Below are 288,358 nucleotides of genomic sequence, written 5' to 3'. Positions count from 1 at the left end.
TGTCAGTGGCTATGTGAACATTTTTAGCTTACATGCAGTCCAATAACAGAAAAAAGAGCCACATAGATTCAGGATCCTTTATCCCTACATCCTACCCTATATTTTTATGGGGCACAGGGAGTAGTGTCTCTGTTCCTATATATGTAACTCTTTTAACAGTTATATTTTTAACCTTAGTGGAAAGGGAGATTTTTTTTAAACAAAGTTTTCCAGGTCAAAAAAAAAAAAAAACCCACAAGAATTTGCCTCACCAAAGGAAGAGGCGCAGAGCAGTATAGACTACATTTTAGACTTGTATCTGCATCTGCTTTCTCAACCCTTGCTTTTCTTGTTTAATACAATTTATTTGTAGCATTCACCAGTTCATGTTTATATATAAACATTTTACCTATTTGCACTGAAATTATGTTCGTCATAAAGATAGAATACTTAAAGATGTAAAATAGCAAACTACTGGAAGGACAGGAGCGAGTGAACAGCTAAAATAAAGTATGGCTACAAGATTAGGGCTATGAGCCTCATAAATTGAAGGAAGAGCTTTGTTATTCATCTTCAACATCATAGATGACTTCTGAATATTTTATTACTTTGTGTAGACATGCACACACACACATACATATATATATACATAAACACAGTACACACATACATACACAGACACAGCATTCACACATATATGCACACAATATACATACATACATACACAAACACAGGGCACACACATACATAGACACATACACCCAGTACACACCTCTCCACACATACATACATACACACATATACACTATACACACAAATACATACTCAGGCAAACACATACACACATAGTATGGAAACACAGAGCACATAGACATATACATGTATGATTTGGGTATGAAATATGAGCAGAGGTAGGGTTGAGGGTAGAGTGAAGTTAGAGAAAAATAATTGAGAGTCAGTTAATCTCTTTCCACCCTGAATTCCAGAATTGAGCAGGCCAATAGGCATGTGGGTAGAAAGGAGAATTCCTGACATCAAACGAAAGTGGTGCAAAGATGAGAGAGTTGAGGATGCTGCTGATAGCGTACTAGGAATTTCCTTGGGGCTATTTGTAGCTGTCAAAAGAGTCACTCTTTGCTCTTGACCTATTAGACCTAAATTTCCCATTGTTTACCAATGAAAGAGCTAAGGATGCTGTCAAATGGTATGTGAAACCTATGTGCCTTGCTCTGTGACCTGGTTCTCTGATATACCCACCAGTGTGTTTTCAAATTGCCTTGATTTATGGCTTTTTGCTGCTGCTGTTGTTTCTCTGCTCCAGTAAAAACTCTGTGAAACCACTTCCACCTAAAGTCATGGAACCTGAGCCATCCTAGCTCTATGATTCCAGGGCTGTGCTCAGTCAAATTTTGCTCCAGGATAAGCTTTATTCCCTTTGACGGGAGAGGTGTGATTTCTTCCTGTCGTTACTTTGTTTCCTTTGCGTAGACAACTTTTCTTTTTCTTTCTTCTTTTCTTTTTTGGTTTTTGCAGACAGGGTTTCTCCAAGTTCCCTTTGCCTATCGCTTTGTAGACCAGGCTGGCCTGGAACTCACAATGATCCTCCTGCTTCTGCCTCCCAAGTGCTGGGATCAAAGGCATGTGCCACCTCTGCCTGTGCATAGACAACTTTTCACACACAGTAGGTAACCATTTTTACCTGCTGGGTCAAACCTGCATACCATTAAATATATTTAATCCAAAAGGATGCTAGGTTGGTATATGTATCAAAGAATAGTTCCCTGGTAGATATGGGGCGTTTCATTAGTTTTTGAAGGATTAGAACTTTCTTACTCTCCTGAAATAAAAAGTATATCTCAGGACTTAAACTTTGTAAGAATTCAACATTGAAAAGGCACAGTTGATATTAATTCCATTAAATAATTTATTGGATGCTGGGAATCTTCTACACAAGCAGAGACTTTAGGGTTGTGGCTACATGCCAGGTTTAAATAAATTTTAAAAATGACCAATATTCAATTACGACCCTAAGTAAGGAGAAAATATATAGCTTGGTCTCAATCAGCAGATACTCGTGCAAATCCTGTGGAAGACTTTCAGGCACAGAGCTTGCTATGATGCAGGGGAACCAGACAAGTTGTTCTGTGAAATCCAGTTATTGTGTTCCCAGAAATTGACACTGACTTTCACTTGATTCTAAACTGCATTGTGAGCTCACAGTTTAGTTTTGTCTTCATTAGTAAAACATTTGTTTTATTTTCCTTGTTAAGGTGGAAACATTTTAGGAAGCTATAACTATGAATTCAGTATTTCATATTTTTAGTAATTTGAATTTTCAGAATACTTGTGCCTGTATCAGTCAGGTGATACTAATAAAAAACAATTAGTTTGAATTTATGTAATGGGCAAGGGCTATGTCTTATTTATAAATGTATACTAGTGTGTTTACTTAAAACCGTAGAAGAGCTATGTGCTTTTTTATATATAATGAAAATAATTGAAAAATTAATTTTTAGAAAAAGTGTATATGAAATGTTTATCCCTGTTGCTAAAGATTGCCACATGTTAGTCAGCTGGATGGTAGCCCATATTTTTCTGAAGGGCTTTCTGCTCCGTTAGCAAGAGGAAAACTGAAGCAAGAGTTTTAAGTGTATTTCCTTTGGAACAATACAGAAAAACTTACATCTCACCCTCTGATTTTTATTCTTATTTGTAGTTTAGTATTTAAATCTAGTTTGAGCTTAAAGTTTATATAAAGTAATTCCCAGATGTCACATACAGATGGTTCCTGAAGGACATTTTAAGAAACATTGGGCAGTTTTACTCTTGTTCTGATTATGTAATCTAAAACCAGTGCACGCTTACCTGATTTCACTGAGAGGCAGCAGCAGTTAGCATTATAAGACACGTCAACTGTTACAGCACACAAAATTTCTTCCCAAATAATTTTAGACTTATATGATCCTTTACTGAATCATATTCAAATGAATGCAAATATTAATTGAAACAGGGTTTTTTGTTACATTCATGACTGCCTACATCAAAAGTCAAACATACAGATGAAACATAAGTGAGTTGTATAATGTGTAAAATTATTCTTTTAATACATTTGAAGCTATTTTGCTTGTAAGTAAGGAAATCAAGAACTGATTTCACCTAATACAAATAAGACATGTTATGAGATATTGTCCTCGGACTAGGATGGCATGAAACCCAGAAAATGCAGACGTCTAAGAAACCTTTCAACAAATTTTGATGATTCAGGAATATAATTCTCTTATATTTACTTTTAGCATTTAGTACAAAAATATGTATTCTATACACAGTACTTTCATACACACATGCACACACATATGCACATACACAGACACACACACACATACACACACACACACACACACACACACACACACACTCATCTGTGTATATGGTATTTTGCCTTGCTATCAAAAAACATTTTGGGAACTAATCTCTCAAGGCAGAATACTTGAACCATAGAGAAGTAGTTTTGGGTGTTGGTGTGGAAAAGGTGGTGGTTGATTTCAAGAAGAAAATTAGAATTAATGTAAGTTAATTCATATAAAAATAGTAAATTTCTGACTTATCCTTTTATTCTTCAAATACACATTTGAGGAGGCAATGATTTTTTTAAATAATGTCAATGTTCTTTTGAAAGAGTTAAAAAAAAAAGACAGTATAATCTGTGTCAATATTCATAGAAGCACACAGTGGAACATTTTATGATAACAAATGCTGCTTTACGGGACACATCTATGTCTCCTTTCATTTGTCATTAACACTGGTTTATAGATATATTCTGGTAAATAGTATAAGAAAACAGACTTTACAGGAAAGGTATGTTGTGATTGGCAATAAGTATTCTGTTTGGTCTAAGTACCGTGTAAACATTTACACTAATATTACAGTTAATTCTCATTCTAACTTGTCAGGATAATTAAAATTAGATTATTCCTTAGATGTGGTAATGCAGGATCAGACATTTTTAATATTTATTTGCACTATGACATCTTTGCAATTCTAATCTTTGGCTTTCTCTCAAACAAGGGATTTTTCACCTCCAACTAAGCTCTTCTGAATTTCATAATAAAAGCTCTCTCTCTCTCTCTTTCTCTCTCTCTCTCTCTCTCTCTCTCTCTCTCTCTCTCTCTCTCTCTCTCTCTGTGTGTGTGTGTGTGTGTGTGTGTGTGTGTGTGTGTGTATCAGTGAAGATTTTGCTCGCATGAACCAAATTAAACTCTGTGTGAAAATAGAGATAGTCATAATGGAGAGAGACAAAAAAATGCCACCCTCTGTGTGTCTTTCACAGGCACCTGTGAACAAGGAGACTGCTGCTGGTATTGACTGAGTCATCCCTTCCCTGGATTTCTTTAAAGACAGTCATGACCATAAAGTTGGCTCAATTACAACAAATGCTGCTAAGGCAGATTCCTTTCTTAGAACAACACGCCTCTCGTGGCGCCTGCAAAATCCTTTCGCTGCTTTCTTAGTTGTTTTCACTTTTAAGGAATTAAGCCTTTTGGCTTAGGTGAAGTTAGCCAGGGTAAACTCTCAGAAGCATTTGGAATATGGTTCTCACAATACAAAGTAGGACTGGGAAGCATTTCTATTCAATGCACTGTTTAAAGTGTCATGAGTTTGACTTGTTCCACGTGAAAATTATTTATAACACAAGTTCATTTATATTCTCGTTTAATAACTATGATTTAAAGCTGAATTTACAGATTTATAACTGTGGAGAATGTCCAGTCCATTGGGTAGATCAGCATGGGGCTCGATGTTTCTACTTGTGTTGTCCTTGGTTAGTGTAACCACCTGTCATGATGTTCTTCTTGTAGGTTTCTAGGACCCTCTGTATCCTTTTATTTCCCCGTCTCCTATATTTCTCTTACTTAGGTCCCAGTAGGATGTTCTAACATCTATCCCAATCTCCTGGTAAGTGAAGACTTTCATGGCACATGCCTTTTGGGCTAGTGCCCAATTATAAGTGAATATATACCATGTGAGTCTTTCTGCTTCTGGGTTAAGTCACTCAGTATGATCATTTCTAGTTCTATCCATTGGTCCACAAATTTTGGGAGTTCTTTGTTTTTTATAGCTAAGTAGTATGCCATAGTGTAAATGTACCATAACTTCTTTATCTACTCTTCAACTGAGGGACATTTAGGCTGTTTCCAGGTTCTCACTATTATGAATAAGGCTGCTATGAATATGTTTGAGCATATGTTCTTGTTGCGTGGTGGAGCATTTTCTGTGCATATTCCAAGGAGTGGAATAGCTGGCTCTTGAGGAATTCCAATTTCCAGTTTTCTAAGAAAGCGCCAGGAGGTAGATTACCAAAATGGTTATACATGTATGCATTTCCACCAGCAATGAAAGAGTGTTCCTCTTTTCCACATGTTTGCCAGCATGTAGTGCCACATGAATTTTTGCTTTTAGCCATTCTGATGGATTTAAGATGGAATATCAGAGTCATTTTGATTTGCATTTCTTTGATGACTAAGGACATTGAGTATTTCTTTAAGTGTTAGTCAGCCATTTGATATTCCTCTGTTGAGAATTCTATGTTTAGTTCTGAGCCCCATTTCTCAATTGGGTTATCTGTTTTGGTTCTGCTTAATTTCTTGAGTTCTTTATATATTTTGGATATTAGCCCTTTGTCAGATGTAGGGTTGGTGAAGATCTTTTCCCAGCTGTAGGCTGTCACTTTGTTCTATTGACAGTGTCTCCTGCTTTACAGAAGCTTCTCAGCCTCATGAGGTCCCATTTATTAATTGTTGACCTTAAGGCCTGGGCTATTGGTGTTCTGTTCAGGAAGTTATCTCTTGTGCCAACGTGTCCCACGCTCCTCCCCACTTTTTCTTCTAACCGATTTAGTATCTCTGGTTTTATGTTGAGGTCTTTAATCCACTTGGACTTAAGTGTCATGCATGGTGACAAATATGGGTCTAATTGCATTTTCAACATGTAGACATGCAGTTAGACCAGCACCATTTATTGAAGATGCTATCCTTTTTCCATTGAATAGATTTGGCTTCTTTGTAAAAAATCAAGTGACCATATGTGTTTGGATTCATTTCTGGGTCTTCAATTCGATTCCATTAGTCAATCAGCCTATTGCTGTGTCAGTACCATGCTATTTTAATTACTGTTGCCCTATGATTCATCTTAAGACCAGATATGAAGATTCCTCTGGAAGATCTTTTATTGTATAGGATTGTTTTAGCTCTTCTGTTTTTTTTTTTTTTTCCATATGAAGTTGAGAATTGATCTTTCAATGTCTTTTAAAAATTGTGTAGGTATTTTGATAGGGACTGAATTGAATCTGTAAATTGCTTTTGGTAAGATGGCCATTTTTACTATGTTAATTATCCCTATCCATGAACAAGGGAGATCCTTTCATCTTCTAATGTCATCTTCAATCTCTTTCTTCAGAGATTTGAAGTTTTTTGTTTTGTTTTGTTTTGTTTTTTGTTTTTTTAAACAAGCCCTTCACTTGCTTGGTTAGATTTACTTCTAGATATTTTATATTGCTTGTGCTCTACACCTTAAGCTCCTGACAGGGTCAGCAGTGGTAGACTTCTGCCTGATCCTGTTCATGCTACTGAGGGGATTCAGACCAGCTGTGTTGGTGGCCTCTGTTTAATGTTCTGTCCAGACCCCTTGGGGCAGTCCAGCCTCTCCTGAGTGTGTGGGTGATCCGCCGGGCCTTGGGGGCTGGCTATGCCAGGTTTTAACTGCCCAATTGTCCAGGCCCGGACTGCTGTGGCTCTCAGTCAGATTCCTGGCCAGACCAGTCTAGATAGGGGACAAGTCGAGGTTGCGCATCTTTGCTTGTTCAGTCCCACTGAGTTGTGGCCACAATTCAGACCCATTTCCAGACCTCTCAGGGCAGTCCAGCTTCTCCCATGAGTGTGGGAGTCCCTTCTCGGCTATGGGGACTGTGGCTTTATCTGCCCAATTTTCCAGGCCTTGACCACTGTGGCCTGCACTCAAGATCCTGCCCGGATCATTATAGATAGTGGACCAGTCTAAATTGTGCGCCTTTGGAGGTTTAGTGCCACTGAGCTGTGGCTGCAATTCAGACCCCCTTCCAGACCCTCAGGGTATCCCAGCTTCTCCCACAAGCATGGGAGTCCCTGCCTGGTTGTGGGGACTGTCCTGGCCAGGCCAATTTTGTAGGCCTGGTCAGCTGAGGCCAGTTGCCTCGTTCTGGCCAGATGGGCCCAGATCACGCATGCTGTTTCTTGGCATTGTGGGTTTCGCTGCAGCCTCCGGGGCTCCCTGTAGACTGGGGTGGAGCGGGTAGAGGTGTACGAGGATAGATTCAGCTGTTTCCCTCGACTTCCTCAGGCCAGGAGCTCCAGTGTTGCACAGTCGCACACACTGCTTCTGGGCTATAAAGCTGCAGTCCACGGGTGGGTTCTATTTCAAAGTCTGGAAAGTGGGTTCAGGACCTCCGTGGGCTTTTGGTTGACCAGGGGCCAGATCTGACTGTGGCCTGCACTGGGCAAGACCCCACTCACCTAATGCTATCCTGTTCCTGTAGTCTGTGGTTCCCAGTTCGGGCCCTGGTGTCCCTCCGGTAGATCAGATATAGCGTGTGGCTGGCGCTGCAATCTTGGAACTCCTCATTTTTCACGTGCATATTAAAAGCTTCTTTGATTGATCGAACTTCTGACACATCATGTTCAGTTAATGTTCTAGGCACTGTGTAATGTTAAAGTGACTAGACAAAATTATGAAGTTTCCCCAATAATTTTCTATGTGACATTTTTGTAATTTTCATCATATCACTGATAATTTGTCTTTGTTACTCAGAAGTCAAATGTAGAAGATACACATGCTTTCCATTTTCTGGTAGATTACCACTTGCCTTAGGTTTCTATTGCTGTGATGGAACACCATGACCAAAGCAACTTGTGGAGGAAATGGATTATTTGGTTTACCTTTCTTGAGTCATAGTCCCCAGAGAAAAACCAAGACAGGAACTCAAACAGGGGAGTGACATGGAGGCAGAAGTTGATGCAGAGGTCACAGAGGAGGGGTGCTGGCTTGCTCCTCATGACTTACCCTGCCTGCTTTCCTATAAAACCCAGACTCGCGGGCAGACAACTGCAATGGGCTGGGTCTTCTCAAATAAACAGTAATTATAAAAATGTCCTAAAGGACAGTCTACAGCTTGGTCTTCTGGATGCATTCTCTCAGATGACTATAGTTTGTGTCAAGTTGATATAAAACTAGGCAAAACACTAGTCTTTTTTAACCAAAGATTCTACTACTTACTAATCAAATACTTCCTTTAAAATATGAAATTGTAAAATGATTATCTTCTCAGAATATGAAATATAGCATGGAGAATGCTATGTTAATTGGTATTAATTTAACAAGCTTTTAAATTTTAATAAAAAAATCTCAGGAATTTCATAGCTTTTTTACTCCATTAGGCCTTATAATTTAAAACAACAACAACAGCAACAACAAAAGTAAACAGCACAGGTTCATAGCCAGAGGAACAAGTTCCTACTTCTTTTGGGGGAAAAATAAAGTAAATGAAATGAAAAAACTTGTGTGTGTGTGTGTGTGTGTGTGTGTGTGTGTGTGTGTGTGTTTGTATGTAACTGCATGTTGTATATTTATGAATATGTTTCATGAGTGTATGTCTATATCTTTGTGATGTTTCTGTTGTGTGTTAAGTGTTTCCATGCACATGTATGTACACTGGTGTATGTAAATATTAGTATGACACTTTTGTGGAAGTAAAATCTGACATAAGTATACAGGACACATTGTGGATTTTGTGATTGCTTGCTGATCATTTGCTTGGCTTAATGGCGATGAGACTAATTCACAGTAATAAATGCCATTTGTAATTGTGTAAATAATAATTATAAATGAAAGGAAATTTATTAAGTATGCTGTGAGGACTATGATTGTGTATATCTATTATGCAGCAAATCTTATACAGATTAAAGGTTTATGTGTGATATACAGTAAGCCATATTAAATACTTGTCATCTAAAACATTGAACAGATAGGATAAACATTTTAAACCTACTTTTTTATTATAAGTATATTTGCATGTCATGGGAGTTGTCTTATGACCTCTATTCATTTTTGTCAGAATTTTCTGCAGACACTGGTTTTTTGTCAATCACAAGAATGTAAACAGGTAGATAAATGTTTGTAAACTTTTTTTTAATAACAAAGAAATACTTGATTGTTTTATGTTGTTAAAACATATTTCTTATTCTTTTTCAATGAGAAATACACGAAGCTGGATGTGGTGGTGCATGCCTTTAATCCTGTCCCTCAGGGAGCAGAGGCAAGTGGCTCTCTTGAGTTCAAGCCACCCTAGTTTCCAAAGCAAGTTCCTTGACAGGCAGCTCTGTTATACAGAGAAACTTTGTCTCAAAAAACAAAATTCAGAAAGAGAAAAGTAAAAATTTAAAAAATTATAATTTTGATATTACTATTCACACATAATGAAAATAGGTTTATCTTCCCCCAAATATGCTGTTTTCTTTAGTTTGTATTGCTGAAATAAAACACTCACTCTAAGCAATTTTTGGAGGAGAGGTTTTATTCTGCTTATAGTTTGCAATGCATCATGAAGGTAGGACAAAACAGCAGGTCAAGGCTGGAATTTGGAGTCAGGAAATGAAACAGAGACCATGATAAACCCTGTTTACTAGCTTGTGGTTCTTGGCCTGCTCTGCCTGTTATCTTATACATTCTGAGACTACCTGCTGAGAGATTAGCAGTGTTCTGATAGAACACTGAGAGATTTTCAGTGTTCTGACTCCACCTACATAAATTATTACTGAATAGCGTGGAATCTAGAGTGTTAGCTCAATGGTTAAGAACATTGTTTGCTCTTACTGTGAACCTGGATTCCACTCCCAAAGCCCACATTGTGATTCATAACCATGTATCACTCCAGTTGTATGGCATGTCGTCTGACCTCTGAATGCACAACCAGGCATGTGGTGTATCTACATAAGTGCAAACAAAACACTTACACAGAAAATATTTTATTTTTTAAGCCTGCAAACAGTGCTTTTATTGTGTTGTCTGTGTGTACACTGGTGAATAGTCACTGCAACATGGGCAAGCTACCTAGAACTCAGCCCTGAAAAAAACTGCAAGAGAAGCATGGGAGAATGGGGAAATAGAAGGATCCAGAGGGTCCTAGAAACCTACTAGAAGAACACTATGACCGGTGGTTCTGGGCCCACGTGTCCTGCTCAAATTATGGCACCAGTAAGGACAGTACGGGCAGTAAACTTCGAACTGCTACCCAGATCTAGCCAATGGACAGGACATTCTCCACAGTTAAGTGGAAAGTGGGGTCTGACTTTCACATGAACTCTGCTGCCACGTATTTGACCATGTCCCCTGGGATGGGGAGGCCTGGTGGCACTCGGAGGAAGGAAAGCAGGCTACCAAGAAGAGACTTGATACCCTATGAGCATATACAGGGGGAGGAAATCCCCCTCAGTCACAGTCATGGGGGAGGGAGGGGAGTAAGGGGAAAATGAGATGGGGGGAGGAATGGAGGGTACAAGGGATGGTCTAACAATTGAGATGTAATATGAATAAATTAATAAAATATATTTTAAAAAACTGTCACCGTCAACATTTGACAGCTGCCTGAAACTTTTCAATTACTGGTGATCCCATGTGAGCCTTCCCCATCCATGGTGGAGTATTGACTACAGTGTTCTTGTATAACTCTGGTGTAGGCAACCCATCAAAGCTGAGCATTCATAGTTACTGAATCTCTGTCACATTCAGAAGAGACTTTGACGCAGCAACTCCTGATCCTGAGGCGGTCACCATCGCCGTGCCCTCTTCTTCATGAAGGTACTTTAGCCTTTAGTTTAGCAGATGTGTTATGCATATCCTTGGTGATGGGAACTCCACAGTTTTCCACATTGAATCAATAAATTAGTATAAAAAAATGAGATATCCCTTAAAGGAAACAAATTCCCTCACTATAATGTATCTTTTAAGATATTGGAAAACATTAAACATTAACATTAAAATTTGCATATGACAGTTATAAGTGTTAACACATAGATTTTAAATAAGAGTAAGGAATAGATATCATTTAAATTAAGGAGTTTTGGTTTTGTTTTGTTTGGGGCATTTTGTTTTGTTTTTGTTTTTCAAGATAGGATTTCTCTGTGGAGCCCTGGCTGTCCTGGAGTTCACTCTCCAGACCAGGCTGGCCATAAACTCAGAGATCTGTCTGCCTCTGCCTCCCATGTGCTGAGATTAAAGGCATGAGTCACCACTGCTAGACTTAAATTTGGTAATTTTTACTTTAAACATATGATAAATCACATTAAATATTTACAAATGTTAAGTCTTTTAATTAGTTAATTTTCACACATGTTTATAGTCATATAGTAATAGAAATTAAAATACTGGAATCTCCACTAACTTTCCCTAAATTAAATTTTATAATGCCTAAAAGGTATAGTGAAACAATCAATGGTTTTGTACAATTAAAATGTAGTTCATATAGTTGTTCCTTTGAGGTATAAAACTTGAATTAATTTTTAGAGATGTAAGATCCCTTAATAGCTAATATCGGTGGAAATCAGGCAGTTAAATTTGGAAGGCCTTACAAAGGTAATGTGTAGTTGTGATGGAATTTGCCTTTGAGATTAAGATTTACGGTATAGAATATTATTTACAGAAATTTAATTCAATTCCTTTCAGTAACAGTAGATGAATAATAAGAGATTATGTCCAATCAAAGATTCATAGCTCTAAGGTCCCTTCTGAATTAAGCAGAGAATTTAGCTTTGAGCAAAATCTAATTGTACCTGATTAACTTTCAAGAGCAAGTACTAAGTGAAAATAATAGCTAATGATTATAGGCCTTCTAACTGCGCTGGGAATAGTGGGCTCTTAAGCAGGATATTCTATTTCATTGTAAGATGAACTCTTACAAGATAGTAAAGTACAGCCATGATTTTAGTTAACTGAAATGAGGAAACACATTAGGGACAAAGTTAGAACTCTCATTATGCAGCTATTAAGAGAAAGGTCCATCACAACTTCCTAAAAGGTTCAGAGGGTGGGGCATGGAGTTCAGTAGGCTAGTGTTTGCCTACATGTGTTCATGAGGCAAAGGATGCCTTCCCACAGACTTTGGGAGGAGAGAAGAAAAGAACAGAAAAACAGCAAAGGAAAGTTGTCAGAACGATCACAATGTCATTATTAGTATTGCTAGGTACGTTGTGTATAACTGTGTCCAGTATCAGGTATATATGTTTGATAAAAGGAAAAACAGTTTTCTATTACTGAAAATAAATTGAGTGCATCTTAACTCCAGGGACCTTTAAACAGTGATTGTCAAGGATCCATATTTAGACAACATTTTCATGGCTGTTTGTTTCTTTTCTGTTTTCAGGTAATAATTCCATTATATTTGCAACAGGAAACTTCAAAGTAATCTTAAGGCTACCTTCTACACTGAACAGTGGTGAGTCTTAACGGCAGATGAGTCACATTTGACCAGCATGTGCCCAGTTGTTGTAGAGACAAAGTCCTTGTTCTTTTTAATCTACAGTAAAGTTCCAGGATAGATAAAGGGGCTTAGATAAGATCATGTCTGCATTTTCATATCTGTCAAATTATTTATAGAATGAGATATAGCACTTATATTGTAGGCATGCCATTTTAGTCATAACATAGCAACAAATAAAACATGAATACCCTTTCCCACTTTCAGCATACCAGAGTATATAGCACCATGGTTTAATCAGATAATGGTTAGTGATATTTTTAAATTAATGATTCTTTAATATCAAACAATATAGTATTTTTATTTTTGAATTACTATTTATTTGTTCATTCACTACTTTTCTCTTATTAAAATCTTGAACTTGCTATCAGTGCTCTGTATAAGCTAGATTGGCTGCTCTCAGGCCCTGTTTCTTGATGTCAAATATGATAATAAACTACTAATCCAGTTGATATGTAGCATGCTTGTGTTTAGTCCCAGGGGTCTGAGAGTGGTAGAAAGAAGTCTTTTAATTCCTATCTAGAAATCTGATTATATAACAAGCAGTGGCTAGCAGGCCCCTCTTCTTAATATTTTATTTGAATTTCAATTTAATATTTATTGTGTTGATAAGAAAACATATAAAATACCTTCTTTCTTAACAATTGTTAAATATTCAGTACATTGTTGAGTATATGGACAATGTGTGATAACTTTCTAGATTGTTTCCTATTCTAGGCTTACAACTCCATTACTATTAGAAATCAAATACCTCTTTTTTCCTCCCACATCCATTGACTACTATTGTATTATTTTGAGTAGTAGAAATTTAAATATTTGTCTTTCTTTGACTAGGTTGTTTACTTAGTGTCATGTTAATCATCAATTTATTCTGTAATGTAAAGAGTGATCCTTCCTTTATAAGCTAAATAATGTTCCACCGCCATTGATATTTTTTGATATTTCTTTCAAAGATAGGATCTTATACTGCAGTCTAGTATTGCCTGCATCTGTGTACCAAAGGCTCATAGTAGGACTCATGCCTCAGAAACCTTAATGCTGAGATTATATGAATGAGCCACCATGCCTGGACTAAAAATGTAGAAGAAATGGCTGAGCAGAAAGAGAGGCAGGGAGAGGAGAAAAAATTGTATGTATGTGTGTGTATGTGCGTGCGTTTTTTTTTTTTTTGTGTGTGTGTGTGTGTGTGTTTGAGGCTTGATCATAGTTCCTCCCCTAAGGTGGGTAAACATTGACCAGTGATTTCTATTCACAGCCGACATTTCTGTATTTTTTCCATCAAGAGATATTTAAGTTTTTGTTATACAACATTTTAGCTATTGTAAATAGTGCCACTGTAAATAATGAATATGAAACTGTGAGTATCTGTTTAAGATTCTGTTGCCGATGCCGCTCCTGTCCAGCAGGAAAGACACCAACACCGGGAATTCTTCTTGCAGCAGTTTTTATTCAGGATCCTGGAGTGACCCTGGGAAAAGCTCCCACAGAACCTTTTATAGTGTGCCTGTCTTATCAGAAACTGCCACGTTGCCACTCCTGGTTGGTGCATTCGGATCACACCACCTCACGCCATGCCTTGTCAGATCACACCACCTGACGCTATGGCTTGTTTGAATCACGCCACCTCACCCCATGCCTTCAGGCATGCGCATAAGGGGCTTACTCACTGTGCATGCGCATAGGGATTACTCACTGCGCATGCGCAAAGGTTTACTCACTGCGCATGCGCAAAGGCTTTCTCACAGCGCATGCACAAAAGGGGGCACATTGCGCCGGTGAACAGCAGGGGGCGCTGCTCTCTGTGGCTCTCCACATTCTGTATTCAATTATTTTATATAAACATCCAAGTGTAGTAATTTTAGATAGCATGGTAGTAACAAAGACAGTTTTGAGAAACTTCTGTATTGTGTTTCATAGTAGCTGTTATATTTATAACATCATCATCAATATACACAATTCTATGAACTTCATGTAATCATCAATAGTTCTTAATAAAATTTTTCCCTTTCTTTTCTTCTGTTCCTCCTTCCTCACTTCCTCTCCCTCATTTTTCTCCCCTCTGTCCTTCCTCTTCCTCTTCCTCCTCCTCCTCCTTCTTCTTCTCCTTCTTTCTTCTTCTCTTGGTATTGACCATTTCAAGAGATGTGAGATGTCATTACACTCAGGTGTAGATTTTAGATGTTCATTTCCTGGATGAATAGTAACCTTGAATTTTTTCCACAAAAAAATGTTGTACTTCAAATTTATCTTATCTTATTTGTGTCAATTTAACTTAGATTTTAGTTTTGGGGTTCCTATTTAATATATCATTGTCAATTTTATGAACATTTTCTCCTAGTACTGTTATTTCTGCTGTTATTTTAAAGTCTTAATTTATTTTGAGATGTTTTGTTTATGGTGTTAGATAGTATCAATGTCATATTTTAGAAGAATGTTGTCTATTTTTCCTCCAATATTTATTGATTATTCTGTATCCTTGGCCTTTTTTCAACAATTTGTCTATACTGAAGAAATTTAGTTCTAGGCTCTTTATTTGTAGCATTGTTCCAAATACACAGGATATTTTTGAAAATGAGAATCATTCTATTGTAATAAACTTAAATTTAAAGCATAATATGTCTAGACTAAGGTTACCACTCATGTAAACACTTTTCTGGTCCCAAATTTACATTTTGATGAATTTCTAGAGTTAGAAGAGCTGTATCTGAAGCTAATTAACTTACAGCAAATTTCTACAGTCAATGATGTTTTTATGCACTTATTCACCGTAACAGGCAGATAATATACTACTACTACTATGAATAATAATAATAATAATAATAGTAATAATAATACTAATGAAATTGAAAGACAAAAATAGTTAGCTGTATATCCTTCTAACTACTCATGTGTCTCTTCTCCTACGTTTTATCTTTCTCTTTTCTAATTTTTAATTACCTGCTTTTACTATTTTTCTTGTTTAAATTATTTTATAATATAATTATTTTATATTATATTTTTATATTAAATTATTGTGTGTTAACATTAATATTTTTATGTTTCAAAGTTTAAATTTTGTTTTTAATCTACTCATTTTACATCTCTATTGTAGCCCCCTTCCTCATCTCCAGGTGCCACTCTTCCTTCTTCTTGTCCCCCTCCCCAACTTCTTAGAAAAGGGATCCCCATTCCCTACCACCTGACCCAAGCCTACCAAGTCTCATCTGACTGACTGCCTCCTCTTCCTCTGTGGCCTGACAAGGCTTCCCCACCATATTATATTTACATCCAAATAACAGGATATGTTAGGATACCTACACATTTACATCATTACATGCAGTGGACTCTACTCATAATCTCTATCACACTTGCTTACTATCTTTTACCCTTTATGCCAGTCCTTCTCCCCTGAACACAAGTCTCCTTTTGTAAGTTCATAGCATAACATGTAAATATATATATATATATATATGTATATATATGAAATATGTAGATATAATTAAGATTCTGAATATGAAAGAAATATTGTGACATTTGTCTTCTGAATCCGGCTTATTTCACTTAGCAATGCCATCTATTTTCTCATTGTGTATATGTGTGTGTGTGTGTGTGTGTGTGTGTAGTTTATGAAGGCATATATGGAGGCCAGAGGTTAATATGGTATCTTTTTATTGATTTCCATAATATTCATTTTCACAGACTCTTTATTAAAGCAAGAACTCATTGATGGCTAGACCAGCTGCACAGAAAGCCCTGGATAACTGTGTTCATACTCTCAACACTAGATTTACAGACATAGATAATCAATCATCCATCATTGCCACCACCAGCACCATGACTACCAGCAAAAGAAGCAGGAGCATCAACAACACAACACAGGCACACACACAAATCAACAATGAGCACATTAAGCTTAATATAGATGCAGGAGGAAGCAAACTGAGATACTTATCCTCTTTATGCAGATGTGTTACTGATTGTGCTATCCAAAGTCCCTAATTCCCATTTAAAAGAGAGTCTTGTTAGGTAATCCTGACTGGCTCAATCCTTTTTAAAAAATATTTTATTAATTTCTTCATATTACATCTCAATTGTTAGCCCATCCCTTGTTTCCTCCCATTCCTCCCTCCCTCCTGCTTTCACCCTACACCCCTCCCTTATGTGACTGAAGGGGACCTCTTCCCCCTGTATATGCTCACAGGGTATCAAGTGTCTTATTGGTAGCCTGCTATCCTTCCTCTGAGTGCTGCCAAGGGGACGTGGTCAAATATGGGGCACCAGAGTACCAGAGTTCTTGCGAAGACTGGCTCAATCTTAAAGCCATCTTCTTGTTTCATTCTCCAGAGTCCTGCCATTACAGCTATAAGCCACCCATACTTTGCTTACTAATTTATTCATGTGGAATTTTAATCAAAATCATTACAATAATTATCATGCGCTATGTCAAAGTGGTATCTTTTGTGAACTTGTAGGTGTATGACCATTAATATGTCTGAATGTATGGTGGTTGATAACACATCTGAAAGAACTGTGAACTACATTTTGCCCCTTTTTCCATACTTAGAAGTAATATTCATTTAAAATTCAGTATTACAAAGGCATTGATATGTTAATCTATTATCACTATTTTACTTTTTTTATGTAATTGTTAATTAAAGGTAATGTTGCCTATATATAAACGAATACAATATATAAACATAAATAGTTAATAAAACTAGTGGTGTTTTCAAAATAAAAGAACACTTTAGAGAAAAGATAATATTTGACCAATGACAATTCAGATTTTAGTAAAATTTGGCATTTATTTGTTTTTCTGGATGTATGACTTTATTTCAGGTTATTTTAATCAAGTAAACATAATTACAATATTTTCTTTATGTATGTTTCTCACAGGCAAACATTACAAATAAATTATGAAGGAGAATGAACACATTGTATATATTTTCAATATATTTAAATAGGAGCATTATGCTCTAAGTATGCTCCTATTTAAAGGACCTCAAGTTTTGCTGTTTTTACGTACTTTGATATTACTTGAAATAATTCTTATTCATGTAGAAATTCATCTTCATACTAGTTTCGTGGATCCTAATTAATTTTTGGAGTTACAACATTCCTTCTGTTTCATGAAATGTTAAGCAACTCAGGGTTTAGTATAAATCAAAGCCTGGACACCTGATGTCAAATTTGACAATGAAAATAAATACATTAATGATAAGATATATTAGATATTCAAAATAGATTGTCTGAAGAAATTCTGAAATTATGTCTCAATGTACCTATTTATAATATATTATCATTATTCATAATTAATTTCTATAATAAAAAAGAATATCCAAGGAAATTTAAACATGCTGCAGCATAAAGAAATTTAGCCAAGAATATACATATGTTTAATGTCATCTTAAAACAAGTCATCTCAACTTTAGCTAGCTTGCAATTATTAGTCATCATATATAGAAATATGGACATAGGAATTTTATAATTCATTAGTTTTAAAGATCAAGTTTTTCATTAATATAATATTTATGGAGTAAACACGTGTTCAATATTATTATTAATACTTACAAGTAAGGTGCTTGAAATGTGGTCATGATGTAGTTAATGTATATTCAACCTGGATGTATTTATACATTCCTTTAATGCCAGTACAGAGAACGCAAAGGCAGGAAAATTTCTGTGTGATTGAAGCCAGTGCAATTTACATAGTGAGTTCTTGGACAGGAAACACTACATTGTGAGACCTTGTCTTGAAAAACAACAAAAACAAACTAACAAACCACCACAACAGAACAAAGGAAAAGATAAATATCTATATTAAAAACTGGCTTCAAATCAAATTTATTTTAACTCTAACATATTTTCTGTCTTTTCAATTTAAAACAAGAATTGTCTAAATGCCATTTTCCATTCTATTTAGAATTAGTAATAAAATATTATTAATAGCTACCTTATTTTGACCAAAAGGCTAACAATACACATTGAAGAAAATACAATGTCCTCAATAAATGGTGCTGGTCAATTTGAGTATCTGTACAGATATTAAACTTTTATTTAGTAGTTACATGAGAAGGGTTAAACAATTTAAAACAAAAATGATTCTTGGATGACTATAAGGAAAATCAAATAATTCTTAGTGATGATCAAACTAGATTTAGGATGTCAAGTAGTATGGTGAGGTCAGTGAACCACTTGGGGATGAATTGTGTGTGTGGTGATAGATAAGGATCTAGTTAGGTTCCTCTTTATTTAAATGAAAACAAAAAGTTTGTGGAAGGGATAAAAAGATTATATCATCTGCACGGTAGATATAACACCAAACTTGCCACACTACATGCCTTTCCCAGGGATCATAGAAAAAAGAAAACTCTAGAAAAAATTTTTTGATAGATAGGTGGTTGTTTTTATTTCATTTTGTTTTATTTTATTTTATTTTTATATCAATTTATTTATTTATTCACTTTACATCTTGGCCATAGCCGCATCTCTCCTCACTTCCCAGTCCCACTCTCCTTCCCTCTCCCGCACCCCCTTCCCTATTTCTCAGAAAAGGAGGGGGCTTCTTTCCAATCCTTCCCAGCTCATCAAGTTGCATCAGGACTGAGTTCATCCTCTTCCTCTGTGGCATGGCAAGGCACTTCCCACCAGAGGGAAGTGACAAACAAGCTGGTGTGGCACCTGCGCCACCACGGTACTGCGTCAAGAGCAAGGGACTGCGGATTTAACTCACACACACACACACACATACACACACAATAACACAGTAGGTCCTTCATGCTAAGAGAGCAGCAGCCACAGCAACAGCTTTTATTCAGTGTCCAAAGAGCCTTCTTATAGACAGCAAAACAGGAATGCCACTCGCAGGTGAAATCCCTCAAGAGGTGATTGCGCACAGGAGGAAAAGTCCCGAGGAGGGGAGGGGTGCGTTCTCGGAGCAGTAAACATGACTAGCTAACCAAGATAAACACAGACATGGAAGCTGCTAGAAACAGGACATGAAACAGCAAGACAGGTAGGCAGCCCAGTTGGACCAGGTTCCTACAAGCTGACAACTGGGACCATGTCAGAGACAGCCCCTACTCCCTTTACTAGAGGACTCACATGAAGCCTGAGATGCCCATAGGCTACAGATTTCTAGGGAGTCCAGTTCCAGTCCATGCATGGTCCTTGGTTAATGTCTCAATCTCAGCAAGCCCCTTTGGGCCCTGATTAGTTGGCTTTGCCTGTAATCTCATGGAGCTCCCTTCTCTTCCTTTTTTCATTATCCCCACTTTTTCACAAGACTCCTTTATGCCCAGTGTTTGGCCATGAGTCTCAGTAAGTGTTTTGAAGCTCTGTTGGATGCAGCATCTCAGAAGACAGTTCTGCCAGGCTCCTGTCTGCAAGCAGAGTCTAGTATCATTAATAGTATCAGCAGCTGCCTCTCTCCCGTGGAGTGGGTCTTGGGATGAGCCAGGTATTGGCTGGACATTTCCTCAGTCTCTGCTGTATCTGCTCTATCTTTATCCCCACATGTCTTGTAGGCAGGGTGGTTCTGGGGTTGAAGTTTTTGTGCTGTTAGAAGGAAAAAGGAGAAAGGGTATCCTATTAGTTGAACAATATTCTACAAAATGAAGCGTTCCACCCTGGGGGAAACTCATAAGACCCAGGAAGTAAATCAGTTCACAAACCTCAAGTATTAAAAGATACACCAAGAACCTACCAATGTTTGATAAAGCTGTAAACAGTTAGATATCTTCTGTGGAAGGATGCCCTCCAGCAGACCTTCCTGGAAGATATTCTATCCTGTTGGCATGCCTACAAGTCATGCAACGTGTTTCAAGTTTGCAGTACTCTTTAGTTATCACACATGTTGAGGTACACTGTTCAGTGATAGAGCTTTACTCCTTCTCCTGTAGTAATGTCTCACTCATACTCCTAAAAGTACTACAACGAACTCACTGGATCCCATGTTAGACTTTGGTATACAGTTACTTTGGTTTCTGATTAGTTCCCTGTCTTAGATGAGTAGACATCTGTGTCATGTCTTTCCAGGGAAAGTTTCACACATTGTCACCATGAAGATGCCACCCACCTCATATATATCTTTTTTTAAAAAATCTTGAAAGTCCACAATGCAAATTACAATCTGTTGCCAAATCCTTTTAAAACAGCCCACATGAACATCTTTTGTGGGTGTACCCTTTGTTTTTCTTATAAATACAATTAAACTTTCTGTCTCAAAGTCAGATATTTTAGTTACTGAAAAGAGTTAAGAAGAAACCCATATCTAGCCACATACTCACAGGAGATATTTTGTTTTCTAATATCTTTACTGGTTTTGTGTGTGTGTGCTTGTTTGTCATTTATATTCTATGTTCTGTTGCATTGAAATTCTAAAATTTATCGTACTTTGGTTGAGCTTCATTTCAGGTCGTAAATACCAACTTTGTTTTTTTTTCCAGAACTATATAGTAACCTTTCATCATTTGAAACAAAGAAAAACAAAACATGGCAACATTATGGTATAGAAAGTTTTTTACGCATTTTTATCCTCTTATTTATAACTGTCATAAAAGAAGAAATGCATATTTTTCTTAACTTTACTATATTCGTATCTTGAAATGTCAATTTTTTTCTCTATAGAGACACTTAATTAAAATATTTTATTAAATTTCATTGTGTTATCACATTCCTTCTCATTTATGAACTCAATATTTTTGCTGATACGTGGTAAAATATTTGTTTTCTCTCATTCCTTGGAAGGAGGGCAAATGAACAATCCATGATGATTTAAATAATGAAAATTTCATCCAAAGGACACTTTTAAATTGGTTGCTCAATGCAACAAACTTTTCCTTCTGCTGTTGAATGATTCTTTTATTTAAGGTCACAATAAAAAGTGATATTTCTTTGCAAAGGGGTAAATTCTAGTAGCTTTGTAATAATCACTCAACTTCAAATGTGGTTGAGTTAAATATTTTGAAATGGGGACATTTTCTTATGTTATCTGGGTCTAATGTAATTACAAAGGACTATGCAGATAAAAGGGAAATGAGAGACTCAAAGGAAGAAATGAACAATGGATTAAGAAGATTAGGGACAAAGAGGGATTTGAAGGTGCTAACCTGCTGACTTTAAAGATGACGGAAGTTACAGGTGCCTAGAAGGAGGGAGAGAGGTGACTTTTACATGTTCCAAAGGAAAAGAAACAAATTCTTTTATAGAATTCTGGATGAATGTATGCCTGTGAACACACTGAAGCTAGCTTCTATGAGACTTCAAACTCGAAGAAAAATTTGTGGGCATGTGCTACATCCTCAATGGGGAACATTACAGGAGGTGCAAAACTAATGCAAAGGGCAAAGCAAATTGAGAGCGAAAGTGAAAAGGAGACTGTAATGTAGAAAGGAGATCATTTTATAGAATTGCAAAGCAGGACATTTTCTAGAAAGCTCTAGACTTTACAACAGTGGGTCCTAGTGAGAGGCACCTGTATGTCAAAGATACATTATCTGTTCTTACTGAAGTATCAACAGATGTCATAGCTTAAGGTATGGTAATATTTTTCTTACCTCCTTAAATAAACATATTTAAAGTGAAGTTAATGAAGATATTGGGGTGCTAGGTTGTGCACAGTAATCATGTGGAGACAAGTTCTGAAGGAGAAGACTGGTACCTGTGTGTTTCTCCTTGGTCATTAGCTTCATATGAGGTACACTCCACCATCAAAGATCATATGTGATTTTCCCTATTGTACAATTTCAAGTTTATTTGTAAAGTTACTAATAGTATTTCATAGCTTGTTTTCTTATTAAATATTAATGATTTTAATATATTAATGATTTTTCATGTCTGCTGGTTGTCTACATAGCGCCATCTTTCAAATCCATTTTTCAGTAGCAGCTAATAATTATATTCATGCTTCATCTTTGTTACATATATACATTTTCTAAACCACACATGGAACTTTAGAAAGAATGCACTACCTTTCACTTAAAGTTATTGCTTTTTAGTTTACTCTAAGTGTGCTTTGTGTTTTATTGTTACATCTAATCTTGAAATCCAACGTAGACTTTGTCCTCTTTTGACCTTTTGTTTATCACCCAGTCGGTGATTTATTTATTTATTTTTGTCAGCCAAACACAGGATATTAGAGAAACCATATTAATGTACTGGTTAGAGCCAGGGTTAGATTGTCTCTTTAGTTAAGACCTTACCAGCATCATTAACTGTCTTTTATATTAAATTTCATTCAATAAACATGTTCTATTAATATTTTCCTCTTTTAATGCCATTACTACTAAAATAGCTAATTATCAAATCTAAAACTTAACGTTGGTGTCTTCCTTCCCTTGAATCTGAAATGAATATTCACAAAGTGTTGTACTTATAAATTAAAAATATTCAATGAGTCTCACCAATTTTCTGCATATGTGTGGCCATCATCTCATTTTGTTTACTTCTTTTCACCTTCCCTTATCATTAACTTATGGAACTATTCTCTATTAAATATTCCCCCATGGCCTAGTAGAAAATAAAGATAACATTTGTACCTGGCTAAAAACACCATAGTATGAGTATAGTGTACATAGAGTGAAACTCAGATTTCCCTGCCAGCAATACAAGATTTTCTTGACCTGCCCCTTGTTTCATCCCCAGGCTCATGTTAAGGTCTCCCTTATTTCCAGCTTTGTTCTCATCATTTTAGCTTTTACAACACAATGTGCTATGTTCTGTGGGAAATACTCCACTTATCTTCAGGGTACTTGTGTGGAATGGTTTTGTTTTAGTGTTCACTCAACCACTTTCATCTAACACTAAAGTCTTATTTCAAGTTTCAGGGAGGAATTCTCTGTATACCACCATAAGGCATGACCTTTCACAATTATCTTTCTCTGGTTCAGTTTCCTGTGTTGTTGTTGTTGTTTTTTTTCTAATAATATTCTCAATTTCTATCTATACTGCAAATCTCTTCTTATCTTTTAATTTGGTGACCATATTGGAGGAGAAGCTATGCAGGTTTTCTTTCTGATAGCACTGTCAGGAGTGTCTTACCACACGTAAACAGTCAGTAATGGCTTATGGGGAAGGAAATGAAGCCTTAACTCTCATCCATTGCATTCGTTTCTCACATCCACAAAATGATAAATATTGCCACCTGAGAATTCTTACCCAGTTCTTCATTTCAGCTTACATTCCTCTACTTAATCAAATACATACTCTAGCATAGAGAATTGTTTATGTCAGCTACCTGAACCCCTGACCATATACCATCAGAATTCTTCCATTTACTTTTCTATCCTAGTTTCTCTATTTCCCTTACAGACTGCTTGCTTTCACTTGGCTCTAAAGAATATTTTAATTCTTCAAAAATGCTTCAAAGTCCTTTAAAATGCATTTATTTTGTTCTCATCATATTCATTTTGTATAGAATTTTTTAAAAATATTTTCTTGGATAATAGCTTTTAATACGTCCTATCCGCTCCTAAGATCCACCAGCATGCAAATCAAAATAAATTGGGTTACCAGTTACTTACAAGTTCCTTTCCGTGTTTTTGTTGTTGTTGTTGTTGTTTTCTCCTTTATTAATTTGTTCTTGTTACATTTCAATGGTTATCCCCTCCCTTGTATTCTCCCATTCTTCCCTCCCTCCCATTTTCCCCTTATTCTCCTCCCCTATGACTGTTCCTGAGGGGGATTACCTCCCCCTGTATATGCTCATAGGGTATCAAGTCTCTTCTTGGTAACCTGCTGGCCTTCCTCTGATTGCCACCTGGTCTCCCCCTCCAGGGGACATGGTCAGAGGTGAGGCACCAGAGTATGTGAGAAAGTAAAATCCCACTCTCCACTCTACTGTGGAGAATATTCTGTTCATTGGCTAGATCTGGGTAGGGGTTTAAGGTTTACTGCCTGTATTGTCCTTGGCTGGTGCCTTAGTTTGAGCAGGACCCCTGGGCCCAAATCTGCCTATCATAATGTTCTACTTGTAGGCTTCTAGGACCCTCTGGATCCTTCTACTTTGCCATTCTCCCATGATTCTCTCATCTAGAGTTCCACTAGAATGTCCTCCCCTCTGTCTCAGTTTCCTGGTAAGTGAAAGCTTTTGTGGGACATGCCCCTTGGGCTAATATGCAGATATAAGTGAGTATATACCATTTGAGTCTTTCTGCTTCTGGGTTAACTCACTCATTATGATCATTTCTAGCTCAATCCATTTATCCACAAATTTCGGGAATTCCTTCTTTTTAATAGTTAGAAATACCCTGCCATTTGACTCAGTTAGTCAGGCTGCAGAACCAAGAAAGTGGTTATAGTAAATACTTTCCTAAGGCAAATCATTATAATATAATATCTAAGTCAGTTTAAAAAGCACACATGTATTACCCCATATATCTTACAGTTGAGAGACTGTGCTGTTTAGCCTTATGTCAATTTGGCACAACTGAGAGGACAGAACACCAATTGAGAAAATGCTTCCAGATAGGCTGTAAACAATCCTGTAGAGAATTTTCTTCTAAATAGAAATTAATAAGGGAGAGGCCAGTCCATTGTGAGACTAGTTCTGGGGCTGGTGGCATTGTGTTCTACAGCAAAGCAGGTTGAGCAAACCATAAACCAAAAGTCAGTAAGCAGCACCTTTCCTTGGTCTCTGCATTAGCTCCTGCTTCCAAATTCCTGCCCTGTTTGAGCTTCTACCCTGATTTCATTCAAGAATGGATGGCAATGTAGGAATATGAGTCAAATAAACCCTTTCCTTCTCAACTTGCTTCTGGTTATGATGTTCATCACAGATATGGAAACCCTGACTGAAACAGAGTACAAGAAGAATTCAGATTCATTCTCCACTTTGCACTCTCTCAAGGCTTCTATCAAAGTGTGGGCAAGGCAGCATTTCCATTTGAAGATTCCAGAAGAAAAGATTCACTCAGATTTCATGCAGGTTCTTGGTATAATGGCTTACCTCCATGTATATAACGGATGGCCAAACTTTTGAAACATTGTTAGTTTGAGGCTATCTCTTGGTCGAGAGGCAGTATTCTGGTTATTACCAAAGATATAGTTTAACATGAATGCATGGGGAAGTTCTAGTTTCCATTTGGAAACTTAAACTCTTACACTAGCTTTGGTAATATTAAGGGTATGGCATTCTATCTCTACTGTCATGAGCTGTTTCTTAGAAGGTACTTCAAGTCCCAGCATCCCTTTGTTTTTATTGCATTTTTATATTGGATAACGTGGTGCTAATCTCCATAGGATTTGAATCATCTCAGTCATGAGAATCTCTGTTTCAAAGTCTGTTTTTTAAAAGAAATCATCAGGTTCTGTGGATATGTTAATGTAAAACAAAAGAACAAATGCCGTTTCCTGACATACCTAAAAACAAAGCCATTTCTGAGGCTCAGAACTAAACAGAGAACTCTAAACAGAGGAATATCAAATGGCTGAGAAACACTTAAAGAAATGCTCAATGTCGTTAGTCGTCAGAGAAATGCAAATCAAAACGACACTGAGATTCCATCTTACACCAATCAGAATGGCTAAAATCAAAACCTCAAGTGACACCACAAGCTGGCAAGGATGTGGAGAAAGAGGAACACTCCTTCATTGCTGGTGGGAATGCAGATTGATACAACCTCTTTGGAAATCTATGACCCTTTCTCAGAAAATGGGGAATAGGGCTTCCTCAAGACCCAGCTATTCCACTCCTTGGAATATACTCAGAAGATGCTCCCCCACACAACAGGGGCATATTCTCAACTATGTTCATAGAGGCCTTATTCATAATAGCCAGGAAATGGAAACAGCCTAAGTGTCCCTCAGTAGAAGAATAGATAAAGAAACTATGGTTTATACTACGGAATACTACTCAGCTATTAAAAACAAGGAATTCCCGAAATTTGTGGACAAATGAATTGAACTAGAAATGATCATAATGAGTGAGTTAACGCAGAAGCAGAAAGAGTCAAATGGTATATACTCACTTATATCTGGACACTAACCCAAGGGGCATTTCCCATGAAAGTCTTCACTTATCAGGAAAGTGGAACAGAGGGGAGGACGTCCTCTTGGAATTTAGGTAAGAGAAGTAAGGGGGATGGGGAAATAGAAGGATCCAGAGGGTCTTAGAAACCTACAAGAAGAACACTATAGTTGTCGGTTCTGGGCCCAGGGGTCCTGCTCAAACTATGACACCAGACAAGGACAATACAGGCAGTAAACTTTGAAACTCTACCCAGATCTAGCCAATGGACAGGACATTCTACATCATTGAGTGGAGAGTGGGGACTGACTTTCACACAAACTCTGGTGCCCCATTTTTGATGGGGAGGCCTGGTGGCACTCGGAGGAAGGATAGCAGGCTACCAAGAAGAGACTTGATACCCTATGAGCATATACAGGGGGAGGAGGTCCCCCTCAGTCACAGACAGAGGGGAGGGGAGTAGGGGGAAAGTGGGAGGGAGGAATGGGAGGATACAAGGGATGGGATAACAATTGAGATGTAATATGAATGAATTAGGAAAATATTTTTTAAAAAGCCATTTCTGGGAGCAAATTTAAGGCGATCATGTTTAAATTAGGATTGATCAAGTTAATATGGAAATTAAAGAGAGTGAGGGAGAAAAAAAAACCTAACTTCTTCAAAAGCAAATAATTCTTTAATCAGAAGAACTGAAGGATATCAGTCTCTCCTCAAGAGTAGAGATTCTGTGCCCACAGACACGAGCCTTGGGGCTTTATTGGGCAGAAAGGGACATTGGAGGATCAAAGTTTTATCAGTACTTTCAAGGCCCAATGACATCACTGGATAGTTTCATTCCGATGTTTCCTTTCTTGTCAGGAAAGTGTTCTTATAAATATGCCGAGTCAGAGTTTTCCAGCTCCTCTGAGGTTCCTTAAGCCTTCAGTTATTTCTTAAAGTTTCACAAGACCCCCAGAGATACATCAATAGACACCATACACATTTCTTTTTTATGTTCTTTCAGATGACTAACAACTCAGGAGACAGAGTTTATGGTGTCAGCTACTATTTGTAGAAAGTATTCTGCTACCAAAATGAAAGATTCTTTCCATATAAATGAAAATATTTTCATTCAAATAGTTCTTCCGTTTCCAATTTGACTCCAGCAATGAAACTCCAGATTCGAGTTGATAGTACTTGCGATCCGATCACAAGTTCTTTTTTTTTTTTTTAACAAAAGAAAACAACAACAACAATAAACCTTAAAACTATGTATCATTAAAAATCAAATCCCTGTAAGCCTTCCATAGTCAGGTGAACCTCCAGGTTTCCCAAACAAATGACAAAACATTGATTCACCTGATGCATTTATTTCTCAAGTAAAAACCACCACTTTTGTCTGAGAATAAAGTAAAATAAACTACTTTCTTTTCATTTCCCTGTTCTCTTCCTTGTAATTGAGTGGCGGTGACCATTGATTTTGCTCCCAGTTTTCGGTTGTCCTAAATTGAAAGACACATACAGAAGAAGGTTTTTTATTTATCTTGTGTTGATGAGAGAAAATATCTAAGCCTGAGACTGCAGGTGGCTAAGAATGTTTAAGTGTTTTTTACAAAACTCAGGTTGGCAGAGGCCATCGATTATCAGCATCAATGTGAAAAAAGAGGTATCTGAAAAGTTTATTCTTAAAATAAAATTTATTTTGGTGTCTTGGCTAATATTTATAGAAGTATTTGTTATTTTGACTAGTAATATTTATAGATGGAGCATATACCTCTTGTGAGGGAGGCAAGGTTATTGAAGTTCATCACTGTTTTACAATGTGATAGATGACATCACACAACAAGAAAATGGGCACAAGGTACTATGTGAGAGCAAGAAAAGAGAAAAGTCTCTGATTACTTATTTTACAAAACAAAGTGTCAGTAGTTAACCTAGTCCTTTAACAATTATATTAATCTTTTCAGAGGGTTGTACTGTCATGACTTAATTTTATTTATTATTATTATTATTATATTTTATTTCAATGAAAATATATATTTTTTATATATTTTGATTATAATTCCATCACTCTACTCTTGGCAGTGGCCATGCAGAATTTGCAGGGAATGTCATTTGAGTGCTCCACTGATGTGACTCCATGGAGTAAGGCCCATGGAAATCCCTTCACATGTGGCAAGGAGCTGTTCTGAATTGTGGTGGCCTCTATGCTCAGATTGCTACAATCTCTCCTTGCTTTTGCTATGCTGTTTATACTAGTAGTGATATTTAGTTTCACCTTGTTAATCATGCACAAGGCAAGCATGAAGCAGACATGAAAGCCATGCCTATGTTTCCTCCCTCCACCTCTTTTGATCCTTCAGATGTAACCTAAAACCTGGGTACTTTGAGACTCATAGCTAGGTCCCTAGAGAAACAGCTACAGTCACACTAAGTAATCCTGTAGCACTGCAGAGAGCAGTGGGTCCTTCTTGCATAACTGTTCTGGGGAAGCTGTGTCTGATTAATTGAGACTTAAAAAATCGCAGAGCTGTGTCTGATCAATAGATACTTAAAAACATACTTCTTGGAAAAGATGGCATCAAGAACTTGTGGGTGTATATCAGGAAAGGTTGCTTGGTAAAATAAGCATGTCTCTGCAATTAAAAATTATTCTGATAAAAAGGGTGCTAGTTGATGACTGAACCTATAACCACAAATGTCTCTCACTTTGCACAACTGTGTAACTGCATTTGCTGCCAGCTGGGTGAGTGCTCATGTCCACCGGACATGAGCTAGACATTTCTTTTTGGCTTGCTGTAATTGTGCTTTGTATTGAAAAATATGGTTGAGGGTGATTGACACAGTGGGATTGGAAAAGAGGAAGGGAAACTATTCAAAAACAAGCAATGATCAGGCATTTGTAATGCTGATGTAATGATTTCTTCCAATTAAAAGAAAAAAACGTTAAAAAACACTGCTCAGGCTAGCAGGTTTGTAATTGTATGAATTAAGATAGCTCAAGCTCTTCAGGGGCCACTTGCTTGAATGTCAAGTGTCTTCATTTTCGCTGACATCACATATCCGCCCTCAGTTTCAGAACTCTGCTAGAGAGCTGGTCACTAGCATACTCCTTCTAACTCTTTCCCTCCATCTCATTTTGTCCCTCATTAGAAAAGAAAAAGGCCTTTAGTTTTTTGCAGGGTGATAAATAAGGATCTAGTTGCATTTTCCAATTTTGTGGAGTATAGGTTTTAAAGCAGGACATAATGATTAATGAGAATTTGTCTATTTTTTTTTTATGTTTTCAAAGAACCAGCTCTTTCTTTCATTGATTCTTTATATTAGTCTTTCTGTTGTTGTTTTTTAGCTCTCAGTTTGATTATTTCCTGCTTATTTTTGTTGTTGTTTTAGAGCTTTCAGGTATACTGGTAAATCGCTGGTATTAGATCTTTCTAATTTCTTCATGTAGACACTTAGAGCTATAAACTTTCCTCTTAGCACCACGTTCATTGTTTCTCATAAATTTAAGTCTGCTATGTATTTGTTTTCATTGAATTTTTTCTGTCTTAACCTTTTTTATTCAGTAAAGAGTCTTTAAGTTTTCCTGAGCTTGTAGGCTTTTTTTGTTTGTTTGTTTCTGTTGTTATTGAAATCCTGTTTCTATATGTGATGGTCTAATAGAATGCAGGGCTTATTTCAACATTTAAAAAAATATGTTGGGGCTTTCTTTGTGGCCAAGTATGGCCAATTTAGGAAAAAGTTCTGTTAGTTACTGAGAAGAAAGTATATTCTTTTGAGTTTGGGTGAAAAATTCTGAAAATATCTGTTAGGTCTATTTGGTTTATAACGTCTGTTGCCTCCAACATTTCTCTGTTTAAATTTTGGCTCGATGACCTATTTGCTTGTGAGAGCAGGGTATTGAAGTCCTCCACTATTAGTGTGTGAGGGCCAATGTATGATTAAAGTCTTAGTAATGTCTCTTTTACAAATGTGCATGCACTTTTATTTGGGGTATAGCTATTATGAATTGAAAGAAAATCTTGGACAATTCATTTGATTAGTAGGAAGTGTCCTTGTCTGCCTCTTTTAATTTGTTTTAAAGTCTATTTTGCAAGATATTAAAATTGCTACATAATCTTGTGTTGTAGGTCCATTTTCTTTATCCTAGAGATGGAGGGATGGTTCAATATATGAAAATCAATGTAATCTGCCATATAAACAAACTGAAAGAAAACCAAACACTATCATCACATTATATGCTGAAAAAGACTTTGACAAAACATAACACCAAATCATGGTAACATCTTGGAAAGAGTAGGAATGCAAGGAACATACCTCAACATTATAAAGGCAATTTTCATTAAGCCTATTGGGCAAATAGAATTAAATGGAAAGAAACTCGAAGCATTTCCAGTAAAATTATGAACAAAGCAAGTCTGTCCACTCTCCATATATTTCAATGTAGTACTTGAAATTCTAGCTAGAATCATGTTACACACCAAAGATCCCGAACGACTAAATAATATGGAAGAATTTAAGGGGAAAGTATAGCTCTCCCTGGGAATAGGATTTTGAAGATGGACATGGGAGGGAGATTAGTTGAGAAGGTAGGATGAAGAGAGAAAGTACAGAAAGAGATGACAGGTTTATCATTGAATCCCTACCCAGATCTAGCCAATGGACAGAACACTCTCCACAGTAGAGTGGAGAGTGGGATATTACTTCCTCACATACTCTGGTGCCTCACCTTTGACCATGTCTCCTGGAGGGGGAGACCTGGTGGCACTCAGAGGAAGGACAGTAGGTTACCAAGAAGAGACTTGATACCCTATGAACATATCCAGGGGGAGGTAATCCCCCTTAGGAACAGTCATAGGGGAGGGGAATAAGGGGAAAATGGGAGGGAGGGAAGAATGGGAGGATACAAGGGATGGGATAACCATTGAGATGTAACAAGAATAAATTAATAAAGGAGAAAAAAAAGAAAAAAAAAAGAAAGAGATGACAGGAATTTGAGGGCATTTTTTAGGTGATGCAGGAACATAGTGCATTAGAAACTTCCAGGCTTCTTCAAAGTTGACTGGAGTGAGGATTTCTAGGATTGGAGAATACAGAGCCCAAATTGGCTATCTTCTATAACCACGCAACTCCCAGTGGTGGGCCTGGGACATCAACCTAACCACAGATCCTTTGAACTAAAATCTATCCAGCCTGGAGGATGTTCAAGGGCAATGGAGGCACAGAACCTAAGGGAATGATCACCCAATGACTGGTCTGACTTGAGGCCAGTGCCTTGAAAGGGAGCCCATGCTGACATTCCCAGGATGGCCAGAAACTGGGAACTGGAAAACCCATAGAACTAGGATAAAAAAATTATTAAATGATTCCTAATGATATTTTTCTATACTCATAATTCGGTTTCTAACCCAGCTGTCATCAGAGAGACTTTCTCTAACTGCTTGTGGTAGCAGATACAGAGATCCACAGCTGAACATTAAGCAGAGTGAGACCTCAAATTGGAGATCTCCATCAAGACCATTCCCTCAAAGTAAGGGAAACTCCAAAGAAGAAGAAAGGAGAAACTTTAGGAACCAGAAGGGTCAAGAACCACAGGAGAACGAGGTGCACAAAATCAACTAAACAGGGATCATAGGGGCTCATAGAGACTGACATGGCAGTCACAGATCCTGTGCAGATCTGTGCTTGGTGGATTTGAGAAACTTCTAATATTGAGAATGGTGGTGTCTCTGCCTCTTTTTTTTTTTTTTTTTTTTTTTGCCTGTTTTTGGATGCATGGGTTTTCAGCAAGAAAAGGAAAAAAAAAAAGCTTTAAATATCTACTAATAAAATAAAACAAAAACATCAGAATGAGATAAAACAAACAGAAGTAAGAAAGCCAAAGAAAAACAAAAGAAACAGGTATAGACACAGAAAGCCACTAAGTCACACACTTGGGATCCCCAACCTCAACTCCTAAGCCACTCAATAACACAAAAAACAGAAACCATAAAGGATTTGTATGGGGAAAAAAGCCCTGACAAGGCACTAGAAGACAGACAAGGAACCTCAAAAGATGTAACAGAGTTTATTTCCTGTGGGCTATGTACTGCTCTGTACATGGACTACAATTAAGAGAATTTGATTACAATTAAGAGTAGATTGTTTCCCCAGTGTGTCTGCCTTGAAGCAAAATAATTTTTCATTTGCAAGTGGTGTTTTCTGCATAATGTCTTGCTGTGGTCTCTGTATTTGTTTTCATCTGCTGTAGAAATAAGCTTCTTTGATGATGCCTGAGCAAGTTACTAATCTACAAGTACAGCAGAATGTAAGGAGTCATTTTATTGCCTATGTTTTTTAGTAGATGAGTAGTATTTAGTTTTACACCAAATCTCTGGGATAACTAGTCTTAGGTTCTCAGTCATCCAAGGAGTGTCTGGTATGGGTTCTATATCTTGTGGTTGACTTTCAGTCAAATCATATATTGGTTAGTTACTCCCACAAGCTTTGTGTCACCACTGTACTATCATGTCTTACAGACAGAACACTAGGGTCAGTTACAGGGCTTGTAGCTCAGTTCGTGTCTAAGTTTCTCCTTTGTTAGAGTGAAAAGTACCTCCTGGTACTAAGACACTGTCTCATAGCAGCGAAGAATAGGAAGGTACCAGCTTGATTGACTTCTCCATGTGAATGAGTTGTGTAGATGTTGTCTTCAGGAATTGGGATTTGCCACCAATTTATGAAGAGAAACACATAACCTTGGATTGTTTGGGAGTTCCCATTGGAACAATTTAGCCAATAATTCAATTAGATGTAACCCATTCCTCATACAGGAATATCTATTTAATGACAAGATGGCAGTTGTGGGGTACTACCTCCTCCATTATGTGATTTTGATTTAAATCATCTTCATGAATTTATAGGTTTTAGAAAATGTCTGTTGTAGGAAGTTTCCATACTGCCTATGAGATGACCATGAGTTTTTGCTTTCATTTTCTATATTCCTTGCCTTATCTCGCACTTCCTTTCCTGCTTAAGCCTCCTGTTTCAGGACTCCAAAAGCCCTGGGCCCACTCAAAACTATTTGTTCTATTTCAATTTATTTTAGGTAGGTCACTTGGTCTCCTTCATTTTTTTTACTCTGTACCTAAAATCTTTGGTTTTACAGATTGTACATTTTTACCATTGACTTAACAGCTAATGTCTAGTTATAAGTGAGTGTGTTTGATATTTGTATTTCTGAGTCTGAGTTACCCATCTCACAATGTTTTTTTTTAGTTCAATCCATTTGCATTTTAAAAATCTTTTTATTAAACATTTTTTATTTTTTACATATACATATATACAATAAACTACCTATAACAAGAAGAAAGATGACACAATCAAGAATTATACAAATGTTACATTCTTAGTGTTATGGCTATTTGTATTTGTCAGCCTTGACTAAAATATCTTTCCTATCTTGGTGCATCTAAAATTCTGAATGGAAGTCAATTTCTATCACATCTTGCCGTTATCAACTTAAAATATCTACTACATCTAAAAACATCTTAACCCCTAAACAGCTAAGCTTCATCGTAAAACTAAACTCTCTGGTGTTCAACATCATCAGAGACTTGAGAAGGAATAAACTTGATTACCTGAGTTTGTGGGCAGTGCAGGTTAGTAGCTTTCCAAATGAGAGGATGATAGAGACAGTTTTTTTTACCTGAATAGTCACCTAAAACTCTCTATAATGTTGGAGTGTCATCTTCAGTCATCTGGCCCAATATACTTGACAGACATATTTGTGAGGCAAGAACTATTGAAGACTTATTTATCCTGTCAGGGCAGTGTTTGGTCACTGACTCTGCCTGCATCCAAAATTGCCCCTTTCTAGGCAGAATTCTGCCTGTGGTAGAAATAAGGACATTTTGCTCAGTGGCTTGTTTGCCACGTTTGAAGCTGTCTCTATAAGGAGGTTCTTTGATCTTGATCATCCTTTTTGAGTTTGGTTGGGTGTTGCCAGGAGTTAACCTGTCTCATTGTCAGTGAACCATTGGAACAATAAAAACGTTTTTAATGCCATGTTCTGTCTGTCTCTGAGGTTTTTAAATACCATGCCTAATTATTTTACCTTATCTTTCTACAGAATCATATCTACCTGTTGCACCTAGGATGTATATTCTTGTGATAAAACGAACAAGTAATTGAATTGACCATGGTTTGATCAACTAGCAGTTAACTTGTATATTTTATTTGTCCTAAACAGCTTGCAATAGCACTTTCAAAGTTTTGGAAGTTAAACTTGTATTATAATTGGGTTATATGGGTACAATATCACATATTAGAGTAGAAATATATCTAATGTGTGTAAAGAATAATCCTGCATTTGAATTCTATACCACTGTATCTAAAATTAAATTTCTTTTGCATCTATATACAAAACTCTGTACTGGTAAATTAAAAATAACCTCATGAGTAACAACTGAGATATTAAGTTGAGGAGTAGATTCACTAATCTACTTTTTGTTCTGTCTTCTCTATATATTTCTACATTCTTCTCTCTTTCTTTTCAATGCCTATCTCCAAACCAAAGAATGGGACATAAAGGAAAAGAGAGACATCCCTGAGTCCAACTTTTTATTCTCTAAATAAGACCAAAAATAACTTATAAGCAACTCCCACTGAAAATAACCCTCTATAGCCCAAGAAAGCAATTGTTAAACGTGTAGTTTCCTTAAGTTCTGTCTTCCTGTTTGTCATTTGCATAAAGGAGGGCTACTGATTTTTTTTTTTAGTTTAATTTGTATTTAGGCATTTGGTGAAGGTGTTTATCAGTTGTAGGAGTTCCTTGATAGAATTTTTGGGGTCATTTATATATACTACCATATCATCTGTGAAAAGTGATCATGTGACTTCTTCCTTTCTGATATGTATTCCTTTGAATGCCTTTAGTTGTCTTTCTGCTCTAGCTAAGAATTCAGGTACTATAGTGAAGAGATATGGAGAGAATGTCCTTTATTTCACTGAGATTTACTTAAGTTTCTCTCCATTTAGTTTGGTGTTGTCTATAGGCTTGCTGTTTATATTGCCTTTATTAGGTTTAAGTATGTACCTTGTATCCTTGCTCTTTCCAGAACTGTTAACATTGATAGGTGTTGGATTTTTCAAATCCCTTTTCAACATGTAAGGAGATGATCACGTGGTTTTTTTTTCTCTCAGTTTGTTGATATGATGAATTTCATTAATGGATTTCCATATATTGAACTACCCCTTCACACCTGGGATGAAGCCTACTTGGTCATGGTTTTGATATGTTCTTGAATTAGGCTTGCGAGTATTTTATTGAATATTTGTGCATCAATGTTCATAAGAGAAATTATTCTGAAAATCTATTTTTTGTTGTTGTTGAGTCTTTCTGTGGTTTATGTGTCAAGGTGACTGTGGCCTCAGAGAATGAGTTTGGTAATGTTCCCTCTGTCTCTATTTTACAGAACAGTTTGAAGAGAATTGGTATTAGCTCTTTTCTGAAGGTCTGGCGGAATTCAGCACTGAATCCATCTGGTCCTGTGCTTTTTTTTGGGTGGGAGATTTTTGATGACTGCCTCTATTTTCTTAGATGTGATAGGACTATTCAATTTGTTTACATGATCTTGATTTGATTTTGGTAGTTGGTAGCTATCAAGAAAATTGTCCATTTCATTTAGGTATTCAATTTTTATGGCATATAATCTTTTGAAATAAGACCTGATGATTCTTTGTATTTCCTCAGTGTCTGTGTTATGTCTCCCTTTTCATTTCTGATTTTGTTGATTTATATGCTCTCCTTCTACCTTTTAGTTAGTTTGGTGAAGGGTTTGTCAATCTTGTTGATTTTCTCAAGGAACCAGCTCTTGATTTTGTTGATTCTTTGAATTGTTTTCTTTGTTTTGATTTATTTATTTCATCCCTAAGTTTGATGATTTCCAGCCATCTATTCCTCTTGCATGTGTCTTCTTCTTTTTATTTTAGAGCTTTCAGGTGGGCTGTTAAGTTACTAGAATGAGATCTCTCCAGTTTGTTTATAAAGTCACTTAGTGCTATGAGCATTCCTCTTAGCAGTGCTTTCATTGTGTCCCGTAAGTTTGGGTATGTAGTGCATTAGGTTTCATTGTATTCTAAAAACTTTTTAATCTTCTTTTTATTTCACTCCTACCCAGATGTCACTGAGTATGGAGTTATCCAGTTTCCATGAGTTTGTAGGCTTTTGGTTGGTTCTTTTGTTTTTGTGTTCCAGCTTTAGTCCATGGTGGTATTATAAGATGCAAAAGATTAATTTGATTGTCTTGTACATGTTGAGGTTTGCTTTGTGACAAAGGATATGTTCAATTTTAGTTGCATGAGGTGATGAAAAGAAGGCATATTCTTTTGTGTTTGTGTGAAGTGTTCTGTCGATATCAGTTAAGCCCATCTATTTAATAATGTCTATGAGTTTCCTTGTTTCTCCATTTGGTTTTTGTCTTGGTGATCTGTTTATTGGGGAGAGAAGGATGTTGAAGTCTCCCACTATTAATGTGTGTGGTTCGATGTGAGGCTTAAGTTTTAGTAACATTTCTTTTACAGATGTGGGTGTTTCTGCATTTGGAGCATAGATGTTCAGACTTGAGACATTATCTTGGTGTATTTTTCCTTTGATGAGGATCTAGTGATTTTGATTACTAGATCTTTTCTGTTTAATTTTCTGATTAATTTTGGTTGAACATCTATTTTATCAGATACTAGAATGTCTATTCCATCTTGCTTCTTGTGTCTGTTTGCATGAACACAGTTTTCCAAACCTTTACTCTGAGGTAATGTCTATCTTTATTGCTGAGGTGTGTTTCTTGTATGCAGGAGAAAGATAGATCCTGGTTTTGCATCCGTTCTGTCAGCCTGTGTCTTTTTATTGGGAAGTTGAGGCCATTGATGTTAAGAGATATTAATGACCAGTGGTTGTTAGTTCCTTCTGTTTTGATGTTGGTAGTGGTAGAATGTGTGTGTGTATGTTTCTCTGTTTTGGACTTGTGGGTATGTATTTATATATTTCCTGTGTTTTAAATGGTGTAGTTAGTCTTCTTGAGTTGGAGTTTTCCTTCTAGTATCTGCTGTAGGGCTGTATTTGTGACTAGGTACTGATTAAACTTGTTTTGTCATATAATATCTTGTTTTCTCCATCTATAGCGATTGAAAGTTTTTCTGGGTATAGTAGTCTCTGTTGGCATCTGTGATCTCTTAATGTCTACATGACTTCTGTCCAGGCCCTTCTAGCTTTCATAGTCTCTGTTTAGAAATCGAGTGTAATTCTGATGAGTATGCCTTTATGTTTCACTTAACCTTTTTCTCTTGCAGATTTTAATATTCTTTCTTTGTTCTGTATGTTTAATGTTTTGAATATTATGTGGTAGGAGGCTTTTCTTTTCTGGTCAAATCTATTGGAGTTCTGTAGGCTTCTTGTATGTTTATGGGCATTTCTTTCTTTAAGTTGGGGAAATTTTCTTCTCTGATTTTGTTTAAAGTATTTTCTGGGCCTCGGAGCATGGAGTCGTCTTCTTCTATTACTATTATTCTTAGATTTGATCTTTTTTATAATGTCCCAGATTTCCTGGTTGTTTTGTGTCAAGAACATTTTAGTTTTAATTTTTCTTTAATTGATGTATCAATAATTTTGATTGTATCTTCCACACCTGAGGTTCTCTCTTCCTTCTCTTGTATTTGGTTTGTGAGGCTTGTGCCCATTGTTCCAATTCTCTTCCCTATATTTTCTAACTCTGAAATTGCCTCCGCTTGTGTTTTCTTTGTTGCTTCAGTTCCCTCTTTAGGTCTTGCGTAGTCTTATTCATTTCTTTCTCCCATTTGATTGCTCTTTCTTGTAATTTTTTTAACCTTTCAATTTTATTCATTGTTACTTGAATTTCGCTGGTACCTTTTTTATCTGTGGCATTTTTCTTCATATTTTTTATACAGCTAATCGTTTAAAAATAAGAAGGCCATACCATAAAAAGCTAGGATTACTTTTTCTTAATATTTAGTGGGCACTGTGAAAAAACAAAACACAGAAACCAGGTGGGGACAAGGCCCTGACTATAGGTGTCAAGAATCTACATGCACTGGAAATCTTGGTGGTAGTGGTGGTGTCTCTTACCCTTCTTTTCAGATAAACTGAGACACAGAATATTTGCAGAAAACAAAAGTCCTGCTACTCCTTTCTTGCACTTCATTCCCCAGCTTTCCACAGGATTTAGTCAACTCCTTCATCTGTTTGGATGTATTTTCCCATAAATCTTTGTAGAATTTACTCAGTTCCTTCATCTCTTTGGGTTTATTTTCCTGTATTTCTTTATAAGATTTGTTCAATTCCTTCATCGGTTTGAATGTATTTTCTTGTGATTCTTTGAGTGATTTTTTTTCCTGTTTCAAGGCTTCTATCATTTTCATCACTTCAGATTTAAAGTCTTCTCCTTGTGCTTCATGGGTTTTACAGATGGGCCCAGCTGGTAAATAGCTGTGTGTGTGTGTGTGTGTGTGTGTGTGTGTGTGTGTGTGTGAGGGGGTTATTAGAAATCAGAATTCCAAGCTGCTCTGATGTTCCACATGACCTCTTGAGATGACAGGGCTCTGCCTATCTGCTCTGTGACGTAGCTGGGCTAGGCTGTCAAGCAGCTGGAGGGGCTGAGATAGATTAGAACCCAAAGGTGTTTGGGGTCCCCTCACTCTTTCTCAGGAGTCAGCTAAATGGATTGTGTCAGGTGCAGGGACTCAGCTCTGCCTGTCTGCTCTCTGACCCAGATCCTGCAAGTAGTAGATGGGGCAGTACGGACTCGAATCTGCATAGACATCCCACAGTCCTTCTCAAGATGGCAGCTAATTAGGGCTGTTGCCCAGGATTTTCTGTTAGTTAGCTGGGTGGCCAGCGGTTGGACCCACCTGTAGTCCACACAGTATGTATCCCTCTCACCTGGGAATCAGCAGCACTGGTGTTCTGTAGATCTCAATTTGGTCTTTAGGTCGATGTGCAGTCCTGGTTGTCCTGTATGATTGATGTTGCCATTTTGGATCCTCCCTCCATTTGCATTTTTAAACATCTGGATAATGCTCCATTTTGTAAAAGTGCCATGGTTGCTGTATGGATTCTTTGGTTGAGGGACATTTAATTTTCATTCCAGTTTCTGGCAATTATGAATAAAGAAAGAAACTAAGAATGAAATTGAGTGATTGTCTTTGTGGTAGGAGGGCATGTCCTTAGGGTATATGCCTAAGAGAGATATAGTTGGAACTTCTATCAATGGAAGACAGCTCCCCTTAAGCCACAGCCTATCCATCATGAATGGTTGTATTATCTGCTTTATTGGCATTATGGTAGGTATAAGATAAAGTCATAAAGTAGTTGTGATATAAATTTCCCTGATGAGTAAGTATGTTGAACATTCTTTAAGTGTTTCCCTACCATTTGAGTTTCACTTTTTGGGAATTCTTTGTTTAGATCTGTAACCCAGTTTTTAATTATGTTGTTTTCTTGATATCCAATTTTTTAATTCTTCAATATAATTTTGATATAGGCCCTGTGTCTGGCATGTAGCTGATAAAAAAAATTAAAAATTAATTCCCATTCTGTAGGCTGATGTTTTGTCTGAATGGCTGCATTCTTTTGTAAGCCAAAAGATTTTCAGTTTCATGAGGTCCCATTTATTAACTGCTGATCTTAAGGCCTGCACTCTCGGTGTTCTGTTTAGGAAGTCTTTTCCTGTCCCAATGAGATCAAGCCTATTCCCCACTTTCTCTACTATCAAGTTCAGTATATCTGCATTTGTGTTCAGGTCTTTAATCCATTTAGAGTTGAATTTATGCTGGGTGATCTATTTGGACTTTTTATATGCAGGCTTCCAATTTTATCAACACCATTTGTTGAAGATGCTAGTTTATTTCTGGCTTCTTTGTCAAAATCCATGTGTGTGTAGATTTGTGTCTGGATGTTTGGTTCTATTTCATTGATCAAAGTATCTGTTTTTTCCTCTATTTTGACAATATAATGATGTTTTTATTACTATACTCTGGTAGTACAAGTTGATATTGGGAATAGTGTTACCTCCAGCAGTTATTTTATTATTCAAAATTGCTTCCACTATCGTACATTTTCAGATTCCATATGAAGTTGAAAATTGACCTCTCATGATATGTGAAAAATGGTGTTGGAATTCTGATGAGGATTGCATTGAATCTGTAAATTGCTTTTGGTAGGATGGTGACTTTTTCTATATCTACCTATCTACAAACACAGAAGTTCTGTCCATCTTCTGACAATGTTCTTCAAATTCATTCTTCAATGTCTTAATGTTTTATAATACAAGGCTTTCACTTGGTTAGCTAGGTTTACCCAAAGATATTTTATATTGTTTCAGACTATTGTGAAATATGCTGTTTCCCTCATTCTTTCTTAACTTGATTATAACTTTTATATAATATGCCACTCATTTTTGTGAGTGAATATTTTGATCCTGGTACTTTTTTTTTAAATGTTTGTTGGCTATAGAAGTGTCCTTTTGTAATTTTTACGGTCACAATTTTCATTTCTTTCTTTCCAATATGTATCTCTTTGATCTCTGTTTACTATCATATCCTCTTCAAATAAAAAAGTTTCATTTCTTCTTCCCAATATGTATCCCCTTGATCTCCTTCAGTTGTCTTATTGTTCCAGTAAAAACTTCAATATCTATATTAAGTAGGTACAAAGAGAGTGGGCATCTTTGCCTTGTTCCTGATTTTATTGGAATTGATTTGAGTTTCTCTCTATTTTAGTTGATGTTGACTATGCGGTTGATGTAAACTGCTTTTAATATGGTTAGGTATGGCATTTGTATATCTAATCACTTGAGGACTATTATCAGTAAAGGATGTTATATTTTGTCAAAGGTCTTTTCTGAATCTAATGAGAATATTGTGTGGCTTTTGTCTTTCAGTTTTTTTTATATGACAAATTACTTTTATATATTGATTTACATATGTTGCACCACCCCTGAATCTCTGGGATGCAGCTTACTTGATCATGGTGGATGTCCTTATTGATGTGTTATTAAATTTGGTTAGCAAGTATGATTGCATCCATATTTTAAGGGAAATAGGTCTGTAATTGTATTTGTTGGGTTTTCATGTGGTTTGGTATTAGGGTGAGAGTGGCCTCATAAAATAAATTGAACAATGGTTTTTCAGTTTCATTTTGTAGAATAATCTGAGGAATATTGGCAGTAACTCTTTTTTGAAAGTTTGATGTAATTCTGTACTAAAACCATTTGGCTCTGGGACTTTTCATTTTTGCTTGGTAAGTTTTAAATTACATCTTCCATTTCACTAGGCATTGCAGATTTTTAAAAATTCTTATCTGATCTTGATTCAAATTTGGCATGTATTGAGAAAATTATTTGTTTCCTTTAGATTTTACAATTGGGTTAATTTTTTAAAGTAGGTCCTTATTTTCTGCATTTCCTTAGTGTCTGTTGTCATGTCTCTTATTTTCTCTTTAATTTTGCTAATTTGTATATTATTTCTCCTCCTTTTAGTTAAATTTGATAAGAATTTGTCAATCTTAATGGTTTCCCCAAAATCCAGCTTATTTGGTTTGTTTGATTGATGGATTGACATTTTGAGTCACAGTTTCTTTACATAACTTTGACTGTCCTGGACTGACTTTGTAGACCAGGTTGGCTTTGAATTCACCTGCCTCTCCCTCCTGGAGTGCTGGAATTATGAACCATGGCTAAAATCTAATTTCTTGTTTCAGTGATTCACTGCATTGATATTTTGCTTGTTTCTGTTTTATTTATCAGCCCTGAGTTTGATTATTTCTTTCTGTCTACTTCTTTTTTGTGTGTCATTTCTTCTTTTGTTCTAAAGCTTTCATATGTGTTACTTATCTTTGGGTCTGTGCATTGTACTATGCTTATTTATATTATGTGGCTAAAATCTGCTGCTAAGTGGGTACATACCATGTTCGTCTTTGTGTGTCTGGCTTACTTCACTTAGCATGATCATTTCTAGTTCCATCCATTTGCCTGAATATTTCAAGATTTCCTTGTTTTTAATAGCTGAGTAATATTCCATTGTGTAAATGTACCACAGTTTATTTCCACATTCTTATGTCAATGAACACCTAGATTGTTTCTGGCTTCTAGCTCTTATGAATAAAACCCCTATGAACATAGTTGAGCAAGACTCCTTGTATTGTAGAGAGTCTTTTGGGTCTATACCCAAGTAGTGTAGCTGGGTCTTGAGGTAGAGCTGTTCCAAGTTTTCTGAGAAAGCACCAGATTGATTTTGAAAGTTATTGTACAATTTTGCACTCCCACCAGTAATGGAGAAGTGTTTCCCTTTCTCCACATCCTTGCCATCATGTGATGTCATTTGAGCTTTTGATCTTAGCCATTCTGACAGATATAAGTTGGAATCTCAGAGATGTTTTAATTTGAATTTCTCTAATGACTGAGAGTATTAGGATTTTTAAAAGTGCTTCTTGGTCATTCAAGATTCTTCTGTTGAGAAATCTCTATTTTGCTCCATACCTCATTTTTATTTGGGTTATTTTATTTGTTCTTTAATATTTTGGGCTCTTTATATATTTTGGATATTAGCTCTTTGTCAGATTTAGGATTGGTGAAGAGATTTTCTCAGTCTATAAACTGTCTTTTCGTTCTATTGAGAATGTCCTTTGCTTTACAGAAGCTTTTCAGTTTCACGAAGTCCCATTTATTAATTGTTGATCTGAGAGGCTGAGATCCTGGTGTCCTGTTCAACAAGGTGTCTCCTGTGTTAATGAGTTCAAGGTTCTTGCCCATTTTCTCTTCTAATAGGTTTAGTGTATCTGGTGTTATGTTCAGGTCTTTGATTCACTTGGACTTGAGTTTTGTGCAGAGTGATAAATATTAATTTGTTTTCATTTTTCTACATGTTGACATCCTGTTAGGCCAGCACCTGTGGTTGAATATGGTGTCTCTTTTCCATCGCATGGCTTTATCTCCTTTGTCAAAAATCAAGTGTCTATAGGTGAGTAGGCTTATTTCTGGGTCTTTGATTCAGTTCCTTTCATCCACCAGTCTATTTCTATGCCAGTTCCATGAAGTTTTTGTTACTATTGCTCTCCAGTATAGCTGGAAGTTAGGGATGGAGATACCTCCAGAAGTTGTTTGTTTGTTCGGTGTGTCTCTGTGTGTGTGTGTGAGTGTGTGTGTGTGTGTGTGTGTGTGTGTGTGAGTGAGTGTGTGTGTGTGTGTGTGTGTGTGTGTGTGCACGTGCGTGTGTGTGTGTGTCTGTGTACGAATGTTTTAGCTTTTCTCAGTTTTTTGTTTTTCCATATGAAGTTTAGAATTGTTCTTTCAAGGTCTGTAATAATTATGTTGGTAATTTGACGGAGATTGCTTTGAATCTGTGGATTGCTTTTGGTAAGATAGCCATTTTTGCTATGTTAATACTACTGATTCATGAGCATGGGTCATCTTTCTGCCTTCTGATATCTTCTTCAGTTTCCTCCTTCAGAGATTTGAAGTTCTTGTCATACAGATCTTTGACTTTTTTGGTCACAGTTACATGAACACACTTTCTATTATGTATGGTTATTGTGAAGGATGTAGTTTCCTTGATTTCTTTCTCAGCCCATTTGTCACCTGCATATTGAGGGATACTCACTTATTTTTAAGTTAATTTTGTATCCAGCCACTTTGCTGAATGTGTTTATCAGCTGTAGGAGTCTGCTGGTGGAATTTTGGGGATCACTTATGTACACTATCCTAACATCTGTGATTAGTGATACTGGATGCTTAAACCTCACTCAAAAGGGGAAATAGAATAGACAGAGTTAGTGGTTGAAGAAAGAGAACAAAGTAGGAGAGGAAACACAGAAATATATGAGGGGGGAGAGCAGACTGGGAAAAGAGAGGCTGGAAGAACAAAAGGCCTGTAGAGAAAAGAGAAACTGTGGGCAGGGGCATCTTTGTAACAAGCTGGAGACTTAAGTCATAGTAGGCTCACACTGGAATATGAGAGGGACTCTAGCAAAGTCTCCTAATAGCAGCAATCATAGATATTGAAGAGGACAGCCTCTATCTAGACAAGTCTCATAATAGAGGGAGGGGAACGCCAACATACCCACAAAAACTTCATCACAATATTCACCCCGCCTACAATGTATGCATGGATAAATATAGAGCAGGTATAGCTGAGATTGAGGGAATATCCATCCAATGTTGCATCTAACACATGACCCATCCCATGGGAGAGAGACAACCCTGACATTACTAATGATAATCTGCTATACTTGCAGACAGGAGTCAAGCAGAGCTGTCTCCTGAGAGGCTCCACCCAGCAGCACCTAAAAAACCGATGCCAAGACTCACAACCAAACATTGGGTGATGTGCACTGTACCTTGGGGAAAAGTGAGGGTAATGAGAAAAGGACCTGGAGGTGAGGAGTCTCACAAGAAGACTAACAAATCTAACTAGCCAGGGGCCAGAGGGTCCTGATAAGACTGAAGTGCCAACCAAGCAAGTTGCGTGGAGTGGACTCAGGCCCCTTACAACGTTGTAGCTGAGGGCCAGCTCAGGAATCATGTGGATCCCCCAGTTAAGGAAGTGGGGCTCTCTCTGACATGGACTATCTTGCTAGTTTTTCAATCACTTCCTCCAGCCACGACTGCCTTGCTAGGACATAGAGGAAGATGACACATTCAGTCCTAATTCGACTTGATGAGTAGGGGAGGGATGGGGAGGGTGGGGACCATTTTCTGAGGAATAGAGGAAGGGGATGTGGGAGAGAGAGAGAGGGTAGAGATGAGAGGTGAGAAGGGATATGGCTAAGACCAGGATGTAAAGTTAATAAATTTAAAAAATAAGAGTCCAAACTTTAGTAGGTCAATCATATTCTTCTGGTGCCAGAGAACACTCAGGCTAATTCGAACAGCACCTAGAATCAGGTTGTGAGGATTAGGAAAAAAAATAAAAGAAGAACAGAAACAAGAAATAGACAAGAGCAATAAATAGGCACAAACAAGACATAGATTCAGGAAAACTGGCAGTTAATACTGCAGCCCTGACTTTTATTGGTAAGAACATATTTATACACTTTCCAGGCATGGGAACAAGGTCAAAAATCATTCTCGACATGTAATGCTGACGCTTGCATAAGTTATTTCAAGGACTCATGTCCTCTTCGAATCACTAGACCTGACTATCCTCCCTCTCAGCAGTTCACATTAACCCTTACATCAAGGCAGAGAGCCTGAGGGTAACATCTGTAGACAGAGAGCCTTTGTAAAAGGCTCCCGGGACACTGGAACATCACATATCCAAGAATGTATAGACAACACAATTTTGGCTTGATGGGATTAATAAAAACACAAAAGTTGGGTGAACAAGTAAGGAGGGTGGGACTTAGGGAAAGTTTGAGAAAGAGGATGATTATGCTCAAATATATTGTATGAAATAACTAACAAAAATGAGGTAAAAACTAAAACAAAAAATGCGTTAGTAAAAAATTGTGACCAGAGATTGAGGTCATTCAAATGATGGCTATGTTACTGTGCCTTTGATTACACTCCTTAATTTTTGTGTGTTTGTGTTATTTACTTTAGGCTTATAAATTCATGCTATTCACATCATGGAAGTGTGCTCAACTTAAGGAGAAATAAAGCCAGCAGAGGATTTATCTGTAAACAGTCAGGCAAATTTACCAGCTACTCAATGTCAAGGAATGAAACTAAGAGTTATTAAGGATTTGCAGAAGAACAAAGAGTAAGCAACAGGGATAAGCCAATGGAGTTCATAGAAGTGCCAGCCAACTGACCCACGTCTCAGCATGTATGAACATGAAAGCACCTACAGGTCTTGCCATCTCTGTGGGAGGACAAATACAACAACATCCTTCATACCTCACTTTCTTTCCTGTGGAATGAAACAATATTAGAACATCTCTGTTTGGAAATACATGCCACACAATATTCTTCATGTTGGCTAATTCTGGAGAAAGTGTTTAAATGTTGAAAAGACTCTATACCTACAGGAATAAGCTATGTTTTTATACTTATTTTCAAATTTCATGTTAATAAAATCAGCCAAAGAATAATAATTAGATATACTAAATCAAGGAATAATTTATAGAGTTATTACTTTTAATTAGTGTCTTTTGTCCTAAAAGTGAGATAGAATTTAGGTGTATTTATCCCTTAAGAAGGTCATCTACAGAGGGGAGGACATCCTATTGGGACTCTAGATGAGAGAAGCGTGGGAGAATGGCAAAGTAGAAGGATCCAGAGGGTCATAGAAACCTACAAGTAGAACATTATGATAGGCAGATTTGGACCCAGGGGTCCTGCTCAAACTAAGGCACCAGCCAAGGACAATACAGGGCATAAACCTTAAACCCCTACCCAGATCTAGCCAATGGACAGAACATTCTCCACAGTAGAGTGGAGAGTGAGATATGACTTTCTCACACACTCTGGTGCCTCACCTTTGACCATGTCCCCTGGATGGGGAGATCTGGTGGCACTCAGAGGAAGGACAGCAGGTTACCAAGAAGAGACTTGATACCCTATGAGCATATACAGGGGGAGGTAATCCCCCCTCAGGAACAGTCATAGGGGAGGGGAATAAGGGGAAAATGGGAGGGAGAGAAGAATGGGAGGATACAAGGGATGGGATAACCATTGAGATGTAACAAGAATAAATTAATAAAGGAGAAAATAAAATAAAAAAGAAGGTCATCTAATTTAAATAGGCATTATTATTTAGTTTTATTTTGAATGTAAATAATAGCAATGAAAGTTGAGTTCCATTGGATATGAAACAATATCTAAGTCCTAGAATTCTAATGTAAACTTGAGGTTAATTGAGAAAAATAAACAACGAGAATATCAGAGTGCTCTGAGATAATATGCAGAAGTTCAGGAATTCAAATAGACTCAAGAAAAATTTACATAAACCATAAACAATACACCAAAGGATTTATGGAAATTTTGGGTTATACATTTACAATGTAAGATCTTATCAGGTAATAATTTAAAAGGACATGATAAATTCTTTCTAAACGTTTATTGTTCTTGTTACAACAACAAATATATTAGCTCAGTTGTATGATTTTATGTAAGCAGGAAGATCTGAAATGATCAGTGGATATTAGAAGCAAAGTTTAGAGAATTATGGATATAAATCAGAGTCAAGGTGAAAGCCTGGGCTTTGTGACTTTATTTATGTAAGTCATTAAATTAAACAAAGAACGTCATGAACTTTCGTTATTTGGAAGCACACTGAGAACCGAATGGTAAGAGTCACATATGACGCTGTGTGAATTCTACCATGGAGCTAAATCTCAGGCTTCCAGGATCTGTGGGTTCTTTTCTTGTGTTTTTAATTTCTTAAAACAACATTTTACTACTTCTACAGAGTTTCACATAATATATTTTGATCACATTTCCTCATTCTCCCTGGTTCTTCAAGATTAACCTCCACCTTCCTAGAGACATAGCTTTGTATTTCTCTCTCTGTCTCTCTGTCTCTGTCTCTGTCTGTCTGTCTGTCTGTCTGTCTGTCTGTCTGTCTCTCTCTCTCTCTCTCTCTCTCTCTCTCTCTCTCTCTCTCTCTCTCTCTCTCTCTCTCTCTCTCTCTCTCTCTCATTTACTTACTTTGAAACCCATCAAAGGAAGTTGATTCTTCCTATCCCAGCAACTATCAAATGCTAATAATTCCTCCGCTAGGGTAAAGACTATGTGCCCACTCCCCTTCCTCATTCCAGGATTATGTCAGATTTGAGCATGCACAGCTGCTGTCAGGACCTCTGTGAGTTCTTATAGGTGTCTGCCCTGCTTTGTTGGGAAAAAAAAACATTGTTTCATTAAATTCATCCACCACTTCTAGCTTTTACAGTCTTTCTGCCACCTCTTCATTAAAGATCCTTGAAACTTTAGGGGAGATTTAGAACGTAAAATAAAATATTTTAAGAAAATATCTCACTAAATTTCCCAGCCTGTCAATGAATATGCTATCCACCTGTATCATCAGACCAAGCTGTGTAAACTCTTTCCTGAGGAGACTCAAATATGGGCCTCCTCATCCCAGACAAAGTGCAAATGATAGACAAAAGTCATGATTATATCTGACTGCAGCTTGGTGAACCAATATTTTTATTAAGTGAGGGTTTTTTTTTTACAGTAATGTGAGCACAAATCAGCCTCACTCCCAAAAAATCCCAGAGTAAATGATAACTTATCTTGCTGCATAGATGGAGTCCCCTGCTTTAATTTACCCTACATCATTTATACAACAAGCAAGGAGGTCAAGATGAAGTAGCTGAGATTTCACAAGTCAACAGCCCCACTTTTTAAGGGTATTTTGCTTATAGTTTCAGATGCTCTGATAAAGACAATGGCTCTGACGGGAGGAGGGCAATGCTCTACCACAACGTTACAATAGATGAAGTTAATAGTAGTCCGCATACAGTCCATGCCCAGCTCAAGCACTCCTCTGATATAAAGTGAATAGCATTTCTTCTTTCTTTCTGAATTTTAGTTAAGACCAGATATGAATAGCTCAATTGGTCTTGTAAGAAATAGAGCACTCTAAAGTTAACCAGGAAAAAAAATCCAACTGGTCTATTAACATAACACACACACATACTATCTATCTATCTATCTATCTATCTATCTATCTATCTATCTATCTATCATCAATATCATGTCTAACCAACAACACTTAATATTAATATTTAAGTTTATTTTGCTTGATAGTGTTCTGATGATAATCTAATAAAACTCAAGTTTTGAATGAATTCTGTTTAAACAAAAAAGTAATACTTGTGAAATACTAAGTACTTCAATCTTTAAAATCCTTAAACTAGAAAATTATTAAATTTACTATCATATATCACATGTGAGGTTTAAAGATCATGGTGAATTACTATTGTCCAAACTAAGGTATAAACCTTCAGAATATGAGTTATTTTTGGAAAAGAGAAAAATCAATTCAATGAAATCAATAATATACATGTAAAGTCTCCAATTTCCTCACATTACCTAGAGACATTTTAAAATGACAGTTATTTTCAAATAATAACTAAAGAAGAATATTCTGTATACAGAAGGTCAAAATAAGACTAGTTCATGCATTCATAACGATGAAATGAGGTAGTTTTAAGTACTGCACATGGGATATTTCCAACTATCCCTGAAAAAGAGAGTTGATTTAATCCACAAAAATTATGATTACTTCTCTAAACATCTTTTCTATCATAATGTTTTAGATGCACGTATTTCTGGGTTTAGTATAGTTTTAAAACAAATATGTATTTAAATTATCTTTCAGGAGTATGAATGTCTGCTTGCATATATCTCTGAACACCTAGTGCATGCCTGGTACCCCTGGAGATCCTCACAGGACATTAGAGCCCCTAGAACCAGTTCTGGAGACAGTTATGATTTGTCATTTGGGTTCTGGGCTACTGAACTCAGGTTCTGTATAAGAGCAACAAGTCCTATTCATTGCAGAGCCAACTCTCCAGCAGCCTGAAGAAATACTTTCATTTTCACACAATGATTTTGTTTTGTTTTTTGTTTTTTTGTTTTTTGTTTTTTTGTTTGTTTGTTTGTTTGTTTTTTGGAGACAAGGTCTCTCTCTGTTAGCCTTGGCTGTCCTGGACTCACTTTGTAGACCAAGCTGACCTCAAACTCACAGCAATCCGCCTGCCTCTGCCTCCCGAGTGCTTGGATTAAAGGCGTGAACCACCACTCCTGGCCATACAATGATATTTGATCTCCAAATTTTCACAGTGTTCTCTTCTTCAGTAAGAAAGACTGGCTATTTGTCTTTTTGTCTTCTTTCATATTTGTCTATGCAGTAGCCTATGTCTCTACTGAGGAAAGAGTGAGCTACACCATCATCACTTTCTCTGTGTCCATTAATTCAAAAAGTGCAGATACTGACTCATACATATTTGGTCGGATTTGGGGGTATTGAATTATACGGAATTTTGGGTACCACAGGGAAAAAAGAAATCACTAAGAAGAGGAAGAAAATAAGCAAAAAAGAGTGGATAAGAAACAGAGTTGAGAGATAGTCTATGTGGCTATAGAGTGCTATTTAACACAGTTCTAAATGCAAGAGTTGTTTCTGTCCCTGCTTTAATTAGTGTGCCTCCTCCCTTGCTTAAGTCTGAAATGACTGATAATGATTTTCTGTATGGTTGGATAAAGTTCAAACATCGGCCACTGAAGACAGTGATGCTACTTAGGAGCTGACAATGACAGGTCACACATGCTGCTGATAGAAAGAAAGTTGGATGCTACTGTCCAATGTGCTCTTTTTACTCTTTTTAAACAGCTTGTTGTATGTAATTTCTTAACTTATGTGTTGTCTTTCTTGCTTGCTTGTACAAAAAGGTGTCAAGCTCAATCTACTCTCCAAAGCTGAGGGGAAAATAATGTTTTTGAGGATGGCTAAAGTCTTTCACTAAAACACCTGAATTCCATGGCTTGTTCACTCAGCTTATCTAGTAGGATAAGAGAGAGCTGTCTGTCTCCACCACCGTCCCCACCCCTTTTAAGTTTTTTGGAGACAGAGATTCCTTGTTTTAGCCCTGTCTGTCCTGGACTCTCTTTGTAGACCAGGCTGGCCAAGAATTCACAGCTATCTGCCTGTCTCTGCCTCCTAAGTACTGGGATTAAAGAGTGAGACACCACTACTTGGCCCTCTTACTTTTATCTAATAGATGAAATTAAGATGCCTCTTTTATTTGTAAGACTTTATCTTTTCCTCCTCTCATTAATTCTATTGTGGTCTAGGTGTTGAAGTCATTTTAGCAATAAAGGAGGAGAAATTGCTGAGAAAAATCAACCCATAGCAAAACTACAGATTTTTTTTCAGTTCTCCATGAATGAGAATGCAGTTTTAGAACATTTTTTTCTTTTGTAATGTAAGGATTTTATGAGCATAAACTCTAGAAGCTTCCAGGAGGATGATGTATTCCATCCTACCATTATTTGCGAGAGGGAAGACTTCTTTAAAAACATAAGAATTTATGTAGAATACATTTTTGATGAAGTTGTAACAGGAAAAAAGAGACAAGAAGGAATTCATCCATTCATGAAAACTTCTAATTTTCTCACAAGGGAAGACTACAGATAGATTCAGAGTATAAGGAACAAAGTCTAACCAAAAAGCTTTTTAGCACCTCACAATCACTCAAAACCTTCTTAAAACCCAGCTGCGTGTTTCTTTTAATTAGCTCAGGATTCACTGTGGCACACACTGCAAGCATTCCTTCCTGAATAGCGTCCTTGAATAATGCAGCTGGCAGTGGAGTCAGTTCAGCCCTGATGCAGCTGAACAGTTGAAAGGATGGAAATCAAATGTGAATTCTGATGAAGTAATTTCATTTTGAGCCTTTCAGATTTCTTCCCCTCTAAATCTAAAAGAAATGAAACCTCGAGTTCAGCTAGTTCACTGCGTACTCCATGCCAATTTGCCTTTTCAGATAATAGAAGTATTTTGACTAAATGAATATTGAAAACAAAATTCTATTTTCTCACCTAATGGTGAGATGTTCTTAGTGTATTGAGCCTATAGTAATTTTCTTTTGATAATATAATAACTGACCTCATTTGTGAAGTGAAGAAAACCTGCTATATTTGCTATTAAAGTTCACCATTGCTATAATTACTCACTACAAAAAATGTCACTTTGTCTCTATCCCATCATTTATAGTATGTCTTATCTCTGTGAAGAATTCTAGTGAAACATATTTGAAACATAGATATGTCCCTGGTGCCATGCTTTCAAATCAAATGTAGCATATATGCTATTAACCTGTGAAAAGTTTTCTGAAGAACAATGAAACAGGGCTAGGTGGAAAAGTCATCACTGAGTCGTGAAGCATGGTAGCTACTTTCCCAGTCCCTTGGATAAAGGCTTTGCAAATCTGAGTAGGTGGGTATTAGTTAAGTTCCCAGAACATAATGTGTTAAGTGGCTCTAAGCTATGGTATGTACACACTAAAACTTTTGCATGAAGTAGAAGCATTATTTACTTAACACCAGTGAGTTTAATTGTTTTAAAGGCAATTTCCTATTTCAAAGCTATATTTAAGTATTGAAAACTCTTTTTTAAAAAAATTCTCAGATACTTTTGGTAATACCAGTAACTTATAATTTATCTGTTAACTGTCTCTGACAAATAACCATTTACTAACATGGTTTTTGCTAATTTATAATAGACACATTTTGAATTATATGCTTTTCAAAAAGTGATTAAATGTGACTAATTTTAAAATAAAGTTATGCATTTCCCTAAAATTGTAATGCAGTATTCACATTTCTGGAGACATCTATAGATTTAAAAGAAAATGTGTCAATTTTAATACACAAGGTTACTTGTTTTGTTTCTTTTTTTTTTTTTTTTTGTCTTTATCGTAAGAGATTGGGTTTCCCTAAATGTGACTGGATAAGAGAAAGCAAAACACCTGTTATGTTTACTCATAAAACCCAAAAGTACTTTTAAAATTTATTAAATTTTCACTTATGTGAAATTTATTATTATGTTTTTCTGTTCTAAAGGCATATAAATGTCATGTTTTCCTAAAATAAGCAGTAACGTAATTCCTATTATTTACTTCTGATTTATGATTTTACTTAAAAATTCCTCTTTATAGGTTGAAATCCACTATTTGACCTTTTGATTTTCAAAATTAAAAGGTATAGTCAGTGATGTTTATCTTTTCTAACTCAACTTTATTAGTTACATTCTTTCATTTCTCTGACCAAATTCCTCAGAAGAAACAATTTAAGGTAGTGTTAATTTTGGTTTAAAATTTAAAGACAGACGCTGTCTGTTATGGCAGAAAAGACACGTAAGCAGGATGGGGAAACAGGCTGGTCACGCTGCATCTATAGTTATCTGTAGGTATGAAACAGAAGCAATGCTGCTGCTCAGCTAAGTTCTTTTTATTCATTGGGTGTGGGCCTATTTAAACTGTATCTTTGCATCTTGGAGATACTCTGCAAATGTGTTTGCTACAATATTCTAGATCCTGCAAGGTTAAAAAAATCAATATTTACCATCATTTTCACTGATTATATTTTGTAATTAAGAGGAATATGGTATCTCAGTATTGTAGAACTTACATAAATGTGTAAAGTCCTCCCTTATAATTATAGATTCATGTATACTGTATAAACCCACACAAAGTTCATTAATATTTTCATATTAATGATCTTTTATGTCTTCAACATGTGTCATGTTAGAATTTGTTTTTCAACTTAAATTGTAAAGGCACACCTGGTGCTTAATAATAATTTAAAAAATATTGCTAAAACAAAATGAGAATATCTAGAGGAAGAAATCAATGTCTTTAATGTTTCAGCAAACATTATTAAGTTTGTTTTTTGTTGATAGTTGGTTGATTATTTGATAATGAGTGATTTTTTTCTTCAAAGAAGTGAATATCCTTGTAGAAGGATGTTTTTCCTCCCTTCCCCATGAGGCTCAAAATATATCTACAACTACATAAGCCATATAGCTAGACTCTTCCCTGACAAGCTCCTAACTTAAAATAACCATTAATTTTAATCTACATTCTGCAATGTGGCTAGCCACCTGAGTTCAGATACCATGTATCTTGTTTTCTGCACGTCTTGCTGCCTGAATCTCACAGGGCTGGCTCTTCCCCAGAACCTTATCTGTTTACGAGAGGTTCCAACTCCTATTTTGTGTGTACCTATAGGTCATCAGATTCATTACTGACAGGTGCTATATCTATATAATACATAAAATATTCCTTCTGCATGTGCTTGTGTTAATGCAGCATTCACTACAATTTTGTAGGCTCTCAAGTAAGCCAACATCTTAAAATTTCATCACTTAAGTGAAATCAAATTAAACCAAATTCCTCCTTTTAACTTACTTTTCCATGAGTTAAAAAAGACAAAGAAATCAGGACAGTATTGAATATATTCATAATTTTAATACATAATATTCAGTTCTTTATATTGACTCTGTTCTTAGGCCAAAGAAAAGTGAAAAATGTTCAAGTGTATTTTTTATTTAAAGCAGTAATTATTGTATTTTCAGCATTTAAATAATTTTAGAAGTTTGTTTATATTTCATAAATAAGTACAGCTTGAAGGGGTTAAGTTCAATTTATATTAATAAGTTCACAATTTATTTTTAACAGCCTGTAGATGACAAAGTTGCATTTAAAGAATTTCAAAGAATACTAAGGAAAAACTGGAGACTTATATTTAAATAGTGACAGTGGAGCTGGACAGATGTCTCATTGGTCAAGAACACTGCCTGCTATGATATAGGACCTGGGTTTGATTCCCAGTGTCTGCATAGTGGCCAAACCAATGTGTAACAGGATTATACATTATAAGACACCCTTTTCTGATTTTAGAAAAAAATTCATCACTGTAGGAGTTATATATCCAAATGAGGATTTATCTATCATATATTATAGCAATCTCTATTCTATTGGGAATTTCTGAGGGTAAACAAAGAAGTGATAATAAACAGCTGCAAATTGTCGTTATCCTGTTTGTGTGATTACTCCATTATCCCCAGCACTGATTTTAATATCATGAAAGAGGGAGAAGATTTTAACTGAAAATGTATCCATATGGATCCTAGACTCAAGAGATTCCAGACAGTAATCTAACAGACAGTGGACAGATTGGAAAATTCTATCTTTCAGGTTTCCTTGATTGAGTGAGAAAATTGTAGACAAAAGAAGACCACAGGCTGGAGAAGGCTTAGCAGTTGAGAGAACTGGCTACTCTTGAAGAGGACCCCAGTTTGATACCAGTACCCACATAATAGCTCACAACATTCGACATATCTGGGTCTTGGGGACCTGATGTCTTCCTATTCCCTCCTTGGGCCTTGAGTGAACAGACACACATATAAGCAAAACACTCTCATATGTGTAATAAAAATAAATTAATTGAAAAAAGAAGAATGAAATAGTATTTCTTAATTTGTATATGGTTTTGAAGAACATTAAACATAAGCAATTAGATATAAGGTATATGCTTGCCTATTAGGATAAATTATGACTTTATTTACTTAAGGAAGGAATTCGAAATCACTCAAAGATATTGTAGATGGATAAAAGGTTATAGAACATTTGTGGAAAGGGAAATAATATGATCAATTATACTGTCTTAAAATTAAAAACTAATTAATATATAATAGACATTATTTTTCTAATGGAAATTTGCATAAGACTCAAATACCTTTCTCAATATATTTATTTTTTCATGTTGTCTAGCTAGAAATCCAAAGGGATCTTCTGGAGCCCTTTGGAGCTTATGGAGCATTATGTACTCACATTTTTAATAAGCAGCACTAGAAGATTACAGAAAACAGTAAAGACAGTCATGGATTCTCTCTAAAATACTGTGCTGAGAGATGTCAGTAGATCACAAAAATGCTCTTCAAATGCAGTATGAAATTAAAATATTCCCACACTCTACACTTTGCTATTGACATACTTTATGTGGAACAATCCTCTTAATTCTCCTTATATATCCTTGACATAAAAGTATCTACACAGCATCTGGCCTTATAATTATGGTTTATATCACAGCACTTTAATGAAGTATTGAAAGTCTAGGGAGGAGTAGAAATTATCAAGGCATCCTTGACATTCAACATTTTTTACCAGTGTAGACAAAAGAGTGGAGTATTTCACAATTTTATTAGTTTTTTTTCCTTTTCTCTATTCACCAGTCTCTACCCTCTTGAAGGTCTAATTGACCTATATACTATGGAATAAATATGACAATTTTTCTGCTTAAGGAATTTTAATCTCCCCAACAATATTATGATAATGTATGTTTAACCTCACAATACGTCTAGAGATAATCTTAGATACTCTTAATGAAATAGTGAGTTACTAGAATGCTTACCTATGTCTTAAAGAACATTAAAAAGAAAAGAAAATCTTTCGGAAAATACAGCACTTCAAACCTAAATTGTCTGAAATTAATACAATATTCTGTTAAGCTCCACCCATTTTTCCATTATTTTAATATATTATGTTGCTTACATTATAACAGAAAATTGCATTTGATACTCCTAACAACAATATGTACAATGAAACCAATTTTTATCCTTTTTCTTTTTTTTTCTTTTTTTTTTTTTTTTTTTTTTTTTGGTTTTTTCGAGACAGGGTTTCTCTGTGTAGCCTTGGCTGTTCTGGACTTGCATTGTAGACCAGGCTGGCCTTGAACTCACAGGGATCCACCTGCCTCTGCCTCCTGAGTGCTGGGGTTAAAGATGTGTGCTACCACTGCCCGGCTAATTATTATCCTTCTAAGAAAATATAGACAATAACATTTTGTTAAAACGATCTTTAGGAAAATATTCTAATATCCTCATTAATAATGTCAGTATATAGGACTGGAGATGTTATAGCCTTTCTTAGAATAGTATACATGAGCATCTCTATATGTCGTGTTAAAGTGGTATCTTATATAAAATATTTATGCTCTACATTTTACATTATCATTTCCACCATTTCTCATAACTAGAATTTTATGTTTTCGAATTTTTAAAATATCAGGCTCAACAGTTTTTAGCTTATATTTTATTATCTAAAATAATTTTAACTTTAATTTTGATCCTATTATTTCCCTCTCGCAAGTCCTTCCAGATTCTTTCTCTTTCTCCACCCACTCAAACTTAAGTTCTTTCTCAAAACATCAAACAAAAACCCAACACACCCCAAATTATGAAAATGAAATAAGAACTACCTGAAAAGATAAATCAAACCAAAACACCAAATTGAAGTTCACAAAAATTTTGGAGTCTACCTGTTGGAATGGCTAAGATCAAAACTCTAGTGACAGTACATTCTGGTGAGTATGTGGAGATGGGGAGAATTCCTCCATTGCTGATGTGAGTGAAAACTTGTACAACCATTTTGAAAATCAATCTGGTACTTTCTCAGAAATTTGGGAGTAGTGCTACCTCAAGACCCAGTTATATCACTCCTGGGCATATACCCTAAACATGCCCCACCATCCAACAAGTACATTTGGTCAGTTATGTTCATAGCAGCTTTATTTGTAATAGGCAGATCTGGAAACAACCCATATGTCCATCAACAGAAGAATGTATAAAGAAGCTGTGGTACATTTACACAATAGAATACTACTCAGTTAATAAAAACAAGGAAATCTTGAAATTTGCAGGCAAATGGTTGGAACTAGAAAAGATCATCCTGAGTGAGGTAACCCAGACCCAGAAAGATATGCATGGTTTATACTCATGTATGGAGATTAGCCTAACATAGATGTCCTCTCAGAGATTCCACCCATTGGTGGATCAGGATAGATGCTGGGACCAGCTACTGGTGGAGCAGTCAGTATGGTACAGAAGAACGCAAGGATAGAAGGACACAGAGTTTCAGGATCTCTACAAGAAGACCATCAAGGCTAGTGGGCTGGACCTGGGGGCCCTGCACAAACTGTTGCACCACTCAAGGGACAATGCATGCAATGACTCTAGATCCCCTGGTTCAGATATAGCCAATAGACAGCTCATTCGCCATGATTGTGGGGAGAACAAGGATTGCTTCTGACATGACTTCTGCTGCCACCAGGATTGATCAATAACCCTTGGTGGGGAGGCCTAGCAACACACAGTGGAAGGAGAAGCAGGCTATCCAAAAGAGACCAGACAAACTGTGGCCATATGGAGGAAGAGGCGGTTCCATTCTGTCAGAGATCTAGGGAAGGGGAATAGGGCAAAAGAGGGAGGATGGGTGGGAACTACTGATGGGATAGCATTCATGATGTAATTTGAATAAATTATCATAAATTAAAATTAAAACAATTACAGTCCATTATATGTTGGTCATATACTTCTGAACATGAAGCCTTCCTTGAAATTGTTGACAAACCCTTCCCAGTATCACTCAAAGGCAGAAAACTGAATTTTCCTATGCCAGCAGGTATAAGGGAGAGTTTAGTTGATATACTTTATCCTGGTGGCTATAATTTCACTCATTCATCCAATTTTATGTAACAAAATAAAACGTAAGGTAAAACAAAAATAATGACATCATAGTGGAAAAGAGCACAAGAGAAGACACAAGAATCAGAGACACAGTTGTTCACACACTCAGGGATCCCTTGAAAAGGCTAAACCAGAGGCCATAGTATAAGCAGAAAGGACGAGGTGCCAAAAGGTGTAGGCCCTGTGCGTGCTGTGAGTTTGCACAGAGGGCCTTTTTTTCTAGTTTTCCTTCATCTCTTCTGTATTTTAATCTTTCTTCCTCCTATTCCACAGGTGTCCAAGAGCTCTGAGGGAAGGGGTATATAGTTGTGATGGTTTGAATAGGATTGGCCCCCCATAGACTCATGTGTTTAATCTCTTGGCCCATAGTGAGTGTCACTATCAGGTGTTGTGTGGTCTTACTGAAGTAGGTGTGGCCTTCATTGAGGCAACGTGTCACTGTAGGGGCTTTGAGGTCTCAGGTGCTTAAAGCCCAGGCTTAGTGACACAGAGTCTCTTTCCCTCTGCCTGCAGAAAAAGATGTAGGACTCTCAGCTTCTGCTCTAGAACCATGTCTGCCTGTATACTGCCATGTTTCTTGCCATGAGAATATGGACTAAACCTCTGCAGCTGTGAACCAGCCCCAATTAAATGTTTTTTGTTTTCTTTTGTTTTTAATAAGAGTTGAAGGTGTCATCATGTCCCTTCGAAACCTTAGAAACCCTAACTAGGAAAACAGTAAAATTTTCTCTCAAGATAATCAATTAACCAACCAACAAAGTGTCACAGATAGCTACAAGAAACTGAACATTTGTTGGAATTAATGAGTTAAATTATTACAAGTGAGTTACATTCACAAAGAGAAACAGATAAATTATTAAATGTGGTACCCATTTAACTTCCAGACTTTCAATTAATATAAAGCTGTTGAGCTGCAATGATATTAAAAAAAAAGAGAAACATTTGATTTTGTAAACATATCTTTTTAATAAAGAAAATTTAGATAAACCCTGTACTTAACCTGAAGCCAAGAGAACTTTCCAGGAAACTAAGGTGAAGAGAACATACGTGGATGTCCGACTTTATAGTGTAAAAGTGTGCGTGTACGTGTGTGGTTCATCAATTAGACTTCATAGTGTAATATTGTATGTATGTTAATCAGTTAGACTTTTTAGTGTAAAAGAGTGTGTGTCTGTATGTTTCAGATTACATAGTGTAAAAGAGTGATTGTGTTTCTATGCATCAGTTAAATATCATGGTGTAAAAGTGTGTGTGTGTGTGTGTGTGTGTGTGAGTTAGTCATTATATTATAGAAGGATGTATAGCTTGATGAGTGTAACAAAGAAAATAAATCTTTTGTGAAATAAATTGAAGAGTAAGCATAAATTCCTTCCAGCCCTAGTTTTTTAAAATGCCCTCTCAATAGCGCGGCACAAGGGATTACAAACATTTATAATCCAATACAATGTTTACTTAAATTTTTTATAATATGCTAGAACTGTGTTTCATGAACTTAATAGCTTTTAAATTGAAAGCTATAAAAGTACAGCTAAGTATCTGAAATAGGTTGCTCAGAGTTGAGAGTTCATGTCCAGTAGAGATTTCTTAAAACGTTCCTTTGATGAACAGTAGAGTGTCTAAGAGTGGAAAGAAGCTTGTAGTCAAGCCTGACAACCTGAAAAACAGTACAGTAAATAATGCTACTTTATTCCTCTTGCTACCTATACTGTGTATGTAACTGAGATAAGAGGAAAACTAAATTACATGCTGATAAAATCCAACTTGCATTCACAGGATCAAGGTCAATACTGATTGAGTTGTGTAGCATGTTGTCCCTAAGGGGAGGGGTGGGAGTAGCAAAAGGGCATAAATAATAGATGATAATAAATTAATATCACCTAAAGTTACCATAAAGATGACTACATGAGATCCACACCTAGCGTAAGTCTTGCAGGTTAGTTCTGGACCTTCAGCAACAGTTCTTTCCAATTTCATTTGCAATAGCCAGGTTGAAATTATACACATATAGTGATGTTACTCTTTGCGCTTTTAATTCATATCTTCAAATGCAGTTTTCTAAAGCTAAGAATTTGGCTTTACTGCTTAGTATACTATACCATCATGCAATTATTTCTCCTATAGGGGACCTCACGTGAGATATGACCTATTCTTACTCTAAGCAGCATCACCTGGAACCAAGAAAGTTTTGATGATGTTCCATTTATTCAGTTTCTGTTCAGGAATCTGAATACGCAAAATGACTTTAGACTCCCCTGAAGAATGTCATTTTATTTTTTTTTTATTTTACAAAAACTGCCTTCTTTTCTTCTGGATGACAGGGCAGATACTTGAAGCAAATATATACCGCAGTTATTTGTCTCAATAGACTTGTAGTTACTTTAATTACTGAGCCTGCAATTCACTCCTCTTCTTTCCACCTGATAGGACTTAATCATAATTTAAATTTTGTTACACAGAATCTATCCAAACTGTACTGTTATTTCCTCATTTATAGATATAGCCACATCTTAGTTTCCACAAATTTGAGAAATTTTCATGCATCTTTTGGTGACTTTCTTGTCACAGCTTCATTGAAATTTTACATTTTATTATCTTATTAGATATAACTTAAGATGAAAGAATTTTGATTATTAATCCACATATTTCCATCTTAAGTTGGAAATCATCTTTACAAAATAACACTCAATCGCCTACCTGTAGCCTACCTATTTTGAATATTAATATACAAGTTACTGTGTAAATAATAATATTTAAGTTATTTGTTTTATTTTAAAGTATGAAATAAATCAATATCAGGTCTATTTTATACAAAGACAGGTTATGAAATCTCAAATTATGACAAAGATAAATAATTTTCCCTCTGTCCTCCATCACAAACTCAAACTAAGAAGATTGATTTGAAGACAAAAATCAACTAAAGTATATATGTGACATTTTACTGACTATCTAAAATAATTAGACAGTGTCATAAGGGTAGATAGAACAAGTGATGGATCTCACAGACAGTCTAACCTGAACACAGTATACTGAATATGATACTATCTTTTAAGATCAAAAGAGGCAAGTGGGATATCACAGTGTTTGCTTTATTTTAATAGCAAGAAAGAGTCATTGGAGAAAGCAGGAAGGAAATACTGCTGACGTCGGGCCTCCCAAGCCCTAAGCAATACAATACAGAAAGAGATGACTCCTTGGTGTTGACTCCTTCTTGGTATTATGAAACTTTGTCCTTCACACACGATATAGAAGCTGCAACCTTGATCTGAATAGCTATGACTATGCACAAGAGACTCCTACAAGATTGAACCTGGTTAGCATTTCCTTATGGCGGAGAGGAACAGCTCCTAAGACAGTACACAAGCAGATCAAGAGCAACTCAGGAGGCATCATAAGAGAATACTCAAGAAATATTTCTAGAGGCAAGACATGAGTTTCGACCTCCAACCCTCAACTCTCAAAGTATATATAAGCAGTTAACAGATCTTGAACACAGTGAAGCTTTTTCTATTCTAGTAAACTGAACAGTATTTTGCCAATGTTCTTATAGGTACCTTCTCACCCATGCCTTTCTGTAAGTAACCCAAATCAATCTTACTGCTTCATCTTGCTATACTTAACTGGAATCATTTTTTTTTTTTTTTGGTTTGGTCCTTGGTTCCCTAGCTGAAATCAATAGACAAGTGCTCCCAGTCCCCCTGGCAAAGGATTAACTAGGGAGAGGATAATGTTTGAAGAAAGTATAATCAGAGATCAAGGATTCATTCCTTGAGGAAAGGAAGATGTTGCAAAGATAACACATATGCTTGGAACTTGGTAACATATTGGGGTAACCTAACACAAGGCAGACTTTAAATGGTCCTGATACTCAGGTTTGCCTGCAACAGCATGGCTGCAGGTGTAATTCTATCCCAGATTACAGTTCTTCTCTCTTGTCAGGGTCACCTGTGCTGAGATTTAAACAATATTGGACCAAAAGTAAAACTCAGCAAAGAAACATGGAAACATACACCTGTTTCGAGCTACTACCTGGTGCTGTCAGTAGGCTATGAGATTAAGAATACAAAATAGTATACCACACATGGCCTAACTCTTGGTATACAAAGAGAAATTTGATTCTCAGAGTGTTTTTGTTCTGAGCTGCATAGAAGCTTACCTTACTGAACTGTGATAAATAGTCTATGGAAGAGGCATTTTGGTTTCACCTGGACCTGAGGAAGCTGAAGGTGATCCTTCATCATAGTAGGGTACTTCCTAAGGTAATGATGACCAATATCCCAACTTGAGATTTTGGAAAGCCTGCTCTGGTATAGTGTTCTAGCAGGGAAATACTGATAACATATAACTGTAGTGCTCATAGGAAAGCGTGATGAAGATACCATTCCTTGCTGAAATAGTGAAACTGAAAACTTATTCAGAGAAATAAGCAATGTCCTCTGAAATTTTGAAAAGACCAGAACAAACCAAGGTAGATTCTGCAGACTTCTGTCACTAAATAAACCTTCATTGTCCAGAGGAGCATAAAAACAAAGTTGGTTGGGTAGGAACGTGTAAAGGATAAGAGTTCAAAGAGGGAAAATAATCAAAATATATTATGTGATTCTAACATCTGACAAAGGACTAATATCCAAAATATACAAAGAACACAAGAAATTAAACACCACCAAACCACATAATCTAGTTAAATGGAGTACAGAACTAAAAAGAGAATTCACAACAGAGGAAATACTTAAAGAAATCCTCAGTATCCTAAGATATAAGGGAAATGCCACATCTCACAGCTCTGAGATTCCATCTTAAACCTATCTGAATGGCGAAGACTAACAACTCAAGTGACAACACATGCTGGTGAGGATGTGGAGAAAGGGGAACACTCCCCCATTTTTTAAATACTATTCAGCTATTAAAAACATAAAATCTTGAAATTTGCAGGCAAATGGATAGAACTGGAAAGGATCATCCGAAGTGAGGTAACTCAGACTCAGAAAGACACACATGGTATATACTCATTCATAAGCATATATTAGCCACATAATACAGCATACCTACACTACAACACAGAGACTGAAACATCAACCAAGGACCATGTAGGATGTGAAAGAAGACTGTCTGCTCAGATTCAGCAGTGGAGAGTAGAGACTACTTTGGACCTGCATTCTGACCACCAAACATGGATTACTTACCCCAGGCAGGATGCCTTGCCAGGCTACAGAAGAAGAGGTTACAGGTAGTACAGATGAGACTTGATAGGCTGAGGTCAGATGTTAGGAGAGGAGGACTCCAATTTCTGAGGACTAAAGGAGGGAGTGACAGATGATGAGGGATCGAAGGTGATTGGTATTGAATGAGGGAGGGGGGATACAACAGGGATGTAGATAATTTAAACTACAGAACAAGCAGGTAACTTATATTGCTAATCCAACTATATGGGAATAGCTCTGAGACTGGCTGAGACATGAATGTCTAGGCATAGACTACGTCTTCTTGGCTACAGAACCCCTATGAATTACTATTAGATTCCAATCATATGGCACAAATGATGACTTACAGATGCCTTTTTTTCATGCTCTTATAAAGAGTAGAAAACCAGCCTTAAGTGTTCTGTGCATCATACACACCTTATACACTTGTAATTTTAGGACTGTATAATGCTTCTGAGAAATTTTATGCTTTCAGAACAAAACAATCAGATGCTGACATTGGATCAGTCCTGACAGGATCCATTGCTTTCTGCATCCTGGAAACTGACATCCTGGATCCTTCATGTTCCAGCAACAAGTGTTTCAATTACTGTCCCTCCTCAGAACAAGACAGCTCCCAGGACACTTTCAAAGAAAGCTTCCAATCCCAATTGGTCCATCATTTCAAATTATCCCACACAGGATGCTAATTAAGTTTGGAACTTCTCAACATTTAGAAACTGGACCACAAATGCCATTCCTAGCTTGTTTAAACTTTTCCCCAATCTTATTTGGGCCCCTACAATGGTATTATTCATCCTAAATCAGCAGGAAGAAATCTTAAAAGAATGACACACCATATCCTTTAAGGAGGCTGGGTAGGTTTTTTGTTGCTTTCTTGGGCTACAGAAGATTATTATCAATGGGAGTTAGTTATATGTTATTATAGGACTTATTTAGAGAGAAAACAAGGTTAGACCAGTGATATCTCTTTTCCTCTATCTTACATTCTTACATTTGGAGAAGAGATTGAAAAGAAAAAGGAGGAATATAGAAATATATGGCAGATAAAACAAAAAGTAGATTAATGTATCTACTATTCAACTGAATGCCTCAATTTTCACTCACATGGTTTTTTTAATTCACTGTTATAAAATTTTGTATATAGATGCAAAATAAGTTTAATTCTGTATAGAATATAAATGTAAGATTATTATTCACATACACACAATATATATATATATATATATATATATATATATATATACTCTAATATGATATAGTGTACCCATATAACTCAATTATAATGCAAAGTTTACTTCCAATGCTTTGAAAGTGCTATTTCAGGCTGTTTAGGATAAATAAGTTATACAAGTTAATTGTTAGTTGGTCAAATCATGGTCATGTCAATTGCTCGTCTACTTTTATAACAAAGATATACATCTTAGGTGCAGCATATCAATATGATTCTATAGAAACCTAAGGTAGGATAGTTAGGTAAGATCTTAAAAAATCCAGGAGACATGCAGAATATGGAATGTAAATGTTTTTATTATTTTAAAGATTCGCTGACAATGACATAGGTTAACTCCTGGCAACACCCAGCCTACTTCAAAGAGGATGATGAGCATCAAAGGACCTTCTTATGGTGATGGCATTGAATGTGGCAAACAAGCCACTATACAAAATGTACTCATTACTACTACAGACAGAATTCTGCCCAAAAGAGGGCAAGTGTGGATTCAGGCATAGTCAATAGCCAAACTCTGCAAAGACAGGGTAAGCAAGTCCTCAATAATTCCTTCCTAACAAATATGTCTATCAGATATATTGGGCCAGAAGGTTGAAGAAGATGCTCCAACATTACAGAGAGTTTAGAGCGACTATTCAGGTAGCAAACTGTCTTTGTCATCTTTTCATTTGGAAAGCTAGTAAACTGCACTCCCAGCATAGTCAGGTAATCAAATGTATTCCTTCTCAAGTCTCTGAGGGAGTTGAAGACCAGGTAGCTTAGTTTTACAATGAAGCTTAATTGTTTAGGAGATAAGATGTTTTTAGGTCTAGATAGATGTTATAAGTTGATAATGACAATATATGACAGAGATTAATTTACATTCACAAATTTAGATGTACCAAGATAGGAAAGATGTCTTCTTCAAGGCTGTCAAATACAAATAGCCCAAACACTAAGAATGTAACATTTATGTAATTCCTGATTGTGTCATGGTCCTTCTTGTTATAGGTAATCTATTGTATACATGTGTAATAATATAAATATATTAAAAATAAAAACAAAACAGCACTGTAAAAAGGCTAAGTAATATATAAAAACAGACTCATCAGAATCACACATGACTTCTCAACAGAGAAAATGAAAGCCAGAAGGGCCTTTGCTGATGACATTCAGTAACTAAGAGACCAGAGGTGTCAACCCAGACTACTATTTCGAGCAAAACATGAAATTACCATAAATGGAGAAAACAATGTATTCCATGAGATAACCAAGTTCAAAAAATATCTATGTACCAACTCAGGACTACAGAAGATACTAGAAGGAAAATTCCAAGCCAATAAATTCAAATATACCCAAGAAAATACATGATATAGATAATTTCACAAGAACAAAGCCAAAAGAAAATAGGCATAGCCACACTTTATCACCACTAACTCCACAATAAAAGGAACTAACAGTCATTGGTCACTAATATCTCTCAGCATCAATGGCTTTGACTCCATAATAAAAAAGAAAGACTAACAGAATGGCTGTGGAAACAAGCTCCATCATTCTTTGTATTAAGAAACACCCTCTGCAGCAAAGATAGAAATTACATGAGAGTAATGACTAGAAAAAGGTTTTCCAAGCAAACTGATCCAAGAAGCAAGCATGGGTTATCGTTCTAATGTAGAATAAAATAGATTTTCAACTAAAATTTATCAAGAAGGATGGGGAAAGACACTTTGCTCTCCTCAAAGTAAAAATCCACCAAGAGGACATCACAAGCCTGAATATCTATGCCCCAGATACAAGGGCACCCACATAATTAAAAGAAACATTTTTAAGGCTTAAGTCACACATTGATCCCAACACATTAATATTGGGAGATTTCAACACCCAACTCTCAACAATGGACAGATCACTGAGGCAGAAACTATATAGAGAAATAATGAAGCTAACAGAGATCATGAATCAAATGGATCTAACAGACATCTACAGAACTTTTCATCAAAACACAAAAGATTATACCTTTCTGCAATTCATAGAAGCTTCTTGAAAATTCATCGGTTGCAAAGCAAGCCTCAACAAATAGAAGAAAATTGAAATAATCCCATGCATTTTATCAGACCACCATGGACTAAAGCTGAAGTTCAATAACAGTATGGAACAATATGGAAACTTACTGATATTCTCCTCAACGACAACTGTATCAGGGATGAAATAAAGAAAGAAGTTAAAGACCTTCTAGAATTCAATGACAATGAATGCACAACATATCCAAACCTTTGGGACACAATGAAAGCAGTGCTAAGAAGAAAGTTCACAGAACTAAGTGCCTTCATAAAGAAACTGGGGACATTTCATACAAGTAAATTAATGGAATATCTGAAAGTCAATGAAAAAAAGAAGCAGACACACTCAAGAGGAGTAGACAGCTGGGAATAATCAAACTGAGGTCTGAAATCAATAAATTAGAAAAAAAGAAAGACATCAGCATAAAATCAGACACACTAAATGTGTTAGAAGAAAAAAATAGGGAAGAACCTTGAACTCATAGACACAGGAGACAACTTCCTGAACAGAACACCAATAGCTCAGGCTCCAAGATCAACAAATAATAAATGATATCTCATGAAACTGAAAAGCTTCTGGAAGTCAAAGGACACTCTCAAGAGAACAAAGCAACAGCCTACAGATTGGGAAAAGGTGTTCACCAACTCTACACTATATCTGACAAAGGTCTAAATTCCAAAATATATAAAGAAATCACGAAATTAAACACCACCAAACCAAATAATCCGATTTTAAAAATGGGTTACAGAGCTAAACTTAGAATTCTCAATAGAGGAATATCCAACAAAGAAATGCTTCACATCTTAGTCATCAGGGAAATGTAAATAAAACTAACTCTGAGATTCCATCTTAGATCTATCAGAATGGCTGAGAGCAAAAACTCAAATGATCACACGTGCTCGTGAGGCTATAGAGAAAGGGGAACACTCCTTCATTTCCAGTGGGAAGGCAAACTTGTACAACTAGTTTGGAAATCAAACAGGTGCTTTCTCAGAAAATTGAGACTAGTGCTACCTCAGGACCCACTCTGGGCATATAACCAAAAGATGCTCCACCATAACACAAGGAAACTTACTCAACTATGTTCGTAGCAGATTTATTTTTAATAGCCAGCAACTGGAAATAACCCAATTGAACACAGGACAAAGAAACTATGGTACATGTGCACAATGGAATATTAACCAGCCATAAAAAACAAGGACATTATGATGTTTTCAGGCAAATGAATGGATCTGGAAAAGATCATCTTAATTGAAGTAACCCAGACCCCGAAGGACACACATGGTATATACCCACTTATAAGCAGATATTAGCCCTATAATACCAGATAACCACATTACAATCCACAGACCTAAAGAACCAAGTAACAAGGAAGACCCTAAGGAGCATGCTTAATTCTCATTCAGGAGGTCAAATAGAAAAGACACTGGAAGCAATTAAAGAGAGGGAACAGGACAGGACCATACCATAGAGATCCTCTGAAAGACTCCACCCAGCATGGGATCAAAGCAGAAGCTGAGTCTCACAGCCAAACTTTGGGCAGAGCATATGGAAGCCTATGAATGAGTGTGTTTTGGGAGGAGAGAAGGCTAGAAGGACCTGGAGGGAAGAGGAGCTCCACAAGAAGACCAACAGAACCAATAAATCTAGGCCCCAGTGGGGTGGTGCTGGTGGCAGAGATTGATACACCAAACAAGGACCATGTATGGAGAGGGCCTCAGACTCAGATGTATCTGATAAGCAGCTCAGTCTCCAAATGGTTTCCCTATTAAGGGGAGCAGGGGATACTCTTGCCATGGACTCCGTTGCCTGAACTTTTATCACTTCCCCCTGACAGGGACCCTTATTGTGCCACAGAGGAAGAAGAAGGAGGCAGTTCTGATGAGAATTGATAGGGTGAATCAGTTGGTAGGGGAGAAAGGCTCCATCTCTCTGAGGACAAAGGGAGGGTAATAGAGGGGAGGAGGGAGAGAGGGTGGTTCTAGGAGGAAATGAGGAATGGGTGCCATGATTGGGATGTGAAGTGAATAATTAAAAAAATAAATTTATATTAAAAATAAAAATTTGGGAACTTTCAAATAAGTGATATTAAAATGTTAAGTATTTAAAAATCGTCTAGTCTAGTCTTCTTCATAAACCTATATGTCATTTACTCATTTTCTTTTATTTTTATTATTAATTTTTTATTTCTTTTACATATACATTTATATTATTACATCCATATAAAATAAGCTACAAACATTAAGGAGAACCATAGAATATTCAGAAATTGCATTCATGTTACACTCACAATGTTTTGGCTGTTTTTATTTGGCAACCTTAAAGAAAACATTTTCCTATTTCGGTGAGTCTAAAATTCTGAATGTGACTCAATGTCTATCATATCTCATCTCTACCAACTTAAACATGTGTCTGGATCTAAAAATATCTTAACTTTTAAACAACTAGGCTTAGTTGTGAAACTCAACTATTTGGTCTTTACCCCCATCAGAGACTTGAGAAGGAGTAAAATTAATAACCTGAGTAAACAGGAAGCGCAGACAGTTTACTGCCTCAACAGTCACCCATAACTCTCTAAAACATTGGAGCATCGTCTCCAGCCTTCTGGCCCAGTATATCTGACAGATATATTTGTGAGGCGGGAACTATTGAGGACTTGCTTATCCAGTCTTTTCAGAGTTTGACAGTCTACTCTGCCTGCCTCCAAGCTTGTCTATTTTTAGGCAGCATTCTTTCAGTGGTCAAAATGAGGACATTTTGTCCAGTGGCTTGTTTGCCATATTTGAAGCCATCTCAATGAGGGAGTTCACTGATGCTCATCATCATCTTTGAGTAGGCTGGGTGTTGCCAGGAATTAACCTGTCCCCACTTGCTGAGGGCCAGGGGAAGGAGGCAGAGAGGATGAGGGAGGAAGAGAGAGAAGATGTGGGAGGGAACATGGGATTGGGAGATAATGGTGGAGGAGACTACAATCAGGATGTAAAATAATTAAAGCTGCAGAACAAACAGGTAATTTACATTCCTAATCCCACTTCATGGGAATTGCTCTGAGATAGGCTGAGACAGGAATGTCTATGCATAGTCAATGCGTCTTATTGGTTACAGAATACATGTTACTTAGGACTAGATGCCATTCTCCAAAGGAATGAAAGAAGATTCACAGATGTCTTTCTTCTTCTCATGCAAAGTGCAGAGAACTAGCTTTAATTGCTATGTACACCATGCACACCTCATACACTTATAATTTTAGAATGGTATAAAACTTATGAGAAAATATATGTTTTCAGAACAAAAGGATTGGACTTGGAAGTTGGAACAGACCTAACAGGATTTATTCCTCTCAGCATGCTAGATCCTGGCATCCTACATCCTTCATGTTCTAGCACCAACTGCTTCAGTTGCTGTTCTCCATCAGAACAGGACAGCTCCCAAGACAGCTTCGAAGAACGTGTTTGTACCAAATTGGTCCAGCATTTCAGACTGTCACACACAAAACTTTTATTAAGCCTAGAAGTTCTCAACATTTAGAATTTGGACCACAAATGATATTCCTACCTTGTTTAATAATTTTCTCCAATTTTATTTGGGCCACAACAAAGGTATTATTCCTCCCAAATCAGCTGGGGGAAACCCTAAGAGAACAACACCCCATTTCCTTTAATGGTTGGGTATGGTTTTGGTTGCTTTTTGGGGAGCTTTAGATGTTTATTTTCATTGGGAGTTGGCTACAAGTTACTATTTGTCTTACCAATAGATAAAACCAGATTTGACTCAGGGATGTCTCTCTTTTCCTTTATCATTTTTCTTTTTTTTAAATTTAAATGTATTTAATTTTTATTTTTTTCCAAAAAATATATTGCTTCACATAAATACAATAAACAGCAAGAAGAATGATAAAACATTTTCTAATCTTCTAAAAAAGATGATTAGTTATTCTAAGAAATGTATTTTCCTTTAAATCCTAGGGAAACATTTAGTTAAGGTGTTTATATGAATCAGAATTATGAATTTATACTCAGGTTCCTATTTCACTAACACAACAAGCATCTATATCCCCTTTTGAATATTTTAAAATGTATCATGATGGGAATTTCAGTTACACTACCTACTTCTGACATCATATTGCATGCATGGCTGTTGTATTTGCCTGCCCTTTCCCATTTCTTCCCATGAATTTCATGACGTTATCCATGGTAAACTTCATTAACCTTGATCATAGCTATTGCTATATTATTTATCATCAGCGTACCTGCTGGAGCATATTGTGAAGTTACTCTAGTATGCCTTTATTATCCCAGCACCCCTTGTTGCACAACTTGCTCATACTTCTTAATTGACTTTAATTTTCTTCTATGAATAACATAGGGAGATTTATATGAAATATAATAGATTATGTGATCTGTTCAAAATTTATAAGCTTAATAATGTTTGTTAATGATACTGTGTTAATCTTAATTTTCCTTTATTTATGTCTATGGACATCACAGATAGGCATGTCTCATTTTCAGAGTATGCACATAGTCCTTTATGATGCTTTCTCAGATCTTAAACATTTCTAGCTTTCTTGTTTCAGGAAAGGCTGCGCCTTTATATTCTGTTCGTTTAAATATTACGTTTCATTCTCGATGCTGTACAGATACAAGAAATACAGACATATTTTGATATTTTTATCAAACTGTGTGGCAATATGGCCTAAATCAACACTAGCAAATGAAACAGTAATTATGGAAAATATTTTCAAAAGTTCAACAAACCACTGTCTTTTTTTTTTGTTGACACATACACAGATGACACACCAGACACAGAAATAATGATGCTGCTAATAATGACAACTTCAACTCAGCTAATTGACAACTAGGGACATAAATATATCAGAGAATACACTTTGCTATTACTCAAGGGAACATATTCTGTTAAATGATCATGTGTTATCTGTGAGCTTCAAAGGGGCATTTTGAATTGATGGCATTGAATGTTCTTTACCTCATAAATAAAAACACTGCCTTCTAACACAATAACTATGCAACTGTGCGGCTAATGGGCAGTAATGATAATGTTAGGCATAGGAATAATTAAAATGTTCTCATTTAAACACTTTACAAATAGAATTATATTCAGTATAATCTACAAAATCTTATAATTATAGTAAAATTTTATGATGTCATTTTGTGCTTGATAGATTTTAATTCAATTGTAATAAACACTGATTTTAAAATTCCCAATGAAAACTCTGGAGTGTCCTGATCTCCTTACTGTTTTATTTTTCTTTAATAAAGATGACATGGACATAATTACATTTAATTAAACTGAATTTTCTAAAAGAATGCAGAAGAATAGTGTGACTATTGAGAAGACTTTGAACTGTATATAAAAAATCAAATACAAATATCTGTTCTTGTCTAAAGAATGAATATGGAACTTCTTTCACTTTGAAAGTGAAATAATTTTCTTTTGACAATTTCTAATTAACCATTAAAAAGGAGGAGTAATCATCTTTAAACACCTGTCCTATGATGTGTACTGAGCTGTGCACCTCCTGCTCCATTAAAGACAAAATGCTCAGAAATCCAAATGAAAATGAGGAAAACAACATGCTAATTAGACTTACAGACACTAAATGCATTTTAACTTTATACAGGTCTCTTTTCTTCTCAGTTTATGCCATTATTTGAGACTGTATTTTTATTACATTGTAATAATAATATTGCTATAATATTGCCTTTGTAAAATAATACCTTGTTTATGAGAATCACATAAAATAATATTTTTATACTTTTAAATAAAAAAGACCAAGACCTAAAACATGATATTTCATAAGTATATAATAACAGAGACTACCTCTGTAATGAAATAAAAGACTGAACAGTTATTAACCTAACAGATCTGGGACTATAATTGCTTATTTAAAGCGTGTTACTACAGACTTGTCTTATATATTCTACAACCCAATTTTGAAAGACAGAAATAAAATTGTGTATCATTTCACTGCAACTCTTTGAAAAATTTGCTTTAGCATTGTATTTATAACAAAATCCCAAGGATGTGTGGGACTTTGTGACTATGTGGAAAATATCAAGCAATTTTTTCTTGCTCAAGATGAGCAGTAGAAAACTGTGTTATCCCCGGTGTTGTAACTTTTACCCTCTTCAGTCTACACCATCTGGAGATGTCCAATCACCTGTTCTATACTCTACTATTTGAATGCAGCAAAGATCCCATTTAATTCTGCAAGGCAAATTTGTAGTTAAAGTCACATTTAAATTCTCAAACATTTGGAACATTCAATGGTGATAAGGATTTGTAACTTTTCCTGGAATCCTTGGCTTGAAAAGCTTCCTAAATGATGTTTGTTCTATCACACCTTTATCTAGTTAAAAATTAAGTACAAAAGAAAAATATGACATTAAGAACTGATTGAAGAAAAACATTACTCCAAATAATTCAGATAAAATATTTTACTCATTTATTCGACAAACCAACACTAACACTTAGTTTCTCCTCATATCATCATAAGGAAACAGAAGTAGGCAATAGAATTTAAGGTATTTTAGGTAGCCCATTATTTATTTTTCAGTTTATGACTGACTGATATGGTTCCTGTGATCCCACATGGCTGTACATACTGGTAAATAATAGGGTTATAATTATGGGGTCACACAAAGAGATATTGATGGTTTCAACACTGTGCATGTAGTGTGGGTCAGACATGAATTTTCAACATGGTAGTTTTAAAAGGCCATCCCTTAACCACTTGCCTTACAGTTTCTCCTTACTTTCACTTCTGCAAGCTGCTACCATCACAAGCAATCTTGGTACTAAACATTGTAATATAATGTCACTGATATCCAAGAGCAGTAAATATAATTTACTAATATTTAGGTGAGGTTTCTCAAGGTTTAAGTAAAAGGTCCTTTACATCCACTGTAAGCAGGCTTCATCTTTTCTGATTGCTGCATAACTTACCAGTAGATTGTGCTCCAAAGCGCTGCTGCACTGAAATGTCAAGATCAAAAATCAAGTTGTAGAGGAAAGATTTTATTCATTTTACACTCCCAGACTGCTGCTTATTCCTAAAAATTTTCAGGACAGGAACTCAAGCAGTTCTGGAACCCAGAGGTAGGGACTGATGCAGAGGCCATGGAGAAGTGCTGTTTACTGGCTTGTTTCACAAATCTAATAATGTCTGTCCTTATAGAACCCAGGACAACCATACCAGGGTTTGGCACCACCCACAATAAGCTGGGCCATCCTCCTTTGATTATTTTTTTTTGCCATTTTTTTGCCATTTTTTCTCCTTTATTAATTTATTCTTGTTACATTTCAATGGTTATCCCATCCCTTGTATCCTCCCATTCTTCCCTCCCTCCCATTTTCCCCTTATTCCCCTCCCCTATGACTGTTCCTGAGGGGGATTACCTCCCCCTGTATATGTTCATAGGGTATCAAGTCGCTTCTTGGTAACCTGCTGTCCTTCCTCTGAGTGCCACCAGGCCTCCCCCTCCAGGGGACATGGTCAAAGGTGAGGCACCAGAGTACGTGAGAAAGTAATATCCCACTCTCCACTCTACTGTGGAGAGTGTTTGAAACCTCCTTTGATTATTAACTAAGAAAAAACCTTGTTGTAATCGAAATGAGGACATTTTGCCCAGTGGCTGATTTGCCACATTTGAAGCCATCTCTTAAATAGGTTCTTTGATGCTTATCATCCTCTTTGAGGTAGGCTGGGTGCTGCCAGGAGTTAACCTGTCTCATTGTCAATGAATCTTTAAAATTCTAAAAACATCTTTAAATGCCATATTCCGTAAGTTTCTGGGGTTTTAAAGACATTATCTGACTATTTTACCTTATCCCTCTATAGAATCATATCTATCTGTTACACCCAGGATGTATATACCTTTGCTAAAAATAGTCTGGTAATTGATATGACCATGATTTGATCAACTAACAATTAACTTGTATAACTTACTTATCCTAAGCAGCCTGCAATAGCACTTTGAAAGTACTGGAGGTAAACCTTGCATTATAATTGAGTTGTATGTTTACAATAGGGCATATTACAGTGGAAATAAATTTAATGTGTCTGAAGAATAACCTTATATTTGAATTCTACAGCAATGTCTCTAAAATTAAACTTATTTTGCATCTATATACAAAATTCTACACCAATGAATTACAAATGCCTTTGTGAGTAACAATTAAGGCATTAAGTTGAGGAGTAGATTCACTAATCTACTTTTTGTCCTATCATCCCTATATATGTCTATATTTACCCTTCTTTCCTTTCAACTCCTATCTCCAAACCTAAGAATGAAAGCTAAATGAAAAGAAAGACATGTCTGAGTCCATCCTTGTTTTCTCCCTAAATAAGAGAATTCTGTCTAAAAATGGGCAAGCTAGGATGCAGGCAGAGACAATGGCCATGCTCTGCCAAGACAGGGTAAGCATGTCCTCAATTGTTCCTGCTTCACAAATCTGTCTGTCAGATATTTTGGGCCACAAGGCTGAAGATGATTTTCCAATGTTATAGAGAATTTTGGGTGACTGTTCAGGCAGCAAACCATCTCTGTCATCTTCTCATTTGGGAAGCTGCTAACCTGTACTCCTTGTATACTCAGGTAATTAATTTTATTCCTTCTCAAATCTCTGATGGAAGTGAATACCAGATAATTTAGTTTTATCGTTAAACTTAGTTGTTTAGGGGGCAAGATGTTTCTGGTTTTAAGTTGATAATGATGAGATATGATAGACTTGGATTTATATTCAGAATGTTAGACACACCAAGATAGGAAGGATGTTTTCTTCAAGGCTGCCAAATACAAATAGCCAAAATGCTAGGAATGTAACATTTATGCAATTCCTGAGTGTTTTATGTTTCATCTTGCTGTAGGTAGTTTATTGTCTATATATGTAACATATATGTAAAAAACAAAAAAAAATAGAACAAAATAAAATAAGAATCCAATATGGAACAAAAAAGAAGAAAGAAGGAAAGAAAACAAAAGAAAATACCTTCCAGCTGGATCTTATGGAAACACCTTCTCAACTGAGGGTTCTTCCTCTGTGGTGACTCTAGCTTTTGTCAAGCTGACATAAAACCACCTAGTAGAGGAATGAACCTCAAATGAGAATCTGGTTCCTTAAGTGAGTAAGGAAGCCTGTAGAGTATTTTCTTAATTAGTGATAGGAGAAGGCTCAGCTCATTGTGGGAGGGGACACCTCTGGTTGCTCATCTGGTGGTATAAGGAAGTAGGCAGAGCAAGCCCTGGGAAGCAAGCCAGTAAGCTGTAGCCACCCCTCCATGGCCTCTGACTCAACTGCTGCTTCCAGATTTCTGCCCAGGTTGGGTTCTTGTTTTGGCTTCCTTCAAAAGTGTGGGATTCTGGATATGTAATCCAAATAAGCCCTTTAATCCCCAAGTTCCTTTTGGTCCTGGTGTTTCATCATAGCCATAGTAAACAATTAATTCAACAAATTTAATACACATTTAAAATAGCTAGCACACATTGTCTATTGTCAATCACTTCAAAGTTATTTTAGAGTAGATAAGGCTACTTTGCCATAATTAAATGATCATCGACTTTTATTGAAAAAAATTTATCATAGAATATATTCTGATTACAGTTTCTCCTAGATCCTTTCTACCTGTTCTCTCTTTGGAAAACAAACAGGCAAATGAAAGAAACAAACCCAAAATAAACGAAAACTTCAAGTTTGCCAACTACAAACGGCCAAATCACTATAAATGTAACATTTATGTAATTCCTGATTGTTTCAAGGTTCTTCCTGCTGTGTGTAGTTTATTTTACCCATGTGTAATAATATCAATGTTATGTTAAATATAAATGTTAAAAAAGAAACATAATGAAAAATTCCAAAAAAAAAAGACAAAAAATAAGAACAGAACCAAACCAACAAACAACTAACCAAAAAATCCTTTCTATTAGAGAAAACAAATTTTTCCTTTCCAAATAATTGCACATTGGAAATAACTTCTTTTTTAGCGATTGGACATCATCTCTAAGTTTCACCACTAAGTGCAGGGATCTCATCTGCCTTGGACCTATGCAGATACAGTCCATGAAACACTGTAGGTTCATATGTGTGGTGTGTCTTCTATCCCTACTCACTCTTAAATCCATATGTTTCCTTTGCTAAAGGATTCCCTGAGCCCTGAGAGAAAACCCTAGATGGAAGTTAATGCCATGAGGACTTATACTTACAGTTCTTTAGCAAAAAAAAAAAAGTATTTAATTCTTCTCTAGGTCCTTGGAGAGGCATGGAGTGTCAAGCACAGGCTCATGGATGGACCTTAAATCCTACCAGATAGTGGCTGCCCACATCTTCTGTGCCACCACCTCACCATCGTATCGTGCAGACACTTTACTATTGCAGCTCACACAGTTTGTAGCTGGGTTGTTGTTTACACTTTTCCTCTGCTAGCATGCAGAGTATCTTACATACAATGAAGAGTAATGATTAGGAGGACAAGACTCTAAACATCAGCTCTACTTCTCCATATTTAATAAGAATTACAGGCATTATCTTCAGCAATAATGTCTTGCCATCGGTTTGACAGGAATAACTAATCACCATGGAGCAAGCCTGAGTTGTTTGGAGGTGTCCATGGGGTCCTCTTAGCCAATAACTGGAGGTTGCATTTAGTGGCAAGAGATGGCTCATTTTATCTTTGCCTTCTTATTAATCAGAGATTCCATTTATGTTTCTTTTTAAGATATGTATATATTGAGAAGCTTCTTGTGTATTGGGTTCTTATAAGACCGCTAAACAACCCTTAGTTTTACCTGTCCCCCCATGTACTTCTTCACATACCTGTTCTTCCCTCCCTATCTTGTTTAATCCTCCTATAGCTTTCTGTGTCACATGACTTGTCTCTCCGTAACTATGGTATTCTTTCCTTTCTTCTCTCCACAGTCCCTTACTGCATACCTGATCTCTATGGTTATATGGACTGTGGCATGCTTACCCAAGGCTTAAAAGTTAGCACCTTCATATAACTGAATAACTACAATATTTGTCTTTTGGAGTATGTGTACCTCACCTACCATGATTATTTTCCATCTCCATCCATTTACCTGTTACTTATTATTTCATTTTTAATAGCTGAGTAACATTCCATTGACGAAAGTAATATGTTTTCATTACACATTCATCTGTTGATGAACATTTAGTCTATTTCATTATCTTGTTATTATGAATAGAGCAACAATAAACATGGTTAAATAAGTGTCTCTGTAATAGGATGCAGATTCCTTAGGCATATGCCAAATATTATAATAGATAGATCTTTATGTAGATCAATTCCCAATTTTATAAGGAAATTTCACATTCTTTTCCAAATTGGTTATACACATTTCTAGTCTCACCAAAAACTATGTTTCCTGTATTCCACATTCCCACCAGCACCTGTTATTTGTTTTACTGAACTTGGCCACTTTGAATGAATGGTATAAGATGAAATCACAAAGTGGTTGTGATTTTTATTTTCCTAATGACTAAGATGTCAAACATTTCTGTAAGGGTTTCTCAGCAATTTGTGCTTTATTTTTGGAGAAATAACCATTAATATGTGCATCACTCTTTTTGTAATTGGTTTTCCCCCCTTGATTTCAAGGTTATTAGTTCTGTATATATTTTAGATATTAGTCCTTTATTGGATGCGTAAATTATAAAGATCTCCCTAGACTGTAACCTGCCATTTTGTTTAAATGATGGTGTGCTTTGCCATACATAAGCTTTTAAGTTTCATGAGGTCTCATGTATTAGCCAGTGTTCTCAGTGCCTGTGCATCTGGTGTTCTTTTTATAGTTTTTTCATATGTGAATGGGTTTAGTAATATTTCCCATTTTCTCTTTTATCACATTCACAGTGTCTATCAAATCTTATGTTGATGTCCTTGATACTTTTGGAGGTGAATTTTGTACAGTGTCCACCCAGTTTGACAAGCACCATTTGTTGAAGATTTTGTCTTTTTTTTAGTGTGTGCGTGTGTGTGTGTGTGCGTGCGTGCATGCGTGTGTGTGTGTGTGTGTGTGTGTTTTCATATAAGTCTTTCACTTGCTTGGTAATGGTTACCCAAAGATATCTTATATTTCAGAAGCTATTATAAAAAGTGTTGTTTTCCTGGTTTCTTTCTCATTCGGTTTGTTGTTTTTATGTAAGAAGGCTCCTAACTTTTATATATTATTACTTTAGATCTTGCTACTTTGCTGAAGGTATTTATCAGTAGTAGAAGTTTGCTGGTGGAATTATCAGGGTAATATATACATATATATTACATACATATATGCATAGGGTATACATATATATGGATACAATCATACCATCAGCATATAAAGATACCTTGACTTATCCCTTTCCCATTTGTATCCCCTTGATCTCCTTCAGTTTTCCGATTTGTCTAGCTACAACTAAGTAATGTATTGAGTTTTAAATACACTAATTTTAAAAGTAATGCACTTAATAGGTATGGATGTAGTACATATGCAAGTCTTGTTCCTAATTTTATTGGGAAGGCTTTGAGTTTTTTCCATTTGTTACTGATGTAGGCTGTAAATTGCTTTTATAATGTTGAGGTATATCCCTTGTATTCCTGTCTCTCATATAATTTTATCTTGAAAGGATGTTAGATTTTTTTCAAAGATCTTTTCTGTATGAATTCAATAATCATGTGTTTTTTATTTCAGTCTGTTTATATGGCGATTGCATGTGTTGATTTATGTATGCTGAACCACACATCTTTGTGTGTGTTCTTATATTTGATTTACAAATGTTTATTGAGGTTTGCTTTATCTATATTCATAAAGGAATTTGTTCAGTAACTTTCTTTCTATGTTTCATCTTTCTGTGGTTGAGGTATCAACATAATTGAAGCCTCAATAAATGAAGTAGGGAATGCTCCTGTTTCTATTTGTGGAAACAATTTTAGGAGTAGAGGTGTTAAATTCTTTTAATCTTTGGTGATGTTTTACACTGAGTTCATCTGGCCCTGGTTTTTGTTTTGGGTTTTTTTGTTTTGTTTTGTTTTGTTTTAATTGGAAGAATTTTAATTACTACTTCTATCTAACTAGAGATTATGAGTTTGTTTAAATTGCTTATTTGGTCTTGGTTTAAGTTTGTAGGTGGTATTATTCATATCATTAAGTTTTTTTCCAATTTGGTGGAATAACTATTGCTAAGGTATTTCTTGATGATATTCTGAAGTTCTTATTAAGGAAATTGCATGTTTTACGTCCCAATTTTGTCTCTAATCTCATTAATTTGTATCTTTTCTCTTTATTTTTTAGTTAATTTAGCTAAGGATTAATCAGTTCTACTTATTCTTTTTTCAAAGAACCAGTTCTTCGTTTCTTATATTATTAGTTTCCATTTGTTTATTTGATTCCATTTAAATTATTTCAGCCCTGAGTTAGATTATTTCATGCATTCTGCTCCTTTTGATTGTGCTTGTTTTTTTCCTTTTCTTTCAGGTGTACTTTTAAATTTTTAAGAAAACAGTCCAAAGAATCAACAAAACCAAGAGCTGGTTCTTTGAGAAAATCAACAAGATAGACAGACCATTAGCCAAACTAACTAAAAGGCAGAGAGACAGTATTGAAATCAATAAAATCAGAAATGAAAAGGGAGACATAACAACAGACACTGAAGAAATACAAAGAATCATAAGATCCTACTTTGAAGGTATATATGCCACAAAATTTGAAAATCTAAGGGAAATGGACGATTTTCTTGATCAATTTCATTTGCCAAAGTTGAGTGAAGAACAGATAAACAAGCTAAATAGTCCCATTTCCCCTACAGAAATTGAAGTAATCATTGATAGTCTCCCAACCAAAAAAAGCCCAGGGCCAGATGGTTTCAGTGCAGAATTCTACCAGACCTTCAAGGGTGAGCTAATACCGATACTCTTCAAGCTACTCCAAAAGATAGAAAGGGATGGAACATTACCAAACTCATTCTATGAGGCCATAGTCTCATTGATACCTAAACCTAACAAAGACTCAACAAAGAAAGAGAATTTCAGACCAATTTCTCTGATGAACATCGATGCAAAAATACTAAATAAAATACTTGCAAAACGAATACAAGAACACATCAAAGATATCATTCATCATGACCAAGTAGGCTTCATTCCAGGCATGCAGGGATGGTTTAATATACGGAAATCCATCAATGTAATCCACCACATAAACAAAATGAAAATAAAAAACCACATGATCATCTCTTTGGATGCAGAGAAAGCATTTGATAAAATCCAACACCCATTCATGTTTAAAGTTTTAGAGAGATCGGGAATACAAGGCACTTTCTTCAACATAATAAAGGCTATATATAGGAAGCCAATAGCCAAAATCAAAGTAAATGGTGAGATACTCAAGGAAATTCCTCTAAAATCAGGAACAAGGCAAGGCTGCCCACTCTCTCCATATCTCTTCAATATAGTACTTGAAGTTCTAGCCAGAGCAATAAGACAACAAAAGGAGATCAAGGGTATTCAAATGGGAAAGGAGGAAGTCAAATTATCCCTATTTGCAGATGATATGATAGTCTACATAAGTGACCCTCAAAATTCCACCAGAGAACTCCTACAGCTGATAAACACCTTCAGCAAATTGGCTGGATACAAAATTAACTCAAAAATGCAGTATTTGTTGTTTCATGTCACTTTGTTATTGTGGTGTAACTTTGCCCCACCCCTTTTGGTTTGCTTGTCTTGTAATTATTCATTTTTTATGTTTTCTTAGTTGTGTTTAATATCTTTAGTTGTTTTTTTTTATTCTAGAACCTTGTGTAAAGCGGGATATGCAGATAGTGCTTAAATTTGGTTTTATTGTATAATGACTGTTTTCTTCAGTCTATTGTGGTTGAAAGTTTTGCTGAATATAGTTGCCTGTGATGGCATCTGTGAAATTTCAGGGTTAGTAGACTATCCACCTAAGACATTGTAGTATTTAGAGACTTCGTGGAGAAGTCCAGTGATATTCTAGTGTGTGTCTTCATATTTTACGTGTCTTATTTTTTCCTTTGAGGCATTAATTTATTCAATTATTTGATTTTAAATTGTTATAATTTATTCAGATTACACCCTAATATTATCCCCTCCCTTGCACCTTAATGTAGCTACCTTCCCTCCCTCTTCTGCCCTATTCTCCTCCTCTAGACCTCTGACAGAAGGGGACATCTTCCTTCACCATATGACTACAGCTTATCACGTCCCATCCAGATACCCTTGATATCCTGATTTCCCCTTCCTCTCTGTGCTCACAGGACATCCTCACCAAGAGGAAGTGATCAAATCTGGGACACCAGACTTCATATCAAAGCCAGCCCACACTACCCCCACAACCTTGGAGAAAAAACTGTCCATTGGCTGTATCTGAACAGGGGATCTAGGTTTATTGTATGCATTTTCTTGGTTGGTACAACAGTTTGTGCAGGCACCACGGGTCCAGCTTCTCAACCCTTAATGATCTCCTGAACCCTCTGGATCCTTCTATACTCTCACCCTCTGCACAACTATACTACTGCTGGGCATATTCCTGAAAGATGCTCTACCATACAACAAACACATTTGCTCAATTATGTTCATAGCAGTTTTATTCATAATAGCCAGAACCTAGAAAGAACATGGATGTCCCTCAAAAGAAGTGTGGATAAGTAAACAGTGGTACATTTACCCAATGGAAGACTACTCAGCTATTAAAATCAAGGAAAACTTGAACTTTGCAGGCAAAAGAATGATCCTAGAAAAGATCAATGTAAATGAGGTAACACAGATGCTGGGTATAGCAAATGATTTGATTATTATGTTTTGGGTGGAGAATCTCTTCTGGTACAGTCTATCTTGGGTGTGCTTCTTCTTTCTTTATAGATGCCTACTCCTTCAGGATCGGGAAATTTTCCTCTATGATTTTGTTGGAAATATTTACCTTGGTTCCTTTCCTTTCCTCTATTCCTATCATTCATATATTTGGTCTTTTGATGGTGCCTAAGATTTCTTATATGTTTTATATCTTTTTGCTAGATTTAATTTTTCCTTGACTAAGGTATCCACTTCTTTTATCATTTCTTTAATAACTGGGGTTCCGTCTTCATGACATTTACTTTACTGAAAAGGCTTACATCTTAAGGCCCTTTAAAAAAAAAACTTAATTTCTAGTTTTACCATGGTTTATATTTTCTTTAGTGATTTCATTTCTGATTTCCTGTCTTATGTGATTCTCATTCGCTGTTAGTTTGTCTTTTAACCTACTTCACTAAAAATTAATTCATATCATTTTTTAGCTATTTGAACATACTTATAATACTGGTTTACTTGTTCCTGTCTTGTGTTTTAGCTATACTGAATTTCTACCTGTTTATTTTTGTGATTTGTGCTCGTGTCTAGGCATGTGGGAATATTATTATTGTGATTTTATGTATTTACATCAGGTCTTGCCTGTGTTGGGTAGGTGCTATATACTTTGTTTTTTGTTGTGCTTTCTGAATCTGTTGTGACTATGGACTGCCGAGTAGGAAATATTTCCGCAGACCAGTGGATGACAGAGAAATAGAGTTTGAGTAGGTGGAAATGCTAATATATGTTTCAGGAACAAAGTGGGCAAAGTTCACAGCTAGAGCTGGGCTTGACAGTTTGACATACGTGTGGTGGGACAAGGGGAGATTACAAGTAGGTTATATTAAGGCAAATCATTCTCTTAAAAGACAGAGATAAAGTGGCTAGTGAAACTCAGGACCTGAACCAATAGTTAGAGTGTAGTGTGACTGAAGTTGAAGTGGAAAGAGTGGCACCAGTGAGACAGTTGTTAGTAAGCTATGTGTGGGAATGGACAGATTATAATTGAGGATGGAAAGAATAGTGCGACTCACTTATCTGAGTCTCTGACAAGTCTGGCCGTCCACTGGGGGTCACAGGTACAACATGTTTTTAAGTGTTGGGGGATGTCACAAAGGAAAGGGGAAAAGTTAGAAGGTGATTGACTGATAGTGTCCATGGGAGGGGGAAAGTGTGCATGGGTCATTGTGTAGAGAAAATTGTATCCAGTTGTGCTAGCAAGGGATCACAACCAAAGACCTTGTAGGTCTCTATGATGTAGCTGGAATGGAAGACCTTTAATCTTCCTAGCTAGAATACAGACAAACTCTTAGTACACACCTCTAATCCAAAACAATGAAGGTACTATTTTCATTCTTTGTCTTCTTTTCTTTAGTATTCTTTCTTTCTTTCTTTCTTTCTTTCTTCTGTCTTTTTATTTTTGTGGGAGGAAGCAGCCATGTTTGAAAGTGATATCTAATTCAGAGGCACACAAAGTGATTAATCATAAAAAGATTTACAGAATAGGATATATCCAACACTCAGGAGAACAAAGAGGAAAAAGATGTGACTTAAGAGAGACCAGAACAGAGAGAGAAAGAGAGAGAGACAGACAGACAGACAGAGACAGAGACACAGAGACACACAGAGAGAGAGAAAGAGAGAGAGAGACAGACAGACAGACAGACAGACAGACAGACAGACAGAGACAGAGACACAGAGACACACAGAGAGAGAGAGAAAGAGAGAGAGAGAGAGAGAGAGAGAGAGAGAGAGAAGAGAGAGAGAGAGAGAGAGAGAGAGAGAGAGAAAGTGAGAGAGAATGCAGTTTTACCGGACAGGTTGAAAAGAGAACAAGCTAGACAAAGATGAAGACAGAATGAACAAAGAATGAGAAGGAATCCAAAGATTAGAAGAGATTGCTAAAGTTAATATGCTACCAAGCAGAAAAATTCAGTTAGAAGCTGAGATGCCAGTTTGAACTAATCAGTTTGGAGAAGAGTTTGAGCTAGAACAGCTGAGTTGAACCAGCCAGCCAGAGTTCAGAAAGAGCTACAAAAGGTGAGCTTATACAGCAGTAGGTCTCAGAGGCTGAAAATATTCTAGTCATAGATTAGATTGTACAGAGCTAGAAGCTTTCAAGACTAGTCCTAAGTTAGCAGATTGAAGCAGTAAGTTTCCTAGACACCAATTATATCTGGTGAATAAAAGTTAAGTTTACATCAGTGGCTTCCTCTGTGAATAGCGGTAGAGTTGGAAGAAAATCCCCTGCAAGTGGCCTGATATAAGAATTGATATTGGATCAGACAATTGGTATGGGATCAGGGAATTGCAAAGTAAGACAGAAAAGAGAGTGAAAACGGTCTATCTGCTTCTCAGGCAATCATGGCCACTGAGTTCCAGCACTGAGATATTCTCTCTCTCTCTCTCTCTCTCTCTCTCTCTCTCTCTCTCTCTCTCTCTCTCTCTCTCTCTCTCTGCGTGTGTGTGTATGTGGTGTGTGTGTGTAGGTCAGAAGCATGTCTGTGAGTCTTGACAGACATGTGTCATAGCATCAATTAGGGCCAGTAGACAAGTTTAGGTATTGGTCCTTGTCTTATACTGTGTTTGAGATCTACTTTTAGTGGTGGTGGGTTTTGTTGCTCCATACTCCTAGATAGATTGCCAGGGAGTTTCTGGAACTCTTTTGTTTACAAAGCCACTTTTTCATAGGTGTGCTGGCATTACAAACATACTTTATCCAGCATCTAGGTGTACACGGTCCTTAAGCATGCATTGAAAATATGTTAATCATTGGGCCATCCTCCTGTCTCCAACACTGGGATTCTTTCAGTTATTCATCCAGACTCTATCTTCCCTAAGACACTGACAACTACTGTTTACACAAATTTCCAAAGCATAATTAATGGCAGACCACTACTGTATGTTTTGATAAACTTGTTCATACTTAGCATTTAATTAAAATTTTGGAATTGGGAATTGGCTTTGGTGCATGTTGTTACAGTCTCTGTGAGTTCATATATACATCAGCCCTGTTGTGTCTTTAAAATGCTGTTTAAATGTCCTATAATTCTGGATATTAAAATGTTTACACACTCTCTTCTTAGTAGCTTCCCAATCCTTTTAGGCAGGAATGCAATGAAGATAACTTATTAAGGGCTGAGTGCTCCAATATCCCTCACTGTCTGGATATTGTCCACATGTGTGTCTCCGTATTTATTATTATCTCCTGCAAGAATATACTTCTCTAATGAGGATGAGTAATGCCATGAGCTACGTGAAAGCTATTTGTCTTTAAGGGTTATTTTATTGCTATGTTCATTTAACAGAAAAAAGAGTAGTAAGTTCCCTCTAAGCCATGACCTATTTAGTCTCAGGTTGTTGGCCTCATTAACAACATCCACATACATTCAAGTCAAATGAAATCCCAGCATAGAGAAAAAAATAAGCACAGAATTTCACCCCTAACCAAAAAAAAAAAAAAAAAAAAAAAAGCTATCTGCAATTTATACCTGCTAGGAACAGAAAAAAATCAGTTTTCTCAAATGGAGTGACACTGAGTAGTAGGTCTCATACGCAGTAGTTAATGAAAACAATACGCTGTGTGTATTATTATTATTTGTTGTTGCGTGTGTGTTTGTTTGTTTTATGCTTTTATTTCTTTGTTAATTTTTTGTTTTTAAGAGAATAATAGCATGAATTGAGCGGATAAGAATGGGGGTATCTGAGAGGAGTGTGAGGAGAGGAAAGAGTATGATCAAAATGAATTGCATAAAATATTAAAAAAATATTTAAAAAATTTTGGTATTAGGATTTCATTGAGAGCTTACTGTGTATTTTTTTTTTGCTTTACTTCATTTTGTATAGCAAAGTATATTTTATTGTATAATTTAAATGAAGAAATTTTATTTTTCTTCTCTTTTTTTCTTCTCATTAAATACTTATATTCTTGAAGAGAGAACTCTGATATTTATCCAATTCTGTCTTCCTTTTATCAAGCAAGACATGTTTTAATTGATATATCAAATGAATAACTAAATTAGTAATGTAGCTCTCAAAGACTTTTGTGTTTGTTTTTCTGTTATATCTGTGCAGCTTTAATGGGTATCAAATGTACAAACTATAGAATGAAATTCACAACCAAACGAGAGTAGAACCTATACCTTCTGATATGTACTGATATTTATATGAGAGGTCATCAATTTTTTTCAATATGTGGTGCTATTTGTTCACATTGCTCCAAACATTAGTTAGGAACTGAAAACAAATTAAAGTGTGTTTTTGGAATTTAGTAAGCAATTTAGAAGTGTAGGGTAATAGCTTTGAAAAATAATAGTTTATTTATAATTTATTTTTAAAACTAAATTCTTTTAAATATAGCTACTTTTTTTTATAGGAAAAGCATTGTTTTATGGCCTAAGTCTAAAAAATTCAGTATTACCACACAATTTTGATTATTTGATTAAATTAGATTTTTGTTAGTGATGTGAATTTTGTTAGTGATAATTAAGTTAATCACTATTTCTATTAAAAGTAAAAGATTACTATTAAAAGTAATCACTAAGCACTTATGATTCATAATATTAGATAATATAAAATCATGCTATTATATTTTTAAGAGATTAATATTATATAAGACACATCCAATTATACAAAAAGGACAAGGATAGATCAACAGGTTCTTTAGGTATATAAAAACAATCTAAAAGAGGAAATACAATTACTGAACATAATTATATTTTACTTAGGTTTCTTAAGGAAATGAATAAAATATACTTGTAGTTTGTTTATATTCTTATAATAAATGATAGTTGTTTCATAATACAGGAAAATATGAAGAACGATTTTACAATAAGCACCAAAAGAAAGAAAGGGAATTAAATTAAGGAAGGGAAGCTGAAGCTACACATAAGGTCATAGATTTAAGTTGCTTTTAGGCATGCTGGTATAGCTCTCTCTGCTGTCTCTGTCCGTTCTGTCTGTCTGTCTCTCTCTCTCTCTCTCTCTCTCTCTCTCTCTCTCTCTCTCTCTCTCTCTCTCTCTCTCTCGTACCACTCCACCCTTTCCTTCTCTCCCCACCCTCACTTAATAAACTCCTTTATAACATAAAAAAGAAATGCTGGCATAATCAACAAGATTCTAATTGGCATCAAGATCTGCTCCATAGACAAAAGTCTATATTTGACATATTGTAAAGTAGAGAACTTATAGGTGTATAGGTCATAAGTCTTACAAAAGCACATAGCAAGTTATTCTGCCAAACCGACATAATATTAAAACAGCTCTTAATGACATAACAATAACCCCACAGATTTGTGCATTGTAACCCTTATCAACAAGCTTCTGTTTTCAATAGATGATGATCAACACAAGAACCTAAAACTGGCCAAGTGCAGTGAATAAAAGATTGGAATTTTTCAGCTGTCAAGAATACATTTACTATGTCATCTCCTCTAAAATCCCAAGGACAATGTTGAATGACAGAGCAGAAAGAGTTTAAGAGCCAGTAATGGCATATGGATGTAAAAGCAGCAGTCTTCTAGACACAGCAGGACACCTTTTCATGAACTAATAGCAGTTTTTCCCAGTATGCACTAGGGCCTCTAAATATATATTATGGCTTCCAGTTTACTGTTTCTATGTGGAAAACAATTAGATCTGATACTTGTGCTTGCTCTTGGGCTCTGCCTTCTGTTGGTTTGTCTTGCCTAACTTCGCTTTGATAGTTTTTGTTTTTTCTTGTTATATTTTACTTTGTTACTTTTTTAAAAGAATGGGTGGCTGGCTGGCTGGCTGGAAATCCCCATTAGGATAAAGTTTAACCACTAAACTGTCCCCTATCTTGCTGGAGGAGATAGAGATCAATAGTCTCTGATAGAGTCACACAGAGTATATGAACCATTACAGCACATGCTTCATGTTCAAGAATAGTTGACTAATATATAATCAAACTACACAAGTTTTGTTTATTTTTTGCTTTTTGTTTTTTGTTTTGTGGCGTGTGTGTGCAGGAGCGCACATACTTTTATTTGCTGTTTGGTGTTTTGCTTTTTTTTGTTTTTGGATGGTGTTTTATTTTGTATTCTATGTTTTGGCAATTTCTTTTGTCCTTTTTCCTTTCTATTTTTTTTTTTTTTAGGAAGAACTTAAATTTGGATGGCTAAGAATAGGAAAAAGATCTGCAGAGACTAGGGAGATGAGAAAAATATGATAAAATATATTTGAATTTGAAAATTATTTTAAATAATGAAAATATAATAATAACTAAAAATAAAAAAATAATGGTTAAAAAAGACAAAAAACTAACTTTAAAAGAATGAATGCAAACAGAAAATGCCTGTGATGACATATCCAAATATTTTCCTGTACTGAGAAATGACCAGTATGAGTTATAGAAGAAGAATAAAGTGCTTTTGTGGATTGTTAAGAGGCCAAGAGATTTCATACACATTTCATATCTGCAGCTGTATAAATGGACTGCTATCAAACAGAATTTTAATTTTCTCATAAAAGTAGAATTCCTAGAGGATATAAAAAGTTATTAATTTGAGATTCTTACAAATATTCTGATTTATTCTATTGTGAAAACATGAGCAAATATTTTATTCAAAGAAAAATTATTGAAATATATTTAAGGATTTGTGTTGTCAAACCAAGCAAATATTTGCTTTTTTTTCCTTTATTGATTTATTCTTGTTACATCTCAATGGTTATCCCATCCCTTGTATCCTCCCATTCTTCCCTCCCTCCCATTTTCCCCTTATTCCCCTTCCCTATGACTGTTCCTGAGGGGGATTACCTCTCCCTGTATATGTTCATAGGGTATCAAGTTTCTTCTTGGTAACCTGCTGTCCTTCCTCTGAGTGCCACCAGGTCTCCCCCTCCAGGGGACATGGTCAAAGGTGAGGCACCAGAGTATGTGAGAAAGTCATATCCAACTCTCCACTCAACTTTGGAGAATGTTCTGACCATTGGCTAGATCTGGGTAGGGGTTTAAAGTTTTACCACCTGTATTGTCCTTGGCTGGTGCCTTAGTTTGAGCGCGACTCCTGGGCCCAAATCTGCCTATCATAATGTTCTACTTGTAGGCTTCTAGGACCCTCTGGATCCTTCTACTTTGCCATTCTCCCATGCTTTTCTCATCTAGAGTCCCACTGATGCTGTTATAGAATCATCATTGGCTTCTAAATTTGTCCACATCATTTTTGTCTCATAACAAATGAAGTTATGCATAATATTAAGATGTAAAGGCCAACAAATTTTTTTAATATGGCATTAATGTAAAAATATTCCATCTGGAGAAAGAGTTAAAAAATACAACTGTCAGGAGTGATGGAAGAGAGGAAAAAATACTTATTAAAGAAGATACTATAGCAAGAAAAGAATGAGGTTTTATTTTGTTTTGGTTTTTAAACACTGGATTCCTAAAGCCTTTCCCCAATTTAGATATGAGAAAAAAACACCATCAGGATCCGGATAACATACTTTGGGAGAAAATAACCAAAAAATAGAGCTAAAGGAGGTGCAAGTGATAGGTATTTCAATGACACCTACCACAAAAAGTGGTTTTATTGCAAAGGACAGAACAGACATTGAGGGAAGAACTGCTGGCTAACTGCCATTCTAAACAATATGCCAGTGAAGAAATTAATAGATATAGAGTGCTGGAGGTAACCATAGCAACAATGAATCTTAGATCCATTTTGACTTCTGACTAAATTAAAATAAAGCTGAAAACTGTTTGTTTTTATTCGTATTACCAAACACAGAATATCAGGAAATATAGAAGAAAGAAGAAAAACTGCAACATAAAATTTAAAGTAAATTAAACAAATCCATAAAATTCAAGAGAATAAACACGGGCATTACTGAAGGTTTACTTTTGACACAGGCAAGAGCAAAAATATCAAAACTATCATTATGATTGGAAAACACTATTCTGAGCCTCAAACATATTTTAAAATGAGAGTATTTGAGAAAACTCATGTCTTCTATCTAAATACAATTACTAAGATACAGTCTGCAAATGATAAGCCTTTATAGGTGTTTGTTAAAATGAGGAAATATTGTACTGAAGTAATTTGGGGGGAATAATTGGGCACACAACTCTGGGATGCACAGCTGGTCAAATTTTATTTAATCTTACAACATAACAAAAAGCTTCTCTTATACCTAACAGGATGATCTTCACTTCCTCCGCCATGTTTCCTTGAAGGCTCTCTGTGGAGCTGCTTTAGCCTAATGCAGTTTGGACTCACCATAGCTATTTCTTAGGGTACTGAATTAAATATGAGCTAGGAGAATACACCTAATATGACACAGAGGAACTATGAAATAAAGGAGATGTTTAATAATATGGTAAAGGTTCTGTGTAAGGCTGTTATAGCATAACTGCAATGTAGACACTTGTTCATAAGCTGTGACTAATATTCCCGAAAAACTACCTGTTTTCAAACCAAGTTGTCTATTGATCTGACTCCTTAAATCCAGAATATAAGGATGCCTCATAGCAAATGATGTAGACTTTAGGGGTTTCTTTCATGTGGCATTTGGAATGTGACAAGTAAACTCTTATAAGTGAAACTGTAGATAAAAGTTTATCTAAGAATTTACCCCTCACAGTCTCGTTATATTTCCCAAACAGCCTCTCTGGACCACATTGAACAAATTGGGAAATCACTTGAGTAAATTAAACTGATATTTCTAAAAACCTTGATGAAGAGAGCCTTCTATAACATGTGATTAACAAGGATGGATGCTTCCTTCTAATTAGCACTTCCCACAGCAATATAAATTACTGCTGTAAAAAATGGTGGGTGCTGAACTGTCCCTTAAGCAGGAAAAGTAAAACATAAGCATTTTAAATTGTAAGAAGGTCATAGGTATACATAGGCATAGAGAGCAAATGTCCAATAGATTATGACACTCTTACAAAAGTGAGAGATGGATAGTTAACTAGAATTTGGCTTGACTTTTATAAAACAGCGTTTAAAAAAAATAAACATTAAATGAGACTATCTATCCCAAGAGAAATCTTGGGATATTATACCTGCTTGGTATATGTAAAATAGTAAACTAACAAATATTCTACTTGCTTATAAGGAACGATTCTGCAATTTTGTAGTAATTATGTATTATAAACATGTTGGTAACATTTTAACGGTTTCATGTTTATTATTCAGGCTGTTCATGTATTAACTATGGGAAAAGACCCAGACAGTGTGAGGATATAGTAATCATGAATCTAAAATAACATGGATATACAGACACTGCACACAGCACTAGAAAAAGCGGTACCCAAGATTTTGCCTTGGTGGCTAGTTTTGTTATATTTTAAAAACACAGTTACAGATGTAAATTTGCTTAAAGGAAAGAAACATTATCTCAGAAAATATAGCCATTCTGAGTTTCATATGGTCACATCTACCAATCCAGGAGGTCATTTGTAAACCCAGCTTTTATTTGTTCAATATAAACTGACATTTAATAAACTTCTGCCCCTTGAGGATATGACAGCATTCTGTTGCATGCTCAATGGCCAGATAAGAATCTAATCTCATTTTCATACCAGGCACTAATGAAAAGTGATAGATTTTTTTGGAGTTTATTGTTTCATCCTAAGAAAATTAATTGGTATTTATGGAGTTGTCAGTCCTCTAAGAGGAAATAGAATCCACTTGAAAGGAAAGAAGAAAAAGAGAAAATAGAAGAAGTGTGAGAATTAACATCATTCCTCCTTTATCGCTGTTTCCTCTTATTTTTCTTTTAATGTGACAACCCTTCCTGGCTAACCTTTATTCTCTCACATTTCAGACTGTTTTGGGGACTGGGGCTTGAGCTCATTTGTACGAGTGGTTCTCTTTAGTATGGCTTTCTTTAGTGTTATAGTTTGACTAAAATATGACCAAGCTAAAGAATATGAATACTTAATCAACTGCTGGTGGCCTTGTTTTAAGAGGCTGAGGAAACATTCATAGATGACTCACTGAAGAAAATGGGTCACTGGTGAGTGAGTGGGTCTGAAGGATTATTGGCTAGTGGTAGTTCAGGCACAATCTTTTTGCTTGACTGCTGTTAGAGCTTTAGTATCTGCCTGAAGCTCCCTTTGGCATAGCTACTAGTCAGTCCCACCGCTTTGCTTTTTCTGCCATGATGAATGGCTGTGCTGGGCTGGATGCTCTTAAGCAGTGGACGAAAATGAGTCTTTTTTGGTCTCTGTGATGGGAAGAGTAATTAGTAAAGAAAATTGGTCCTGGGAGTGGGGGCTGTTTCTGTGATGAATGTCACTCTGAAGTTCATATGGCTTTAGAGCTTGTTTGTGGGAAATATGTTGAATAGAAGAGTTTGGACATTGAAGGCTGGTCTCACGAGGCTTCAGAAGTGAGCAAGAATTCTACTGAGAATGGGACTAGAGATTGCTCATGATATTATGGTGAATTATCATGTTGTGCTAGTGCTATTTTTGATGCTAGCCTATAAATATGCAGAAATATTCTTTTTTTGGTACCGCTAAATAGATTTTAGCACTGTAACAGATATCTCTGTCTCTATCATTGTAATATATAATATGTATTATATTTAATATAATATAAAATGTTAAATAATTAGAAATATATTATATATACATATACACATAAACTTATATATAAACATATATTATATATATAGTTCCATGTCATTGTGTCTTTAGTATTAATGTAAAACATATATCAAAGGTTTTGGGGCTCTGTTACATCTCTTCTTTAGAGAAACATAGATAATGTGTAAAACTACTAAATTGTTACAAACAATGAATTTCCACTATTTTATCACAATCAAAATGTTTTATTGAAAATTTATATGCTGATGTTATTGTTCCTTTAATTTGTTCCCTAGAATTTAAAGAGATATAGAAAAATTCAAATATCCTACAGGCCCATCAATGACATTGAATACAGTATATTTTTTTAAAAAAACCTACCCAATGTAGCTGATATTTTTGTTGATGAATCATATTTAATATTGTTGGTTGACAACTCACTAATGTAGGACAAATCCATTGTGTATGATTGGAAACCTGTTTCATCTAGAATTCAGTCTGAAAAGTCTCAGATTGGAATTGACACTGAATTCTAAACTTGATATTAAAGGATACTAATAAATATATTTTTGTGGTATATCACAAAATAAAGAATATTCTAAAATAAATATCTACACAAGTTAAGAATTGAACATTTTCCTAGGAAGCATAGTTGTCTTGTCTGAATCTATAAAGCTTCCTGCCCAGAACAGTTTCTCTGCAGAGCTTACAAACTGTGAGAGTTTCTAAGTGTGATGAATTAAGTGACAGAGCTTCAAAAGCTGCTATTAGCAGGGACACCCAACACAGAAGGCCCATTTTGAAAACATTAGACACTTTTTATCATCTTCAAAAATACACTTCACAAAATCAAATGGGCAAAGAGATCATAAAAAGGAATAAAAGACATTCAACAAGACAGTGAGAGTTACCTGAAGACATTTTCTATACCAATGTTCCCTTTAATTTGGTTAGTAGTGAATCATCATCAAAATAATTAAAATAAAAGAAAGATTTTGTTAGACTCCTTCAGTGCCAACCAAAGAGATATAATTTCAAATATGTAAGAGGTCCTATTGGTTGGTGATTCTTTATAGGACATAACCAGTGTGACAATTTTACCTGAACAAAAGAAGCATTTTGATTTCACAGAAGGAATGCTTGTGGTGGTATAGCAATGTTTTAGTTTTGTGTGTTGTATAAAAAACTTATCTACTTCTTTTAAAAAGGTGATATTCAGAATAAAGTCTCTTTTAGTACAAAATGTCCATTCTGAAACACTAGAACATATAAATCAATTAGAAAATATCCATTGATTTTTACTGTTATTCTGGACTTATGCAAATGTTTAGAGAGTCATATGCTTTTTTTTTTACTAGCAATACCCGCTAAGAGATTTGATATCATAAAGGCTTTAGTCAGATGTGTATGACATCTATTTACATTTACTTTAATCATTATACACGTTTAAAATTTGAATATGACTGATATATTATATAACATTTTAATGTATCTTTGGGACAAAATATATTCAAAATAGCACTACAGTTTAATTCTAAGACATGATCTTTCATTTATATGTATATGTCAAGGCTTCTATATATGTTTATAACTGAATCTTGAAAATAACTAAATATGTAAATTTCTTTAAAGCTCTAATTTTCTCCAAGAAGAAACAATTTAATTTCCTTAAGTGGATGCTTAATAAAAAGCAGATACGCACTTTTATTATTTAAAAACATTTAATATGTAACATCTTATATTTCTGTTCAGCATTAAATTTACCAATAAAGTGTGAATACAGATAGTAAGCAATATAAAAGCCAGCAAATTTTTGACTGTATCACCTATAGGCAGATATGTAGAAAAAGTCAATTAAATGTACAACTAAGGTTGAGATTAAGGGATATCATTTAAATTGTAATTAATTGTAATTAAAGCTAATCATAGCTTTAATTGTAAATTAATTGCCTAGGTAGTCTCAGTGGGGAATTGTCTAAGTTTAGGCAGGCCTGTGTGCTATCTCTGAAGTACTATCTTTATTTGTAGAAAGACACATGTACTGCCACCATTGGCGATCTCATTCCCTGGACTCGTGGGCTTTATAAGTAGAGACTGTGAGCATGCCACAAGCATTAACCATTAAGTCTTCATTCTCTGTTATCCACTGGAGATTGCAATGTGACCATATGTTTCAAATTAATGGTAATTTGACTTCCTCACAATGATTAGTTATGACCTGGAATTGTAAGCCAAATAAGTCCTTTCTTCCTTAAATTGCACCCATCAGAGTATTTTATTACAGCTATAGGAAACAAAACTGAAAACACTGACACACATTCTAATGATTTTAAAAATTCATTTTATTTTACTTACAATTTTAAATTTCTTATATTAAATTTGCTTATTTGTTCATTTTACATCCCAAAGACACTCCTCCCTACTCTCCTCCTGTTCCCATCCTCCCATTCTCTTCCCCCTTAAATATTGATGCACAACAAACTCTTTCGTGAGGTTTGTGGTTATTGCTCTACTTTCCTCCTTGTGGCTTCCTCTCTTTCTTGTATACTTTCGTTCTCTTTCTAGATATATATTAAACCCCCATGCCATACAAGAGCACCATAGTTTGAATATGGTTCCAGCTTTCCAAATCTCAGACAGCATGCTCTACTAATAGTGGGCATGAGTTACAAGGTTTACCTCTGAAGCTTCCTGTGTCTCAAATGCTGTCACCATTGCCTTTAGTTGTCAAGCATTCTCCATTGACCTGTGTCACCCTCACTCTCAGCTGTCTCTGTGGCTTCTTCAGCTGGGCTATTTACTCAGTTTCTACTATTGAAAGTATATAAAAAGAGAATCCCAGTTGACAGATACCTTTATTGAGATTAAAGATATACTACCATGGTACCTCTGAGGGGCAGATTTGGGCCAATTATAGACAATTGCTTGGGCCAAACACATTTCCTTAGCATTGGCCACAGTCTTCCAGCCTTGCATATCAGGAAAATCATATGCCTTTTAGCAATAGCCCTAACTTTTCCTCCAACAGTGCAAGTGTACTTAATTTGGCAAAAATAGAAGAAGATGTAGGGTTAGGTAAAGTTCATTGAGCATTGTTATAGAGAGAAATCAAATACAAGCTGTTCAAAATGTCCCGACTGGAGCTATGCTTTCAGGAACTAGGCTAGTCAGCATTCTTTATGTAGTTGTCTCAATGTATGTATGTGTTATATTCCAGATGTTTGCCATTGGCATAGGGTTAATTTGGCAAGATAGTTGATATTTCTTAATTGCATGCATCTAGGGAAGTCCAGGAGCTTCTAATAAGGAGTAGATTTCCTCATCCCAGCTGTCTTTTTTTTTACTACAGAAAATTTAACCTCAGGGTTGTGAACAGAGGAAATGATTATAAATACGTGAACACTAAACATAGTTTTAAACAAATTATTGTATTTTAAATATTCTAACAATACTTAACCCTGTGCTATATGTAAGGAGAGATGGGCAGTCTTATCTTTCTCACCAATAACGATAATCTGAGCTACAAATAAAGAATGATATCTTATTTAAAATAACTACAATAACTAGGGATCTATGAGTAAATTTTACCAAAGACTAAAGATTTATTAAACATTGAGAAAAGAAATCCAAGTTAAATGAAATAAAAAATGTTTGAGAGCATCCAGCATTCATGGATTGGGAGAATTAATATTGCTAAAGTGTTTACATTATTGTTTTGGATCTGAAGCCCACCTACCCCCCAAACACACACACACACACACACACACACACACACACACACACACACACACACACACCCCAAATCTGACTAAAATTGACTGTGCTATTTCCCCTCTCCTATTCTTTCATCTCTTACTGCTTTTCCTGTTTTAATGACAGAGGAACACCTCACTTTCACCACATACTTCTGCCACCATGATATTCTTTAAAAACAACATGAAACCTGAAACCGTGAACTAAACCTTCCCAAACAGTGGGCGAAAGACACATCTTAATTGTTTCTCTTACACACACACACACACACACACACACACACACACACACACACACACACACATTTTAGTTACAGTAGACCAAAGGAAATTAGCATCAGTAGGAAAACAAATTGTAAGCTCACCAAAACCCTATGAAACTATCAATGGTAATAATAAAGAAATTAGAAAATAATCTAAATTTTGTATGTAATTGCAAAAGTATGAAATAGCACAAGATTTTGAATAAAAAGAACAAAGCTATTCTGGGTCTTTTGTTTTTCCATATGAAGCTGAGAATTGATCTTTCAAGGTTTGTAAAGAATTGTGTAGGTATTTTGAGAGACTGCATTGAATCTATAGATTACTTTTGGTAAGGTGGCCATTTTTACTATGTTGGTCCTACTGAACCATGAGAATGGGAGACCTTTTCATCAGATAGCTTCTTCAATTTCTTTTCTCAGAGGCTTAGAGTTCTTTTATACAGTTCTTTCACTTGCTGGGTTAGAGTTACACAAAGACACTTTACGTTTGTGTGGCTATTGTGAATAGTGTTGTTTCCCTAATTTCTTTCTGAGCCTGTTTGTCTTTTGTGTGGCATGAATGAAGATTTACAGAGGTCTTTTCCTGATCCTGCAAAGAACAGAAATCTTAATTCTTCTGTGCATCATGCACACATCATACACTAATAACTTTAGGAATGCTCATGAGAAATTATATACTTTCAGAAAAAGAGAACCAGACTCTGACATTGGATCAGACCTGACAAGATGCATTCCTCACAGCATACTGGGCATTGACAATCTGTATGGAGAAAGGAATTGCAAAGGAAGAAGGGGAATATAGAAATATATAAGGAAGATAGAACAAAAAGCAGATTAGTGAATCTACTCCTCATCTTAATGCCTCAATTGTCACTCACAAGGTATTTTTAATTCACTGGTATATAATTTTGTATATAATGCAAAATAAGTTTAATTCTAGATACAGTGGTATAGAATTTAAATGTAAGATTATTCTTCACACACACACAATATATATATATATATATATACTCTAATCTGAGTTATTGTACCCATATAACTCAATTATAATACAAGGTTTACTTTCAATGCTTTGAAAGTGCTATAGCAAGCTGTTTAGGAGAAATAAGTTATACAAATTAAATGTTAGTATATTAAATCACGGACATATCAACTGCTAGTCTACTTTTATCACAAGAATATACATCTTAGGTGCCGCAGATAGATATGACTCTATAGAAAGAAAACGTCTTTAAAAATCCCAGAGACATTCAGAATATGGCATTTAAAATGTTTTTTATTAAGAAACTATGGTACATTTACACTATGGAATACTACTCAGCTATTAAAAACAAGGAATTCCAGAAATTTGTGGACAAATGGATTGAACTAGAAATGATCATAATGAGTGAGCTAACCCAGAAGCAGAGAGACTCAAATGGTATATACTCACTTATAACTGAACACCACCAAACTAAACTAGTCAATTAAAAAGTGAGGTACAAAGCTAAAAGGAGAATTCTCAAGAGAAGAATATTGAATAGCCGAGAAACGAGGAAATGCTCAACAACCCTAATCATCAGGGAAATGTAAGTCAAAACGCCTCCAAGTTTCCCTCTTACACCTATCAAAATAGCTAAGATAAAAAAACTCATACTGTCAAGGACGTAGAGAAAGAGGAACACTGCTACATTGCTGATCAGAGTGCAAATTTGTATACTCACTTTGGAAATCAATCTCATTCTTTTCCAGAAAATTGGAAATAGTGCTACGTCATGACCCAGGTATAGCACACCTGGGCACTTACCATACAACACGGACATTTGCACAACTGTGTTCATAGCAGCTTTACTCGTAATAGCCAGAATCAGGAAACAACTTAAATGTCCCTCAACTGAAGAACAGATAAAGACACTGTGGTACGTTTACACAATGGAATACTACTCAGCTATTAAAACAAGAAAATCTTTAAATTTGCAGGCAAACAGATGGAAGTAGAAATGATCATCTTGAGTGAGGTAACCCAGATCCAAAAAGACACACACGGTTTATCTTCACTTATAAGTGGATATTAATTAGCCCAACATAGATGTCCTCTGAGAGACTTCACTCATCAGGGAAAGTGGACAGATGCTGAGACTTGCATCCAGACTCTGACTGGAGTGCTGAGAGTGTTATAGAAAAATTGGGAATAGAAGGATCCAGAAGGTTCATGAACCACACAAGAAGCCCATCAATTCTGGCGGATCTCAGTTCAGTGGGGCCTGCACAAATTGTTGCAACAACCAAGGACAATGCATGCAGTAAATTTAGATTCCCTGTTCAGATATAGCCAATTTAGAGTTCATTCTCCGTAGTTAGTTGAGAACGGGGACTGCCTCTGACTTGAACTCTGGTGTCCCAATTTGATTTGATCATTTCTGCTTGATGGGGAGATCTGGGAGGCACACAGAAGAAGAGGATGATCTGATAGTCTGTGATCATATGGTAGGGGAAGAGGTCCCCTTCTGTCAGAGATCTAGGGGAAGGGAACAGGCTGTAAGAGGTGGCAATGGGAAGATAAAAGCCAGGGGATAACAATTGGGACATAATATGAATAAATTATAATAAAAATTTTTAAATGTAAGAGAGGAAACCACGAGAATTACATACTCAATGCCACAGATACGTGAGAGGAACGAGTGCTGGCCAACATATCTAAATCATAGAAAACAAAACCCCAAATATAAAACTGGTCTTGTAATATTTATTATCCTCTACAAGGCAAAGGAGTAACAGTGTGTGGAGATAACTAATTGAAGGAGACTGTGTTTTTCATCTCTTACCTCATGTCTACAGCACAGAAGACACTTAAAGCCTCACTCTCACGGCTGGAGAAAAGGCTAAGCAGTAAAAACCATCCAGTGCACTGGCAGATGATCCAGGCTTGCTTCCTAGAACTCTTGTGGAGTCATTCACAACTGCCTGCATCACCAGCTCCTGAAGGGTCTGATATCTGGTATTTGAGGTCCCCTGAACCCCTGCCACATGCTCACACATAGACACACACAATCATATAATTAATAGTTATAAGACAATCTTTGTACAAGCACCTCAATTTAAACTTCAAGTTAGTGAATTACTTATTATTAAATAAAATAAAATAATAGATCAATAAATTATAGCATAGAATAAGCTATTTTGGTTTATTGTTTCACAATTGACAGTCATCCGAGTCCTAGCTTTCATTTTAACATTTGCTTCTTTTTGTCATTTGGCTTGTTTCGACACTCTTCTTTAACAGTAATCAAACGCATTTTCTACTAAAGTGTACATTTAGACTTTTTAAATAGCTTTAAGTTTTTCAGTGTTTCAATTGTTCATCTTGAATTTTTTCAAAAATACTAGTTATCCTAAGTAATTGTTGGGAAAAGGAAAATTTGAGAAATTTTTTTTCCAAAAACTGACATTGAATCTCAAACACATCAGACATTATTTCATAGTATATATAAACTAAATGCCTTACAATGATGTAAGCATCCTGTTGTAAGTGGAAAGCAACTAAGAAAATGAACAAACTATAAAATCTAGGGAGCTATGAATTATTACAGAGATAATGGATGATGGGGTGAACTTTAACCCAGATTATTTCACAGGCCTTTGTTAAAGATGCTTGCACTTCCCTCTACTCCATTTTGCATCCTTGGTAAAGAAGAAATCAACAATATAAGCACTTCCCTTTGAAAGACAATAATCCGGTTTTCAAATAGGAAGTTGTTTATATTAAACATCTAACTCACCATTCCTGAGATTCCTTGTTCTTCCTTTTGAAATCACCCAGGAATTGATTTCTATGTGATCCAGTGCTGCATCTGTTTTCTTCTTTTAACTCATGGTATGTTTGCAAACAGTGGAAAGGTTGCAAATTTAAAGGCACATGCTTAGCTTCTTTTACTTTATTCCACTTGAGAAGTCACCATTATGTGAAGAGGTGGCCACAGATTCCCAGCCCCAGCCTAGAAGCAATTTTAAATTGATGATTGCTGGATTGGAGAAAATCAATGAGCTGCCACTGAATATATCAACCACTCTCCAGGGAGGACCACATACTCAGGAGCAGTTGGCTATCACAAGCCTGACTCCATGTTGTTTTGTGTCTGGTTTGTGTGTTTGTTATTTTGTTGTTGTTAAGGAGAGAAAGACCATAGAGATGTGTATGTAGGGAGTGGGAAGGATCTGGAGAAATTTGGGTGAGGAATACAAATCTGATCACACTGTAATATTCAGACTGGACCAATATGTGTAAACAAGTGTCATTTTTAGGGTGGCCTGGGTTCTCCTTATGGAAAATGGAATGTCAATTGCTAAAATCTCAGTGTGTTTGAATTTTATAACAAATGGAAAGGAAGAGCCAGGATTAAAACAGTGGGTGGCCGAACATTTAACAGGTTAAGGGCAGTTTATGTAAGGGTAACACTCTTCTGTGATTGATTTGCTGGGTGGGTCTGATGATGTAGAAGATGGCTTCCAAGAGGCCATAATGTCCCTCTCCCTCCCTCCCCCACTCCTCAGGAAGAGGAGCCCTCCTCTGCTAACATCCAGCATCGAAAAGATGTTTTCCGTCAAGGTTGCCAAATACAAATAGCCAAAACACTATGGATGTAACAATTTTATAATTCTTGGTTGCTTTGTGGTTTTTTTCTGCTGTAGGTAGTTTATTGGATATATGTGTAATATATACATTTACAAAAAAATGTATACGTAAAAAAAGAAAAAGAAAAAAAGAGGCTAAAATGTGAGATGTATATCAAAGTGTTGTCTTTGATTTATTTTGACATCGCTTAATGCTGTGGAACTTATCTAAGTTATTCATCTAAATATCAAATGAGACAGAGTTCTAGGTACTAAGTAGCAATGGTATAACTCCACTGATCCCTTGTGGCTGATTTTAGGCTTGGTTAGGATGGTCATTCTAGTGCTATTATTTCCTGTTCCTTGAAATCATAGGTTCATTGATTTGTTTCACTATATTCTATGAGGAAAAATATAACTGACTGTAAAGTGTAACATTTTATAGAGTACTTCACTGCACAGAAGGTAAAATTTCTAAATGAATGAAATGACTCAAATGACATGTAGGTGACTTTCAAAATAAGATTTCCCTTCGAATCCCTTATACTTAAGTTCCTGTAGTAAATTCACTGATTCCAGACCACAAATGGCTCTGCATCAGTGGTGTCTTCTGTGTGTATCTGATTGGTATCTTCCAGGACTAAACAGCAAATGACTTACTACATGTTCAAACTTAGTATCGTCTCCTCACACGCTGGTTGTAATCTGCCATCCCTGATGAAGTATGGCTTTCAGCATCGTGTTCTGCTGGCTTGGGGATTATGAAAAGTATAGTCAAGGATGAAGACGATATTGAGTTCAACCCAAAATACATTTTATAGTAAAAAAAAAAGTGACATAAGGTCTATAAAGTTATAGCGGCCAATGCCGTTTTTTAAAATGTCCCAACATAGCTAAGCTCTGAGGCATTGGGAACGTTCATGAAGAAGTTAACTATAGTGTCAGAATAATTACCCACACACTTGAAAACAGCCAGTATGTGTGACTATGTGATGAAGCCCAAGCTGATGACTATGAACAGTTTCTAAGTATATAGAATATAGACGCCATCTAGGAATACTGACTCTGCCCAGTCAAACTCTGTGCTTGTAGATGTAGTGTATCCTTTTAATAACCCCAGTATTAAGCAAAAGAATTTTGTTGTCCAAAAGTTTAAGGACAGAGCATTTCTTCAGAGGAATATAATAAAGCTTAGAAGTTCTTAATGTATGTAGTTCAACAAGGGCAGAAAATTAGTTATTAAACTGGTAAATGTAATTGGGCTAGATTCTGTCAGCAGCCCAATTTGTGGACAGACAGAAGAATGAAGAAAAATACAATTAGACCCAAAGAACTGGGAAGGGTTCCTGAATTAATGTTATCTCATCTTCCTATGAGTAAAACATAGAAGTGCCCCCAAGACAACCTTTTAAACAATAAAAAGAGAAGTGAGGGGTAGATGTCAAGCTGACTGAGCTTTGAGCAAAGGGAAGCCACTGCTGGAAAAAATAATAATGTCTTCTCAAACAAAAACAGCAATGGAATCATGAGGCTCATTTCCCCAAATCTTTTTTTTTTATTTATGTTTTTCATCTTTCAGAGACTTAAGTGGACTTTTCCTCCCATGGAAACTCTGTGATGAAGTGTCATCAGAAACTAAGGGATGGTCTGACTTAATAACAGTGGAAATTAAATCATGCCAGATGGAGAATAAACATTTCCAGAGAAATCTTAATTGGAGACAGGAAGATGAGGTGAGGGAGAATGGGACATTGAGAAATATATTTCATGAGCAGTCCATAATGGCTAACATCTGAGCCTTGGGCCCTGTTAGTCTGGGTGTAGTTTTAAGTGATGGGCCCAGCTTGTAAGCATCCTGCCTTTTCAAGTGGGTGATCAGGTACTTCCTTCTATTTAAGTATCTAGGCCTGATGACAAGGCTGGGGACCTAACATTGTTAAGAAAATATGTGAAAATAGGTGAACAGAAAACAATTCATTTTTAATAAATGGCAATTTTTCAGGGCTCAGTTTACTAGCCGTCGGGTGTTTGTATCAATCTGCACGTGATTTAACTTTTGATGCATCGTAGTGGAATCATCTTAGTTCTGTTACCGCACCTGGCCATTAAGATTTCTTAGGAATGAAAGGTGAGGACATAATTACAATTCATATTAGGTATCAGGTTACCTAACTTAACTAGAAAGTCAGGAAATAGGAAAAAAATCATACATCCTACTCTTTTTAAAAATGTGTTATAGATTGTTGTATTATTTTTTAATTATTTGATTTTTGAGATTATAATACAAATTAGTAACAGACACTAGAGAAGGTTGTATTCATGTATATAGGAATATATGCACATATACATATATATGATATATACAACTTTTATGCACAAGGTACATACATATATACACATATAGGCATACATATATACACACACATATACATATATGATCTAACAACATGCCTCATCTTTTAGTCACAAGACTGTGAGTTAACACCTTGAATCAGCATTTGTCCTGGTTGCTATGGGGATTCCTGTGTTTCTCAGAAGAATCCTTAATAAAGGGTCTTAAATTTGCAGTTTCTAAGTAAAATCTGGATATGGAAAGTCCCATAGACATTCAAGACTATGTTGCTCTCACTGGTCTCTCATTTTAGTGACCAGTTATACATTTCAAGGTTGACTCTTTATCCTCGAATGACCCAGGGACTTTGCCATTACAAGTAACTGCAGTCCATAAAGTGAGGACAGGTCCCGATTTTCTTAGGTCACTTAAAATTATGCAGCCTGAACACATCCTTACACTAAAAGTATGTAATCTCTTTGTTCTCCTGCTGAACTGTGCAGCTCCCAAGGAGGTCCTATTAGAGCAAGCATGCACTTACTGGACAGCATATTTATGCACCTTGGTGCCCCTCAATTCTTTTATGTCACATTACTACCTAATTTTGGCCCACAGAATCACAACATGCAATAAAAACTTTATGTAACACCTTTTAAAGATTGCTTTCAAGGGAACTGATTACCATGAAATCCAAGGCATAATGTGGGCATGTTTTGCTAATGTGCATTAATAATCCATGAAGGATGATGCAAAGCTGTCCACTGTGTGAGTCTCTGTCCTTGTAGGCTTAAGTCACTCTGCTGCCCAAAGAATCCCTTAGATCCGGGCATCCATGCTAGGCTCAGAGAGCTCGCAATAACTGCTAACCTTTTTATTATTATTATTATTATTATTATTATTATTATTATTATTATTATTATTTACCAAATTTCATTTTACTCTGTGTTACTTTTACTACAGAGATACATACAGGAGAGGAACATTCTTCCTTGCATGTAGTTTGGTGACACTGATTTTTTTTATTGATTTGTTCATATTACATCTTGATTGTTAGCCCTTCCCCTGTTTCCTCCCATTCTTCCCTCCCTCCCACTTCCCCCCTTCTCCCCTCCCCTATGTCTGTGATTGAGGGAGATCTCTTCCCCCTATATATGCTCTTAGAATATTGAGTCTCTTCTTGGTAATTTGCTATCCTGCCTCTGAGTGCCACCAGGCCTCCCCATCCAGGGGACATGGTCAGAAAAGGGCCACCAGATTTCCTGTGAGAGTCAGATCTCACTCTCCACTCAATGGTGGAGAATATCATGTTTGTCGGCTAGGTCTTGGTAGGGGTTCGAAGTTTACTGCCTATGTTCTCCTTGGCTGGTGCCTTAGTTTGTGGAGGACTGAGGAACCAGATCTGCCTGTCATAAAGTTCTTCTTGTAGGTTTCCAGGACCCTGTGGGTCCTACTATTTCCCCATTCTTCCATGCTACTCTCGCCTAAAGTCTCAATAGGATGTCCTCCCCTCTGACCCACTTTCTTGAAGAAATGTTCATCCTCGTTAGTAATCAGAGAAATGCACTGAGATTCCACCTTATACCCATCAGAATGGCTAAGATCAAAAACTCAAATGCCACCATATGTTGGCGAGGATGTGGAGATATAGAAACACTCCTTCATTGCTGGTGGGAATGCAAACTAGTACAACCACTTTGGAAAGCTGGTGTTTTCTCAGAAAAATGGGAATAGGGCTTCCTCAAGACCCAGCTATCCCACTCCTTGGAATATACCCAGAAAATGCCCTAACACACAACAGGGACATATGCTCAACCATGTTCATAGCTGCTTTATACATAATAGCCAGAACATGGAAACAGCCTAAGTGCCCCTCAGTAGAAGAATGGACTAAGAAACTGTGGTACATTTACACTATGGAGTTCTACTCAGCTATTAAAAACAAGGAATTCCCGAAATTTGTGGACAAATGGATTGATCTAGAAATTATCATAATGAGTTAGTTCACCCAGAAGCAAAAAGAGACAAATGGTATATACTCACTTATATCAAAACACTAGTCCAAGGGATACGTCCCATGAAAAACTTTGCTAAACTTTTTATTAACCAGCCTCCAGTGACCCTCAGCTTTCAGGCCAGCATCACCATGCTCATAAAATGTAGGTGAAGCTGCTCATTACACAGCCACGTAGTCTATGAAAACATAGCTTCTCCTAAGACCTGTTTCTCTTTAACTCTTGGCAACAAGCAAGGAAAAGATAGCACAGTTGTTGTGTGCCCAGACTTTAAAACCTTAAGCACTCCACAAATTTTCCTGGAATAATAAATGTCAACACTTCAAAGGCTTACCGACTTGGCTCCTCCTTTTTCCAAAAGATCCTTAACTAAGGAAGTAAAGCACCGTGGTTTTCCTTTTTTTACATATAACAGAAAGATGTTTGGGAAGCATATTTATTTGCTTTTGGCATAATACAAAACATACTGGTTTGGAAAATTTTAATAATATATTTTCCTGTGTTTTCCTTATTAAGCAGCTGAATTAGATGAGATCAATGAGGACCTCTATATTTTACCACCAATATGGATATAATAATCTGTGGAAAACAATAGGAAGATACAAAGTAGTATTATCTATTATACTATTTAGGATAATATATTAGAAATTATAGACACAAGATTTTTTCATTATTACATCTACTCATGATGACGTAGTATTGCTTTCTAAATCATTTTAAACTACTAATATGTAAAACTGATAGGCACGTAAATATTAGATAATTATATGGACCCAATGTGTATCAGTCTTTATTCCAAATATTAATTCATTTGTGAAACGCTCCTTTGCTTCAATTTCTTTTTTTAAATATTTTTTACTGAAAAATAAAATCATTCATATTATATGTCAATTGCTATCCCATTCCATGCATCCTCCCATTCCTCCCCCCCCTCCCGCTTTCACCCCATTCCCCTTCCCTATGACTGTGACTGAAGGGGACCTCCTCCCCCTGAATATGATGCTAGGGTATCAAGTTTCTTCTTGGTAGTCTGCTATCCTTCCTCCTTTAAATATACTTTAACTTACTAAAATGATGCAGAACCAATATTGATAACCTCATGGAACCTTTTATTAAAATTTGCAAATTGTTATTCTATTCCATTCTGTATTCTAAACTCACAACTTTCCTTGTAAGCTACAATTCTTGAATAAATTGGCGTATGTATGGCCTATGTTAGAAGGCCTGGTGAATTTGAAGTTGCACTCTTCACTTCAACTCATAATGTTTACAGCTTACATTTCCCAGTTACATATAATATCTCCAAAATATAGCACATTTAAATTTAAGAAAGTTGTTTTAATTTAAACTGTACTGAGAATTTTATACATACTATATTTACATAATTTGCATCCCTTTCTCTCCCTCTTCATCTATGCCTGTGTCCCCACCACCATTTCCTTGCAAATTCATGATCGCTCCTCCAATAATTAGTATTGTTACGTAATAATGTTGTTATTAAGTACATGTGCTTAGAGCTGACTACTTTGGATTGTATGACTCATTAGGTGACTCCTCCCTGTAGACAACTGATTCTGTGTCATCAGCAATTGATTATAAGTACATCTTCAAATAATATTTCTCCCATGTCAGTTGGTGTTGTCATTATACAGGTCTTGTTAAGGCAGCCACTTGTGAATATTTCATTTATTCGGTTGTCTTCATAAGTATGTATATGGGTATGAATGTATGTGCATGGGCCTTCATGGGTGTGGATACCCATGACCCAAAACTAGGACAGTGTGTTGGTTTGTTACTGTCAACCACTCCCTCCATTTTCCTTTGAGCCATGGTTACTCCCTGAACCTAGGACTACCATTTCCCTAAAATATGATAGACGCTAGTTTTCTCCATAAATTCTCCTGTCTCTGGTCCCCTCGTAGCTGGGGTTACAGGTTTGTGCAGGGTCCCAAGCTTTTTATGTGTGTGCTGGGATCTATACTCCAGTCTCCATAATTGTGCATCAAGGACTTTTGAAGAATTGACTGATCTCACCAGACCCTTTATTTTTTCCTAGTGGTTGCTTCCATCATTTTCTACCTGTTTTCAAAAGAAGTAGTTGTTTGAAAGCTTGTTGATAGGAAGAACCTTTCATAATCACCTTACTACATAGTGCGTGGTAGCTCGAATAAACATGAGACATACTCAATCTTCCAAAAATTTGTGCAATTAAATAGAACTTTGTTTTTCGGTTTTATATAGTTTCTTTGTATATATGAGGGACCCAAAGAAGACTAAGGTGCTTACTAGTTTAAATATATCTTTGTTCTTTAAGTTAGGCCATTTAACTAGTATACTGATACAGTACATACACATTTGCAATTACCTTTATATTATTTTTTATTTGCACCCTGTATGATGCTTATAATAATATGTGCCCAAACCATCTTTGCTGGGATATTGAATCAAACCTAATCTTAATTGTAAATTGCTAACAAGACGGAGAGTTCAGGATCTTTCCAAATTGAGCCTAGAGGGGACTTATTAGTATTCGCATCACCAGTAGATAGCTTGAGTCAATTAAAATATATCTTCCATAATCTGTAAGAAGATTAAAATTCATGTTACTTTAGAAAGTCATTAATAATTCAGGAACATGCTTGAGTTTCTGTATTCTGTGACACCAACTGTTGGTAAATGGTAATTTAATTACACTTGGAAGATTTATATTAGGCACTTACTACATGCCAAACTCTTAGCTAAATAAGATGGAGACTAATGAAGTTAAAAACTCACAATACTTAAAAGCTATTTTAGCTGCTGGAAATTTAATATTTTTTCAAACTTGTACTGACAATCCTCCTGTTTTGTATACAACATATCTGTGTAAGTTTGCTGCCTGTTTTTAGCCATCACTTTGTTCATTTTGCAAGAACTTAAATACCAACCATCTATCTGGTATTACTATGACTTCTGGTGTTAATAGGGATAACAATCCAAACCAAATGCTTGATCTAACAAAGGCTTTAATTTGTGAGAAAAACAACAAATTTCTTTTAAAATTGAATATAAAAGAAGGCATGTAATAACCTCCATATATAAATTAGTATGCAGAAGGAAAGTTTTTTTCTGGAAAAAATCTAGATTTGGTAGTGATGATAGTAATATAAAAATGGTAAATATGCTTATTCCCACAGGAATGCATGCGTAAAAGTGTTGTGATGATAAATTGTATGCAGTTTAACTTATATTTTATAACCACATGTGGTTTGGTGATAGAGATGAAATGTTTCATCACAACAAAATAAATAAAAACAATTTGTGCCATAGCAAGATAAAAGTGAACTTTTCAAATTGCTAGAGAAGAGAAAAGAGAATAGATAGTAACTGGTGAGCTCAGATTTTGGGAGGATAGAAATTATTTAATTTTTTTCTCTCATATAATACATTCTGACTACATGATTTCCTCTCTCTAGTCTTCCAGTTCCCTTGTAATTCTCTGTCTCACAGATCCTCTGCACCTCTGTTTGCCTTCAGAAAATAGCAGGCCTACCAGTGATTTCGAGAAGACACACACCCTCATATCGCAGCTGGACATGGCAACCCAGTACAAGGAAAAGGATCCCAAAAACAGGCAAAAGAGTCAAGGACAAACCCTTACCCACTCTTAGGAGTCCAACAAATAACTCAAGGTAAACACACACACACACACAAACACACACACACACACACACACACACACACACACACACACACACACACAGCGTGTTTGCAGGGGGCCAAGTATAGACTCATGAAGGTCCCGTGAAACTTGAAGTGATTACTGCTTCAGTCTCTGTGAGTCCCACCATCTGCTTTCTGGATGACTCCTCTCTGATGATTAGGGACTGATCTATACATGTAGTGAATGTCATTAGGAATCATTTCACTGACTATTTTTTTTTTCATTAGCCCGGTTTGGTGTTTCCCTAGGTCTCTGATAGATTTTTTTTTTCAGTATAACTGGAGATTAAAGATGACAAAGGTGGAACTTCAAAAGATGTTTAAGTAAATCAATGGCTATCATATCTCATCATTATCAACTTAAAACATCTATCTAGACCTAAAAACTTCTTAACCCCTAAACAACGAAGCTTAATTGAAAAGCTCCAAGAGAGGAAAGGTGTTTTTCTTCAAGGCTGCCAAATAAAAATATCCAAAACTCTAAGAATGTAACATCTGTACAATTCCTGATTAAGTCATGGTTCTTCTTCTTATAGGTAGTTTATTATCTATATATGTAAATATAAATGTATATGTAAAAAGTAAAAAAACTTAATAAAAAATAAAATAAAATAGAGGAAAAATAAATGTAAAAGATGTTTAAGTATTGTGATTTGAGCCTTAATCATTCTATATATCAATGAATTTACCTTATTATAATAATATCAATATGTACATTTTGAGTTACTAGTTTGAAAAAACACAAATTTTCTATACTCTAATATAATAGTGACTCATTTAAGAAGTTTTAAACAAAAGTATAGAGATGAAGATTTTGAAAAATTCATAAAAGTTTTCTCCTGCATTTTTCTTCCAGGATATTTATAATTGTTCTCTTTATACTTAAATTTAAACTTATACTCTCCCATCTCTTATTTTTCAGAGTGTGCTAAAATACAATACAGTTGGGATTGTTACATGTTCTTTTAACCCACTGTCTTCAAATTCATGGGAGTCCTCCTGCCTCAGGCTCCATGTATACCAAAATGCTAAGTTAAGATCCTTAGTTTTTAGATCTACTATTTAGAATTAGGACAAGTTCAACATCTCAGTTCTACTATAGGCAAATATGCTTAATATCATATATTAAAATGAACTTCCTGTCTTCACTGACATTTCTATGTCATCCTAAAAGAACAAAATTATTTTAAAAATTTAAAAATTCCAAATCTGGAGCTGTTAAGTGTATTCTCTTATTAATCTTTGTATGTAATCTTACTTAAGTAAGACATCACTTGGTGACAGTGACTCTTTATTATCTTGAAATATGGACAGTCTAGTACCTAGATTTCATTTTTTATTTCAATATAGTTTTAGTAACTTACCACAAAAGAGACAAGGAAAATTAGTACATACTTTTGTCAGAAATATATATGTGCTGTGTATATGTATGTATGTGTATATATATCTGGCAATACCCATCTTACCTCAAAGAGAATGGTGAGCATCAAAAAACCTCCTTATGGAGATGACTTCAAATGTGGCAAACAAGCCACTGGGCAAAATGTCCTTGTTTTCACCACAGGCTATACTCTGCCTAAAAGAGAGCAAACTTGGATGCGGGCAAAATTAATGGCCAAACTCTGCCAAGACAGGGTAAGCAAGTCCTCAACAGTTCCTGCCATACAAATACATCTGTTAGATATATTGGGCCAGAAGGCCCAAGAAGTTGCTCCAAAATTATAGACAGTTTAAGGTGGCTATCCAGGTAGAAAACTGTCTCTGTCATCTTCTCATTTGGATAGCTACTAACCTGCACTGCCAACATACTCAGGTAATCAAGTTTATTCCTTCTCAAATCTCTGAATGAGTTGAAGACAAGGTACCTTAGTTTTATAATTGTTTTGAATTTTACACAACAGATCATCGAACCTTCCTCTACCTACATGAAAATTCCTAGTGAAAGCTTATTAGAAGTTTATTAGGTTTATATTAAATAAATACGGTCTCATGAAAATTTAGTGGTCATAGGATTTAACTATGCATTAGCTTTTTTTTTTCTTTTTTTTCTTTTTTATTAATTTATTCTTGTTACATCTCAATGGTTATCCCATCCCTTGTATCCTCCCATTCTTCCCTCCCTCCCATTTTCCCCTTATTCCCCTCCCCTATGACTGTTCCAGAACATTATGATAGGCAGATTTGGGCACAGGGGTCCCGCTCAAACTAAGGCACCAGCCAAGGACAATACAGACGGTAAACTTTAAACTCCTACCCAGATCTAGACAATGCTCAGAACATTCTCCACAGTAGAGTGGAGAGTGGGATATTACTTTCTCACATACTCTGGTGCCTCACCTTTGACCATGTCCCCTGGAGGGGGAGACCTGGTGGCACTCAGAGGAAGGACAGCAGGTTACCAAGAAGAGACTTGATACCCTATGCATTAGCTTTTAAAAAGCTGAAATTTGATTTGGATTAGTAGATTTTTAAAAAGGTTATTTATAGTCAGGTGGTGGTGGCGCACGCCTTTAATCCCAGCACTTGGGAGGCAGAGGCAGGAGGATCACTGCGAGTTCAAGGCAGTCTGGTCTACACAGTGAGTCAAGGTCAGCTAAGGCTATACAGAGAAACCCTGTCTCAAAAAACAAAAACAAAAAAGCAAACAAACAAAGGTTATTTTTTCTCTTATATATTACATCACAAACAGAAATTCCCCTCCCTCCTCTCTTCCTACTTAATGTCCCCTCCCCTCTTCCCTGAATGTATTTCTCTATCATTTTTTTTTCTCAGCAAAAGACAGGCTTCCCAGGCATATCAACCAAACATGGAAATATTAAGTTACAATAAGACTAGGCATCTTCTTTCATATTAAGGCTGGAAAAGGCAACTTGGAAGGAAGAAAAGTCTCCCAAGATCAGGTCAAAGAGTCAGAGACAGCCCCTACTCGCATAGTTAGGAATTCCATAAGAAGACCAAGATCCACAAATGTAACGTATATGCAGAACTCCTAGGTTAGACCCACGCAGGCTCCCTGATTGTTTGTCCATGTTAGTGAGCCCCTGTGAGCCCAGGGTAGTTGATTTTGTGAGTTTTTTGTGGTGTCCTTGACATCTCTAGCTCCTGCAATCCTTCCTCCCCATCTTCTGCATGATTCCCCAAACTCTGTCTGAATAGTAGATTTTTTTTTGATGGGCTTCTTTTATTTATTTATTTATTTATTTATTTATTTATTTATTATTTTTATTAATTTATTCTTGTTACATCTCAATGGTTATCCCATCCCTTGTATCCTCCCATTCCTCCCTCCCTCCCATTTTCCCCTTATTCCCCTCCCCTATGACTGTTCCTGAGGGGGATTACCTCCCCCTGTATATGGTAATAGGGTATCAAGAAGAGACTTGATACCCTATAACTGAATAGTAGATTTTTAAAGACTTTTTTTTAAATATATTGTTTCAAAGATTTGAGGACAAGATTCTAGGAAAGGTTCACAACATATAAATCATTATATTGAGAAATAGTCCTCAACAGTTTACAGATTCATTAACATTTATTTTCATAGGGATCTTTCCTTATTGATCTTCTCTAATATAAAATACCATGTGTGAATTAGAACCATAAACTCAAGTTAGGATATATATTCATCAAAGAATTATAGGAATATTCTTACAGATATCTTCCTAGACACACACACACACACACACACACACACACACACACACACACGGAAATGTAAAGGTTTAACTGACAGTTAGCAATCCTGAAATCATACAACAAACTTGAAGAAATACAAAGATTAAAAAAAAAAAGTCAGTAACTATGCAGGTAAGCCATGTAGTACCCAGGAACTTTATGTTACTCAATTTATTATTTAACATTTCTACTGCCTTCTCTTGGTCTTCTTTACAAATATTAGATTTTATCCTGGCTCATGTATGTATGAATATTTACAGGTAATATCTGTGATCCTCATATATAGTATATGTGCTATTATTCTCATAAACATATAATATCTATGATACTCATTAGGAAATAGATGAGGTTTTTTTACTTACTGGGTATATGTCACCTTATTATACATCCCTTGATATGATAAATAATGCAACAATAAACATGGATGTGCAAATATCTTCATGGTAGGCTGTGGAGTTGCCTGGGAGTCGATATATGAGCCATATGGTAGCTCTATTGTTATTTTTTGAGGATTCACTAAATTGGTTTCCATAATAGCTTTACTTATTTGCACTCCCACCTGCAGTAAGGGTTTCTCTCTTCCAATATCCTCTTCAACATTAATGGTCATTTGAAGGCCTTGATGACTGCCATTCTGATTATGGTAACAAGGTGTCTCAAGTTCCAGTGAAGAGGAAAAACAGTTGTTTTCTTTAAACATTTGAAAAACATTTATTTGCTATTTGTGATTTTTTTTCCTTTTGAAAAGTGCCTGTAACTTGATTAGCCCTTTGTTGCTTGGTAGCTTTTTTTTTTCAATTTATTTTTAATATTTGAGTGTGTTTGTAAATTCTATACACTAGTCCCCTGTTTGAAGGATGTGGTGTGGTGTTGTTGTTTGAATAAGAATGACCCACATAGGCTCAATTTTGAATATTTGGTTTCCTATTGGTGGAATTTTTTAGAGGAAGGAATAGAATGAGTGACCATGGAGAAAGTGCGAGGTGTCAAAAGCCCATGCCATGGCTAGCTATCTCTCTCTTCCTCATGCATGAATCAAGATGTGAGCTTTCAGATGCAACTCCAGAAGCATAATCTGTCTGCCTGCTCTCATGCTCTCTGCCGTAGTCCTCATGGATCCTACCCCTATACAGCCATGGGCCACAAATTTACTATTTTTAATACGTTCCTTGGTCATGGTGTATTATCATAGCAACACAAAGGAGAGTACCTTATCTGAAAACTTATTTTCTGTTGGCCCTTTTCAGTTTTAAATTTAACAGAAATTTAAGTTTCATGTACTCTCCCCTGTTGTTATTGTGGCTATTGTGATGGTGGACTTCTCTTCAGAAAGTTCTTATCCCAATAACTACAAGACTCTCAGAGGACATCTCTATTGGGCCAGTGTCCAATTATAAGTGAGTATATACCATGTGTATCTTTCCAGGTCTGGGTTAACTCACTCAGGATGAGCATTTCTAGTTCCATCTATTTGACTGCACATTTCAAGATTTCCTTGTTTTTAATAGCTGTGTAGTGTTCCATAGTGTAAATGTATTACAGTTTCTTCATCCAGTCTTCAACTGAGGGACATCTAGGTTGTTTCCAAATTTGGACTATTATGAATAAGGCTGCTACTAACATAGTTGAGCAGCTGTCCTTATTGTGTAGTGGAGCATCTTTTGGGTATATTCCAAGGAGTGGAATAGCTGGTTCTGGAGTTAGCCCTATTCCCAATTTTCTGAGAAAGCGCCAGATGGATTTCCAAAGTGCTTGTTCAAGTTTGCACTCCTCAGCGGGGGATTGAGACAAATGCTGGGAGTTCCTATTAGGACTACACATGAAAGAGGTATGGGAGAATGGGAAAACAGTAGGACCCAGAGGGACCAGGAACCCCACAAGAAGACCATCAAGGCTGGTGGATCTGGACCCATGGGTTCTGTGCAAATTACTGTGCCAACCAAGTTACTGTAAAAACAGCAAACCTAGAACCCCTATTCAAATCTACCCAATGAACAACGCATTCTCCACAGTTGTGTGGAAAGCAGAGATTGACTCTGACATGAACTCTGGTGCCCCATTTTTGATCACTTCCCCTTGGTGAGGAGACCGGGTGACACTCAGAGGAAGGCAAGCTATGCATGTGACCTGATTGGCTGTGATAATATGGTGAGGAAGGGGGTCCCCTTCTGTTACAGGTCTGGGGGAGAGAATAGGGTGAAAGAGGGAGGGGGGAATAGGAAGTTACAAGTGATGAGATAATAATTGGGATTTAACATGAATAAATTATTTAAATAAAAATTTTAAAAGCAAAAAAATAACTATAAGAGCATTCTTTTTATTCTAACATGTGCCATTGTTTGGAGGTAATTTATTTTCAGAAATCCATTTACTGTCAGTTAAATTGGAAGTTGACATGTTAATCTTTGAATACGTTTGCTGTTCTTATTTACTTAGAAAATGTCATTTGAAACTTGTTTTTTATAGGTGGAGTTCTGCAACCAGAGACATTTCCCTTTCTTTAAAATAAACTGGACAAGAATACTTCTTTAATAGTTTTAGATAATATGTTAATTTCACTGCCATATATTAAGTATGGCTTTAAATAAAACAAATAATATTAAATAAAATTAAGATGATAACAATGTTCTTAAAATTTCCAAGGATAAGCCCCTTTTAGTACTAAATTAGTCACGCTAACAAGTTTAAATGACTTATTCACAACATCACAGCTTTAAGAATACTTAAAATTATTGGTTACCTTTTTAGTGATATGGTAGATAAAAAAAGACAAAGTTAACAAAAAATATATTAATAAAGTAGTAAAAGTAAAATATATAATAGTTTAGAAAGTGAATAAGAATATTGTGAGAAAAAACAAAATACTGAGATAGAAAAAAAAGAAAGAAAAAAAGAACATCACAAGATTTCCATGATTACTGCAATGTCGTAAAGAGTACTGTCATCTGAAAGTGGAAGAGCACACAGGAATGCTGTGAAAAGGATGTTTAACTTCCAGAAAAATCATGACCAATTCACTTGAAATTAAGGAAATTTGATTTATAAAATATTCAATACTCCATTTTGTTTTCACTCAGGATATTATAATGAATTTAATTTAGAAGTTCTTGCCTAATGTTAAAACCTATTGGTGATATATTAATGAAATTTGATCATAGTCAGTCTTAATGTCAACATATTCAATTGTATTTACTGACGTCTCTCAGGGACTCACGTGGTACTTTGAGAAAGTTATATATGCTAATACTAAACAGTAAGCTGGAAACACAACAAACTATATGTCTCCCTCATCTTTAGTGCATCTGGATTGCTCATGGAACAGATCTAAAGTCTTCTGTGATTTAAGAGTACAGATGTAAGCTTGATGTAACATTTAATAAGATAATATCTAGGATAGCTAAACTTAACTTAAAAAAAGGAAAATGTGAAAGTACAAAACCCATCTAATGAGACATACTCTTCAGAAATGTCTTCATGGCTGACTGTTATTTTGATTAAATGTTGAGAGGGGTAAGCAGAACATATTAGAAAGATGATTTCTTAGAGCTGGGTAGCACTACCACACTAATATATTAGAAGCAAATTTTGAAGGTGCTTATAAAAATTTGATCATGGTCTAAACATAAAAGAAAGGAGAGCTAATGATGTTTGCAGTAATGTAGAGCCAACATTGAGATCCTCCTACAAAGCAAAGTTTTGACAGTGACATGTAGGCACTGTCAGGATCTGTCACTCATGTACTCTAAAGACAGATTCTCTCAGTCTCAGAGATAGTTAGCCAATGAATGATTAGGCACAAGATATAGTAATAGTGAATGATTATATGACTAAAATATGTATGTAAATTTCTAACACTTGGTCAGAACCCTTACCTCATGACTTTTACTTTAAGTATAGCTAATAAAATTAAGAGTTTTTACTCCCAACTATGCTTAATAAGCTATTTTGTTCTTTGATTTAGATCAGGGAAGCAGTGAACAAAGAATATGCTTACTGATGTATATTTTCACTAGCCAAATCCTGTACCACGTGACTTTTGGTCGAGTTTGAAGCTAGAATTTCTCTCATGGCATTCATTGCCTAATTTTCCTTTACTACACTTCAATTTACAGTTCACAGCATCAGGTTTTGTTTGTTTTTTGTCTGTATAACATAAACAAGCCGTTTTTTAAGTTGTGCCCTGTTTTTTGTAAGATGCATTTTATTTTGAAGACTTTGCCCCTACTGTTTTTTATCAGAAATCTAAAGAGACTTTGTCCTAATGTATGGAGATCTACATATGCTTCGTGACATGTATCCTTCTCCTCAGTCAACAATAATAAAGAGGAGGCAATGCTTGTTGACCTGTGGAAAATTTCTGATGACTCTAGCATACAATAGGCATAGCTCTTAATGCCTTAGACTTCCATAGCACAAATCTTGAAATACAGGACAAGTTCCAATGTAGAAATTAACCTCTCACATTAGAGAAGGTTTGATTAGAAGGTGAACACAGGTTCAGCAGCAGCACCTCCCCCCAGCACTACCTCATGGAGAATTGGCCGTCGACAAATGAAGGTTTACAGATGTCTTTCTTCTACTCATACAAAAAGCAGAGAACTAGCCTTGATTGTTCTGTGCATCATGCACAGGTCATACATTTGAGGACCATATAATGCTGGTGAGTAAGTATATGCTTTTGCTGCATCAGACCTAACAGGATCTATTCCTCTCAGCATGCTGGACACTGACATCCTGCATCCTTCATGTTCCAGCACCAAGAGCTTCAGCTGCTGTTCCTCATCCAAACAGGACATCTCCCAGGACAGCTTTAAAAAAATCTTCTGATCCAAATTGGTCCAGCATTTCAGATTGTCCCAAACAGGACTTCTACTAAGCCAGAAATTTCTCAACATTTAGAAATCAGACCACAAATGCTATTCCTAGGTAGTTTAACCAGGTCCTCCAATTTGGGATTCTACAAAGGTATATTTTTGTCCCAAGTCAGTCAACCACTGGGCAAAATGGCCTCATTTCGGCTACTGATAGAAGTCTGCCTAAAATGAGCAAGCTTGGATGCAGGCAGAGTCAAATGAAAAACTGCCAAGACAGGGAAAGCAAGTCCTCAATAGTTACTGCCTCACAAATATGTCTGTCCCATATACTGGGCCAGTAGGCTCAAGATGTTACTCCAATGTTATAGAAAGTTTTGCATGACTGTTCAGGCAGCAAACACTCTGTTTTGTTGTTTTTTGTTGTTGTTGTTGTTGTTGTTTTTGTTTTGTTTCACTTTGGAAGCTGCTAAGCTTCAAGTCCTGTTTACTCATATAATTAATTTTATTCCTTCTCAAGTCTCTGATGGAGTTGAAGGCCAGATAGTTTAGTTTTACAATTAAGGTTAGTAGTTAGGGGTTAAGATGCTTTTAGGTCTACATAGATATTTTAAGTTGAGAGAGATGAGGTAAGATAGACAGGAATTTACGTTCAGAATTTTAGACTCACCAAGATAAGAAAGATGTTCTCTTCAAGGTTGTCAAATACAAACAGCCAAATCACTATGAGTATAACATTTATATAATTTCTGTTGTTTCATGGCTCTTCTTGCTGTATGTAATTTATTTTATATATGTGTAATAATATAAATGTATATGTTAAAAAATAAATATCATAAAAAGAAAATGAACATATACTGCATCATCACTGAATAGAGACAAAAGGAAAGCAGATTAAGTAACTATACATCTTTCCTTAAAATCAATTATATATTACACACAACCGAATGATAAACTATAATGCTGTGTTAAAGAATAGTAAAATTTTGATAGTATGTCAATCAAAATAAAAATTTTACAACAAACACATTAAAATAGTCAAAAGTAATTAAAATCAGTGAAAATCATAATGCACTGTCAGTGTCATCTTACATGTAGTACAACATGTAGTATGCTATAGAGTTTTGAATACCACTTTTGTGGATTCTTTCGCTAGGAGAGGAATGTTTTGCCTCCCTCTTTGCATTTTCTATGCATCTAGAAAAAGCATCATTATCTTGGGAAACTATCCTGTGTATGCCTGGGCCTTATACTTCCATGTAATACTAAACAGGGTAATGGCTTTGAGACATATTTGAATATATTTGTTTTTCACCAATTACCTGTAACCTTTAAATATATCTAAAATGTACATTTGTTCTTATTTTGCTGAATAAAAGAACCATAATATGCAACAAAATTAAAACTTGAAAGTTTACTTTCTATGAACCAAAACACAGGGTAAAGACTAGGGTTAGAGTTAGGGTTTGGGTTTAGGGTAAGGGTTAAGATTAGGGGTTAGGGTTAGAGTTAAAACTTAGTCAGATAGATGCACCCAAACACTTTTCAGCTATGATACAGTAACCATGACTCAGTAACTAATTTTCTTTCATGTATTGTTTCAGATTATTTTGGTCTTGATATCTTTGGTAAATATTGTTTGATCTTACCTCACTCTCTGTCTTCCTGTCTGTTCCCTGCTATACAGTCCACGCAGCACATATTTGAAGACTTCAGATATGATAATTTCCCATTCTTAAATATCCACTTGGTTCTTTCTTATGCTTACTAGTTAAATAAGGGTTACATTTTCCATTAATTATTCCTACACTTCCTTTCATTTTTAAATACATATATAAAATCTATTTTATAACACTTCCTCCAAATCATCACCTGTTATCTTTGCTGTTGGATTCTGTTATATCTTTTTCACTTAACATCACAGTTTTGCATTTCATATGTTAATAATTTCTTTTTAATTTTCTAGGTTATTTATAATGTATTTCCAACAGTATCAATATGATTTCATGGACATCCTGCATTATATTGAACTGAGCATCCTACTTGACATGGTTTGTAATTAACACAAACAGATTGTAATTGAAAACCTTGTCATTTGTGAGACAGTTGAACGATTGCTGTGGTTAGTTATCATTGGATGACTTGCTCTAGTTTGATCACTTATGGGTTCAGATTTTAAAGGGATTTTGAGAATTTCCTTTCAATCATTTTCTCTTTGTTGATAACCACTCCCCACCCCAGTGAAGATGGGAGCTTTCTCTAAGATAAAAGCTGTAAATTCACACAAATGTTCTGCAGTTTCCTTTTTTTTTTTTTGCAATGTCTATATTTTTACTCATGTATTCTTGTTTCCTTTTCCTTTGTCACACCTTCCAGTAATAACTTTAAAATCATTATCAGAGTTTGTGATTGTGGTCTGAAGTTAGTGCCATAAAAGCTAATTTGGCCATCTCGGAAGCTGAGTTCACAGTTCTTTTTGTAAACTTAATTACTGTTGTTGGAGTCCTTAATATACTTATGGAGCATAATAATTATGAAGGTGATATTCTGATAATGAAAAGAAGTACCACATACTGAGTCGAGAAAATGGTATTTAGTTTTTACATTAGAGATATGTCTAATATGATTACTATATTTTTGTGTAAAAAAAAAAGTACTGTTTAATGCTGGAAAACTTTGTTCACACTTTAATATGGTCAGAATAGACTCATATTTGATGTAAGATATTTAATTAATAGGGTGATTTCTAAGGAATAATCTACATACTTAGGTGTTTTCTTTATATATCAGAATTTTCCTAATTTATATCTAATAGTCTGTGATGAGAGGTTCTATTCCATGAATATAAAAGCTAGAATACTAGTTCTAGTTAGAGATGCCTTGAGTATTTTTGGAAGATGTTAACAAAAGCAAAAGATCAAAACGTGGTCATGAAAGGTCAAAAAAAGGAACATGCTCATACCAATCATAACTCTCTAAAGTAATATATTTTGTCTTAGATATCACACAGTTAAGACAGGGTTTAGGGAAGGAAACTAGAATGGTCAAATCTAAAATATCATATACATAACATAAATATCATCTTTGAAAATAATATAAAGGATAATAACAGAGATCAAATATAAAACCAAATTTATATGTAAAATTCAGCTTCTTTGATGAAGAGCTCTGAGAAACCCACAGAATTCTTTTCAAGTAATTTGGGGGATTTTGTAATTTAAAACATAGTACATCAAGGTCAGTTAAAACTCTTCTCAACAAGAGGCTAGTGAAATTATATGGTGACCACATGGGAGTGATAAAATAATTGGAATGGGTCAAACACTATCATTACAATTACGATAACTATTCTAATTTAATGCATGGTTTAATGAATTTTAGTATATTTTCTTCATTTTACCTCTTAAATAATAATTTAAATCTCAGTATGTAATAGAAAAACTATCTCTTACAGCAAGTTTTTAAAGGCTGTACAACAATATTTTAAAAAATAATCGAAATTGTAAATAATTAATGCAATAATGTAATTAATAAATTTATTTTGACTCAATTCATTGAAGTGAAAAATGTAATTCTAAAATGTGGAATTTTTTTTTTAAATTGCTTAATGTTCTCTTAACAATTGAGTTTCTATTTAGAATTAGAGTTTATTGAGTAATTTTAGTTCTGAGACTTGATATCTGAAAACATGCTTTGGAAATTTCAGCAATACCAATGAAATAATAAATAAAAGGGAAGTGGAATATATTTTTATTGGGAAAGCAGACACTCAATCACGTGCAAACACTGAGATTTGATAGCTTTAATCATGTTTTCTGTTCACTGAATTTTTAACTAATTAAACAACACATAACATATAAATATTGACACTACTTTGGTGTAAGTTCTTAGTGTGTTGTAACCTTCACTTTTGTTTTGCTAAGAGAAAACATATTGCAATGATATAAGTATTTCTGTATGATTTATTGCACATTCACCACAAAGTATCAATAAATTATCAATTCATTTGTGAAAAATGTTTAAAATATAGTGAAACCAATTACTGCCTTCCTTTCATTGTTGTGCCTGGAAGTTCTTTCCTTTTGAATTTTGTATTTCCAAGTTGAAACACTTATTTTAAACAATCTCTGCATCATGATGGTGAAGATGTTGTTGTTTTTGATGATGATGGTGATGTGATGATCAGGATAAACTAAAAATAACAAAGTTTGTGATGGAATCCTGGTATTTGCAGATTTTTAAGGAAATGAATTTTTTTCTTTCTTTCTTTTTAAAATATATTTTATTAATTTATTCATATTACATCTCAAGTGTTAGCCTATCCCTTGTATCATCCCATTCCTCCTTCCCTCCCATTTTCCCCTTACTCCTCTCCCCTATGACTGTGACTGAGGGGGACCTCCTCCCCCTGTATATGCTCATAGGGTATCAAGTCTCTTCTTGGTAGCCTGCTGTCCTTCCTCTGAGTGCTACCAGGTCTCCCCATCCATGGGACGTGGTCAAATACGGGGCACCAGAGTTCGTGTGCAAGTCAGACCTCACTCTCTACTCAACTGTGGAGAATGTCCTGTCCATTGGCTAGATCGGTAACAAGGCAAGGCTGCCCGCTCTCTCCATATCTCTTCAATATAGTACTAGAAGTTCTAGCTAGAGCAATAAGACAACAAAAGGAGATCAAGGGTATCCACATGGGAAAGGAGGAAGCCAAATTATCCCTATTTGCAGATGATATGATAATATACATAAGTGACCCCCAAAATTCCACCAGAGAACTACTACAGCTGATAAACACCTTCAGCAAATTGACTGGATACAAAATTAACTCAAAAAAGTCAGTAGCCTTCCTATATACAAATGACAATCATGCAGAGGAAGAAATTAGGAAAACTACACCCTCCATGTTAGCCACAAGCAATATGAAATATTTAGGCATTACTCTAACCAAGCAAGTGAAGGAATTGTTTAACTTTTTCAATATGACAAAAGAAATATCACCATTTGCATAGACATGAAACATTTGGAAACACGAAACTTAACAAAAGATCATAACATGAAAGTTCAATAAAGTTCCCAATATAAGATTTTAGTTTGTATCTGCCCACATATTTTCATTACTTTTAAATTCTTAAACTCCTCAAAAATAAAGAAAATAGAAATTTGAGTTGAAAATTATGAAGAATTATGTTAGACACATTTTCCCCTTATGACAATATTTCTGGAGGAAGGATTCATAGTGGCTAACGTAGTTAGAGGCATTCATAGTGGAAAGTGTTTAACAGAACAGAGCTTATCACGCCCTGGTGTTCAAGAAGTCCAAAGACACTATGTCTCCTTCCTCCATCTGTTTTTCAAGTTTACCATGTAGTCTATTCAGATTTATCAATGTCCTCCTCACTTACTAACACTCTTTTTTAAAGCCCTTAAGCATTTTTTACTAATTACTTAGGAACTCCCAATGCAATTAACTTCAGAATCAAATTTAACTGTACCAAGTTTAACTCTTGTTAATTTTACATAAAAATAAATCTCCTAGAATTACAATATTCTGTTCTTGAGTCCTCAATTATTCATATATATGTTCACAACAACGCTAAACAAAACAAAACCCTTTCAGTCTATATTCAGGAATGTTTATAGACTTGATAAAACAGTATTTTATATATAAGAACATATTCGATGAGTCTTCTGCTACTTAAGTTTATAGGTGTAAGCACTGTAAAATAGAAATGATTCCATAAAAGGTACAGTATATGTACTGTCATTCAAAAAAGGAATGGGACATAACAAGAAGGGAATGTGGCCAAATGCAATGTTGCATGTCTTTAATCCCAACACTTGGGAGACAGCGACAAGAGAGCTGTGAGTTCGAGGCCAGCCTGGTGTACAAAAGCAAGTCCAGGACAGTTATATAGAGAAACCATGCCTCAAACCACCCCCTCCCTAAAAGAAGAAGGGAATGGAACAAAATAAGACAAGAACCAAGCAGAACAGTAGCAAATCCTGTTGCTATTTGCCTGGCATCTAGGGCACGTTTAATAGCAATACAAATGCCAAAACTTTTGGCCTTCACAACCTGAGGCTTTGCTGGCAGCATACTACATGGCCCCACTCCTTGGCTGGCTCTGTCTTCTCACTATGGCTTTCCATAACTTTGGCATCTCCTGCATTCCAGAGTCTACATTTTGTCTCTGATGTCATTGTCATAGCTTCACACTTGACCTGCTCGGTGAAGTCTAATTCATTCCTGCATTGCCTAGCCTCATTGGCTTTCTATATAAGCTTTAACGTCCTTGAACCTGTGATGAATGAGTTATAGCCAACTTCTGGGTTTCCAAGAATATAACGATTTTTGCTATACAAAGTATGTGGCATTGTGTAATAGCCCTAAGCTGTTATGTGGTTGCATGTTCCTTGATATTAATTTTATACATGCTCCGCTGAGAAAATTTTGTTTTTTTATTTTTTTTTTAAATTGTCTGTTTCTTTTTTTAAACAAAGCTTGTCTTTTGTTCCCACTTTATACTATAATCCGCAACAGGGAGTGTTAGCCACACATAGCCTAAAGCCTAGGCTCTCTTGAAATATCTCTTCTGAATTTATTAATATAATTTATTAGTGCTTCACTTTAAGATTCATGTCCCTTCAAAGTCTTAGGACATGGGTAAAACATCCAGATGTGCTTTGCCATAGAATATACAAATGTCCTCCAGTACAGTTGCCAATCGAATATCATGTCTCATTTTTCAGATATGACATATTTCCAGATCTACAGCTTCTGCATCCTCCACTACTAACCTGTGTGAATTTCCATATAGATCACCATAAAAGTCGCTGAAGCCATGTGAACAGGGAACACATTTTGTCACAAAGAGTTCTTCACTTAATGCACAAATTTCCTCTATTGGATTATACTTTGTTGTCATGGGTTGCCTGGTGTAAGTAACCTGAATAGAAAATTTTATTTTTGATTCATGTTTTCAGAGATTGCAGCCCATCATGATGAAGAAAACAAAGTGGAACAAAAGAACATATTGTAGTGGTCAGGAAGCAAAGAAAAGAAAGCTTTTAGATAATAGTCTACTTTATTTCCTCTATCTAGGCTCTTATCCCATGCTAGGATGTTAATCATGTTCAGTGTCAAATGTCTAACCATCGTCTATCTTCATGGCAAACACATTTACACTCATAAATGAAGATGTAGTTTAATAATTTAAGGGACTCTCAAACCAACCAAGTTAGCAATTAAGATTTACCAACACACAATCAATTTACTTTTATTATGAAGCATTTCAATTAGATTACATCACATAAAATGAAAGTGTTTGTTATTGACTGTATCAGACAAGGTTTTTATAAGATTGCACTTCTGTGGAAAGTATACCACATAGATATACATGATTTTATGTTAGAAGGTGTTGGAAAATCCCATAAGTTACTAAATAAATTAAAAATGGAAATACATTAAAGTAGAAAAAGGCAACATATTTTCCAAAGAATCAAAAGTCCAATAATCCAATGCACATAAACTTGGATACATCTAGATATGATATCTTATTACTAAAAATATAATACTGAGCAACAAACAAGCTTGCAGGGATGATGAACATTCTCTACAAGAAGTAAAATTTTAAATAGTAAGAGGGACAGACAAAAGAAACTGTTACTGTCTAAAAACATTAAGAAAGTGGTATGTCAGTTAAACCAAGAATTAGAACCTCCATTTACAGTAAATTAGGTGTTTGATTACAATTTTAAATGAAATTATGAATTCATTAATTAAGTAATTTTACTATGCTCTTTGTAAGCATACCATAGTATAAATTTGAAAAAAACACTAGTTTACAAAATAATCTTTGGGATCTGGAGATAGAACCGAAGTTTATCACAAGTAATGCTATTGCAGAGAATCCAGCTAAATCCCAAGCGTCCAAACAAGGCAGTGTAGTGCTTCCAAGACCATTTGATGCCTTTGGCCTTCTCAGATAGCAGTATTAACATGCATATACCAACACACAGATTCACACACATTTAAATAGTTAAAAACAATAAAATAATAATTTTATAATATAGTAATTGGTATGCTATAAAAAGATATTAAGAACATATATAATTTTGTCATTTAAATACAAATGTAAAGTATACACATTAAAAGTCATAATCACTCAATCTTTGAAATATGTATCACTGAATATGCTTTTTTCTTTATTATTAAACCTGTAAAGATTACTTGTGAAGTAATCTTTGGGAGTATAAAGTTCCATCCTCAGAATTGACTCCTGAGAGTCACTTTCAAAGGCTTCAGGATATATGGGCAGCTATAGTTCCTTGTTTAGATGATGAATTTTGGGCATTCCAAATAATCTAAGTTAATTAATTCTTTACATTTATGCCACCATATTTGAATAGCGATTAGAAGCTACACAATGGAGGATATATTTATCTTTCCTTATGATGGCAATGGATATGGCTCATCATGGCAGGGAAAGTATAGTAGTGTTTGTGCTACCAGTGGTTTGTGGAGGCAATGTTTCACATGACAGATCATGACATACAGCCAACAGGATGGAGAATGAGAGGTGTTTATCTTCCTCTTTTAACTTTTTCCTGCCATGATGGCTCTTAATATCCTAAATCTTGCATGCCTTCACAGGGCAGCCATAAGCTAGAGACTGAACATTCTCGACATGATTCCGTGGGGACATTCCACCTTCAAATCATCACAACAGTGTGTTTTATGTGGAGTAACTGTAAACCTCTCCTGTCTACTTAAACTGTAGTTTTTAAAGACTAAAATCAATCACATGGTATTCCATCATGTCTACATTCCAAGATCCAATGCAAGTTCTCGATGTCACTGCTCAACTTGGCAACACTCTATGTACTTTGTGACATACTACTGCTGGGAGAAATTAGTTTTATCAGAATTTCCCAATTGGTAAAGGATAAGAAGAGGCTTTGTATATTTACTCTGACTTATGGGTCCCTTTCCTTGGAATTTTTAAAACCTTGGTACTTTCAGTATATTCTGAATTCTTTGAATTATTAATACTACGGGATTTTTTCCAGGACTCCAAGATTTGAATGTCATATGACATATGATAGAGGTCTAGAGGGCCTCAAACTGGCCAACATAAAATATCAGTTAAGTTCTCAAAAGTTACCACTCAGAAACACATCCATTATTTTCAGAACAAATATTGCTTTATTTCGCTTTTGAAAAACTGGGGAAAAGCTAACAGAGGTTGGTGAAGATGTATTGATCCTAATTTTCTTATCTGTGTAGTAAAAATAAAAATGTCTGTCACATGAGTGTTTTTGCTAGAAAGTTTGTAAAACTAAATTTCATTAAAAAAAAAAATAAGGCTATCATGTACTATGAACTCAGGAGCAAAATTTAGTTTTGTTTCCCAATGTTTTGAAGTTCAAAATTATAATCTGCTTCAAAATATGTAAATTTTCCTATTTAAGTAGTAACAATCATTATTTAATGGAAAGTAAGATTCACATGGAAATATATTTTTATCCAATTAAATACCTTTTATATCATGTAAGCATAGAAGCACATATACACTTTCATAAACATATTTATAAATATCTTTCTCATTTGTTTATTAATGTTTTGTAGCATGAGAAATTGAGCTTTGTAAAATCTTTGTAAAATCTTTGTAAAATCTTTGTAAAATCTTTGTAAAATCGGGATAAACACTTTATTACTGTGAAAACTATCAAGATACAAATACTTATTTTTCTTCCATTGATTTGTTACATAATTATTCTACATTAAATTTGAATAGTGAATATTTGAATATGTATGTATGTGTGTTCCTTGAAATTGTATTTTCATTAGCATGTGGAGGTACAGTGAATTTTTACAGAAATACAGCTAAAACTTTGACTGTTATAAAGATTTGATTTTTATGACGTCGTGGTGAGTCTATACATCACCCTAACAATACTCTGCTGATTTTTCTTTTGAAGTACTTTTAAGTTATATAAAGAAAATAATGTAACTGTGCATTTCTGAAACCTGCTCCAATTGTGCTGGGAGTTATTTACCAAGACCTACTCATTCCATGGTAATGCACAGTACCAGCTTCCCTTATTGTTCTGGGCGTCTCAGGCACTACACCATTTGTGTTCTCTAAGGACGGAAGGGAGTAGCACAATTTGTTTCTTGAAGATGAGTAGCTGATTTTGAAATGTGAGGAAGCAAATAGGCAGACTGTTAGAAAATAAATAAGAAAATGATGCGGCAGAAATAAATCTTTCATGAAGCCTTCTCTTGTTCATTTATATGGACACAGGATCTTGCTCCGCTATAGGTGACAAGAAGCAACAGAGATTACCAGCATGAAATATTTCTGAGAAAATTACTCTAGTACCAAAGAAATTTTATCATCAATCTCAGAAGATACCATGTGAACACCTTTAAAGAATGTGTGCTGAAATGATTTACAGAAAGCAGTAAATTTTCAGACCTGGGGCTGTTACTTCTAAGCTGCATTAAATTCTTACAAGTCACTTTTCACAGTAAATAGATATATAAAAATAAGTTCCCACTATATTTATATGTACATGTATATTACATACACATGTGTGAATGTGTGTATGTATGCATGTACGTATGTGGCATAAATGACTAAGATAATAAGTGTGATCACCTAAACTGTATAATGATTTTCTCTGAGTATGGATAGTTGTGGTATACAGTTATATTACTTTATATGTATAAAATAATAGTCTGGCAATTTACTCAGAAATATTTGTTTTATATTAAAAGGGAAACTTTCCTCATATTTACTGAATCTTCAAAATAAGATGAAATAAAGACATCTCAGTATTAGGATGAATAAGTGGAATAAACAGATAAACAGACCATTCTCTGTTGTATTTTCCAATGATGGACACACCACACCATATATCCCATAGTGTATCTTTCCACCCTTTTACATTGGAAAGTTCAAGGACCATCATTTTTACTTTTAGATGGACTTAGTTACTCACATCTAACAAGTGTGATTCCACAACAATGATCCTCCATGACCTTGGCATAGGTTATGAGACATAACGCACCTTCCACATGGTTCTTTCACCTAACTATGCTCACCTAATGCTCAATGAGGTCACTGAACTATAAGAATTCACGCTACCAAGTGGCAGTGACAAGCTATCCTTCTTGAAGCAATTCCAGCTGAAAAATAAACACTTTCAAACACTAAATGTCTAAGTGAGTCCTAAGAACCTCAGCCCTTAGTTTGCAAGTAACCAAAATCATACAAGAGGTATAAGCTATTACCAGGAAATTCTGCCAAATTGCTTGCATAAATTAAATGCTATTGCCAGGCGGTGGTGGTGCACGCCTTTAATCCCAGCACTTGGGAGGGAGAGATAGGCAGATCTCTGTGAGTTTGAAACCAGTCTATTTGACAGAGTGATCTCCAGGACAGCTAGGGCTACACAGAGAAACCCTGTCTCAAAAACAAACAAACAAACAAACAAACAAATGAACACACAAATTAAATGTTATTACTACTGTCAATAATTCTATTGAGAAATATTTTCCATAATTATCTAGTAAAACACAATGAGGGTTTATTAACTTAAAAAAAACTAAGAGGGGTCTAGTATTATTTATTCTTCAGCATACTATAAGTGGTATAGTAAAAAAGGAAATATTTTAAAATATGATTGTCTTACTGACTCAAACAGTAGTAAATGTTTAAAGCCACACTTAAGTACCGAATGTCTACAAAAAAATGACTACGGTAAATTTTCAACCTACTTCTTAATTATGAGGTAATGAGAATCAAAATTACTTTAAGCAAACAGAAACATCTCCGCTCATTTGAATGAATAATGTGTGCAGAAGATACAAAGTATTTATGCCAGGCTTTTAGGAAACTGAGTGTCTTTTTTTTTTTTTTTTTTTTTTTTTTTTTTTTTTTGGTTTTTTCAAGACAGGGTTTCTGTTGTGATGAAACACCATGACCAAAACAATTTGTGAGGCTCAGGCTTCCACATCCATCACTGGAAGCAGTCAGTACAAGAACTCAAACAGGGCAGGAAACTGAAGGCAGGAGCAGATGCAGAGGCCATGGAGAGGTGCTGCTTAAGGGCTTGTTTTCTCTAGTCTGCTCAGGTTGCCTTCTTATAGAACTCAGAGCCACCAGACTAAAACTGACTCCACCCACCATCTGATTGGGTCCTAACCCATCAATTTCTAATAAGGAAATGCCCTACTGCCTGCAGTCTGATCTTATGATGCCATTTTCTCAATTGAGCACCTTTTTCTCTGGTGAGTCTAGCTTGTGTCAAGTTGTTATAACAATAGGTGCCCGAGATTTGATTACCCCTCCCCTTGGTGGGGAGGCACAGAGATAAAGTGGAAACTGACTATCTAGATGGACCTGATATCCTGTGGTCATATGGTGGGGGAGGAGGTCCTTCTCTGTCAGATGTCTAGGGGAGGGGAATAGGGTGGAAGAGGGAGGGAGGGCGGGAACAGGAAGATACACATGAACAGTTAATATTCAGGACATAATCTGAATATATTATAATAATTTTTAAAAAAACTAGTCAGCATACTGATATTTACATTAAAGCTAAAATATTCACCCATTTCATTAAAAACAACTTTCAATGCAACTTTTAAAAATCATGGCATTAGTACCTTACATAAAATTCAAGTATAACATATTAAATGTATCTTAAATAAGCCTTCTTTCCTTCCCCATAATACATAGAATATAACTGCTTTTGATTTTTTCCGTCTTAGCAGATATTCGACTATAGATGAGAAGAAACTTTTTCTAATTTATCCCCAAAGCCAAAGATAATATGCCTGCTAATCTATACATACATGTTAAACTCGATCCGATGTCACACCTCTGAGCAAGAGCCTCTAAGGAGTAAAAAGTAGGAGGTATATTGCCCTTGCTCTCCAGAAGAAACACTTCCAGTGATGGGAGGGAACTGGGAATGGTGGAGTATGGTATCCTAGGGGTTAATGGTTGAAGTTCACAATATTCTCTAAAAGAAAAAAACTCATTGTAAAGCAACCATAGTTATAAGAGCAAATTACTTATCATTATTTAACCTCAAGGTATGCTGATAAATTTTTAATTAGTGAATAAATAATTTTTCACTTCCTACTTCTTCCCCCTCTTCTTCTTATTGTTCAATATAAAAACACACAAATAAAAAATACATTAAATAAGTAAGTTATGAAAGTACTTTAGTGCTAGATTGAGATGTAGAAATAATGTAAATAATTTTAAACAGTCTGATAAATAATTTTAAAGAGTTCATAGCCTTTAAAGAAAGAATCACTCACTTTCTAACCTAAGTTCTTTACTCCTTGTTATTTCATGAATATTATATTCATAGCAAAACATAGGCTCTAGAATTGTTATATTTTATATACACTGGGAGGGATTTACTGTTCATTTGTTTATTGTATTTTGTAATTTTTGAGGTACCAGTCTTCTGGATCAAACTCAGGACATCAAGCATGCTAAAGATGTGGTATCCCAGCAAAGACATATCTTCACAGTTATATTTAAATTCAAATAATTTCTAACATGGTTTGTTTCTTTGTTTATTGTTTATTAGTTTTGGTGGGCAAATTGGCACCACTACCTGTTAATTGTGGAGAAATAGGGAAAGACCATTTGGAAACATCAACAAAATATATTTACACATGATTTTTTTTAATAGCACATAAATTCTGTGAGTGTAGTCAATGCTTCCTTTTACTTATTCATTTTTATTAATGCCTAGCATTATCTAGTACCCGAAAAACTTGTTGAATGAATTATGCTTTTGAATGTTACACATATATTTATAAATTCATATAAGATATTATAATTCAATATTCATTGGAATTGATATACATTTCAATATTTTTCTGTGATAATTTTTGTCATATTAAGATTCTTTCTTACTTTGAACTATGGTGATTAATTCCGATCCTGCCTAAGACTCTTTAGTATAAAATAGTCTAAAACTATTTTTTGTATTTTATTAATTTATTGATATTACATCTCAATTGTTATCTCATCCCTTGTATCCTCCCATTCTTCCCTCTCTCCCGCTTCCCCCTACTCTACTCCCTATGACTGTGACTGAGGGGGACTATACAATATCAAAATTAAGGACAACAAAGTATTCAAACATTACCTTTACACACAAAAAAAAGCCACTTGAAAGTTTAATAATTATATGCATGTTATGTATTTATGCATTTAAAATGAGTAAATACATAAGATACCAAATTATCTTTACATAGAGTTTAGTACAGGGCAATAAAAAGGTGATTTGTATTATATATTTGCATATGAGTTCAATGTTCCTCTCCAAAATGAACATTAAAATCCAATTTTATTGTGCAGCTATTAAAAACAATGGAATTTTTTAAAACACTTGCATAATGACTAGTAAAAAATTAGTTCCCTAAAATGGTTGCAGAAAACTAGGTGAGCTTCTTTGTGCTCCTTCATCTGCTACAACACAAGGGATGTAAAAGATGGAGCACATCCTGACTCAAGCCTACGCACATCTTGGTTGTGACTTCTCGACTTTCACAACAGTAACACATAAATTGACATGATCCAGCCTTGAGTATTTTGCAGCCAAAATGTCTTATTGCTTTCCATATTTATTTATAAGTATGGGATGATATTTATCCAATGTTTGTTTATGAAACATCATATCTACCTGTTTCTAACAATGCAGTTCTCACTACATATTTGAAAATGTTGTAAATGGTTACTGAGAGTCTATACTAGCTGCCTTTGCATCCTTATTAGAAGTTTAAAGGTTTAGGTGAATGTGAAAAAAAGTATAGGTTGCCACTTAATAAATTTGCTTGCCGTAAGTTACCAAGTTCCACAAGGTTTCCTGGTCCCAGCCTTATGTCTTTTGTAGTTTCTTATTCTTAGGTTTTGCTACTTTAGACTTTTATTCTGTAGGTTCTGGTTACTTGTTTGAAAATAATCTATAAGATATTTTAATAAAAAGTTCTATTGCCAGTATATGTGTCTGTGATAGAATATGTTAGATATAAAAAGTTAACAAAAGCAGAACACGGATAACATTAATTAACTTGCCACAATAGACATGGGAAAACTCTGCTAAGCCTCAACCTTATAAAAAGAAATACATACAACAGAATAAACATGGGAGCAGGAGAGATGGTCCTCTCTGTTGTGGAGCATGCCATTTGTTTTCTTCAGTGCCAACACTCCATCCCTGGAAACATATGTACAACATATATCATATGTACTCAAAAGGTATATTTAGGAATATATATGTTGATACAAATACATATATGCATCCCATAATAAGTAGGAAGAAAAAGGCCATGTATTTGTAGGAGAGCAACGATGGCTAAATAGGAGTGTTTGGAAGGAAAAATGTAACTATATAATAATCTAAAAATATAAAATAATACATTTATTTTGAGGGGTAAGACTGATGGCTTAGAGTCAGGAACATTTATTGCTCTTACAGAAGTCCTAAGGTTGCTTCCCAACACCAAAACTAGTGACTTACAATCAAATGAATTTTTTGTCATTTGGGAAATCATTTTGTAATTTATATTTTATTTTTTATTGAATATTTTTTATTTTTTACATATCATTTGTATCATTATACATATACACAATAAACTGACTAGAGCAAGAAGAACCATGAACTCTATCACCCTCTTCTGGTCCCTGTGGGAAATGCACTCACATATGAAAGCCACATTCATACATAAACATATATGCGGAACTAAGAAATAAAATTAAAACATCTTATACACTTTAGAATGAAAAATGATCTATATGCATGTTTTACTTAAATACAAGTAGTTCAATCTTATGATGAAATTCCCAAAAATAACTCACTCAATTGACTACAAATAATAGTTTTCCTCCTCTGGAAATCACCTATTTTCCCTGACATTATTGTTGGTAGTATTTTTATACATCACATCCTGATACTGATTTTTTTAACATCATGAAATGCCCTTGGGCCACAACCATGATTGATATATTCATAGAATGTGGTAAGGAATGACTCTCAGTGATACTACATTGCCTCAAAAATCTATCTACAATACCACATTATTCATACATTAATGCAATTCCATGATGAATAATGATTTAAACATGTTTTAATAACTGCTAGTGTATAATCATTTCCTTTTCTATACAAACAGAAAAAAAACTAATGTGACTAAAACTCATTTTCATTGAGTTATTCAACATGAATCCTAAACCAGGAAACTATAAGAGGAAATTTACAGACTTCTACTATTCAGGTAATGACTGTTATTTTCAAGTACAAGATTAGTCCTTCGCACTGTTCAACAACGATAAAAGAGAAGCAGAAAGTCATGTTCTTATTAAATGTAGATTGGAGAAAAATATGGTTCATAATCCTACAAATGTGAGCCTTTATTTATTCCTCAAAATATGGGCATGGGTAATATCCAGCCTCCCAAAAGTATAGCTGTATCTAAATATATAAAATGGTTTATTGTTAAAGAATAAATCATATAATGTAACTGCTTCAGGAAACAATTATTGGGCCAGCCTGTCTACGTTATTAACAAGTGTTAATACATCCAATTTCTAGTTTGTTGTTCCATCACAATATTCATACTCTATGAGATTATCAAATACCTCTTGGGATAAATCTATTATCAGGAATACCAAATATTCCTCCAATATAAGCCATTGTGCATAAATAGCCATCTTCATTTTAATATCTCCTCTGGGTTACCGATTGGACTGTGCACACTGAAAAAAAAATGACTTTACTAAACAGGGATGATATAAATATGGGTTTATATCTCACTTACACTGGGAAAGAAAGGTACTAATCACTTCTTTCAGCATATGAAACCATGCCAAAATAGCATGTCTCAAAAAGAAGAGAGAGTTGAGCATGTGATCACACAACCCCTATTGTTTGAATATAGTGATTGATCCTGCTATTAAAAATATTATACTAATATTATGACTGAGGATTAAATGAAATGAAGGAAAGCTGCCAGGTAGAGATAGTAAAAGTCGAATTTGAATGATAGTTTTGAGTAAGCTAGCAGGAAGTTGAGTTGATGTGGTTATGCCTATCCCTGTATAGAATTGTGTAAACTGCTTGATGAGAAAGGAATATATCCAGAAATTTAGAAATCATGTGACCTTTCAGAAAATGGCATTAAGCAGGGTGAAATTGAGATAGATTTGGGGTTTACTTTGAAATAATTAAAAGGGTTTCAGAATTTAATGAGGTGATAGGATTATGACAAATTTTTATGATTATTTCACAGGCTTATGATGGAGAATAATATTTGAGGAAATGAAATTATTTATAAGCTTGTTGAAATTTGCATGAGAATAGCAGAGTTTTAATTTATACACTTGCAAAGACCCTGTAGTGAGCAGAGCCGTCAGTACCATATGCAGCTGCTTTGTGGGCACTGAGAAAGCACACTGCCATGGCCATGAAGTGAGTTAGAATACCTGTGTAGAAATTCCTGGAAGCCTCTTTTTAATTTTAATTTTATTAATTTATTCAGATTACAACTCAATTACTATCCCATCCCTTGTATCCTTCTGTTCCTCCCTCCCGCTTTCACCCTATCCCCTTCCCCTAAGTCTAATATTGAGGGGGACCTACTCACCGACTATATGGTCATTGGTTATCAAGTCTCATATTGGTAGCTTGTTTATTCTTTCTTTGAGTGCCATCAGGCCTCTCCACTAAGCCTCAAAAGGGGCGCGTAGTTCCTAAGACACCAGGTTATCCATGGATCCTTTTTCCGCTAGTTCACACCCATGTCTTATGCCCTACCCTCAGGGTTGAGGAGCAAGATGAAGATACAAATGAACATTTTTATACAGGAAACCTATTTCTTTAGTATCTAGCCAGCACAGTTGCTTTTGAGACCTGTCAGAGGAGAGTGAGCCTGTGTTTCTGTCTCAGGAAGGAGATCAGTGACTGTTGGGCAGGCCAGGCCAGACATGTTACCGTGATCCTCCTCACCAAGGCTACCAATACAGGAAGAAACTACAAAAGCTCTGTGTCTGCATCCTTGCTCCTTCCCCTAGGAGAATAATTTCCCATGTTAATAAAACATAAAATAGGGAGAAATGGGAGGATACAAGGGCTGGGATAACTATTGAGATGTAATATGAATACATTAATAAAATATATTAAAAAATAAAACATAAAATAAAAAAGATTCGAAATAACTATTGTTGCTGATGTCATTTGGGAGTTATATTTGACATCACTTCTAGGTGGGGAAAATGTAATTATAGCTTTTGTAAAGTGATTGATACTGTCCTCTGGAATGTATCACTTATAACTTAGACATTTTAATATACCTGTTTCTTGTACTCACTTACTTCCCCCTTACTCTTGAAATGCAGTCCAAGCTCTCCCCCTTGGCTTCTGAGGACTCTGTTATCTCTCCTGATATCCTCTATGGTGGATTGTTCATGTTAATGCCTGCATATGGTCAGTACTATTTTCTAGATTATTTCAGGGTATTTCAACTTAATTAATATGATTTTCCAAACAGTAAAATAATCTATGATAACCCTTCATGACTTTTCATTTTATAATGAATAAATGCTTCAGTATATGCTTATGGCACTGTACTTCTGAAGTAGTTACCAAACTGCCAAGTCTAGGATGTCAGCAGTAAAACAAATGCCAGGGACTGCACTCAGAGGTATACAACAGATGCTGGTGGTCAGAGCCATTGTTTGGAAAAAGCTCTCAGGCCATCGTGGCATGCATGCTTGTGTACATGAATGTGTGTGTGTGTGTATGTGTGTGTGTGTATGTGTGTGTGTGTGTGTGTGTGTGTGTGTGTGTGTGAAAATGGCTTACATAGTCTTATACAAAAGCCTACTGTTTACTTTTTTGTTTTTTAATATATTTTATTAATTTATTCATATTACATCTCAATTGTTAGCCCATCCCTTGTATCCTCCCATTCCTCCCTCCCTCTCATTTTCCTCTTACTCACTTCCCCTAAAACTGTGACTGAGGGAGACCTCTACCCCCTGTATATGCTCATAGGGTATCAAGTCTCTTCTTGGTAGCCTGCCACTAGGCCTCTCCATCCAGGGGACGTCGTCAAATATGGGGTACTAGAGTTCATGTGAAAGTCAGACCCCACTCTCCACTCAGCTGTGGAGAATGTCCTGCCCATTGGGTAGATCTGGGTAGCGGTTTGAAGTTTACTGCATGTATTGTCCTTGGCTGGTGCCATAGTTTGAGCAGGACCCCTGGGCCCAGATCTGCCCGTCATAATGTTCTTCTTGTAGTTTCTAGGACCCTCTGGACCGTTCTATTTCCACATTCTCCCATGTTTCTGTTACTTTTTTAAATCATAGAATTAAATTATAGCCATTTTATTAGCAAATATCAGCTACTCCTTGGGTGTAAAGAAAAGAGCCATGACTCAGTGATTCATTTAAAGGTGTTTAGTAAAAGTCTCTGCTGTTTGCTGGGGCAAGGCAGAAACTTGAGGATGTGCTAAAGTTTTACTCTTGGAGATCACATTATAATGAAGTGGGAAAAAGCTACACTCAACATATATACAAGGAAACTGAATTATACATTTAATGAAGTTTTATGAAAGAAAATTATAAGTTATTACCAAAGAGGGTTTTGACTAGTATAATTTAGATTCTGAAATTGGATAAGAGCTTTGTAAGTCATTTTTTGTTGTTTCCAAGATGGTGTGAAAAGTGAATCAATACATGTAGGCAGCAGCAGCTATGTAGAGTAAGAGGAACTTTACAATGTAAAGAAAACAAAAAATGGTGATGATGACCTCACTTTGCAAAGACCAGGATGTTTTGTACAGACAGTTAATGCACTTTTGTGAGATTGGGTCATAGGTCTGCACCCTATAACTCATTTAACAGAGCTATGTAGGGTCCCTAAAGCCTTGAAGCTTTTTTTCTGGGACCATCTGGGGCTTTGTTTTAACTGCGTTTCAATGTTCCTTCTACCCAGCCCTGCATCTTCCTGCTTCTTTTCTCTCCTTGCAGCTTCAAAGAAAACTCCACTGCAACCTCTGAACTTGGATCCTGATGTCAGTGTCTTTGGTAAGGAACTGGGCTTCAGACAGAGAAGGGCCCATGTAACTGAAGGATTGTCAGAAATCAGTAGAAAGGGGGGAGGTCGGCCTAAAAGGTTATGCTAAGAAAGAAACATACATCTCAGTTTTTGCTTTTTGATTTTCTTCCTGAGCCAGAGGGTAGGAGCTTAGAATTAGGTGGGGAGGGAAATGGGGAGGATCTGGTAAAATTAAGGAGGGGAAAGTATGATAAAAAAATATATTTTGTAGCCAGGTGCAGTAGTGCATGCCTTTAATCCCAGCAATCAGGGAGTCAGAGTCAACTGTAACACTGGGAATTTGAGGCCAGCCTGCTCTACAAAGCGAGTCTAACACAGCCAAGGCTACACAGAGAAACCCTGTTTCAAAAACAGACACACACATACACACAAACACACACACACACACACACACACACACACACACACTATATATATATATATAATCACATATATCTTATGAAACTTTTTTCAATAAAAAGGAAAACAAACAAATACATTTCATTCTGGGTATAGTGGGAGGCCCCCAAATATTTTGAAAGAGGGTTTAACCAAATGTGATTTTATGTGATGACTCTAGCTATCGGAAATCAAAAATGAGCAGGTTTTTTCCTTTTGTTGATACAAAATGGAGGAATTACATGTGTTCCCTCTCATGACTTATTCTAATCTCAGCACTGCTCTGTCTTTCATCTTTAGAGGTCCCAATCACTGCCTTTCATAACACAATAATAAAATTATTTCACACAAGCAATTTTTAAGTTCGTTGGAAGAGGCTTAAGCTTCCTTATGAATTCCCAGGAACAATTAGTGTGATTCTGAATACATAGTAAATGCTTACTATTGAAGTTGAGATAAAAGTTGCTGTGGGCACGAGAGTTGCAAGCTGGTCCTCGGCTTTCTCCAGGCTGGCTCATCTGTCCTCATTACTTTTGAGAGTTTGTTGCAGCTGCCTGCAGTCAGCTCTTTAGCCTTGGCAAGCACAAGGACTGTATGTATCAACATACTAAGAATAGATTTGTCTCAGGGGAACAGGCTCACATTAACCAAATCCCCAGAGACAGATGTTTAATGGCTGAACTCAAAGGTAGATCAGCACATTTTATCTTTTTCAGAAAGATATGCTAAAGGCTCAAATATGACTAAGAAGCAATCTCTACATATGCTGTGGTGAAAGTCAAATTACAATCAGCAATGAATGTCTTTGGTAGGCACAGAATCAGAAAGAAAAGTTACTATGTGATTTGACTGTGTAAAGGGATAATTCTTCCTAAAAAACAGGATTCATTTATAACTCAAATAATGGTTTTTTTCTGGGCATTAATGCCAATGCTTCAATGAACCTGGTCAAATTTCGTTTTCTTGATATATCAAGGAGCCAGGAAACATCATAGGAGAAATGCACACCTTGGTAATGATGTTATGCAGTGAGGCAGAAGCTAATGTTTGGCCAGAAATATCTTTGTGCTTCTAGAATGATTTTCCCTTATTTCTTATCGAACTCTATGATAAGTTAATAATTTAATTCAAGAAGTATTTAAACTATATGGTGGAGAGGACAAGAGTTTTATGAACTTTGACAGATTTGAGCATTTAAAAACAGTACAGTTTTAATACTATCAAACCACAAAAGTTAAAAAATAAGCATTCAACATTATGAGCTGTTTAAATACAAGGTGTTATTTGTGATTATATGTTATTATTTATCAATACATTGAATATTCCTGGATTTGGTATCATATTATATTCTGTATTTTTTACTACTTTTACACCAAGGAGTAAAGGGAGGAGTCATTATGTAAAATAGTTTAATATTTATTAAGTGTTAATCATCTCAAATTGTTACAAAGTTAAAATAATAACTGATGTTTACGCCTTGTCTTAGAAAAGTTTGCAAGTTAAAACTAAACTTCAAGGAAATATCTTTCAGAACTGTTAATTTGTAGGTTAACAATAAATTATCAGAAAAGAAAAACTTTCAAAGTTGTCCTTCTCCTCTTCCTTCCTTGCTACTGTCACTGCTATTTCTCTTGTTGTTCCTCCTGATGCTGCTTTGTTTTTTGTTTGGTGTTGGAGAAGGTCTCATGTAGCTGAGGGTGATCTTGAACTCCTGATTCTGCTACCTTCATATATCAAGGGCTGGGGCTACGTGTGTTTGGTAATCCCACCCAGATTCTTTCATGCTTCTAAGTTCCTACTCATTTTAGTGAGAAAATCATCAGGGTCTTCTGTATATGTATTCTGAATGTGTCAGCAGTATAATAATTAAATTACTTATCAGTTATTTATTCTACATACAGTACATCTTCATCCTCCTACAATTCATCATAATTTTCTTCTAATTTGACCAATAATTAATTTGTAAATGTGCTGTATCATAATGATGAATTTTTTTTTTGGGCCAGAGTATAAAGAATGAAATAAGTTTCAAGCGAAAGTGAAGTAGAGAGATGAGAATATTAAAAATAGGTTAATAATATGAGGAATATGGTAGAGTAAATCAAATGAGGGAATGTGTGCTCTACTTCTGAAATGAGTGTGCTATACACAATTGACCATTGCCTTTGATTATAGGATTGCTATTAGACAAAGAGAAGGTAATCAAGAAAGCAAAATACTTACTCAAATATGTATGTAAAAATAGAGCCTTATAAAATGTTAAGAAAATAAGTTATCAGTGTTAACAAAATAATTATTGCTGATATAATAGTATCAGTCATTTCTACTGATGTCTATAAAATTGAATCATCTTGATTATAATAAACCTTAACTTTTTGATGCATAAATGATGATAAAACTATAGAAAACCAAAAATAAATATATATTTCTTTACACTTCTAAAAAAGAGTAGCATTAGAAATTGAGCCTCTGGCTTTAGGATAATTCAGGTTCTATACTGACAAGCATATTTAGGATAGCATTGAATGATGTAGTGTTTTTTAAATATTAATTATTTTGTATTTTGTGTGTGCTTTATTTTCATAAAGCAATTTTTTCTTGAGGCCAACTACCTCTTTGGTAGCACAGAAATGTTGTTCTTAACTTTAATACAAACGTAGAACAGAGTTGTTCCCTGCAGTTTGGATCTGCAAATACAGCAGATCCAAAGCTTTTCTTCCTTGCTTCACTGATTATGTACAATGCACATGTGATGAAAACCCAGCAAGGGATCTTAAAGCACAAAGGTTAGATTGATTCAATTGATAAAAGTTTTGATGCTGAATGAATTTACCTTTGAAAGCATTGCTGATGAGATGCTCAAAGCATAGCTCACTTAAGCAACATGTCCAAGAAATATTTCCATCAGCTGTGTTTGGGAGTCACTTCCCAAGTGTCAACACACACACACACCCATTGCAAAAGAAACTACTCTGAATATATCTCAGGCCACCTCTCTACTGCTCACTGAGAGATAACAGATAATTTCTGCTTAAGATTTCAAATGAAAAATTCATCTTTTATTTACTTATTGATTCAACAGACTTATTGAGCTCCTGATGGAGAAAAATAACTGTCTTAGAGATGGCAAATACTCAATATAAGTATTGCTCTAGAAAATATACAAAAGCTTTATATCCTATTTATGGAACTCTGTATAATTTACAGGTAGCACATTTATCTCAAGCCTATTTTTCTTTATTTAGAAAATATGGACCTTTCTTACCACTTATGTATATGTAATATGTGCATGAACGTATATGTTTATATATCCACATATATGTGGATACACTGTTCACTAGTGTATATGTACATGTGTCCTCATTTGCTGCTTTCTGACTTAATCTTTTCATATCTTGTTCATCCTATTTTCTAATGCCACCCAGAAACACCTCGGCTGTGTTCTCCTCACAGTTAGTAAAGGGCCCACATTAACACGGACCACATTAGGAGACGTAAGACGCCATTCTGTTAAAGGGCTACTAGACTCCATTGTATCACAAAAAGACCTCCAACTCTGGCCAAGAAAGAACTCCCTGTATGAGGTCAAGCTGACTAATAGCCAATGTTTATGTTCTAAGGAAAAGATGTATTTACCTCCACCTCTGGGTAAAAGTTCCTGCCCCAGGTCACTTCAACCACAAATCATGTTTAGGACTAACATATTTTATGGTCTTGATGGTGTTCTAACCACACATGCAGCTGTTCACAACCAAATTAGTCAGAACCAATCAAAATAGAGGTCAGAAAAACTTGTTTTTTCTTAAAAGAAAAAGAGCTCTAGCCAACCACCTCTCTGACCATTCTCTTTCCTTGACAACTTTTTGCATGAGCTAATTGTGTTTTTTGCCTATATAAACTAACTCTTGCAGTGGATGGTTATCACAGTCTCAATGTTCCTACATTGGACTCTGTCCCTGACCTCAGTCTCTGTTTTTTTTTTTCTGTCTAGAAATAAAGTCTTTTTTTTTTCTCACCCCTCCCATGGGTGTCCTCAATGTTTCATTTGCAAGACCACAGACCAACATCAGTATTCAGGAAAATGTGCAAAGAACATGCCTACAGAAAATCTGGTAGAATAATTTTTTTCAATTGATGTTTTTAGTTTCATTTGATACACGCTTACATCAGGTTGACAAAAGCAAACACTCCTAGACATCTCACTCCTTGTCAACTTGATACACCATTAGAAAATACTAAATAATAACATTTTCTGTCCTATTTATTCACAAGGTATCATATTAATATTGGTTCACTATATGAAAGATTCTAACTTTTAAAAGTTTCTCAGTCCTAAAAATTCAAACACTTTAAAAGTTTATTCTTTTAGCATATCAAACGTCTCCTTAAAATGTTACAATTTTTCTATAAAATATTCAAGGTCTTGGTTTTGAAATCCTAAACCAATTTACATAATTTTGTAACATCTTATTTTTTATTTTTAAAATATATTTATTATATTACACATGTATAAACAAACTTCACATAGCAGGAGAACCATGTGACAATCATGAGTTCTATAAATGCTACAATCATAGTGGTTTGGCTAATTTGTATTTGTCCAGCTTGAAGTAAACATCTTTCCAGTCGTGTTGGTTTTAAATTTCTGAATGAAATTCAATATTTATCCTATCTCAACTAAACTACATATTTTTTTTTATTGCAAGAAGGAAGAACCACGCCACAATCATGAAAAATGAAAGCTAAATTTCAACACTGTAAATCCTGGTGCTATGCAGGAATCCTCAAGAGCTTCTCATTGAGTAAACATTGGAAGTCTGAAAAAAACACATTCTAATTACTGTGGAGAAATGCTACAACAGGAGGACTGAGTTTGGCAGCATGAATAGAGGGAAAGAGGAAAGAGAAAAGTTAGAGTGTCTACCACATTTCCTTTTTCTTTTTCTCTTATCTGTTGCCACCAGTAGTTGTCATGCACATTTAGACTGGGTGTTCCCATTTAAATGCCTGATCACAAAGTATATCACTGGACTTCCAAAAGGATTGCATTTTAGTTGATTCTAGATCCAATCAATTTCACAAATAAAATTAGACATATAAATGCATGAGAGAGAGAGAGAGAGAGAGAGAGAGAGAGAGAGAGAGAGAGAGAGAGAGAAGAGCCAACTCTTTGGACCATTCAGAAAATGACCTTCCAACTAATTAGTTTATGAGCTTAAATTATGGTTAATCTTGGGCCCAACTGTGAAGACTTTTCTTGATTAGAAGATTTGATGTGGGAAGATTCGTTCTAGTACAGGGGCCATTTTTTTCCCCAGCAACATAAGAAAAACAGTTGGCCATGGACTTTATTCCACTTTAAATTAATTGACACATATGTGATGTCTATGACTGACTAACTAAGAAGTAGACAAGTGATACAAAGCCTGTTAAAGATGATAGTCTTGCACAATGGAGTTTGCCTACCGATGGCATCAGTAAGAGAGTGATTACTTCAAGGCAACTTTGTGTCACAGGTAATTCTGGAAAATTTTGTCAAGGTGTGCATGAAATTATTGTATTTCAACTCAATTTGGTTCATTTATAAATTAATTCAACAATAATTACCTTGATAGCAGTATATTGTCTTCCTTCTTTTGCATGTGGGTATGAGTGTGTGTGTGTGTGTGCACATCAGTGTGTGTGTGTGCACATCTGTGTATATGGCATACAGAAACTAGAGGAGAGATGGGCTAGAGGAGCCTTCATAATTATCTGTCATAATGCCTACAGATAGCATTTCTCCATGAACGGGGAGCTGCCCTTTACCAGATATGCTTGATAATATTAGTGCAGATCCCATAATGCTCTTGGGATCTGCCTGTCTCTGCTACTGAACGCTGCAGTTATGGGCTCATTCGGCCATGCCTGCTCCTTTTCCTGAATACTTTTTATAGGAATTCCAGTCTTCAGATCCTCATTCTTGCACACCTGTCCTTCTCACTCATTGATCCATCTCCTCAGCCCTTACTCTCACTCTTTGGTGTTCCCTATCTGACTGTTTCATAGAGTGACAATGAATGGACAAAACGAAGCCTTTCAGCCACATACTATTATATTGTATAATTATACATCAGTTAAAATATTGTATATCAGAAACTAACATTATAAAATGCTTTCTACTTCACACAATGTAAAATATATTTTTTTCAATTGAGCTTTCCATTTTTAACTTTGTTCTGTTGGCATGTGTAGATGAATATACCAGGTTTACAGAACAAAAATCACTGAAAATAGTAAATTCTAAAAAAATAAAAATAAAAAAATATTACCTCAAGACATCTACCAGTAATTCCCTGGGCAAAGATTCAGAGTGGTTAGGTTCTTTTAAGGCTATAATTACCTCATCTTAATATTATACTTGCTTTGATAGAGATAAGCATTAAGAACCTTATAAAGTCCATTAACATATAAGATATCAGTTTTAGGAACACAGTTTTAATAGTGTTATAATAGTGATTCAGACTTTCAGAATTCTCCAAATATAGTTCCAGAATCAGATATAAGGAGACATAACAGTCATTAGATACAGGAACTGGAAACTCAAATGCCTACAAAGGCAACATATATCAATGAAACAGGCTAAATTGAAAAGAACTGAATATAGAGAATAAATGACCCATTTAAGAATCAACTTGTTGTATTGTTTAAACATGGATTCTAATTTTATATAATCTTTTCTATAAGCAATTACTTCATGGTCTTCTAATTAACCAACTACCTTTTATTTATACTTAACGAATATTAGTGAAAAGTATTTGGGTAGTTAGGGATGAAGAATAGAAAAATCTCCGCCCTCATTAGCATAGCAATTTGCTGTCAAAATTAGTACCATGAACCTGCTGCAAAACAACCAGAGCTAATTGATCAATTCTTGCTTTGGAACTCTGCCATCATTACATGAAATGCTCTGAAGAGCATAATGGAGAGGCCTGCCTAAAGTAAAGGTAAACTACCTACTCAGCGGCACAGATACATTCCTCAACAGGCTTCTAGACAACCCCCACTATCACAGCCTTTCATCTGATATTATCTTGAGAGAGTATCCCTTGTTCCACTATAGCAAAAAAGGATATCTCCTGATTGTTTTAATTCACATGGGAGTGGTTTGTTCTGAAGAAAACAACCATTGAGATATTCTTCGCAGCCACATATTATGTAAAGTTTTAACTGCAAAAACTTCGTTGTACAAATATCAATGTACAAGACATAACAACTAACTAAGAACAGACGTTATTTTATGGGAAAAAGTTGCCTATCCAAGACTTCATGTGTTCTGGTTTCAAAATGAATGGTAGAGCCAGGTGGCTGGGTTAGTCTGAATTTTAAAATGTGCTATGAATACACAATACATATATGATACTTGAACTATGGTAGATGATCTTATAGGTCAGTCATAATTTGAGCCTCATAGAAAATATTGCTAATAAAAAATGAAAAAAAATTATTGTGCACCATAATAGGTACTTCATGGGCACTATTTCCACCTTCTTTGAATTAACAATTAAACTAAGATGTTTTTATTGAATAGAGTAGCCATTAAGAAGTGTGAAAACAATTAGTGTAGTGTTGAGTTTAAGCCTAGAGTCAAAAGATAATTTAATTAGAAGTTTCATAAGAATGTTGTTTTAAATGTCCTGAAGTCGTTTGTTTTAGAATTTAGCCCTTCCATCTCATGCTTTTGTCACACTAATGTTCCTTAGATGTAGAGAAAAAAAACCAAAACCTTCCATAAATATGCAGTTTTCAAGGAAAACATATTCATTCAGGGAAACAATTTCAAACTATGTGCTATTATGCTTACTTTTCATGTTGTACCCTTTCTTATCAACTAGATGTAAACAAAAAAAATTCTAGGCTTTTATAAACTTTATCGTATTATAAATAGTCAAAACTCATCTGGTAGTCGGCAAAGTTGTTATAAATTCTTTTATTTGGGGACACAGGAAGAAGTTAAAGCACAACCCTGTTGTGTGTAGGAAGTACATGTTGCTTATGGCTGGTTATTCTCTTTTCAGGGCACTGAGCTTGGCAGTAAAATCAGTAGAAGTAAATGACAGAGGCATGGGATGGGCAGGGATACTGTAGCCCCTGTGGAGAAGCTATCAATGGATGACATAACAAAACCCACAGGCGCTGTCAGGGGCACTGCCTGCATGTTAGCTTTCCTGGAGAAACTAATCAAGCAGAAAAACAGAGTTTAAGTTTTCAAAATACATGTGCTTGGATGCTCAGAAGTATAAAGCAAACCTGGAGTGGCAAGACATTCAGAGAAATCTATCAAGATATGTAGTTGAGAGTATTAACGAGAATGAGAAATGAAAATAAGTACAAAATATGCTCAGCAAGTGGAAATGGCTCACAAGAAGCAATAATTTTTTCCTCTCTTCCTACAGCTGAGTGGTGATATTAAGTATTGTTCTATCACTTTAATCCTTGCATAGAGTCATTTTAATAAATCATTTGTTAATAATTTGAATTGCCTTTATATCTTGTTATACTATTTCAATTGTAGTTATGTAAAACAGCCTAAAATATTAAATGTTTTTAAGAGCTGAATATGTCATATTTAAATAGTTTTGACCAGTGTTTTTGTCATTTAGAGAAAATTCCGGATAATAAAGTTTTCAGTACATCAGTAACAATGAACTCTACATTAAGAGTATGGCCAGTTCTTATGATGAAGAAATTGTAATATATATGCATTTTTCTCTATGAACACATGTATTTTTAAGTAATTTTTTGTTGTTGTTCTTTTTTTTCTTTTCCCAAAAATCCCAGATTGTTTTCGAAAACAACAAGGAGATTCTAAAACTGGGATGGAGATTGGAAAGTCAGCACCACAGGCTCTGAGGAAGAGTGTAAGAGCCAGAAGATGGGAAGCATGCTGTGAGAAGCAGCTGGCACTTCTGTCACAATCACAAACTCACAGTGACTGTGGTCACAAGACCTGCATAAGATCAAGCCAGCCAAATCTTGTCATAGACAGTATATTCTTTGTTTTTCAGATCTAGTTCCAGACTGAGAGACTATTGACAGTGGAGAACTGATGGAGTAGTGAGAATTGTTCTTTATTATGAATATGGCAGCTGTTTGTATGTCAGTATCATGTGTTTTTTATTATCATTGCTCTGTAATATAGTTTGAATTCAAGGATGGTGAGAACTCAGACAGGTTGATAAATGGTTTTGAATCAATGAAACAGAAATAAACACAGATACCTACAGATGTGTGATTTTTTTTAACCAAAAAAAAAAAAAAAACCATACAATGGAAAGAAGAAAGCATCTTCAACAATTGATGCAGGTCTGCACATATAAAATGCAAATAAATACATACATCTCACCTTGCACAAAACTCAAGCCCAAATGGATCAAAGACATCAACATAAAGCCAGAAATGATAAATCTAATTCAGGGGAAAGTGGGGAGTAAACTTGAATTCACTGGTCCAAGAGACAACTTTCTAAACAGAACATCAACAGTTCAGGCACTAAAATCAACAATAAATGGGACCTCATGAAACTGAAGAACTTTTTTTTCCTTTATTAATTTATTCTTGTTACATCTCAATGGTTATCCCATCCCTTGTATCTTCCCATTCTTCCCTCCCTCCCATTTTCCCCTTATTCCCCTCCCCTATGACTGTTCCTGAGGGGGATTACCTCCCCCTGTATATGCTCATAGGGTATCAAGTCTCTTCTTGGTAACCTGCTGTCCTTCCTCTGAGTGCCACCAGGTCTCCCCCTCCAGGGGACATGGTCAAGAACTTTTGCAATGGAAAGGATGCTGTCAACAGGACAAAACAGCAGCCTACACAATTTTCAAAGATTTTCACCAACCCTACATCTGGCAGGGGACTCATATCAAGAGTATATAAAGAACTCAAGAAATTAAACATCAACAAACAAAATAATGAAATTAAAAATGGGTTACAAAGCTAAACAGAGATTTCTCTGATGGCCATCACGAACTTAAAGAAATGTTCAACATCCTTATTTCTCAGGGAAATGCAAATCAAAATGACCCTGGGATTCCATGTTACATTTCTCAGAATGGCTGAGATCAAAAACTAAAGTGACTGCACATGCTGGTGAGGATGTGGAGAAAGGAGAGCACTCCTCTATTCCTGATGAGTGTGAAAACTTGTACAACCACTTTTGAAATCAATCTGGAGGTTTCTTAGAAAACTGGGAGTAGGTTTACATCAAGACCCAGCTATACCACTCCTGGGTATATACCAAAAAGACATTTGCTCAACTGTGCTCATAGCAGCTTTATTAATAATAGCCAGAAACTGGAAACAACTTATATATCCCTCAACAGAATAATGGATAAAGAATATGTAGTACATTTACACAACAGGATGCTAATAAGCTATTAGAAAAAAAGATATCATGCATTTGCAGGGAAAATGAGGGAACTAGAAAAGATCATCTTGAGTGAAATAACCTAGACCCAGACACACTGTCATTTGTTTTCTGACTCCTAATTTGTGGATCAAGATGTGAGCACTCAGCTGTTCCTGCTTGCTATGACTGTGCTCGTCTCTGTAATCATAAGGGCAATGAAATCCTTTCCAATTTCTCGTCATCAATGGCCTATTTTTTGTTTACAAGAGAAAAGCCAGTAAACATTTTTATTAAATGCCATTTCAACTTTTACAATTCATGTGTGAGTTATTGAGTCCTTTTAAACACATTTTGCGCAAACATTTTGGTGCATAGAATTTTTATATTTATATTTTATTATTTGTATTCTCCATCTGTTTCCTACCATACTTACCTCATTAACTCTTCAAAATTAATCAAACTTGGAGCATCACCAGCATATTCACATGGTCTCTGGACCTGGTCAAATAGTTTCAACTAAAGCATTTTGTCTAACTGTTGTGCTATATTGTATTAGTGTTGTATTTCTTCTGTATGTGACTATGTGACCTGTTAATTGACCCATTCATCTTATAACTGAAATATTTTCTCTTACTTTGCTTTATAAGACGTTTTCCAATGGTGTATTGTGTACATGTGTGTGCATGTACATGTGCACATGTATGTGTGTTTATGTGTGAAGTAGATGCTTCTAAAATGATACACAGGTTTCTATTTAATTGGTATACCTTTTATTTTAATCGGTAGCTACTTATTTAATAATTGTCATGATAAGTCATTGTGGAGAAATAAGTAATTGTGGGCAGTCTATCATGTTGCTATTTCTCTGGGGCCTTTTTATTTCTTCAATGTGCAGAACTCTGAATTATATAGGAGACTGAGAACAGAAAACATAACTGGAGAGGTGAGAAGAGTTTGACAGCTTCAGTGTTATCACAGAATTATTCCAACCCTTGGATTATATACAAAGCTATGTCAGAAGAAATAGACTTGAATTATTTTTATTTACCATGGCAATCTCCAGAAAGATAACCAAATGTTGTGGTTTTCACTCTTATTATGACATATACTACTTCATGCACTCTTCATCATTCCTCTTAACTCTGAACATCTGCCTAGGTAAGCTTTACGCCTGAGTAGAAGGGAAATCCTTTATGTACAGTGGGGTTTTCAAGCATCACCAGACTGAGTTAATGTTAGTACATTTTCTTACGTGAATATGGATCTTTTTTTCAAACAATACATTTTGATATGATTTCGCATTTCCTGACTACTCTCGATCCTCCCCAAAGTCCCTCTACCATTTCAGATAAGGCTAGTCTTAATACTCTAGCCATGAGATACATCATGCATATGTGTGTGAGCTAATTATCACAGTTGCTTTTGAGAAGAGAGATCCAATCACAAGTATTTTATTTCTTCAAAAATAACAGTGGTAACAATTTTAAAGACATGAATATTCTTGTTACGTTAAAATTATAACCAGTGGATATCATTAACAGTAGTCATTTTTAGTTTGAGCTTACATGTCAGATTACTAAAAGCAGTAACAGCTAGCCATCAACGGTGGGACACACCTGTAATCCTAGCACTTGGGGGAGGCAGAGGCACGGATCTCTGTGAGTTCTAGGCCAGCCTGGTCTAGAAAGGGAGACTAGAATAGCCAAGACTACACAGAATAACCTTGTCTCAAAAAAAGGAAAAGATAAATAAACAAACAAACAAATAAATAAATAAATAAAAGCTGTCACTTTAATATGAAAAGCATTTTTCATAAGTATTCAGTTTTTTCTTTTAATGTTGGGAGAAACCTTGAAAGACTTCTACATATCAATGGAAAATGTTATTCAGATTCTAACGTTAATATTAACATTGCATTTCACTCATTTTATGTGACTGAGTGAGACAGCAGGGTGGGAGCAGGCACACAAATACCATACCATGTACTGGATGGAGGTCAACGCATAATTGTGGGGAGTTTGTTCACTCTTAGTAGCAGGTACCTTTAATTTCAGAGTAATCCCTCTAGCTTGAAATTTTAACTTTAATACAATATACATCATCATATGGAAAAAAGAAGGAAGGAAAATATGGGTATTATAACATCATGAGTGAAATGAAACTTTGTCCTTTCAATGCCATAAAAGAAATACAGTGATTTCCGTTCACTCAAATGAGACAAATTCTGTCTTCTACTTTACATTGCACATTAAGTTTTCTGTCAATTTAAGAGTTTTGTGATAACCTTTGTAACTTGATGATTATACTATTTCTCTCTGACAAAATTTTTATACAGCCTTGGCACACCAGAGCTATAGAACCAAGTGCTTTCTAATGATTGGAATATCTCCTTTGAAGGACATTAGTTCCCATCTGGTAATTTTCCTATAAAATTTTTAGCAGTGTGAACTCCTCAGAGGATTGTGTAATATATCATTAGATATTGAAAACCATTAGTTCTTTATGGAATTTTTGAAGCTAAATTTTACTCCTGAGTAACTCGATCAGATTGTGTAAAGAAATATTGAATTAAGAATTTCTAAATTTGTTTTTACAATGACTAGAATAATATGTTAATTGTTAAAGATATAATTTTGAAAATAGTGGTAATATAGTTTGCATTTGATATCTTAAACATTTTGGACTTGTAAAAGTCAGTAAGTGGTGGTCATTATACAATATGCTTCTGGTTATAAAGAACTCCCTCATGCTGTCTTCCAGTTTATGATCTTTTTGAAAACAATTACTCACATTGCTGGTAGGAATACAAACTAGTACAGCCACTTTGGAAATCTATCTGGCGCTATATCAGAAAATTTGGAGTAGGGCTTCCTCAAGACCCAGCTATTCCACTCCCTGGAGTATACCCAGAAGATGCTCCAGCACACAACAAGAAAATTTGCTCAACCATGTTCATAGCAGCCTTATTCATAATAGCCAGAACCTGGAAACAGCCTAAGTGTCCCTCAGTAGAAGAATGGATAAAGAAACTGTGGTACATATACACTATGGAATACTATTCAGCTATTAAAAACAAGGAATTCCCGAAATTTGTGGATAAATGGATTGAGCTAGAAATGATCATAATGAGTGAGTTAACCCAGAAGCAGAAAGACTCAAATGGTATATACTCACTTATATCTGCATATTAGCCCAAGGGGCATGTCCCACGAAAGCCTTCACTTACCAGAAAACTGAGACAGAGGGGAGGACATCCTATTGGGACTCTAGGTGAGAGAAGCATGGGATAATGGGGAAATAGGAGGATCCAGAGGGTCCTAGAAACCCACAAGAAGAACATTATGATGGGCAGATCTGGGCCTAGGGTTCCTGCTCAAACTATGGCACCAGGCAAGGACAATACATGCAGTAAATTTCAAACCCTTACCCAGATCTACCCAATGGACAGGACATTCTTCACAGTTAAGTGGAGAGTGGGCACTGACTTTCACACATACTCTGGTGCCCCATATTTGACCATGACCCTTGGAAGGGGAGGCCTGGTGGCACTCAGAGGAAGGATAGCAGGCTACCAAGAAGAGACTTGATACCCTATGAGCATATACAGGGGGAGGAGGTCCCCCTCAGTCACAGTCATAGGGGAGGGGAGTAAGGGGAAAATGGGAGGGAGAGAGGAATGGGAGGATGCAAGAGATGGGATAACCATTGAGATGTAATATGAATAAATTAATAAAATATAATTTTTAAAAAATGAAAATAATATTCAAAACTTTGGTGTTATTAGTTTGCATTCAAGACATCCACTTAAATTCTGCTCATCTAAAGAATCATGGAAAGATTGTCGAGCTAAAATTTTGCACATACTTGAATTCTGCTCACCAGTGTTCTTGAATCTGTTTTTTGTCCACTGGTAGATATGGTAGTTTTCTCCAGAAGCCAGATTGCTCTTTAAAATCTCCAACCTAACACACATATTGGAAGATTCTTGGCGATCATCCAAAATTAGAGAAAAATAGATTTGATTACTAGGTCTGGATTATCTCACTCAGAATAATTGTTTCTAGCTTCATGCATTTACCAGAACATTTCATTTTTAATAGGTATATACCATCCTATTGTGTAAATGTGCCACGTATTCATTGTCAATTTCTCAGTTGGTGGGCTTCTAGGCTGCTTCTTCTTCCTAATTCTTTGTGAATAGAGTCGCAATGTTTCTTGGGGTATCATGTAATCAATTTCAATTCTAAACAACCCCATACACTTTTCTGTTCTCTAGTGTGCATTTATTTTTGTAAAAGGCTGTAGGGTCCCTCCGGAAAAGGATGGAAGAGAGACAAAGTGTAAAACACTTAGGGATTTTAGCAAAGTCCTTCCCCAGGGACACTTAGTCTTCCCTTCATCTGAGGGATTCTGCATCTGGAAACTGGCTTGGGGCTGGATTAGTTCATGGCCTGAGAATCCCTGTTGCCACCACCCAATGTAACCTTTCTATTATTTGAGAATTGATCCACTTATGTAGATCAAACGTAACTGCAATAGGCTTCTTGTCTGTTTCACACCTAGAAATGTCGTGAGTGATTAGTCAGTACCAAAGCTTCATAAAGTCATTGCACTTCTTCTATCCACTACACTTCAGGTCAAGGTAGACATTGCTTTGCCTGTGCTGCGCATTACAACAACTATGATCATATTGACCTTTGGAGATTCAGTACTGCCACCTGGCTTCTGCTATGCTGGAGCCCAAATAAATCATTCCATTTAAATCTAACAACTGAGCATCCATAGCTCTCACTGTAAGTCTGACACACACACACACAAAAAGGGGTAAAAAGCGCTCTTCAAATATCATCGGGCCCTTTCCCTACTTAACTTTACATAGGATTAGTGAAGAACATTCTGGCCATTTCCGTTGTGGCATATTAGTTTTTACACAGCATACCCACTCTAGCAATGCAATTTCCCTGAGCATTAAATTCTTTTTCAACACTAAGCCAAGGAATATGAGGCTTCTCAAACTTCTCAGTGTGCCCATTTTTTGACAAATGCTTCAGCTAACTATTCCAACACATACTTGGCACTTAAAAAAATAACCCTGTGAGCTTCCATATTAAACCTAGAATCTTCACTTAGTGTGTTCACATCAATAAAGTCAACATGGTCCAGTTATATGTTCTTGGCACCATTATCTTATACTTATTCTGGGTACATATTCACATGCATATTCCCCATACTTCTGTAATTAGCAAACTCATTAAGTTCCTTATTGGTATAGTGCACCTCCTTATGAACTAGACATTTTATCTCTCCTTTAGGGAACCTGACTAACCCTTCCATCTGGCTATAGGTCTAAAGGCAACTGCTGATGGGCCCTGAAAGACATGTTTTGTATATCTTCTTCAGGAAGAGGCACTTCTGGTTTGCCAGACAATGAAGGTCTAATTTCTTTAAACAGAAGTGGAAATGGCAATGCTTAAGTCTATGAGGGTAGGGGTGTATTTTCTCCTAAGGGAGAAGGGATTTCTTCTTCAGGTGAGATAAAATCTTGAAAATCTGAGGGGTCAAAGTTCTCAGCCTCAGTAGGGTCCTCCCACACATCTCCATCCCAAGGTACAGGATCCCATTATTTACCTATTAATACCCTAAGTTTGGTCACCAACACCCTACTAGGATGAGGCTTGAAATTTTATTACAATCTTTTAAGGAGAGCTTCACTTTGATTTTCTACAACTTCGGATCTGTGACTGCTGAAAAGGAAATTTTCTTCCGAAGAACACCTAGAAAAATTTTTGACTGTTCGTGGACATCTTAAGTCTCTCAGTTTTATCACTGATATTTTTATCACTGATATTATTTTTCATTATATTCTGAGATTCTAGAAGTTGCTTAATTTTATCTCTGATTTTTCTTTCTCATTGATAATTTATTCAGTTTACGAGGAGCAACCAACTGCCATCATTATTTCCTTTGTGTTTTAGTGCAAATTCCTAAAAGTTTCATATATAGGGTCACTAAATTCTCTGCTTCTCAAGATAGTGATCAAGATAATCAAGTGCAGTTGGCTCTGTAAGTTTATAAAATAGTTTACAGTATATGTTTTAGTACTTCCATGAGCTTTTAGGAAAAGCCTCAGTAACTGGAAAGACTTCCATAACTATTGGTGTTGGCAAGTGAAATGCCTGGTCCAGTCACTTTAATTTTTCTCTACAAACATGTATTTAATTTGATTACTTCCAATTTTAAGTCAGCATGAACTGCAATAAATTGTTCTTTGACAGAGTTACTGTGTGATCAGTGCCATCACTGTCAGCATGGATATTAATTCCAGTGTGATTGCCATCAATTTTATCTCCAGAAACGACACCAGAGAGTATGTGTTAGTAAAAAGACCAGTTTGTGAAGTAAGTGGCAATCACCGGCAACTGTTCTTAAAGACAATGAATTCTCTGTTTCCTCTATCAATAGGTACTTGATTGCTGCTGTTATCACACCAGTTTGCAAAAGGCTGGCCATTTATTACATTGGAGAGGGCAGCCATATTCCTTACTTGATGCCATTGACGCTCACAGACATAGACATTGTCACAGTGGTTTCTAGATTGATGCTCTTTTCTTTGTTATTGAGTGGTCCAATCCAATCATTGACACCCTCATGCAGATCCACGGAGGCACTGTGCTTGATGCTTCAGTCTCTGGGAGTTCATATGTGCCTTGCTTAGTTGATTCAGAGGGAGTTGTCCTAGTGTATTTCACCCCCTCTGGCTCTTATAATGTTTTCCATCTTTTCTTGTGAGGGATTCTTTGAGATCTGAGGGGATATATTTGAGGGAAACCTACAATTCAGAGTCTGCCTCTCTGGGTAATGTCAGGCTGTGAGTCTCTGCATCCATTCCCATCTGCAGTCATAGGGAATCCTCTCTGGTGATGACTGACTGGTTAAGGCACTGATTTGTGAGTACAGCAGAGTATCATTTTGAGTCATTTCATTGAGACTTTTTGTAGACTAGTAGTTTGGTTTACCTTAGTTCTCTGGGCTATGATACCTAGTCTATGATTCTTGGTTACTTCATCAGTGTTTGGTATGGGTTCCTTGTCATGGAGTAGGCCTTAAGTCAAATCAGATATTGGTTGGCTATTCCCACAATTTACGTGCTACCATTGTCCTAGCAAAGAATAGCCAAAGTTTTTTTAATTGTTTTTTTTTTTGTTTTTTGTTTGTTTGTTTAGTTGGTTGGTTTTGTTTTTTGGTTGGCTGTGTGTCTACATTTCCCTTTCTGTATGCGAAAGAGTACCTACCTGCACCAAAGAAACTAGAATATAGGTATGAAGGCTCCATATAAGAACCAGCTTGATTCTCTATATTCAATGATGGAAAGAAAATGAATTTTAAAAGAAAAGTTATGCACATTATAGAACAAATCTTTGTGTTTTATTTTACACTGAGCCAGGAAAAAAGAATCATAAAAAAATATCTGAACCCCGAAGTTATCTTGTATAAAAAGAGCAAAACAAGAGATATTAAACTACCTGAACTTACAATACTCTGAAAAGCTATTTTCTTCAAAAATTATGGTATCCAAATGAAAATTCCATGGAGAACTTTGAAGTCTTTACAGATACTTTCAGACAATTTATTTTTAGTAAAGGTGTTAAGAACCAACACAGTTTCATTGACCATCTATGCCTTTTCATGATGAAGTTTGAATCCAATCTGTTTCCCATGAAAATGGGCCATACTTATATTAAATGTAATCTCTTTGGTTACTTGCATGTCATGTCAACTGAATCTGTGCTATGGACCTTGCAGTATATTAATTTACCTGTTATGCAGGTGTCTGTTAACCTAGGCCTCCATGGTATAATATATACCTAGAGCAAATATACGTTTAATATGCAATGTATGCTTTAACATGAATTCTCTCATAACACTAAAAGAAACTAATGGAATAAAATATAGAAATGAACTTCAATACAAATAGTTTGTCTATATTTGTGTAAAATAATGTATCTATTGCCTTTTCTGTACCTCTTCCTCCAGATATCCAGATATTTTATCTATCTTTCTTTCTATTATCTATCTATCTATCTATCTATCATATCTTTAATTATTTATATATCTAAGTATCTATGCATTATTTAATTATCTATCAATTATCTACCCCTCTATCATCTATCTAATGTTTATTTTGATTTGTAAGACCACAAAATATATATTGTTCTTATAGTTTATATACATCTATTTGTCATCTAATTATCTACCAATTATTCACCTATCATCTATGTAATGCTTATTTTGATTTGTAAGACCACAAAATGTAAATTGTTCCTTTAATTTACTTTTGACATTTCATCTTCTATAGTTCATAGTTAATTAACACTATGCCAAAATGGACACTATTAGTAATGGAAATAATGAAGTCATTTCAAGCAATTGTCAAATAACTAAATTATCTAAATAATGATTATTTTAAAAAATAATAGACTATCATTACCAATGCATATAACACAAACAAAATAATAAATATCGTTATCATCAATACTTTTTATCAACTAAGAATTCCTGATTTAGTTGAAGCACTTTGATTATCGAAGTTTTTACAATCTTAAATTGGATAGTTCATACCTAATCTCACTAGTTCTTTTCATCCCAAGAGCAGAAAACAAATTGACTTTTAATATCCAGACTCATTATCAATGTGTAAACCTCCTTTTAGTCAGTTCTTTACTGATAGCAATTTAGATGTTTAGAAGCCTACTAATTCTAAACCAAGTGGGTCTCACTTACTGAAGTGCCACAAAAGGACTCCAAATGGTTCCCTAGTGGGGTTAGTGATTCAATGGCCTAGATATCTGAATACAGGGGAGGAACAAGCAAGACATAGAAACATTTAGTCAATTTTACAGATTTTTCTGAGTAAAAGTCTTTTACAATGTAAGTACATGAGAAGAAAAGAATGTCTCATTAAGAATTACTTAAGAAAACACTCCTGTGTGACACAGAACCCTCATCCCAGACTACCCCTTTCAGACCCTCAGTCAAGATTAGGCAGCAACTCATCTGCAAGCTTCATCTGTGAGTCATATACATGTGTCACCCCACTATAATAGGCTTTTTTCTGCAGGTCTAGATAAGAGCCTCTCATACTACCCTTCTGACAGGGACTGAAAGGCTATACTCAACTTCTAGAGCTGTAACTCCACGATGACTCTTCTAGCAGAGACATAGCAAAAGTCACATGCATAGTCTTCTTGCCAAGTCTGACCCAAGATCCTTTAATTCCATGTCTGCATCACCTGTTAATGTACAGGTAGGAGGTACATCTACAAGTGTATCTTTGGACTCGGACTACATTTATTCACCTCACACCACACACTTCCAGGTCTGGGCTCAGATATGAGTCATATTTAGCTTTCACAAGGACTCTCACTCCATATTTTCTGTCCATGCCCCACCTCCAGGCCTACTCAACATATCTGTGAGCTCCATTGCACAATCCCAATTGACATCTTCATCCATTTGCTCTCTTGTAGAGTGCTATTCCAAGAAATATGAAAACCAACAATAAAGTTAAATAATTGTCTAAGGCTCTGAATGGATAATTCATAATTGAAGAAATAAAAATTATTAAGAAGTGTATTTGAATTGTATAAATGTTACAATCTTAGTGTTTTGGCTATTTGTATTTGACAGATTTGAGAAGACATCTTTCCTACCTTGGTGCATCTAAATTTCTGAATGTAAATCAATCTCCATCACATATTTTAATTATCAACTTAGAACACTTATCTAGACCTAAAAACTTATTAATCCCTAAACAATTAAGCTTAGTTATAAAACTAAGCTACTTGCTCTTGAACTCCATCAGAGACTTGAGAAGGAATAAACTTGATTATCTGAGTATGTCAGGAGTGCAGGTTAGTGGCTTTCCAAGTAAGAATATGACAGAGACAGTTTTCTACCTAAATAGTCACCCTAAACTCTCTATAATGTTGGAGCATCTTCTTCAGCCTTTTGATCCAATATCCTGATTGTGTCATGGTTCTTCTTGCTATAGGTAATCTATTGTATATATGTGTAAAAATACAAATGTATATGTAAAAAATAAAAGAAAGAAAGAAAGTAGAATAAAATAAGAAAGAAAGGAAAAATTGCACAAACACTAATGCTATGTTACTATGAGCAGACAAACCCACTAAAACCCAGGTCCAGACACCTTTGTTTGATGCTTGTTCTATTTGTACAGCACAAAGTTAAATTTCTTTCAAACAAACAAACAAACAAGTGTATTTGAAAGTTTCAGCATCCTCGGAGTCAGGTAAAAATCAATGTGAAACTATTTTGACATTTCACAGTACCACAAGCAGAATGACGAAATCAAGAAAACTACTGACATCAAATGCTAACATTAATTTTGGGAAGAATTAACCTTCATTCATGATTGGTGAGATTGCAAACTGGTGCACTCATCATGGAAAACATTGTGAAGATGTTTTTAAAAGACAAAAAGCAGATGAATATTTGGTGCAGCTCTTCCATCCTTTGAAATGTACCCAAGGTCAAAGGACTCAATAACTTGCTGGCTCAACCATGCTCATTACCCTCTATCAACAATAGCTAGGAAATGGAAACATCCTAGATGCTTTTCAATTGATGAACTGATAATAAAAATGAAAAAGAAACACTTTAATTCTATTAATCTATAAATAAAAATAAATTAAATTTACATGTAATGGATGAAAATGGAACAACTTATGCTGTGAGGTAATACTAAGCTATAAAAAAGGTCAAGTCTTTTCTTATTGGTTGATCCTGGCTCCTAATCTCTATGCTGAAGTACATAACAGGGATTAACTTCAGAAGCAAAAAAAAAAAAAAAAAAAAAAAACATGTCACCATAGGGATGGGTGTAGGAGGAGAAGTCTAGAGAGAGGGGTAGTAGAACACAGGTAATAAGAAGAAAGAAAAATATCAGAGATAGGCTGCTACTGCGGTACAGGTTGTGGGACCTGAGAATTTAGAGTCAATGAATGAATTGAACTCAAGTCCTATGCAATAGGCTGCTTTGCTTAGAGCATCAGACAGTTTATACCCTGAGATTTAAGAGGAATCACATGAGGCAAGCAACCCTTGGCAAAATCTTGTTTGTTTGTTTATTGTTTTAATGGAGGTATATAATCAAATAAAAATAGCAATTGCAATGAATAACCTGAAATAAACTCACTCCTATTTGCTACACTTAGGAAGGGCATGAAAACATAAATCAAGAACGATTCTGTGTTTTCTAAAAAACTGCGATCCTTGTTTTCTTATAGGTTCTCAGATATCCTCTCACATGACTGCATTATTGGACTATATTCGACAGTGGGATTTAACTGGAGGTTGGAAGAGTACAGAGGAAGAAAAGCAAAGGGAAAAAAATAGCTTATGTAAAGGTACATGTATGTGAGTATAAATAAACATACATATATCATCTATCTATCTGTAGATGTAAATAGATGTAGAAAAAGAGGTAGATGTAAATAGAGATAGAAATGTTGGAGCTAAAAACAAAAAGAGATAGTGATGATAAAGATGGAAGTAGTCTATATATCATATATCTGTTGATATAAATAAAGGTAGATATAGGTAATATAGAAATGCTGGAGATAAAAATAAAAAGAGATGATAGAGATAGAGGTGGGGGGAGGGGGTTAGCGAAGAGATTATGTTTCAGCTGAGTGTAGCAGTTTAGTTCCTGCAGTTCTGAGGCAGTTTTTCCAATAGAGCAATTCAGAAGGTGAGAGAGGCCAGTTTGAATCAGCTGCTTTGGAGAGGAATTGCGAGCAAGACCAGATGAGTTGAATCAGCCAGCCAGAGTTCAGGGAGAACTAGAAAGGATGAACTTACTTAGCAGTAAGTTTCAGAGGCTGAAAACATTCTTGGCCCAGGTTAGCAGATGGAGGCTGGAAACTTGTAAAAGATTAGATTGTATGGAGGCTAGAAGCTTCCATGCCTAGGCCTAAGGATATTTAGTGAAAAATGTTCTAGTGTCAACCCAAGCCACGTATTCATATAACTTGGGTACAAGTCTCATCTCATTCCCTCTTTTGAGGAAAAAAAAATACTTTTACACATAAGAATTGGATATTGGTTGGTAAACACTGGTGTTTGATGTACCATTTGTTATGTAGGCCAGTGTGGTCAGTTGGCTTCAGTGGCTTGGTCCCTTCTAGAAATATGTAAAGAATTCTGGAAAGTATGTCTCATTCTTTTCTCATGTGATGGTTTCTTTTGTAAATAGTTATTTATTTATGTATTTTAGGTATATGCGTACTTGGTCAGAATGCATATCTGTTCACCAGAAGGCTGCATCAGACAGTTGTGAGCTGCAATGTTTGTGCTGGAGACTGAACTCAGGACATTCAAAAAAGCGATGAATGCTCCTAATAGCTGAGCTATCACTCTTGCCCCCTTCAACCCACTCCACCACTATGTGATATTTTATATGATGTTCCATAAAGGCAGGGCTAAGTTCTTTGTAAAAGACATAGACATTGCCATACAGGGACATATTAACAAAAAATATACAGTCAAGAAGAAGAACAGAAGACTCAGAAGTAGAGACTTCAAATCTAGATTTAATCTTGTTTCTGTGACATCAAGGAAAGAGCTTTGATTTCTTTCCTTCATGTGATGCATTATTGGTAACTTGGATTTTTTTATTGCTACACTCCAACTGCCCAGAATAAAATCTTTGTAAGTCCATACCTACTCATTTGAGAAAGAAAATACAATTTAGCACAACTTAACTTTTTAAAAACAGAATTGCTTTTGACAAAAAGATTTGTGTTTTATTTCTTTCTTTATGTGTACCTGTGTTGTGTCTGTCTGTGTGTATGCCACATGAATATGTATACTAAGGAGTCCAGAAAAAGAGGTCACATCCATTGGAATTAGAGATATGAATCACCAGAACTTGGTGTTGGGCTATTAACTTAGGTCTTCTGTAAGAACAGCCAGTGCTACTCTTAACTGTTGAGCCATCTCTTCATCCTCAAGCATTATATCTGAATAGGAACCATTGTATAGTATACAACAATGTTTATATTCTTATTAACACCTCGAATTACATATGATAAATACATTAAATGATATTTTCTATGAACATATACTTAATTATTTCTTTACATAATTGTGCCTAATGTATTACCTAAGTGTATAATTTCAATTTATTTTATTCTGCTAAATAGAGTTGTATTTTCTTAAGTATTAACATTTATTGCATGAATTATATAAAGCTAACTTTTAAATAACTAGTTATTGTTAGATTTATTCTATAAGTTGTTTATTTATAAATGTGCAATTTTTATTGTCTTCTCTGTTCAAGTTGCAAAGCATAAATGTTTAACATATACTTTCATATTTCTAGGAAACAGGTCATTTCTAAGAAAACTTTTAAAATATTGGATGACAGGATGGTAATTTCCAAGCTGATTTTTTTTTTTAATTACATTTGCTTACCCTGAGTAATCTTCTACATTTTCATTACAAAAACTTCTCAAGAGATTCAAAATAACAAAGAGCTTGCTGGCAAGTCTGAATTAATCATGCAGAAGTAAGATGAATATGATAAAAGCATAAAGAACCTGTAAAATTTAATTTTCCTCACACTCTGAACACAACAATGCAATTACGTTGAAGAGTATTTTTTTTTCTTGCTTCCATTAACATGTCAGGGTAAAAAGGAAAGCATAACAGTAAAAAAGAAGCTGGAAGAAATCAGGCATTTTATCAGTGGTGGGAATCTCTTTCCTTCAAATCTAAAAATAAATTTACCACAGGAGGATTTGAAAATCTCTAATTATGAGTAATAAGAAAACGACAACTCAATATTTGTATTACTTGACTGCTGACTTGTTAAATCATTACAAGCAGGTTTTTATTCTTTCCCATATATCCTCCAAAAATAAAACTCTACAATGTGTTGGGAGAACTTCCTTTGAACTTTTAAGAATAATTTATTTTGAAACTGAAAATAAAAACACTGACAAAAATTTATGCTGAGCACCATGTCAGCAATGCTAACTTATTGAACTTGATTTTTTTTCCTCTCCACATAACTAATGAATTATGCATACACACTTCAGATTGTATAACTCTATGGATCAAACAAACTTTGCACCTCTTCAAAAGAAATTTCAGATTTAATGTCACAGGCCACTTTGGGAAGGACATTAGTCAAAGAAAATAAATAATAAATAATGGTTGCCCCTGGAATCTTCATGGAATTAGCAGCAGATCCTGTAGTCAAATTTGTTTGAGATGTACATGGCTGACCCAGTTGTACCAACATCATTGTTCAACATATGGTAAAATAGAGAAACTGAACCTCTGTGAAAGCTTAAACACTATGAATTTGTAGTCTTTCCTTCTTAAGTGTAGGACAGTGGGATCTGGGCATGATAAATCTTGGTAATTGCAATTGAACATCAGAATTCTATTATAAAAAAAAACAAAACAAAACCTTATTAGCCTTAAACTGTGCATGCATTTTAATATGAAGGGAAATGGCTTGAATTCCTTTCTTTCATTTTTACAATCAATACTCTTATTCAAAAATAGTTTTAAAATATTCAATATATCCTTTTGTTTCCTCTTGTTCTACTACTCCGAGTTCCTCAACATTTCCCCTTCCATGTGGGTGCACCCCTTTCTGTCATTCCTTAGAAAAGAAACAGGCATCTAGGGGATAGTAATATATAATATTAGATGAAACAAAATCAAAATTTGAAATAGAGCAAAAGAACAAACAATGTTTTCAAAAGCCCAGTAAAAAGCATGGAAACAGATAGAGACGCAGAGACACACTCATTTGGACAAATCTGGAGTTCCTAAAACATAAAACCTGAAGCCATAACGTATATATAGAGGACCTGTAGGGTAAAAGTTAAAATTAGGAAAAACAAAAATAAAATGAAAATTTCTAGTATGACATATCAGACAAGGAACCTCCAAAGATTCCTTTGAGTCTCTTTTCTGTTAATCATCTGCAGGTTATGCAGTCTTCCCGTAAGAGTAATTAGTTTCGCATGAAACACCCATGGAGAAAATTAATTTTCACTTAAAAGTGGTTATGAATTGGAGATTGTGTCTGTGTTAGAGATAGGGCCGTGTGCTCACTTCTCCTTATGGCTCTAGGATCCCATCTGGTACAGAGCTATTCAGGCTCTCCGCATGCTCTGAGAAGTCATGAGTGTGCATATCCTGTTTGTTTAGAGAGCTTTGATTTTTTTGTTGTCTCATATTCTCTCTGGGTTTTCCAGTCTTTCTGCCTCTTCTTCGTCATGGTTCATCCCCTTTAGGAGTGAATGTTCCTCACTCTAAAGCTCTCTCACTCTCTGTATATTGTCTGTCTGTGATTTTCTGTATTTTTTTTTCTATCTACTGCACAAGAGGCTTCGTTTATGATAGGTGAATAAGGTACTGATCTATGAGCATTGCAGAATGTCATTAAGAAGACTTAGTACGTTCAACTTTGTCATTCTCCCATGCTTCTCTCATCTAGCGTCCCAATAGGATGTCCTCCCCTCTGTCTCAGTTTCCTGGTAAGTGAAGGCTTTCGTGGGACATGCCCCTTGGGCTAATATGCAGATATAAGTGAGTATATACCATTTGAGTCTTTCTGCTTCTGGGTTAACTCACTCATTATGATCATTTCTAGCTCAATCCATTTATCCACAAATTTCGGGAATTCCTTCTTTTTAATAGCTGAGTAGTATTCCATAGTGTATATGTACCACAGTTTCTTTATCTATTCTTCTACTGAGGGACACTTAGGCTGTTTCCATGTTCTGGCTATTATGAATAAGGCTGCTATGAACATGGTTGAGCAAATTTTCTTGTTGTGTGCTGGAGCATCTTCTGGATATAGTTGAGTGGAGAGTGGGGTCTGACTTTTACAAGTACCCTGGTGCCTCATATTTAACCAAGTCATCTGACTGGGGAGACCTGGTGGCACTCAGAGGAAGGATAGCAAGCTACCAAGAAGAGACTTGATACCCTATGAGCATATACAGGGGGAGGAAGTCCCCTTCAGTCACAGTCATAGGGGAGGGGAATAAGGGGAAAATGGCAGAGAGGGAGGAAGCGGAGGATACATTGAGATGTAATATGAATAAATTAATAAAAAAATTTTTAAAGCTAAAAAAAAAGAAGAAGAAGAAGAAGAAGAAGAAGAAGAAGAAGAAGAAGAAGAAGAAGAAGAAGAAGAAGAAGAAGACTTAGTACGGCTACATGCTTTTTGTAATGTTTGGCTTTTACCTTGAGTCCCTGAGCAGTCATGTCTGGCCATCTGTTCCATCTCATGAACTGGTCCTTACATCCAATCAGATATTAGTGCGTTACTCCCACAAGTTTTGTGCCATCATTGCACTAGCGTACCTTTTAGGCAGAGCATCACTGTAGAACAAATTGTAAGACAAATTGTAAGTTTATAGATTGACTGTAGTTGGTGTTACATTTCTTCTTTGGTAGAGAGCAAAGTGCTTCTTGAACACTACCAAGGGGGTGTTTAGGGATTCCCATGGGATCCCTTTTGACCAACAACTCAATTTGGTAGAACACGTTCCCTGTATTAACGCTTATTTGGTGATGAACGAGGTCCAACTGGGGTTCTGTTCTCACCTATTAATTTGTGGTTTCATTTAGAAATCTTCATCTTCATTAGAAGATTAACTAGATGACCTATAAAATCCCTGTTAATATATGTATGTAATTTTAAATTTTTCAACTGTGTTAGATTTCCATACTACTCCTTAAAATGCCCTTAATTTTAGCTGCCTTCCCCCATATTCCCTTCTCTGCTCCCATCTTCATTTCCCTCTGCACTAGATATTACCATTCCACCCTGACTGCTAATTATGTAATCTAGTTCTCCTTGTTAGACCACCTAACTAGGCAAGGATTTTTATATGCGTATCAGAGATACGAACTCAAATCTACATGCTGGCACTGGAACTCTCTTACCCACTGTACTATATTCTCTGTCTGCTTTCAGATACCTTGTTCCCTGCTAGATAGTTTGAATAATATAGCAATATACAAAAAAAATAATGATTTAATAAATATTCAGAGACATAAGCTATTTTATATATTTTTGTGCTTAGTGCATAAATATATACGTTTTTCAATGTGTGGGCATACATGTACGTGTAGGTATGCAGGTTCTTGGAAGACCTGGGTTAACATCAGGAATTTTCCTCAGTTGCTCTACAGAATATTAGTTGGTTTACCATTTAAATCTAGAGTTTGGCAATATAGGCTCTCCTACCTATTCAACTTGGTCCACAGATTCTCTGTTTCAGATTTCTTAGAGCTGAATTTTATTTGGGACGTCATACCTACATGCTTTGGGTGCTGTCAATCTGAATGTCAGACTTCACATTTTTATGCCAAGTACTTTACCCCCTGAGCCATCTACCTGAACACCTAGTTTTCAAAGAGATTTTATCTTAGTGCAAAAAAAAATTTAAATAATTTAACTTTGTTTCCCTAGTTTTGACAGGACATGTGATTCCAATTAGTTTGGTCTAATATTCTGGTTGTTCAATAGTATTTTAAATGCCATATTATTATGCCTGTCAAAAATTACCTTGGAAGAGAAAGCTCCAAACTTTTGACTCATATCTGCTGTAAATTTCTAGAAAGTGAATAAATATACTTATTTTGGAACTTTGGCAAGCTTATATGGTTTTTGTTTACAGAAGGATATCAGTTCAAATGAAGCTACACACAGTCAATTTTTGATGATTTAGTTTCTCAAACAAAGTTGACCCCTAACTGCCACACTTCTCTTAAAACTTTTAAACTTTACAGCAAATAGCTATGAAAAGGAAATCAACAACATGTGATTGTTATATATTTTGCTTTTTATCATTTGTGATTATGAAACATATAGTTCCCTGGCTTTATTATTCATTAATTAATGCTTAATTTCCATCCATGCTTAATAAGACAGTTTTAAAACTCACTAACGTGCCATGTTATAAATTGCTACATTTACAATTCTACCCTTGCAATTTCCTATAGGCCTACCAGCTCACAGTTAGTGTGTTTCAGAATAAATACAATAACAGTAGGTAGCAACATACAAAGATCATCATCATTTTGGGAACATGTAGTGCTTACTTAAATTAAATTTCACATATTTGCTCACATTCTGCTTGCTTGTCTATTTTCTGAATTCGGGTTGTCAAAAGAAATATTTGAAGAAGCAGCTGTAGTAAAAGGATAATCTGAAACAGAAGGGTTGTCAGATTGACTTAGTTTCAAACTACCACTACAAAGCAAAGTTATGATATGTCTCCTACAAATAAGGCAATATTAACAATGGAAAATACTGGCACATGAGATACATTTTGTTGTCAAAATTTCCCTTATGTTAATATATTCCTGTTTTACCTGCTTTGCTTAGTTTTGGAAGGACAAAAGGAGTTTCACTATGCACATGGCTGAGTTTTTGTAACTTGAAACTGGAACATCAGGGTCTTCTAATTATGTTGAACCTAAAACATCATTATGTGGAAAATAACCTTGACCAGCATCAATTACTTTCACTTAATTATTATTAACTTAAAGGTGTAAAATGCTGAGTAGGGTTTGAAAATAAATCTTTTTAATGGTGTTGTATATAGTAGTATAAAAATTAAAATTATTATTCTTCATAGTTATTTGTTCAGAAAAAGGCATTAAGTGTGAAAGTGAAACTGATACATTACATACAGAGCCATAGACAGAGGATTGTAGTATAGTTTGTGACAGAGGATACATCATTAGGTTTGCATAAAAGATATCCCACTAAACATGTTTTAATGGAGAAAATAAAAAGAATAAACCAAAGCATATTCTCAAATGTAACAGTGAATATGAATATGCCAAGGAACTGTATATTATCATGCAAAAGTTAACTTCTATAGCAGTGGGTTGGGACTCTTCAAAAACAGTAAACTGTGTTCTCCAGATATTTTCTTTCTATGCATGTGTTTTTATGTGTGTACAGTATACAGAGTTCTCAAAAAAAAAAAAAAAAAAAGACAGAATTGCTATGAATTCCAGCAATCTTCCCAGTATATTTCCCATACACTAGAAATTAGTGTTAAGAAGTATCAGAATTCTCATTGAATCTTGGTGGCCCAAATCTGATAAGTTTAATGTTGTTGTTTATAGTAGTACTAAAGTGGTAAAAGTCATTATTTTACATAATCATTTGTTTAGCAAATGACAGTAAGTGTATGAAACTGAAATTGATAAGGTAATCTACATAGCTGTAGAAACAGGACTGAGGTATAGAGTTTAGTGACAGAGAATACATTGTTATGCTTTCTTCCATGTTTACTTGTTGAAGACAAGCTGGATGCCACATAAGAAGACCACTCTAAATGAATAAAGAAATTAGTAATGGTTAAAGAATTATACACTTATAAAGGACTCCCATAGCCAGTGCTGTATTGGTCATGAAACAGCATGTAATTACAGCTTAGACAGTGTAAACCCACTCCTTTGTGCAATCTGATTTTATTCTTTAATGCACTTCAATTGTCAGATTGATGTGAGAGCTTCAGCCATCTTGTCTACGCTACAGGCAGCAAGAACACAGAATCTAGTTGAAGCAAACACCTTCAAAAGATTCTTCTAATCTTCTTTTGGTTGGTATGTAGAGAGGACAAAGTAAATATTAAGCTTTTGTTGCAAGAGATATTACAGAGATGAGATGCAAATGTGTGCTATTATAGTCTACTGTACAAATGCAGAAATTGCTTTATGTGGATTGTATGAGAACTTTTGCCAATGAGTCATACTGCATAAAAAAGGAAAAAATAAAGTTAAGAAACAAATTTACTTGTTTTGCTTTAATTTAAATAGTAACAAAAATTAGAGTTTTACAAAAATGCAGCACTCTTGGACAAGTGACTTACCTTTTTGTTTTCTTCTGACAAAAATCAGTCTTCTTCAGTGGGGACTGGCAGGCCCATGCCAAGGTACACCCCTGAGGAATTGCACACCATGCAAGAGATCTGGTATAAGGAGTTGATTAGGGGAAAGGAGAGAAGGACCGATGAAGGGGTAGAGGCAGCTAGTGAGCCTTGTAGGAAAATGGATGGGAATAGAACCATGAGGGCAGAGAAGGGGGTAGGACAGAAAGGGAAAGACGGTGTGAGAGAGAGAGGGGGAGGAGAAGGAGAGAGAGGGAGAGAGGGAAAGAGGGAAGGGGGGGAGAGAGAGAGGGGGAGGGAGAGAGAGGGAGAGGGAGAGAGGGAGAGAGAGAGAGGGGGAGGGAGAGAGAGGGAGAGGGAGAGATGGGTGGTAGGGGACCTTTTATCCAGTATATAAGTCACACCTGGAAGCTGTAGGTGATAACCTAAGTAATTGCTAAGCCCTTGAGGGCAGGCTAGCAGAATCACCTGAACACAACAGTAACACTTTCATTTTTGCTTTGAAGAATGCTTTTAAATATTTAGCATTTTATATATCAGTTTCTATATGTTTAATGTGTTATATAATTAATATATCAAGACTGTAATGCATTATGTAAGTATTTAATGTATTTTAATAGTTATTCAAATATTAGTTAACTAGAAGCAAGAGTATTCTTTTGGAACTAAATGAGCAGGCACTCCTATAATCTAAAAATCCATACTATGGAAAGATACTACAAGAAATAACATAGACTGTTTCCTGCATGATGTATATATTCCCCAAGGCTGAAAACAAAATTTCTGATGTCACAGTTCTAGACAGGGCACAAGAATGAATTTGTCATCAGCTCCCATGTGATGCTCACCCTGCACACAGAGAATGAGAGCTATATCTGTCAAAATTGTGTTTTCCCTGTCTTCACTATTTTACCTTTTTTTAGGATTAAAATTGAGATGGCATGCAACAGATAGGATACGGAGAGATGTATTTGAGGGAAGGAAAAGAGAAAGGAGTTAGGGCCTGATGCCATGAGGGTAAAGAGACAGAGAGGGAGAGAAAAAGAGAAAAGAAGGCACACTTACAGAAATGCAAGAATAGGAGAAAAAGTTTAAGTTAGTGGATTTGTCCTTTTATCCTGGGCCCCTGGAGCACACCTAGTCATAGGTTAGTGGTGTTGTCAGAGGTTGCTAAGAAACCTAGAGGTTGGCTGCTTATATGCCAACAACTTCTCTGTGTTCATTATTGCTTTCCTTCAAATTGAATTAGTTTTTATATTTATTGTTATGGAGATCATATGCTTTCATTTTCTTTATTATGATAGCCAATATATTTTCTGATATTCAGAATTAACTTGGAAAATCTGTCATCTATCTATCTATCTATCTATCTATCTATCTATCTATCTATCTATCTATTTTCTACCTATTTTTCAGGGCAGGGATTTTCTGTGTAGCCTTGGCTGTCCTAGACTCGCTTTGTAGACTAGGTTGGCCTTGAACTCAGAGCTCCACCTGCCTCTATCTCCATGATTACTGGGATTACAGGTTTGTGCTACTGCATCTGACTTGGATATTTTATTTATTTTCTTATATTAGCATCATTTGTTAATATACTATGTCATATTTGAGATTAATTTAATTTTTAGGTAATTCAGCCCTAAGAGTATATGAACAACCCATATTTTGAGGAGGAGAAAGGCCCTTGATGTGAAACTTACTGATGAGTACGTATGGCAACATCACAGGATACTTCATGGGACATTGAATACTTGAGTAGTCACTCCTTATGATATGAAGCTTAATCACCTCCCTAAGAAACCCTCATTTTCTTATTGCCACCCATAGAGGTAAGCACCAGGCATATTTGAGTGGAGGAAAATTTACTATGCATGAAGAATGACGGAAGACAAAGAAAATAACTATCCCCAGGAAAGTGATGCAGGATGAGTCTTGAGATAACATTACCTTTATTTTTTATGAAATTGATGGGAGGTGTGTATTATGCCAGTAACATGTCAGTATCTGTATCATGACAAAGAACAAGATATTTGTAGTATAGCTAATAAAATTATAAAGATCACATGTTCTCAATCATGAAAACAAAAATACTTGAGAAGAGAAATGGAATCATCTTACACTGGTGATAGTCAATCACTGAGTCACCCATCTTTGACAAGCAGACATTTATCCAACTGTAATAGCGTAGACTTTCAGATGCATTTATATGGGACCTTACTTATAATATAGTCAGTTTCTTTGAATTAAATTTCATGGAGCATTTCAAATTTCCCAATAACATAAAAAGGTATATCTGTTATTAAATTTTACCATATTATATCATATTTTCAGGTTTTTAAGAGAACAAAAACATCCAAATTTTCAAATTTAAAAATTTAAGTTGCATGAAATATAAACTATACATACATTTTGAGGAATTTTTATAAGATCATAAGCCAACATCAAAGAGAAGAGATTTTTAATATGGAACTTTCAAATGTGAGTTTAAATAATCAAAGAACATGAAAGAGCACTTTGCCTAAATATAGTTTATCCGTATTTGACATATGTATTTTCTTATATGATATTTACACTGACAAAGTTACCTATGCCATTATAAATAAATTAATGTAGCAGAAGTTGTAGTGTTATTATTTTCATGCTTCACTTTGTATTTTCACTTAGCTGTCTTTGGTAGCTGCTGTAGCTATGTTTTCTGCTGAGTGTGTTTCTGTTTTGGGACTTTAATTTTTTAATCAGGTTATGACTGCTTTAGTGATAGCATATTGCAATTGCAGTGTTATGGAATAAACCAAGGGGTTGCTGTTGTTTTATTTTGCTTTCCTAGATATTTCTACTTTTTAAAAATAGTATTTAGCAAGGAGAGTAAAGTTATGGATAATTACAAATATTATTTACAGAGTAAATTGGGATATATACATGAATTTAAGGTTATGCTTCTGAGTCTTCCTTACAGACACTGGGTATTTCTGAATTTTAAGATCTCTAAGGTGTGATCAAATTTCTTCTGTTACTAGGAGTTCTTTCAGAACACAGTCCAAGAATGGTGTTATGTGGTAATTCTTAATGTCTGTGTGAAAATTCCAAGAAAACAAACAAGAGTCTTGTGATGTCAATTTCCTCAAAATATGAAATCGTTCTTGGTGTTGATTCCCATGCTCTGCCCAGCTGTAATAGATAGGAATAAAAACTCAACTGTTTTTATTCAAATGCCTCTATGGAAAAACATGGTTTGGCCACCCATTTTTGACTTGTGATTATATTCTTTACTCAGATGACGCCTCTTAACCCTCAGAGTATAGATTGCATGATGCTCTGAATCAAGTAGCCTATTGCATGAGACTTTAGTCCAACTAATTTCTTGTCCCTGCTCTTTTAGGTTCATGTCGCATGCTAGAGTGATAAAGGGTGTACTGGCTGGTTCTGTGTGTCAACTTGACACAAGCTACAGTTACCAGAGAGAAAGGAGCCTCAGTTGAGAAAATACCTTCATGAGATCCAGCTGTATGACATTTTTTTTCTTAATGATCAATGGGGAAGAAACCAGACCACTGTTCATGGTGCCCTACCTGGGCTCTTGGTCCTGGTTTCTACAATAAAGCAGGCTTAGCAAGCCATATAATACAAACCAGTATGCAGCATCTTGCCTCCAGGATGCTACCCTGCTTGTCTTCCTGTCCTGGCTTCCTTCAGTGATAAACAGAAATGTGGAAGTGTAAGCTGTCCCTCCTTTTAAACTTCATCCTTAATTTGACCAACAAAATATATTTGTTAGGCCAATTTATCCATCGGCACCATATCTTCTGTGGCTGTTCTACATTTAAGGTAATTGGCTGGCTCTTATTAGAGCCTTAAGTACATAGAAGCCATTGTTAAGAAAAAAGAACATAGTGAAAAGTTTGTCAGTTTAAATCCTAGGCATTCTCCTTCATGTCTTATCTTATCAGCAGGGTGTCACTTGCAGCCTTTGTTTCCATTGTATTGGGAATAAGTGCTTGTATCATCACTCCCCTGTTTAACTATTTCATCTCAATTTCAGTAAAAATCTTTAGAAATCAAGCAGGGAATTGTCTAAGCCTTGGATCTATTGTGACAATTTAGGCTTTAGTTAGTGAAATCCTGTCCACCATTCCATGGAATTTAGTTATTAAAATCTCTTTCTGGTGGACCTTTTCTTGAAAGCCCAGACAAACACCTTGTAGCTAAGGAGCTTTGAATCCCAGCTGCTATCAACTTTATGAAAAACAGTTCGGTTCCTTCTCCTTTTCTAGTTGCTAGTAACTTAGTCTTACATTTCTCCACTCTCTGCCTTTCTCCCGGAACTTTTGTAGAGAGGGTAAGAGAAGTGTGACTATGACTAAGCCCATTGCAAACAAATTCATAAACAACAAAACAAAGCCAAGAAAGTATCCAGGAGCCTTCTGCCATGGCGCCTTGGAGAGCGACCATATCAGTTTTTATATTATTATTTTTCTAGTTGATTAACTCCACTTCTGAGGCCAGTTTAGGAGACTGTCAGCCTTCTAGGTCTGCCTCTCCAGCTAGCCACATGTCTGCCACCATACCTTCTCTGTAAGAGTTGAGCCCTGCAGGCAGCTAGGAGCAAGCAGACCATGGATGCTCTCTGGGAGCTATTCCCCACTTTCAGATTATGACAAAATATGATTTTTAAGAGTGTGGATACCTGTCCCATGTCTAGTGACACTTGTTTTTAATTATTGGGCCTAATAATGTTGGGCAATAATTATTGGGCAATCAATGAAGACACAGACACCTGTTATATTTTAAAATTGCCTTAGCTAACTTGGAGGAGGGCAGAAATAAATCCTCTAAACTACTTCCCTTAGTTGGGCAGGTATCCCATACTTGCCCCCATCCCATGCCATCTGCTTCTAATAACTTTCAAGCTAGCTCCCATCCATAATCCCAAATACTCGTTAACGTTCTTCATCTAGGCCAAACCTTTGCCCATTTTGGCCATGTGTTTCGCTTCAATCTAACCCATGGTGGCATTCCTCTTTTCTCTTCTCTCCTGATCTCTTCAATATTGAACTTCTTGTTGTCTTGCCCCTACCTCCTTGGTTCTGTGAATACAGAAATCCACCATCACACTGATTTGTTCAGTATTTGGGTCTAGCCCAGGGCTCTGTGCAATAGGGCAGCCACTCTAAAAGCTTAGCTACATCCAAGAAGTTGCCTTCACTTAACTATTTTTAATTTAATGATTTGTATCTATATTAATGATGAAACTCTCATTCCATTGTCTCTTCTGAATGTCATTCAATTAAAAACAAAAGTCCCTTGTTTTGTTGTACTGATGGAGACAAAATGTGTATAAATATAAAGTCCTACATTCACCATAATATGATTTAATTTCACATCCTACAGCAAACATCAAAGACAGAAAATAATATTTTCTACAGAGCATTTCCCTAGTTACTGATCAAATCTATTTATTTATTAAGTAACTTTTTCATAGATCAAATCAACTATGGTCTTTTTAAATTCTTTTCTGTATTTGTTAAAGCATATGATGTCAGTCATACTAATAATATGCTCTACAATCGCATTACTCTGCATGTTACAGGCAAATATAACTTGTTCAAAAGAAAAAATTCAGGCTTAACCAATAGCCATGAAGTACTGATTTAAAATAGTGAGTAGTTGTTACAGCAATCCATTTGAAAACATTGTGTAACACCTGCATGTATGCATGTAAATTATATGCAAAGCTGTATTATTCCTTATATTCATACTGCATATTGAATAATAATAGATGAATTTGTGCAATGATTTAAGTAATTTCACACCAAACATCAAAGTGCTAAGTAGAAATGCAAACCAGGAAAAATTCTGAGCACGTTGCTTTGTGCTTGCTGTCTAACACAGACACCTGTTTCTAGCTCCATCTTAATTTATATATACTGAAAAATTGAAAGAGTTAAAAGCAAACAAAAATAATTTCTGCATATAAATATGACATTTTATCAACATATTTTTCAAAGATAATTTGATAAAGCATCTGTGATTTGGTTAAAAGTAATTATAGTTGTTTAGTAGAAATCATATGTAAAAATAAGGAAATATATATTTATTTATGAGAAAAAGTGATAGAGGGAGGATGGGAGGGAAGGAGGAAGAGAGAGAGAGACAGAGACAGAGAGAGAGAGAGAGAGAAAATATGTGCTATATATGCATGGCTGAGAACACCAGAAGAGAGTGTTTGGAAGAGTAATAAGTACGGCTTTAAAAATAACTTTATTATAATTTATTCACATTATATCTGGATTATAATCTCCTCACTCTTATCATCCTGCAAATATTCTTAATGACAATCTTTGCACAACCAAGAAAAGTCATATTTCAAGTCCTAGGAGATAAGAGAGTAGGTTCCTAAATTCAGTATCTATTTCTAGAATAGCATTTGATTCAAAGGAGAGCTATAGCACTATAAATTTATGTTGTTTATTCAGATAACCATGAAATTTGCATTTACCATAGTCATAAATTTGCTAACAGAAAAGAAGTTAATATGATACAGTGTTATTATTAGGACTAGAGATTTTATTCATATTTTATCAATTTTCCTTCTAATATTTTCAGGAACTATAATCTCGTCTATGATATCATACTGTTTTTAAACATCGTGTCTGTATTTTTCTCTACAATTGATAAACTGTTACTGTATTTAATTTCTCATTGTATATTCTTTTTGTGAATCGATGCATGTAGAATTCAGATGCACATTACAGATGATAATGTGTTAAAAGTTGCCAGAAAATAGTTATGTCTCTGCTGGTCTCATGTCTGTGTATCTGGATTAAATTCTGCTTCTTGAAGTAATGTTGCTTCAAATAAGTAAAGCTTGCTGCTAATAAACTGCATGACTGAGTGCAATTGATGCTTAAAATGTTTGCAAAATATTTATCTAATTAAGTAAATTATGAAATACGGATAGGTCTGATGGTGCATACATTTATTCCTTACTCAGGAAGATGGGCCATTGGATCCCTGTGAATTTAAGGTCTACATAGTGATCTGCTGAGCAGCCAATGAGACTATCTTAAAAACAACCAAACTAGCCAATGAATAAATAAACAAGAAAAAGACATGTAAAAAGAATATGTGAGAACTGAAGAGCAGGACATAAATGTGTTACTAAGTAAGCAAATATTACTTTGTAAATTCTAGTGAAATGGCCTCTAGAGAGCAAGTATTACCTTTTTACATTTATTCACTAACCATTCTACCTTCACATTATCATAATCCTTCTTTCTGAAAATTTAAGCCACCTCTTTTAAAGCTGAAGTCTTTTTTGTTTTCGTTTCTATGGTTTTTTTTGGGGGGGGGGGCGGGGAGAGGGGTTGGTTGGTTGGTTTCTTTTGTTTTGGTTTTTTGAGATAGGTTTTCTCTGTTATCTTGGCTATCCTGGACTCACTTTGTAACCCAGGCTGATGTGTGCTACCACGCTGGTAGCCTTTTTGTTTTGTTTTTTTTGTTTTTTTTCAAGACAGGGTTTCTCTGTGTAGCCTTAGCTGTCCTAGACTCGCTTTGTAGACCAGGCTGGCCTTGAACTCACAGCGATCCCCCTGCCTCTGCCTCCCGAGTGCTGGCATTAAAGGCATGCACCACCATGCCCGGCCTCGCCTGGCTTTTTTTGAGCCATATAGAGTGCCCCTAATATTGGTTTTGGCTAATGGTTTTGTCATAAGTCTGTTGAGTTTGTGGATTGCGGGAACGACGTTCCACAGGGAAAGTGCCCTTTTCACATTTGGTTGGATAATACATATCACCAAGATTACTGAAAGCATTCACTATGATAACATGGCTTGCAAAATTCTTGTCAGGGTGTTCCACATCATAACTTAGTTTTTGAAAAGTCACTAAGTCCAGCATACATTAAAATTTAAGGAGATGAGACCTAATTTTTATTATGAAGATAATATATTATGAAATAATTTATGACTATGTGTTAAACTTAGTGAGTTAATTGGTGTGCCAGGACAGATTTAACATAGGCAAATGCCTTCTGACTCCTTGAAGTTTGACACACAAACTTGGAAAGTTATTAATGAATCTGGTTTGTAGCAATTATGCTGTTGTTGTAGTGGGTTTCCCTTTCATTCATTCGCTTATACTTCTGATCTGAGTTCTGTTACTTTTCTCATATTTATATAAATTATTTTGTAATTGTGAGCATTTATTTAAGTCTTTTGGTTTTAAGAGAAGCTAGAATTCACAATACGTTCATTATGTTTTTCCAATTCCATCTTTGAAAGAGGACACGGTTTTAATTTACTGATGTATTGATGGTAGGTGGCATAGGTAGTGTCTTTACTATTATTATTTATATTCTACATGCTTTACTCAATTCTTCCTTCTTTGCCCCAATTGCTTTTGTTACCACAGATGTGGACTCAGGCCATTCATTGGAACTCATCAGCTGGTTCCTTGGTGATCCCATTGCTCTCAGCTCTTCTTGCCACTCCTGTAGCCACAGCTACCATCTTTGATAAAGGCTGCTCTAAGTAATGGAGGCCTACATGTTAGAAACCTCTTATTTGACCTTATGCATCCACACAAAGAGGAAGAACAGAAGTTATCTCCCAGGGAACTAAGCGGCATGATTACACAACCTGTGTGGTATGGGAATCCATGGTTTTATTTGCCACAAACACACAGAGATTGAATTGCATCCGTCATAGGCCTACAACTGACACGATTCAGTTAGGTTTAGGTTCAGGCATGTATCACCACATTTAGTTTGTGATGTGGCAAAGTTGTGAGCGCTGGTAGCAACAGGAACAGGAAGAAAACAGCTGATGAGTTTCAAAGCACGGCCTGTGTCTGCGTCAGTGGTGACAGGAGCAATGGAGACGGTAAAGGAAGAAGTGAGTAAGAGGAGGTACAAATATAGAATGTAAATACTAATAGTAAAGACACTAAGTATGACAAATCACTCCTCAAGAGCTCCCAAAGTTGAGTAGCTTTGTTCGACATACTCGAAAGGAAAAGAAAATGAGTATATACAACAAAGAATTTACACAGCACCATAGTCTTAACAGCATCCTGCTATTACAATGGCTATGTGTGGTTATCTCTCAAACATACAGATAAGTCTTGTAGTTGGAACTTTTTCGCATGAAGCCTTCTTAAGATCCGATAATATTAACTAATATTACAAACGAAGTACCACTCAAACGTGTACATTTTAAAATCAACAATATTTTACCTTGGTATGAAGAACTAATTATGTGCTACACCTCTCTTTTCTTATATTTTAATAAATAAATATTGAGAGCCTTAGAGAAGTAGTTCAGCAGTAGAACACTTGCATAACATACTGAGTGCCTTCCATCATAGCTGTAGTAAAAAAACAAAACAAAACAAGACAAAACAATATTCTAAAGTATTCTAAATTAAGAATAGTTACTTTTCCTCATGAGGGGTTTTCTGACTGTTCTTAATTACTGGTAGTACTTCAACTCCAAGTTTCTTCTACATAAAAAGTTAAGGAATTAATTATTATAGAATATTTAATTATAACTATGATTAAGGGATGGGATAACCATTGAGATGTAACAAGAATAAATTAATAAAGGAAAAAAAACCAAAACAGATAAAATGGTCTAAATATTGTAATTTAAGCAAATTTTGAGGATACCAACATGTTTCCAGGGAGAATTTAGTACTGTATTACACACTCAGTCAAGCAAACTGGTGAACACAGAGGCTGTCAAAGTGAATTTACAAGTAGTTGCAAAACTGCCTTGAGGGAGGAAGAATAACATTGCTTCCATTAGACACTGTTCACTTGTATATCATTGCGGGTGGGCAGTAATTTAACTGACATGGCTGTCAGTAATCTACTACTTACAAGGTAATAAAATGGGCCAATGATATTGAATGAAAGAGAACTTGGTGAGTTGATGGGCCGACTAGTCAAGAATCATATAAGTATTTTCTTAATATTCCTCACACTTTCTCCATATCTCTTTCTCTCTCTTTTCCCTCTCTCCCACCCCCTCTCCCTCTGTCTCTCCCTCACTCCTTCCCTTCTTGCTCCTTCCCTTTCTCCCTCCCTCCCTCTCCCCCTCCCTCTCCCCCTCTCTCCATTTCATAGAAGGATGATTAATTCCTTGGCAATCTTTCATTTAATTAAAAAAAAATATATCATTTAAATGAATGAGTAGTCAGAGCTGGAGAGATGGGTCAGTTGTTAAAGAGTACTGCCTGCTCTTTCAGAGGATCCAGGTTCCATTCCCACACTCATGTGTCACCTTACCACTGTCCGCATGTAACTCAATCTCCAGGAGTATTGACACTTTCAGAAAGATGCACATGTATTCAAAACATCAATATGAATAAAATAAAAATAAATAAATCTTTTTTTTAAAAAGCTGGGTGTAGTGGCATAAGCCTTTAATCCCAGCACTTGGGAGGCAACTAGCCTTGTCTAAAAAGCAAATCTAGGACAGCCCAGTCTGTTACACAGAGAAACCCTGCCTTTAAAAACCAAAACTAAACAAACAAAGAAATGAGTAGTTCTACCATATTCTTGAATTTTTTGGTTGTTTCTGAAGAGAATCCCTCTAGTTTGCTTTCTGCTGCTGTAATAAATACAATCACCAAATCAACTTGGATGCGAAAGGGATCACATCGCTCTCACTTCCATGCCATGACCTATTATTGAGGGAAGTTGCTGCTGTAACTGAAGCAGGAGTTAGGAAGAACACTGCTTAATGGCTTGTTCCACAGTTTCTGGTTAGCTAGCTTCCATACACAATCCAAAACTCCTTCCTAAAGATGGGACTATCTACAGCCATCTAGACTTTCTTACATCAACTATCAACAAAATGCCCTACAGACATGCCCATAGGACAGATTATAGAGGCAGTTCCCTGAGAATCCTTCTAATAACTCTGGACAATATGAGGTTGACATCTCAGGCTATTTAAGAGAGAAGTCTCGACGTACTCTAAAGTTCCTCATGCAGAAGGATGATTTTTACTTTCTGTACATCTGCCCTTTAGTTCTCCTCAGGCCCTTGACTAGTGAGTGATGCTATGCCTGAAAAAAACATGGAGATGAATGAACTTTAATCAATATGCACTTGTTAGTGTCTTATCTAAACAGCCAATAGACATGCCTTAGAACTGGACATTTTTATCATAGTCAAACGTACCTGTAAAATAATACATATGTGCAGACATTAACACCCACATCTTAGTACCCACATACAAACACAAAACAAAATAAATCCAGAAAAACATCTTCTTCAGTTCTGATGTCAGTAGGCAATGACCTCATTTGTCTGAGATATCACTGGCTTAAAAGTAGTACCTTCTTCTTTATTTATCCATTAAATTTCTCTCTAAGAGCAAATGGCTTTAAACTTGAAACAACTCACAATAATTCTTTTACTTGTATCATTAGAACCTATAGGAGAAAATAGTGGATCATTTGCATATTTAAATTCATGACATCTATAATTTTGGAATTTACTTTTCACCTATATGCAAAGACACATTCATCTCTCTTTACTAAGGCTCATCCCCTTCTATTCTTTGTTGGCAGAGCCTTCCATGTAGTAAAGCTATAGCCAAAATTGCATGTAACTGTGATCTAGCACAGAAATCGTTGTCTGTTCTGCAGTTGCGTTCAAATCCTCCTATACCAAACTTTTTTTAGCACTGCTACTATTGGCTTTCTTAGAAGAATTGTATTATGCTTTTGTTTATTATTAGTGTTTGTACCCATAATGTTCACATCATCATAGAAACTTAAGGTACCTTTCTTGATGATTATCTGTATCAAGGTTTCACTAGTTGAAGCCACCTTTACTATTTAAGTATCTTGCATTCTGGACATATAATGTCATAATTTCAGAAAATTATTAATTCAATAATGTTGCCAGTAGAAAATTAATACTAGCATTTCTACAATCTTTGTGATTTGTGAAATCCAAATAACTAAAAGAGAAAGTCTTGCATTCTTACCATTATCACTGATGAATGCAAGTACCATCTCTCTCTCCCTCTCTCTCTCTCTCTCTCTCTCTCTCTTGTTATTTGAAGGATTTCATGAGATAGTCCTCAAGCATTTATAGAGAATGACATTGCTATTTTGGTAATTATCTCTGGGAATGACACTCTTCCTATAACTAATCAATGGCTTTACATTTTGGGAATAAATGCAATATGTTTTGAGCTCATATTCTCTGTTTCCCTTAGTTTTCCTGTCTTGGGTTTTATTACTATTTAATTACAGCTAGTAAAAAAGATAGGACAATTCCTAAGCAATAACCATGTTGTGTAAATGTACCTATGATTTTGTGTAAGTCAGCAACATGGTGAATGAGATTTTTAAAATTATGTCAATTTATATTAATTCTGAACATAACTATAAGCTAGCTTTTAAAGCAATGACTACGATTTTATTGTTTTTAAGTCTCACATGCTGAACTCCCTATTCTCTAAAGTGAACTCTATGAAATATTCACTGAATATCTAACTTTTGCTTGTAGCTCAGTCAGTGAAAACTCCATAAGTTTAAGGTCCCCTGGGCAGTAATTTGCATCCGTGAGTGAAATCTACTCATTTGAAACCATAAATAATTTTAGGCAATTTTCATGCTCAAATAGTCATGAAATTGAGGGGGCTTTCTGCTTCAGTAAATCATTCACATTTTCTATTTTTTTAACTCTTTTTCCTTTGAGCAAATGTGGCATGTTTTCCTAAATTATTTGTGAAAAACAGTTTTGGTAAGGTATCAAGGTTAGGAAATTTCTATATTAATTTATTTTCAGCTTCACATAAAGAGGATAAGAAAAAAATTCAATGCCCTTAGCTAACTGATCTCTATAAAAAAGATAAAAATGCATGGAATTAAAATTTTATTAGCTTCATTTTGAGATCGAATATCATGTTTACTATTATTCCCAAGAAAATATTATATAATAGGCAAAGTAATTCTACTGCTTTTTATTCTGATATTCTGATATTCTTTCCAATTATTAAATAATATTGAAATCACAGATAAGCTCTATAATTCAATAAATTAATATAATATGTAAATGTATACAAATACCAAATAAGCATAGTGCATAGATACTGGTTCAATGTTTGACTTCAAAATATGTTTTCTTAATAGAAAAATTCTACCAAAGGAAAATTCATATATTATCTATTTCAAATAATGGATAGTCAGATATATTTCGTATTACCTAAACAAATTCTGGATTTTTTATCCATAATTACATGCCATTCTGCTTTCTGTGTATAGTTATTTTTAGAACACATTGACCAGATCTTAAAGCACTTATTAAATTTGTATTATATTTTTCTCAACATTTATTAATATATCTATCCATAACTAGTTCTTCAGTATAGATTTTAATTTTATAATAATAAGATCTATTCTTGTTTTAAGTTCATATGCTGTAAACACAAATACTGCAGAAGTTTAAAGCTATCATATGTTTTCATTGAGTTGTCGTAAGTGTAATGTTACATGAGAGAACTCGAATGAAGAATAAAACATTTACATCCTGATTATATGTATATATGTATGCATATATTTATATATTATATACACATATCACACTCATACCCACACAAACACACACACATACACACACAAACACACACACACACACACACACACACACACACACACACACACACTTCATTTTTACCTTGAAGGAGAATCAGGACCATGGTAGAGATTAAATTCTTCAGGAACTGATTGCTATAAAAATTATACAATTAATAAGAATTACAAGTATTAATGTGATTTTATGCTACTAGATATTTAAATATTTTAATGAAAGTGTTGCTTTTTATGTGCAACTTAACATCATTTCCTTTGTTTTGTTGATTATTTTGTTTTTAATTATAAATTCCAAGTATACACAGTATATTGTGTATTCAGTGAGCTGAGCATGGTATTGCATGCCTTTATTCCCAGTACTCAGGCATATGGATTTCTGTGAGTTCAAGGCCAGCCTTATCTACTGGACACCCAGGAAGCATACAAAGAAAAATTCTGTTTGGAGACTGAGAGGAGAAAGAGAGGGTGGGAGAGGGGGCAAATGGAGAGAGAAATAGAGAGAGGGAGGGAGGGGAGAGGGGAGGGAAGAAAGGAAGGAAGGAAGGAAGGAAGGAGGAAGAAAAGGAGAAAGGAAGGAAGGTGAGGCACGAAGGAAGGAAATAAGAAAAGTATTTTGCTAACTTATGTTATAGCACTAGTGAGTAATAACTTTTGGGAATGTATTCTGCATATTAAAATGGTGGCACAATAGGTGTCATGTTACATGATTATATTTTTCTTAGGAATATTTTCTCCATTGTCTCTGCAATGCAGCATCTAATTTCATAATATTATAAATGCCACATATAAAATAACTTACAAAATTATCTTAAGAACCAGGAACCAGGAGGCATTGTCCTAAAATACTCTCTAGAGATATTTAATGAATATAAGAAAAATGTACAAGCATGCTTCTATACTAGTTAAATCTTATATAAGTGTTTTCTGGTCATTTTCTTTTTAATAAAACATCAGAAAACAACCTGATTTTCTAGGATTTCTTATTAGTGCATCTATTGCTGGTAACTTTAGCACAGTTTCATATCTTACATTTACGAACCACACTAACATACTTCAATTTTAATGAAGGTATTTACATACTTAATCCATAATTACTATGAAAATATCTTCATACAGGATCTTAGGTATCCCAGGCTGATCTCAAACTCACAATAAACAAAGGATGAGTTGATCTTCTTATCTTCCTTCCTCCATCTGCTGAGTGTTTCATTATCACACTTATTTATGTAGTGCTGGATGTCATGCACAGGTCTTCATGTACAACAGGGAGGCTGTTTACCAACTGAGCAAGCTTTTCAGAGAGAGCAAAGAACACCTCTAACAAACAGATTATAACAACAGATCTCTATAGTAGATGACATGCTGCATTAAGTTTTATTATATATTTGAATATACTATAACCTTTCCTTATCTTATTTTTATTGCCATATTAGAAGAATCTCTTGAGTGAGGCTTCTGAAAAAGAGTAAAATCAACTTAAAGATAAATAAAAAAATAATTGACTTATGTTGAATGTGAGGCAAATTGACTCAAAAATCAAAGCAAACATATATACCTTGATAAAACTGCAATGATTGTAATGGTTTTCAACATTTAAACTGTCAATCTGTTTGCTATATTACCTCATGAAACCAAAGACAAACATTTTGTGGACACACAATGAAGTAGTTTTGGTAGTGTTTCCCATGTGACGGCATTAAAAATGTACTCTGTTTTTCATAGACATCCATAAAGGCATACAACTGACCAGAGTGCTGGACAGGAGAGCATGTAAAAATGATCAGTCGACATCTTGTCTACACCTGTTCTATGTAGAATTTATTTCTTTTGTGACTCTCCTGCTTTTGTCTTAAAATATTATTAAGTCATATGTTTCCTAGTGGCCATTGTTATAAATCAACCTTAGATAAGTATGAAATATCATTTATGATTTAGTATTTACTGATGGTTAAATACTTATAGTATCCTGGAGGTCATCATATCACATATGATTTTATTTAAATGAATATTATTGCTGATACTGTTAAATATGTGTTTTATTTGGCAAGTTACATGACAAAAGAAAATATAGCTATGTATGAAAGATCAGTTTAATGAAGAAAATGGCATTTAATTATTTCATTCATATATAGATAATACTTATTACCAAAATGAAAATGACACAACAAAAATTTTAGCAATGAAATAAGTATCCAGTGATTTTTGAATTAGGCAAAAAAAATCTATGTGAATTCAAACCGACACTAATGTGATAGTGGACAAAAGTGGGACCCTGAAGAAGGTATTCAGGATGTATATATAGTGTGCATGTGTGCATGTGTGTGTGCATGTTTGTGTGTGTGTGTGTGCATGTGTGTGTTTGTTTGTTCGTGTGTGTGTGTGCATGTGTGTGTGTGTGTGTGTGTGTGTGTGCGCAGGTATGTATGTATGTATACTTCAGAATGAATCAATTTAAGGGAAGGGAATTGTCTTTTAACTTCACAGTTTCAGAGGTTTTAGATCTAGCTTGACTGTCTCTGCTGTTTCTGCATGGGGCTGGGAGAACATCATAGCAGAAGAAACTCAGAAGCTGAAGCTTCTCACTTTCTCATGTTGTTGGAACAGAGGGACACCACAGTCTTGTGTTGGAAGCATTTTCCTTTACATTTTCCACTTAACCTTCTAGCCTATTGGGTAAACCATCAACACTGTAGTAAGATCTTTAACCTCTCAGTCTTTTCTGGAATCTCCTTAAAGGATTCACCCAATACATGCCAGATTGTAGTCAATTCTAGGTATACTCAAGCCTAAACATGATGATAAATCCAGCACATAAATCTTTCTTAAGGACAGGGAAGCCTTTTTATGTTGTCATGACAGGCAGTAGCTTTAAAACATGAAGAGAATAAGCCATAAAGTTTAACTCATACCAATATATCTAAACAAAAACTGCTTCTTTAACATTGGTATTTCAAATGCATGCTCTTTGAAAAACAATAGCTTGACCCTACAAAATTAGAAGACATTTTAAATTTATTTTTAATTCTTTGTAAAAAAAGAAGATAGAAAAAATTACTATTAAAAGTTCTAAAATAAGCTGGTCATGGTAACATATACCTGTAATCCCAGCACTCAGGGAGGCAAACACAAACAGATCTATGTGGCTTTGAGGCTAGCCAGGTCCACAAATCAAGTCCAAAATAGCTAAGGCTACAGAGAAAACTCCTGTCTCGTAAAACCAAAAGTTCTATTAAAAAAAGAAAGAAAGAAAGAAAAGTGCTTATACATTAGACATTTGGAACTGTTTTTACAGTAGAAAAATCTTAGGAATCCTGAAGCAAGGTATTTATTTATTTATTTATTTATTTATTTTAAACTTTTAAAGAATCTTTTATTTTTTTAGTATGTGCATTACAGGAAACAAAACACAACAATCCAAGAACTAAGTCATGCAGTCACAAGCAGCTCAGTTGGTGTGTCCTTCTAGATTCTGCAACTTGTACAGACACTTGGGTTATTGAGATTATACAGCACGTACCATGCTTTCCCCTACATCGTGAATATTCACCAACTAAAGACTCCACACTACATGAGCAAGTTATTCATTATGACATAAGCGTTAAGCTGTCCTTATTAAGCGCATGAATAGTAACACATATAATTTACATATTTTCTGCATTATTTTCATAATTTATTCACTTTGCATCTCTATCACACCCAGCCCCCTCCCTCCCTCCTCTCCTCCTGGTACCACCTTCCCTCCCTCTTCCCCCTATCCCCACTCCACTCCTCAGAAAAGGAGAGCAACCTCTCCAATCCGCCTTGGCCTATCAAACCACATAAGGACCGAGTGCATCCTCAAAAAGCAGGCAATGGAGTCTATGACAGAAACAGTGCCTGCTCCCCTTACTAGGGCACCCATGTGAAGACTGAGGTGATCAAGTATTGTATCATTTAATATTGATGAAACATATTAATAAGAAAAAGAGGTTCTTTGTATTTAAAATTTATTGTCACTTATATGTTTAAAAGTGCGCATATTTTATGTTTTTGTTTTCTTCATTTAATAATCATTTCTATTCATTTAGTTAAACATTTATTCACTTAATTGATTGTTAAAATGGTCTAAGAAAACAAAAAAGTAAAACATGTTTATTTTAAAATATACAATTGAAATTTTTAAATTAAACGAACCTCTTTTTTGTTTGTTTGTTTGTTTGTTTTTGTTTTTGCAAGACAGGGTTTTTCTGTGTGCCCCTGGCTATCCTGGACTCACTTTGTAGACCAGGCTGGCCTCTAGCCTGCAGAGATCTGCCTGCTTCTGCCCCTTGAGATTAAAGGCATGTGCCACCACCACCCAGCATTAAAAAAAAAAAAAAACAAATTGGACTGGACAGATTGCTCAGTGGTTAAATGAACCTCTTTATGGGCATATAGAATTTACAAAGTAGTGCATAAGTTGATATTTTGACATTGATTTAGTTAAATAATTATTAAAATGGCCTAAGGAAACCACAAATGAATATATTTATTTTTAAATATACAATTGAAAATAAATTTTAAGAGGAGGATTCCAAGATGGCGCCGACCAGTAGGCACCATAGCTGATCTTCTCTGAGGAGACCAGGGACTTGAATGGAACCACAGACTGCTGGATTTTGAGAACTGTAGGTGAGTGGGACCCCAAACTCCGCAGACCACCAGGGGGTCCAACCCCGGGACAAGCGACAGCCCCGAGGGCTAAACGCACTCCCCAAACTCTGAAAAGGAATCCACAATCAAGCTGTAGCCAGCACAAAAAACCCAAATTCGCCATTTGGGGAGGAGATTTTCCGGAGCCCCAAGCCTGAGGAGTCTCAGCGAATAGGGTGAAACTACCATTGATCCTGTACATCCACACCGCGCCGAACTGCGGACGGCACCTGCCTAACCCGGGTGGAAACACAGGCGGCGAGTCTCACCAAAACCAACTAGATCTGGGGACCGCGTCCGCGTCCTGCGCTCAAGCTGAAGCCAGACACAAAGGTTTGACCCTGCAAACTGGGGCAGTTAGCAACCGGCGTGGTCTGCTCCCACAGCCCAGTGGGTCCGCCCACGTTATAGGGAGCCGAGGGTCACGCTTGCAGGGACTAACTACTGCCCTAAAGGGAACTGGCAGTACTCCGGCAGGAGATTCACGCCAGCGGTCTGAACTGCCTTTGGCGCCAGCTGCGTGGCCCGACTGCCGGCAATCCCCAAACAACTGAACTAACTGGGCCCATCTTTGTGGGCCCGCGACAGATCCACCCAGGTTATCGGGAGCTGTGGGTCTTACTGGCAGGGAATAACTGCTGCCCTAAGGCGACGCACGCTGCCTTTCTCTAGCAGAAAGGGAAAATACAGGAGATTTGTCGCCAGCCGAGGGGAGGAGCTGCTGGCTCTGACTGGGCTCTACCTGATCAATAGACCTAGCAGGGGTCATTCTTGCGCACCCTCGTTAGGACCGCCCACTTTATCCGGAGCTGTGGGCCTTGCTGGCAGGGAATAACTGCTGCCTTAAAGCGTCTGGGAGCGGTCTAACCTGCCTTTGTCCCCAGCCACGGGGACGAGCTGCTGGCTCTGACTGGGCTCTACCTGATCAATAGACCTAGCAGGGGTCATTCTTGCGCACCCTCGTTAGGACCGCCCACTTTATCCGGAGCTGTGGGCCTTGCTGGCAGGGAATAACTGCTGCCTTAAAGCGTCTGGGAGCGGTCTAACCTGCTTTTGTCCCCAGCCACGGGGACGAGCTGCTGGCTCTGACTGGGCTCTACCTGATCAATAGACCTAGCAGGGGTCATTCTTGCGCGCCCTCGTTAGGACCGCCCACTTTATCCGGAGCTGTGGGCCTTGCTGGCAGGGAATAACTGCTGCCTTAAAGCGTCTGGGAGCGGTCTAACCTGCTTTTGTCCCCAGCCACGGGGACGAGCTGCTGGCTCTGACTGGGCTCTACCTGATCAATAGACCTAGCAGGGGTCATTCTTGCGCGCCCTCGTTAGGACCGCCCACTTTATCCGGAGCTGTGGGCCTTGCTGGCAGGGAATAACTGCTGCCTTAAAGCGTCTGGGAGCGGTCTAACCTGCTTTTGTCCCCAGCCACGGGGACGAGCTGCTGGCTCTGACTGGGCTCTACCTGATCAATAGACCTAGCAGGGGTCATTCTTGCGCGCCCTCGTTAGGACCGCCCACTTTATCCGGAGCTGTGGGCCTTGCTGGCAGGGAATAACTGCTGCCTTAAAGCGTCTGGGAGCGGTCTAACCTGCTTTTGTCCCCAGCCACGGGGACGAGCTGCTGGCTCTGACTGGGCTCTACTTGATCAATAGACCTAGCAGGGGTCATTCTTGCGCGCCCTCGTTAGGACCGCCCACTTTATCCGGAGCTGTGGGCCTTGCTGGCAGGGAATAACTGCTGCCTTAAAGCGTCTGGGAGCGGTCTAACCTGCTTTTGTCCCCAGCCACGGGGACGAGCTGCTGGCTCTGACTGGGCTCTACTTGATCAATAGACCTAGCAGGGGTCATTCTTGCGCGCCCTCGTTAGGACCGCCCACTTTATCCGGAGCTGTGGGCCTTGCTGGCAGGGAATAACTGCTGCCTTAAAGCGTCTGGGAGCGGTCTAACCTGCTTTTGTCCCCAGCCACGGGGACGAACTGCTGGCTCTGACTGGGCTCTCCCTAGCTGTATCCCACAATATAGGGAGCTGAGGCTCATATGTGCAGGGTATAACCGCTAATTTATAGCAAGCTGGGAGTGGCCTGGCATACAGGGGCGTGGAAACTGCTACCTCCTCAGATACTGCCAGTGGCCTGAAACCGTATGGTTACAGGCACAGATCCTGTAATCTCCAACAGGCAGATCCTAGCTGTGTCAGCTCCTGCAGACCCAGCAAGAACTCCCAAATTCATGGGAAAGGCTGAACGCTCCTAAGACAGCTACAACCCAGAAGATCTGATCCACCTGGGGTCTTGGCTACAAAGCAACAGGAAAGACAGACAGCTGGGATCAACCTACACAACCAGAGAGCTTGTGTGCTGACCTTACTCTAGATCCCAATACTGCTGACTTGAGATACAGCAGTAAGGGGAAAAGGCCCAAACAGAAACCTACTTCGCGGGACTCAGCCTCGAGCCTAAGGTGTTGAGAAAAATCTACAGGAGTAGAATCTGAATCACCAGCCTGGTCCAGGGAAGTACTCCCTGTTCCCCACAGATAAGGGCACCCTACCTATAAGCAGACATCAACTATCCACTCCCAAACAGGGAAGGTCACTACAAACCACCTCCCAACATTAGACTCACCAAAATGACAAGGGGACAACGAAAGAATGCTAACAAAAACCAAAACAGGATGGCATCTCCAGATCCCAGCAATCCTAATGAAAACAACCTGGAGAACCCAACAACAATGGATATAAATGAAAACCACCTCAAATCCTTAGTAAGTAAGATGATATTGGAAGAATCAAATAAATTTTGTAAACAAATGCAGGAGGAAGCAAACAAGAGGGCTGATGACTTAAAAGAGTCATATAAAGAGGCATTTGAAGAATTTCAGAAAAACACAAATAACCAGATGAAGGAAATTATTAAAACAGTTCAAGACCTGAAGATAAAAATGGAAGAAATCATAAAAGAACGCACGGAAGAAAAACGCGATCGAGAAGCATCAGAAAAGAAAGCAAACATCTCAGAGGTGGCCTTATCTAACAGATTGCAAGAAATGGAAGAACGAATATCAGGACTTGAAGATACAATCGCACAATTGGAAACAATCATCCAGGATAATGCTAAATCTGAAAAGTTCCTGACACAAAGCGTTCATGAAATAAAAGACAACATGAAAAGAAGAAACTTGAGAATAATAGGGATAGAGGAAAGAGAAGGTAACCGACTCCACAGCCCAGAAAATATCTTTAACCGAATAATAGAAGAAAATTTCCCCAATTTGAAGAAGGAGATGCATACGAACATACAAGAGGCCTACAGAACACCAAATAGAATAGACCCAAAAAGAAAATCTTCCCGCCACATAATAATAACAACACAAAATATACAGAACAAGGAAAAAATATTAAAAGCGGCAAGAGAAAAAGGACGAGTAACATATGAAGGCAAACCTATCAGAATCACTCCTGACTTCTCAGCAGAGACCATGAAAGCCAGAAGGGCCTGGACAGAGGTTCTGCAAACGCTAAGAGAACACAGATACCAGGCAAGACTACTATATCCAGCAAAATTATCAATAACCATTGGAGGTGAAGACAAGATATTCCATGACAAAAACAAATTCACACAATACCTAGCAACAAATCCGGCTTTACAGAAGTTACTAGAAGGAAAACTCCACCCCAACCGGTCAAACTACAACCAAAAATACATAAGAAATAAATAACTACACCATTGCAAAATCACAACTTCACAAAAACTCGATTGTTATAAATACCAAAAATGAAGGGACTTACCAATCACTGGTCATTAATATCTCTCAACATTAATGGTCTCAACTCTCCAATAAAAAGACACAGACTAACAGAGTGGATGCATAAACACGACCCAACATTCTTCTGCATTCAAGAAACACATCTCAACCACAAGGACAGACATTGCCTCAGAGTGAAAGGTTGGGGAAAAATATTCCAAGCAAATGGTCACAAGAAACAAGCTGGGGTAGCTATTCTAATATCTAATAAAATAGACTTTCAACCAAAATTAGTCAAAAGGGACAAGGATGGTCACTTCATACTTGTCAAAGGTAAAGTCAACCAGGAAAACATCACGATTTTGAACATCTATGCTCCGAATACAAGGGCTCCGACATTTGTAAAAGAGTTATTAACAAAGCTTGCCCCATTCATCGATACCCACACATTAATAGTGGGAGACTTCAACACCCCACTTTCACTCAAGGATAGGACTTTGATTTCAAAACTAAGCCGGGAAATAACTTCATTAACCAATGTCATGAATCAAATGGATCTAACAGATATCTACAGAACTTTCCACCCAAACGCAAAGGAGTATACCTTTTTCTCAGCACCCCATGGAACGTTCTCTAAAATTGATCACATAGTTGGTCACGAAGCAAACCTCAACAGATACAAGAAGATTGAAATAATACCTTGTATCTTATCAGATCACCATGGTCTAAGGCTGGACTTCAACAACAATAGAAATAACAAAAAGCATACCAACACGTGGAAACTAAACAACTTTCTACTTAATGACACATGGGTCACGGAAGAAATAAGGGAAGAAATAAAAGACTTCCTGAAATTCAATGAAAATGATGGAACAACATACCCAAATTTGTGGGACACATTGAAAGCAGTGCTAAGAGGAAAATTCATAGCACTAAGTGCCTTTAAAAAGAAAATGGAGTCATCCCACATAAACAACCTAACAACACATCTGGAAGCCCTAGAAAAAAAAGAAGCAGAAACACCCAAGAGGAGTAGACGCCTGGAAATAATCAAACTCAGAGCTGAAATCAATAAATTAGAAACAAAGACAACAATCCAAAGAATCAACAAAACCAAGAGCTGGTTCTTTGAGAAAATTAACAAGATAGACAAACCGTTAGCCAATCTAACTAAAAGACAAAGAAAAGCTATCCAAATTAACAAAATCAGAAATGAAAAGGGAGACATAACAACAGACACCGAAGAAATACAAAGAATCGTAAGGACCTACTTCAAAGACATTTATGCCACAAAATTTGAAAATTTAAGGGAAATGGACAAATTTCTCGACCGATTCCATTTACCAAAATTGAACCAAGACCAGATAAACAAATTAAATAGCCCTATTTCGCCTATAGAAATAGAAGCAACCATTGATAGTCTTCCAACCAAAAAAAGCCCAGGGCCAGATGGTTTCAGCGCAGAATTCTACCAGTCCTTCAAAGAGGAGCTAATACCGATACTATTCAAGCTATTCCGAAAGATAGAAATGGATGGAATATTACCAAACTCCTTTTATGAGGCCACAGTCACATTGATACCTAAACCCCACAAAGACCCAACAAAAAAAGAGAATTTCAGACCAATTTCTCTTATGAACATTGATGCAAAAATACTCAACAAAATACTCGCAAAGCGAATACAACAGCATATCAAAGACATCATTCACCATGACCAGGTAGGCTTCATTCCAGGAATGCAGGGATGGTTTAACATACGGAAATCCATCAATGTAATCCACCATATAAACAAACTGAAAGAGAAAAACCATATGATCATCTCTTTAGATGCAGAAAAAGCATTTGACAAAATCCAACACCCATTTATGTTTAAAGTTCTGGAGAGATCGGGAATACAAGGCACTTTTCTAAACACAATAAAGGCTATATATAGCAAACCAACAGCCAACATTAAATTAAATGGAGAGATACTCAAGGAAATCCCTCTAAAATCAGGGACCAGACAAGGCTGCCCACTTTCCCCATACCTCTTTAATATAGTTCTTGAAGTTCTAGCCAGAGCAATAAGACATCAAAAGGAGATCAAGGGGATCCAAATGGGAAAGGAAGAAGTAAAATTATCCCTATTTGCAGATGATATGATAGTGTATATAAGTGACCCCCAAAATTCCACCAGAGAACTCCTACAGCTGATAAACACCTTCAGCAAATTGGCAGGATACAAAATAAACTCAAAAAAGTCAGTAGCTTTCCTATATACAAATGACAAACAGGCAGAGGAAGAAATTAGAAAAATTACTCCCTTCACGATAGCCACAAGCAATATAAAATATCTAGGAATAACCCTAACCAAGCAAGTGAAGGATTTATTTGAAAAAAACTTTAAACCTCTGAAGAAAGAGATTGAAAATGACATCAGAAGATGGCGGGATCTACCATGTTCGTGGATTGGAAGAATCAACATAGTAAAAATGGCCATCTTACCAAAAGCAATTTACAGATTCAATGCAATCCCTATCAGAATACCTACTAAATATTTTGTAGATATTGAAAGAACAATTCTCAACTTCATATGGAGAAACAAAAAGCCCAGAATAGCAAAAACAATCCTTTACAATAAAAGATCCGCTGGAGGAATCTCCATACCTGATCTCAAGCTGTACTATAGAGCAACAGTAATTAAAACAGCATGGTACTGGCACAGCAATAGGCTAGTGGATCAATGGAATCGAACTGAAGACCCAGAGATGAATCCACACACATTTGCTCACCTGATTTTCGACAAAGAAGCCAAATCCATTCAATGGAAAAACGACAGCATCTTCAACAAATGGTGCTGGTCTAACTGGATGTCTACATGTAGAAAAATGCAATTAGACCCCTATTTGTCACCATGCACAAAACTCAAGTCCAAGTGGATTAAAGACCTCAACTTAAAACCACAGACATTAACCCAGTTAGAGGAAAAAGTGGGGAAGAGTCTGGAACTCATAGGCACAGGAGACAACTTCCTGAACAGAACACCAACAGCCCAGGCCTTAACATCAACAATTAATAAATGGGACCTCATGAGGCTGAGAAGCTTCTGTAAGGCTGGTGACACTGTCAAGAGAACAAAGCGACAGCCTACAGACTGGGAAAAGATCATCACCGACTCTTCATCTGACAAAGGTCTAATATCCAAAATATATAAAGAACTTAAGAAATTAAACACCACCAAACCAAATAACCCAATAGAGAAATGGGGCGCAGAGCTAAACAGAGAATTCTCAACAGAGGAATATCAAATGGCTGAGAAACACTTAAAGAAATGCTCGACCTCCTTAGTCATCAGAGAAATGCAAATCAAAACGACACTGAGATTCCATCTTACACCCATCAGAATGGCTAAGATCAATAACTCAACTGACACCTCATGCTGGCGAGGGTGTGGAGAAAGAGGAACACTCCTGCATTGCTGGTGGGAATGCAAACTAGTACAACCACTTTGGAAAGCTATCTGGTGCTTTCTCAGAAAAATGGGAATAGGGCTTCCTCAAGACCCAGCTATTCCACTCCTTGGAATATACCCAGAGGATGTACTACCACACAACAGGGACATATGCTCAACCATGTTCATAGCTGCCTTATTCATAATAGCCAGAACTTGGAAACAACCTACGTGTCCCTCAACAGAAGAATGGATAAAGAAACTGTGGTACATTTACACTATGGAATACTACTCAGCTATTAAAAACAAGGAATTTCCAAAATTTGTGGACAAATGGATTGAACTAGAAATTGTCATAATGAGTGAGTTCACACAGAAGCAAAAAGAGCTAAATGGTATATACTCACTTATATCGAGACACTAGCCCAAGGTGTACGTCCCCATGAAAAACTGTACCTACCAGAATAATGGGTAAGAGGGGAGGACATCCTATTGAATCTTTAGGTGTGAGAAGCCTGGGAGAAAGAGGAAATGGAAGGATCCAGTGGGTCCTGGAAAACTACAGGCGAGTCTGGGCCCTGGGGTCCTCCGCAAACTGTGGCAACAGCCAAGGAAAAAATAGGCAGTAAAAACCTTGAACCCCTACCCGGACTAGCCGATGGACATTCTCCACTGTTGAGTGGAGAAGAAGATCTAACTCTCACACAAACTCTGGTGCCCCATATTTGATCATATCCCTTGGATGGAGATGCCTGGTGGCACTCAGAGGAAAGATAATAGGTCACCAAGGAGAGACTTGATACCGTATGAGCATATTCAGGGGGAGGAGATCCCCCTCAGACACAGACATAGGGGAGGGGAGTAGGGGGGGGAAGTGGGAGGAAGGGAGGGATGGGAGGATACATGGGATGGGCTAACAACTGAGATGTAATATGTATAAATTAATAAAAATGTATTAAAAAAAAAAAAAAAAAGAAAGAGTATGAATTAGTTTTCCCATCTGATTTGGTACAGGTTATGGTGACCTATGGGTTTATTTTCCCTATTTTATTAAATTGGTCCCTTCTCTATTTAGAGAAGTTACTTTACAGGAAGAGCAAGCAAAAAAACAAAAAACAAAAACAACAACAACAACAAAAAAAACAAAGGGGGGGGAGAAAAATGTTGCAATGTTTCAATTCATATTTGCTGAAATAATGAATAGAGGAATTTCACCTAGTTCATTTTATGCTTATGTAAGAAAGTAAACACAAAATTAGGAATGGTAGTCCTTTGATTATAATTCATTGCTACATTTATCAGACTTTCCAGGAATAAAGGCTAAATACAACTACAAAAAAAAAAAAAAAAAAAAAAAAAAAAAAAAAAAAAAGAAAAAAAAGAAAATAAATTTTAAACAAAAAAACTCTTTTTTCATTAAAATGTTGCATCTATATTAAAACAGAGCTTTTTATGATAGGATATAAATATTCATCAAAGTAACTAAAGGAATGGGTAGGATTAAATATTCAAAACTACTTATTATCATTTAATACCTGCTGCAAAACAGAAAGCACTCACAATCTAATGTCTAAAGTTCTTATAGATTATTAAAAACCACTATTACTTATCATTTAAATAGCTATATCACCACAAGTTTTGCATAACATGCTTTGTAAAATTTATTGTAAGCCTCATGTAGTTGTATGTACCTCTAATCCCAACACTTGGGATATTTCAGCACCTAGACCTTGGTGAGTAGGAAGTCCAGCCTGGTCTACACTAAGAATTCCAGGACATCTAGGGCTAAATAGTGAGACTCTGCCTTGAACACTACCCCTAACCTCTCAAATATATGGCACAATGTTAATCATAACTTTTGTATAATTGTGGGCTTCTCATGGCAATCTGTTACAGCAAAAAGTATAAGAAGTATTTGATAAAATCAATATCGCCTTTAGACATTTTTGGAAAATTCATTTTATACTCAAAAACTGAGAATAACCATCTGGTTGTAAATACCTCTTGTTTGTCACTTTAGTGCTTTAATAGTTCAAGTCTTACATGCTAGAACTGATGCAAGCCCAAATTGTGCAATGAATTCAATGCAAGACTTGAGCTGTGATATCTGCCATAAACAAACAAACAAACAAACTAGAATTTAGACTTCTTATATTATTGAATAATTATTAGAAAGATTCACAATTAACATGTAGTAATGACTTAGCGGTGCACGCCTTTAATCCCAGCACTCCAGAGGAAGAGGCAGGTGGATCGTTGTGAGTTCAAGGCCAGCCTGGTCTACAAAGTGAGTCTAGGACAGCCAAAGATACACAGAGAAACCTTGTCTCAAAAAACAAAAAAAACAAACAACAAAAAACAAACAAACCACCAGATTGAATATAATTCAAGGACAACATTTAATTTGTTTTTCCTACTATGAATCAAAAAAAAAAGTGTTTATATCTCCGAAAAGTTAGGTTTTAATCACTTTTGTCAGTGGAAACCCACAATAATACATATAAATCTTTAAATGAGCCTATACTCAGGTTAGAGCTGTTACAGAAATACCTTTGGCATGTACCAATGATGCCCACCTACTTCTATCCTTTCAACCAACCCTTTCTCCCCTGCTCTCCCTACTCCTAACCTCCAGCTCTGTTCCCATCCCTGACCCTTCTCCTACTCAGTTCCCTCCCTCCACCCACCTCCAGTGCCTATTTAATTCCCCTTCTGAGTGAGTTTCAGGCATCCTCCCCTGGGCCCTCCCAGTTACTTAGCTTCTTTCAATTTGTGGATTTACCATGTTTATCCTGTACTCTATGGCTAATAGACACTTATAAGTGAGTATATACCATGTTTGTGTTTCTGGATCTGGGTTACCTCTCGCAGGTTGATCTTTTCTAGTTCATTCTATTTGCCTGTAAATTTCAGCATGTCATTGTTTTTAAAGGCTGAGTGGTATTCCATTGTGTAAAAGTACTATATTTTCTTTATGCATTCTTCAGTTGAGGAACATTTAGGTTTTTTTTTTCCGGATTCTGGTTATTATCAATAAAGATACTATAAACATTGTTGACCCAGTAACCTTGTGGTATTGTAAAGCATCTTTTGGGTATATGGCCAAGAATGATATAGCTAGGTCTCAAGGTAGAACTATTCCCAATTTTCAGAGAAACCACCAGATTGATTTACACAGTTGTTGTAAAAGTTTGCACTCCCAGCAGCAATGGAGGAGTTTTCCTCTTGCTCCATATCCTCACCAGTATTTGTTGTCATTTGACTTTTTGATCTTAGCCATTCTGATGGTTATAAGATGGAATCTCAAAGTCATTTTGATTTGCATTTCCCTGATGACTAAGGCCCTTGAACATTTCTTTAAGTGTTCCTTGGCCATTCAAGATTCCTCTATTGAAAATTCCCTGTTTTCCTCTGAGCTCAATTTTTTAATTGGGTTGCTTGGTTTGTCAGTGTCTAATTTCTTGAGTTCTTTACTTATTTTGGATATTACCTCTTTGTCAGATGTAGGGTTGGTAAAGATCTTTACCCAGTATGTTGGCTGCCATTTTCTCTGCTTGAAAGGAGGCCCCAGGAAATCTATGTGGCTCACCCAGATGAGACTTCTATATGTGGGGAGATATGGAGCATGAATCGACCTCCTCCAGTAGCCAAGCAGGACTTTCAGGAGAGGGAGAGGGACATTAACCTACCCACAAAACCTTTGATCCAAAGTTTGTCCTGCCTGCAAGACATATGCACATCTTGGAGAAAGAAGGATCAAAGATTAAAGGAATGACCAACCAAAGACTGTTGCTATCCCATTACAAGGGACAGAACCAATTCCTGATGCTATTAATTTTATTCTGACATGCTTGTAGGCAGGAACCTAGCATAACTCCTCAGAAAGGCTTTACTCAGCAGCTGATGGAAACAGATACAGAGAACCACAGCCAGACGGAGCTTGGGAGAGTCCTGTGGAATAGTTGGGGGAACAATTGAGGAAGGCAGAGGGACCAAAGACTTCACAAGAAGACCTACAGGGTCAACTAACCTGGGCCCATGGAGGCTTACAGCGACTTAGGCTCCCTGCACATATGTAGTAGATGAGCATCTTGGTCCTCATGTGGGTCCCCAAAAAACTAGAGTAGGTGTCCTCTCTGACTCTGATGCCTGCCTTTGGATATCATTCCCCTAAGTGGTCTGCCTTGTCTTCCCTCATTGGGAGGGAATGTGTTTAGTCCTGCAGCTACAGAACATGCCAGGGTAGGTTGGTACCCATGGGAGACTTCCCTGTTCACTGAGGAGAAAAAGAAAGGAGGATGAGGAGAGGGATAGATGAAGGGAGGCTTGGAGGAGAGGAGGGACTGTGATCAGCATGTAAAGTGAATACATAAATTAATGGGTGAAAAGGGAAATATCTTGTAAAATTTCACCATTTTTATTATATTACATATATAATGCTTTTCATTACTAATATATAATGTATGTAGATACTTCTTGAGAGTTTATTTGTGTGCATTTATAGAAAGCACAATCTCATTTATTAAAATAAAGAGCTACTTAAAATTGTAAGTGACTTATTTTGTCCTGAAATGTTGACTTTATTTCTACCTAGTTGTCTTTTTCCCCTTGTTAAGGACACCAAAAGCTTTCCTTGAGTGGTTTTTGCTTTGCTTTTTTTCCATTCAGACTTTATTAATATTTGATAACTCAATTTTGTATATCTCTCCTACTGTCCTCTATCTTGGTCTCTCCTTTTTGCCCACGTCTCTGTCTGCGTCTCTTTCACTTGCACGCATATAAACTTTTGGATATAAGTATTTCTTTCTTATGACTGGTTATTTCTCCTACTGTTTCTGCCAATGATTCCACCACTTGCTTGACTCATGTACCTTCATCAACTGCAACCTGTGAGGCATACTCCAGTCCCAGCTGACATTGGCTCCAGCTTGTCCAATACTGCACCCAGCCAGAGTCTCACTCCACAGGCTCCAGTCTGACTGGGGAAAGAGGTAATCTGACAGAAATGACTTAATAGCTAGGGGCAGACTGTACACCAAGTGCATACCTGCCAGGACAGCAGAAATGCTGTTTACTGTAAGGGATGAATAGCTACTTATAAGCGTCTAGCTGCAGGAAATTAAAGTTTCCAGATGGCAAGAGTGCTGCTGATCTGTGTGCATCAGTCTGCCTTGTAATTCTTCAAGTAATCACAATCTGAGTATTTCCAGCCTGAAACTAAAAAGACAGTCTGTCCCTGCCCTACTGTTTCCTTCATACTTGCAGGTTTTTAAAACAAACAAATAATTTCTTGATAGAAATTATTGTCGAAAATATTTAAACATTGAATATATAGTACTTTAGAAAATAAACAGATTCAGAACTGTTTATTCTCTTTTTGAGAAATAAAAAAATTACAAACAATAACATTTCCCTAGCTTCAGGAAATTCTTAAAAATTCATCAGAGGCAGTGTTCTCTAAGAACTACAGTTATAGTGACTGCGGTTAATAGAGCTCCTGTAAGGCATAGTGATATACTACCTCAAAATTCTGTAATTCCTCATAGTTTTATTAACTGAATATCATACTTGGTAACTTAAAGCTCAGCCCACTTTAAACTCAAAAGTATCCTCAGCTTTGCAGGTGACATATTAAGAATGTAGATAATTCCTATCACACCTTTTCTTTCATTATTTATGCTGTATTGGAACCAGCAGGCTTAGAGTGATGATTGAAAACATGGACAAAGTGAAATACTTTTTTTCTTGATAAAATCAAATAAATCATAAATAGAGAAAGCCAGTATATCTTCTTTTAAAATATCTTAAACTGGAGAGATAGGTCAGGTAAAGGACGTGTCACACAGGCATGGACTCCTGAGTACAAACTCCAAGCAGCCACATTAATCTAGGCAGCAAAGCGCACACCTGTAAATGATATGTTGAAATGGTAATACAGAGGGCAGAGAAGCGAGAAGCCGTAGATGGTCATTGTTTCTTTCAGTTTCCTTCCTCCTGTTGCTATGACAGAAGGAATATGAAAGTGAAATTGTTTATTTCATCCTATACTTTCTGCTCCTAGTTCATTGTTAAGGGAAGTCAGAACAGAAACTCAAGGCTGAGTACTACTGGCTGGTTGGCTCTCTGGATAACAAACTTTTGTAAAAACTTTCTTATAATACTTAACAATACCTGTGAGAGATGGTGCACTGGAAGAAAACCCATGGCTATTAATTTTCTAAATCAATATAATTGCTAACAACAGTTTATGAATATTTGTCCTATACCTAAAGATAATTGTAGGCTTTGCAATTATTAAGGAATCTTTATTTGCAATATATTGAGACTACTACAGAAAACCACACATGATCAAAATACAGTTTCCGAGCCCAGTCTCAATGGCTGCATCTATAAACCACTCCCAAAGCAAAGGCTCATTGAATATTCAGGATTGGAGGCAACAAAGATTTTTTTAGGGCCTCCCCAAGTTTACAGCTGGATTTTTTTATTTTATTACTTTATTCATAATACATCTCAATTGTTATCCCATCCCTTGTATCCTCCCATTCCTACCTCCCTCCCATTTCCCCTTACTCCCTTCCTTTATGATTCTGAGTGAAGGGGACCTCCTCCCCCTGTATATGCTAAGAGGGTATTAAGTCTCTTCTTGATAGCCTGCTATCCTTCCTCTGAGTGCCACCAGGCATCCATCAAGGGGACGTGGTCAAATATGGGGCACCAGAATTTGTGTGAAAGTCAGACCTCACTCTCCACTCAACTATGGAGATTATCCTGTCCATTGGCTAGATCTGTGTGGGGGTTCGAAGTTACTGCATGTATTGTCGTTTGCTGGCAAGATTTAAGAGCTAGTGGATAAAGGAGTTTGCTGTGAGATTGTGTCTCATAATAATATTAGAACATAGATTCATAAAATCTCACCAGCATGCCTTCTCAAACGTGAGGTGACAATGGATGATATCAATGGACATGCCAAAGTGCATAAGAAAGCTTCATTGAACTAATTAAATTATTTTTCTTACATCATTTTTATGGATTTTTTTTTTTGTGAAATTCACATAATGTGCCCCAATTCCACTCATCTCCCCATTCATCCCATTACTACCCTCCATCCTTGCAAACTCTCCCCTAAGAGAAAAACAAATAAGATAATTTTTAAAATTCTTGTCATGGAAGCTGTACTCTATCGGTGTGTCACACAGTCCACCACTCTGTCCATACATCTTCATTTCCAAATGTTCATTGTAATGGGTCACTGGTCTGTTAGAGGCTTCTAGCTTCTGCTGTACTGTACTGCATCTTCACAGTTATTCCTCTAGGATATCTTATTATTATTTTGTGTCATGGAGATCCTACAGCTCTGAATCTGCAGGACTGGCCCTTTCATACACTCCAGCACACCACAGAGAGGTAGATACTGGGGTAGACCAACTCAAAGCATTGGATATGGGCTTGGCAGGTAGTGAGTTTGTCAGCCAGCCAGGTTTCCTATGACTGGACCACCAGGGCAAGCTCTCCATCACTGGCCAGGATAGCTCCTCCAATGCTGCAAATGGCAAGGGTCAGGGTAAACTCTCCTTCTCTGATGTTCTCAGGGGTGCCTCGCTCACACCTTGGCCACCAGGGCCAGCTCTGTTATGCAGTCTAAGAGAGGGATAGGGCCTACTCTCCTGAGTAGTGCAGCCAGCAAGGGACAAGGCCATCCCGCCAATTCTCATTACACTGGCAACAGTTCTTTTGACTACTCCAAACAACAGGAACAGGGAATGGTCACCTCTCCTTCACCCAGGCCTCCTTAAGGCAGACTAGGGGAAGGACCAGATCTTCAGAGTATAGTGGCCAGAGAGGAGCAGGGTCAGCTCAGCACAATATCTATATGCTTGGCTTTTGCTGATAAAACAGGCCACAGACATCAACATAGACCAAGCCTCAAAAGATCATGTAGTCAGACATGTCCTTTAACAGAAGCCTGTTGCAGGATCTCACTATGGCCTAATTAAATATGCCTGTTACTGCAGACAAGTCTCCAGTTCCACCTTTCTCTGCAGTGTACAAACTTTTGGCTCCACTTTCTCTTTCATCTCTCTACCACATATTCCATCTTTCCCATCTTTCTGTCACACATTCATACATTGTAGTAGCACATGTGATAGGTGCATTAGTGTGATAGGTGCATTTCTTCAGACCTCCCAAGGCTAAGTGTAATAAAGAATTAAATTAAAAAATTGTACACATCATTACGATACAATGGTCCTCCCAAGATGCTATTGAGTTCAGTGTTTTGTTGGCTATCTACTGGATAAGTAGCCAACCCTTAATAGTAGTTCATTTTCCCAGTGAAACTTCTGTTGATAACACTACATTTGCATCTGCAAGTAATAATCATTTTAAGGTTGCATATGAGTTAGGAATGGGAGCATATGTCCACTTCTTTCACCTCTAGGACCCCATCAGTGCATATACATGCATTTCCTGTGCAAGCTGACCAGTCTCTGTTAGTTCATGTGTGTATTGGATGTGCTGTGTCTGGAGAAACTTATTCCCCTGATGTTTTCCATCCATTCTGGATGTTAACACTCTTTTCTACCTCTTCTTCTAAAGGGTGTCCTGAATCAAGAATAGGTGCTTTTGATGAAAAAAGGGAATTTGATAATAGATAAAATTTGACTAGGAAACTAGGCACATATTGAACTAATTAAAAAACAAATGACTATTGTAAATCATATAAAGAACATTTAGTTAAGAATGTAGAAAATGTTTAAAATAATGTATTTTCATGATATGTCTTATTCATATTTTTTTCTGAAAACAAACTCTTAATTCAAAATGAAAATACTATGAAAAATTATTCAACAAAGAAGAATAAAATCATTCAAAACTAAATTCATGCATTTAATTGTTATCTTCAATTTAATTTTATATACAAATGAAAAAACAACACATTTCACAATAGCCTGAAATAATATTAATATTTGTGGGCAAGTCTAACAAAGATACACACACACACACACACACACACAAACACACACACATATATATATTAAGTCTTTGAAGAAAGAATTTGAAGATATCAGAAAATGAAAAGATATCCTAGGCTCTGTATTGGTTTGACTACCATCGAAAAAGTGATCATTCTAGCAAAAGAAAAATATAGATTCAATGAAATGCCCATCAAAATTTCAACACAAATTTTCACAGACATTGAAAGGAAAATTATCATCTACATATGGAAAAACATAACAAAACAAACAAACAAACAAAAACCCAAAAAGAGATTTTGAAAATTCTGAATAAAAGAACTGCTGAAGCATCAACACTCCTGATTTCAAGTTGTACTATAAAGGGATAGTAATAAAAACAGCATGATAGTAGCATACAAAAAGACACTTTGATCAATGAAATTGAACCGAAGCCACACTAGTATAGACAGCGGATTTTTGAAAAATATGACATCAGTAAACTCTGGGCAAAAAAAGGCAGATTTTTCAACAAATGTTGCTTGTAACATTGGATGTCTGCAAGTATAAGAATGCAAATAGATGCATACTTACCCTATGGGAAAAGAAAACAACAACAACAACAACAACAACACCTAACCAACCAACCAAACAAACAAACAAAAAAAGAATGCAAATAGATTCATACTTACCCTATGGGAAAAGAAAACAATGACAACAACAACAACAACAACAAAACCTAACCAACCAAACAACCAAACAAACAAAAAAAGAATGCAAATAGATGCATACTTACCCTATGGGAAAAGAAAACAACAACAACAAAACCTAACCAACTATGGAGAGCCACAGAGCCCTTTGTGGACCTCCCCCAAGATGGCGCCTGGCATGCAGCCAGAGCTGCCTCGGTGGAGGTAAACAAGTCTTTATTTGGAAGACAGACGCCGGCTGCTTACAGTAGCTCTGCCTCTACGAGCCTATCAGCTTAGTGTGATTGGCTGTTTGGGTGGTATAAATGAGCGTGACGGGAGTGGCTCAGGGGATTCTCCAAGAAGAAAAGCCTGAATAAACCGCTTGAGAGAAGAACTGGTGGTCGCGTCTTTCTTGCTGGTCAAGCGAGGTGTGACAACCAACCAACCAAACAAACAAACAAAAAAAGAATGCAAATAGATGCATACTTACCCTATGGGAAAAGAAAACAATGACAACAACAACAAACCTAACCAACCAACCAACCAAACAAACAAACAAACGAATGTAAATAGATGCATACTTACCCTATGGGAAAAGAAAACAACAACAACAACAACAAATCTAACCAACCAACCAAACAAACAAACAAGCAACCCCCCCCCAAAAAAAACTGAACTCTAAATGAATTAAAAACTTCAACATAAAATCAGAAACAATAAACCTGATAGAAGAGAAAGTGGAATATAACCTTGAGCTCATTGCAAAATGGAAAAACTTTCTGAACCAATAACACAGGCACTAAAATAACCAATTAATGAATGTTATATTTCATGAAACTAAGTAGCTTCTGTAAGACAAAGGGCATCATCATTTGAACAAAGTGACATTTGTAGAATGTAAAAATATTTCCACCTCTATAGAGGACTAATACACAAAATGTATAATGACCTCAAGAAAAGAGATACCAAAAAAATAAATAATCTCATCTGAAATGGGAAGGGAACAGGAGGGCAAAATGGGAGGGAGAGGGGGATGTAGAGAGAGAAAGCAGAATTTGAGAAGTGATATGGAAACCTAGGGCCATGGAAATCTCCTAAAATTAGAAGTATGATCCTAATAATGTCTCCAAATAATGAGGGACATGGAGTCCCAATTCCCCACTTCCTGCCACGTTGCTTCTTGCTTCAGTTTCAGAACTGAGTTACATCCAATTGAGTTGTTGGCTGAATGGTTCCTAAGGAATTACACAGACAAACCAAGATGTTGCCAAGATGATAAGTTGTTGCTCACAAACTGATTTTAAGGTTCCTTTGCTGAAAACAACAACCACACAGCTCATTGATGTGTAGAGGCCCAACAGGCGCCTATGGAGGTCCTTCACCCTTATGTCATCGTGTCTTTGGAACAGAAAGGTACTTTGAAGGCTTCCGAAAGGAAAATGTACATGACAGGTCAGCCACAAAACCTTTTGTCGACATTCTATCCTGACTGCAAAACATGCATGTGCATTGGTATCACAAAGGTTGTGGGAGCAATCATCCAAAGCCTGATTTGTCTTAAGACCCACTCCTCAACATGGAAGCCATACAAGACTCTGCTTATGAGACCAAGAACCACATCTCCAGGATAAAACCAAATAGTACTGATTTTTAAAAAAATAAAGAAAAAGCAGTGATAACAATGACTCCAAATAATTTTTGGCTATAATCAGACATCAGAGATTAGTCAGCCATCTTCAGAGAAGCTTTTTTCCCTGCAGAAGATGGGACTAAATACAAAGACAGACCCACAACCAGAAAAATCTGAGTGAGAGAGAGAGAGAGAGAGAGAGAGAGAGAGAGAGAGAGAGAGAGAGAGAGAGAGAGAGAGAAAGGTCTAAATAGGATATCTTCATCAAATCACTCCCCTCAGAGCTCAGGGAAACCCATTGAAAAAGAGGCAGAATTCGTGTAAGAGCCTTAGGGCATAGCAAGCACCTGGAGAACAATATCTGTCCTCTAAATCAACAGAGAAAAGCCCATAAGAACTCACAGAGTTGAAGCAGCATGCACCAAGTCTCCAACAGTCTGAACTAGGTCTTCTGTGTACGTATTTTACCTCTCAGCTTTGAGTTTTTATGGGACTCATGAGTGTGGGAATGAATGGGATCTCTGATTCTTGTATGTCCTCTTGGGCTCTTTTTTCTTCTGTTGATTTGCATTGTCCAACTTCAATGTAATGGCTTAAAAACTTATTATTATAATTTGTTTTTTTTATAGAAGACTTATGTGTTATAATGAGAAATGGGAAGAGAGTAGATCCAGATGTAAGAGGCTGTGGTGTTGTACCGGGAGAAGCAGAAGAAGCAGAGATTGTAATCAGATTGTATTGTGTAAGAAAATAATCTATTTGCAGTAAGAGTAGGGATAGGGAAAAACCACCCTAGATAATTTCAACACAAAAAAATTTAGTTTTAAAAATACTACATTTCATTGCATTTGTAAGGAGCTTTCAGGAATTTCTGTCTTCATATTCCATTTCTGATATTTCCAAACCACAGATATATTATCTGTATGGCCAATTAAAAGGAGCAGCTGCCCCATTCTCTCCCCATGCTTGTCTTTGTTCTTTAGACCTGGTCATGATCTACTTCATGACTGAGGATACTCAGTAGACTATTACAACCAATGTCTTCGTCTGCTCATTATTAGCTAAAATACCCATAATTAACCGCAGGCAGAAACTACAGGACTAAAAACGTAGACAAAAGTAAAGGAGTTTATCAGCATCTATGACATTAGTAATTAAAGTTGTCTAATTCAGATTTTAGGTGGTGCTATTTGTGGTTATAAAAGTCATAGTTACCTGGGTTATACTTTAGCATATTCATAAAAGTGACAATGTACTTTATTTATATTGAATGAATTTAATTTTATTTAAAGGTCTTTTATTGTTTCTGAAACTACAGCATGAGTCTATCTATATACTATGTTAATTGATAAAAAATGTGTCAACTGTAAATTCATTGTTTTACTATTCCTTCCTTTGTGCCTCAGCATACAACAATAGCTATTTTGTGTCTTAGAATCTGTTAACACAGCCTGTATAAAGATGCTAAAATGCATGTAAAGAAATTGTTTAGTTTCCTACATTGTAGGTATAAAATATCTTTCTTTCACTTGAGTTAGTGTTAAACTCTGAATATTTATAACAAAGGCAAAAAGAAATATAAACTGGCTTCAAAGGCTGGAAAATTAAGAGTATTGTTATAAACTTGATTAATTCTGAAACAGAAGGAGAACACTACATCAAAACAGGATCACAGCTCTTGGGATACAGACAGAAACACTTTATTGACCAGTAAGGCTATGCAATAGAGAAATGTCTTAGCTCTAACACCTACACTTCAACTGGTAGCTATGAATAAATTGTAATATTTTTATGAAGCTTAACCTCATTTTTGAATATCAATCTGAGAACCTGAAAATAATAAGAATTATAAAGTTAATATTTATCCATACAACAGAGAGGTCTTAGTCATGCATATTGTCGTAATAGTAAATACTTTGTATGTTTGGATATATGTGTTCTCACAGTACATGATATTTGGTATTTCTTCTCTTAGTTTCCATATCAGCAATCAATACAAGAAACCAGAAATTATTTTCAAGTGGTGTAAGGAGAGCGCTTTCATTAGCTCAGAGGAACCTAAAGAGATACTTTATTTGGTTGTTGGGATGTTCATTTCACACCACCCACTTCCAACAGGTTGCCCAAATTTGACCCCAAGAAGATCAAAAACATATGCAGAAGGTATACCAGAGAAAAGGTTGAAAGGTTGTCACCACATCCTGGTTGGCCCCCAAGATCAATCTCTGGATCTGTCTCCGAAAAAAAAAAAAAAAAGAAGGTAATGACATCTTCAAGGCAATGGGGGCAGAGGGATTGGAAAGGTCTGAGATGAAAGTGAAATTGACCACTTTGAGCATCCATCGAGGTCCAGATTGAGGTGATGCCTTCTGCCTCTGCCCTGATTATCAAAGCTCTTGAGTAACCATGGAGACAGCAGGAAGCAGGAAAACATTAAACACAGAGGAAATATATCATTTTTTATGAGATTCCTGAAACTGACCAGCAGATGCCATACTAATCTTTAGATAGAGAACTTTCTGGAACTATTATTGAGATCCTGAGTATTGTCTTTGGGCTGCAAAGTGGATGGCTACCCTAATGACTCAACAGTGATGCAGGGTGATATCCAATTCCTTAAGAATCAACAAGACAAACTATTTCATTGAAATATCATCTAAACAGAAAAAGTATTCTAGTTTTGTCCCAATTATCATATGATTAGGAATATAAATGGAATATAAGTGCATCACATAGAATTTTATTCTTTCAAAAGAATATGTGAAATACAGATGTCTATCTCTTTAACTGACGTTATACGCCGTGATACTCTCCATTTGCATTGAAGAATATGAATATGGTAACTGCTGTTATGATTTTTCTCATGTACTTATGTTAGTAATCTATGATTTTCCAAAGCTCTGAAATTTGATTTTAATCAAAAGAAAAAAAAAAGAAAATCATGCTTCATAATTGAAATAATTTTTAAGAATTATAATAAAAAGCCAAAATATATCTAGAAATATTAAATTAATTATGTAATCACTCATGTATAATTTCACTCAATCATCTAACAACAAGGATATTCCAAAACATGTGCATATTCCATCCTTAGTTTTTCCTACATCTCTTTCTTTTTCTGCACTGGACTGCCTAGATGTGGTACTGTGATAGAAGTTTGCTCAGGGTGGGAAGGGGAATAGAAAACACCACTGAGCGTTCAGTAGTCTATTGAAAGCACCCTGTCACTCCATTTAGTTTATTCATATATTGGTTAGCAGTCTTATTGTCCCTTTTAAAAAATAATTCAGTGACCTGGCATGTTTTAATTCACACCAAGGAAACAAGTGAACAGAAATACATTTATTAGATATTTGAAGAAAGAATAAAAATAAAACAGACTTTATAATTCCCTACCATCTTAAGTTCATCTTTATTTCTCCTCCCTATGATGATGGGAAGACAAAATTTCTTAAAAAGTTTCTGGCAAGCTTGGATGCAGACAGAGTCAATGGCCAAACTCTACCAAGACAGGGTAAACAAGTCCTCAATAGTTCCTGCCTCACAAATATGTCTGTCAAATATAATGGGCCAGAAGGCTGAGTATGATGCTCCAACGTTATGGAGAGTTATAGGTGACTTGTCAGGCATCAAACTGTTCCTGTCATTTTCGCATTTTGGAAGCCGCTTTCCTGCACTTTCTGTCTCCCCAATTATTTGACTTTATTGTTTCTCAAGTCTCTGATGGTTTGAAGACCAGATAGTTAGTTTTACAATTAAGCTTTCTTGTTTTGAGGTTAAGATGTTTTTACATCTAGAATGATGTTTTAAGTTGATAATGATGAGCTATAATAGATATTGATTTACATTCAGAATTTTAGACGCACCAAGATAGAAAAGATGTTCTCTTTGTATGGCTGCTAAATACAAATAGCCAAATCACTATGAATGTTACATTTATATTATTCCTGATTGTTTTGTGGAGTCTTCTTGCTGTAGGTAGTTTATTATATATGTGTGTAATAATATAAATGTATATGTAAACAAAGAAATAAAATGAAAATAATTTTTAAAGTTTCCAACAGATATATTATATGTCAGTGTAAACAATAACTATATACTTTCAAATTGTGTATACATGTAGGGCAATGGATTCATTATATAACCAAAGCTGGACTCTGTAGCCTTGACTATCACTGAATGTACAAATTGTTCTCTGCAACAGGAGGTCTCACAGAAGGCAAACTTTACTGGGTATGGGAGTAGTATTGTCATAAAAATGTAAAAAATAAGAATGTAAAAACTGAGAATGAATTTAAAAGAAAATGACATTATTCAAAATTAGCTCTTTATTTTTAAATATTATTTTCTTATTTATTAAGTAATATGGAAAAAGGAAAATGGACAGGAAGTGCAATAATAGATGTGTGGTAGGTGGTGGATAAGAACAAAATAATTTGATTCAAATGTAAGAATGCCACAATAAATCCCATAATTAAAAAGATAAAATGGAGAAAATAAAATAATAGCTATTGATAGTTAATTAATAGGAATAATTTAGAAACAAATTTATATCCAATAAAAGTTTTGATTGAATCAGCAGAAACTAGTTATACATATAAGAATTTGAAGATAATTGAATTCATTTGCATTGTTAAAGGCAAGTATGTACCAGTTTTGGCTGACAGCTTTATATAGTTTCAGTATTATGTGGGGAATCTAGTATAGTAATTTTTTTCTATTTGATACATGATACAGATTATAAAAATATCCAAGTATTTTTTAAAGTTAAGTAGATCAATGTTTTACAGAAAATGTAAAACAAGTATATACAACTAATCCAGCATAAAATTTGTGCTTTGCAGGACATAAATAGCTACACTTTTCTAGTAGGTAAACTCATAGATCCTTGAAAAAAATTCTTTAAGTGTTTCAAAGTAGGAAGGTCAAAGGTAGAAATTTCTGCACTATGAAACAATACTAGTTTTCTATACAAACATTGACATGTGACATTTATAAAAGTTACCATCACTTGATGTATTTAACCATTCATTGCCTCTATTAGGCATGTGCTAAATTTGCATTTTTGTTCTACTTCTGTAACTGTAATAACAAGTACCACAGCTTAGGCTTTTAAAAAATAAAAATGTATGGTCGTATGGTTTTGTTGACTGAAGTTTTAAGGATAAGATTTGTTTTTTCATTTTGGTGTGTTTTGTAGGAAAAAGGGATTTTGAATGTGTTCTCCATAAAATAGGGGAAAATGTGGAGCTAGATCATTTAACCTGTATAGAAATTTAAAAGACTATTTACATATATTGACACATCACAGGCAATTTTTTTTACAGAACGGATAAATTTTCACCACTTGCAAGGTCTATGCCTGAGATGCTATATCAAAGGACCAATTATCAATATAATATAATATAGGCATTTGTCCCTGAACTGTGTGTTTAGTTTCTCAGTTTCTCTCGACATCCAGCTATCACACAAATAATTGAGACTCTTATATATTTGTTTAATAGTAAGCTTCACAACACAATAACAGAGAAGTTATTGCTCTGTTCTTCTTTTATTTAATTATTGCTCTATTCTTAACCCTCTAAGCTAATCTGATTTCCTCCCAGCGTCTATCCCAGACATACTGGTACTTTGTAGCTTTCCTGCTCACACTCCAGCTCCTCCTCCTGATGTGTCTTGGACCTATGCCATGCTTCAATCTCCTCCTTCTTCCTCTGACCCCTCCTCCTCTGGATGGCATTAAGTCCAGCCCTATTCTCTCCCTGCTCAGTGATTGACTGTAAGCTGCTTTATTGGCATACCATGGGACAACTGTGGAACAATGGTTACACAACATTGTCAGAACAAGGATTGCAACCAGATACGAGGGGTAGAGAAATCAGCATTTGAATTACACAATAACCTTGTGCCTACACCCTATCACTTTTATGGCAGTCATGTGCTCCCTGTGCCATAGGTTTATTTTCCATCTGATTTTGTGGGACTTCATTTTATTGACTATATTCTTAATTGATCACTTTTTATGTTAATAACAGAGAGAATTTCCTTGGTGTATTTGGCTCAATCAGGAGTGTAATAGTCCTTTAAAACACAGAAAGGCATCAAGACCCTACTTTTACTGGGCTCCAAAAGTAATAAACTGCCAAGCATTCTGCAAATCTAGGGAGAAGATCACACAGAAAATTCTTGGCATCTTACATGGTTCCTTTGGTAAACATAATTAATAAAAAATGATGCCAGTACTAATGTTGAGAGGGAAATAATTATTTTAACCATGTAAGTTTAAAACAATACCAGAGACACATGTGATATTAAGGTCTGTCTAACCATCTGTTTCATCTTGATGACAATCAGTTAATTTGTATTTAAATCGTATCCCATGAAAACTGGATATAATATATTTCTATTGCTTTAAGATGCAAAATTAATGAAAACTTTTCAACAATACAAAACTTGCTCTAAAAGTAAAATGGATGATCATTGTACAAAATTTCTCATGAATAACCATCTATCAATAGGGTATGTGAGATGAATAAATAGCATATTACAGATGCTCTACCTCTGAGGTCTGAACATCTTAAATAGCATTCAAAATAGTTTAATCTCTATTAATTTCAGTTTTATTTTAAAATCTTGAGTTTATCGACCCCCAGATTTCAATCTTTTATTCAATAATATGAAGCATTTAATGATCAAAATTCAAAGGTTTTACTATTTCTTTTTTATTGACACCTAGAAATTACAAATTTTAATGGCATTCCATGTGCTATATTTATGAATACAAACAGTTTGGATTGGTACAAAACATACACACACACACACATACGCGCACACGTGTAAGACATACCCAAACAATTTCTAGTAATTCTACTTTCAGAATAACATAAAAAAGCACCATGACACTCAGTTTGATTTTCCTTTTAAAATAAAAAATACTGTGTATACTAACGTTCTTTTTTAATTATGAAGTAATCTGATCATGATTATTAACATAATCTATTAACTTCTGTCTCCATTAAACTTAATTTTTACAGATATAATAAAAGTGATTTAAATTCAAAACATGGGAATAGAAACATGTACATATACACAAAAGTAAATACAAAATAGACGCATAATTAAATTATAATACTACAATGGCATCTATAGGTAATATAACTAAGAAATAGGGCCTATGAACTCATATGAGATATAGTACATGGTTTCTCACACTAATATGAACTGTTTTAATACATAATATACAGACATGAGGACTAATACCCTAATGAATTATCAAGTTGAATTTTTAAGGCAAGCTTAAAAGAACCCTTTTCAATGTATCTTATAATGTCGATATGATGTGGAATATTTTTGAAAATAACTTAGTAAAATAAGTAGTGCCATATCAACTCTAATAAAATTATATCCTTTGGTTTCTTTAAAGGATAACTTAATAAAATATCAAATTATCTAAACTGAATTTACTCAAAGATGACCTCTGCTGTACCTGTAATGTAAGTGAACAGAATTTAGTATCATTTTAGGGGCTTGGTAGTCAAGGACTCATTTTTTTTTTCCTTTGAAGATCTCAGACTGGTGGCACTGTATTCCCAGCACAGATGAGGTAGAGATAGAAAGAGCACCACAAATTCAGAGCCATTCTAGATTGCATAGTCAGAATTGATAAATTAGTGGTTATAGGACAAAGCTCTGTCTCAAAACATTATTTTTTAAAAGAGACATATATGGTACAATCTAGCATGGGAGAACACAAATCCTGTGAGTTTTGTAAAATCAGACTACATTTGCCTTTGACATGCCAAGAGAGTTTGTGGGCACTGTCACACTGCTAACTACAGAGAGGACTGCTCCAATTCCACCTGCAGAACAGTACGCGATTGCCACTCTTGGAATGCATCTGTCTTTCAACACTACTTTCTACATAATCATATTCCTAAAACAAAAAATTGTCCATCTAATTTGAGCATGATTCTTGATCTGACTTTAATTTCTGTAATCCAAACATAAAGCTGAATATGCTGGCTGGCATCCGTCATCTCAGCATTTTTTGAGTTGGAAGGTTGAGTCCCAAGAACCTGCCAGAATCTGCATAGGGAAGCTTGCCTAGCTTAAGCACATATTAAAGTAGCAATGATTTGCCTCAGAACTAAGGTGAAATGAAGGAACAGAGTCTGGAAATATTGAACCCTGAAATCCTCCCAGGCCATGTCATGCATATGATTGGACACACAGACACACGCATGCACACTGTAAATATTTAAAATACTTTAACAGTATTTAAAGAGTATTTCATTGTATAGTACTTATCATTATTTTATTTTAATGAACATATTCAGAATCATATATACATTGTTTAATATAAAATAGCTGCAGATTTAATTTTTGAATGCGCAATTACGGTTTGATAATTCACAAATTAAGAGATAATCATAAGTTTTATGTTTGCTTGTTAATGACATAAAGTATGAAACTAGAGAGATGGCTATATAATTAAGGGTATGTACCACACTTGGACAGGACCGAGTTCACCTCACAGAATCTATATGGGGAGCTCCATAACTGCAATTCATACCCATGAGGATTTCATTCCTCTGCTTTCCTCCTTCACATACATACACTTAATACAGACACACATACTTGTAATTAAAATAAAATAATACTTTTACTGCAAAGACATGAATACTTGTTATGTTGCTCTACTATGTTTCTTTTGTTACTTAAAAGTACTATATAATCAATAAATAATACTTTACTAGCCAAATGGGTTTTGTATTTTAAAATGTGTCCTTTTATGTGATTTTTTAACCCTTTTTAAGAAAATCATTACCTTAAGAAAAATCTAAAAGTTGCTGTAAGAATGGCCTTTATATCTTAAATGTCAATGCATATGTTGAAAGATAAATCAACATGAAAGAGAAATAGCTGCAAAATAGAGTATCTCTTTACTTTATCAGAGGGTTTAGGTTATCTGACATAGAGAAATGTTGAGTTGATATATTTTCTGGCCAATGAAACAACAAATTACAAACTCATCAGTTTACCTTTGTCACTTAATATATCATTACTGTTTTTGTGTTTGCTCATTGAACTCATTTGAAATATATAGTTTTTTAGTTTGTTTGTTTTTTGGGCCTTTTTTTTTGAAGGTGTGGCCATTGATGGAAAATACTGCCTGTAAACATGTCTTAGACTTCTCTCCATTTCTCTTCACTGTTTGTTTCTGAACTTACACATCTATTTCATTCATAAATATTAGAAAGTGAATGAAAGTAAGTGCAACAAAGTTAAAATGTTAACTACTTGGAGCGAGAAGGGGGAAAAAGTCATTTTTATTTTAATATGGCACATAGTAAATGGTGATAGATGATGTCTTTGGTGAATACTGTTGATGGCCAAAAGATAGAAATAATTTTGTTTGATGATATGGTGGTATAAGCTGATACTGTATAAACATCTTTAAAATGACCCAATGTCATAAATCACCGAGTTTATTTACAACAAAGGAAAACTTTATGTGATGTTTTACGCTATGATCTACAATGCTCTTGCTTTGAAACAATGACCGTTCACAAAATTGTTTATAGGAAAACAGAGATAGATGTAAGTAACACGATTTAAATATTGGTTTGATAGTAAAATGTAGAAAAGCTAAAAATGTTGAAGAAAACACACTGCACTGCAGATGCTAAAAGATAATCTAAAAGGGGCACTTGAAGCTAATGCCTTCACATTTTATACTTCCTGGATTTGCAAGTGTTACTTTACAGTGTGTGTTTGTGTGTGTGTGTGTGTGTGTGTGTGTGTGTGTGTGTGTGTTATCATTTTGATAGAGACACATAAATTGTTGTAAGCCGTTGTTGGTTTCCTTGCACAACACAATCATCTTTAGACTTCGGCTAATTGATAACATATAAGCAGAGGAGCTGTGGGCAGACTATGGAGAGAAACTCCATCAAATCGATAAGAAATAAAATATCTTTACTAAAGGAAATCCTAGCCCTGAACCTCACCCTCTCTTCTAGGTCAAACACAAATCTAAAAGTTATGTTACCTAATCCCATTCATATACAGTATCTTTGCTATACATAAATTTTTCTAAGTGCGCTCTGGCCACTTCCCTTGATAGTAGTAATACCAGGGAGTGTGCCTTTGGTACCTCATAGTTTTGGAATTTTCATTGTGTGGCAATTTGGGTACAATCTCAGTAACTTGAAAGAAAGGTGTATCAGAATTCAGTGTGGGACCTCAGCGGTGGGTGGGTTATAACTCTGATCCATCTATTGTAGCGTTCTCGGCTTCCAAGAGATGATGATCCCATTTAAGTTTAATTTCTATAAGTTTTTTTTTTACTATTTGCATATCAGAGAAAGAGATGAGCCAAGTCCTTTTAACTATCCACATCCAGCATATCCAGCCATCCATCATTACTGCACTGTAGTGCTGGTTTAAAGAACACAACATTTTTTTTTATTACATTAACTAAAGCAGAGAAGAAATCACATTGATTAGGTAATAATGGAGTCCTCGTAGACACATTCAGAGTTGTGATTAGTCATCGTTGGTAGTCATTACCGCACACTTTGATACCTCACACTGGGTGATTTAAAGCACAGAAATTCATTTACTATAATTATAGAGCTTAGGAGTATAAAATAGTAAAATGCTATCAGGGTTCACTTCAGGTAGCATCTTTGTACTCAGATTTTTTTTATCTGTTATGCACCCTACTTGATTTTTTTTTTAAAGTAAGGATTGGTAGGTGAATAAATGTAACTTGTGACCTCACTTAGTTTTAATGACTTCTTTAGAAGTTCTAACCTTAGACATAGGGATATGAGCTTTTCTGTATGAATTTTACAAAAAAATAATTTGTTTCATAACAAATGATACTGAAAATTATTCACAAGTGGTAGATCATCATGCTACTTGCTCAGCATGAGGGAAAAGAATGAAGGAATGACTACAGAAATGTCATGAAGGCTTCACTTCTGTCTTTACAAATAACTTTTTTTTCTAACTTGAATCAATTTACTGATTTTTGGCTTCATTAACCATAATCTAAATACAGCGGGCATCATAATGACTGTACCACATTAACTTCTCAATAATAATATTTATCCACAAAACTTGCAACTTACAAATTAAATGCACAATATAGTACAGTATTCACAATTATGTTTCTCAGCTGGATGCTACTATAATCAGCAAAAAATGGCCACAGTCATCAGAAAATATGCTTTTTGGGAAAAACTCAACTGCATCAATGTGCTGTAGGTGAAGTTCATATCACAAGAAAGCTCTAATATCTTTCATTACTTGAATATCTAACTTTCTAATTAAGAAGTGATGTTTTCCACTACATATGCAGCTTGCACTTTTATTGATTCTTAGAAAAAGCTCTAAAATTCTCATTTCTTAGGGCTTAATATGATCATTTCATCAAATTTAATGTACTTTCTATTTAAATTTCTGACAAACTGTGTTAGCTTTTATTTGCAAGGTTAAGATAAGTCTCTCATTTAAGAAAAAGGCAAGACTATTTATATGAATGTTTAAATATTGTTTTACTACTTTAAACCTTACCAAGTTCCAGCTGAGTGTCTAACATTATTTTTCAGTAATTGTATAACATTTCTCCAAATCTTTCATTGTAAGGTTTTCTGACTTATGAGTCTTTAACAATATTATTGTAGTAGTTTGAATGGAATGGATGCTACATATTTGTATGTTTCATCCCCAGTTGGTGGAACTATTTTGTAATCACTGGGAGGTATTTGAGCAAGTGTGTCATGGAGGTCTTCAAAATTGGAAGAATGGGGGGATGGAAGGGCCCAGATGGTTCAGAAGTCCCACAAGTAGACCATCAAGGCTGTTGTACTTAGACCCAAGGGGGCCTGCATAAACTGTCCCATCAACCAAGTACAATGCATGGAGTAAACCTAGACCCGCTGTTCAGATCTAGCCAATGGGCAACTCATTCTCTACAGTTGTGGAGAGAGCAGGAACTGCCTCTGACATGAACTCTTGTGCTCCGGATTTGATCCTTTCACCTTGGTGGAGAGGCCCTTCAGGCACACAGAGAAAGGGGCAGCAGGCCACCTGGGTGAGAGCAATAGGCTGTGGTCATATGGTAGGGGAGGAGGTCTCCTTCTGTCAGAGGTATAGGAGAGGCAAATAGGGCACAAAAAGAAGGGAGGGTGGGAATAGGAAGATACAAGTGAGGGAATAACATTCGGGATGTAATCTGAATAAATTATAATATAATAAAAGTTAAAAATTAAGAAAAGGTACAGGCTATTCTGAGTTTGCCCTCTCTCTGCCTCATGCTTGTTATCTCAGTATGTAATCTCTCATCTACTACTCCAGGATCACATCACTGCCTGCTGACATGAGGATCATGGACTCCTTCTCTGAAACTAAGCTCAATAAACCATGTAATCTATAAGTCTTGGTTAGTACCACAATTGGAAGGTAACTAAGACAAGCATAAACTGCCATTTCATCAATAATAGGAGACATCCCAGTATTTCTTTTTTTTTTCTCCTTAACTTTGTAAAAGCTTGTTTTTTAAAACAAAGTCTTGACTATCAAAGGATTTTAATGTCTTAATAACACAAATCAGACTGCCACGAAGAGAGTAAAGCTAAGTATGATACTCATAAAAGAATACTTAGCTCCTGAGTCATCAGCCGAAGCCACCGACCATGAAATGTACAGGTTAGAGATTAAGCCACCAAGGGTTTAATTACTGGTCTCGGTTCATTAGCTGCATATATTAAGATAAATTTCCCCTCACAATCACAAAACACATTGGTTTATGGAAGGATGACCCATGTTAGGTATAATGCTCTTATATAGTTACCATATTTGACAGGTCTTTTGAGACCCTAGTAAAAATATGAAGATGGAGTCTCAACTGTTGGGACAACTCTTTCCTTCATCGCCACGGTGGACAAACCAAAAGCAACTGTTGTAGTCACCCCTAGCAGAAAGAGGGATATGAGACTGCACCATTTTAATATTTTTTTTCCTATTGAAAAGTTGTCTCATGTTGAAAAAGGTCTGACAGTTACAAATGCCATTCTCATTAGTCAAAATGGAAGTTAAACATGGAATTCACAGCCACCTTCTTCGACAAGTGTTATCACCATTCTCATGATTTATGGTAGCATGTGGAGGATTCATTTGGAAACTTAAACATAGTGTGCTTTTATACATCTAAATATTATGCCTTTGCTTTCATTTAAGCAGATACTAATAATCAATTGTACCCATTGACTACACTGCATGCTACACACTGATGTGATTTCATGTACAGCCATCAATAAGTGTGACGTAACTGTAGTAAAAAGCTCTTGGACAAGACAAATAATTATTATTGAAAGAAAATTAGAGACTTTCGGAGGGTGAGACTGAACTGAAAAGTAAAGAAATTCAGTTGTTGGGACTTTTGTCTAATTTACTTAAAGCGAGACAAATAAAGCTGTCTCAAAGAAAACATGAAAAAAAAAAAAAGAAGCACAGATTTAATTAAAAATATTTTAACTGTAAATAAATAGTACAGAGTTTTAAGAATAATATAACATCCTAAGTTTAAAACCAGAAAAGTATTAGTTCTTTGAAATTAGAGATCAATACCATTTTACTTTTTAATTAGTAATATGTTTAAATTTAACTTTATCGTACTTTTAAAAAGGGATAATAAAAATACCAGTTTGAAAAGATATGAACAATATATAGCAACACAGAATGTATTAGCAGAGTATATCAGTACAAGTGGAGCTACAAGTTGGTGCAAATATTTCATTTTCATGTTTCCAGTTGCTTGTATTTCTAATGATACTGATGGCTCCAAACATCCTTGGATCTTTTTCTTTTGTTTTATTATGTAAAAAATCAAACCTAATACTTGTTGTTAAATAGTTTAGAACTACCATATTAAAATAAGTACATGTAATAATATACACTATACATTTATCTAAAGTAAAAGAAAGCCATTTTTTTCCAATGCAATAACTAAACTCTCAAAAGTTAAATGAAATCCCCAATTGACCAACAAAAAAGTGATCAAGGCATGAATTGCTTCAAATGTTTTATTTAATGGACTTTATACAATTACTAATGCTTTATTACTAAAAAAATTAGTATGGTATGAAGTACAGAAGACAAGATGTAGGTAACAGTAATACCAGAGTAAAGAAACACTACAATTTGGAGAAGGGAGTATATGCTAAAATGAAAATTTGAAAAATTTCACTAGAAATGTTCTTTTTTTAAGAGTTTGGAATAATTATAGGATATTGCTATTTCCTTAAAATAAATTATGATCCTAATGCCGTAAGAATGTTTTGGACTGCAGAATTTAGTTTTCCTGGTATTTGAAACAGAACTTAATACTTTCATAAAAAGCTAGTAGTTATTTTAGCCGCAGAAATCACTAAATGAATGAACTGATTTGTAATTGCTTTTAGCTTTTGGGCAGCTTCATGATAAAAGCAATTAATTTGGAAGAAAATGGAATGTTAGAAAATACACTATTTTATTATCTAGGAAAACAATTATTTCACTGTTATGTGGTTTGGTAAAATAATTTTTTAAAGTATATTTTTGAAACCTACTTGATTTACATTTATCAAAACTTTTTACCTTCTAAGATTTAACTATATCTTGACACTATTTTCGAGATCTTAATCCTTGGAAAAATAAAACATTAATTATATTTAGGAAAATTTTTTAACTTTTAATTATTTTAAGATAACATTGACTTATTAATTTATTTAAAAGGCCTATCATTAATAATCAAAGAAAAAGAGTATGTCAATATGAGAAAGAGTGAGGGAAGGTCTAGGAAGGCTTGTAGGTAAGGGAAGGAGATATGAAAAGGAATTAAATTGTAACTAAAATGTATTTTAAAAAGAAATATCATATATTTATATGTATATATACATAATAAGAAAAACACTTTTTATTTAATATTAGGTTATTATATTGAAATAAAAATTTAAAACTATAAAATTATTATGAAATGATGAAAGTATTTATCAATAAATTATTAATCAAAATTAAAATCTTTTCCTCAAAAGATATGATGAGACAGATAAAAAGAGATCAATTAAAAATATTTAAAATGTACTTATTGAAATTTGAGTTTACTGTGGCTAAAGAGATGGCTCAGCAGTTAAGAGCAATGGATGCATTTCCAGAGGTCCCAAGTTCAATACCCAGCATCCACATATCCACATGTCATCTCACAACCATCTATAATGGGATCTGATGCCTCATTCTGGAGTGCAGACAGAGCAATCCAATACATAAAAATAAATATATATCTATATAAGAATCGTATTTACTAATATTGGTAAAGAGCACAGCATGAATCACTATGAAGTTTTGCTATGCATTTAATATGTTCCCCCCCCCCCCAAAGATTATATGTTAAAGACTCTGTCTTTAGAGTTCTTACTTAAACAGTGATGGGTTAATAGTTTGCTGGCAATATTGTAGGATTATACCTGTTGGGAGGTCAGGCCTAATCAGAAATGTAGAGCAAGTTTTGGGAGTTCTGCCCTGTTCTGAGCACCTTTCTGATATTTTATTCTTCCTGGGCACCAGAAGAAAGCACTTTTGCTTTGCCGCATCATTCTGCTATGACATTCTGACTCATCCCAAGTCCAGAAGGAATGGATCTGCTTGACCATACACGATAGCCATAAGCCAAATATTTTTTTTTCAGTTTAACTGCAGCCTCTAAAGTATTTGTCATGCAATGACAAGCCTGACTAATACAACACTTTAACTGCCTTTAGAAATGATATGCTGTTTTAAGAAATTATATAATTTTATCATAGTGGAAATTTATGAATTTATAATATTTAAAAGTACGCTACAAATAGCCTTATGTTGTTACTAATAAAAAATAGCAAAAGGGCAATATAAATTCTATCCTTAGAAAAAATGCAGAATACCTGGACAGAATCCCCAAAGCTCAAAGTTACATAGGGAAATGCATGCTGGTTAGGCAATCAAAATGACTTATTCAGACACTTCATTGCAATTTTATTACACAATTATTGATACTTCTTTAGAAAATATAGTAGAGAGACAGACAGAGAGAAATGAAAAGATTGATTCATTATTTCCTATTGATTTCTGTCAGTTTGAAGGTAGTAGTTAACTGAAATATTTCCATTTGTGTCTAAGGAAGTAACATTAGTTATTTTGAAAGAGAAAAAGCCATAATTGAAGATCAATTTTTAATTACTTGCCTAGGTTCTTAGGAAGCTGACCATTCTAAGCTGTTTAAAAAAAAAAAGTGGTGAATTAAGAATTGCATCAACTTTAACATATTCCTTAATCAGAGTTTGTTTTTAATAACCAACATATGAATATGTATTTGAATGTAAATTCTTTCAAGATCCAGAAAGTCAGTGAAAGCATCATTTGGAGACTGTCCATTCCTACTGTTCTCTGATGTAATTTATCGATGTGCTGCTAGTTGTTCAGTGGGATTTGTTTGTTTGCTTGTTTGGTTTTGTTTGAGTTTTGGCATAAAAATTTAAAAGACCAACTTCATCCCATCCCAAGGTTGGAACACATTGCTCACTTAAACTTCTAAAATTAAATTAACAAAATTTTGAAATAAATATAAAAGACTTTTATAAAGTATAATTCTCAGCGTGTAGGGTAGACAAAGCATGGTAATCCACACTTCACTAAAAATTTATGTCATTAAATGATGAACTGTAATCAAACATACATACGTGCATTTATATTTCACTTCCTGATTTCCTCTTCTATCCCTCCTCATCATCTTTTATTTACTCTTCATCCTTCCTCAGTATTGAATACATGTTCAGAGCAGCCTTATTCATAATAGCCAGATCATAGAAACAGCCTAAGTGTCCCTCAGTAGAAGAATGGATAAAGAAACTGTGGTACATTTACACTATGGAATATTACTCAGCTATTAAAAACAAGGAATTCCCGAAATTTGTAGACAAATGGATTGAACTAGAAATGATCATAATGAGTGAGTTAACCCAGAAGCAGAAAGACTCAAAAGGTATATACTCACTTGTATCTGCATACTAGCCCAAGCGACATGGCCCATGAAAGTCTTCACTTACCAGGAAACTGGGACAGAGGGGAGGACATCCTATTGGGACTCTAGATGAGAGAAGCATGGGAGAATAGCAAAGTAGAAGAATCCAGAAGGTCCTAGAAACCTACAAGTAGAACATTATTATAGGCAGATTAGGGCCCAGGGGTCCCGCTCAAACTATGGCATCAGCCAAGGACAATACAGGCTGTAAACTTCAAACACTTAGTATTTTTTGTATAGTGGTGTAAGAGACATAAACTTTGCATTCTCTCTCCTAGTATGTTACCCTAGATCTGAAATAATTATGGTATAAAATAGGTTGTCAGTAGAAAAGTACATGGATCAATGTAATTGATATGCAATAAGAAAGACTCTGTAATGAAATAGAAGAGAAAAGTAGTAGTGAGTCCTTCGTAATTTACATACTGGATTAAATAAAAAGAGAAAATAGTGGGAAAACAGCTAAAATGTACAAAGAATTTAAAGAAATGTAAGAATCTGTTTGCAGATTTTTTTTCCATCTCTGGCTTCTTCTCTTGCTAGAGCATTTCTATTCTTGTACTATATGGAAAATGGTTCTCACATGAGGATTTCTGTCCAGAGTGCCAGAGTGTTCTTTTCAGATTTGATGTTTTAAAAGCTTTTATCTCCAAATAGTCAATATGTCACAGTCACAGGTGACGGAGTGACGTAATTTCAACTATTCGTGTCTTGCAACAATTTTGAAAGTGGCACATATGGATAACTCCCCTTTTATTGACTGAATATTTAATAAAATATGATTAATTTATTGTTATCTAACCTGTAATAATTTGGGCAGGGTATTGCCTGTATTATTAAGTACAGTTCTTAGGAGCCATTACGTACTTTCAGAGTGGTTTTATGAACTAAAGGATGACTCATTGAATTAGCACACATAAAATTACTAAATATAGACTTGAGTTTGTTTTAATAAGAAGGATTTAGAGATAAAATAGTTTCTAACTTAATTATTTTCTTTTCACAAATTGAATTTAACTTCCTTTTGACCTTCACAAATCAATAGATATTCCACTGTAATTTAAAAATAAACAAAATCTTAGAACTGTAAATGACATTTCTGAACTCCTTCCTTACTTCAAAGAAAATCTAAGAATAACCTTGTTTATATTCTTTTAGTTATGCATTTACTTTACATCCCAATTGCAGTTTCTTAATCCTCCTCTCTTCCCAGTTTCTTGCTGTCACCTCCCTTCCCACTACATCCATCTCTCCTCCCTTTCTCCTTAGAAAAGGGGAGGCCTCTCTAGCAGCCTTAACATATCAAAACAGGCACATCTTCTTCTGTTGAGGTTGGATAAGGCAGCTCAGTTATCGGAGAGGGATCCAAAGACAGGCAATGTAGTCAGAGACAGCCCCTGCTCCTGCTTTAGGAGTCCTACCTGAGGACCCAGCTGCACAACTCCTACATATATACAGAGGACCTTGGTGCATCCCATTCATGCTCTCTAGTTGGCAGTTCAGTCCCTCTGAGGCCCTAGGAGCATAGGTTACTTGATTTTGCAGGTTTTGCAGGTTTTCTTGAGGTGTCCTTGACCCCTCTGGCTCCTGTAACCCTTCCTCCCCCTTTTCACAGGATCTCCTAAACTCCACTTAATATTTGCTTGTCAGTCTCTGTATCAGTTTCCATGTGTTGTTCCAGGAAGCCTCTCTGATTACAGTTATGACAGGTTCCTACCTGCAAGTAATACAGAATATCACTAATAGTGTCTAGGTAAGCTCTTTCTCATGACATGGATCTCAAGCTGGGCCAGTCATTGGTTGGCCCTTTCCTCAAATTCTACTCTATCTTTTAGCCCTGCACATCTTGCAAGCAGGACAGATTGCAGGTAGGCTCATGTCCTAATCCCACCAATGGAGGAAGACTTGCCTGGTTACAGGAGATTGTTGGTTGAGGCTCCATATCCATCTTTGCTAGGAGTCTTAGCTAGGATTTCCTTAATAGCTTCCTGGGAGATTCCATTTTGGTAGCTCATCCTAGTGATGGATTTTACCCCATTTGTTGTCTCTCCCATAACTCTCTCGCTCTGTCCTACCACTACCTCTTTCCTCCTGTTCCCATCCCAAGCTCCTCCCCAACCTAGTTCTCTCCTTCCATCTACCCCTATGTCTGGTCTACTTCCCTTTCTCACTGATATTCAAGTACCTTGGTTCCTTTTTCTTACTTAGCTTCTTTGAGTCTGTTGTTTGTAGCATGGTTATCCTGTACTTTATGACTAATGTCCATTTATTAGTGAGTCCATACCTAAGGTTTGTCCTTCTGAATCTGGGTTACCTCACTCAGGATGAGATGATATGGTCCACTTACACAATGGTGTGTTACTCAGCCATTAAAAACAATGGCATTATGAAATATGTAGTGAAATAGTTGGAACTAGAAAAAAAAATCTTCCTGAGTAAGGTAACCAAAACCAAACTTTTTAAATTAGAATGTAACAAAGAAATAATTTGAATAAATGAGAATTATCTTTACTTTCTTTTTTTATTTTCTTTTTGATTTATTTTTAAAATATACATTTATATTATTATACATATATACAATAAATTACTTAGAGCAAGAAGAAGCATGACACAATCAGGAAATTATATAAAGGTTACATTCTTAGTGTTTTGTCTATTTGCACTTGGAAGCCTTGAAGAAAACATCTTTCCTATTTTGGTGCATTGTCTTCACTTTCAAAAAGCATAAAACTTTGGAAATTAAGAAGCATCAGCATATATTCATGCTTATTGTTTGAAAAATGAATATGGGTATAATATGTTTTGATCAAATACACGGCCCCCATTCCCTCTCCTCCATTTTCTTCTCTCTCTCTCTTCTCTATTAATTTCCATCCCAACTTCATGTTCCCTAGAACTCATGTTTATTTGGGTGCTTTTGGAGAGGATATGGTAGACAGAACATAAAGTTATATGCAGCAAGTTGGGGAAGTGATCTGCTAAGAGTTAAGAAAGATTAACAAATTGATGAGGTATATTGTATGGGATTTTAAATAAAGAAAAACAATAATAGACTAAGAAATAAATGCCATTGAATCCACTTAGAGCTGCCTGTGTCTTCATGGCAATACGGCCATCTCCAGGAACATGACTCACGTCTTAGGGACTGTATCACTTGGTAAAACTGACTCTTCCTTCCCCACTAGCCAACAACTGCCAAAAGTTTTTTTCTCTTTTCCTTTCCTTTTAACTGTCATTAAGATCTTATTTTTTTGATTTATTTCTTTATTCATTTTATATCTCAATTGTAACACTTTCTCCCCTTCCAGTCCCACCCCGAATCCCCTTGCCTACTTCTCCTCAGAAAAGGGGAGCCCTTCATAGCAACCCAACCCAGAACATCAAGTTGAATGAGGACTAAGCGATACTTCTTCCGCTGAGGCCAGTCAAGGGCAGCCCAGCCAGGGGAAATTGACCCACAAGCAAGCAACAGAGTCCATGTCAGGGACACCCCTGCTCCACTTGCTAAGTACCCCTATGAAGTACCCGCAGTTTCTTATATGCACTGAATTGTAAGATGCACAGAACTGGAAGCTTAGCTTTATTGTAATAGTCAAAGGGAATGTTCTCTCCTTCTGTGAGTCTAACAAAGTTAGTGTTTTAGACTAGCATTACTGAAGTTTGAATCGTACATTATCTTGGAAGAAGAAGAAGACAGTGTTTCTTTCTATAACAAGAGATGGTATTATAGTAAGATGATTTTAAAAAATAATGTGTTTTGGTTTGTGTTTGTTTGTTTGTTTCTTTCTTTCTTTTAAACTTATTTGGAGGTAGTCCTTCAAGTGTGTGGCTTGAGTTCTACTTCTGGTGGGCAGGTCCAGGCAATGCTATCTTCCAGCAGAAAATAAACAGACAGACCAGGAGATCAAAATTCCCATTTCTTTTTTTTTCCCAATAGTTTTTATTAATTTATTCATATTACATCTAAATTTTTATCCCATCACTTGTGTCCTCCCAGTCCTCCCTGCCTCCCACTTTCCCCTTACTCCCCTCCCCTATGACTGTGAATGAGGGGGACCTCTTCCCCCTGTATATGCTCATAGGGTATCAAGTCTCTTCTTGGTCCCATTTCTATCTTAGGAACTTCTAAAGTACTTTAGGATGAAGTCCATGCACTAACAGATGTTCCTGGTCTTACTTGAAGTGGGGTGCAGTAGGATAGAGGTAGAAAATAAGTTTTCCACTGAGTGTTACAATTAGCTAGCTCTGTTAGAGACTGCTGGTACCAGACAGCAGTGGAGACTCAGGAGCTTAATAAGCTTGTGAAGATACCAAAAGTGTTATAGCCCTTTGTTAAGCTGTCATGCAAAGCACAGCAGAGGAAGTGGGTGTTGTGCCCATATCATGAGACCTCCAAAAGACCACCAGGACTCGATACTGATGAAATACACACAAGGTCCTTTACTATGGGATAAAGCTTGGGCCAAAAGCCTTCCCGACACAGCAGAGTAGAAGAGTGGTGCAGAGCTTCAAGGATAAAGTGTTTATACAGGGAGTTGTGGGTCACAGGAATGTTGACCTTCAGGTGTGTTGGGTTGAAGCAAAATCACAAGGGAAAGATTTTTTTTATCTCAGAGGAAATTGGGAGCTGATTATATCTAATCCCCTGCGGGGGCGCGGGGGGGGGGCGAGGAAGTTTCTGGTGTCTGCTGGAGGCGAAGTTTAGAGCAGTATATGGTGGTGGTCATTTCCGGAATGCAGGAAGAAGTAAGGGTTACCTCGAGAACAAGTTGTCACAGAATATACAGACCATGGCATTAGTTACAGTGTAATACCGAGATCGCTCAGTGTAATACTGAGATCACCCAGATCACAAGACCCCCCCCCCAAGACCCCCAAGGACACAATACCGATGCAACAAACACAGGTCTTGTATAAGGGGCTCAGAGCTTCGGATCACAACCCTTCCTGACAAAGCAGGATAGGAGAGTGACCCCGAACTCCAACGGCAATGGGCTTATAAAGGGAAGCGGCGGGGGTAGGGGAGTGGGGGGGGGGTGGGGGGTGGGGGGTGAGGTGGGGAGAAGTGGCTGAAGGGGGAGTTGTGGGTCCCAGGAATGTTGATCTTTGGGCTGGTTGGGTGGGGCCTGGATCTTCAGGGAAGTTGTAGGTCTCAGGAATGTTGATCTTCAGGCAGGTTGGGTGGGGGTTGGATCTTCAGGGGAAGTCTCTTTATCCCAGAGGGATAAACATTGGGATCTAATTATATGTAATCACTCTGGTGGAAGTTCCTGGGGATTGCTGGTATGTGTTTTTCCCAGAATGCAGGGAGAAGGGTCACCTAGGGGACAAGTTCTCGTACAGACCATTATTAATCGCAGAATATACATTACATCTAGAATATGGCATTGATTTTGTCCTTACAACAGAGCATACAGAACATGGCATTAGTTTAGTCCTTGCATGGGCAGACTCTAGAAACCACAGGCAGCCAGGTCCAGTGATAGACAGACCCAGTGGCAGTGCTTAGCCAGCGGTCAGCACTGAGCTAGCTGCAATTGAACAGGCTTCAGTGCCTGCCAAGGCAACTCTCCACTGCTGACTTATCTGCCTTGACTGCCAGTCAAGCCCCAGGTCTACATTGGAGATTTTTTTTCCAAGAATAAATGATGAGGCTCAGTAGATCATGGTGGGATCATGACAGGAGAAGGAGGGAACAATCCAACCAACCTTTATTTATAAACTGTGGCCAGTGGGGAGGAGTTTGTAGGTGAATGCTTGAAATGTGTCTGATTCCCTAGGGCTAGAAATTTCCTGGACACTTGATTTAAATGCAGTGGTACAGTCCCTCATTTACATGAAGTAACTTGGGGTCTTACCACAAGAAGGAAAACACAGTATTTAGTTATTCTATGGTTGAGGAAGACCTTCCAGGTACACTAAGGTCATTTGCTGAAGGCTAGTGTTTCTTTAGTATAGGGTGGGTTATTTCCTGGAATCCTTAGGTGCTTGCTGACCAGGTTCTATCAGGAAAAGGTTGGGCCTGGTTTCTTTCCTGAGGGCTATGTGATGCTCCTTATAAGATCTGGGGTTCCCTAGTGAAAGTGAGAACCCCACTGAGGAAGGGAGTCCATCTTTGTGTGTTTGTTTGTTTGCTATTTCTTTTGAGACATGTTTTCTCTGTGTAGTCTTGACTATCCTGGACTTGCTTTGTAGACCAGGCTGGCCTTGAACTCACAGTGATCTGCCTGCTTTTGCCTCCCAAGTGCTGGCAGTAGAGGCATGCGGCACCACTGCCCAGCAATAGACTAAGCTCAGTTGGCTATCTGGATATGCCAGAGTTCTACCTTTGTCGCAGATCTCCACAGGAGGAGGAAATAGACACATGTGGATGGCAAAACAAAATTAGGCTTGATTAGGTTTATTCATAATCCAATTACTAAGAAAGTCTTTCTTGAGTTTTTATTGTATATTAAGAATTATTTTTAACACTGATAAAATCTGTGTAGAGAATATATTTTATGATGGGAAAAATTTAGCAAAAAAGAAAAATAAATGATAATATACACAGTATATTAATAGGAAATAAAGTATTTGTTGATAATTATACCATGGAAAGTGAAATGGGTATAGCTCTCTCTATGGAGTGGTTTTAAAGAGTTATTAGGGTTATTGTATATCCTATTGTAGACAAGTTTTAAAAAGCATGGAAGATTTTTAGGTATGACATTGATGTTGTATTTTAGTCATGTCTGGATGAAATAATGCTGAGAAACTAACTGCAAAGATGGCCTGAAAGTGGACATTACTTGAACATGTGAAAGGGATAAGACAAGGACTCATGGCCAATTGTAATCAGATTTGTGCCAAATGAAAAAAAATTAAATACTTGTTAAGTTTTAAGAAAACACATTGGTGGAGTGAAATAAGTTATCAGACAAGTATCAAAAACTATTGTGAGACAGCTAAAATTTAATTCTAATTTTATTGCAATGAGTTAGTTTCTCTCGAGCCATTAATGCCATGAAATTGCCATCAGAAAATTGGCTTTAGAGGAGAAGAATAAGGGTGCCAGGCAATGTCAACTGAAACATAAAACTTAGAGGAGAGAAAAGAAAGTGGAAATTCTACTGCCAAGCAGTATTTAGTTGAAAGATATTACTAGATTTTTATAGTCTGTATTCATTTCAATGCTAGATTTAATTTTTCTGTCTTTGAATTTACTCACACAGTGATGCGAATCAGCTTTCACAATTTAATTTCAAATTCAAATGAGTAGTTTCTTTCTAGTTGAATTATTTGTCACTACAACTTAAAAGGAAACAAAATAACTTATACATACCTATAAATATCAGAAGACTATTATAACTATACTAATAACTTACTCTATTATAAAATATGGAGTAAAATCTAGTATTATTGGACTACTTAAACTAAGAAAAAGAAAAAGTAATAACTTTGAGGAGAAATTTTTTTTTTGTTTTGTTTTCAGACAGGGTAGCTTTCACTATGTAGCCTTCACCGTCTTGGTCTCACTTTGTAGTCCTAGCCGGCCTTGAACTCACAGATCCTCTACCTCTGCCTCCCTGACTGCTCGGATTACAGGCATGCGCCACCACATCTTGCAAGAAAAATATTTTTTATTTAGTATAATGCATTATGTTTTGGTTGTATGTTAATGTGATATCTACACAAAACTTTGTACAATGAAAACTGCTTCCATGGTGACAATATCTATCAAAAACAGACTCATAAGAATAAGTCTTCCCTCTACTGGAGTATAAGGCTAATGTAGATTTTGTACATACAATATTTATCACAATATTGCCCACTCCTAACTAAGTATCTATAATTTAGAAACTACCAGAAGTCAAGCCATAGACTAACAATGAAATAAGATCATCAATTTCCTAATTGTTATAAAAAGTACATTTCAGTGGATAAAACATATACCACTTGCCAAATGTATTAGTTAGTTTTCAATGCCTGTGGCAGAAGTTTTTGAATAAATAACTTATGAGAGGATTGGCAATGTGGTTCATATTTTCTGAGGACTGCAGTACACCAGAGCTGGAAAAGCATTTAAGAGTAACTCACTATGGAGATGGCATCTGCCTTTATGGAAATAAACGGAAAGCAATCAAAAGGATTCAAAGCCCCCAAACATAGTGACCTATGTCACCGAGTCCCTGACTTCATAACATTTCTCCAGTCTTCAGACGGTACCACAAGCAAAGAACCAAGATTTCCCATCATAAGCCAGTAATGATATTCCAAGTTTAAACACATTAACAAAATTGTGAAATTCCAATAAACACTTGAAAGAAAAATAAGAATTCTTGAATAACGAAGTAGAAAAGTAGAAGAAACATGTGAGCTCTGAGTCTGTATTCTGCCATCTCTTTAGTCAGATAAATATGTCCATTTGGGATTGGTAAGGGTACACAGAGTGGAGAGATATATTGCTCTGTTTGTATCTCATGAGTATAAGATAATTCATGTGTTTTCCAGAGGGTATCAGAAGAACATAAAAATGAGCAATTCAAATTCAGGAAAAGATGTAAGTAGAAAAGAAGTCATTGAGAAGCATCAGTGGAGGACACTTGGGTGCTGTGAAATCTGAGAGAAATGTTTGCACAGCTCTCAAAAAATATTGAAAAAACACACGATAATGTTAGAACTATGTAGCTGAAATATATAGCAGTTTTTAGAAGCTGAACTAAGGAGATGATTCCGTTTATAATTTGTGTGTCACATCTGAATACGGAAATTTTAGCTTTGTTTTTAATAGCTGAATAGTATTCCATTGTAGAAATGCACAGCAGTTTGTTTATCCGTTCTTCATTTGAAGGGCATCTGGGTTGTTTTTAGTTTCTAACTATTAGAAATATAGCTGCTATGAAGATAGTTGGACAAGTGTCCTTGAGTTATGGTGGTGTATCTTTTTGCATGGACACCTATGACCAGATGTGGTTTAGCTGGGTCTTGAGGTAGAACTATTCACAGTTTCCTGAGAAAGCACCAGAGTGATTTCCAAAGTGGCTGTTCACATTTGCACTTCCATCACCAATGGAGGAGGGTTCCCCTTTCGCTACTAACTCACCAGCATGTGCTGTCACCTGAGTTTTTGATCTTAGCCATTCTGATGGGCGTAAGTTCGAATCTCAGAGTCCTTTTGAAAGCAATGACATCATTGCAATTTGCAGGCAAATGGATGGAAATTAGAAATGATCATCTTGAGTAAGGGTAACCCAGACCCAGAAACACACTTATGGTGTGTACTTACTTATAAGTGCATGTTAGCTGCAACATATAGGATAACCATGGTACAATCCACAGACCCAAAGAAGCCAAGGAGGACCCAAGTAGAGATGCTTAATTCTCACTCAGAACAGAAAAATAAAATAGACATTTGAAGTATTTGTAGTGAGGGAACTGGATGGGAGAATAACAGGGGTCGGGATCAAGTGTGTGGATAGAGGGGGAGGGAGGCTGAGGGGGAGGACCAGAAGAGAGAACAGAAATTGGTGGGGGGAATCACTGGGACAAGGGAGGCTCCCAGAAATCTATGAGAGTGACACTAGCTGAGAATACTAGCAAAGGGTTTGAGGGTTAAAGAGCCTGAAGTAGCCACCGCCTATACTGAGGTGGGACTTCCAGTAGCCAAAGGAAGACCTCAACCCATTCATACAAGCTTTGACCGAAAAGTTGTCTTACCTAGAAGCAGTGCAGGGGTAAAATTAGATCAGAGATTGAAGGAATGCCAAATCAAGGACTGCCCCAATATGAGACTCTTGCCATGGGAGAGAGCTGACCCCTGTCAGTATTAATGATACATTGCTGTAGTTGCAGACAGGAGCCCTAATCACTTGAACTCTCTGTTTTAAGGGAATCATGTTATGTGTAATGTAAACAGATATGCAAAATTTTAATTAATTCAGTTTACAAAATGTTTATTGAAGTGCTTAAAAGTCAGTTTGTATAACAGATTTACAAATATAATATTAGTTGTTTATTATTGTTGTTATTATTATTATTATTAATTCAGATTACATCCCAATTGTTATCCCTTGACTTGTATCTTCTTTTTCCCACCTTCTCTCCCTCTTTCACTCTATTCCTGTCCTCTAGACCTGTGACAAGAGGGGACCTCCTTCCCTTCTATATGACCACAGCCTATCAAGTCTCATCCAAATAGTCTGCTTCCCTTTCCTCTGTGTGCTGCCATGCCTTCCCACCATGGGGAAGTGATCAAATTGGAGGCACCGTAGCTCATGTCAGAGGCAGTTCCCATTTTTTTCAGCCAGCAGATGATGGAAACAGATACTGAGCCCCACATCCAAACAATTGGCTGAGCTCAGACAGAGGGTTCTATGGAAAGTGGGAGAAAGGATAGAGGGAGTCAAATGGGTCAAAGAAACCACAAGAAGATCCAGAGTCAATTAACCTGAGGCTAAGGGGGCTCCCAGAGACTGGACCACCACCACAAAGCACATATAGACTATGCCTAGAACCTCTACATGTATGTAGCATGTGCAGCCTGGTAACATGGGGATCAACTAAGGACGGGAGTAGGGTCCATCCCCTAATCTCTTGCCTGTAGCTGGACATCTTTCCCCTAGCTAAGCTGTCTTGTCAGGCTGCAGTGGGAGAGGATGTACTTTATCCTTCTGCAAAGTGAGGTGCCAGGGTGAATTGATACCCCTTGGGGGACTCCTCTTCTCTAATAGGAGGAGAAAGAGGAATGGTAGGAGGGGGTTTGTGGGTGGAGACTGGGAGGAGAGGAGGGACAGGACTGGGATCCAGTTGTAAAGTGATTAAACTTAACAAAAAGAACTAATAGTTTAAAGCCAGGAAGTTGTGAAGATTAAAAAAGATAACTGGCCTCCTACAGCCAATTTTCTTTAATTTTTCAAGTGTCAATAACCAAAGATAGTATGTTTTCAAGAAAGAATGAACTTAAAATGTCAAATTAGAACATATTAATAGTAATAAAGGCAGCTAGTACCTGTATATGCATGTGAATACTCACATATATACATATGTACATATGCAGAACGTAAGTGAAATTTGATTAACTCGCAAAATTATAATGTGCTTTACACTGATAGATTATGCATGGTTTATTATTCCTACAATATTCCGTATCTATGATGTAGAAAATCACTACTATAAATTTTATAGCATAATTAAATCCAATACTGGTTAAGGAAACTTTCTATCGTCAAAACCTACCGAGAGTAGAGGAAATGTTCAAATAGAGCTTGTATTCTCCGTCCAGCTCAGTCCAGAGCAAGGATAATAGAAAATATATTAAATCCAGATGGTGGAACACAAAGTATAAAATTTTAAATCATTTATAATTTTAATCAACATAGCATCAATTTCACGAAGAATTTTGTTGAAAAATAACAATTTGTAACATTAATGTTTCAAAGTTATGGGTGAAAAGTATTAGGTGAAGTTAGAAATGTAGGTGACTGTGTTTTGTAGTGACAAATGAGATGTACACAGAAGAGGGGAACTCATAGTGCGGCAGTTGTGTGTTTGCATTCTTTGGCCTCTGTAATGAAAGAAATAGGCACAGGCTAAGAAGCACAAACGTCATTTTGCAATCTCATATCCCATTACCAAGATTCACATGTTTCAGGTTTTTTTTTTTCAGAAAAAAAAAAACACAACTAAATATAATGTTGTCTAAGATTTTTAAAAATAAAATTAGCAGTAAACCAGTCTTATTTTCATGAGAACAAAATCAGCCCCAAAAATCATTGTGAATCTCTGTTTTATTTAATGTTTTAGTTTAATCAGTACTTTAAATAATTTTAATTCAAAACCCTCAATGCAAGCAGTGATTTAATCTAAGAAATGAGATAAAAATTACCTTGTATATTGTATCTACACCCTCCCATTCTCTTAAGTGATAACTGGGAATATTGTTACTATACCAGAGAGGAACTCTTCACTGAGTAGAAAAACTGACATAATTTCAAAGCATTTTCAAATAAAAGCTTAACTCTAACTCTAACTCTAACATATAGGGGTAGAGAAAGTGGCTCAGTCAGTAAACTTACTGCCACAGATGCACACATACTTGAATTTTGATGAAAGCTGCAAACAGCCGTCCCTCGTTGGTGTTCCTAGTGCAGGGTATCAACAAGTACAAGCACAGTGTCTGCAGGCCAGCTAGTCTCATCAAATCATCATTCCCCAGTTTCAATTAGAGAACCTTAAAAAAATAAAATAAAAGGGAAAGAAACTGAGGAAGACGTCATCAGTTTTTGACTTCCCAATGTATGTGCCCACATGACTGCATAGCTACATTTACAAGAATATATTCATATTACATTTATATACACAACAGAGAGGAGGAGAGGAAGAAACAGAGAGAGAGAGAGAGAGAGAGAGAGAGAGAGAGAGAGAGGATAAGATGGAGTGATAGAAGACACCTGACATAGACCAAGGACAAAAAAATCCTTATTAAATTATACATGTCCACTCCACCACACATGCTTAAACATACACACATTTCGTGTGTGTGTGTGTGTGTGTGTGTGTGTGTGTGTATGTGTGTGTGTGTGCAAAAGAAAGACACAGAGAGACAGTGAGAGACAAAAAGGGGAAGAGGAATATTTACCACATTCCTTTTAAAGCACTAATCACTTGAACTCTCTGTTTTAAGGGAATTATATCATCTGTAACATAAATGGATATGCAAAATTTTAATTCTATTCATTGCAGGACTTTAAAAGTCAGTTTGTATAATAGATTTCCTAATATAATATTAGTTAATTTTTATCTAAGAGGCTTATACATCTGTAGTTTTTAAAACACTTCATGTATTTTTATCTATTTTATTTGCCTTAATGTGAAATTAAATTGTTCTTGCCTTTCTTTTGTTCCTACTCCAATTTTTGCTTCGGAAATGTCCCCAAACAACATTTTTACTTCATTTATTTTCTATAAATAGAAGGCTAGTTCTAATTGCTTATGCAATCCGGCATCGTCTGGTTAAATAAACTCTAATGAGTCACTGAATTTCTTTCTCTCTTTGTCAGCAATTTCATTTAATGATGGTAAATTCTTATTTTAATGCATAGGGTTAGCCACATGAGTTTTAGATTTAATGAGTTATATCAATCTATCTTGCAATATATTTAGCTCCTGTCTCATTTCTGTTTAATAGTATGATTTTGTGCAATTAGGATCAAGAATCATTGCACTTTATGGTGTTTTCAGGCTGTACAATCAAGAAACACACATATATTATATATAATATAAAATATATAATTATGTATAGCATAAGACACATTATATTTGTCTTTAAAAAGAATATATAATACATATAATATAAATATAACACATATTAATGTAATACATAATAATATAGTACAGTATGTATATAATACCAGAATAACATATGTTTTGTCTTCTCTTATCTCCTACTTTCCTTTAAGTCAAATCAGGATATTAGGTAGTACTAACTATGTCATTTAGTGGCAATTAAAAAATAAAGATATGAGAACATAAAATTTATGACCGTTCACTTAACTACTGAAAAATGTATGATATGATATAATTTGTTGTGTAGGTCTGACTTCCTGTGTTTTTTCCCATTAATTAATTAATTTATTTACATCTTGATAGAAGTTTCCCTTCCTCCTCTCCTTCCAATCCCTCCCTCTCAACTCCTCTTCTCTCCTCTCAGTCCCTCCTTCCACCTTCCATCCCCTCCCGCTGCTCCCCCTCCCCTTCTTCCCAGAGAAGGGGAGACTTTCTATGGGTATCAATGTGCCTTGGCATGTCAAGTAGCACTTGGCCCATCTTCTTCTACTAAGGCTAAACAAGGCCTTCCAATTAAAGGGAAAGGACTCAAAGACAGGAATAGAATCCCTGCTCATATGAAGACTAAGTTGTACATCCGTTACGAATGTTGGGGGAGGGGTGCTAGGTCCATCCCATGGATGCTCTCTGGTTGGTTGTTCAGTCTTTGTGATCTCTGATAGGTCCAGGTTACTTGATTTTGTAAGTATTCTTATTGTGTCTTTGACCTATCTGGCTCCTTCAATCCTTCCTTCCCCTGTTTCATAAGGTACCCCAAGCTCTGCCTAATGTTTGGTTGTGTGTCTCTCTGTATCATTTTTCAGCAGCCTCTGTGTGAAACCACTCAGATGACTGTTATTCTAACCTTCTGTGTGTTCAGCACTGGAGCAGGGCTCTGGGGATTGACTTCTTGCTTTTTGATGTTTATATTAAATATATATATATATATATATATATATATATATATATATATATATATATATGTGCAATAATAATCTGGTACACTGATTTCCACAATGCTGGGATATCTGATTGCTCTTACAGCAGTCTACTGAAGATGACCTGTGATCTCCACTATTAGCTCAAGTGATGGTGAATTAACATCGTCTCTTATTTCTTTTTAGTGCACACATTTAGTGCACACATTGCCCTTGGGACTACACACGTGAGTTTGAACTCATCACACTTAACTAATGTGATTTTGTCTTATTAAGATAAACTAAGTTTCAAAATATGTTTTTATATGTCAAAGGAACTCTCTTGTTTGTATTATATGTAGTTTGCATCATTAAATTTCAAGATTTTTTCACCTGGTATTGAAACTACTTCAAATAGAAAAGAATAAATGAAGATGTAAAAGAAAGATAGTAATCCTGGGGTTGATCTGCACTGTCAAAACTACCAGTTTTTCCTCTGATTTCCTTGGAGGGGAGGAGAGGCTCTTCTTAAAACATTCTGATCTAGGAACAGCAATTAAGCATCTCTGAAGTTTTAGCACATTTCAGAAGAAAAATATATCTTCCCTCTGATTGTGATATCAGGCTCAAAAGCTGACTTAAACAGCTGTACAGTTTCTGGGAATAATTGTTCTACTGCATCTTCCCTTGAGGATCCCTTTGTAGAGTGATGCAAAACAATTAACAAAAAATGTTGATTAGAGTATACTTGTGGAGTGGCAAATTGATATTCCCATGTATGATGGACACATATAGAAAATAGGTGATAGATAGATAGATAGATAGATAGATAGATAGATAGTTATCCCATTTTGATGGACACATATAGAAAATAGGTGATAGATAGATAGATAGATAGATAGATAGAGAGATAGATAGATAGTTATCCCATGTATGATGGACACATATAGAAAATAGGTGTTAGGTAGATAGATAGATAGATGATAGCTAGAAGTTTGTAAATACAAAGTTAAAAATCACACATAAAAGTAAATAGATTTAAATAAGCATAAAATTTTTGTAGACTTCTTGTTAATATGTTCACTGAAATTTCAGTGGAGAAAAGAGCTCATTAAAAATCAAAATAGTTCTGAATTATTTATAATTTAAAAGACTATCCACACAATTTTTCTCACATTGCTAGATATTAAGAAATTAAAATCTCCCCATTGAGTCCATCAGACAGATTATTTGAAAATCTCCTACATTGAGTTGTAATCTGAATAAATTAATAAAATTAAAAAAAAGAACATCTCCTACAAATAATAGTTTTATACAATATTTACTGCTGTGACTCATCACTAAAATCTATGTCCACCCCACTCTGTAAATGCATGTCTCATATTTTAGGTAGTCTGCGACCGGTGATGTAAGTCAAACACTAGGATATTAATTTCAATCCATTTTGTAGAACGTTATTAATAAGATAGCTAACTGTGTATAGTTAAAATACAGGATGGATGTTAAATAATACCTCTGTGACAAGCATGCCAAGCTTGCAAACTTGGTGTTTAGTGAGAGCAAGCTGATAAGATTTCTCTTTTTATTTTCTGTTGTTTTGGCATGTGGTCATTCGGACTTTCATCGTAATAGCCACATAGCTGTTATTTTCATGTGGATTATTTTAATAATGATGAGCATATAGTTAGTATATTAAACAACTAGAACTAAATAGAAAGCAGACCCCACACCCAAGCCTATAGAGAAGCTCTGAGTTCATGTCACAGCTGAGGTTTGGATCACATCATAGATCTTAGATATATCTATGTGTTTGCTTTATAAAATAAAGCAAGTGAAATTGATGCTAAAAATTTGAATAATTTAAATAGTGTTATTAATATATACCTAGCCCTTTGTGACCTGAAGGGGTGGTGAATAATACAGCATTTATTTTTCATGGATACATTAAACTACATCTTATTTATATTTTATACAACTTTAATATCAATCTATACACATATACACATATACATTGATTTGCTCTATAAATTAAATTTCTATATAAGTTGAGAACCTCATATTTCAGTCAACTGAGTTATAATATATTGTTTCAGTTATTGAGATCTAACTGAAAATATAATTTTTTACAGTAGATAAAGAACGAGCATGCAACTGAGTTCAACTTCACACTAAGTAGAGAAAGTTTATTTGAATACATGTCTGCATTATTTACTGTGTCAAGTAATTCCTTACTGGTTTCAGTAATATAAAGTTATTTGTGGGACAAGCAGAATGGCACATTTGTCAATAATGCCTGTCCTATAGACATGATAACTTAAGTTGATTCCAGAATCCATGATGGCAGAAGCTTTCTGCCTCTAAAACACTGTGCTCCACAGACACAATGATGACAATAATTAACAGCATAAGAATAAAGTTAACATGTAGCTTTGTCAGTCTTGAAAGTAACTCCATAGTACAGGCTGTTCTTGAACTCAGAGATCTTCCTGCCTCTACCTCTCATGCTGTGTGACGGAAGGCATTCGCCCTCACAGGACTCTTCCACAAGGCAGTGTTTCAATTCAGAGGAACTTAATTTTCAAAAGCATAGAAAAAGAAACATGAGATAGGAGACCCACCAGGTTACAAAGCTGCATGCAAGACATGCAAGGATCTGCAGGGCTGCACCTTCCCTGTACCATGCATCACTCGCGCTAGCATGGGTTTATGGAGGTGCAGCACAGCCTCACTGGTGTCACCCATGCTCACATAATTATCACCTCATACATTGGTATGGATAGCTGTATGATGTTAGCAAACTTTACATTTACGTTCTAATATTTCTGTACTTAAGTAAACTATAAAGCAAAATTGGACTTGCAAATGCCAGTTCTAAGGGTGCATATTTGTAATTGGCTGGCCTTGTACAACTTTGATAAAACTGCTCTTTCTGTACATGTAAACAAAAAAGGATCAAATTTAATTCTAGATGGTCTTTAATTTTTTTTTTGTCTTTATTTTTCACTTAAGCCACTGGTCATTGAATAGACAATTGTTCAGTTTTTCATGAGTTTGTAGAGGTTTCACCAGGCAACTGTTGGAAACTCTTGAAGAGACTCACAAAGAGACAGAAAATGGAGCTTGGAGAGTCCTGTGGAAGAGGGAGAGGAAGGATTGAAGGAACGAGAGGTTTCAAGGACAACAAAAGAAAAACCTACAAAATCAACTAACCTGGGCCCATAGGGGCTCACAGAGAGTAAACTGCCAACCAGAAATGATGTATAGGATGGGCCTAGGGTCTATGCACATATGTAACATGTGTCTGGCTGGGACTTCATGTGTGACTCCTAAAGCAGAAGTCTCTGACTACATTGTCTGTCTTCAGAGCCCTTTCTCATAACTTGGCTGCTTTATCTAGCCTCAATAGAAGAAGATGTGCCTGATATCACTGCAACTTGATATGTCAAGACTAGTTGATAGCCACAGAAAGTCTTGCCTTTTCTGAGTACAGGAGGAGGGTGGATGGGTAAAAGAGGGAGAACGTAGGGACTGAAAAGAGAAGAGGAAGAAGAAGCTGTGATCATGAGGTAAGTAATAAATAATTTAAAAAATTAACATAGAAAAGCTAAAAATAATTTAAAAATTAAAAGTTGCCTCTAGTATGAAATCTCATGAACACACACATAAAATTATCCAACGGTAGAATGGAGTTAGTATTACTGTGTTGCCACAATCTAAATACTATCATATGTACTTTAATGTTCTGTATATTGAGATTAATGCATGCTTCTGTATATTTGTTTCAAATTTGGTTGTGTGATTAGTGATTGAAATGAATATGCCTTCAGATGGTAGTTTTTCCCCCAATGGACGGATATGACCTATATTCTTTATTAGAGTCCTAGTCAGTTTTTATTCACAAAAAGAATGTCCTTCTTTGTAGTTTTGTAGTGGCATATCCAGCATAGAGGAAAACTGACATGAATATAGATACATTCTCTGCACAATTGTCTTTTCTTTCCACTTCTCACTGTAGATTTGACAGGTAATGTAAGTTTGCCCTATACGATTGGTAGTTGGAAGACACTTGCTTCATAAATTGTCAGTATGTTCTCTCTTCAACAGCGTAAGAATGACCTTAAACAAAGACAAATGTCTTGTTAGAATAGTAAATTTCTTCTAAAAGAGTTTGAGCTTTAAACAGAATATCAAAGTCTTTTCTTAAGAGTACATCTAGATCTTTGAAAGTCATCTAAGTTAAGAATAGGTTTAAGTTATTTCCTGACCAAATATACTTTCAGCTAACCTATAATTTTCTTGTGTTTCTATAACATTAATTAATATTTGTTATAATGAATAAAATAAAAAATTTTAAGAAATCTCATGGGATGGAATATTATGGCATTCCTCTCTACCGAATTTGCATTACATCCATCAACTTCAACTCACTTTGGGGACCCTATAGTTTTCAGCTTTCCCTTTCTATATCATAACTATATCATAACTAAAATTTATATCTACTAAAGTCAAGTTTTCGGCCTTTTTAAACTAAAATTGCATCACATTGACAGATGATCTTGGGTAGAAAAGTTAATCTTAGTGCTGAATAAGTACCAGACAGTATTGAATAATTTATTAGATGATAATACAGATGGGGCTTTTGATTTCTTACTACTCAAAAAAGTTGGGTAGCTTAATAATAATGGACATGAATTCAATAAAAGCTTAGTCGGCATCATTGATTTTTTTTAATGCCTGATGTATTTAGAGTGAAAAGAGAAATATAGCAAATTCTTGAAATTATAGTATATATAATGAACATATTTAACATAAAATTAAGGCATAGTGTTGTTAATTTACTATTGTAAATGATAATGCTGTTACACGTAGATCACTAAGTAGGAAAGATAAAAGATAAACTTCTCTAAAGGCACCTTAATTTATTTTGTAATATAAACATTGCATAATAAAGTTTCCTAAATTTAGTCTGTAACAACTACAGTATCTTCTTAAACATTATATCAAAGCCTACAGAGTAGATAGAGCCTATATATTGTCAAAATAAGTCATCAAAATAATAAATGTTTCTCATATATTAATAAGATACATGTTTGTGTCTGTAAGTACACACAAAAATACCCATTACACACAATATCATGCACACTAAAGTACACACATACAAAATGATAGAGAGAGAAAGAGTGAAGGAAACTTCCACCAATTATCTATCCTCATGTAACAGTATCATTTCAAACTCTTAAGTATTTAAAGAACATTGATGCCGCTGAAATGTGTACAAAAATACTGCAAAAATAAAAGTACAGCCATGTAACAATTAGACAAATAAGAGAGCTGAGAAAATAATGGTATTAAAGGAAGGAAGATGATTTTATATTTGGATAAATTTTCCAAATATTAAACTACGTTTTTGCATAGGACTGTTATAACCATAGCAATGGTTTAGCAGAGTTGGGTTAATTTTAACCGATAAAAATGATGCTATGTGTATCTTTTACTTTGTCTCATGATGAAAGGTAATTTAAAGTTCAAGAAATTTGAACTATTGCAATTTTGACTCTGTAGTAAAGACACATTTTAAATATTTGTTATTATTTTATTTTAAAGTAAAATTTCAAAAGCTTTATTTTCCTTTCTTTGGTGAAATATCCACATTGTTTTACCGTATTGTCATAAAAATAATCAAATATTGTCCATGGCTGGTGTCATAGTTTGAGCAGGACTCCTGGGCCAAGATCCACCCATTATAATGTTCTACTTGTAGGTTTCTAGGACCCTCTGGATCCTTCTATTTCCCCATTGTCCCTTGCTTCTCTCACCTAGAGTCCCAATAGGAAGTCTTCCTCTCCTTCCCAATTTCCTGGTAAGTGCAGATTTTCATGAGACCTGCCCCTTGGGCTAGTGTCCAGATATAAGTGAGTATACACCATTTGACTCTTTCTGCTTCTGGGTTAACTCACTCACTATGATCATTTCTAGTTCAATTCATTTGTCCACAAATTTCGGGAATTCCTTGCCTTTAATAGCTCAATAGTATTCCATTCCACCACAGTTTCTTTATCCATTTTTTCTACTGAGGGAGACTTAGGCTGTTTCATAGGGGAGGAGTGTAAAGGGAAAATGGGAGGGAGGGAGGAATGGGAGGATACAAGGGATGGGATAACAATTGAGATGTAATATGAATAAATTAATAAAATATATTTAAAAATCAAATAGTTATTTCTTCTTTTTCAAACAAATCTATAGTACAGAGTAGAGACTAGGAAACATTGTCTTGCCATTTGCTTTAAACCTAAAGTGTTACTGAAACATATGTACACTCTCCAGAGTTGATACAGAAACTCACACAACTTTCTGTGAATATAAAATATGCTAACAGGCACTAGGCAGCAAAGGTGCTAAGCCAGTATGCAATATCTACTAACCCACACTATTGGAGTGGTATGGAGACATTAAATCCCATGTAAATGTTAATTTTAATAGTTTTTAAAGAACTATGACCATAGGAGATTTGGGAAGAAAACATTGAGCAGCATTCCATGCATAAATGATAAATCCAGATGTTAAAGAATGTGGATAATTCTAAGAAAGCATTAAACTTATAACAGAAAAAGCAGTCTTGCAGTGGAAGTATATGGTATCAGGTATCTGATCGCTACCAATCAAACCAGATATACAAAATTACAGTTGTAAACTTGGTGGTACCCATCTTGGAGGAAGAGTTTTCATCCACATTCTTGGGTGGGCCTTGAGCTTTTCATTTTTATTCTTCTCAGCCTCAAGTTGTATACATTACCCATTTGGTTTTTCTACTTGTTGCTGTTCATTTATTTTTTACTAGTTAGTGAATCTAATTTTAAAATAGAGAAATTAATAACCTCAGTTCTTTATTTTAGGAAAAGAGACAAGGGAAGGCTGGAGAGAGACAATTCTGTCTTAGTCACAGAATAAGATTATAGATGTACTTATATTTAAGTCTGAGAGAAAAGCAGTGTATTTTCATGCAGTATATCAAGAAAAGTCAGTAGACCCTGAGGACAAGAAATAAACAGTGAATATATATTAGGTTCTCACCACAGACCCCTTGCCTCTTGCCTTCTATCTGTGTGACATAATTCGTAATGGAAGAAACATATTAACTACATATTAGTGTGGCATACTATTTACTAACTTTGAGTATATATATATTAAACGTACATTTTTAGAATCTCAATATAAGAAGCATTTAAGATATAATGCTTAAATTTAAGACTCTGAACAGTAACTGTATGAACTGACTTGCCTATTAGCACAGTTCTGACTTTATTTCATTTATCTCTGCCTGTTGGGGAGCAGAGGAGAAATCATAAAATGGTGTTCACACTGTGGAGATTGAGAGATTCTTTTGTGTTTTGTTGTTAGGTGAAAATAGCTCCCAATCCAATATTTATTGACTAAATTTTCAAAGTATATAGATATTGCTCACTAATAAACAAAGGGGGTAATTATAACAATGAACTAAGAGGCATTCCAACACTAAACCTAGCACCCTGATACAATGTGTTAGGTGCTCTAAATATACATCTAACTACTGAAAACACAAGAAAGATTATAATTTACAGTCTAATATAATATTCTTTTCTTTGTGGTCTCAAATTAATTGTATCAAAAGATGAGTATTTCATATTAATATTCAGTTTTATTTTAAGATTAGCATTAATCTGGCTTTTAATTTATCATAAGATTGGGAAACTTTATTCCTCTGATCTAGTATGACATTATATAATTTTTATATCCTATCACTTTATGAACATGTAGCTTATGGGTGAAATATTTGTATATTATAATCTATAAATGCTGTCATTTTATTTGAGAATTTTAATTTTTATTTATTAATTCTGATTATACCAAGAAGTTTTAACACAAGTAATTGAAATAGAGAATATGCTTCTGGAGAAGTTGTATTTTCTTATTTTTAGAAAATTATAATTCTGCTCTTTAGTTCCTTAACTCAACTGATAGAAGCATTAAACTTGCTGTTATATAAAATGTGACTGGAGAGATGGCCCAGCAGTTAAATGTGATAGATGCTGCTTCAGTGGGTAACAGTTCAATTGATAGCATTCATTGGGTAGTTTATAAATATCTGAAATTTCTGTTCCAATGGATCTGATGTCCTCTCTGGCTTCCTAGGCATTAGCTATAGATGTGGTCCATAGACAGACAGAAAAACAAACTACCCCTACTTTAATAAGTAACTACATTTTAAAATTGGTGTACAATATATGTCACTTTTTCTTGATTATTTCTGAGTTGTCACAACTAAGGAAGTAAGGATTCTTTAATCATGACTTTAAAATTAGGTCATCTTGGCTCCTTTGGAAGACTAAAAATAAAAGAGAGCAATTTATCATATATTATGAAATTTAATAAAAGGAGCACTGAGTCATTCTGAGGCATAAAAACGTCTTTGTTCACTAGAGAATTGCCTTTCTTGGTGATGTCCATTAGAATTTAGACAATGGTAACTCATATATCTCTAGCTCAAGATTGTAAAATTATTATCTTATCTGATTCAAATGAAGTCACATACTATGTATTATTTATATTTGTGTAGTGCCAAGAATCTAACTGAGATTACTCAATAAAGATCTGAGTATAATTTGAAGTAAATTTAGTTATTAAGGCAAGCAAAATTCTAACCAGGGCAGTTACTCAACTCATCTTTTTTTTTAACCTTAACTGTTTATTTAATTTGTGCCTTGGCCTAAACACTTGTAAAAGAAACAAAATGTTCAAAATTACATTTACACACAAGGTTCATCATCTAATGATTTAAAATGTTTTCCATAATTATATTGAAATAATAAATGTTTCTTATTTATTAATTAATTAAGAACTGACACACAAGGACACTGTGAACAGAACGAAATGACAGCCTATGGAGTGGGAAAAGCTCTTCAGCCACTCTACTTCCCATAAAGGTCGAATATCCAAAATATATAAAGAAGTCAAGGAATTAAACACCACCCCAAGAAGTAATCCAGTAAAAAAAAAAAATGAGGTCCAGACCTAAACAGATAATTCTCAACAGAGGAATATCTAATAGTTGAAAAAGATTTAAAGACAGGATATCCAGATGAGATCGGAAAGGATGTAATCATATGGTGGGGGAGGAGTTCCTTTTCTGTCATAGGTCTACGGGAGGGAAATACGGTGAGAAAGCGGGGGGGGGGGGGGCGGAGGGGAAGGGTGGAATGGGAAGATACAAGTGACGTGATAGCAACTGGGATATAATCAGAACAAATCATTTAAATAAATAAATAAATAAAAATGCTCCATGTCCCCAATCACCAGGGAAATGAAAATCCAAACAATTTTGAGATAGCATCTTACACCAATCAGAAGGACTAAGATCAAAAACTAAAGGGACAACACATGCTGGTGAGGATGTGGGGAAAGGAGAACACTTCTGCATTGCCGGTCAGAGTGCAAACTTGTATAACTACTTTGGAAATCAATCTGGCCCTTTCTCAGAAAATTGGGAATAGTGCTACCTCAAGGCCCAGCTGTACCACTCTTGCACATATACCTAAATGATGCCCCACCATACCATAAGGACATTTGCTTAACTATGTCCAAAACAACTCTATTAACAGTAACAGTGTGGTTATCCTTTGTTATATGGCTAATAATCTTTTATAATTGAGTATAAATAATGCCTGCCTGTCTGGGTCTGGATTACCTCACTCAAGATGATCTTTTCAGGATCCATCCATTTGCCTGAACTTTTCATGATGTCCTTCTATTTAGTTCATCCACATCTACAGTTACAAAGGAGCAAGAAGAAAATATAAGAATCACATAAGATCCGTAAGGAACTGTCCAAAATTTGCTGCTGAAACTCTAATAGTATATATGAGAACAACCATAAAAAGAAATGAGGAAATAGAAAATGATAAAAGATGTAAAAAAGGGACAAAATGAACATAGGCACAGGAAATTCTGTATTTTAAAATGGGGATCAATGGATGCATACTAGAAATCCAAGAAAGTATAGGAAAGGGGAAATTTTTATTGCAGAAATTATGTATGAACATTTAAAATATAACAAAATATTAATCTATGCATCATGAAATTTAAAAAGAACATGTATGTTAAACATTTGTATAGGTATTTTCAAGCAGTTGAGACACAAGAGATAAATAATCCACTGCATTTTATGGAATATGTTGTATTTGAGTTAATCCACCCTTCAAGGATTTTAAGTTAGAAACTTAATCTTTAACATGATAGTATGGAAAGATTCATGTTAATAGGGCTTAGGCAAAATAGTACACCCACCCAGGAATGGATTTTTATGTCATAGACTGTGTCCTTATCAGTGTGTGCTGTCATTCAAATAATGTTCTGTGTCATACATGATGAAGCACAAAGACCATAAAATAGCAAATCTGCATCATTTTATTTAGAAACATAAGTAAAGAATATGGAAATAAGAGTAATAAATGGTTCAACAAATATCAGAAGATATAGATCATTGGGATGATAATCTCAAAGAATAGAAAGAGAATCAATTGATAACCCCAAATTCTGTATCCCAAACATATTCTATTCACAAATAAGGCAAATACAATTATTCTCATAAACTTTTTTTGTTTGTTTTTTGAGACACAGTTTCTTTGTGTAGCCTTGGCTGCCCTGGACTCACTTTGTAGACCAGTCTGGCCTCGAACTCACAGAGATCTGCCTGCCTCTGCCTCTCAAATGCTAGGATTAAAGGATGTGCCACCAAACTTGGCTCACAAACTATTTTTTTTTATTTTAAAATTTGTTGTTACCTGATCTCTTTGAAGAAACACTTTTACAAGTTAGTTCTTTTGAATTAATTTATTATTATAATCATCATCATCACCATTATTACTATTATTTGTTGAACAAGGTTTCTTTACATAGGCCTGCTGTCCCCCAGTCTCACTATGTAAACTATATAAACCTGGCTAGCTTCAAATTTGCAGAGATCCAGTTGCCTCACCAAGGGAGAGCATTTCAGATAGTTAGTTTTCCAGTGTCAAGCAAAAAGCCATGAAAACATACCTACAATTAACATTTTAATTGCATCCATTTAATAAACCCAATAGATTATATTTTTGGATATATATGTATATATATGCAATAACAAAGGCCACAAATAAACAAATATATAAACAAAAACAGAGCTCACAAATCTGAAGGAGATTCAGGAGGAGTATAGCTGAGAGTTTGGAGTGAGTAAGTGAAAAAATATGTAAAGGCAAAAAATTTTAAAAATACATTATAAATTTACTGAAAATTATTATAAAGAACACTTAAAAACACTAGTTCAAGTAACATAATAAAATAGAGTGATAAATGATAGCACTCTCTAATATATCGCATTATTTAGGTAGCTTAAAGATAATTATTTAAAATAAAATTTTAAATAAAATTATTTAATAAGTGATAGACAATATGGTATACTATAAAAATATAAGGGAAGTCAGTGTTATAGAAGAAAAAAATATTAATCAAAAAACTATAGTTGTAATTCACAACTCCAAAATGAAGAGCACAGCAATATATGCACAGATTTACACAGACAATAAAAGTAAATCTTTTCTCCCTCTTAGCTCCTATTTGTTACTTTTAAAAGTTTCAAAAAATTACTGTCTAAAAGTGCTTCAAAATAATAGGGAAGTAGCCTATGTTCCATTAACCCTTTATTAATCTATGCCTTGTATTTCCATTATTGATTTTTCACATTAATACAATTTTTCCTTACTTATTTTATAGCTGTTTACAATGTATCTTGATTTCTGCTACTTCCAGAGTACAATTATTTAAAATATGATTATAAAGCATTGATATGTAACAAAATTTTACTGTATATAAGAATATGTTAATACTGTACATGAAAATATATAATATATAATAAATATGTATAACATACACCAAGCACTTAGCACTACGCAGAAAGTGCTATGGACTGGAATGGACATAAAAATTTGACATCAGTCTGAAGTTGTCTATACTTATAATAGATCTATTAAAATCATTAGAACATGAATTAACAATTCAAATGTATTTTAATCTTAAGGTATTTTAACATTTAATATACTTGAAATGATTGTTAATTCCTGAAGTGATTTGTAGAACTGTGAATGACAGCCTCAAAATCACACGAATATTTAGTTTTTATAAAAACCACATATTTTTATTTTAAGTAACTAAAATGTACAGCACAATCAATTGCAAATAAAATAAAATTGTATGTTGTCCTGTAAATATTTATTATCTCACATTTTAATAGCCTATCTCTTAGGTATCTGATACTGTTTCAATGTCACTTTAATTTGCATTTTAACTACTAATTATCTTGAGAATCTTTTCATATGCTTATTGACCATTTGTTTTTGGTACTTTGTGAATTTCTTCTTCAGAACAATTGACCTAGGGATTGCAAGTCCAAGGTAATCTCTTTCCGTCAGGGAAAGAAAACTGGGCCCTGTTGGCACCAGGCCTTGATGCAAACAATACCAGCTGTCTTTCTTTGGCCAACCAGGGAGTAACAGGCAGGCAGGAAGACCAAAACTAATGTATGCTACTGAAGGCAGCACAGCTTCAGTCTCGCCTCACATAAACCTCTTACCCTATCCCCAAAGGTTGATTGTTACAAAATAACCACTGGTGTTTATTTTCAGGGACAGTATAGTAATCTTGGGAATAAATGGATTAATTTCTCAGGACTTTATTGTGCATCCAGATATTGCACATGGGGACTGCAAGGAAGAAAGTAAATAATGCCGTGTGTAAAAGAGGATGCACAAATAAACACGGAGGACAGAATCGCTCAGCTGTTGCTATTCCCGACACCAATGCCAAAGCAGTTCCAGTAGAAAGAAGAGGTGCATTTGGAAGTACTGGAGGACATGTGTTCTAGCAAACAATGTCTAATGATCAGAGATCCACATTAGCATTACATATGAGTGGTGTTGAGATAGAAGATTTGGAGCTACCGAACCTGTTGTCAATATCATTTCCCAAAAGTCTTAGGATACAAAATGGCCACTTCAAAATGTTTGTACACAGTTTATAAGAATTGATAAAATATCTCAAATAAGACAGTGTATGATGGATTAAATGTGTGAGTCCAGAAACAGAAACGGGGAAGTTGCAACCCTATATGGCACACATACTGATAAATTTATGAGGGGGGATCTTTTACAACAATGTGCTCTTCAAATTAGTATTGCTACAATCCTAGGGACAGTCAATGATGAAATAAAGGGTAAAATGGAAGATACACCTGGGGAAGATATTGATACAAGTAATCAAGAAAATAAAAAACTGTGTCTGTTGTCCAAATACAGGATACCACAGGGTTTGAGTTTCCAAACTTATAATAGGAGCCACTGCTGAAACACCTACAACCCTGCCCCTAAAGTGGTTATCAAACAGATATGTGTGACAAGAACAGTGGCCCATAACAAAAAAGACGTTGCAGGCAATTGAACAAATTGCTAGAAGAGCAGCTGGAGGCTCAACATATAGAGGAGTCTGCCAGCTCATGGAATTCCCCTGTGTTTGAAAAAAAAAAAAGAAAGAAAGAAAGAAAGAAAGAAAGAAATCAGATACATGGGAGATGATAACAATTTAAGAGCAGTGAATAAAGTTGGGCATAGTGGTGCACAACTGTCATCCCTGCACTCAGTGAGGCACAGGCAGGCAGATCTCAGTGAGTTTGAGGCCAGCCTGGTCTTCAAGTCTAATCCAAAACACCCAAGGCTACACAGAAAACCCTATCTCAGAAAACCAAAAGAAGAGTGTGGCGCCGACGCCACTGCGGTACCAAGTCAAGGGTGAGAGACTGTGGATTTAACTCGCACACACATACACACACACTAAAACAGCAGGTCCTTCATGCTAAGAGAGCAGCAGCTGTGGCGGCAGCAGCAGTGACAGCAGCTTTTATTCAGTGTTCAAAGAGCCTTCTTTTTTTTTTATTATTATTATTTTTTCCTCCTTTATTAATTTATTCTTGTTACATCTCAATGGTTATCCCATCCCTTGTATCCTCCCATTCTTCCCTCCCAAATGAAATCCCTCAAGAGGTGATTGCACACAGGAGGAAAAGTCCCGAAGAGGGGAGGGATGCGTTCTCAGAGCAGTAAACATGATTAGCTAACCAAGATAAACATAGACAAGGAAGCTGCTAGAAACAGGACATGAAACAGCAAGACAGGCAGGCTGCAATTAGAATTCAAAGTTTCCTTTAATTTAAATTTACGTTTGACAAGGTTTTCAAAGGGAAAGCTTGCCAATTCTAACAAAATCGCTAATTTTTAAGTTTTAATTTATTATAATTTATTCAGATGACATCATGAACATCATCTTCCTGTTTGTGTCTTCCAATTCTTACCCTCCCTTCTTCTTCTGTCCTATTCCCTTCTGTTAGACCTCTAGCAGTAGTTATTTCCATAAAACGTGGAAAAATTTACTTTCTACATTAAAAGATATGAAAAATAACTAATAAACATAGGAATAGTTCACATTTTGTATTCTCACTTCTAGACTGGAAGTCTTCAAAGTATTGAATGTTCTTTGGTAATAAATATTTATGGTATGTTAATGCATTGGGAATTCAAAAAAGACATCTTTAATAGAGATATTTTTTCTGTCTCTACAGTTTGATTACCTTCTGTGCTTTAATATCATAGAGCTATATTCAAAGTACCAAAAGTGGTCTTAATAAAGGAATATATTATGGCATCTTCCAAATAGTTTCCACTATTAAATAACATTGTGAGGATAATCGAGCAGTATCTTAGGTTCACGAGTGCTGTGATGGAACACCATGATCAGAGCAACTCAGGGGTTTGTGCTTCCTCATCAATGTTCCTCATTAAAGGAAATCAAGACAGGAATTCAGACAAGGCAGGAATCCTGAGAAAGGAGCTGATGCTGAGGCCACGGAGGTGTGTTGCTTACTAGCTTATTTCCCATGGCTTTTCTTGGCCTGATTTTTATAGAACCATGGACCACTTTCCCAGGATGAGCCCTATCCACCACATTCTGGGCCCTCCCACATCAATCACTAATTAATAAAATGTCCTAATGATTCCTAATGCCCTGATTTTATGGATACATGTTTTGCAATTGAGACACCCTTCCCTCCAATGACTCTAGCTTGTGTCAAGTTGACACAAAACTAACTAGTATAAATGGCTACTTTAAAAAAAGTCACTGTTATAATAAATATATGTAATACATTCTGATATAGGAAATGGAAGCCTGATGAAAATATTATATATTGTTTTCCTGTGTAAAATAAAGTGTTACTACAGAATTCAATTAAAAACTATTAAATTCATAAAAGTAAAAATCAAATAGTAATAAAATTCATGTACTTCAGAAATTAATGCTAACTTATATTTATTTTTAAATCTATTAATATTTTTAAATTTATTATTATTATTATTATTATTATTATTATTATTATTATTATTAACTTTTTTGTCCTATAGATATGTGCTTTTAACTACAGATACTTGCTGAGGACAGAGATGAAAGATTGACTTAGAACCAGAAGTACAAATGCCTCTGAACCACCCATCGTCCATGCTGGGAACTGGATTTGGGTCCTCAAGCAAAAAATGAGAATCCAATGTGTTTTTTGAGACACTTTACCAAATGTGGACGAGTCATCATAGGAGCCCAAGCGACGGTGGTGGGAAATGCACATATTTGTGAAAGATCCCAAAGAGACTCTTGCGTTTGAATGATTGGTCTGCAAATGAAAATCTTATTTAGAACTGTCATAGATCCGCTAAGAGGCAGAGTTGGAGGAAGTGGAACACATAGGTTAGGCCTTCAGGCGTCTGTAGCCTGGTCATACTCCCTGTTTATTATATTCCTCCCTAGTTTAGGAACAATGTGACCAGAGAATTCCCTGTTTCTACCAATACTTTTTCTTTGTCTGATATTAATATTTCAGAAAATTATGGGCTATATTCCTCTGTAAACGTAAAGAAGATAAACCTATTACCAAAGCTCAACCCAGAACTGTTGATAACACAAGACAGCAAACTCCAGACCTCTTGATGCCTGGAGTTACCTGCACAACTTGCAGACATGGCTTCCAAATTTCTTCTTTTCCCCTGGTCAGTGTTTATTGTTTATTTAATCTCAGGGAGGGACACTGTGAGTCTTGTAAGGCTTGTGAATTCCTGAGTCTTGTAAACATCCTTAGACTCCTGATATTGTGGTCAGATTTTCTCTGTTAAAAAAAGAAATATTTCAATTTGGAAAAAATAACTGCGCAAGATTCTATTGTTTGCTATGGCTTTTTCATTCTTCTCATCTCTCTTTCAATGTCCCAATAAACATTGGTGAAAATAGTATAAATATCTGATTATATTCTTCCATTATGGGTGAGTATTAAGACTCTGCCACTGTTAGTATTTCTAACACGCAGGGGTATAAAGGTAGGCTGTGGGATTTTTTTTTAATCTTATACTTAGTTCTTAGAGTAAATAGATTGAGAAAGGCATAAATTGGAGATACAGAATAGTCTGATTCAAACTTCGAGCTAAGGTACCTAACATGCAGCCCTTGAAAGTCATCCTGGATATTTGGAAGAACATCTACTTGTAATGACTGTTCTTTTCTCGGATTTCTGCCTTATGCTTCCTGGCATGCATTTTCTTTTTGTTTGTGTGTCAAAAAATAATAATAAAGCACAGGAGTTTCCTATAATCTTCTGCTTACCATTAAAAAAAAAAGTTTCCCAACCCCCCCAAAAAAAAGACTCCTTATCAAAGCATTAGACACTTATTCTCATTATAATGACCAATTATAAGTCTGCATTTACCACAACCCTTTGCTAATAAAGGTGTTTCCTTCCACAAGCAAATGTGACAATAGTATTAGTCTATGGTCATAAAATGTTTAGGAAGTAATTTGACAACTTTATTACATTCATATAACAAAACAGTGGCCTCCACAGTCACAGATCTTTCCTTGCTTTGTCACACACATATCACCTATAAAGCAGATCTTACACTCAATTTGAAACCAATTGAACACATCCATATCAGCTATGCTACCATTGCATCAGTTGGCAAACCTTGTATGGCATGTTAGTTTTATTTCACATATGATTTGCAACCTAGCATGTCAGTAAAAATTATCACCTAGCACTCAGAATACCACTTCGGTCACTGAAAAAGAAAAAAAATGGATGAAAAGATCTTCCCACTTAACCCAAACTTAATCTCCCAATATTTTATGAGTAAATAATGCATTGTTTTTAGCAATGGGTACTTACCATCTCACTTGTCAGTGCAATAAGCAGCAGTGGAAATAGCCTTTATTGTTTATATGGCACCAGTCACTTCTTTTGTCAAAGCCAGTGTTGTAGGCAAGCTGTCGAACTAGAATTTTTTGCTTTATTAGGATGTTTATTAGAAGACTGAAATGTTCATTAGGTGAAGTAAAGTGATTCAATAGCTTTGTGACTCTCTAGGAACAAAATTTTTCTATCTGTGCTAATGTCTTTATTTAAATTTATTAACTTCTATTTTTACTAGAGTTTTGGGTACATTTCAAAATATACAAGATGTCTAATGGCAAGAATTATAGAATACATTTTTGGCATATGGTAGGTATCTTTAAATGATGGCAAACAAAAGTAATTGATACATGATTTGTATGAATTGCTTATAAAAGTATAAATGTCTGACATCACCTACTACTCAAAAATCCTCAATTATTTTCATGATTCATTTGGTTTGTTTTTTTTTTTTTCATTCTTAGGTACTGTTAATGATACAAAGATGTTACACATCTTGTTATCTCAAATAGACTCAGTGAGCATAATTTAAACTTTTTTTTTTTTAGCTCAGTGTTAAGGCTGGACTGGGGCCTTTATGTCACCTGTTTCCCTGTTATAAGGTTCTGTCAAGTTGACAGCTGAAATGGCCCTAGGCTGTGTGAAATATCTCTAAATAGAGACTATTCTTTGCACTAAGAAATTCTCAGTGGCTAACTACCCACCCCCAAGAAAAAGGTCAAATTTTTCATGAATACCGCTATCTTTCACTACTTATTTTACCTCTTAGTTACTTTTTTCACAGGCTTTAGTGCTTTGAGGACATTAAAGGCTCTGAGTTGACTCTTTGTCAATTTTTTTCTCTAGAAAGTTATGCTAGACACAAATCCTGCCACTCTTCATTTTATGTAAATTGTATACGGTGATTATCTACTTTTATAATTTCCTCTTCTTGAATGAATGTGCTAGCACCTTATTGATATGTAGTATTCTATAAATGATTATGAATGACAAAGCAGGATATATTTCATAAAGATGAAATTTCACCAGGTAGATTGCCAAAGCCATTTGAACTGTAGAACAGTTCCAAGGCTCCTAAAGAATTAACATCTTTTACAACCTCCTGTGAATGCAGTCATCTATAGTGTAATGGACTTGGCACCAAGTACTGCCTTTCTCCTGTGCTACTGCCTTAAAAATGTCTCTATTCTCTTCTACTCTTTGCTATGCCTAGGGACCTCAGATGGCCATAACCAAGTGTTCCTAGTGTCTTATATGAACCAGTACACCAGACAACAATTGTGCCCCAGGAAAGAACACTATTATATTACTCAGCATCTCTCCTTCCATGCCTGTATTAATCTTATTATTTAATGTTATGACCAACTATCTGATAAGAAGCTTGCAGTTCACTTATGAACTCATAACAACTTGTCCAAACTGATAAGACTGTGGGAGATATTTCATTCTCAACCCATAACAATGGTATTAAGACTAAAACTCCCCTATTTCCATGTTTCAGAGCTTTAAAGATAAGTTGTATAGAGTTATTTTATTCCTTGTTTAAATAATTTACATGTAGAGTTTTTCCTGATTATTGCAGTTCATTGCGCAAAGTCATTATTGAGACTTCCATCTTCATGCTGAATCTTGAACTTTACTCTTTCTGTATAGTGAGAATATAAAATATATTTTTATATTACAACCAGCTTGTTTTCTCATGATTTTTTGTATTTATAAAGAATTATTTAACTGAGATTTTATTTGTACTTTTCCTCCTTACAGATTGCCAGTCATAAAAAAAAATAATGGCAATATAACACTTTCAATTCATCCTTGCTTTTTTTTCTATTTTTCCTTCCATATAAGAGACTACCGCAGAGAACAGCATCTGCATACATTTTCTAGTTGTATTTTCAGTCTTATGTGGACAATTTTTCTTGGAACAAAACTGAGCACTACCTACATGTATTATTACTTAATGCAACTACCTCTAAAGGTTATGTAAGATCATGTCCCATACAGAGTATTTGCAAACACTGTAATATTTTCCCTATTTCAGCATCCATATTTGCTATGTCACCACTCTCTTATTGCTAGCTCTACACATCATAAAGGAGTGATATCTTATTATGTGGAAAATAGATCACCGCCCTACCTTAAATTAGGAAAATTCAGGTACTATGTTATAAAATTGAATTAAATTAGGTATTATTTCTTAAAATTAAGTAACAACTCCATATGTATAGTGTCTTTGAGAAGTTCAAGGCAGAAAATAACCTGCAAAATGAGTCCAACCTGGAGCATGGAATGAGGCAATGTCATTTTAAAAATTCAAGCAAGCAAACAAAAACATATTATATTTTACTAAGTTCAACAGTAAATGTGATGTAAGAAGTCTTATGTACCACATTGCCCTCTGAAAAATAAGAGTAATATTACCAAAAAATATTCCTTGATTTAAAAGAAATGTTATGGTTTTGATGGTAGCTTATAGGTCAAACATACATATTGTTCCTGAAGAGAAATTAAACTTAGATTTGATTCTCAGCACCCATGTCAGGGAGCTTACAACTACCTGTAAGCCCAGTTACAGGAGATCGAACCATATTTTGCAACTGTGCTTAAGTGTACACACACACTTAAATCCATAAATACAAAATATAGAAAGAAATATGAAATTTAAATTGATAGATTGATGAAAGATGATATCAACTGAGTTTTTAAATATCAAATAACATGGCAAATTATGGCAATCTGTACTTGTAAGATTCTAGTGTTGTCTGAATTTATTTTAGTTTTTGTCATAATCTATAAATATCAACAACATTAAATATTCCATAAAGTCCACAGGGTTCCATTCTTTTTGCTAGATAGTATTATATAATGTTAATTTATCCTAAAATGTGTCAGATTCTTATTTGTCTTTGTAAAATATTCCATACATAGTATGCATATATCCTTTTAAAATAATTTTTATTATTACAATTTATTCACACTACATCCTGATTGCAATCCCCTTGCTCTTATCTTCCTGTTCCCACCCTCCCTTACTATTCTGCTCTATTCCTCTCCCCTAGGCCTTTGACAGGTGGGGTCCTCCTCCCCCACTTTCTGACCTCAGCCCATCAGGTGTCAACCATAAAGCCTGCATCCCTTTCCTCTGTTTTCCCACAGTATGTGCGCTCCAAGGGGGCAGTGATCAAATTGAAGCCACCAGATTTCCTTCAGAGGCAGTTCCCCACTCTCTCCCTTCAAGGAGAATGAGCCGGACATTGGCTACATCTGAATGGGGTTACTAGGTCCTCTGCTTTTATTGTCTTGGTTGGTGCATCAGTTTGTGCAGGTCACCCTGGGTCCAGATCTTCCATCCAGCCTGGATAGTCTCCTTGTGGAGCTCCTAACAACCTCCATCCTCCCATCCCCAAAGGCATCCATATAACTTTCAGCTCTTCCCCCTGAATTGGGCTGTGAGTACCAGCATCTATCCTGATCCCCTGCTGGGTGGATTCTCACAGAGGACATGTATGTTGAGTTAATGTCCACTTATAAGGCAGTATATACCATGCGTGTCTTTCCGGCTCTGAGTTACCTCACTCAGGATGATTAGTTCTAATATGTTTCATTCATTTGCCTGCAAATTTCAAGATTTACTTCTTTTTTTGATAGCTGAATAGTATTCTACGGTGTATCAGAGTTTCTTTGTAACTTCTTAGGTTGAGAGACATCTAGACTATTTCCATATTCTGGCTAGTAGGAATAAAGCTGCTGTGAACATAGTTGAAAAAATGTCCTTGTAGTATGTTGGAGCATCTTTCCAGTATATGCCTAGGAGTGGAATAGCTCAGACTTGAGGATGCATTATTCACAATTTGATTTCCAAAGTGGTTGTACAAGTTTGTACTCCCACCAGCAGTGAAGGAGTGTTCCTCTTGCTCCATCCATATACCTGCCAGTATGTGCTGTCACTTGAGTTTTTGATCTTAGCCATTTTTATAGGTGAAAGATGGAATCTCAGAGATGTTCTGATTTGCATTACCCTGATGAATAGGAACTTTGAGCATTTCTTTAAATTTTTCTCAACCGTATCACAGTCCTATTTTGAGAATTCTCCAGTTATCTCTCTATGTCATTTTTTAATTGGGTTGCTGGTTTGGTGGTGTTTAATTTCTTGAGTTCTTTATATATTTTGAATAAGCCCCTTGTCACCTGTAGGGTTGGTGAAGTTCTTCTCCTAGTCTGTAGGTTGTGGTTTTGTTTTGTTGACTTTGTCCTTTGCCTTAAAGAAAATTTTCAGATTCATGACATCGCATTTATTAATTTTTGACCTTAGAGCCTGAGCTTTTAGTATTCTGTACGGGAAGCTCTCTCTTGTGCGAATGAGTTCAAAGCTCTTTCCCACTTTTTCTTCTAATTTGTTCAGTGTGTCTGGTTTTATGTTGAGTTCTTTGGCCCACTTTGACTTTAGTTTTGTTCTGGATGATAAATGTAGATTTTTTCTACACATAGACATTGTTGAAGATGCTATGTTTTTCCCTTGTATGGATTTAACTTCTTTCTTAAAGATCAGCTCTTGGTTCCATTGATTCTTTGAATGGTTCTCTTTGTTTCATATATATTTATTTCAGCCCTGAGTTTGATGATTTCTAACCTTCTGCTCCTCTTGAGTTTGTCTGCTTCTGTTTCTAGAGCTTTCAGGTGTACTGTTAAGTTGCTAGTATGGGATCTCTCCAATTTCTTTATAAAGGCACTTAGTGCTATGAACTTTCCTCTTAGCATTGATTTCATTGTGTCCCATATGTTTCAGTATGTTTTTCCTTCATTTTCATCAAACTTTAAGATATTTTTTATTTCTCTTTTTTTTTTTTATCCCATACCCAGAGGTCATTGAATAGGAACCTCAGTTTCCATAAGTTTGTAGACTTTCTGTTGTTTCTGTTGTTGTTGAGGTTCAGATTTAATCCATGGTGGTCAGATAAGATGCAGAGATTATTTCAATTTTCTTGTACCTGTTGAGGTTTGCTTTGTGACCAAGTATATGGTCAATTTTGGAAAAGGTTCCAATAGGTACTGAGAAGATGTACTATTTTGTGTTTGGATGAAATGTTTTGTAGATATTGGTTAGGTCCATTTACTTTGTGATGTCTACTAGTTTCATTATTTCTCCATTTTGTTTCAGTCTTGATGATCTGTCTATTGAGGAGAATGGGCATTTATTTCTTTAATTGGGGATGTTTTCTTTTATGAATTTGGTGAAAAAAATGTTCTGGGCCTAGGGATGGGAATCTTCTTTTTCTTATATATATCATTCTTAGATTTGTTCTTTTCATATTTTCCCAGATTTCTAGAATTGCCTGTGTCAAGAGCTTTTCAGACTTAAGATTTTCATTGACATTGTTACTGATTTCTTCAATAATATCTTCTACCCTGTGATTGTTTCTTCTATCTCTTGTACTCTGTTCTTGATTTTTGCATCTGTAGTTCCTGTCATCTTCCCTAGGTTTCCCATTTTCATGATTGTCTCTGATTGTGTTTTCTTCATTGCTTCTAGGTCTTGATTACTTTTATTCATTTCCTTCTGCTGTTTGATTGTAGCTTCCCGTCTTTCACTAATTTCTTTAAGTGATTTTTTTCAATTCTTTCATCTCTTTCTTTAAGTATTCTTGTTTTAGATTGAGCGATTTATTTTCCTATTTTAAGGCCTCTAACATTTTTATAACCTCAGATTTGAAATCTTTCTCTTGTGCATTGATGTATGATAGTATCTCCAGGGCTTATTGTCATAGAGGGACCTCTGGCTTCTTGTGGTATCATATGGGCCTGGGAATTGTATTTGTGTTCTTATGCCGATTCATTCCCACTGTGATTCTCTGGTGTTAGAAGATTTGGTGGTCTCTTATAGCCAGAGAGTTTGGGGTAAGTATAGACAATGGAGCTTTGGTAGCACTCTACTTACTTCTGTTGAGATCACTCTCTCTGTTGGTTCCCTGGTTGACAACCAGGCATGCCATGCAGCTGGTGGGCAGGCAGAAAGATATCCAAGCAGAGAGAGCTGCTCCAGTGGGTACACTTGCCTCCACGGGTCTAAAGACCATGTAGGAACTTGGTATTTTTCCAGTCTACTGATACCTCTTAACATTGGAAGTCAGAAGCTATTCCCCTGCCAGGGATATGCAGCTAGTTCTTGGAAGCACACTAACACTTGCAGGGACCTAGGAACTTTCTGTGACTTGTTGGTGACCTTAGGTCAGATTATTCTTGTTTCAGGTTGTGGAGTCCTTTCTGGGCTAGCGGCTCTAAACACTGGAGTTTTTGTAGCCCATAGTTCTCTCTGAGCTATGGAGGTCAGAAACTACATGGCTTCCAGACTCACCAGTGCTCTACACAGTTTGCCCCTCTCACCTGAGGATCAGCAGCACCGATGTTTCTTAGTTCTCAGTTCCATCCTTACATGGCTGTACAGTCACTGCTGTCCTGCTGATCAAACAAGGTGTATGTTCGGTGCCACCATCTTGGGTTCATTACATATATCCTTTCATTCATAAAAGCCATTTAATATTGACCTGCTATTTCAGTTATACCATATTTGTAGAACTCTATTCAGAGTATCTTTTATCCCTGACCTTAGAAATGAAAGCATGGTCAGATTCCAACTTCTACCTACTAAACATCTTCAATAAGACATATTTATACACAACCTGGGCCCAGGAACACAAGTATATAATTCCATACATGTAGGTGAAAGGCAGGAGCAGAAAAGTCAGGATACAATGTCATTCTCAGCTCCACAGTCGGTTCTAGGCCAGTCAGGGTTACAAATGATTCTGCTTCAAAGTAGAAAAAAAAAATAGCACTGCCAAAACAAAATAAATGCTGTATTTAACATTAATTTATTTAGGGAACTTAACTAGGAAATATGCACAACCAAATCAAGCATGAAATTATTGAATTAGGGAAATAAAATTTTATTATTCAGCTTAATATCGTCAGGTGGAATTTTAGAATTCTAAAGTTCCACATTCTTCTTCAAGTGACACATTTGCTAGGTGTAATGCTGGTAGAATCAAATACTGTGTCTCCTGGAAGTTGCCCAGCAGGAATCTGACTTTGTATCAGGGATCAAATCGTGTCCCAGAGGAGCAAATATACTTCATGCTAATGCCGCTTGACTCCTGGCTCTTGTCAACACATTTATTTTGATATTGGGCATTAGTGGTTTGCGTAAGACTGTCAAGCTCTTTCTTTGGTACTGATTTAAATTTCTTTCATCTAATATTCATTTCCACTCTCAAAAACAAAAACAACAAAACATTAAAAGGAGGTAAAATCTGGTGCATTCAAGTTCAACTTTGGACTAAGTTATCCATAAGTGATCTACCAAACACAAAAGCACACCTGCTGCTATCACACCTCTGAGATTCCCAATCAGCAAGCTGTGCAGCTGGTGTTTACTCTGAGCAAGAACAGAGATGTACTACTTGAATATGTTTAAAATATTACTCTATTATCTACTTGCAAGTAGGGTCCTGTGAGAAAAAAAATCTAATGATAATTTGATTTTTATTTTAGTTTAGGTGATCAGTTTTTATTCTTTAGAGTTATAAAATCTTTCATTGTTTTATTCTTTGTGAAATCTCAGGAAATACAGTATAAAACATTTTTATTGCACATGGTATACAAATTTCACTATAAAATAAGAAGATATAAGATTTTCCTGTATCCACCTTCCATTAATTTGATGTACTACCACATACACATTACACACACACAGACACAGACACACACTATATATAGAGAGAGTGTTTTATGAGTTCTTATTTTTAAGATTTTCTTTCTTAATTATTTTAAAATTATTTTCCTTGTCTGATAATAATAAAAAATTGTACATATTCTATTGTAATCATGATTATACTGATGGATTTTACTGAGAGCCCAGTTCATAACTTCTTATCCTTTTAATCTTCCTAGGTCTTCAAATTTCAAGTGCACGTGTTATAAGCAGCATGTAGTACCTGGACCATTTTAAAACTTTAGTTCACATTTGAAATGTATTAGTTCAGAATGAAGTATTTAGATAATTCATAATCAAGTTATTTATTTATAAGATACTTTGTGGAACTTCCTCTTTATGTTTTGTATTCTCTATGTTTCTCCTGATTCTCATTCTCAGTGTATTTTTATCATCTTCTTATAAGGAGTTTTAATAGTGTTTTAACCATTGTGCATTTTAGATACTACTTTATAGAGGTTTATAACGGTGGCTCTGAATATCAAACTATATTTGTATTCATTTTATAAATTTGACTCATTGATTGGAAGTAACTTGAATTTGATTGTCGAGTCATTTTAATAATGGCTACTTAAAAATATGCATACACGTACATACATGTAAGCACAGTGCTTACATTAAAATTGTGTGCTGAATTTAGCTATGTGGCAGAAGCAGTTTAGAATTAACACTACACTTTATTATTTAATGTGATTCTGAGAATTATTTTATTCCATAAATAGAATTAGTTTGTATAGAACAGTACATTAAACTTTAATCTCTAAAAAGTTCTCCTTTAATAGACTCATGTTATCATGTATCATGAAGCAGGTATTTGGAACTTAGCAAATGAAAAGATAAATGTCTTTAACACAGAGAATTGACACACATAGGGCACTTCCTTTTCAATATGCAAGTGCTTTTATAATAACCTCTGAGAAATTATTTCCTACACATTTCAGAAAGAACATATATAAGGCTTTAGGCCAAGATGGAAGACTTTTATCATTTATAATCACAAAGAGACTTACTTGTCTGAGAATGCTGACCTGTGTCTGAAGATGATTTCTGTGGTAAGTTGTAAAATGAGATAGTGACGTGTGTACAAAAATAATGTAGTAAGGAAACACCTATGGAATGGAAACTTGAGTTCCTAGTTTTCATCAGAATGTGAAAGAACGGCTGCAGAAAGTACAGCCTGAAGAAGGAATGCTGTGGACACCCTGGGTAGGCATGGCTGTGTTCAAGCTACTTTATGATATGCATGAGAGATTTACTAGATTTTGTGATTAAGTAGCTCTAAATTTAGAAAGTAAAACCAAAACAAGAAAAATTAGTAAATGAAAAGGTCAAAGTAAGATAATGGTTTTGTATCTATTTATATAAATGATCGCCATAGTAAAGGAAGCTATTTGAAAAGATGTTCTTCGTGTAAAAAAAATCATCATGGTATTCTTTAGGGCTGCACATACTGATAAAAAATTTGACTGCTTTAACATCAAGTTTCTTCTAGAACATTTATATATTTTCTATTACCACCTTAAAGATGGTTATTAGTTTTGTTAATAAATTCCTTTGTTTTCAATGTTTGAGGAAAGGATGGTAAATCATAGGAATATGGAGAATCATTGTGGACAGTGATGTTGTGAGTTCATATAGCCAAAAGAAAAAAAAATCTATCTTTTTCTTAGTAAATAGGAAAAAACAAGATTATAAAAGAAAGCTGTTCAAAATATTCAAGTGTTTAAGAGTAATAGGTATCACTGATGTAAGGAAAGCTTGGCTGGTCTAAGAACAATAGCTAATGAAAAACACTATTTTTTTTAACAATAAAATGATAGGTCATATAATTTCATCATATACACAATTATCATATACACACATATTTATAATATAAAATTATGACTTTATTTGGTGAATATGTATATATAATTTATATATAATTACATATGAAAATGAATATAAAAAACAATATCAATAATTAATACTATCATACACCATAAATAAAAACTGAGTGAAAATAAATTTAACAAAAGAAAAAACTGACTTCTGAAGTTCAAAAGAAATCATGCACCACTCCAGAGCATGTGAAAAAAATAAGTAGGAAATATCATGGATTATTAATAAATAACGAATAGATTATGAATGAGTATTGTGGATACTCTCTTGGAAAGATACATTATTATTATCAACATTCCTGTATATTGCTTAACTAATCTTTTTATGTGGAAGAAATAAGAGTATTGTTATTACTGATAACAAATGATAAAATATTTGTTATTTGCATGGATGGTATTGGAGTATTGCCATCAAAATTAATTTATTGGTATCTCACAATGTGAACTAAGAATTATAGAATATTTTATTGAATCTATCTTATATGAAAAGATGATAAGACACAATCAAATTTTCAGTTTTGAGTCTATGTAAAATGTTTATTTTAATTATGTAACATAGGAACAATTTAAGTTAGTATTATAAGAATATTTCAAAATTTAATTCCTCAGAGACAGCAAATAGTTATAAGTGTAATTTGAGAATATGTTTCTAAATAAAGGTTAAGCAATGAAATACTTTCTACAATATTTTTTATTGTTCAATTAACTTGCTATGACATTGGGATTATATTAATGGAATTTATGTATTATTTTCCTTGATGATTCATATTGTAAAGTTCAATTAATATCTATAGGTGATCTTAATATCATAGATAAAATTATTTGCTGTTTTCTTTTGTAGCAAACCAGCCCTGACTTCATAGGACATTAAAGATCTTGCTTGACACATTAGTCCACATAACAATCAAGAAACTTCTGTGGGTTTTTTGGAAGATTGCTTAGTTATCACCTCCCTTCAAGCTGATGGTCAGAAAAGTCCAAGAGTCTCCAATAGCAATATAGACTATTTTTAATATCCTTTGTTGCCTCAAATAAGTGGAAGAGAAGACCTTATTGATGACTCTAATAGTATTAGAAGGTCCTATGAAAGCTGCTGAGGAGAAAATCAATTAAAAGTCTTACCCGGCTGCAAAGTCTATGAACCACAGTAATGACTGGCAGAGTAAGATATCCCCAAGGGTGAAAGAGTGGCATTTCTATCATGAGAGCACCTGCAGTTATCTCTTGGACACAAAGCCCATTCAATGAGAATGAATTCATCCCTGCTACTGCAGACCCAGCGAATTTCCTGTGGCTTGTAAAATCACAGACCCCAGGAAAAAAAAAAACAAAAAAACAAAAACAAAACATTTTCCTAAACTAAAGCATTTTTAACTTCATTATATTTATGAAAAAAGTAGTTTTTGCTCCTCATCACAGCTTCTTTTTTGAAGCAGATGGGGATCATTATGGAAATTCACAACTGGTCAAATACAAAGAACATCTGCCTGTGGCATCCCCACACCTAGTTTTAAGCTATGTCTACAGGAGAATGCTTATACTTAAGGGCCAAAGACTGTCCCAGAAAAAAAGGCAGAAAGATTCGAAGAGCCAAGAGACCAGGACATCTGCTATGTCATAGTGTCTTCTCTATATGTCTCAGATTTAGGACCATGGAAATTTAAAAAATATAATCACCGGCACACTGACAACACCAATTTACATCCCAATGTGAAAGGGAAAAAAAAATCTTGTAAGATTCAGTGCTACAGGCTAAGGTCCTGCTAAGAGAGAATCAGTCTTCTCTATGATGTATCCATTGATCAATTATCCAGTATCCAGTGATAAGCATTAAACATATACACATATGTGTAACACTAATTGTATTTAGTAGTAATAGTGTGTGAGTGTGTGTGTGTGTGTGTGTGTGTGTGTGTGTGTGTGTGCTTGTGTGTACACCCATAATAATTTTAAAAAGCCATGAATTTGAGAATGAGGTGGGAGGGACACGGAGACAGAGTAGGAGAGGCTGGGGTGGAAATAATATTCATAGAATAGCCGTGTGATATCCTCACCTTAAAAAACGTAAAAAAAGAAACTATAGATGGCAATGTTATTTGATGATAACTTTCTGGTGACTTCTCTAGATTTGCTTTTGGTACATAGTCACGTGCCAGGAAAAAAGATTATCATATGCCATAAAACAGGCTTAGAGATACGTAGTACAGAATTATAAATATAAAACCAACCCCAGGTCCATAAGCTCTGCAAAAACTTTATTGCCTTGTGTATGTATGGATACCCAGTGGCTTTATCTGTGGGCAAAGAAATCACATTAAAAAGTAGCAGGTATCTTCAGCAGCAATAGTAACTCCTTTAAAGCCTGTCACCATTTATATTACACACCTACTAAAGCTTCCCAACACCTGTCTTCCCTGGATGGAATTACATCCTCCCTTCCAGACTCTCTCAGAAACTTGTAGACTTCATTTGCCTAGGATAAGATTGGTGTGGATTTTATGAGTATGTTCTACATTAGCCCAAGCAGAAAGAAGTACCTGTTTTCCAATGTGTTCCTGACTGTAAATCTTTTTTTTAATCAAAACAAATAGTTTAAAGCTTTTTTCACTCTTAGAAATAAAATGTAGAGGATGACTACAGTAACTTTCTGACTTTTATATTTTAAAAAAAAATAATAAAAAGAATCTCAAATGCAAAAATCTGACTTTTTTTTTTGGAAACTTCTATTTTGGTAAAGCAAAGGTTAAAAGAGGGTAGTTATCATTTTGAGTATGAACAGAAAATTTGTTGCCTCAGGCTAGAATAAGCACTGAAAAGGTTGCAGGAAAGGGAGTCTCAAACAACTGATTTCTCACAGATTTCAACAATTTTAAGAGCTAGGCAGATTTATTTTCACCTGAGTCGGAATAAAGAACTCTTGCAGGGTAGATTGTAGTGACAAAGCCCGTGATTCATGAATAAAGTCTACTTTTTCTTTTTTCCATTAACAATGTTGTAGAAGATTCCCATCTCACGATTTGTGGGTTCATTTGTATATAAACAAGGATATATGAGGTAATGATTCCCAAGTTTAGACATATAATAAAAATAGTATGATGGGGCTGTTTAAAGTGGTTAGTTTCATATGCCACTCTGAGAGTTTTCAGTGAGCCCATGGAGAAGAGTGGCACAGGTCATCAGATATGGACAGGTCACACAGCCTACATGTTGAAATAAAGATGTGAAAGGATACCAATGTATGGGAAGCAAATGTTCTTACACTGGCTGGAATGCATACATTTGATTTTTCACTGGTATAGCTTCACTAACAATAACAGTTTCCTTGGTGTACTTAGTACCAAACTTCATAAAGACCTTTTTATACAAGCCCAAAATATACCTAGATCATATTTATCACATATTTGTATATCCTCTTCTTTCTTTCACCTTTCCCTTTGCATTCTTTGTGACCTTAGTGGGTTTATTTTTGCTTCTACAGTCATATCACACATGCATATGTATGCACATATATACAATTTTTGGATTATATAAATCTATAATTAATAAATGAAATACTTATCTTTCTGAGAGTGACATTATAGGCTTCATAAGATATTATCTCTTTGTATCCATTTTCCATTAAATAACAAAAATTTATATTGCATAACACAATGAAATAAAACTGTGCTGATTATTATATGTCTCTCTTTGTATGTGCTAATATGTATATATCTGTTTGCATGCCCACAAAGACATGTAGCTCTGGAAGCCAAAGGTCATTTTCTGATGCCATCTTTCAGATGTCATCTATCTTGTTTTTTTGAGACATGGAGCACATCAATAAGGTTGTCTAAAAGTTCAAATTTGTATCTGACATCCCAGCATTGAGATTTTAAGCATGCATCTCTCCGCTTGCCACTACTGTTGTCTTGTGGATTCTACATATGTGACACATCTTTCTGTACTTCACCATCTGAATTATCGATTGAGGTCTGCATGTCTTCTTTCTTTTTTCATAAAAATATGAAATTGATTTTGAAAACTTCTCCTTATAGGTATTACCAGTACTTTGACCACTTACACATCATTGGAGTAACCATTAATCATTGCAAAATGAAGTTTCACTTCCTAAGGTTGAGAGCAACACAAATGTATGAGGTAAAAGGATATGTTTAGTTGATAGTATGGGGTCTCTTCAAGTTCTTTATAAAGGCACTTAGCGCTGTGAACTTTCCTCTTAGCACTGGTTTCATTGTGTCCTATAAGTTTTGGTAAGTTGTGCCTTCCATTTCATTGAATTCTAGGAAGTTTTTAATTTTTCTTTTTATTTTATCCCTTACCCAGTTGTCGTTGAGTAGGGAGTTGTTCACTTTCCACGGGTGTGTAGGCTTTTGGTTGTTTCTGTTCTTTGAGTTCCATCTTTAATCCATGGTGGTCTGATAAGATGCAAGGGATTATTTTGATTTTTGTTGTATCTGTTGAGACTTGCTTTGTGACCAGGCATATGGTCAATTTTGGAGAAAGTTAGGTGAGGTGATGAAAAGAAGGTGTATTCTTTTGTGTTTGGGTGAAATGCTCTGTAGATATCAGTTAGGTCCATTTGTCTCATGATGTCTATTAGTTTCCTTGTTTCTCAATTTAGTTTCTGTTTTGATGATCTGTCAATTGGGGAGAGAGGGATGTTGAAGTCTCCCACTATTAATGTGTGGGGTTCATGTTCCAGCACCAAGTGATTCAATTGCTGTTCCTCATCAAAACCAGACAGCTCCCATGACACTTTCAAAGAAAGCTTCCAATTCTAGTTCTACCATTTCAGACTGTCCCACACAGGACTCTAATTAAGCCTAGAATTTCTCAACATTTAGAAACTGTACCACAAATGCTATTCCTAGCTTGCTTAACTATTTCTCCAATTTTATTTGGGCCCCAAAAGGTATCATTCATCTCAAATCACCCAGGAAAAAAACTTAAAAGAATGATGCTCCATTTCCTTTAAGGGGGCTTGGGTAGGTTTTTGGTAGCTTTCTTGAGCTATTAAGAGTTATTATCATGGATTCCAAGATGACAGCAAGTGGTGTGGACCATGTTTAGAAGCTCCAGTAAATGAGTCAGGGAATTGCACTGAATTCTTTTTTCTTTTTTAAAACAGTCCAATTTTTATTTTGTTTTAAAAAGTTTATTTATTATGCATACTGTGTTCTGCCTGCATGTATACCTGCACACCAGAATAGGACATCAGATTTCACTATAGGTGGCTGTGAGCCATCATACAGTTTCTGGGAATTGAACTCAGGACCTATGGAAGAACAGCCAGTGCCCTTAACCTCTGAGCCATGTCTCCAGCCTGACAGTCGAATTTTTTAAAATTTAATTTTAGTTTTATTAATTTATTGAGATTACAACTCAATTGTGACCCCATCACTTGTATCCTCCCATTCCTCCATGCCTCCCACTTTAACCCTATTCCTCTCCCATTGATCTAAGACCAAGGGGGACCTTAGCCAGGAACACCAAGCTCCCTATTCCACTACAGCAGGAGTACTCCACAGTTCCAGAGGAACAAAATGCAGAAAATTTGTACACCCCTGAACAAGGGAGGAGCGCAGACCCTCTGGAAAGCAAGCCACTGCAGCAGTGGGAGCAGCTGAGGTTGGCAGCTGGGAATCCACTGGCAGAGGCGATTGGTGTGGTGACTGGAGGGAATTGCTGTGGGAGAGCTGACTTTGCCCACGATTTGGGACCAGAAACCCAAACTGAACTCAGCATGGGGTTTGGGCCCTGAGACCCTGGGCCCCAGTACCCTGGCTAAGCTCAGCATGAAGTTTGGGCCCTGCGACCCAAACTGAGCTTGGCAGCACACAGTTTGGGGCCAGATACCCTAATTGATCTCAGCACAGTTTGCCCTCAGAGACACTACCTGAACTCAGAGTGCAGTTTGGATCCCAATACTCTGACAGTTTTCTACCTGAATAGTGACACAAAACTCTATAATGTTGGAGCATCATCCCTCTCATTTTCCCATTTTGAAATATACTTACTGGCATTCTTGGTATACTCAGGTAATCAAGTTTATTCCCTCTCAAGTCTCTGATGGGGTTGAAGAACAGATTAGTTTTACAATGAAGCTTAGTTGTTTAGGGATTAAAATATGTTTAGGTGTAAGTCAATGTTTTAAATTGATGATTGCAAGATGTGATAGAGATTGATTTCAATTCTAATTTTAGATGCGTCAAGATAGGAAAAATGTTTTCTTCATGGCTGTCAAATACAAATAGCCAAAACAGTGAGAATGTAACATTTATATAAATCCTGATTGTGTCATCTTCCTCTTGCTATAGGTAGTTTATTGTATATATGTGTAATAATAATAATATTTATATGTAAAAAATTAAAACATGTAATAAAATGTAATAAAAAATGTAATAAAAAACAAGAAATGAAATGTACAATGTGGTCATAATTATAAAAAAAGATATATTTAGAAGTGACTTTGACATGACCATTACACAAAGCTTTCTTTGTATATCTCTCTGTTTATGAGTGCTTGAGGCTTCTGAAAATTAGCTAACAGTAGTAATTTTGAGTGACACATGATAGAGATAATCTCTCCATCATTTCAAGTAATATAATTTTATTCACAATAATTAATTAAAATTAAATGTGTGTCTTTTATGCACATAGTAATTTCTAGATGGTTAACAAACTTTGGTTAGTCAAAGAGTTCATTTTTTGTAGAATGAATCGTGCAATAAACAAGGATAATAAAATGAATACACAAAGTATGAATAAACTGAATAATCTAAAAGGCCTAACTGTAAAGCTCTTTTGTATTTAACTTGAATTACAAAAAGGAATTCATCTATGAAAAGAAGTAAACAGATCATTTCATGAAGGAAGAAGCTGTAAATGTAGAAAAACATGAGACATTTATAATGAAAGCTACAGTTGTCAACCTTTGAGATGAACTAATTTTGTACCTGAGTATTGTTGTTCCTTCCTCAAATAGTCCTGAACACCTAGAGGAACATGTATTTAAAGCAGTTATGTGTCCTCATGCTAATTGTTAGTTGGTTCATAGTCTCTGTGCAGCTGAATGGAACATTTTAATTGGGTGACTGTGAAGCTGTTTATGTCAGTGAACTCTAACCCATATCAAATGCTCCTTGATTTAGCCAGTGTACATGTTTTTGCATGATACTGTTATCTGGAACAAGTTATGAATGAAAATAATGAAAAGCAAATGGACTTGGTCTAGTAAAGTGGAGCAGTTACAAAAAAATAATTAAGTCAGGGAAAGCGGTTTTTCATTTTTCATAAACTAAAATAGGTTAAATCTGAGACTTGGAGAAAAAAATCATGAATAATATGAATTAACGAGAGACAGAGGTATTAGCTATTTATTTATTTGTCTGAGAAATCTGCTTTTAAAAATCACCTCTTCCCAGAACAATGAACTGACCTCATTGATGCTGTTTGGATCAAAAGAATATTGAAAATGTCACTTCCCGTCCCTAATACATCTAAAGAGACTAAAGAAACAACTTGAAATGTTAACTTAAATTCACAGTGGTAAAGATGTAGTAAGATTTCAACACAAATAAATTAAATAGATATCAAAATGTCTATTTATACTTTATATATTTGATATGTACATAATTTTCAACAATAGACATGAATCTTTTTTTAAAATGTAAAATGTAGAGAAATTCTTAGCTAGAATTTAAAGTGTAATGATTCATACTAAAATCAGAGATGAAAATTAACACACTAAAGCCAACACTATGCACATAGTAAGCATTGCTAGAATTGATTATAAATAGCCCTAAGCTCCGATATGAAAACCTAGAAGAAACAACAAAATTCCTTCATAAAATAATACACAAAAATGTTCCATAAGACTAGAAGTAAGTATTCAGATATCAAAACTATACAAGGAAGCAGATACTAAAGGAAAAAGCACAGAAAAAAAGTCTTTATTAATCAGAGATTCAAATAATATTCACAATAAAATGAAAATAAAATAAATTCAACAATATACTAATTAAAAATTATTCAATGTGAGGAAAGGCCTTAACCCAAGGTCTGCATTAATATTTAATGTGCACAAATTAATTAAGATGGTGCATCAACTGAATTAAGGCAAAGAAACACATAGCCAATTTTATGGGTGTATAAAGGAAATTTGATAACTTTCAATATTCCATATCAAATAAGAAATGAATTTGGATATAAGGTGCATATAACTGTGTACTGAGGCTATTTATCACCAGAAGTTAGCATTACGCCAAAGGGGAAAATTTAAAAACCTTCCAGTAAAAGCATGAATAGTACATGTAACATTACTTTACTTTTATTCATATAGTATTCTATTCCTACATAGAGTAGATCTAAACGGAAAAGAACACCTTGAAATACATTTCTTATAGGTGACATAATTACATATGTAGAAAATTTCAAAATGTCACTAAAATTTATCAACACTAATAAATATATTTTATAATTTTATCATTTTCAGTCTTTGATATAAGAACAAATGTAGTATCTATTTTTATCAGTAAAATTTATGGTAAGTCCTCTCTCTGATCATGATACATTAAGTGGATTTTAGGAGCAGAGAATTGAAATAGCTGTTCTGCCTGCTACACATATGGATCTGGTACTGTCGTATCTTCAAGCACAGTGAAACTCAGCTTGTAATAAAATACAGTACACTGTTCTTTCTTCTAGAATATGCATCTAACCAATAAAGTCTGTGTTATTGCTATCAGCCAATAGCATACTTTACAAAATAATGTGTCAATTTCAATAGTAACAAATGAATATAAACAAATGGGTAAATATAATTGCACAATAAAAATGGAAGATATGAAGAGGACACAAAGTAGAATAGAATAGCAACACACTTTCTCCAACTGGATCTGTATTGCTAAACACACAAACTACTTATTGGAATCTGCAGATTCATTGCGGTCGCTGTAAAAAACAATGACACTCTTTATAGAGCCAAAAAGACCTGGGTGTAAATGGAATTATAAAACCCATAAATAATCGAGATAATCTTGAAAAATGTTAGGTTAGAAGTCAATACGTTGCATATTTTCAAAGTTTGTGAAAAGGCTGTAATCATTCTATTGTCTGCCAATGAGCTCATGATTGATCCCAATTTTTTGAACATGTGCTTTGTATTTATTAATCTCTGTGTTTAATCACCAGTACCACATAAACAAGGCTACTAAATGTATGTGTCTTCTATTTCAGCTGTTGGGAAGTAGCTACCGAAGATTAAAAAGTTCAAGGGTAGCCTTGATCACCAAGCATGAATGTAAGTTATTTTTGGGTTTTTTGTTGTTGTTGTTGTGTGTGTGTGTGTTGTAGTAGTTGTTGTTTTTTCTAGAATCTAGTAAGAAGAGAACTTAGTGGATGAAAGACTTACATTATTCCATTGTTCGGGGACTCAGTCCTTCACTGTAGGAGAGCACCCCAAGATCTAGAAAGGAAAGTCATCTGCAGTTAGTTTTCCCTTTTTATGAACTTCAGAGCCCAGTTTTGGGAAACAGTTTTACATTTCTCAACTGATATTACTTAGTCAAGATAATTTGCCACAGAAGTAATTTATATCTTGCCAGATATTCCAGATACTGTGAAGGTAACCATGTGCAGTAGCCATCACAGCAAGTTCTAGGTCAGTATGAGCTAAATTAGATCCTGTGTCAGAAACAAAACCAAAACAACATGATGTTATCAACTAAATAATGATATAGGCCAAAGTCACACAATAAAGTGCATAAGCAAATCATGCATCTTAGGCAAACAGAATCCTTTTAATAAGTATTTTTGGTAAATATCCACATGTAAAAGACTGAATTCCACTTTCACCACTAACAAAAGCAAAAATAAATATAGATTACAATGTCATATTTTTTATCCAAACCATTAAATTTTCATAAGCAAAATAGAAGAAATGTTTCACTGGGCTAATTGATAATATCTAAAAGCTCCAGTGTATGGAATAAATGGAAAAGCAAACAAATTGTATTACTTCAAACTAGAAAGCTTCTTCAAAGCCAAGAAAAGAGAGATGGCACACACAGAAACAACCTAAAAATGAGGAAATCAGAGTAGCAAACTATATAACTCATATCAGTAGTACTTGAAGTTATCTCTAAAATTGAACATCAAAAATAAATAAATAAATAAATAAATAAACACAATCAATAGATCACCAAAAAAGTTGCTGCTCAAAAGCAAAATTTTTTTCTTTGTTCTGTATGTTTTGTTTATGTCCCACGAAAGCCTTCACTTACCAGGAAACTGAGACAGAGGGGAGGACATTCTAGTGGGACTCTAGATGAGAGAATCATGGGAGAATGGCAAAGTAGAAGGATCCAGAGGGTCCTAGAAGCCTACAAGTAGAACATTATGATAGGCAGATTTGGGCACAGGGGTCCTGCTCAAACTAAGGCACCAGCCAAGGACAATACAGGCGGTAAACCTTAGACCCCTACTCAGATCTAGACAATGGACAGAACACTCTCCACAGTAGAGTGGAGAATGGGATATTACTTTCTCACATACTCTGGTGCCTCACCTTTGACCATGTCCCCTGGAGGGGGAGACCTGGTGGCACTCAGAGGAAGGACAACAGGTTACCAAGAAGAGACTTGATACCCTATGAGCATATACAGAGGGAGGTAATCCCCCTCAGGAACAGTCATAGGGGAGGGGAATAAGGGGAAAATGGGAGGGAGGGAAGAATGAGAGGATACAAGGGATGGGATAACCATTGAGATGTAACAAGAATAAATTAATAAAGGAGAAAAAAACAAAAGCAAAAATTACTAGCATGTATATGGAAAGATGATCAAGATTATTCGACTTCAAGAAAATAAAAATAAATAAAAACCAACAAGACATCAAGCCATCTAACAGGCTTGCTGTTATAAAAGATGTAAAATATCCAGTATGAGAAGGAATGTGAAAAGTGAAGCATTTCACCCAATGAGAGAAAATGTACATTCATGAAACCAGTATGAAAAAGCTCTAGAAGGTTTTGTACGTTTGTTTCTGTTTTTTTTTTTTTTAACTAATAACCGAACTGCCATAGGATCTTGCAATGTTAAACTAGGAATACACCCTTAAGAGTCTGTCAAGGAGACACCTGTAATCCCAGCTGTTGCTACAAAATGACAGTAGGAAACAAACTATTACCTTTGTCCTACAACCAATAAACACATGAACTCAATGAATAACAGTTCACAAAGTGATACTGTTCAGCCATTTGAGAGAATGGAATCTGATCAATTCCAAGAATATGAATTTAACATGAGATTATTGTGATTTGTGGGATAAGAAAAGCAAGAAGGACAAATACCATGTGGTTAAAAACAAATCAAGTGTAAAATGTTTATTTTATATAATTTAAAGTGAATTGATGATGAGCAAATCATGTGAAATCATGTGACAGTGTGCTCTTACAGTGAGGTGCATGGTAGAAATCTATACAATGTGTTATCTTACACCAAGGTGTGTGGTATGTTATTGCAAGGCAATCTGACTACAGATAGTAACAATATTTTCTAAGTTTTTTTTTAACTGAAAGGATTTTTGAAAGTTTACACTATAATAAATGATACATTTATATAAACATATTAATCTGGTTTAGACTTTATGCAATATAAGCATATATTGGTATATTATAAGATATCAGATTAGGATGTACAACATTTATATTTATAGGTACAAGTTAAAATTAAATTTAAAATTATAAAATAAATTTACAAAAATTTTCAGCCCAATCCACTACATCTTTCATGTACTTACTCTGTCTGTACTTAAGACAAAAAGAAAGTTAATAATGTTTACAATATGAACCTGGATAACTACATATGACTTTATGATATAACGAAAACACACCAGAATACCTATTATTTGTGTAGTACAGAGTACTAAATAATTCCTAAATTAATCTCTCTCTATCCAAAAGCCTAAAACATCCACTAGAACTTTTGTTTATAGTTAGAAACAAATTTCAAGAGTAATTATCTATGCTGAGGAAATTGGAATAAGGGTGTGAGAGTTAAATTCCATTGTTTTTGCCTCTAATATATTGTCATTATGAAACAGACGTATTGAAAAAAGTTGTGGTTGAATCACCATTGTATTACCTACTAAATGTTATATGCAATGTATTTAGAAAATATTCCTATTGAACCTTTCCCAAATCTTTATTTTTGCCAGCTTCTGAGTTATTGAATTAATACATCACCAGGACACTCTTGTTCTACTTATGTAACAGTGTGATTCATCAACACAAATACGCTAGCGCACTGATAATGAATTACTCAATAAAGCCTGAACAGCTGGCAAGAATATGTAGAATTAGGTAATGTATAAGTTTAATGTGTTTCATTGTTTAATTTATTCACTTCAGAGCAAAAGACAACATATTTAAAACTTCAAGAAAAAGTGAAACTCCATAAATTGCCTTTTCTAATTCATACTGAAGAAAAGAGAATAAATCAAATAGCATCGATTTGCAAACTGACAATGACTTGTCAACCTTATATCTCTCATGAGAGTCTCTCTGCCATGATTCATTTCAATATCTCTTATAGTTTAAATGTCTACTTCTGTCATATTTAAATCCTTAATTCTTTTAATATACTAAATAAGGTTCTATTTCTTCTAAATACAAATATAGCTACAAAAGAGAATCAAATAACTTTTATAACCCATGTTATTTTTATTTTGAAGAAATAAATGCATGTCAGACTTGTGGCTGGCTAATAATTCTAAAAGAATTGATTTCCCACAAGGCCCTGGTAAGCTTGTGAATAATGGACTTGTTCTTATTATTTCACAAGTGGACATTACTGAGAAACTATTTTTGTGTGAAAACAGCATGATTCATGTTTGGCTTTCCCACATTGCAAATATGCAGCAAAAAATTCTGTAGCATCCTTAAGTCGCCTTTTTTTTAAAAAAAAATTCTTCTATTTCTTCCTTTAAAAAAGTATGTTTACACACAGTTATTGAGAATTTTATTACAGTCCCATCCAAACAATCTGCAACCATATGTCAAGGATGAGCAGAATCAAATAAACTACATTTTGTTGTCTCATATAAATGGCCTTTTCTTTTCTGCCCCACAGAATTGAGATATTTTTGAGCATCTTCTTTTGCTTCAGCAAACACTTAACCAAAAATAAAACAAACCTTGACTAATATTTAATGGCTGATCTTTACTACTGTTCTTACTGAGGTTTTCTGGTGTTCTGCAGTCACCAATCATCATTTTTTTCTCCTGAGTCATCACCAGGGTTACAGTAAAGGGACATCACTAGTGTCCTGACTCTTACATTTACTGCTTAAATATTCACTGATGGTCTACTTCTGAAAATGAGATTTGGTTTATTCTTAACTGCATAGATTCTCTGGAGTTTATACAGCATAGATTAATGGCATAAAAAGTTTTGATCTATATTATGATAAAAATATAAAGGATACTTCAGGAACAGAATGTGAGGTATTCAAAGTAAAGTTATTTTTGATATGGTTAGGCATGAGTTTGAATAGTGAATCTATAAAGTACAATTGCAAATGTTATGAAGATACCTGTAAAACAGAATGTACTGGAAATTTACTGTTCATCCTACTACTAAATATGCTATTTGGATTCATTGAGTTGAGCTAGAGCACAATTTGAGAAATTGGCCTTCTAAACATCTAACTACAGCAAATGCAGTTGGATAGAGGGCACAAGCTGTTGTACTCTGAAATCCATCATTGTCAGGAATGCTGAAGTTAACAATCCTGGTTAAACAAGGAATTCTGGTGGCATTGATATTTGGCTTACTAGAAGATCTACTGACTCTTTTTTTTCAGATTTTTTTATTAATTTATTCTTGTTACATCTCAATGGTTATCCCATCCCTTGTATCCTCCCATTCTTCCCTCCCTCCCGTTTTCCCCTTACTCCCCTCCCCTATAACTGTGACTAAGGGGGACCTCCTCCCCCTGTATATGCTCATAGAGTATCAAGTCTCTTCTTGGTAACCTGCTGTCCTTGCTCTGAGTGCCACCAGGTCTCCCTCTCCAGGGGACATGGTCAAATGTGAGGCACCAGAGTGAGAAAGTCATATCCCACTCTCCACTCTACTGTGGAGAATGCTCTGTCCCATGAAAGCCTTCACTTACCAGGAAACTGGGACAGAGGGGAGGACATCCTATTGGGACTCTAGATGAGAGAAACATGGGAGAATGGCAAAGTAGAAGGATCCAGACGGCCCTAGAAACCTACAAGTAGAACATTATGATAGGCAGATTTGGGTGCAAACTAAGGCACCAGCCAAGGACAATACAGGCCATAAACTTTAAACCCCTACACAGATCTAGCCAATGGTCTACTGACTCTTTGATTAAGCACTGAGATGGTCTATTTCCTTCCCAAGGAAAAGGCTTATAGACTGGCTGATAATTCTTTAAGCTTTCACCCCATATTGTCATTTTTGTTTATCTCACACATGGTGTCATATTCCATTTAGACTTTTCTAGAAGAAGCAGCACAACCTAGCTGGTTGATAAGATAAATACTTTAATTCTTTAAAACCATATTACCAGCGTATCTTATACCTCATGATGGCTTATTCATCACAGACATCTTCTACATGACAGGGATGAACAACAGGTCTTTGAAGTGGATGGAGAAAGGGAATTGAGTGGACAAGGGGTTGGAGAATAGAAGGGGATGAGGAGCAGATGTGGGGATAATGGTGAAAGAGAGAGCTGGGAGAAAGAATGGAAATAGTAGGGAGTACATCTTTGGAAGGGGAGACATGGGAGGCTCCTTGGAGTATATGTGGTGACCCTAACTAAAACTCCTTTGCAGAAGGAGATATAGAGCCTGAAGTGGCCATGTCCTGTACCAGGCAGAACTACCAGTGGTGGTAGGAAGACACCAACTCACCCACAAAAATTTTGACCCAAAATTTGTCCTGCCTACAAGATATGTAGGGGAAAAGATACAGCAGAGATTTCTGGAATGGCCAACCACTGACTGGCCCAACTTGAGACCCACCCCATGGGAGAGAGCCAACCTTTAACATTATTAATGATACTCTTCTATGCTTGCAGACAGAAGCCTAGTATAACCATCTTCTGAGAGGCGTCATCCAGAAGCTGATGGAAACAGATGAAGATACCTACAGCTGAATAACAGGCAGAGATTAGGGAATATTTTGGAAGAGTTGGCAGAATGATTGAGGGAGCCAGAGTAGTCAAGGTCACCACAAGAAGACCTATGGAGTCAACTAACCTAGACACATGGGGGCTCACAGAGACAGAACCAACAACCAAATATCATACATGGGCTGCATCTAGGCCCCTTACACATATGCTACGGGTTTACAGTTTGTTCTTCATGTGGGCTCCCTAGCAATTGGAGCAGGAGCTGTCTCTCACACTGTTGCTTGCCTTTGGATCCCTTCGCCTACCTGGGCTGCATTGAATGGCCTCAGTAGGACTTCATGTGACAGGGTAGGTTGGTACCCATGAGGAGAGGGGTGAGGGGAATGGGGGCGGGTACCATGAGGATGGGAGGAGGAAGAGAAAAGGGAGGAGGGGCTGCAATCAAAATAAAAGTGGATACATAAATAAATTAGTGGAGAAATTATAACGATATTCATAATCCTTTCCTTTAAAAGATGGTCTTTCACAAATGCCACACTTATTCACATTAATATATGGAATGTGAGATCTCAATGTATGACTTTTGAAGGGAAATAAACACTCACGTCATAGCACAAGGTCCCGTTAATAAAGTACTTGCACATTTAATTCTATTTTGGTCTCAGATTTCCATAAAGCTAGACTAATGCGAGAATATAGTCTGAAACACACATAGAGTGTTCTAAGTAGCCTTTTAAAACATCACTAACACAGTTAAATCTATTTATATTAATGATCACCATCTCATTAAAAGATGGAAACTGTTTCTTGATGAGCAGGAAAACCTTGAAAAATACTAAAGTTAACCTTCAGGATTTTCCCATGTGTGGAAATCAATATAGCAAGTACTTATAGATATTATATCAAAAGATATATATATATATATATATACATACATACATACATATATATACATACATACATACATATATATATATGTATATATATATTGTATGTAACAGGCCACAAAACATGAGTTTAACTCTAACCACCTACTTCAAGAGTAGAGCTTCTGAGATCCTGCTACCTAACCATAGACAACTGAGCCATTAATTCAACTTCTTTATTGATGCTTTAATCTTTGTCTCTCAACCCAACTATAGCTCTATCTATGTTTGTGTTCCTAACAGTACTGTAACTTCAAAAGTACCCTGAATTCATTAACATTTCAATAAATAAGCATCAATTAATAAATACACAGACAATGGATGAGCTGCTCTCCTAGAATTTACACAATAAATTATAATACCCTATTCTTATTCAGTTTAAATGTTTATAACAAGTATTTTTCTTATTAAATGCTTGGCAAAACACTTTTCAATTATGAGGACAGTTGAATGAAATTTATTGTAAAAGCTAAACTGAATTCCTAGAGTTCATTCTTTTTTGTAACAAAAAATTAACTTGTAAGAATAAAACATGTCATGCATGTGTCTCCTAGATTTTAGAAACCAATTTTGTTTATTGCTGTGGAAATTATTGCTTTCAAAATTGTACCCTTATGGTGTGCTTGAATCAAAAATGTGCAAATGAATTCAAAGCTGTCATATTTAACACAAGGAAAGCTGAAGCTTAAAATTTTCATTCAAATGACATTCTAAATCTATTGTTGATAATGACAGAAATATGTTATTAAGTACTGCTATTGTGCATTAAAAAGAAAAAGTAATCTACTTTCTCCATTTAATGAAGGTGAAACATGGTTTGTTGAACAGCATGTCAAGCTAAGTTTCAACTCAAGACTTAGGAATAGTTTGCCAAGCAAAAACCTAAGATCATTGTATTACACCTGTTCCATTGTTGAAAAATTTTTACTGAACATCTACTTGGTAGTAGACACATAGTAACTCTGCTTGCAATATATTTTTGATTAAGCATAAATATAAGGTATATGGGAAAACATACAATTGTAAATTATGACTTAATCATTATATGAATGATCTGGAAGAATTTTCATTTGGTACATAGACAATTGAATATTTATTTTCCAGAGTCAACTCACTCTTTCCAACAGAAATATAATGATCTTGTTTTGTTAATAGATAAAAAGTTACATATATATTTTATAATGAGATATTAATATATCTTATTTACATGTACATGTTTATGTACATGTCTAGTCCTTGTTAATTTACCTCTGTGCTTTGTGAAGTAAATAACTTTTTAGTAAATAAGTTTGTTCAATTTTGAGTACTGAAACAAGGATGTCATGGATGTTAGAAAAAGACTTTATCGCTTATCTCGTTCATTCCTAAAATTATTATTATTAAAAAAATTCAACAGATAAACAAATATATGTCCCAACTCTATTTTAAAAAATAAAATTAGTTTTAATTCAAATTTTACTTGTTAATTTAAATGTCCTAAAAGAAATAGATTATAAATCATCATGAAACTTTAATGAACAATAATTTATTTATTATGCCGCAAATAACTGAAAAATGTGAAAAAGGAGCACTGTAGCTTTAACAAATTAGTCCCTTTCTCACACACTAGTGACATTCAACTTATAATATCCTGAAATTTATAAAATAAAATAGAACATAATTATGATGGTTAATATTGATTGTTATGGACTAGGGAATCCTTAGAATATTATAAGTATAATTAATGTGCCTCTTGTTCGGGTGAGTGACAAAAAGAATGAAGAGTGGTGACTTAACTCATGAAAATTAGTAGAGAAAAAAAACACTTTATTGAGAATGGAATTTGAGGTCATTTTGTTATGCCCTGTCAAAACATTGGCCTTCATTCTCCCTGTGTTCTAAAATATTTATTGAGGACAAATTTAAAATTATATTATTATATTAAAAAATAATGAAAAAGACAATGGACTAATTTCTGTGGCAGGTCAAATTTAAGGCATTATAATATTCAATCTGTGGTGTGTCTGCTGCTCCACGTTCTTATACAGATCTATAATAAGATACTGGAGAAAGGAGCAAGGAAAGAAGAGTCGTATGAGTGGATTTACAGTTGGATAAAAGCACTGTATAGATAAAACTAATATTTAAAGCAATTAGTGACATTTTTAAAAGTTCATATTGCAGCTGGGTGTGGTGACACATGCCTTTAATCCCAGCACCTGAGAGGCAGAGGCAGGCAGATCCCTGTGAGTTCCAGGCCCGCCTGGTCTACAAAGAGAGTCCTGGACAGCCAAGGCTACACAGAGAAACCCTGTCTTAATCCCCCCAAAAAAGTTTATATTGCACTAGGAAAACACAAAACTTTGACACTTATAAAGACACACATCAAAGGCTCTCAATTGTGAAATGCAAATACATTTGTAAGGGAAAAGCCTGAACTCAGAATGACACTGCAGCAGATTCTGCTGTAAAATGCCACCAATGTACACGTTCTTGGGCTGGTCTTAAGGTACACAGGGAACACTATAAGTATGATCTACAGGACAAGACTACAGGTTGAGGTGCCAGAAAAACTAGGCATTGTTGTCTACAAGGGCTGGCTTTGCAGTCAAGATATAGAAATGTAAAGGAAACTAGATTTATGCACTTGTTTCCAGATTCAAGAAAGCCACAGACCAGGAAATGCCTGGAACAGTTGGATTGCCAGCAAGGGAGCCCTAAGAGCCCACTATGCAGCAAAGAAGGTAAAGCCAAAGAACAAGGGAATCTTCGGGATGCCGGAGATGTGAGGACCACTTGGCTTGCAGCAGTTTATCCATAATTGAATCTTTGACCTTTTTTTTAATCTTATTTATGTCAGCAATCATAGAAAGCATTCCTTAATGGCATCTCCTCCTTCCCTTTCTCTCCCCCCTTTCTGTCCTCATATCTCTTACCTACCTTGTCACCATCCATTTCCTCCATTAGGCTCAATTTCATCTGTGATTAATATTTTTTTAATTTTAACCTCCATAAAAATTAAAATTTGGGAGAATTAGAGAATTTCCTATAATGTCAGTATTTCTTTCCAGTAAAGAAACTCTCACACAGTAATGATACTCATTTTAGAAGACATACTAATGAATGCAGGCATTAATTTATAATAGAACACTTGACATACATCAGGTTTGGATCTATTTAATGTAATATAGTAGTTAAGGATTATGGCGTTAGATTGAATGGGATGCATTTAATACTTGGTCCCTTCTTGGTAGCCCTGTTAGGGGAGGTTTAAGAGATGCGAGGAATATGAAATTTAGTGGCTGTTTATATATAGCTTTTTTACATTTATAAAATTTTTAAAATTTGTGAAAAAGTAAGGAAAATAATGATGCTGGCTGAATAACTGACACCAGAACAGATTACATTTAGGGATAAAATCAACCAGTAGGTAGTATGTCAGGATATAGTGGCAAAGGAAAAGATATGATTTCAGTAAAATAATTCACTGGCTCAAGATGCACAGAAACAGTCTAAAGATTTCTCAGTGTGCCTTATGTCAGGTCCCAAAGTAACCCAGGACAAATGGCTAACTGTGGTGCCTATTAAAATGCCAAAGAACACACTAACCTACAGCTGTACTCTGTACCTTTGTCTCCTCTCAGAACTTCTTACTCTGCTCCGTACTGTAAACATCTCCAGCCTAGGGGTTCCTTCTCTTTCCCTATAGTCTCTTTTCTACATAACCCTGCCATTAGGCCACATAACTGACTCTTCATTCTCTTTCTTGATCCTCTTTCTCTTCTCTTCCTTTCTCTTTTTTTCTCATGATCCAGTTTCAGTTTGTTAGCTCTAGATAGTCTACTACTTTTTCTCCTTGTTATGGAGTCCTCCAGATGCTTCTGGATGGACTTTCCTCATATGTACAATATAAACTTTCTTTTCAACCAAACTTTGGATTAGCCATGTCTTATTTAAATTCACTGTGAAAATGATTCTTCTTTCCAACAAGCGGGTGGTTGAAAATCAAATCAAAGCCCTCATCATAATTTGGCTGAATTAGAACGACAAAGTCATGCCTAGAACTATTAAATATTAAAGTAAAGGCAACTTAATGGTAATGCGTGGAATCCTGTACGTGGGAGATAGATTTGTGGGTGGAAATTATGGAGGCTTTATATTTTGAGCCTTCAGATTCTGAAGAGTTTATCTCACTATTCTCTCTTCGCCTACAGAGGATGTATTCCAATTACCACCTCCTACTGGAATAAATTCTTCATTATCTTTCCATGCCCTGTTCTTCCATACCATTCTCAGCACTCAACCATGAGTCTAGCAGCAAGTCCCAGCATCCCTCCCAATCCCTAGCTGGGTGGAGTCTCTCAGAGGACATCTATGTTAAGCTAATATTCACTTATAAGTGAGTATATACTATGTGTATCTTTCTGGGTCTGGGTTACCTCTCTCAGGATGATTATTTCTAGGTCCATCAATTTGTCTGCAATTTTCAAGGTTTCCTCATTTTTAATAGCTGAGTACTATTCCATCATGTAAATTTACCACAGTTTCTTTGTCACAACATTCTTCCGTTGAAAGAAAGCCTGTGGATGCGGACTCAGGGGAGCCTGCAGAAACTGTCATACCAACCAAGGTCAAAGCGTGCAGTAAACATAGAACCCCTGTTCACCTATAGCCAATGGACAGCTCATTCTCCACGCTTGTAGGGAGAGCAGGGACTGCCTCTGACATGTACATGGGTGCCTCCAAATTGATCACTTCCCCTTGTTTTGGAGGCATAGTGGTGGCACATAAAGTAAACGGAATCAGGTTATCAGGATGAGAACTGATAGGCTGTGGTCATATGCTGTGGGAGGATAATCCCTTCTGTCAGAGGTCTATGGGAAGAGTATAGGGAATAAGAGGAAGGGAGGGTGGAGATGGGAAAATATGCTCACAAGTAAGGGATAACAATCAGGCTGTAATCTGAATAAATTATAATAAACTAAAATAAAACCAGTTCTATTAAAAAAAGAAAGAAAGAAAAAAGAAAAGAAAAGAAATCCTTCATTGTCTGTCAAATCAGCAGTATCCTTTCCTAAAGGGGATTTCAGGCAAGAACAGACTGATTTCTCTCAAGGCTACCAGCATATCTTTAGAGTAACGTTTTTTTTTTCTTCTCTAATACATTACACATTGACTGCAGTTTCTACTTCTTCCACTTCTCCCAGAATCATGCCCGCCCCCCAACTTCCCTTCTCTCCCACATCAATTCTTCAAAAATGAGCAGGTCTCTCTTGGGTAATGAGTTACAATAACAAGGCACAAACCTTCATTGCATGTCTAGGAAAGACAACCCAGTAGGGAAAAAGGTCTTATAAGAGGCAAAAGAGTCAGAGACATCTCCCTTCCTCTACTGTTAGGAGGCTCACAAGGACATCAATCTACATAGCCATAATATATATTCAAAGGGCCTATTTAAGACCCAGAAGGGTTCCCTGTTTGTTGACTCAGTCTCTGTGAGAGCCTATAAGCCCTTTTTAGTTGATTCTTTGTGTCATGCTCTCATGGTGTTCTTAACCCCTCTGGCTCCTACAGTCCTTCCTCTCTCTTTTCCAAGGGGGTCTCTGTGCACTGCTTAAAGCTTGGCTATGAGTCTGTTGAACTGCTCCCTTCCATTGCTGGATGAATCCCCTCTGATGACAACTGGGCTAGACACCAATCTATGAGTATAGAAAATTATCATTAGAGATCATTTCATTGACTGTTTTTTTCCACTAGTGTTTGGTTTTATCCTAGGTTTCTGGGCTATCCAGGCTCTGGATTCTGGCCTTCCAGGCAATGTCAGGCATGGATTCTCTCTCATGGCATGGGCCTTAAGTTGAACTACTCCAGGCCATAGTGTTACAGTTTTTTTTAAATATTTTAATTTATTCAGATTTTATCAGGGTTGTGATCCCCTCACTCATATCTTCCTGTTCCCACTTTCCTCCTTTTTGTGCCCTACTCTCCTCCGCTAGACTTCTGACAGGGGGTCCTTCCACCCCCATCATCTGACCACAGCCTATCAGCCTCATCAGGATAGCCTGCACTCTCTTTCTGTGTGTGCCCATCAGGCCACCCCGCCAAGGGGAAATGATCAAATTAAAGGCACCAGAGTTCATATTAGAGGCAATCCACATTCCCCACACACTAGAACCTTGTCATAATTTATTTTAAGGGATCTCAATAGTTCTTTCCACAAAATATCCAACAAGTCCACTATATTGATGACATTATGTTGATTGGAAATGCCCAGGTGTATGATTGTTTACTCACTCATGGGTTGTACACAATGTATTGACTACAAGATTAGTGACTTAAATGAACGGATTTGGAATTTGCTAAGAAAACTATCTGGAGGAGTAGTATTTGGATAGATCTTTTCAAATGAATGAATGATATGAAGATACATGTATATCCTGGGAATGCATATCAGATGACGAGCTCACCAGAGGAGGGGTTGTATAATATAGTAAGTGCATAGGATGATTCGTTCTGGGGATAGTCAGTCTCTTTCTCCACACATTCCTGTCATTGCCCAATAAGCCTTGGTGGCAGAGATGAAGATAATCCATGGCTTCATCATGTGTAACTCCACTAGCAAAGGCTAATATAGCTATAGGTGTTACTGAATGCCAGCTCTGCCAACAGCAGAGGCCAACACTTGGTGCTACATATGACACTATTCTCTGAGGTGACCATCCAGCAGCATGGTGGCAGGGTGAATACACTGAATCACTTTTTTATGGGAAAGGACAATGCTTTGGCCTTATCAGAATAGGTATTTATTCTGGTTGTGGATTTTTCTTTGCAGCATGTAACGTTCTTACAAATGTACCATCTGTGAACCTTTTACAATGCCTTATCAACCATTATGGGTTGCTGCACCGCATCCTCACTTCACATCCTGAGAAGAGCAACAGCGGACTCACGCTCTTTCCATGTTTCTCATCAAACTGAAGCAGCTGGCAGGATAGAACGACAGAATTGTCTTAGTTACAGGAACAATTACTGTTGATGGCTGGGTCAGGATTCTCTAGAGGATAGTATACGTTTTGATTCAGAGTCCAGTTTGTGTTATGGTTATTCCCATAGCCAATGTCCACAGGTCTAGCAATCAAGATGTAACCCACTAGGAAAGTGTTTCCTTCCTCTTTCCTTGACTTTTAGTTCTGCTGACCTAAATATTTTGGTGCAAAATGGGAACACTATTGCCAGGAGACACAAGAAACTTTCCTCTAAATGGAACATCAGGCTTCCCCATTGCTGCTACTTTACACTTCTGATGCCATTAGCTGAATAGGCTAAGAAAGGTAAAACAGTATTATGAGGGGTGATTCATCCACAATACAAAGGGATTGCTTCAATGCAGTGAAATTAAGCAAGATTATACTTGGAGTGCAAGAGATTCTTTAGTTTATCTCTCTAGGTGTTATGATATCCTGTGATTAAAGTCAATGGGAAATTAGCACAACCCATCACAAGAAGCTTGACAAAGAACACACAGGCCTTACAAAAATGATATGGATCATCCCTAGGAAAAGAACAAACTTGTCCATTGGCTAGATTTGGATAAGGATTCAATGTTTAGGGGATATAATGTCCTTGGTAGGTGCAATAGTTTGAGCAGAACCCCTGGGTACAGATCTGCCAGTCATGATGTTCTTCTTGTAGGTTTCTGGAACCCTTTGGGTCCTTCTATTTTCCCATTCTCCCATACTTCTCTCATCTACGGTCCCAATAGGATGTCCTCACATCTATCCCAATCTCCTGTTAAGTGAAGACTTTCATGGGACTTCCTTTCAGGCTAGTGTCCCATTATATGTGAGTATATAACATGTAAGCCTTTCTAC

The sequence above is a fragment of the Acomys minous genome (assembly GCF_964271855.1).
Source record: "Acomys minous genome assembly, chromosome: 19".
NCBI lineage: Eukaryota > Metazoa > Chordata > Mammalia > Rodentia > Muridae > Acomys > Acomys minous.
The sequence above is the reverse complement of the archived record's forward strand: the minus strand, read 5'-3'. Positions refer to the sequence as shown.